The sequence below is a fragment of the Ctenopharyngodon idella genome, chromosome 18, assembly GCF_019924925.1.
Source record: "Ctenopharyngodon idella isolate HZGC_01 chromosome 18, HZGC01, whole genome shotgun sequence".
Taxonomy (NCBI): domain Eukaryota; kingdom Metazoa; phylum Chordata; class Actinopteri; order Cypriniformes; family Xenocyprididae; genus Ctenopharyngodon; species Ctenopharyngodon idella.
This window is the reverse complement of record NC_067237.1, coordinates 23,890,521-24,134,356: the sequence shown is the minus strand read 5'-3', so window position 1 is coordinate 24,134,356 and position 243,836 is coordinate 23,890,521. Positions and strand designations below refer to the sequence as shown.

General features: G+C 36.7%; 16 protein-coding genes and 1 long non-coding RNA gene across 30 annotated transcripts in view; 12 read left to right on the top strand and 5 right to left on the bottom strand.

Moving 5' to 3' along the window:
• Nucleotides 1-3,441: 3,441 nt before the first annotated feature.
• LOC127499324 (carboxylesterase 5A-like) lies at nt 3,442-12,025 on the top strand. Its single transcript, XM_051869500.1, is given in 14 exon segments — nt 3,442-3,610; nt 3,832-4,027; nt 6,884-7,022; nt 7,148-7,281; nt 7,431-7,584; nt 7,685-7,789; nt 9,466-9,567; nt 9,703-9,843; nt 9,985-10,065; nt 11,115-11,256; nt 11,358-11,395; nt 11,397-11,508; nt 11,660-11,732; nt 11,819-12,025. Coding segments are annotated over 14 exon segments (1,674 nt in total). The 5' UTR covers nt 3,442-3,519; the 3' UTR covers nt 11,985-12,025.
• A 521-nt stretch (nt 12,026-12,546) lies between these two features.
• kiaa0513 (KIAA0513 ortholog) lies at nt 12,547-31,372 on the top strand. 2 transcript variants are annotated; one of them, XM_051869501.1, is made up of 13 exons: nt 12,547-12,700; nt 18,846-19,325; nt 20,015-20,114; nt 22,139-22,212; nt 22,370-22,440; nt 23,389-23,593; nt 23,689-23,729; nt 24,017-24,095; nt 25,261-25,338; nt 25,802-25,831; nt 28,670-28,750; nt 29,111-29,205; nt 29,827-31,372. In XM_051869501.1, the coding sequence occupies exons 2-13, from the start codon at nt 18,955-18,957 to the stop codon at nt 29,874-29,876; spliced, it is 1,275 nt and encodes a 424-aa protein (XP_051725461.1). In that variant the 5' UTR covers nt 12,547-12,700; nt 18,846-18,954; the 3' UTR covers nt 29,877-31,372. The 2 variants fall into 2 exon arrangements, with proteins under 2 accessions (XP_051725461.1, XP_051725462.1); XM_051869502.1 differs by lacking the exon at nt 25,802-25,831 and having other exon boundaries at nt 12,548-12,700.
• An 8,877-nt stretch (nt 31,373-40,249) lies between these two features.
• On the bottom strand, nt 40,250-43,456 carry foxl1 (forkhead box L1). Its single transcript, XM_051869503.1, has 3 exons — nt 41,952-43,456; nt 40,758-40,853; nt 40,250-40,413 (listed from the first exon to the last, which is right to left on the bottom strand). The coding sequence occupies exons 1-2, from the start codon at nt 43,078-43,080 to the stop codon at nt 40,759-40,761; spliced, it is 1,224 nt and encodes a 407-aa protein (XP_051725463.1). The 5' UTR covers nt 43,081-43,456; the 3' UTR covers nt 40,250-40,413; nt 40,758.
• Nucleotides 43,457-48,233: 4,777 nt separating this feature from the next.
• phaf1 (phagosome assembly factor 1) lies at nt 48,234-63,503 on the top strand. 2 transcript variants are annotated; one of them, XM_051869743.1, is made up of 16 exons: nt 48,234-49,267; nt 50,557-50,639; nt 50,748-50,831; nt 50,922-50,965; nt 51,120-51,199; nt 51,321-51,415; nt 53,546-53,643; nt 53,891-54,003; nt 55,551-55,684; nt 55,804-55,887; nt 56,300-56,382; nt 56,565-56,608; nt 56,706-56,755; nt 56,894-56,952; nt 58,299-58,371; nt 60,440-63,503. In XM_051869743.1, exons 1-16 carry the CDS (start codon nt 49,204-49,206, stop codon nt 60,527-60,529), a joined length of 1,278 nt encoding a protein of 425 aa, XP_051725703.1. In that variant the 5' UTR covers nt 48,234-49,203; the 3' UTR covers nt 60,530-63,503. The 2 variants fall into 2 exon arrangements, with proteins under 2 accessions (XP_051725703.1, XP_051725704.1); XM_051869744.1 differs by having other exon boundaries at nt 48,235-49,267; nt 53,579-53,643.
• Nucleotides 60,858-70,191, bottom strand: b3gnt9 (UDP-GlcNAc:betaGal beta-1,3-N-acetylglucosaminyltransferase 9). 2 transcript variants are annotated; one of them, XM_051869741.1, is made up of 3 exons: nt 69,871-70,191; nt 68,633-68,723; nt 60,858-67,258 (listed from the first exon to the last, which is right to left on the bottom strand). In XM_051869741.1, exon 3 carries the CDS (start codon nt 67,157-67,159, stop codon nt 65,810-65,812), a length of 1,350 nt encoding a protein of 449 aa, XP_051725701.1. In that variant the 5' UTR covers nt 67,160-67,258; nt 68,633-68,723; nt 69,871-70,191; the 3' UTR covers nt 60,858-65,809. The 2 variants fall into 2 exon arrangements, with proteins under 2 accessions (XP_051725701.1, XP_051725702.1); XM_051869742.1 differs by having other exon boundaries at nt 60,858-67,255.
• Nucleotides 70,192-70,328: 137 nt separating this feature from the next.
• Nucleotides 70,329-80,350, bottom strand: bbs2 (Bardet-Biedl syndrome 2). 4 transcript variants are annotated; one of them, XM_051869739.1, is made up of 18 exons: nt 80,328-80,350; nt 78,256-78,419; nt 76,866-77,093; nt 76,583-76,708; nt 76,430-76,492; nt 76,250-76,327; nt 76,021-76,125; nt 75,816-75,902; nt 74,581-74,716; nt 74,366-74,505; nt 74,138-74,276; nt 73,587-73,758; nt 73,251-73,380; nt 73,003-73,122; nt 72,778-72,915; nt 72,584-72,696; nt 72,357-72,505; nt 70,329-70,765 (listed from the first exon to the last, which is right to left on the bottom strand). In XM_051869739.1, exons 2-18 carry the CDS (start codon nt 78,370-78,372, stop codon nt 70,659-70,661), a joined length of 2,148 nt encoding a protein of 715 aa, XP_051725699.1. In that variant the 5' UTR covers nt 78,373-78,419; nt 80,328-80,350; the 3' UTR covers nt 70,329-70,658. The 4 variants fall into 4 exon arrangements, with proteins under 4 accessions (XP_051725699.1, XP_051725698.1, XP_051725696.1 ...); XM_051869738.1 differs by lacking the exon at nt 80,328-80,350 and adding an exon at nt 80,103-80,244; XM_051869736.1 differs by lacking the exon at nt 80,328-80,350 and adding an exon at nt 79,191-79,349.
• Nucleotides 80,351-80,898: 548 nt separating this feature from the next.
• On the top strand, nt 80,899-81,772 carry mt2 (metallothionein 2). The gene is made up of 3 exons (XM_051869745.1): nt 80,899-81,105; nt 81,233-81,298; nt 81,381-81,772. Exons 1-3 carry the CDS (start codon nt 81,081-81,083, stop codon nt 81,470-81,472), a joined length of 183 nt encoding a protein of 60 aa, XP_051725705.1. The 5' UTR covers nt 80,899-81,080; the 3' UTR covers nt 81,473-81,772.
• A 1,942-nt stretch (nt 81,773-83,714) lies between these two features.
• nup93 (nucleoporin 93) lies at nt 83,715-109,693 on the top strand. Its single transcript, XM_051870741.1, has 22 exons — nt 83,715-83,882; nt 84,430-84,626; nt 84,721-84,838; nt 94,841-94,903; nt 96,624-96,752; nt 99,884-99,958; nt 100,799-100,891; nt 101,006-101,145; nt 102,364-102,496; nt 102,746-102,903; nt 103,107-103,272; nt 103,465-103,558; nt 106,277-106,468; nt 106,547-106,673; nt 107,149-107,221; nt 107,321-107,365; nt 107,622-107,738; nt 107,821-107,939; nt 108,638-108,755; nt 108,843-108,926; nt 109,156-109,284; nt 109,460-109,693. The coding sequence occupies exons 2-22, from the start codon at nt 84,448-84,450 to the stop codon at nt 109,568-109,570; spliced, it is 2,463 nt and encodes an 820-aa protein (XP_051726701.1). The 5' UTR covers nt 83,715-83,882; nt 84,430-84,447; the 3' UTR covers nt 109,571-109,693.
• A 4,101-nt stretch (nt 109,694-113,794) lies between these two features.
• Nucleotides 113,795-125,858, top strand: slc12a3 (solute carrier family 12 member 3). Its single transcript, XM_051869533.1, has 26 exons — nt 113,795-114,117; nt 114,336-114,458; nt 114,824-114,899; nt 115,079-115,174; nt 115,335-115,474; nt 116,745-116,855; nt 116,939-117,050; nt 117,181-117,311; nt 117,434-117,518; nt 118,108-118,262; nt 119,753-119,860; nt 119,997-120,120; nt 120,226-120,327; nt 120,613-120,768; nt 121,974-122,073; nt 122,232-122,343; nt 122,626-122,763; nt 122,911-123,017; nt 123,106-123,188; nt 123,303-123,389; nt 123,472-123,573; nt 123,643-123,754; nt 124,676-124,762; nt 124,864-124,999; nt 125,089-125,156; nt 125,294-125,858. Exons 1-26 carry the CDS (start codon nt 113,869-113,871, stop codon nt 125,433-125,435), a joined length of 3,042 nt encoding a protein of 1,013 aa, XP_051725493.1. The 5' UTR covers nt 113,795-113,868; the 3' UTR covers nt 125,436-125,858.
• Nucleotides 125,859-126,333: 475 nt separating this feature from the next.
• On the top strand, nt 126,334-134,238 carry herpud1 (homocysteine-inducible, endoplasmic reticulum stress-inducible, ubiquitin-like domain member 1). Its single transcript, XM_051869537.1, has 8 exons — nt 126,334-126,684; nt 127,057-127,134; nt 128,154-128,225; nt 128,598-128,755; nt 128,846-128,956; nt 130,242-130,607; nt 131,752-131,869; nt 133,180-134,238. Exons 1-8 carry the CDS (start codon nt 126,529-126,531, stop codon nt 133,342-133,344), a joined length of 1,224 nt encoding a protein of 407 aa, XP_051725497.1. The 5' UTR covers nt 126,334-126,528; the 3' UTR covers nt 133,345-134,238.
• A 1,671-nt stretch (nt 134,239-135,909) lies between these two features.
• Nucleotides 135,910-142,000, top strand: cetp (cholesteryl ester transfer protein, plasma). The gene is made up of 16 exons (XM_051869535.1): nt 135,910-136,162; nt 136,992-137,103; nt 137,186-137,317; nt 138,233-138,303; nt 138,416-138,503; nt 138,699-138,768; nt 139,155-139,215; nt 139,334-139,425; nt 139,512-139,691; nt 140,462-140,512; nt 140,698-140,847; nt 140,951-141,018; nt 141,138-141,180; nt 141,259-141,328; nt 141,408-141,493; nt 141,656-142,000. The coding sequence occupies exons 1-16, from the start codon at nt 136,033-136,035 to the stop codon at nt 141,731-141,733; spliced, it is 1,482 nt and encodes a 493-aa protein (XP_051725495.1). The 5' UTR covers nt 135,910-136,032; the 3' UTR covers nt 141,734-142,000.
• A 1,461-nt stretch (nt 142,001-143,461) lies between these two features.
• Nucleotides 143,462-168,258, top strand: nlrc5 (NLR family, CARD domain containing 5). Of its 4 annotated transcripts, none has more exons than XM_051869529.1 (44): nt 143,463-143,941; nt 144,741-145,057; nt 145,360-145,431; nt 147,999-149,721; nt 149,986-150,069; nt 150,176-150,259; nt 151,663-151,746; nt 151,892-151,981; nt 152,338-152,388; nt 152,729-152,773; nt 153,216-153,299; nt 153,426-153,509; nt 153,970-154,059; nt 154,157-154,204; nt 154,304-154,363; nt 154,443-154,526; nt 154,628-154,711; nt 154,817-154,906; nt 155,030-155,089; nt 155,763-155,846; nt 156,430-156,513; nt 156,626-156,715; nt 156,873-156,938; nt 157,083-157,166; nt 157,322-157,405; nt 157,544-157,627; nt 160,038-160,124; nt 160,748-160,810; nt 160,935-160,976; nt 161,107-161,190; nt 161,272-161,355; nt 162,509-162,592; nt 162,725-162,808; nt 162,888-162,974; nt 163,103-163,186; nt 163,308-163,412; nt 163,500-163,583; nt 164,738-164,821; nt 164,912-164,995; nt 165,134-165,217; nt 166,160-166,237; nt 167,074-167,157; nt 167,255-167,338; nt 167,464-168,258. In XM_051869529.1, the coding sequence occupies exons 2-44, from the start codon at nt 144,748-144,750 to the stop codon at nt 167,534-167,536; spliced, it is 5,262 nt and encodes a 1,753-aa protein (XP_051725489.1). In that variant the 5' UTR covers nt 143,463-143,941; nt 144,741-144,747; the 3' UTR covers nt 167,537-168,258. The 4 variants fall into 4 exon arrangements, with proteins under 4 accessions (XP_051725492.1, XP_051725489.1, XP_051725491.1 ...); XM_051869530.1 differs by lacking the exon at nt 143,463-143,941 and adding an exon at nt 143,982-144,102; XM_051869532.1 differs by lacking the exon at nt 157,544-157,627 and having other exon boundaries at nt 143,462-143,941.
• A 7,753-nt stretch (nt 168,259-176,011) lies between these two features.
• On the top strand, nt 176,012-198,988 carry cpne2 (copine II). The gene is made up of 16 exons (XM_051869534.1): nt 176,012-176,159; nt 179,392-179,594; nt 180,937-181,116; nt 181,274-181,348; nt 181,435-181,506; nt 181,599-181,682; nt 181,807-181,896; nt 182,437-182,535; nt 184,865-184,948; nt 185,387-185,446; nt 188,714-188,847; nt 188,957-189,011; nt 189,896-189,947; nt 190,444-190,577; nt 197,626-197,862; nt 198,457-198,988. Exons 1-16 carry the CDS (start codon nt 176,135-176,137, stop codon nt 198,562-198,564), a joined length of 1,692 nt encoding a protein of 563 aa, XP_051725494.1. The 5' UTR covers nt 176,012-176,134; the 3' UTR covers nt 198,565-198,988.
• Nucleotides 198,989-202,958: 3,970 nt separating this feature from the next.
• Nucleotides 202,959-213,824, bottom strand: psme3ip1 (proteasome activator subunit 3 interacting protein 1). Of its 2 annotated transcripts, XM_051870744.1 has the most exons (8): nt 213,734-213,824; nt 212,818-212,887; nt 212,616-212,738; nt 212,399-212,497; nt 210,884-211,005; nt 207,343-207,479; nt 204,790-204,863; nt 202,959-203,825 (listed from the first exon to the last, which is right to left on the bottom strand). In XM_051870744.1, the coding sequence occupies exons 3-8, from the start codon at nt 212,728-212,730 to the stop codon at nt 203,620-203,622; spliced, it is 753 nt and encodes a 250-aa protein (XP_051726704.1). In that variant the 5' UTR covers nt 212,731-212,738; nt 212,818-212,887; nt 213,734-213,824; the 3' UTR covers nt 202,959-203,619. The 2 variants fall into 2 exon arrangements, with proteins under 2 accessions (XP_051726704.1, XP_051726703.1); XM_051870743.1 differs by lacking the exons at nt 210,884-211,005; nt 212,399-212,497; nt 212,616-212,738; nt 212,818-212,887; nt 213,734-213,824 and adding an exon at nt 209,329-209,689 and having other exon boundaries at nt 207,343-207,489.
• A 1,164-nt stretch (nt 213,825-214,988) lies between these two features.
• rspry1 (ring finger and SPRY domain containing 1) lies at nt 214,989-231,408 on the top strand. Of its 4 annotated transcripts, none has more exons than XM_051869702.1 (15): nt 214,989-215,294; nt 216,540-217,051; nt 219,495-219,547; nt 221,777-221,889; nt 223,264-223,390; nt 223,792-223,850; nt 225,070-225,136; nt 225,225-225,356; nt 225,695-225,810; nt 226,734-226,877; nt 227,936-228,047; nt 228,168-228,270; nt 228,355-228,507; nt 228,657-228,761; nt 230,328-231,408. In XM_051869702.1, exons 2-15 carry the CDS (start codon nt 216,690-216,692, stop codon nt 230,422-230,424), a joined length of 1,743 nt encoding a protein of 580 aa, XP_051725662.1. In that variant the 5' UTR covers nt 214,989-215,294; nt 216,540-216,689; the 3' UTR covers nt 230,425-231,408. The 4 variants fall into 4 exon arrangements, with proteins under 4 accessions (XP_051725662.1, XP_051725663.1, XP_051725665.1 ...); XM_051869703.1 differs by lacking the exon at nt 214,989-215,294 and adding an exon at nt 215,757-215,900; XM_051869705.1 differs by lacking the exon at nt 214,989-215,294 and adding an exon at nt 215,800-215,890.
• Nucleotides 231,409-231,693: 285 nt separating this feature from the next.
• On the top strand, nt 231,694-239,304 carry si:ch211-216l23.2 (uncharacterized protein LOC565061 homolog). Its single transcript, XM_051869706.1, has 10 exons — nt 231,694-231,899; nt 232,127-232,192; nt 232,409-232,486; nt 232,680-232,753; nt 232,859-232,991; nt 234,887-235,086; nt 236,925-237,200; nt 238,204-238,377; nt 238,516-238,926; nt 239,038-239,304. Exons 2-10 carry the CDS (start codon nt 232,137-232,139, stop codon nt 239,067-239,069), a joined length of 1,434 nt encoding a protein of 477 aa, XP_051725666.1. The 5' UTR covers nt 231,694-231,899; nt 232,127-232,136; the 3' UTR covers nt 239,070-239,304.
• A 4,305-nt stretch (nt 239,305-243,609) lies between these two features.
• LOC127499422 (uncharacterized) overlaps nt 243,610-243,836 on the bottom strand; it is a 2,857-nt gene continuing 2,630 nt past the window's right edge. Inside the window, exon 2 of the long non-coding RNA XR_007926124.1 lies at nt 243,610-243,836. This exon is cut by the window's right edge and continues 2,176 nt beyond it. This is a non-coding gene — a long non-coding RNA (uncharacterized LOC127499422).

Below are 243,836 nucleotides of genomic sequence, written 5' to 3'. Positions count from 1 at the left end.
TTATAAGTATTATTATAACATATTAACATAAATGGATTTTATGTTAATTATATTATTATTATTATTGAATTAATTATCATTAATAATAATATTATTATTCTATATTATTATTATTATTATTTCTGTCCTTGTTGTAATTTATTATATTAAGATTGTAAATATTTTACCAAAAAAATCTTGTCTATTGTATAATCTGCACACTTCATATTTTTGATTATTTTTATCTTTTATTGATTTCTTTTGCTGCTGCAACATTGCAATTCCCCGTCACACAAATAAAAAATATAATTCTACTAAAATCCTAAATGGAATTGTGACTAGCATCTCCAAGTAAAATGCTGAGTGCTGGTTACTGAAATATCATGATATAATTACTAAAAAAAAAAGTGAGAATGCTGCTACTGTTCTCTTAGCACAGATGCTGACACTGTGGCCTCCATAAAAACTCACTGCTTCCATCTAGTGACCAACAAAAAAGTCAATCCTATCGTTCACAGTAGAGGCCACCATGCTTGTAATGACTTAATAGACACATTCCTCGCAGACCACAGCATTTGAATATATGTCAAGTACATCAACCGTGTCATATGCAGCAACAGCTAACCTGAAAGTTGTGGAGCAACCACAAATACTAGCCAAAAAAAAAAAAAAAAAACAACAACAACACTACCCTGCATTTCTGTGTTGTGTCATGATTTCTTAAGATTTGTTATAAGGTTCAGACTACTGACTAGGCTATTAATAAGATCAATGCTTATCTTGTTAATCTTGATAATGGAGGAACGTTGTTCATCTTGTCTTTCATGATTAAACATGATTAAATCAAGACCTAAAATGAAAAGGATGATGTCGCTCATATTGACAATAAATGATGTCACAATACAATAAACTAAAGCAGGAGACATTTGAACACGAGCACGCTATTTCAAATGCATTTATTTCCAACCTGTTTACAAGGTGATGCCACTAGGGTGCGCTCTGCCTCTACAGAAGGTAATACAGTGGTTTTAAGAAAAATTGTTAGCAATAAATGAATGCTGGACATGGTCAAACACATGCATGCCTCAAATTATATTTAGTAGGTGTGTAAAATATAAAAAAGACACAAATCTAGATAGTGCAGACATTATTTTAAAAGTATAACCAATAAAACATTTTAAAATGAAAAATAAACTATTTGACTTTCCTGTAAAGAATGGCCATGTCCACAGAAGATTCATTACATCATTGTCAATATTTGCCACCTAAATTGATTTTCCAGTGCGCATTTTTACCTTTATGAATAACTTAATAAATTAATTTATGATTTTCTTCTTTATTCTTTATAATTAACTTAAGCTTTTACTGTCATGTGACCATATATTTTGGAACCACCCATAATTTCTGCCAGACTGTGAAAAGGAGAAGCACGTGGGAGGAGTGGAAGTCGCTTATTTACTTTAAAAAACTGTTTTGGCTTGTCAAAGTAAAATTTTAATATAACAGATGTAATGGCTGTTTCATCAAAGCAAATTTAAAAAATAAAAATATTTATGATGCATATTGGTGATTTAACAACATATAAAACCATGCAAGTCATTTAGCTAAATATTAGCCTAAATTGATAAGCTAGCTTGTTTTTCCCAAAATGGCAGCTATGGGGCCAGTGTTTTAACTTACCCCACCATAAGGCACTGAGGTTAAGTTAAATCTCTTAAGTATAAACTGGTATAATTTCATTGTAATATTACGCAACTGGTTTGTTTATTTATTTATTTTTTTTCTCGAGTTTATTTAATAGGAACAGTGTACAAGTACACCAAATCCTTCTCTGATACGAACCAGAAGATGCTTAATTATATATATCTTTTCACCTGTAGTCCCTAATGGCCTAACATGGTCGACATTGCAAAAAAACTACCATGTCAAGAACCTTTTGACTAAAATGTTTATTAGTTTCAGTGACATTTATTCATTCTATTTTGGTTTATATTTAACAAGCTCTCTGTTTAGTCTGTTTTTGGGAAGGTAACTTTGGTGTTCAGCATATTGTTTCAGAAATGCAAACAATTAAAGAAATTGAAATTTCAACTTCATTTGGTTGGTTTTATGTTGTTTAAGTTAACTTTAAGAAAAGAAATATGAATATTTTGATTATTATTCATATTTCACAGAAATTTGACTATTAAATTAGTTTTTAAAAGAGGTAAATTATTTTTACAATTTCACATGGGTTTGATTCAGATTCAGTTAGATGGTCAGTTAACTGACTCACCTACTGACTCGGCTCAACTTACCCCTAACTTGGGGTAAATTGAGCCATAGGAACACTTTTTTTTATAAGAAGCCATATTTTTAGAACCCTTTGTCATAGACGTATTCTAATCATTTAAAATGATAGGAAACATCCTGAAATTACTTAAGATACATTCATTATACTTCTGCTTCATTTTCTCTTATCTTGAGGACCACATAAGTAAACATAAGGCTCATCTTACCCCACTCTCCCCCACCCCTAGGAGTACGCGTACCCCAGTTTGAGAACCACTGTTCTAACGTATACATGTTTAATAAAGATTTAGACAAGAAAAGTTGATAAACCTCACATTTTAGCCTTTAAACCATTTTTAAGAAAAGGGATAAGTCAAAATTATAAATGATTATATATTTTGTCTACTCCGTGAGTAATTCTAGATACCTTATTACAAATGTTGACATTTTTAGAATGCACTTTGGCTTACTTTCCATCACCCGGTTAAAATTTAAACCAGCGCATAAAAATTTGGTTTGATTATTATGGAAACTTCATACTAACCTACATCCCTATAGGAGTGAGCTCTCAGTACCTCCCCTGTTTCTAGACCAATGCCTTTCGAGCTTGAACTTGAACTTACAGTCTTTGTGTTACCAACCCAGACCTTGGGTTGAGGGTTGTTAACCGTTATGCCAGTTAGTCAAACAACTGTTTATTAAAAAAAAAAGAAACCGACTAAAGTGATTGTCACAGGATACAGCTTTTAACTTCTCAACTTTGTAACCTTCAAGCTTTCCTGGAAGCTTTGTTCAATAAAACCAGCATAAGACATGAATTATTAACCTACCCGTGAAGAATCTGAGCCTCTGTGACACTCTTTTACATCTGCATTAAGACACACTTTATCTGAATGAAGAATTTACTGTGGTGGCAAATAAATTATCCATATGGGAGAATGGCTGAGAATGAAAATGATTTTGTAGGTGTCAATTTATGACTTTTCTTGATATGTTGATTCATTTGATATGTTTGGTGGACTTCACTCATACATTTAATATTTTAGACCTCTTTATTCTAACAAACATGTCAGGAGAGACCACAGAGATACAATACAATTATTAACTAATTATTATTATAGGGTATGGATTTTTTTTTGTCCTCAGTGTGCAGTACAGGGATTGCACTGTGTACACAGGTAACAGTTGATTTGTTTTTAGGGGGTAAAGTAGGATCAGGTTAAAGGGCAGTATTTTGTAACTGAACCTGTTTTGTGAGGTCTTCATTACATGTTTAACGAAAGAACAGCTATGATAAAAGAAGTTTTGCTCTGCCTGTGCTTGGCCCTGGCCCCTGTTTGGACAGCCCCTGTACAGACAGGCAAGTATATCATCTTATTATATTGCTTTTTAAATAATATTAAAAATGATGCATTGAAATAATATTTAATTTAATGATCTATTTTATTGATATTTGAAGGAGTATTGTCAATGGACAGAAATATATATATATATATATATATATATATATATATATATATTAGTTTGTACATGTATTAAAGAATGTGTGTTTATGTCAGATTTCTGTTTGCATATGTGCAGACTCTGGGCCGGTGGTTGTTCTGAAGCATGGCAGTGTTCGTGGGCAATATATGAAAGTTAAAGGTTCCGAAAAGGTGGTGGAGCAATATTTGGGCATTCCTTTTGCACAGCCACCTGTTGGTCCTCTCCGTCTGGCTGCACCTAATCCTGTACAGGGATGGGAGGGCATAAGAAATGCCACTGAGCACCCACTCATGTGAGTACGGCTATATAGTCATAAAGTAACTGAAATATACACAGATCAGGCATAACATTATGAGCACTGACAGGTGAAGTGAATAACACTGATTATCTCTTCATCACGGCACATGTTAGTGGGTGAGATATATTAGGCAGCAAGTGATCATTTTGTCCTCAAAGTTGATGTGTTAGAAGCAGGAAAAATGGGAAAGCGTAAGGATTTGAGCGAGTTTGACAAGGGCCAAATTGTGATGGCTAGACGAATGGGTCAGAGCATCTCCAAAACTGTGGGGTGTTCCCAGTCTGCAGTGGTCAGTATCTATCAAAAGTGGTCCAAGGAAGGAACAGTGGTGAACCGGCGACAGGGTCACGGGCGGCCAAGGCTCATTGATTCACGTGGGGAGCGTAGGCTGGTCCGTGTGGTCCGATCCAACAGACGAGCTACTGTAGCTCAAATTGCTCAAGAAGTTAATGCTGGTTCTGATAGAAAGGTGTCAGAATACACAGTGCATCGCAGTTTGTTGCGTATGGGGCTGCATAGACGCAGATCAGTCAGGGTGCCCATGCTGACCCCTGTCCACCGCCGAAAGCGGCAACAGTGGGCACGTGAGCATCAGAACTGGACCACGGAGCAATGGAAGAAGGTGGTCTGGTCTGATGAATCATGTTTTCTTTTACATCATGTGGATGGCCGGGTGCATGTGCGTCACTTACCTGGGGAACATACAGCACCAGGATGCACTATGGGAAAAGGCAAGCTGGCGGAGGCAGTGTGATGCTTTGGGCAATGTTCTGCTGGGAAACCTTGGGTCCTGCCATCCATGTGGATGTTACTTTGACATGTACCACCTACCTAAGCACTGTTGCACACCATGTACACCCTTTAATGGAAACGATATTCCCTGATGGCTGTGGCCTCTTTCAGCAGGATAATGCACCCTGCCACAAAGCAAAAATGGTTCAGGAATGGTTTGAGGAGCACAACAACGAGTTTGAGGTGTTGACTTGGCCTCCAAATTCCCCAGATCTCAATCCAATCGAGCATCTGTGGGATGTGCTGAACAAACAAGTCCGATCCATGGAGGTCCCACCTCTCAACTTACAGGGGTCTAGTGGAGTCCATGCCTCGATGGGTCAGGGCTGTTTTGGCAGCAAAACGGGGACCAACACAATATTAGAAAGGTGGTCATAATGTTATGCCTGATCGGTGTATATGCCATATATCTGTACTACTATATGTGTGAAAAATGAGTTATATCAAAAGTAATCTAAAAGTAGTCAGATTATATTACCTACAATGTGTAAAGTAATAGACTACGTTACTAACTACAATTTTCATAATTTAATTTGTATTTAGTAATGGATACAGTTTTATATAAATTCCTTATTTACCACTATATCTGGGGTCGGCAACCTGTGACACATGTGCCAACATTGGCACAAGGAGGGATAATCACTGGCACATGACAATAGCTAAAGAGGTGTATGTATTTAATTTAAATAAAATCCCTCAAACTTGCATTCGGACATACATTTGGAGATAATCTTTCCTCATAGTCACACAGCCTGTTTTATTAAGTTAGGAGGAGCTATAACAGGGTGTCCGCGCGGTCTTAAAAAGTATTAAAAGTTGATCAATCAATTTAGAGAAAATTAAGGCCCTTAAAAAGTATTAAAAAATAAATAAAACAGACAGAGTTAGGCTAATGTATGTTTCTGTCGATGGATACGCATTCTGGCTTCCCCTAAACTTTGTTCAATGCGAGTGCTGTATGCTCTATATGAGCAGTCATTTACGCCGTCATCATCCGAGTGTTGATAGCGCGCGAACACAGGTGAGACCTGAACAGAACACATTGCTACCTGCCTTTAAACTAAACTCATTTAAGCCTGGCTAATTTAAACATTCGAGCGCAAGGCGTGAAAGAGAACTTAGACGCGCGCTGTGAGAAGATTTGTGCACTCATCCGAAGCGCGCACGTGGAAGCGCGTGTACAGTGTGCAAACATTGAGTTCTCTTTCAAGTCTTGCGCTTGAATGGATAAATTCACACAAAAATTGTCAACATGCCCGTCTTGGCGAGTATCCTAGCAAACATAGCATGTGTTCAGTGTCAGTGTACTGATCCATGCATTATGTCTTAAAGAGACAGCAGCCCTTGCATTCGTGTTGTCTGTGTGTTTTTAATGTTAATCAAACAACAAAAGACAAGGAAATCACTCACTGCTCTTTATGAAATAGCTTTTGTAACTTAATTAATAATTAATAATGATTAATCTTGTGAAGATTATGCAGTGTTGTTTTAATAGCTAACATTACTTCATTCAGTTTCTATATACCTGAAAACTACTGATACCAGCAAAACCTGAAACCTTTTTATCTTTGCTCTATTGTATTTATTTGTGCTGTTGTTTGCAGTTTGATTTTTATTTGACCATAGTCCTTTTTTCCCTGAACATAGCACATACCGAACTGTACCGTAACAGTGACCCGAAAACCGTAATTAAAAACTGAACCGTTGCACCCCTAGTTGGAACCATGGGTGAGGGCCGTCTCTGGGAATAACCGTGAGGCGTACTGCTCTGTGTGTCGGAAGGCAATTAGCGTAGCCTCGATGAGGATCAACGCTGTCCAGTCCCACATGCTAAGTGCTAGCCACAAAGCCGCTATGGGACGCCAAATGCACCGGAGGTGCCTGATTCTGTGATTGTTCCTTTGCGTGCCATAGGTTGCCGACCGCTGCGCTATATTAAAGTAATATAAACCACTTCGGAGCTCAGATTTCAGTTGACAACCTTATTTTACCCTATATGCTCCTTTTACCACACCTACTGTATATTTGCAGTATATATCTTCTCTTGCTGCATTATAGGTGCCTTCAAAACCCAGATATTGTGCCTATGGTATCAAAGGCCATGAAGCTAGATTTCACCCCCACAGGACTCTCAGAAGACTGTTTGTATCTGAACGTTTACACGCCTTCTCAAAGATCAGAATCAGAAAAACTTCCAGTGAGTACTGAATTATGGCTATTCTCATCTAAACTAGAGGACAGCACTTATTAATTCACAGCAGAACTTTCCTATTATGCTTTATTTGTAATTTCTCTAACCCCTCTGACAATGCAAACCACCAGGTAATGGTTTGGATTCATGGAGGGGGCCTGGTCATGGGCGGAGCTTGTATGTTTGACGGATCCCCGTTGGCGGCCTATGAGAACATAGTTGTGGTTGTCATTCAGTACAGACTTGGAATGTTAGGATTCTTCAGGTATTCATTTATGGATCAACAGTGAATCATTGATTCGTTAAATCAACTACTCATGCAGTTTGTCCCTTTAAGAATGACATCAGATTATTGCTTACTGAAGACACTGATCCTGCTGGGTGGGTTATAATAAAATGTGCTGTTGGTTTTAGCACAGGTGATAAGCTTGCACAAGGAAACCGGGGCTTCCTGGACCAGATAACAGCTTTACAGTGGGTGCAGCAAAACATTGAGGGTTTTGGAGGAGACCCCCAGTCTGTCACTATAGCAGGCGAGTCTGCAGGAGGAATCAGTGCCTCTTTTCTGGTCAGTCAATGTTTGTAATGTAACATTATCTTTCTCTGTCACAGTTTATTGTTGCCTATTTTTTAATTATGTTTTAATTATGTTTAATTATTTAATTTAGACATTGTCACCCATGACCAAGGGTCTGTTTCACCGGGCCATCTTTCAGAGTGGGGTAGCAACCTTGATGGGTTACTCCACCAAAGACCCATTGACGATTGGAAAGGTATTTAGCCCAAATGCAACAATCAGTGTGTACTGCTCAATAGTTCCTTAAAGCCGAGCTCACACTACAGGAGTTTTTATATCCTAACCGAATATGAAATCTGGTTGCAGCACACACATAAGGAGAATCTTTACAGATGTTATTCTTGCAAACATGCACACACTACAAGATTTGAAATTTGTAGCGCAGCACACACTACAGGATATTATTAAGATTATCATACCCAGAAGAGCACCTCACGTGATTTCATTGGAAAGCGGATGTAAACATATTCGTCGCTGACATAAACAGGTACGTTTACATTTGCTAGCAGCTTTCTACACTCACCCGGTATGTTCAAAACCATAGTGATTTCTCCTCAGCTTTTTAAAAGTGCCCTCATTCACTTCTCTCATTGGCTGTTGTTAAAGAAGTGACGTAATCTTCCCAAATTAAAATCCTATAAAAATCCAGTACTGATGGTGCGTTCAAGTCCTCCTGGGAAGTTCGTATTTACCAGGTGGGAAGTTGTGTTTACGACGTCGAGTGCTTTCAAGTCACTTTTGTCGGAGCAAGATGGCGGCGTACCCTCTTTTCTTTAACTACACAAAAATACAGCAATGTTTTTGTTCACTTCATAACATTAAGGTTGAACCACTATAGTCACGTTGACTATTTTAACGATGTCTTTACTACTTTTCTGGACCTTGAATGATGCTACTTACAGTACGTTGCTTTCTATGGGGGATAAAAAAAAAAAACTTGGATTTCATCAAAAATATCTTCATTTGTGTTCCCGTTCGAAGGTCTTACGGGTTTTTAATAACGTGGGGGTGAGTAATTAATGAAAGAAATTTCATTTTTAGATGAACCCTTTATGTCAGATATAAAAAAATGAAATTCGGTTCAGTTTGTTTTTATTTCATTTAACGAAGGCAATTTGCAGACACATAAACAATACATGAAATAGTAAAAAACACATAATATCCCAGCTAACAAGAAACTTTCCCAGAATTTTGGCCAAAGGTTCTGGCAAAGTTCTCTCAAGGTTATGAACAAACATTCTTCCATTAACATTAATAGCACATTCGTACCAAGTTATCTGGTCTTTAATAGTGTTCTCAAAACATTAGCATAAAAACATCATTTAAACATTGTTCGTGGAACTTTTTTCTGAAACGCTTTAGTTGGACGTTTGTCCAACCTTTTTTAAATGTTACTACTTGTTTCAGAAAGTTTAGAGAACATTCAAAAGTATTGTTTCCATAATGTTTGCAAAATGATACAATGGAATTTTCACATAACCAAAACAAAAAAGAAAAGAAAAGAAAAGAAAAGAAAAGAAAAGAAAACTGGATGTTTTGAACATTCATATAACATTCAGAAATAACATTTTCATAATTTAATGGGAACTTTAGCAATATGTTGCTGATGTTAGAATATATAGGGTACATAAATCAAATTTAACTTCCTCCCAAATATTAAAATAAGAATTTAAAAGCTTAACAGAAAGTGCTTCAGGAGTGAACTTCAAATAGCACATTGTATCATATAAAAATTGTATGCACAAATATCCTTGAGCTGCCTCATTTGTCAGTTAAATATACATATTTAAATTACATTATGTTGGGTAATTTATATATTAAATGTTTTCAATCTTTAGAAGAAAGCTGATTGTCTGTAATCTGTTTGACCAGTTGATAGCAAATGTTACGGAGTGTGACTTCAGCTCTTCTGAAGTGCTGGTCAAGTGCATAAAAGAAATGACAGAGGAACAGATCATTAATGCAACTAAAAAGGTAGGAACAGAGAATTTGAAATGAGATGCTTTCCAGTATTTCATTAAAAAAATAAGCACTATTGGTGATATTCTGTATTAATATACAGATTGAAGAGAGAATTAATTAATTTCTTAGACCAAGTGATTTCCTTAGAAACACATTTTCATTGGAGCAACAGTTGATGGGGTCTTTCTGAAAGATCTTCCAGAGGAGATACTAAAGAGCAAAGACTTTCAGAAAGTTCCAATTCTAGTTGGAACAACAAACCATGAACTTGGATGGATACTCGTTCAGGTAAGTATCATAACAGTATCCAAGGAACAGTACAATGAAACAAAAGGTCTATGAATCTTTATGAACATTATGAAATAGGAAAAACTCAAACAATATAGTGCTGAACAGGATGTGCTCATTTTTTAAATATTATTATTTCAGGTCTTTGTCTCAGGAGAATGGATAAAAGGGATGGATACAAAATCAGTGAAAGCGATTTTGGACATTGCTAACGAAGCTGGTGTAAAGCTCAACAACTTTCTTCCTAGATTATTTCTAGTGATTTATAGTTAAAGGGTTAGTTCACCCAAAAATGAAAATTCTGTCATTTATTACTCACCCTGGTGTCATTCCACATCCATAAGACCCTTGTTCATCTTCGGAACACAAATTAAGATCTTTTTGATGAAGTCTGAGAGGTTTCTGTCTCTCCATAGAGATCCAACGCAAGGTCCAGAAAGGTAGGGAAAAGACATCATTAAAGTACTCCATGTGACTCCAGTGGCCTAAACTCAATTTTATGAAGTGACGTGAGTGCTTTGTTTGCATTTGCGCAAAAAAAACAAACATAATTTACAACTTTACCTACAAAAATATTAATCTGCAATGTGTGTTCGCGAGAGCATCACGACGCATGCGTGTAGTGTTCACGTGAGAGCTGGCATTGTTGCCTGAATTATTTCGTAAATTAAGTGGTAAATTATGTTTTGTTTTGTTTTTTTGCGCACAAACAAAGCACTCACATTCATAAAATTGAGTTTAGGCCAATGGTGTCTCATGGAGTACTTTAATGATGTCTTTTCCCTACCTTTCTGGACCTTGGAGTGGTAGTTGTGTTGGACCTCTATGGAGAGACAAAAACCTCTCAGACTTCATCAAAAATATCTTAATTTGTGTTCCGAAGATGAACGAAGGTCTTATGAATGTGGAACGACATGAGGGTGAGTAATAAATTACAGAATTTTCACTTTTGGGTGAACTAACCCTTTAAAACTGTGGTCTCAAACTCAAATTCCTGGAGGGCCACAGCTCTGCACAGTTTAGCTCCAACCAGCTCCAGTTCACACCTGTTTGGAAGTTTCTAGTAATCCTGAAGACCTTGATTAGCTGGATCAGGTGTGTTTGATTAGGGTTGGGGCAAAACTGTGCAGAGCTGTGGCCCTCCCGGAATTGAGTTTGAGACCACTGTCTGGCTAATTTGTTAGTATTTGTCTCACTCTAGTGGACATAGTACAAAATACAATTCAGAAGACTGGGTAGAATGTGTGTAAGTTTTCTCTCTGTCATCTTAGAAATCAGGAGCCAATAAATTAATTGCAGAAGAATATTTAAAAGATGCTAAAACTCCCGAGGACATTCGCGACGCATTTACTGAGATGCTGGGGGATATTTTTATGGTGATGCCTTCCATTAGGGTTGCGACTTACCACAGAGGTTGGTTGCAATGTTCTGGCAATATTTCACCACCGTTGTACTGTAGTTTTTCTGTTGGTTGGCATTATTGTTTGCCAACATCCTATGTTATAACTTCACAGATGCTGGAGTGCCTGTGTATATGTATGAGTTCCAGCACCAGGCCCAGTATATTTAAAGATGTCAGACCCAGCTTTGTGAAGGCTGACCATGCTGATGATGTTGGATTTGTGTTTGGGGCCTGCTTTTGGGATGGCCATATCAAAATTAAAGGTAAGCAGATCTAAGAAAGTGTTTGCCCTGGTTAATTATGATATTTGACAATTATACTAGACTGTGAAACTGCAAATGATTGGAACAGAAGTGAAATGGTTGTGATGAAGTGGTGATGTGGTTATGGATATCAACTCTTTATCATCCACAGAAACACAGAGTGAGGAGGAAAACAAACTATGCAGAACTGTCATGGGATACTGGGCTAACTTTATTCGTACTGGGTGAGTACATTAGATGGTGGACACAGAGTATTAGGATCTGTTACTGATGATCCTTTATTCATTAAATAAATATTTTATTTCTACAGTTCACCAAATGGGCCCAGTCTAGTGCATTGGCCTGTATACGACCAGTCTAATAAATACATGAACCTGGGATTGCAGCAAACTGAGGGACAGGGTCTGAAGATGGACAAGCTGCTCTTTTTCACTGAAGAACTGCCCAAAAAACTTGCTGCACTTCACACAGCCTAATTATTTATCACAACAATAAACATAGTGCTGTGCATAAATGATTATTTTTGTCTCCATGCAGTGCAGTTGTTCCCAGAGAAAACTTTTGCTTTTGATATAGATTTCTGCAAGCATTTCATTGTTTCCCAAACGAAAAGATGGAAACAATAGGCTACAACAATACATTCGTGAAAATAAATTTATACATTATGAAATCAAGTAACAAAAATGTGCAAAAAATGTCACGATAGATTGCTTAAGAAAGTAAAATTTATATAATTTTTTTAATTTTATACTATTTACATATGAAATATATCAGATGTTTTCACAGTTAAATATGTAGCATATTCATATATACTTATAATAATATTATTTACTGTATATTAATTATTTTTATCAATTGTATAATCGTTTTCGTATTAATAATTATTTAATAGTTGTCATGCAAAAATAATAAGGAATGAGAAGATGTATGCAAATTTTTTGACTGACTTTCAAAAATTGCTACATAGGCTTTCTTTCTGAAATACATTTAAAAAGTACTGCACTAAACTGACCATATCAAACGTGAACAGTAAAAAATGCGCAGTGAGCAGTCACGTGTCATCAAGGATACGTCACTGGATTCCCCCATCCGCTACTGATATTGTCGCGCATGCGCACACTCGGACGTTTTCAGAGCTCCCTGTACATCGTACGCACTGTGGGAAGACGAAGCTCCAGCTGGAACATCCAGGGTAAGTGTCATCTAACAAGACTTTATCAGGGGACTTGACGTTAACAGTCGCAGCATAGGTGCTGTCATGTCCATCATCATGCCATTTCTTAAGCTCGAGGTGCGAATGAACAGGATGTTACAATGAAAACAATTATTGATAGTAATTACGTTGCAGGCAGAAACCCGTATACATAGATGCGCGAGCCGTTATATAAATGCTGTTAGTGACAGAATGAACACTGTGAAATGAACTCCCCTACGTGCTTCAAGAATTTTCCGCTTTTCTTTCCGCATAAAAGTGTGCCATATGATTGCACAGAGTTGTTTACAATAGGGGGGTGGAGTGGTGGAGGTTTCATTTTGCAAGAGTAAACTGAGCTATAGAGTGCTGGTATGAAGAAAATATGAATGATGAGCTTTGAGAACATGGCTATGTCTCAAAACCTAGTGAGCTGCCTATCTAGACATCATTTTTATAATGTGTGTGCTATATAATGCCTAAATGATTCCCACAGCCACTGTCAGATCAATATGTGACTGTGCTTATTTAGTTTCATCAGTGTTTCAAGCAACCAGAGATGCAGCCTATGCATTAGTGCTAATGTAAATATGCACTTGTTGTGGAGGCTAAAAATAGGGCCATTTTGACTGTAGGAAATGTTTCTGATGAAGCCTGCGAGTTGTCTTTTGATAAGCTGGTATTTTGACAGGTGCTATTTTAAGACGCTAAACTAAAAGAAAAGGTCTAAAGCACTGGAGCAGAAGTGCTATTGTTTTCAATGGAGAAATCCATGGGATTACCTGCTACAGCATAGAATCTAGTTCCTTCTCACTTTCTTAAAGTCTCTATTTCCGCTTACTGTCTGGGACAGCATTAGCAGGTATGACACCTGATTCACACATTATTTCAATGTGTTGTGAATAATTGCTTTGTGTGTTTGCCTGAATCAGTGGTTGACAGATCATTAGATCATTGTGAATAAATATCAGCCAAGTGTTATATAATTCATTACCTGCATTTTTCCCCTTACGATCTAAACACTTGTATTTATATTTAAACTAATGTTTTTAATAATAGTTTAAGATTTAGTTAATGATAAGAATCCTGTATTTATTTAACCTGCCATCTATAAATTATCATATACTAAAATACCAGGCTATATGCTATGATAATTACATTATTTTAATTAGATGCAAGCATTTATTAGGGGTTTCCTCATTTTTTAAAGTCACAACCCTAGTGCGTTTTTACCATTAAAGGGATAGTTCACCCAAAAATGAAAATCAACCCATGATTTACTCACCCTCAAGCCATCCTAGGTGTATATGACTATCTTCTTTCAGACGAACACAATCAGAGATATATTTAAAAATATCCTTAGTCCTCCGAGGTTTATAATGGTTGTGAATGGGTGTTAAAGTCAAAAATAATGTATCCATCCATAAAAAAAGTAATCCATATGACTCCAGGGGGTTAATAAAGGCCTTCTGAAGTGAAGCGATGCGTTTTTGTAAGAAAAATATCCATATTTAAAACTTTATAAATTCAAATAACCAGCTTCCGGCGGACTACCGTACGCAGAATGCGCAAGTCAATTTGCGCCGGAAGAGTATCCTTTGACCTGATGCACAACGTAATGACGATTATGGATGGAATTTTTTGGCTTCAAATCGCGGCCCTCCATTCACAACCATTATAAACCTTGGACGACTAAGTATATATTTAAATATATCTCTAATTCAGTTTGTCTGAAAGAAGATAGTCATATACACCTTGGATGGCTTGATGGTGAGTAAATCATGGGATTTTTGAGTGAACTATCCCTTTAAGTCCTATTGAACAGCGTTAGTCCGAAAAACCTGGCATCCATGCTTGACTGCAGGCCTCATGAACATGACTACATATTTTTAAACTCTAGTGGCCGGAGATAAGAGTGCTCTTGTTTCCAGCCAAGCCGAGGATCATTTTTCTTGTCCTATTCAAGTGCAGGCCATTGATGAAAAGCTCACTGTTAGAAGCAATTTTCAGTCTATGCGCTCTTTGCAGTGTCTCAGTAAAAGGGTAATTTCATGTGACTTTTATTGAATCTGATACTCTCTGGTTAGAAGCATTGATCCATTTAGGCTTTGTTTATGTGTCTGATTGTGCAGCATCAGTCAGCGGCTAGCTGATCAAGCTCTGTAAATGAATGACAATTCACAGTGTTTGATACAGTGGCAGATATGAGTGAGGTTTCCCTTGAGGAAATAGCAGGGCATGTTGCATAATGATGCAAATGAAACAGCCTCAAATTAACCTCTCTGTGGCCTTATTTTCACATCAAAGACAGTCTCTCACACCGTTAACACAGCCTTCTCCACCTAAAACAAATTTCTGCAAGCTTTTGCATGTTTTCAAATCCCGATGAAATCTGATCTTTTTGTCTGGTAACGTATCACTATCCTGCATGATTTATAATTATTTTCTTCCCTACAACAGTTTTACTTCTTGGTTCTATACCAGCATGTAATCTAAATCAGCCTCTATATTTGAATGTTGCTTGTAATGCAATAAACAAGTGGTTCTCAAAGGGTTGAATACAGGTCAGTTCTGATAGCAGGGACAGCAGGAAAAAAAACAACAATGCCAAATGCAAATAATAAAATCTAATCGTGCATAGATATGATGGCAAAATAAACAGACTTTGCAACTTATCCAAAATCTTGTTTTCAAAGGTTGTGCAACTAATCAAACTCGACAGTATTTTGGCACAAATTCATCTGTTGCTTGGTAGAAGCTACCCAAATTAGGCAATGACGGGACAAATGGGTTGTCTGACATAAAAAAAATTATGCAAGGTAAAATAAAATGCAACCCGGACTTCTTTAAATATGGGTTCACTTGTCTTGCGTCGAGGATAAACTTGGTTTGTGCTGAAAGCAATGTTTTGTGTGAATTATTATTATTATTATCATTATTGATTGCGATAATATAATAGATTATTTTATCATTATTATTATTATTATTATTATTAATATTAACACAATATGTTTTGTGTCATCAATTGTTATTATCATTACCATTAGTAGTAGTAGTAATAATAAAATGAATTATTATTATTAATTGTAATAATATAATAGATTATTATTTTGATATATGTGACCCTGGACCACAAAACCATACATAATGGTCAATTTTTTGAAATTGAGTTTTATACATCACCTGAATGCTGAATAAATAAGCTTTCCATTGATGTATGGTCTGTTAGGATAGGACAATATTTAGCCAAGATACAACTATTTGAAAATCTGGAATCTGAGCGTGCAAAAAAAATCAAAATATTGAGAAAATCACCTTTAAAGTTGTCCAAATGAGGTCCTTAGCAATGCATATCCACACACAAAAATACATTTTTGATATATTTACGGTAGGAAATTTACAAAATATCTTCATGGAACATGATCTTTACTTAATATCCTAATGATTTTTGGCATAAATAAAAATCGATAATTTTGAACCATACAATGTATTGTTGGCTATTGCTACAAATATACCTGTGCGATTTATGACTGGTTTTGTGGTCGAGGGTCACAAATTTATTATATTATTATAAAAATATTAATAGTACTGAAATGTATTGATGTGAGACAGTGAACGCTGTGGGATGCGAGACAATTTTTAAAGAAATTCCAGCAATAAAAGTGAAATTGAATGGAATTTAATACATTTAAATGTTTGCTTTTACAAACATTTTTGTTTGCTTTTGTGTGATGAAAATTTTGGTACTGGTCACAATTTGATGTAACATCTGGGCCTTGACGTTAAACTAATTGAAAGCCACAGTTCTAGCTCACTAGTTTTCTAGTTTTTTGACCGACTTGACCTTGCCCACAAGCCAACCCAATATCTCTGTCCCCGAGACATTCATCACACATGTAATTATCTCTCTCTCTGCACTGCTGACTCTGATATCACTGCAGTGCTTTGGTAACCCTTAACCCATTCAGTCTCTTAAACCAGTGGACCCACTCACCCACTCCAACTCATCTGTGTCCCATCACTCTGACAGCAGAACCTCTGCGCCGGGCCCCGAGGCTCACCATGAAGGGGCATTTTGTTGCATGGATGGATGGATGCAGCAGAAAGAGGGGGAAGTGCTCCAGTGCAGGGAGGAAGGAATATTGCAGCATGTGCATTTACCCTCGAATGCTGAGATTTATAAAGCTCAAGCGAAGCAGTAATGTGTAGGAGTTTGGTATCTTTAGTTATGAGCCTCAAATCATTTTTAAAAAAATCACTGGATGCTTGTGAAGCATGAATAAGTTTAGTGATTGCTCTTGACAATTCTTCTAATTTTTCTAATTTTTATATTTGGTGGCATTTTTATTAAATTTGGTTTGTATTAGTATTCGGTAGATTACCAACTACCACATGCTTTTGAAATAAATAAATCCGTTTTTAGAAGAATTACAAAATGTTGTGATATCGCCTATACCATTACTGTGTAAAAGCTTTTCTTCATAATGCTCACACCAACATAACAGTTGTTTTTTCCGCCTTGTGCTTCTTAAAGACAAGTGTGAAAAAAGGCAGGCGCAGTTGACACGATCTCTGACTCTGGTCACTGCATGTGTGTCTGTGTGTGTGTGTGCACTTGTGAGCGCGTATGCCAGCCAAGTCACGCTCCTCCAGCTCTGCATTACATAACCAACCTCTCAGTCCTAATTCTCAGGGTTTTGTCCAAAACCTAAGGGAACATAGTTTCTGGCCTTGTAAAAATAATGCCGGTATAGCATGAATGATTGGTCTACATGCAGAATTCATTCAGATTTCATTGAGTTTGACTTCCAGAAGCCACTGTTTAAAAAAAGCTATGGTAGCCTTGCAAGGTCCATTATGGATAATGTTAACCAATAGCCGAATAACTTCTTTTCATGACCCAATCAATACTTTCATATCCTGTTCCATTATGAAATATGTCTTGCTTAGAAGTGGTTTGCAAGTGGCAATTCACATTGAATTTAACACTAACCATTAGCATCTGTTGGGGCAGAGTGAACTAGCCTTTCGTTTGAGAAGGAAACACGTGTCACTCGTCTTCAGTTGTATGAGAAGCAGATGGTATTTTCACAGAGGCAAGATTAAGTACTTGTGAAAATTAAACTTTAACCTTGATATAAAATCAATAAGCATTATGATATTTGATGGGGTATCTATTATATACTGGTTTGCATGAGAATATTTTTTTAATTTGAGATTTGAAAAAAATGTATTCTCAATATATGTATACTGCCCATGTCTGAGAGTGAAAGACACTCATTGCATTACATTGTCTGGTGCTTCATTAGCAGTCATAGAAACACATGCTTTTGCACTGAGATTCTGTGCAATGGATTTCATAATCTAACATCATATTAACAGGCTCTGACAGACTCTGGGTTGCCTCATGCTGTGGTCAGTCTGTATAAACACAGCTGCAAGGAAGTTTATGACAAAAGAGGATGTTAAAGTACCCTTACCGTAATGTTCCACTTCATGAAAATGTTTTGAATAGTTGAATTTTTATATTTATAAGTATTTTTATAATATTATTTTATATAATAAATATTAAAAAAACAAACATATTACAATATAATATACACTGCTGTTCAAAAGATTGGGGTCAGTAAGGGTTTTTTTTTTTTTTTTTTTTTTACGAAATTAATACTTTTATTCTGCAAAAATGCATTAAATTGATAAAAAGTGATAGTAAAGACCTGTATAATGTTACAAAAAATATCCATTTTAAATAAATCCTGTTCTTTTGAACTTTCTATTCTGAATAAATAAATTACAACAAAAATATTAAGCACAACAACTGTTTTGGACATTGATAATAATTAGAAATGTTTCTTGAGCACTAAATCAGCATATAAGAATGATTTCTGAAGGATCATGTGACACTCAAGACTGGAATAATGATGCTGAAAATTCAGCTTTGTCATCACAGGATAAATTATATTTTAAAATATTAAAATATTTCAGTTGCTTTAAATTGTAATTGTACTGTTTTTATTTTTGATTAAATAAATGCAGCCTTGGTGAGCATAAGAGACTTCTAATGTTTCAAAAACTTTTGAATAGTACACACAGTATATATACTGTGTGTATATACTGTATACACAGTTTTTTTGTGTATTTTTAGGTCCTGCTGTGACGAAACTGTGGAGCTACAAACTGCTGTCCCCTCCGTGGGTTTTTGAGCTGACATCATCATATCTCACCTAGTGACTGAATTACCTCCATAACAAAGAATGGAGGGGGCCGTGGTGAACAACCTCATAGACTTCGACTCGCCCCCAGAAGGGACAGTGGCCTCTGTTCTTGGACCTCAAAGTGGGGCGGACTTTTTCTCATCCGAGCCTCTCGTCCCTGAGTCTGTGAGCAACACCACCATGGAGCCCCTTCTACCACAGCCCATGGCCCCCACACACACTTCCCACAGAGAAGAAGATAGTGATGCCACCGAATCTGCTGACAGTGAGATCGAGGGCACAGAATCGCCATCACACCCGTCGAGCACGAGGCGGTCCTCGTCATGCTCCAGTCACAGTACTGAAGACACAGAGGAGACGGAGATACGAGCGTTCATGAAAACCTATGTGGCAAAGCTCTTCCATGGAAGGTGATTTGCTTCACAAACTACAGCTTAAAGAAATGCTTCATACCAAGAACACAAAAAGAGATGTTTCACAGAATGTTCATCTCGCTCTTTTTATTATAACTACAGTGACCGGTGAATATCAAACTCCAGAAAGTACAAAAAAGCACCATAAAAGTACTTGTGTGCTATGCCTTATGATAATTTTGTGTGAGGAACAGACCAAATTTAAGTTTTTATCTACTGAAAATTTCCACCATAGCTCACAAATCTCATTCACACCAGATCAGACGCAATACCTCTGATAAGGTGCACTTAAATTTCAGTCTGTTCCTGAGTCAAAGCTATTGTTTAGCTTTAGAAAGCTTAGAATATAGTGTATGAGTCACATAGACTGCATTTATTGGGCTTTTTTGTCCTTGTTGGAGCTTGACAGCCAGTTGTCACTGTGTACTTTTGTTCTCCATGGAAGTAAGAAAGTCACACAGGTTTGGAACTACATGAGGGCAAGTAAACGATGACAGAATTTTCATTTCTTTGGTTGAACTGTTATCTTGATTGTGGAAGAAACTTCACACTGAATTATAGTCACATATCAACTGATGCATGTGTTTGCATTTGTTCCTATTGTTTTAAGTACTCTCTTGCTACCCCTTTGTCTTTCTCTTCCTGTGATTACTCATGGTTCCTTTTATTCTTTTTCCCTCTCTCAGGGAGGACTTTGATCAGGAGGAGAAGGCTCGCTTTGGAGAGCTGTGCACTGGAGAGAACGGGAAAGGCAGGGAGTGGTTCGCCAAATATGTCAGTGCGCAGGTATGGGAGCAGCATCGATGATCAATCATAAAAACAATCACTGCATGACTTTTCATTTTTAATTTTCTGATTGATTATGGTTACATTTTGGGTGATGGTTTAGACCTGTTTCACACATTCTGCACCAGAGGTGAAACTGAACTGTTGTTATTATTAACTAAAACTATTAAAAATCATTTTCAATAATTGAGATAAAGTTGAAATAAAATAAAATATAAATATTGTGTTGAAAAAAAACGTTACTTAAACCGAAATGAATGAGTGTAAGTTAATATAATTAAAAAATAATTAAAACTGAAACTAAGGGTCCCTTTACACGACACCGTTTTCAACTAAAAACTGAAAAATTGTTATGCTTTTTGGTGGTTCATTTACACGACAACCACGTTTTGGGGGCCAGAAAATGCAAACATTTGAGAATGGGTTTCAAAGTGCACATTTTTGAAAATGTGAAAATTATACCGTTATAATCTCCATGTAAACTATAAAAATGTGAATTTGTGAAAACGGTGATGTCATGCACATGCGTATTATGTGTACAGTCAATAGGCACGTAGTGTTTCTTTACAAAGTGACATCGCCAACTACTGGCCTGGCAGCAGAATACAGACATTTTTAGTCATTTTCGTGGATCCGTGTGAACGGGGATTATTTTGACAAAATGCAAAGGAGAAACTTTTCTGTTTTTAGTATACTGTTACCCTGAATTAAAAATAAATTAAAGCTGAATAGAAATATTAAAAAAAAAAAAAAAATGACAAAAGCACATAACAAAATGACTAAAACTTTACTAAAATTAAAATGAAAAAATTTTATATATATTATTTATAATTGTTTTTTTTTTTTTTTTTTGAAACAAATTTATACATCATCAAAGCTGAATAAATAAGCTTTCCACTTATGTATGGTTTGTTAGGATATGACAATATTGGAGTCTGGAGTCTGAATAATCTGATGGTGCAAATCAAAATATTGAGAAAATTGTCTTTAAAGTTGTCCAAATGAAGTCCATAGCAATGCATATCCACTCACAAAACTAAATTTTTGATATACTGTATTTACGGTAGGAAATTTACAAAACATCTTCATGGAACATGATCTTTACTTAATATCCTAATGATTTTTGGCATAAAAAAATCGATAATTTTGACCCATATAATGTTGTTGGTTATTGCTACAAATATATCCATGCTACTTATTACTGGTTTTTTGGTCCAGGGTCACATATATGTTATTTTACTTATATATTCTTATATATATGAAAGATAATTTTAAATGGTAATAAATACTATAATAGCATATAAATAATACTAAAATAACACAGTGTGTGAATGATGCATATTCATTTCTGCATTCCTATTTAACAGGTTCCAGTGTTCACACCGCAAGTGTGAGTGCCATAACCTATTTTTGCTGTGTCATACAAAAAAATAGCAGAAGACATGTTGCTAATCCACTGCAAACCTATTTAGCAACACAAATTTTTGCAATATAGGATTTTATGAAGCAACACGAAATAATGATGCGAACTAGTACACACCCATTGTTTGAGAAATGTGTTAAAAATAGTTTGACTACTTATCAGTTAAAATGACCAAAACACTGCAGTGGTGCACAATATACAATTACCATATTGGTTATCATCAGCCAATATTAAAGTTAATCTTTAATAACACTAATGATTTAATAAATCTGCTCAATGTAATCTTTAGCAGACTATCCATTTTTCGTACTGTACATTTTAATGGTGTGATGCCTGAATTCATTTGTAGCTTTTAAAATAATTGATTTTAGGTTTTTCATTGATTTCATGTATTTACTTAGTCTAGAATAATATATAATAATCTTTAATAATTGCCCATTTATTGGTTATCTGAAATTAAATATTGGCCATCATTTTCAGTCCATATAGATTCAATGAAGAGATCGCTCAGTCTTTCTGAAAGATCAAGAAAACTCATGCAGTAAAACAAATATGCATAAACAAATACAGTTGTGATGATAACCGTGGGTTGTGTTTGCAGCGCTGCCACTCCAAATGTGTGAGCGAACAGACTTTCTACAGGCTGGTGCAGTCCTTCGCCGTTGTTTTGTTTGAGTAAGTACATTAGCGATAATATCTCAGGTTTATGTTTGACATTACATGGAAGCCACTCCAAACCATCTGAGAGCTGCTTCACCAGTTTTCTGTAGAACTCCTGGCGATTGTGCCATGTGTGTGGCTCAAATGTGACCCAGATTTTATTGATTGACAGATGTCACCAGGTGGATGATTATGGTCCTGCCAAACACCTCATGACCATGTGCTTCACATATTACTACATGGGTAAGAAAGTTCACCTTTAATATTAAGCAATCATACTGTGTGAAATCTGAAAAAGAATGTCCTGACCTCCTCCAACTTCCTGTTACAGCGTATGACTCAGACATTACTGGCATTGCCGCTTATTGTTTAAGCAAATTGAACAATGCCATTTTAATGTGTTTTTTGACCTGGTATAAAAACTGGGGATGGAGGAAACAGAGATATACAGTTCAAAGGTTTGGGTCAGTAATTTTTTGTTTAGTTATTACTTTTATTTAGCAAGGATGCAATAAATTGATCAAAAAAGACAGTGAAGACATTTATAATGCTTCAAAATTTCTATTTCAAATAAATGCTGTTCTTTTCTATTCATCAAAGAAACATGAAAAAGGCATGGGTTCCATAAAAATATTAGCTGTTTTCAATATTGATAATAATATTGAGCACCAAATCAGCATATTAGAATGATCTCTGAAGGATCATGTGATACTGAATGACTACTGAAAATTCAGCTTTGCCATCACAGAAATAAATTACATTTTAAAATGTATTCAAATAGAAAAGTTATTTTAAATTGTAATAATATTTCACAATATTACTGTTTTTACTGTATTTTTGATCACATAAATGCAGCGTTGGTATACATTTTAAAAATCATATTGACCCCAAACTTTTGAATAGTTGTGATTGACTTGATTTGATTCACAAAAAAAGTAGTTGATAATAATTTTTCTTATTGAAAAAGTATACACAGATACATTATATGCATTATATTTAACACTGCTAAAGATTTGAATCCATTTCATGAATGTTGAGAATCGTTTTGGAATCAGATCATGACTCTTTAAACCTTGTGGTGCCCAAAGATTCCTACTCCTAATATACAAGTACATTGAGTGTGACTGCCTAGTGTGCCTTTTCAATTAATTTCATTTTCATTTCTAATGAATATATGTGTTTGTGTGACAGGTAAGTTCCAGCTGTCTCCCACAGAGCTGCTGGAGAGGCCCAGCGGGGGGATCGACTCGTACCTGCGCACTGGAAAGGTCTGGCTCTCTGGGAAGAAGGATATCGCAGAGCGACTGCTCAAAAACACCTCTGCTAAGACTGATGTTAAAGGATTCTTTGGGGGTCTGGAGAGCAAACTGAGAGGACCCTTGGGCCGAAAGAATGAGTGAGTGATTTTCTGTCATCGCTATTAATAACACTTTAATTATTGAAGCTTCTGCTGCTCACAAACTCATCCTGTTCTCATTCTCTCCTCCTCAGAGACGCAGACAGACCTGTTGAACAGAAAACCAAAACTCCAGGTACAGTAGTTCACCATGTACCATCACTGTTTTTAATCAAGTGTTCTCTAATTTCCTCTTCTCACCTGTGGTAACCTCTTGTTGTGTCGTTACCACTTTCAGTTCGGGTTTTCTATATATATAGTGGTGGTGAGACATAGTGGTTAAAAATCTGGGTTGGTTGCCCAAACCATTCATTAGCTACCACCAGTGTGCTGTTGAGCAAGACACTTAACCCACAGGAATTATAGACATGTGTAGGTGTTTGAGTTATTAACTGTGCTTATCTCTGCTTGCGTACCCTGTAGTTTCTCCCCCTCTCTCCCCGGATAGAAAAGAAGAGGAGAAAATTTACCTGTACACGCACCTGAAACAGCAGCCCATTTGGTAGGTTGTCAGTAATCTTTCTGAAAATTGCTGAAATGAACATCTGAAGTTGTCTAAAATGTATCCTTTTCACATAATCAGCATTTTAAAAGAATATTCTTGTGATTTACAGTTCATTTGTTTATGAACTGCATTTGTGGCATACTGTCAGTGTCTACCAAAAATTACTGTTTCAAACAACTGTTACATTATTTCAGACATATTCATCAGAATCAAAAAAATCGACAGAATCAAATTTCACGCTAGAATATGAAAAATAAATTGGATTTGGTATCATTTTATTATTATTATTATTGTAAAATAGTAACAGTAATTAGCAATTCTCTGTAATGTCAAAAGTACAGTTGTATTCTCATTACAGTAAACCAGTAAAGAGAAAGTCGTAATGGTAATTTTTTATTTTTTTTATTTATTTTTTTTATTTGTGACTGCATTTTTTTTATACAATTATTGATTATTTTATTGATACGATTATTAGAATCGTATCAATGAAATCATAGAATCAAATTTACTACAACAAATAGTACCATAATATTAAAATATTTTGCATTACAGTAAATTGGGAAAGAAATACTTAATTGTCATGAAAATAATGACAGAATGTTTAAAATCCTTATTTTTAAATTGTTAAAAATTATTCTAAATTTTTTTAATTTATGGCATTTTAATATATTAAAATCGAATTTATTCCTGTTATGGAAAAGCTGAATTTTCAGCATCATTACTCCAGTCTTCAGTGTCACATGATCTTTCAGAAATCATTCTAATATACTGATTTGGTGTTCAAGAAACATTTCTTATTATTATCAGTGTTGAAAACAGTTGTGCTTTAAATAAATCACTTATTAAATCAGCATTAAATATATTTCTCGCAACAAATAGTACCATAATATTATTTTACAATTAGTAATATCATTACTTTTTCACATTTCAGTAATGGGAATTGGGTAAAGAAATAATTACTTGCCATAAAAATAATGATAAAATGTTAGTTTGTAAAACAAAACAGAAAACTTACAATGGAAGCCTATCAGTAAAGGAGGCTGGTGTGTTTAATGTACAATGTTTTTCTAACATTGTTCACTCACAATGTCTGATCATTTGTCACGGATAGATGCTAATGTTGGTCTGCTTGTATCTGTTTCTCTTTATCCTTTTTTAAAAGGCACACTTTGAGGTTTTGGAATGCAGCGTTTTTTGATGCCGTCCATTGTGAGAGAAATAAAAGATCCCCCACCACGAGGTGAGAGAGTGCACGGTTTTCAAAGTATACTCTGTAATGTAATATATCGTGCTATTAAACAAAACAGACTTCGCACAGCACCTAATGCACATGTTAGATTGCGTGTTTGTTTAGACTGCGTGTTTGTTTGTGTGTCTGTTAAAGCCAGAGGGAGAGATTGAGAGTTTACAGTGTGTTTGATAGATTGTTAGTGATGTTGAAATAAACTAGCTAGAAGTTTCAGCTGAGGTGCGTGACTGTGTGCCCAGTGCATATGACAGTGTTGCGGTGTATTTGTAGTGGAAATATCTGGATGAAATGTCTGGATCCTGCAGCCTCTCTCTGTGCTCTCTTATGGTTTACTCTTCCACACTGCTCATCTGCTCATCATCCTCTCTTGTCTCTCTTTCTCTATGTGGTTCTTTCTCTCTCTATGCATGTGACTTTAACCCTTTTTCTCCCTGTGCCTTGCTGCCTCGCAAAGGCGGACGGCTGAGGAAGAGAAAGATGAAAGGTCTGTCCTTCATTCCGTCTGCTGCCCTGGACACTGCTAGACGGGAAAGGCAAAGAAAAAGGAGGATTATAAAAGAAAGGGGTTGGGGGGGGGTAGATCAGTTAGAATGAACTGAGAGTGAAAGATGTGCACAGAATAAATTGAGGGGAAAGTTTAGGAAAAGGATGATATAGTGACAGAATTGGAACAGCATTTTAAATACATACACTGAGCGCAGAGTTCTCACAGTCATGGAAAACTGGGAAATATCAGAGAATTTTGGTCATTTTCTGACCTAAAAAAGAAGTCAAACTAATAATGAATACAATGATAAAATCTCAAAAGACACATTTATTTATATTTATTTATTATACTCTACCATTTAAAGTTTTGAAGTCGGTAAAGTTTTCAGTAAAAAGTAGGCTCACCAAGGTTGCATTTATTAAAACAGTAAAATATTATTACATTTTAAAACAACTGTTTTCTATTTTACTGTATTTTAAAATGTAATTTATTTCTTCTATGGCAAATCTGAATTTTCAGCATCATTACCCCAGACTTCAGTGTCACATGATCCTTCAGAAATCATTTTAATATGTTTTTTTCTAGTTATGCTCCACTAGAAACAACTAGAAATTCTTTATTTTGAATGTAATTCTTATAACAAATGACTGGAAAATAAGGAACCTTGTGAACCCTTGACGTATTTCAGCTAGATATTCACAATAAGCAGTATCTACCAGCGCAGGATCCAGACAGGAAACTGTGTAACATTCTGATAACATTTTCAACAGCGCTCAAAGGAAACCTCAGTGTTTGAGGTCCACCAATAAAGTACTGACTCATGTCACATTTCCCTTAACGTAATGCTTTGTCTTTTTTATCAACTTTAACTTTGCTCTCAAAGACACAGTGGACCTTGAAAACTAATAAAATACTTATTAATACTAAAATACTACTGGATTGTGACACAAAAATGAGTGTCATATCTATTCTGACAGCAGAGAAAAAACATTGATAAATGCAAACAACCATACACTCATGCTGTTAGTATAGTAAAATAAATAGGCTCTTTTTTTAAACAGGAAGAGAAAATGTTTCTATTGTTTTTGATTTCAAAAGCCTTGCATCCAATCAAACACAGTATTTTGGCACGGCATATCAAATTCATCTGGCCAGCATGGACAGGTTGCATGACATGCCCTCATTATTGAAAACAATAATATTAATACATTTCAATGTTTAACCAGGGACATTTTTGTTTACTTTTGAACGATAAACATTTTTGGGACTGTTTTTGGGTCACCACGATGTCCGACGTAAAAATCTGTGTCCTGGAACCAGTTGAGAACCGCTGATCTACATTACACAAAATGAGAAGAGGGCAATGAGATCACAGTGTATTCGCTCTTTGACTTTTCCTGCTGTATCATTGCATGCATTCAAAGAGTATTGTATTCCTAGAGCCTGTTCATTGCAATGTCAACTGCTAACCGAGAACAGCTTGAATTATTAGTAGTGTTTGCTAAGAGAAGTATCACTGTTACTTGTGCTCATACTTGCTGTTAGGGGGTTCGTTCAGATCCCCAGCTGTAGGTATTAAACTTTTGCATGTAATTTGTCCCACGCTGTTTGTGCTACTGATATAAATGATTCCTCAAATCATTTAGCTTGTTGAAGGGAGGTGTGCTATTAGCTTTCTTAGTGTTCAGACTTTCACCTGGCAGGCCATTAAACAGGCTAAAAAATAAAAGACTTAAACTCAAAGCAGTTTTCCAGTAAGAGCTTATTTATTTTCAGTGTTGGGGGTAACACATTACAAGTAACGCGAGATATGTAATCAGATTACTTTTTCCAAGTAACTAATAAAGTAACGCATTACTTTTACAAATAAGTACCGCAAGTTACTTTTTCTCCTCAAAATGAAAAAAAAAAGGGTGAAATGCAAACTCTGAATATTACGCAAAATAATTAACACAAATATACTTTATGTATTTATTCTCACTTTATTAACCAGTGTCTTTGCTGCTGACCTTCTATGATCTAATTCAACCATACTAATAAGCAAAAATGACTCTAGATAAACATCACATTTGTTACATTTTTTGTTTTTACAGTTGAAGAGTGCCTGAGCATGTCTGAGCTGCGCCCTCTACTGTACAGGCATGAATTTGCATTTCCTTCAGCCTGAGGCTTATTCATTTTATAGGGTGTGAAAGGGCCTTTACATTTGCTAAAAATAGAATAACTTTTTTGTTATTAAAAACAATCAAGCCCAGCCCAGATGAGAAAAAGTAATGCAAAAGTAACGTAACACATTACTTCCAAAAAAGTAACTAAATAACACAATTAGTTACTTATTTAGAGAGTAACGCAATATTGTAATGCATTACTTAAGTAATTAAGTAACTTTCCCCAACACTGTTTATTTTTAGGAAAGGAACATTTTGGACATAGAAAAAATGCATATTGGTTTGTTTGCCTGAGCATTTTTTTTTCCTTTTGGTTCTGTGTTGCTCATATGCTTTTTATTATTTAAATTGTCTTGTTTTTGTTTTGATTCATTGTGAATCATGGCTACAGCTGACTGCTCACTAAACCTTATTCTGAAATGTTTGTTGGATTTTGCATGAGCACCAATGTATGGCTAATACACATTTGTCCTTTTGTATGATTGTTTTTACAACTTTTTAACTATCTAACCTCACAGTATTCATTGTAATGTGTTTAAAGTTTTTGAGTGAACTTTTACATCATTATAGAGGCAAATCTCTGATGGTCTCTCATGCTTGATGAGAGGAAAAAAGGTAAAATATCAGTGACCTCTGACCTTGACCTCTTATGTTTTTGTACCTTCAGAGAAAAGTGGTGTCATATGACCCAGGAAGAGAAAGACGATAGCTCCAGATTTAATGAGAACATCACCTTTGGTCAGCTGGGGTGAGTCACATAGCATTGGTCTTGTTTTGTACAAAATTGACAAAAACAATGTTCACTGCATGTTAATGTTTCAGATAGGGCTGTAAAAATGATTAATCGCATCTAACATAAAAGTTTGTTTCATAATATATGTGTGTATGTGTGTATATATATATATATATATATATATATATATATATATATATATATATATATATATATATATATATATAAAACTATATACACTTTTTTTTTTTCAAACACATTATGTAAACAACACAAACTTTTATGTTAGATGCGATTACTCGCGATTAATCGATTTTACAGCCCTAGTTTCAGACATTGTTTTGTATGTTCATATGCTCACATATATTTGTCTAGGACATTCACTCATAACATGGTGGCATTTGGACTGAGCAAGAAACTTTGCAACGACTTCCTGAAGAAGCAGGCAGTCATTGGAAATTTGAATGAAGGTAATGTAATTTTCCAAATTAAAAAGAATTTTGAAAAAAAAAATAAGTTTGTGGCCTTCATTACAGTACTGTTGAAACATTTGGGTGTGTTTTTTTTTTAATGTTTTTAAAGGATGTCTCTTATGCTCACCAAGGCTACATTTATTTGATCAAAAATACAGTAAAAACAGTAATATTGTAAAATAATATTATTACGATTTAAAATAATGTTTTGTATTTTAATATATTTATAATGTAATTTATTTCTGACATGGCAAAGCTGAATTTTCAGCATAATTACTCCAATCTTCATTGTCACATGATCCTTTAGAAATCATTCTAAAATGCTGATTTAGTGCTTAAGAAACATTTATTATTATTATCAATGTTAAAAATAGTTGTGCTGCTAAATATTTTTGTGTAAATTGTGTTAAATTTTTTCAGGATTCTGTGATGAATAGAAAGTTTTTTTTTTAAAAAGATTTTTTTTAGAATAAAAACCTTTTGGAACATTATAAATGTATTTACTGTCACAATTTAATGCCTCACTGCTGAAATCAATCAATTTCTTTATAAAAAAAACTTTTGAATGGTAGTGTATGTATTAATACGATTCCCCCTTTTATTATGATCCTCTTTCAGAGCAATACAAGCTGCTGTGCGATCACATTGAGCAGATGGCGGCCGAGTGAATATCCAAAATCATCAAAACTCTACCATCTACATCAGCACATCCATTTGAACTCTAATGATCAGTATTCCACAAATGCCAACACAGTTTATCACTCCAAAATCCTACTACAATCCTTACCATTACAGAAATCATGCAACTAAAATGGTTGGCATAGATCAGCCTCATGCCATGATGCTGCAATGTGTGGAAAACGGTTCATTTTTGTCGAAACTGCAACAATTTGACAAAATATGCACATATACTAGAATAGCAATATAGCAGTTTTCAAGCATCATAAGACACAGTATCTGTCATTATAAATGATATGGAATTCATATTGTGTGATGCAAAACACATCCTCAGACCCAGTCAGTTAAAATATTTCCTTAAATATTTATTTCCTTAAAATCTTTCCTGCTGCTTTTATGTACAGAGCTATAGTACTAAAAGTGCCCTCTGAGCAAATTCAATGACAAATAATGAACAAAAATACAGTCTAACAATATCAGTATTTCAATATATCATTATCAACAAAATAAATGTTTTCTTAATCCATCTGCTCTCCAAAATTCTCTACTGGGCCTTTTCCTGTCGTATGTCCCCATCTATTGCACTTCTCTGGTTTTGTGTTCTTCCTATATGGATAAATTGAGTATTAATAGTGTTTGTGACATCCTCATTTATGGACACTGGAATTATGTCTCTCTCTTCCCCTGTTTAAAGTGCCTTTAGTCCTTTATTAAACAGTGATCTTCCCATTTTAGTCCGAGCAAACCTGTGTCAGCATGCTGTTATCCTCCCATGACTCTCTGGGTTAGCGCTCATAAGTTTGTGCACCCTGCTAGTAGATGTGTTAGTGTTGTGTGGATAATGCATTTTGTATTAGAGTCGGTTAAAGAAAAGTATCACGCTGCAGCTGTTTGATTGTCGTACAGTGTTGTGTCTTTAGCGCATGGTATGCATGCACATTGTTTACCATCTACTTACACTGTTGTGCAATTACATTTCAAGCCAATAGAGGGCAATCTTAACCCTCCGCTTCGACTGTAGATCAGTGGAGATGAATGTCAACCACTGAGTGGGGACTTCAAGAGCTTGTATTGAATCAAATGTCCTCCATGTGAGGAAAAAACAACAAAAGTTAAGTTAATATATTTGGTTTGTAAATACATTGTTTTGTTAACAGAATAATGAGGAATCGGATGTTAAATATGGTCTGGTTTAAAATGATCGTCAGATTGTTGGGGATTTATTTATTTGATGTCTGTATGTGTTGTAAATGGGCGCATGGTTGTATCAGGAATTTGATTTGGTCCAGTCTTTGCATTTCAGATGATGTTGTTAATATTGTGCTGTCTATGTAAATTAATGTTCATAGTAAGCTCAGTGGTCTATTGTATTTTTCCCAAGTGCCCTGAATTTCCTATTGGAACATATCTGGAAACCAACGAGAGAGGTGTTGTCCTGTCTCTAAGTGTTTATAATAAAAATAAAAAAAATACAAATGTAACTTTATTTTCCTGTTTCTATCTTTTGAGTCCTCATGTAAAGAAAGTATGAATTATGAAAGCATCCTTAACAGAAATAAAAACTATAAATTGAAACAATAATAATTAAACCAATAATCACAAGAAAACATGTTTTTGTTTGAAACATTTTGATCAGAGAAAGGAATTAAGAAATGTCTGGAATATTTGCAATGTAATAATATACACTATATTGCCAAAATTTTTGGGACGCCTGCCTTTACGTGCACATGACCTTTAATGACATCCCATTCTTAATCCGTAGGGTTTAATATGGAGTTGGCCCACCCTTTGCAGCTATAACAGCTTCAACTCTTCTGGAAAGGCTTTCCACAAGGTTTAGGAGTGTGTTTATGGGATTTTTTGACCATTCTTCTAGAAGCGCATTTGTGAGGTCAGGCAGTGATGTTGGACGAAAAGGCCTGGCTCGCAGTCTCCGCTCTAATTCATCCCAAAGGTGTTCTGTCGGGTTGAGGTCAGGACTCTGTGCAGGGCCAGTCAAGTTCTTCCACACCAAACTCGCTCATCCATATCTTTATGGACCTTGCTTTTGTGCACTGGTGCGCAGTCATGTTGGAACAGGAAGGGGCCGTCCCCAAACTGTTCCCACAAAGTTGGGAGCATGAAATTGCCCAAAATGTCTTGGTATGCTGAAGCATTAAGAGTTCCTTTCACTGGAACTAAGGGGCCAAGCCCAACCCCTGAAAAACAACCCCACACCATAATCCCCCCTCCACTAAACTTTACACTTGGCACAATGCAGTCAGGCAAGTACTGTTCTCCTGGCAACCGCCAAACCCAGACTCGTCCATCGGATTGCCAGACAGAGAAGCGTGATTCGTCACTCCAGAGAACACATCTCCACTGCTCTAGAGTCCAGTGGTGGCGTGCTTTACACCACTGCATCCGACGCTTTGCATTGCACTTGGTGATGTAAGACTTGGATGCAGCTGCTCGGCCATGGAAACCCATTCCATGAAGCTCTCTACGCACTGTTCTTGAGCTAATCTGAAGGCCACACGAAGTTTGGAGATCTCTAGCTATTGACTCTGCAGAAAGTTGGCGCACTGTGCGCCTCAGCATGCACTGACCCCGCTCTGTGATTTTACGTGGCCTACCACTTCGTGGCTGAGTTGCTGTTGTTCCCAGTTGCTTCCACTTTGTTATGATACCACTAACAGTTGACCATGGAATATTTAGTAGTGAGGAAATTTCATGAATGGAGTTATTGCACAGGTGGCAACCTATCACAGTACCACGCTTAAATTCACATACAACTGTGGCCATGGAAGTGATTGGAACACCTGACTTCAATAATTTGGAGGGGTGTCCCAATACTTTTGGCAATATAGTGTATGTATGTATGTGTGTACATATATATATATATATATATATATATATAATTTTTTTTTTTTTTTTTTGAAAGACCCAGGAACATTAAAACAAATAAATTATTATTTACAATTCCCTTCACTTAATTGTTATTTTGTGGGGGAAAAAAAGAAAATTAGTATAATTAGTATTTTTAAAGTTTGTGATTTATAATATTTCATCAAATTTTTTAAGACATTACCAATCAAAAGTTTGTGGATAGTAAGATTTTTTTGGTTTTTGAAAAAAGTATTTTATGCTTACCCAGGCTGTTTAAAAAATACACTAGTGTTAATATTAATATATAAAATAAAGCAGTAATATTGTATAATAACCTTTTTTATTTTAATATGTTTAAGTAAGATGTAATTTATTTTCAGTATATAGCCTAATATAGAATAATAAAATAGTGTTTTTTATTTTTCATTTTTTAGGCTTGGGGGGGAGGGGTCTTATAAGATATATTAGATCATGCTCTGTGCCTGATAATGTGTTACCGAATATGTCCGTGCAAATTCAGCTCAATGTGGGAGTGTTTAAGGCTCCCCAGTGAAGAAAACTGCCAAATGGCTGCCATGGCTGGCTGTGTGTATAAATAAACAGCAGTCACACTGGCCTGCACTGATTGGACGCACAGTAATGAGCTGTGAAAGGCCAAGCACTGGTGTCACACACTGAGAGCTCTACTACTAATTAATCCCAGACCCCATCAAACAATATAAACTCGCCTTATCTTGAATAGTTAGTGATTGATCACATCCTTCTACACTTTCTTACTTCCTTTCTTCTTTCATTTTCTTGGTCTTTCTTTGACTTTTTTTTTGTCAGGAAATAGTATCATTTGTGCCAGAAATTATTATATTTTTCTTTCTCTTTCCTTTTTTATCTGTTATAACTTATACACGCGCCTAAAGGGACATGGTGATATTCGAAACTGCCTATAATTTTATTGATAAATATAAATACTTTTATTTGTCCTTTATTTAACCAGGAAATAAACTTTCTGAGATTAAAAATCTCTTTTGCTGCTTGTTTCTTTGAATTTGAAAAAACATGTCAAATTCAAGCAGCAATGCCTTTGTTGCACAACATCGAAAGCAGACTGTAATAAAGACACAGCTGGACGTCATTTGGGTGCAATAAATCACTGTGTCATCAGCATAAAAATGAATAGCATTCTTGATGTTAAGATAATTAATATAGATAATTAAAAAGTAGGGACCCCAGAACAGAGCCCTGAGGAACACTCCTCGTAATCTGTGAAGGTGTGGATGACTGACGTTCCATTCGCATCATTTCTTTTATGCTCAACAGAAGAAAGAAAGTCATACAGGTTTGGAACATGAGGGTGAGTAAATGATGACAGAATTCTCATTTTTGGGGCAACTATCCCTTCCCAAAAATGAATGACCCGTTCACATCAAGGTAATTATAACTATAAAGTGAACTGGCCTTTAGAAGCTGTATATAAACTTTCAAGAAATCATATTTTCCAACCTCAAGTTTAAGGTACCAGGGCTATAACCATAGAAATATGACAAATATTCAGATTAATAATTAATAACGAGATAAGAAATATGGCACATCTGGCTCTTAGAACTTGAAACGATTGTTTTGAGGATGGCTTATGTTTTTGGAGTTTTTTAAGCGACATGAAGTACAGATCCTGTAAGTGGGGTGTAAAATGGGACACAAATGGATATGTTTCCTGACAATAAGTCCTATGTTTATCCTTAATATCTCTGTCTACCCATTTTCAAACACAGAATCTCATAAACACACATATACATCCTCTCATGCAACTCTGTTTAAATCCCTTTCTGTGTTAGTGTGTCTGTGTGATGTTTGGCTGGCCGGTTACAGACGGTTTGCTGTAGCCGGTCAGTTGGAGTGGACCTCTGAGGCCAGTGCACTTTTCAAACCCTCTTTGGGAGGCAAAAACTGGAGTCAAGTTTCGCCGTAGGTTAAGTGTGAACCAGACAGCAGGGTGGTCTGTGACAAGGGCCACAAACCCACACTAATGGGTCTTGGGAGCTTTCACAGACACGTACACACACAACTGTAAAGGTATGCGTAGACACGGATAGACACTTTCATTCAGACAACATTTGGCCGGCACATCTGGCTCTTAGAACTTGAAACGATTGTTTTGAGGATGGCTTATGTTGCTTAAAAAGATCCCTCATTATAAGAAGTGTGTGTAACACATGTAGGTCTTCATGATAATCCCACCAGCAGATAGTATGACGGATTTAATGTCATTTGAAGGTCTGCTTTCTTAGATAGAGTTGCACAGTGATCCTACAGTTATGATACATTTAACCTGATATCCTCAGTTAATAGTATTTTATAAGTAATCCAAATAAGTTGAAGGATCACATCTCCTTTAGTTGTTTTAATTGTATATCATAATGATCTTTATCATCTACAGTGTGGTCCAAAAGGCTGAGACCACTAGTGAAACTAATTATGTTTTGCATTTACTTCAATTAGATCCTAAAACGCGATAATTTTGCGATGCGACTGCACCTTACGTCTACTCACCAAATAAATAAAAACGTGGATATAAAATATTCCTTAGAGTTAAAATTATTTCATAATCTTACCTGTATGATATCTTTAAAGTCGACATGAAAGGGAAGTTGCGGTCTTTTTTCCCTATTGTGACCTGATTGTGACGTAGAGTCAAACGGCTTCTCGAACAAGAAAAAATGTAGGGCGGGAATTTCATTACAACGTGCAAAACAATCTGCCTAGCAACAAGACGAACACTGCAACAGTAATACAGTAAAATTAATAGGCTACTGAAATCTCTTATTTGTTCGTATGAAACGAGAGATGGCGGTTGAGAGGACTTTGGATGATGGCGAATATACCACTAGATGGCGTAGTTGACCAATCAGAATTGAGTATTCCAGGGAGCAATTTTTATTTATTTTTTATTTTTTTTATTGACATATAAAAGCAAATGTTACAAGTCAAAGAATTTAACAACAATAATAGAATTATAAACAAACACAAAAACAGTAAAGAAACCAGGGAGCAGTATATAAATGCATAAATACATGGGTCAGTGACATGACGGGTCATTTTTTTTTTGTCCATAGGCCTTAATAATAATAATAAAAAACAAAGATATGACATCCAAAGTATGTAAGGTAGTACAACTAGATCTCATCTCTTTGAATCCAAAAGGTTTTAATTATATTTTGCTACATATAAAGGTATTTTAAAGATTTTGAAGTGTCAAAAGGTCATTCGGTTTAAACATCCAAAAGCCAATACAGACATTTCATTTATGATTAAAAAGTCTTAATATGTAATAAATGTATATTTTTTTTATTCTGGTTTGATTTTATAGCATCATATATGAACAGTGCAAAATGGTAGGCTATTAAAATTATGTATAGAAGTCGTTGCTTTGTTATGAGAAAGAATGTCCGGAAAAATGAATTTCATTGATGTCATTCGGAGTAACAAATATAAAGGGACCATTTTGGATCCAGTCATGCTGTCAATATCATGTGACAGGATGTGACATCATTCAGACACCTGTAAAGGACCACATGGTCGTGAAGCAAAGTAACTAACTCTTTCTTAACTATTTGAAAAATTCATGTTTCACTTGCTCATATGCATGTCCCGAAACATCAGGTCATTCGGTGCAACCGCTATAAAACATGGAAAATGTTGTAATATTTTAAAAACTTTTACTAAATATAAAATGTTTGATTGTCCTTTTGTTAGCTAACTAGCAAGCTAACTACCTAGCTAGCTAGATATCAGCCTGTTAGCATTGTTTGAAAATATCGTCATTCGGTAAAACCGAAATTTTGATTAAACCAAATGACTTTTTGGTGACAAATTTTGTCGATCTTGTAAAAAAATGACAAAAGCAGTGTTAATTGATTATAAAAACCACATAATCTAATTGTTAACACCTAATAAAACTTGTAAATTAATTATATCTCCATTATGTTTTTTGTTTTTTTACACTTTTAAAAACCTTATTTGTCAATGACCCACATTATAAGAACATGCTGAGAGACAAAAGCTGAAGGCCTATAACTGGTAGTAAATATTTCAGCTATGATAACAGGTTGGCATAGTTAACGAGTGCCTCTGTGCCAAAGTAATAAACAAAGAATAGTTTGAAATCAACAGAAAATCCACTCAATTACTTGAAAAATGCAGGTGCATTTAAACAAGGAAACACCTGAAAGACTGTAGATGAACTGCTGGTCCTCAATAATGTATACGTTACTGATTTAGTTTAAGTTTAAATGATGGGAATGCACAAGGATAAGGGTGGGCTATTGCGAAAATCACGATTAAAAGTGTTCATTCAGCAGCTGTTAGTTAATTTAAATTCTTTGGTTTGAGTGAGCTAAACTGGAGGAAAACGACCATATCCAAGCCAGCTGGTGCATAATCCACTGAGATGATGGTTATATGTGTAATATTTAGTTTGGCCCATAGAACAACACTTGAGAGTTTATTTCTAAATGCCTCTTTGTTATTCCCTCAAAAATTGTATTTTCACGGTATGAGTCACATGAGTAATCATGTCAATTACTGTGCACGGCCATATGTGCGGGTGAGAGAGATATTTATTGTGCTAACCTCCTATTACAGCTTCTCAGTCAGGCATCTGAAAAGATATGTAAACACACAATCATCAGTGAATACTTCATGAGGTCATTCCAAATCAAAAAGCAAATTTTACATTTCATTCAAGAGCAGTGGGTGTCCATTTGTGTTTTTCATGTGTCAGTTGCAAATTTGGTTGACATGAGAATCACTCTTGCATCAAATACAGTGTGTCTCAAAGGGTGATATATATGAACACTTGCATTTAGTGTACCGCTCTGCTAAATCTCAGCTTTTAAACGGCCGTATGGAGGCATACAAGTAAGTTAAATAAACCTCAGATTGCTAAAATAAGCGTCAAACATTTACATTATGATAAAAAAAAGTGTTTGTGGTAAAACAATATGGAATGATAGGTAGTCTGGCTTACCTCAAGTCAAGATTATTTGCATGTGGTGCGGATGTTGGTGCTTGGCATTAAAAGGGGAGTGAGAAATATCATGTTTACGCCCTAAACTTAAAATAATTTTTAGGCCTAATTTTTTTTTTTTTTTTTACAAAGTCAGCAGTCTTTCATTTAACTGGTTTTATTCATACTCATAATGTCTTATTTCCATTATCATAATCACACCATGTCCATTCATCTGGCCAGAGTTGTATGTAGTTTGGGTTCCTTGCCACTGTCGCCTCTGGCTTGCTTAGTTGGGGACACTTAATATTCAGAAATATTATTGATTTGACTGCACTAACACTATTGAATGAGAACTGAACTGAGCTGGATGATGACATCACTGTTTTTGCAGAGCTGCAATATAGCTGAATTGAACATAATTGATTAACTTTACACAGTTAAAGGTCAAACTGAACCAACACTGAACTGACTTCAGCTGAATAATAAAACTACTGAGCAGCTTTACAGCAGAATTGAATTCTGTTTGCATCACTGCATCATTATTTTCCTGTTTATCACCAAAGTCCCTTTAAGACAAGTCATTTCACTCGGCGGCCATCTTTGAACCGGCTATCTGGCATCCAAGTGCAGCTCTTATCTTTTTGAATAGGGAAACATCATATTCTCCAAAACTGTTCACTAAGCTTATGATTAAATTTCATATTTGAAAACACCAATGAAATCTGACAACAACAGTCTCATAAAGCTTGTTTCTTATGTTCAAATAGCGTTTAAATAGCTTGTTTTTCATGCTAGACCAGCCAATGCGCATGCGCAGTCATGAACGCGAGTCTGAGAACGCTGCCTGCTTCTAATGGCAGCTGCAGTGACGCGTGTCTTTACTAATCAACGATTGGCTCTTTCACTTAGAAGGCGGGGCTTATTCGCCATATTGGTTGTTGCACTTTCTCCCATTCATAAGTGCACTTAAAGTCTTTGTTATCACTGTAAAGCTTTGACACAATCTGTATTGTATAAAGTGCTATATAAATAAAGGTGATTGACTTGACATTATGTTGCTAATGTATTCATTTTAAATAATAATAATAATAAATTTTATTTTTATTTATTTGAGAATGTGATCAAATTTATTTTCTTGAATTTTTCAGCACTTTAGGTCAACTTATATTGCTTTTAAATTTGCTAAGAGAACATGTTGTTTGTTTGTTTTTTCATATTAAACACAGTGATTAGTGTCTCTATCTGGATGGACAGCTCTGACTTGGATGCATGAGTGTGTTTCATAAGCAGGCCTGATAGCAAACAGGGATCTTGCACTCTTCGCATGCAAATAGCAATGCATACAACTGAGCCCAAGGAAACATAACTTGATTAGCAGCTAATGTTCCTCCCAGAGAGACCATCAATCTTCATCAGAGCCCCACCCCTCCCTCAGCGTTGAGAGCGTATTTGGACAACTGAGTTTGGTTTACACTAGGAGTGAAAATATATAATAAACACACAGATTAAACTCTTTTGATGCCGGCGGCTTGAAATGGTATGATTTAGTGCTGCTTGGAGACATGATTGCACATGAAACAAGGGCGATGACGCTTCTGCAGTATGGCTCCTTTTCTCTCATTCTTGATTTGACCCCTGTCTGATCTATCAGGCCTTGCCTCAAATAAGTCATTTAAGGAGATCCAAGATTTGAACCATGGCCGATAGACCTCTTCATGACTGGTGATAAATGGTTCGTTGTGAAAATAAAATAAAATAAAATAAATTAATGAATCATTCATTTCAGGTCAATGTTTCTTACAATTTTCTCACTTTATCTAAATTTGTCATTAGGGGGTGGTAATGGCATTTTACAGTAAACAGCTGATAATTGAAATATTTGTAGACATAGCATTAATATCTCTTTCTAGGTAGCACCTCATAGTTTCAGGACCTTGAAAAAAAGGCTTATAATGTCAAATTAAACTGTAAAACTATCAACACTACCACTTATTATTCTAAAGGCACAATCATATTCATATACTATATACTGTACTGTATATTGACATGTATTAATGGCACAATGAACACCTAAATATATCATTTATCTGGTATAATGTTTACAAACATAAAAAAATCTGTTGGTTCATAAAACAATCCTTTAAATTACTTTAAAATCATTGCAAGGCAGTGTGTCAGAAGCATTTCACTTGTGGTCTGAATCAACTGTTTGTGGATCTGAATCAATGTAGGTTTTTTGCGAAAAGAAGTGAATAATGACTTTAATTTAGCTAAACAATATGTTTGTGTGACAGAAATGTTTTTTTTTTAAAACTGCTGTTTATCGAATTTTGCTTTATAGTCAGTGTGCCTTCATTTGGCACCTCTCACAGTAGAGCGCTTGCGGTTGCAGCCACAGAAAGTGTGCTCTATTTCCAGTCAAAATAAATGAAATTGAGACCGCTCTCTGCTCTCGAGTGTGAATTTTTTACACTTTAAACACTTAGGAAGATAATCTTTCTTCTCATGTTTATTTTCATATAATGCTTGAGAAGGACAGAACACAAACTGAGAATGTTGTCATTAAAAATTCACATCCAGCTCTGTGGTCCATCAGCTTCAAGCTGTTGAGACAACATTTGCCTTCTGTGATACTGTTCTTGTGGTTACCAAAAGATCTATAAAAAAAAAAAAAGCAGATATCCAGCAGTTAGACATTTAGCACTCCATCTGTATTACATCACTGGATCTTTGCAGAGATTAAAATGTAAATGTATTGATAAAACATAGACTGGTAACTTAACCATATCAACTATGTGTGTTAATTGAGGTTGAGTATTGCAGCCTACATTACAACACTAGAGGGCATAATTATCTTTAGCAATGTAACGAGACAATGAGATACAGTTTATTTCACTTATTTGGGTTTAATGCAATAAAGCTGTATCAGTAAAGGTCATACTTGAAAGTCATGGTTGAATAGGTTATGAAAGAAACATTCTTTTATATTCTCAAAGATCACCTTAGAGATAGCAGTGTTTCGTTATGATCATGGATGGCAAATCCAGGGCTGCGATCCAGCAGAGCCCTTGCGGACTGCTCCATCTAAGGAGCCCATCTGTGAAGAGGAGGACAGATGGAGGCAGCAGATTGAGAGATGTAGTCTCTTTCTCTCTACAAACCTTTAGATGGATGACGCTCTATTTACACTTCTGACCAAAAGAATCCTATACACAGGAAATGCTTGTGGATGTGAGTTCCTCTGCTCGATGTGGGGAAGCTTATTTATTTCCACAAGCATTCCTGATTTGCACTCTCTGAGGCTTAGACCTTTCAGTTCAAAAACCACTTATGGCTATATATGGTGGCAAGGAATACATGTGGTAGACTAGTTTCACAGTTCGGGATTATGCGTAGTCCTGGAGCAACAAGTAGTCCTTGAGATATATATATATATATATATATATATATATATATATATATATATATCTTTGGGGTTTCAGTTTAGGTTTGAGTCAACAGCTTCATGTATAATGCATATCGGATTGTTTTGTGTAGGAGACTGAAGGTATCAATTTCAACAAAGTTTTACTCATACTCAATGTTTATTTGAAGAATTGAGTTCTCTGTTTAACTCGATATGAATCTCACATTGAAAGTCCAATGTACAAACAACTAATTTTCTTTCCATAAATGTATCTTTAAGCAGTAAATCAAGTTTGAGTTTGTGTGTATCTATAGTTAGAGAGGACAAGAACAACAGGACAATGCAATTTCTGTCAAGTATCTGTCACTGAGAGGAACATATAAAACTCTTGTTCATATATTATAAACAATAACATTTTACAAAGACATCTGTGTTTTGGATGGCTTTCAATGAGTGCGTTCTTGATCACTGTATACACATCAGAGAATTAACTACTGTTAGTACTGTACAGTATAGGCATGTCTGTAGATTGGCCAGGCCACCCATGTTGAATCTCATAACGACAACAACAATAATAGTAGTAGAAGAAATAATAATAATCCCGAATTCTCGATATATGTTTTAAAACGTTTTGTTTGCAACTAATGAAAAGAAAAAGAAAATAAGAATGTTACTGATACTGAATTCACTGAATCTTTCTAGACATAAAACTAGTTTGTTGAATTTATTTGCTATACAGTCTGTGATTCGTGAAGCCATAAAAGAGTCGTCAAAAGAATAATTTCTCGCCTGTTTTTTCTCTGAAGTTCAGCATTTTGTCAGGACAGGTGAGAGACAGGTAGGAGCAGAGCGGGAATCCGCGCGGGTACAGCTGTGGGTGCGCGTGTGCGATCAGCGAGGACGTGAGCGCGTAACCGCGCGACTCCACACATTCAACCGGCGCTCCTCCGGCAACGCTGCACCTCCGTTGGAACTGGTTCTCCTTTTTCGACAGAATACTGTCAATGCTAAACTCCTTCGATTTGTCAGTGTTTTTGCGAGGGTGCGTCTGCGCGTTTATTACTTTGGATTTGGCGTCTCCATTTTGCGCACGTCCGGTGTCAGTCTTCACTGGTTCCAGCGTCTCTTGCGCGCTTAAATGCGGTGTGTTTGTGTGATTTAGAGTGTTTGGAGACACTGTGCTGGTCTGTTCAGGCGTCGGGCATCTCGGGTTAGCGCCCACTGCGGTCGAGGGTGCCAAACACCAGTCTCTCGTGGACTCGGAGGCGTGTGTGGCCACATTAGCCTCATTATTTTGTGGTTGGGTGCCGTTAAACTTCTCGTGGACGTTTATATCTGTTTCAGGATGTTTTTCGTGTTGCTGTTTGTCGTTAAGCTGCGACTCTTTCTCCACATGCGTACTGTGATGAAGTTTGGAAGTCGTCGCTCGTGTTCTCTTGTGACCGAGTTTAGTCTCACCAGTCTCCTGAGTCCTGCACTTTCTCTTCCGTCGCCGGTAGTTTCCGTTCTCGAACATGTCCAGACATTTGGTGTCCAGCGTCCAGTAGCTGCCCTTCCCTGGTCGGCCTTTTTCTCTGGGCACTTTAATGAAGCAGTCGTTCAGCGAGAGGTTGTGGCGGATTGAGTTCTGCCAGCCCTGCTTGTTGTCATGGTAATAGGGGAAGCGGTCCATTATGAACTGATAGATCCCGCTCAGCGTCGCGCGCTTGTCCGGCGCGTTCTTGATTGCCATGGCGATGAGCGCGATGTAGCTGTAGGGAGGCTTCTGCGGAGGCTCCTGTCGGCTGGACGCGAATCCCAAAGCGGGAATGATGCCTCCAACTTCGCCACCGTAAACATAGATTAGGGAGGAATTCGACAAACTGAGAGCCGATGCAGCCACGCCGGGCTGTGGCACTGGGCTGTGGTATAAACTCATGACTTCGGAGGACAGTTTCAGTCTGGGGAGATCGCCACCGGTGTGTCCGCTTCATGAGTCTAAATGTTAAATAATTGTTGTCCGTTTTGCTGTTTTATGTTGACTTAGCGCTGGAAAATAAATTGTCTATGATAAACACTCGTTGTGTTCCCTCAGCCCACCCACATTAATTAAATTTTCATTGCCGAAAGCCTCGAGTCTCTCTCTCTCTCCGCGTGTCCCCTGCCTACCAGCCAATGGTGTGCTCGGTTATTCCTTCATTTGTTTATAGAATTAGTCTGTTGATAAGTCTGCCCACCCAAGTTGAATCAAGCTGTGTTTATTTGGAAAAATTTCCGGGCACCCAATACATAAACGCACTGATCTGATGTTTGAAATATCACGTCCACCCTTAACGCTGAAAGTTGCTCGCACAGAGAGAACAAGCAAACATGACAGAGCTCTTTTAGGGAGTTGCTTTGGGTTGCTTGAAAAGAAAACAAAGCAGGCTATATAAAAGAAAATGACGGTAACACTTTACAATAAGGTTTTATTTGTAGTTAACATGAACTAACAATGAACATCTACAGCATTTATTAATAAATGTCAATCTCAACATTTACTAATACGTTTTGAAAATCAAACGTTGTATATGTTAACATTAGTTAATGCACTGTGAACTATATGAATATTTCATTAAAAAAGTTTAATAAATGCTGTAAAAAATATATTTATCATTGTTAGTTCATGTTAACTAATGCATTATGTTAGCAAATGAGACCTTATTGTAAAGTGTTACCAAAATAACTTTTTTCTTTGTAACTCAGATTGTGGACACCACAAACGACATTCACACAGGATGTTTATTTTGTTGAATTCTGCATGCGCTATTTGCAATTTTAATTGCAAAACTTTATTTACTATATATGAAATATAGTAAAAGATAAAATATTGTTTTAGTAAAAAGTATAAATTATCTTATAATTTACATAGAACATGTATATTTAAAAGGACAATATCTTATAGAAATTATTAATATTTTTGTAACGAAAAATAAGAAGATTACAGTTTATTTCGATGGTCCATTTTAGATATAACAATTAACTTTGCAACTTTAAGCCAACTACCTCCAGTTAGAGTATTAGTAGACTGTAGTAGTTAGAGTAGGGTTAGGTGTTAAGGTTTGGGTAGAATAAGTTAAAGCTGCTGTCCGTAACTTTTTTTTGGTTAAAAATGATCCAAAATCAATTTTTGAGCAAGTACATAACCGACCAGTGTTCAAAACTATCTCCTTACCTTAGCCCGATTCACAACCGTAGGCTTGTAATAATGTTTTATAATTTGGGTGGTACTGGTGGGTTTTCGCGGGAAATTCGAGCGTGTTGCAGTTTGTCTTTGCGTCATTGCGTCACATCTGTATACATAAAGAACGAGTCCCAGCTACTAGGTTACATCGCGTGTGAGGCGGATCATTTATAGCCTTTTTTATAGCCTTAATTAAACTTATAATTTGGATGGCAGATTGTATGGTATGACAAATTAACATTAGAGATTAGACTGTACAGAAATTGACTTGCAAAGTTACTCATAGTTAGTAGAATGTCTAAAGTGGACCACCGAAATGTAAACAACGAAGTGTAAACAAAAAGAATGGCCTTGGGTAAAAATGCGAATAAAACTAATCATGAATAAAATGGTATTGCTATTCCCTGCAATTTATTTAGATTTTATTTAAAAGTTCTTCTCAGTGCATTGGCGATGTATTTTATCTTTATTATATTATTTTATTATTGTGTATTGTCTGGCTCTGATCATGTTTTGTGTCTTTGAACTTCAAGACATCATTCGGTACACAATAACAAACTAAAAAGATTTTTATGTTCGTTAGGATGTTAGTATTATAATTTAATGACATGAAAATGACATCTTGTAATATCATGACTGATTTTTTTATATGGTTAAATTCTGGCAACCACAGCTGCTAGTGCAAAACCATTTTTATATTATATATTATATTATATAGCTTCTTTATTGTATCACATGAAAATTTCATCAGTTTGCTAACAATAGATAAAAGAGCAGTGATATCCAAAAAAGGAAAACTTGGCTGGACGTTAGGAGAAACTGTATTATTTGTGGATGCACGCATGATGCTTTATATTATGTATTTTCCTGTTTATAGGACCGAGAGGGATTATAACAACTTTACAAGTGCACACAGCTGGCCTGTGATTACATTACGCGTTTGGAGGTTTTTGTGGATAAACTTAAAAGTTTTTCCTGAGTTTGTACTATCCCTCTAAAGATGGTGATTCATAAAGTTTTAGACTAAAAATCCAGACACACCGACAGCACGCCACTCTGATAATAGATTCTTTTGCTTGCTGTATCTAACAGATGTGTTGCCACTTTCTTTGAGCATGTCTAACCTTTCCATATTGTTTTATTGTGCTTTATAACAGAAAAAGCATGGCCTGTTACAGTATATGAATTGCCTTTGTTTTTCATATACTATATCTTGCGTCATTATTAAAACAATTAACATTTTATTCCAGTTCTCTTCATTCAACATGAATTTTTCATCAGCGAATCTGTCTTCTGAACTCAAAACAAGGAGAGAAATGTGGTTTTAGATTGTTTGTATAAGTAGACACAGATTTTTCTGTTATTTTTAACCGTTAGCAACATGTGTTAAAATTCCTTACTCTTTGTTTTATTCATCATGTTCCCATCTGAAGGATAAAAACAAACAAAAACCCCTGTGAAACAGACTGGCAAGGTTTGTTACCAAACACAATAAATAAAATCAGGGCCAACAATGTTTCCACAAACAATGTAATTGGAGTTTTGATCTGGGCTATTGGTGCAGAGAAAGTCAAATTATTCACAGAGCTTTGCAAATCATTCACAGTGTCTCGTTCTGTCTTTTCAATCAATTTATGTCAAATGAATAAATTGCATACTATTCAGAAGAGTTTTCTGAAAATGTATCTTTCATTCTATTTGGACAGTTGTTGTTTACTAGGCATTTTTATCCATAGCTACTTAATTACGGTAAAAGGCCCAATGGGACAATATGGGGTTAAATGGGGTTTGCTTATAGAGACACGAAAGCATGTTACTTATAATAAACAAACAATAGTTTGTTACATTTAGAAACAATCAAAGAACATGCATACACTGTACCATGTGACCAACACAAGGAGGTTCATCTGGCATATATGACAATTTTCATCCAAATATGATTATATTATACATTTTTCAGATCATTGACACAAAATAAGAACTCTTCAGCTTCTGAATGCTGCTGTTATTCTATTTTATTATGCCTTATGAAAATTAACCATGATTTTACTACAAATAAAAAAAACATGGTTAATATAGTTAAACCATGGTAACCACAAATTAACCATGGTTTTGCTATACTAACCATAGTTTATCCAAGGTATTTGTAGTAAAACTGTGGCTATATTATACAAATGGTTATAAATTCACTAAAAACATACTACACATTTACTATAATAAAACCTTGGTTAATTTTTGTAAGGGATAATCTATATTTCATTATTCTATTTGCATGCATATGCCCGACAAATATTTTTGCTCGTTTCTTTTTGTTTATTTTATTACAAGGTTTCATGCAGGACACAAAAGCGTTTTATAAAACTGAACTGAGCAGGCTACTCACAGAAAACACAGACATAGGCCTATGTAAATTCAATGAGAGCAAAATAGTCAGACACCAGGTGAACATATCATTTGAAGATTTTAAGTCATGCTTTTGAGATTAAATTACAAAACACAGACAGTCTGCTTAATCTCAGCATTTACCACACGGTCTCTCTGTGTTACCATCACTTGAAGGCCTACTGTTATGCAAGCACTCGCCAACCATTATAGAGGCCTTCAATAAATGACGCCATCTAGTGGCTGTTTATCAGCGTTCTCAATCTACAGCCAACATATTTGCACCTGCCCATAACACCAACTCCTTATCTTTCTTGGTGATAGACACAGTAGACCTAGGTAATTGTATTTATTTTTTATTAATTAATTTATTTATTTATAGAGAATTGTGGTGGAAAATATGGTCTTTTGTTTACTTCCTGCAGTGTCAGTTAAAGGATTAGTTCACTTTCAAATGAAAATTACCCCAAGCTTTACTCACCCTCAAGCCATCCTATATGACTTTCTTCTTTCTTAAATATTAATAAATATCCTGACGCATTCGAGCTTTATAATGGCAGTGAGCAGGATCAACGAGTATGAGCTGAAGAAAGTGCTTCCATTCACATCCATCCATCATAAACGTACTCCACACGGCTTCAGGGGGTTAATAAAGGCCTTCTGAAGTGAAACGATGCGTTTGTGTAAAAAATCCATATTTAACAAGTTATGAAGTAAAATATCTAGCTTCCGCCAGACCGCCTTCCGTGAAATACTTACGAAGAAAGTGTAAAACTCTCGCAGTTCAAAAAGCTTACGCTGCGTCCTACACCTTCCCTATTCAACTTACGGAAAAAGCTTAACTGACGCGACGCCAGGTCCGTTTTTTTGGTAGTTTGAATACAGAAGCCGGTCTGGCGGAAGCTAGATAGGCCTATTTTACTTCATAACTTGTTAAATATTGATATATTCTTTTACACAAACGGATAGCTTCGCTTCAGAAGGCCTTTATTACCCCCCAGAGCCATGTGGAGTACACGTTTGTGATGTGGATGGAAGCGCTTTCTTCAGCTTCACAGTCGTTGTTTCCCGTTCACTGCCATTATAAAGCTCAGATGCGTCAGGAGGATATGTATTAATATATCTCCAATTGTTCATCAGAAAGAAGAAAGTCATATACACCTAGGATGGCTTGAGGGTGAGTAAAGCTTGGGGTAGTTTTCAGTTTTCAAGTGAACTAATCCTTTGAGCTAAAAAGTAAAGTTTAATAAATACCAGCACTCTTGAAAAGCTGTTGGACTAATCCCATTAAAATAGATATATATATATATGGCTATGCGATAATACAGTAATACAAAGTAATACAACAATTAAAACAGTATACCTCTCATAATTATTTTCTTTTTGGCGTGGTACACAAAATCTGACTAGCGATTCATCAACATAAAATATCAACTGCGCTCATTCTTTGACTTTTATTTTGAAGATTGCCGCCAGGAAGTGCTATCTCGTTCGCATCGGAAGTTGAATTATCAGCTGATCATGGTGTTTTGGATGGAAGTTGCTTTTGGCACGGAGGGGCTCTTTCTTTATCATCTTAAGCAAATCTTAAACGTCAAAGACACCGGAAAATAAAGCTGCATGTAACAGTCCGGAGCCTCCAACAACCGAAACGGCCGAACGCGGAGAAATCCGTGTTATTATGAACAGATGATGGTGATAAGTGGTGATCTGTTTGCTTGCTGTTGAATCATCGGAAAGAAAGAAAACAACGTCAGGCGAGGCTCGTGCGAGTCACTGATAGTCTGATGTGTGCGTCTTGACTCGTATAGAGCGGTTATAAATAGCTCAATGTAACTGTTTGGACACGAAATGTTCTCCGTTTGCTGTAATAAATAGTAGCTTACGTGTTTTATGTGATTCAGGAGTAAGTCAAAGGTCAGCTCAAAGTGTTTTTTTCTTTTCCTTTTTTACAACAGACAGCAGTTTTAAAAATACTTTATTCCCATGTATGTGAGTTATAAGATAATTAACGTCTTGAATTAATTCATGTTTAAAGAAGTTGATAAAACAGCTGCAACCTGTAACCAACTGGTCCTTCCTGACATCAGCTCGCTGTGACTGACATACAGTTTACTTGTCTAATTTATTTAAGCTTTGTCATATTCATCTTTTTATTAGTGTGTTTGTAAGTGTGTACCTGTTACTCTTTTTATAGTGTTATTTATAAGCATGGTGACAGTGGAATGCGTTGATAGCTTGATTGCATCACTTGTGTTTTGACATATCTGACGTCAGGGTGTCGTGTGTCACTCAAACTGTGTTTAAAGTGTGTGGGAGCTATTTTAACATACTACTTCGTAATATTTGGACTTATTTGGTGATTTAACGGTGGATTATTCAAGATTTTTTGAGAGAGAAGATTCAGATCTGGCACAGTCAGAGATCCTTGTTGATATCCCCAATTTCTCCCCGCCAATGCTGGATCTGGAGGTCGTTCCTGAGCGATCTTTGGGAAATGAACAATGGGAATTCGCATTAGGTGAGTGTGGAATAAGTTCAAATTATGAAGTAACCTTTGCATGTTGCACAAAGGTTGAATTCGATGAACAGGATGTTTGCAGATTATAAGCTATTTTATTTGACATTCTAGTCTGTTGCCATCTGGATTTCACAATTGCATTACATGCTTTTTGACACGTTCGCATCTGAGGTTCACTTGACCTAAAATAGGTCTCTGTTACACTGAATTAATTATTTGTCCCTTTAGATTTTTCACTGGGACTGGTACGGGATATTAAAAGAAAACAAGCGTATCCGTCATCAGGAGAGTCGTTTATCGCAAAGCAGAGGACTGCATCTCACTGATTGGATTTATTTTGCGATACTGACATTATCCAACAGAACATTATCCAGTTTATTTCCTTCTACATACCGAATGCATACCAAAAAAATAAATGCATTGTTATTATTATCTATTTTTTTTTTAATTATCTTGTAAATTATGGTCACCATGAAATCAAAATGGACAATTCTTATTATTTTTTATGGATTTGAAGCAAAAAAGTATTTGAAAATCGGACAAAATCGGATTATTTAAATATATATAAACAAAAACCTTTTTCGTTTATTGCAAAATATGTATAAACATTACATATATACATACACACACATACACACATATTTAAGTATTTTGAGAGCTTGTGGAGACCGACTCAATTGATTAATTAAATAAATGTAAACAATAAATACTGTTTTGTGGCTCTTTAATGTGTCGTGACAGATCGCTGTAGCGCTTCAAGCGGCTCGTGAACCGATCATCTATTCCTATAGTTAATTTATAGCATCAAATAAACATGAATGAACATAAAGGAATGTTGTTTCAACAGTGGAAAGACGTCAGTACACCATTTTCAAGTCCACATTAATTTACGAACCCCTTTGACTACTTTGTGGACGAAACGGCGGATTCGGTGTTATGATTGGTTAGATCGCATGTCAATCAAAGTCCGAGTGGGCGGAGCTAACGACTTTATGGTTATAGATACAGTTTTTGGTATGAATGGACCTTTAATCTTCAATTTAAGTCACTTCTTTTGTTTTTTGACCATTTAAAAAACTCAGTGTCACTTGAGCAATAACAATCCAGTATTCCAGAAAGCTGTGTAATAATAAATTATTATAAACAGTGCCAAGTTATTTTTGTGTTTATGCCCTGTAATTATGATATTTTTGCTACAGCAGCTTTTACAGCTGTTGACTCCACTTCTTTTATCGTAATGTGAACTGAAACCTGACAGTCTATTTGTTTGTCTGGATTTTTTTTTCCAGGGATGCCATTGGCCCAGGCCATTTCCATATTACAGAAACACTGCAGAATCATCAAAAATGTCCAGGTGCTCTACAGCGAACAAGTAAGGATGTGCTATTACTATTATTTTCTGTAAATGTCGATGTGCACTAAAGTTAATCATATAGATTTATTTGTATCCTTATCTGACCTCTTTCTCTTCCCCAAACAGATGCCACTCAGCCACGACCTCATTCTCAACTTGACTCAGGATGGAATTAAACTGCTGTTTGACGCCTGCAATCAGAGACTGAAAGTGAGAGACAACATCTGTGTGTGTGTGTGTGTGGTTTATTTCTTACACCCATTACATTACGTTGCAAATATATCTCCATTGTTTTTGCAGGTAATTGAAGTGTATGATTTGAGCAAAGTGAAACTGAAATACTGGTAAGTGATCTTATGTTTTGCCACAACAATTGTGGATTACATTTGTGTTTCACTATTTTTCTAGATGTTGTAGATGCTGACATACTAACATCTACCACTAACCACTATCTCTGCCACAGAAATGTAAAATGACCAATCCCTTTGTTCATTACAGTGGAGTACATTTTAACTCTCAGGCAATAGCACCTACTATTGAGCAGATTGATCAGTCCTTTGGCGCTACTCATCCAGGAGGTGAGATTTATTGTCTGTGTCAGTTATTTGTCCAGACCTCTCGTTGCTGTGTGTGTGTGTGTGTGTGTGTGTGTGTGTGTGTGTGTGTTTTTATTGGGGGATTCGTGTTCTCTCTGTCCAGTCTACAATGCTGCCGAACAGCTCTTCCACCTGAACTTCCGAGGGCTTTCCTTCTCCTTTCAACTGGACTCCTGGAGTGAAGCTCCTAAATATGAGGTGAGACTATGTTCGCTCCCTGTGCTCATGCTCTTATAAAAAAGTACTTTGGTGTTACATTAGATGCATGGTAATACCATGGTTCTGAATGATACCATATTATCATGGTATTTATATGGATCTTCAAATAATACTATGGTATATATCCCAAGAAGAATGATATTGGTATATATCTGTATTTTCCTTTTTTTTTTTTAGTGTTTACTCTCCCTTTTGCATAGTATTTGTTCTGCGCACAGACATTAAGGAAATAGCACACGGCCTTCTGTATTGTTACATGTGATTGCTTTATACTGGTAATAAAAGACATTTAAAGTGAAACATATAGAATGGTTGCAAAAAATAAAACACTACTGTATTACTAACGAAGTAAACTACACATTAATAATAATAATAATAATCAGGAGTCCCGGTGCCAGGATACAGTTTTGTGAGAATCATCCTTTAATCTGGATATAGCAAATGATAACAAAATACACACGCTAAACAAGATAAATGATGTATGCTTAATTTCACGATAAGTATGTGATTTAATAGCACAAAATGGTGTGGTTAATTGCAATAAAAAATTTAAAGGGTTAGTTCACCCAAAAATGAAATTTCTGTTATTAATTACTCACCCTCATGTCATTCCAAACCTGTAAAATCTTCGTTCATCTTCGGAACACAAATTAAGATATTTTTGATGAAATCCAAGGGGTTTTTTTTTATCCCCCATAGAAAGCAACGTAATTACCATCATTCAAGGTCCAGAAAGGTATTAAAGATGTCATTAAAACAGTCAACGTGACTACAGTGGTTTAACCTTAAACTTTATGAAGCGACAAGAATACATTTTGTGCACAAAAACAAGATAAAAATAATGACTTTATTCAACAATTTCTTTTCTACCCTGTCAGACTCGTACACAGTTGATGTAGTGAACGCAGTTCAGCGTTTCCGTGTTTACGTCCGAACGCCGGCTCAGTATTGGCCGGCTCCTGCGTCAGCATTACCCGCATACGTCGTGGTGCTCACGTGAACAGTGTTGGCCAATACTTAGTCGAACCGGGAAGCGCTGCAACGAAAATAACGCAGGAGAATGACAGGATGAATTTGTTGAATAAAGTCATTGTTTTTGTTTTGTTTTTGCGTGGCAAAAGTATTCAAGTCGCTTCATAACATTAAGGTTAAACCACTGTAGTCACGTTGACTATTTTAACAATGTTTTTACTACTTTTCTGGACCTTGAATGTGGTTATTTTGTTGCTTCATATTGAGTATTAAAAACCTCTTGGATTTCATCAAAAATATCTTAATTTGTGTTCCGAAGATGAACGAAGGTCTTACGGGTTTGGAACGACATGAGGGTGAGTAATAAATGACAGGAATTTCATTTTTGGGTGAACTTTTAACTAATAATAATAAATAAGACTATTATTACTTTATTACTTATAAAGTAAAATAATAATAAATTAATGAAATATTACTTTATTATTAATAAAGTACTTTAAGTAAGATAAATACAGTAACACTACTATTGCATGTAATCCAATTATACCAATAATGTCAGTGTTATGTTAGTATTATTTATATACTATTATAGTTTATAATGTATTAATATTTTGAATTAGGTTATTTTATATTTTAATTAGTTCATTTTAGTCATTTTGTTATGTGCTTTTGACATTTTTATTAGTTTTTTATTAGCTTAAAATATTACTATTTAGGTTTAATTGTTTTATTTCTGGTTTAGTTTCAGTTCAGTTATGGTGCTTTTAGTGCTAAGATTCTCACATCATCACAGTAACATAGTTTGGATAAATTCATACATTGGGCCGAGGTTACTTTATCATTAACTTACACTAAAAACTATTAAAACATTTTTGTTAATTGAAATAAAGCCAAAATAAAATATAGATATTACATTAAAAACTTTAATGTAACATTTATATTTCATTTTATGTCGTGTTTATTTCAATGAACAAAACAATGTTTTAATAGTTTTAGTTTCAGTTAATGATCAAATATCCCTGACCCAATGGATGAATTTATCCAAAGTACGTTATTGTGATGATGTGAGCATCTTTTCACCAGAGGAGACACCTGCACAGACACTGCATTCTACTCCTAGCTGTTTTGCCTTGACAGCCTAACTTTGCCCATGGCTTGGCCTCCCTGCAGATTCCCCATGGGGCCACTGTCAAACGGATGTACATTTACTCTGGAAACAACCTTCAAGAAACCAAGTAAGATCTGTGCATTTATTTGGATAATTGAGGCCTTTGTGTGAGGTAAAAATGTTTAAAAACACCACCACTAATGAATGATTATATGCATAAGACTATTGAGCATGGATGTGTTTACTAACAGACTGTAAAGTTCAAAGTCATCGTCTTACTATGTTCATTTATAATTTTGTTGTGACCCAAGGGGAGCATTAATCTGCATTTAGTCTGTAACCTTGGGTGTCTAATTTTTAATATTTCTTCACAGGGCTCCGGTGATGCCTCTGGCCTGTTTCCTTGGTAATGTGTATGCAGAGAGTGTGGAGGTGCTGAGGGATGGGGCGGGACCGACGGGTCTCAAACTTCGCCTCCTCACTGCAGGTATTACAAGCAGCCCAAATTCATTCACTAATGTCAGAAATCATTATGTGATGTTTCTATTAAATATGCACATTACTAAATTCATTGTAAGCCTGTATAGCTTTTAATAAGAGTTTCATATTCGCATGAACTCCCGAAATGCACAGTATACTGATTTTTTTAGATGACTCAAAGGAAACTTTTCATCACCAGCTCTTGTCATCGCCCTCATCCTGTACTTTGTAACCACTACAACCCAAAATATCTTGTAGAATACCATACTTTGATCATTCTTAACTCTGCTCTATATTCTATGTCTTTTACGTAATCATAATATGCCATTAACAACAAATATGTTGCTTTTTTTTTTTTTTCTGCATGTTTCTGTGTTTAAAGGCATGTCATGACATGTTACTTCCAGTATAAGTAATGTGTGCCTGTGAGATAAACATTTGTGCTGATTATTGTTTGATTGTTAGTCATAACCAACATACGTAAACAAACAACATAGGTTTATTTTATCACTATAGCATAAACCACAGAGCTGGAATAATCATAGATGTATTGATCTTAGCAAAGATGTTTATATAGCTTTTATTATCCGTTCTTTGGTAATTTTCCTGGTAATCAGTACTGTGTGACTTTAACTACTATTAATAGTCCAGTGGTTCTCAGCTGATGGGTCGTGACCCAAAACTGCAGGGTTGTGATCTGTCAGACCTGCATTGCAAGTCTGATAAGTCTGAAGGGTCACAGACAGCAGAGAAAAACAATGATAAATGGAGCTCATAATCTGCAACTATGTAATCATGAATTGTAAGGATAGCAAAATATTTAGGCATTTAAAATAGTTTTACTGTTAATAAATAATATTAATATTAAAATTAGTGCAGTATTAAAATTGTTTATCATAACAAGTAAACAAAAGTGTCTTTATTAATATTTATTTTTACACCATTTTTTTTTTTTTTTGCAAAGATGCATTAAATTGATTAAAAGTCACAGTAAAGTTCACAAAGTATCACAGTTTCCACAAAAAATATTAAGCAGCACAACTCTTTTCAACTTTGATGATGATAAATATTTCTTGAGCACCAGATCGTCATATTACAATAATTTCTGAAGGATCATGTGACACTGAAGAATGTAGTTATGGCTGCTGAAAATTCAGATTTGCCATCACAGGAATAAATAATATTTAAAAATTTTAAATTGTAATAATATTTTAAATTACTAGTATTTTTATCTATTTTTAGATAAACTATTTTATCTGTTTTAAGTATTTTTCATCAAATAAATGCATCCTTGGTGAGAGATAGGATTAAAAAATCCTACAGGCCCCAAACATTTGAAATGGCAGTGTATGTTTATTTATGAAATTTTTATCATAACCAAATTTTCTACTGCGTTAGGTCACCGCTTGATGTCCAAAAGTAGAATCTTGGTTCTGTAATCCAGTTTATAAGTGATATCCAGTGATCAAGTGATAATGGAAATTGAATTAGTAAACAATTATGCTGTTTGGTACGCTGCTTTGTCACATTGTATGTGTTATTTTACTTTCTCAGGATGTGGCCCGGGAGTGTTGGCTGATACAAAAGTGCGGGCTGTTGAGAGAAACATCTACTTTGGAGATTCTTGTCAGGATGTTTTGAGTGCTCTTGGCTCCCCACATAAGGTCTTCTACAAGTCAGAGGACAAGGTAATGACCAATCCTATTTATACATAACACAGTACATTCTCAGAAATAAACCAGAACATTCCCTCTTCACATTTACTCTGTGTGTCCTGACAAATCTTTTCCTTTTTTGTATGTCTCAGATGAAGATCCATTCACCCTCTCCTCACAAGCAAGTCCCGTCCAAATGTAATGACTACTTCTTTAATTATTATATTCTGGGAGTGGTGAGTATTGGCTTTAAATTACTCTATTACTTAAATTATTGGTCACAGTTTAGATAAGGTCCAATTCTCACTATTAACTATGACTTTTGACTGAATAAACTCCTAATTACTGCTTATTAATAGTTAGTAAGGTAGATGTTAAGTTTAGGTATTGGGTAGGATTAAGAGATGTAGAATATGTTCATGCAGAATAAGGCATTAATATCTGCTTTATAAGTACTAATAAACAGCCAATATCCTAGTAATATGCATGTTAACAAGCATCTAGTTAATAGTGAGAATTGGACCCTAAACTAAAGTGTTACCAAATTATTTTTAAATGCTCCATAACATGCTGTTAGCGTAGATTTTGTTTGTTCAATTTACATAAAATCATTTAACTTTGAGCATTATTTCTCTGTATATATTTCAGGATATACTGTTTGACTCTTCAACCCACCTGGTCAAAAAATTTGTCCTTCACACCAACTACCCTGGTCATTACAATTTCAACATGTGAGTCTCGCTTCTCTGCTGTATTGCATTAATCACTGCTGTTGGGAAGGTCACTCTGGAGGGTTTGCAGTCTGGACGTATTGATTGAATATTGATTTTCATTTCAGTGTTTAGAAATGTGTGGTTTCAGTATCACATAGCACTTTATTTACACACTTTATTGCCCCTCAATCCCATCTCAGATATCATCGGTGTGATTTCAAGATTCCTCTTATCATTAAAAAAGGTCAGTTTGTATCAGACTCTCTGGACTAGATCATTATTCTCTGTTCTGTCTGTGGGGTCTTTTGTGTTTGTGTCTCATTCTTTAAATTCTGTTTCAGATGGGACAGATGCTCAGAGTGAGGACTGCATTCTGACCACTTACAGCAAAGTGAGTTTATAGACAGTGTGTAGCCTACACTTGCTTTATATAACACATGATATACACATGCATTAGATGTTATGCACTACTGTATGTGATAAATAATTTGATATTTTTAAGTGAGTACTAATTATGTTTTCAACTCAGTGGGATCAGATTCAGGAGCTGCTAGGACACCCCATGGAAAAACCAGTTGTGCTACACAGGTGAGAAACATAGATTTTGGCCAAATAAACATGGAGAGTTAAGGCCTGTTCACAGTAAAAGCAATCTTCACATTTCAAGAACCTGAATCAGTGTTATTTCTTTATTTGTTTATTAATTATTACTCAGAGTGAGTAAACTATACTGTAAACTATACTGGGGAACCCTTTCATTTGGTACATTACTATAAAATTAGAGGTTAAAATTAATGAAAGAGCCCAATCTATTATATTCAACTGCAATTTATTTTCAGATATAATAATTACACTCAAATAAAAACTGTATATAACTCAGTTGCACATAAGGTAGTTTTCATTAACACTTGTCTTCATGACATTTATTCAAACATACATATATAATTAACAGTAAATAAGCTCCTCTCTAGAGGTTTTTTTATAGCTAACTAACAACATGTAAACATTGTAACTTTCCTGAGGTAAATGCAGCGTGAAGTGACATTGTTCACAAGCTGTTTTATTGACATCTTTCCATGAGATTACATGAGACATGATACAATTCAGTAAGTTGTACTGTATTTTTTAACATACTTTTTGATGTTTATGCATGTTTTTTCATGCTGTAACTTGTATTAAAGTGGAAGAAAGTGCTGCTTGAACCAAGGCACTTCCGTGATCTGTCATGTCACATTTAAGAATGTCAAAACACCATTTATAGTTTGAATTTCATGATAAAATGGACAGAATTTGAAAGCTGAGACTTTGCGATTACTGGATGCGAGGCGTGCCACAAATAATGTTTGGTGTAGGGAAAATTCATGGACCTGGCAACCCTGGCTTGATTCATAGGGTCAAATAGAACATTAACATCGCTATTTAAATGCGTTATTGCCCTAAATTAAACACAAGAGACATTTTCTTCACACACAGTATGAGTTGCAGTCTGACATGTTTTTCTGCCCCCTTTTGACTGACAGGATATAATCGTCCCTGATCATCGGCTGTTTTTAAACAATCAGCTGATGGTGAAAATAATAGCTTTTATCGGCCGATACCGATACATGAGTGCATCCATACTACTAACCTTATGTAACTTGGCAACTACATGTCAACCTATTCTACTAACGTTAGTTGATATGTAGCTGCAAAGTTACTTATAATTAGTAGAATGTCTAAAGTGGACTAAAGAAATAAAATGTAACCTTTTTTTTTTTCTTTTTTTTTCAGCTTTATTTCAATTGCCAAAAATATTTTGATAGTTTTATTTAAAAATAGCAACACCGCCTGAATGAAAACACATGCTTAAATTCACATGCACATAGCCACCCCTGCATATGAAAACCTGTTTATAATGCTGATTAATCATTGATTAATTGTGCACTGCTCTGCAGGTCATCTTCTGCAAACAACACCAACCCTTTTGGTTCCACATTTTGTTTTGGGCTGCAGAGAATGATATTTGAGGTATGTGACTGGGCCATCTGTGTGTGCTGTTTGTTTTACTTAGATTGTATAAAAGTTTCTTTTAAAAATACAAATAAATAAAGATATTAATTTTAAAAATAAATATCTACAAAAGGCAGATTTGGTATTCATGTTTACAGTCCAATGAAAGTATCATTTTGCTCATATTAAGGGGCTGTTTACACAACACAGTTTTCAACTAAAAACGGAAAACTTTTTTATGCGTTTTGGCCATTCATTTACACGACAACGATGTTTTGGTGGCCTGAAAATGCAAACTTTTGAAAACGGGTTTCAAAGTGCAAGTTTTTGAAAATGATACTGTTGTCATCTCCATGTAAACTGCAAAAACGCGAATTTGTGAAACGGTGACGGCATGCACATACGTATTACATGTTTAGTCTATCCACCTTATTTTTCAACGCGAAGGTAAGGTGTTTTCTGTGAATGTGTGAGACCTCCGATTTATTAGCCGCTATATGGAAATAATGAGGAGAATATCATAGTGCAGTAAACTGTAAAAATAAGGTGGATAGGCATGCGCGTTTGGCACGAGTGCTCTGTAAAAGAATCCGTATGCGCAGGCACATAGTGTTTCTTTAAAAAGTGACATCGCCAACTACTTGTCTGGCCTGCATAATGCTGCATAGTGTTTTTAGTCATTTTCGTGGATCCATGTGAACGGGGATAGTTTTGATAACGTTGTCATCTGTACAAAGAAAACTCTTTTCCGTTTTTAGTACATCATTATCATCGTTGTTGTAAACGTACCCTAAGGATGTACTGATATTCAAATTTTGGATGATGCAGTTAAAGAGATAGTTCACCCAAAAATGAATATTCTGTCATCATTTACTCACCTTCAAGTTGTTCCAAACATGAATGAATTTCTTTCTTCTGCTGAACACAAAATATGATATTTTGGTTGGTTGATGGCTCCCATTGACTTCCATAGTATTTTTGTTTTCCATACTATGAAAGTCAATATGGCCCATCAACTTTTTGGTTACTGTTGGCCATATTCTTCAAAATATCTTCTGTGTTCAGCAGAAGAAAGAAATTCATACAGGTTTGGAACGACTTGAGGGTAAGTAAATGATGACAGAATTGTCATTTTGGGTGAACTATCCCTTTAAGCTGATAATTATTTTCATGTTATGGCCAGTAACCAATAAAAAGTCACTATTAAAAATATTTTGCCAAAAAAAAAAAAAAAATCAGTCGTGTGAATTTAGGCATCACACAAGTGAATTTAGGCATCACAACTTTATAATGTAAATAATGAAAAATATGGATATTCATTTAGAGATTTACTAAAGATTGCATTTAACAGTGTTATTAAATTATTAGTGTTATTAAAGATTAACTTTAAGTGATCAATAGATGACAGCAAAGGTATTTTAAATGTAAAAAAATGAGGGAATTGAGCATGCACTATTTAAAGCTGCAGTCTGTAAGTTTTGCCTTTTTGTCGCCATCTCTGTTTGAAACCTGCAATTGCAGTTATTTGCGGAATTATCATCATTACGTGGGTTGTGTATCGGCACGGCTCCTCAGCGCAGATGAATCTAATGTTTGCTGTCAGTCACCACGTCGGTGTGGATACTGTACTTCGGAATCACAGATTGTAGTCTTGGAAATATGACCAAAATAAGAATTTTCACCAGAAAATGTCATCTGAACAAGTAAGTAGGACTCCTTCTTTATGTAAACAGAGGTAACGTAATGATGCAAAGACGAACGGCTGCATGTTCAAATTTCCCGTCAAAACCCACCAGTACCGCTCTTTTTAGAAAACATTATTACAAGCTTACTGTTGTGAATCGGCTACTAAGGAGATAGTTTTGAACACTAGCTAGTTATGTACTTGCTCATAAATTGATTTTGGAAAATTTTTAACCAAAAAAAGTTACAGACTGCAGCTTTAATGTATCTAAAATTGTCTAACAGTTTTTTTTTATTTTTTAAATATTGGCACATTACTGGCAGATAACATCCCTAGCTCATACACAACTAAGCACTTAATTAACTACTGAATCTCATCTCCATGCTGTTGCTGTGGTTACAGGTCATGCAGAATAACCACATAGCTTCTGTGACTCTCTACGGAGCACCTCGTCCAAGTAGCCTGGCCCGTGCCGAGCCAAGTGCCCACTGAGGAAGCCGCCATGCCCACGGTGCCCGTCCAGCCCTGCAGAGCCTCTGAACTGACCAGTAGAGTGTGCCTTCACTCACTGCTGCCATCACACAAGCTAAAGCAAGACATGCTGGGAGTTTCTCTGGAGTTGAACTCATCCCCCCATTCACATCATAATAGAGGCCTCAATTCGGTCTCCTCAGTAATAGCATGGAGGCTGCCCTCAGCCTGCTAATTATCCCAGATAACCATGCAAACCTGGCTCTGCCCCCAAAGCTTTAACTCAGACATGCATCAACGTCAGTATCATTATAGTACTTGTGGATGCACAGTGATTCATTTTCACATATTTGTGTATTCTTTTTTTTTTTTTTTTTTGCCCAACCTTCTAAATTTCCATACCAGACGCACCAAAGGGCAAACATTGAACCGATTTCTCCCCTGCACGCTAAACACTTTAACAAAAACGCACATGCATTCGACTTCATTTGCTTTCCGATGCGCAGAGGATGAGAACAAAGTCAAAAGAGGACAAACTTTTGCCGCGTAAATTCAATGATGAGTGTGTTTTGTATGCATTTACGTAAGGTTACAAGCACAAGCTAGCACAGTGTGGATCCAGTGCTGTGAAAATGTTCTTGTGGCACATGAGCAGGCTCACATGCACAACATATTGATTCATAAACCCATTTCATACCAAGTCAACAGCACAGATTACCTCCCATTTCAATGCCGTACACCCGCTTACATTGATTCCGTTATTGTTTTGTTGTTCATGAGCGCATTAGTTTTGAACATTTGCACTAAAATACACCTAATTTACTTGATAATTGTCTCCTGTCCACTGAGGAACGTTTTAATTGCGAGTCTCAGAGAGAAAGGACGGCGGGGGAGGGAACGACGACGTGCAATCTGGATTTCAAAGCGAGTTGCAACCCAGACTGGAGAGAAAAGCCATCCACCCATCGCTGTTTCTTTTTCCCACTGGATGTCATGCCGTCAGTTCTGTTTGCGTCCTTTTATTTTGTGCAAAGTAGAAAGATGTGACGTTCTTTTACCTTGTTCAGTATCTTAAAGTCTTAACTGCAGAATTGTTTTGTCGCCTGATTGCCAAATCATTAGCCAAAGAAGAAACAACAGTTAGATCTCTGTCACTTTTAATATCCACAGTGTAAGAACATTCCCTTTTTGATTTGATCTATTAAGTCCCTGAATTGTTTTTAGCATAGCAACTCGATCAATTTTTAATTGCTTTTTGATTTGAAGCTTTCTCTATTGCTTTCTACTCTACAGATTTGTTGCCGTTGTTTCCATAGCAAGTAGATGTGATGTTTTCTCAAGCACGGTGTGTCCATGTCTGTACAGATCTGTAAATAGCGTGCAGAATTTTCATTGTTTTGTTGCCCTAACGGTACCATATCAGATCAGCTGATGTTTTGAACTCCCCTAGACTGCTAACACACTGAGAGTTTCTGGTTTTCTTTGCCAGGGACACTATAGCAGCTTCCCTCGATTGTTGTCCTGGATGGAGTAGCCACTGTCGGAGCTGACTAGAGCATTTTAACTTCAGTAGATGGTTTGTTCACCTCAAACTACTGTTCATTGCTTTGCTGCCTGGCAGCGTAACCACCCATGACTGTCATGCCCACCTCCCTTCAGGCTTCTGCAGTGTGTGGTTCAGGCTAATTCGGGCATTTTTTTAGCTTTCTGTTACATTAACTTCTCATTAACTGCGCTGGAAGACCGTCAGTGGTGTTTTTAATATATTTTACCCTTAGCTTTTGGTCTTTTACAAGAAAGATGCTATTAACATTGTGCCTCATCTCCCACCGAGTCTGTCTTGACTTTTTCTCTGTAAATGAAATAGTTTGAACTGCTTTGTGTATGTCTGAGCATGTAAAGCTAAATTGATAGTCATAGTCTTTTTGTTTTCCGAAAACGTACCTGAATATTAGAGGAAGAGAAAAAAAAAAACAACTTGTTGGGTATTGAACTCTTTTCATGAAGGGCTAGTTTACTGTGTTCAATGTATTTAAATTGAAACTGTAGATGACCCTTCGTGATTTTGAAGTTCGCAAAGTGGTTGTGGTGTTTCTGTCGTAATACAATTTGTACTTTTTGAAACTGGTGTGGAGTTCCACTTTAAATATGGTTAGATCTTAAAGCAAACTGATTAGATGCACAATTGGAATCTCCGTTGTCAAGAAGGAATAACACAACCGCTTTTTAGTGTCATTTAGGGAGTGTAACTGAGGGGGGAGTGTGGTCTGATGGGCTGATTGCCTGCCCAATCTCAGGTGGATGATTTTTTTTTAATGCCAGGAGCAAGTGAATGCTTTCTTTTCATCAAATGGGTTTTGGCTGTATTGTTTCTTCTTCAGACTTTATCCTATTTTTGCATCGGAATGAATGAATGAATGATCATCCTGAGGATTGTAATTAGAAATGGACAACCTCCATACAGTGTAATGCGCATATTAATGCTATGTATTGTATCCCTCTCTATATTGTATGTTCTTCCCCATCCTCCAAAAAGTGATTATTTTTTGTGGATTCAGTACATTTAACCCATTTCTGGAAGTGGGACTTATCCTCGATTAAAAAAAAGTGTGTGTCTAAATCTAAATTGATTGCAATGTGGTGTTTTGTATCTCAGATATTTTTACTTCTGTAGATTTAAGGAACATGTACACGAAGATCAATATTATCAGGCATCTTTTTGTTGTTGTTTGTTTCTTTTTGTTATGTTTTTAAAGCAATAATCTTTGCGTTGATGGAGTATAAATCGGAATGGTCTGGTATATGTTTGTCAAAAGCTCCGAATGGTGCAACAATGCTGTGACCATTGGATTTTAGTTTCCTTGTTGAATCTACTGAAAGCATTATCAATTTTTTTTTTTTTAACTGCTAATTTTGCATTTTGTTCATTAAAACTGTTACAGTGTGTTCAACAAAATATTTAAAGAATGGATGTAATAAATATGGGGGGAAAGAATGGAGGCATCTTTTGTCTTTTGTTAAAAAACATTTTTTATTCACTTAATTTTCATGTTTACAGCAGGCTACTTTCAGAATTCAGTCGTTCAATTCAGTTTAATCTAAATCCAAAAGACAGCAGGTCATCCAAAACAATGCAGCACACTAATCAATCAAAGAAAAGAAGTGGTGCCAGTTGTCTAATAAAGGATATATATACAGTGATAGTCTGTTCTATATTATAACATAATTCAGTACATTTCAATGCATAACATTAGTGTCCAGTTTGTGCATACAAAATGTGTCCGATTACTTTGCGATTCCTGTACAGCATAATCTTCAGCATTTAGACAAAGTCTACAGTAATTTCCAAAAAGAAAAAAAGATATAATGTTGGATATAAGAACCATCTACAGAAGCTTTTGTTTCTTAGATTTTATATTTGAGCAATTTTTAAACAGTCCAAAATGACAATTTTGAAAATTTACTCATTGTCATGTTGTTCCAAGCCTGAAATGTTCAGATACATTCAGATATTATGTGTGTCAATGCAGATCACAGAGATTTTCAGTGAATAATGACTTAATTGTCTCACACAAAGCTATCATATGGCTTCAGAACATTTGGAGGACAGTTGATGTTTATTAGATGTTTTCTTTTTGTAGAAAAGAGCATTCCAGCATGTTCAAAAAAAAAAAAAAAAAAAAAATCATGAAAGGAAGTCATATAAACGGAGCCCCCATATGATGTGGGGAAAAACAAGATATCATGGCCACGAATTAAAAATTCATTCCCACAACTTTCCTTCCCAAATGAAAATTCTGTCATTAATTACTCACCCTCGTGCCGTTCCACACCCGTAAGACCTTTGTTGATCTTCGGAACACAAATTAAGATATTTTTGTTTAAATCCGATGGCTCCGTGAGGCCTACATACTTAGGGAGCAATGACATTTCCTCTCTCAAGATCCATAAAGGTACTAAAAACATATTTAAATCAGTTCATGTGAGTACAGTGGTTCAATATTAATATTATAAAGCGACGAGAATATTTTTGGTGCGCCAAAAAAAACAAAATAACGACTTATTTAGTGATGGCCGATTTCAAAACACTGCTTCGTGTTTGTTGATTCATTATGCTCTGAAGCTTCCTGAAGCAGTGTGGATCTTGAGAGAGGAAATGTCATTGCTCCCTATGTAGGCCTCACGGAGCCATCGGATTTAAACAAAAGTATCTCAATTTGCGTTCTGAAGATTAACGAAGGTCTTACGGGTGTGGAACGGCATGAGCGTGAGTAATAAATGACAGAATTTTTATTTTTTGGTGAACTAACCCTTTAATTAATTGTTTCCCTCATTTTAGGTAAATCGTGGCTACATTGTAGTAATTAGTTCCCTCATGTTAATTTAGGTAAATCGTGGCCATGCTGTACTGATTCAGTACTGATATTGTCAAATCACATCCATTATTTAACTAAACGAACAAATTAGTATAACGTGGCCATGATTTAACTAAAACATGGGAGCAAATTAATAAAACATGGTTATTAACAATAAAGTTGTGGAAACGAATTCTTAAAGAGTTAGTTCACCCAAAAATGAAATTTCTGTCATTAATTACTCAACCTCATGTCGTTCCATACCTGTAAGACTTACCTTCATCTTCGTAACACAAATGAAAGTCTTTTTGATGAAATCTGACATCATTCTGTCCTTCCATTGACAGCTATGCAACTGACACTTTGATGCTTCAAAAAGTTCATAAAGAGATCATAAAACAAATCCATATGAATTGAGTGGTTTAGTCCAAATTTTCTGAAGAGAGGTTTGATCTTCCGCGTCATTCAGGTTCGGTTGAGCTTCTGTGTATATTCGCTGATCAATGTTTATATGCGAGTAAAAGCCCAAATTAAATCTCTTCTAAAGTCTCTTTAGAAAATTTGGACTAACCCGTTCAATTCATATGGATCAGTTTTACGATCTCTTTATGAACTTTTTGAAGTGTCAAAGTTTCTGTTGTGAAGGCTGTGTATGGAGGGACAGAAAGCTCTCAGATTTCATAAAAAAGATCTTAATTTGTGTTCCGAAGATGAACGAAGGTCTTACGGGTTTGGAATGGACATGAGGGTGAGTAATTAATGACAGAATTTTCATTTGGGTGAACTAACCCTTTAATTTAACATATCTATTTTTTCTTCCGCATGTCATGTGGGGGTCTCCATACATATGGGTTTGACTGACATGCCGGTGAATTATCGCTTTAGTTTGTCCTCGTGTTCACTTTCTCTTTTGATTTATTTTCACAGTACAGTCATTTTCTAGGAGTTAATGCTCCACAAACACTTTTATTCCATAGTCGTTGTTCCTAAGCTTCTCCTTTGCCTTGTTCTTAGCCGCCATCTTGTCTCTCCATTGAAAGGGAAAGACCGTGGGATCCTGACTGCTATGACACTGAAGGTTAGGGTCATGCAGAAGGTTCCACATGAGCCAGATCTGTGGGACTGTCAAGCTGTGCACCACCATCAGCTCTCTGTAGAAGCAGGGGTCGAAGACCTGGAGGTGAGGTGCAGCGGATGGTCTCACAATTCCAAAGGTGCGGAAGCCTTCGTGGCGAGTCGGCTGAAGGTTGATCCTCAGCAGACACATGCCCAGAAAGACATCATCAATGGGGAAGAGTTCCACCTCTTTGCAGGCGAGGTGGAGCTTCAATGCGGTATGTCCCGACATGACAAAGCCGCCTCCACCCGCATAGGATGGGTAGATCCCCTGTCCGTAAATAAACTCGGGGATGAAGTACTTACTGTTGCGTCGGCGAATTGGTTTCGCGTGGACAATGATGTCGCCGACAAAAAGATCCTTATCGATCTTTTGACCCTCAAGCATCTCCAGGATATTGTCAATGTTCACGTATACATCTGCGTCACCCTTAAAAATAAACTTTACTTTGGGACAGCTCACATTGATCCACTGTAGAAAGTGGATTTCTTTTAGTGTCAAGTTGAAGAATGTGTCTTCAAAGTCCCACAGGAGGATGTCGCGAAAAGCGTGGCTCTCATATCCCAAAAGTTTGTCCCATAATGGAAGCGCTGATTGATTTTGGGGTACACCGAGAAGAAAAACTCTCCTGACGTTCACGTCTTTCTGGAACACACCTTCTCGTCCCCATGTACGTCGAACGACTTGACGCTTGTCAAAGTCCGTTGCTACTGATTTTATGGCGATCAGCATGTAGGGGGCTCCTTCTGGTCCAGAACACTTTGTAGGCTGATCGATTAGCAGCTTGAAGTCCCGTAGGTCTTTTTTTCGAAGGTAATCGTAAAAGTCAAAGGAGGCCTGTGTTGGTAGCAGACTTGCTGTCGTTGAGGGCTGGTGAAATTTAGACTTTGCTTTGCTGCGTCCTTTCTGAGATTTGACCTTTGATGGTCCTTTTGCTTTAGGCTTGATCTGAACCTCAGGCTTGCAAGGAGGTATGTCTGGAGATTTTGAAGGGAATAACTTTGTCTCCAGTCCCTTTGATGCTCCACTGAGGAGGGTTCTTGAGCTGGTGGACCCATGTTCAATGTGCAATGTCCCCCATACGGGTGTCATTCTTTGATGGGCATATAACAGCAGAAAGAGCAGCACCAGCAGAATCAGGGAGCAAAGTACATCTCCCTTTATATAGACCCTTCTCATGGTGTGACTGATTTCACTGTTATCTTCCCATGAAATTCGGTAGAAGTCTCATATTCTTCCTAAAGTGTTTGGATTTTCTCACAGCCATAGCAGGTTCTGCTAGGTAAAGAGTACAAAATAAATTAAATTAGCAGTTCTAGTTAAAATATATGCACAATACCTGCTTGAAAATCATTATTTTGGTTGTATTTTTCCTCCTAAAAAAATTCATGCTACATTTAACTTCTTTTTTTTAAAAACATAACTAAATTTGCAGTTATACTTGAAATCATGTCCTTAAAGGGGGGGTATCACACAGTTTCTGCCAATCTCATGTTAATCTCGAGTACCTATAGAGTAGTAGTGCATCCTTCATATCTCCGAAAAGTCTTTAGTTTTATCATATTTATACAAGATACATACGCTGTACCGAGTCTTTCCGAAAACAGCCGAGCTCCTGGAGGCGTGCCGTGTGAGCGGAGCTAAAGAGTCACGAGCACGCGCAGCTTTTGCTTAGCGATCATATGAACGCTATCAATGGTCAGCTAAACAAATGTATTTAAACACACACAATACACCATCGCATTATCCCTGGATAACTTTTGAATCACTATAATGAATATAGCGTAAAGTGAATAATGAATTTATGAATTCACTACATTCGTGTTTACATTATATGCACTTAGGCACCTATTGCCAACAAAACAGACACACAAGGTTTACTCACCACCTGCGGTTTCGACTCATGACCGGGATCATTACCACTGTGACCGCTCCATCTTTCAGTTTCAAACAATCTGTAAATCCAGCGTAGAACTGGGCCTTGTTTATGAAACCATAAGCGCCGATCCTGAGGGCTCGAGCAGCCACGGAAAACACATGATATTCTCCATTCATTTTAACCAATAAAAAAGCGATTGCAACTATCAGTTTCTATGGTTATTTTAATAACAAATATCGAGAGCGCATCAATATAATGCGTGAGCACAAAACTCTCAGCTCCACTTAACAGTGGGTTCTTTGGGAAGCAAGGTTATCTTTCTTTCACAACCAAAAACACACTTCTTTGGTGACATTGCTGATTTCGTGAAGTTCTGTGACCTGTGCAGCACTGCCGACGACTTCCGTAAAGCCAAACGCACGTTGATGGGCGTGCTCTTGCTCTCTCGCTCTGGTCGACGTGTGCGCGCGCGCCCTTCCGGGAGAAGTGCCCGTACAAGGAATTTCGACCCTGTTGACGTCACACAGGCACATACTCGAAAAAAAGACCGCGAAGTTTATGAGAATTTGGAAGAGTATTTTTTGCACAGAAATACTCCATCATACGTCCAACTCGTGTTTTGAAACTTTGGCCATGTTTAGCATGAGAATCCAACTCTTTAACATTGTAAATATGTCAGAATACATGAAATAGCATTATACGCCCCCTTTAAAATCAATTTCCTATTGTGTAAGATATGTCTGTATTTAAGAGGCATCACACATACTTCTTACCATAGGAATCCTGGATGTCATCAAACAACAGGAGACACAGGATATTACTTGACCAAAGTTATGCTCCATATACAGCCAGGACGGCATACTTCTATGAAACAGGATATACAAACAATTTATAACAGGATCCACATCTGACAAATTTAGGAACTTAATCTTTTCTGGCACTTCAAAGTAAAAAAAAAAAAAAAAAAAGATAATAATACAAAAATGCTGATACTGTTGAAAGAGCTGAAACCAGTGTCTCTTTCATGTGTTATTCACAGAAATATACCTTAAATACAGTTGCTTTTCAAAGTCATCAGTCAGATTTCAAAAAAGTGAAAAAAAGTTTCAACACCATTATTTTAAGAGATGTAAATACTTCTACATTTCTCAAATCTGTTCACTAAAATTAGTTAAATGGTCCATTATGTAAACTACATTGTTAACAAATAGGTAAGTATGTCTTTTTGTGCTATGAGTGAGTCATTGAATCATTCAGTCAATTGATTCGTTAAAAATCCAAGCCGAGTTGCCTCTCTCGAACGAAAATGTGTTAAAGGGATAGTTCACCCAAAAACGAAAATTCTGACATCAGTCATCATTTACTCACCCTCAAGTTTAAATTGGGGCCCGTCAACATTTTGGTTACCGACATTCTTCAAAATATCTTCTTTTGTGTTCAGCAGAAGAAAGAAACTCATACAGGTTTGGAAAAACTTGGGTGTGAGTAAATGATGACATAATTTTAATTTTTGAGTGAACTATCCCTTTAAGCATAATTTTTCACACAAATGACAGCCATTTACTGTGTTTGGTCTACAACTGTCTTTATTATACTTTGTAGGAACAAGATTTGGTTCAATTCGTTAACGAAAGAGCTTATTCATTTCTAAACTGAGCCTCAAAAACCCAAAACAGCGACTCGTATGTATGAATCTGTATACGCGAACAATTCGTTCAAAAACAAACGTGTCACCACATGCATATATTTAATAAGCCTAAGTCAAACTTGTGTCATTTAAACATTTGAAATTTAGAAATGATACTCCAAACAAATACAATTAAAAGTAAATTTGGTTAAAATTTACTAAACACTATCTCATGCGATGAATAATTATTATTACCCCTTAGGCATACAAGTTATTATAGTGCGTATTAGTTTTCTTTTTAAGTTGCTTTTTTTAAAATTACATTTTCGCGTTCAGCCTTCTTTATAACTGCATTTCATCGTTTCAAACATTTACAAAACTTACCCAGATGAAGGCGTACCAGGAGAGCAATGACAAGACAGCACTGCAACCAGATACAAACATCTGCTTCCACTATTGAAGCTGCTGCACACCACTGTTGCGTGTGCATGTTTCAGAAAAAAACTTTTCCAACTCGCTGCTACGTTATTAAAGACATACACTCTGTTCACATCAGCTATGCTCGTAAGAATGTACATTAGTTACAAGCGCAAGACTTCTTACACATTTTCAAAGTCCTTTCCTTGATCACGTGACAGCTCGAAGCTTGTTGGATACATCGCGCGCCAGATGCCAGCGCAGCAACTGGAGCCTCCTGAAAGCTGGGAGCGAGGACAGGAAAGCGAGAACGCGCAAGATGATTATGAATTCAGGAGATGTGTCCCCCTTTCTCTCTTTCATAATGGAAAATAAACTAGCTGCAACGGTTTACTTTTCAACAGCACAGATAGAATGAAAACAGACACATTTATATAATAATTTAATGTAGATCTTGCTTGAATACAGATAAAACCACTCGATTTGCACACACATTGGTACACAAAATACAGTCTCTTTGGCTATCACTTTTTGGCTAAGACTTTACAGTTACTGACAGACCAACCCAGTTATTCCTCTAACACAAAACTGCTGCCAGTGAGGGCTGGATTCAAAATATATCCCCTCATGCAGGCTTTTTCATTTCCCAGCAGGCTACTGGGCACTTTCTGAGCCGGTTTTGGAGGTCTCCCCCAGGAATGTGGTCTGATCTTCCAGACTTCTGCACTTTAAGGTCATTTAGGACCAGATGTTCCTCAGGAGGAAGTAGTCCCTGCTCTCATGATCTTAAAAAAAGCATTGATGTTGTTGTTCTTGATAGCATCTCGACAGGCAGTGATAACCTGAGTTTTGGGTTTTCCCACTGAAAAGCATAATTGTAAATTAATTAATTATAAGCGTAATTACAATTAAATGCCAAAAAAAAAAAAAAAAAGAGCTAAGACCATTTAAGCTATTCATAGTTTTGTGTCACATGACTGGCACCTGGAAGGCAAAACATCCATAGAAGTGCAGCCCAAACCTGTCAATTTTTCGTTTCAAGCCACAAATATTTAAAAGAAGAAAAAAAGATATTTGAACAAACTGCAAGTTTGGAGCACTTGTGATCCATATAAAGCACCAGGCACAGTATTTCAATCACTAAAAATAGTGGGACATTCTAAAATGCTTAATGTGGCTTAATATATCAAGACAGTGATATTAAAAGATCAAATTCAGTATACACCTTATTGAAGATGCATACTATATACAGGCAAACAGAATATGAATCCAAACATGCTACATTTCATGTTAAGTTTGTACTTTAAAAAGGTTTTATATGGGAACTCTTAACATGAAACTAACGTGTCTGCTTGCCTGTACACAGTAGATTTTATTAATGTATACTGAATTTGATCCTCTAATATCACTGTCTTAATGCATTAAGCCGCACTAAAGGATTAGTTCACTCCAGAATTAAAATTTGCGAATAATTTACTCACCCCCGTGTCATCCAAGATGTTCATGTCTTGCTTTCTTCAGTCAAAAAGAAATTAAGGTTTTTGAGGAAAACATTCCAGGATTTTCTCCATATAGGAGACTTCAACAGTTACCAATGGGTTGAAGGTCCAAATTGCAGTTTCAGTGCAGCTTCAAAGGGCTCTACACAATCCCAGACGAGGAATAAGGGTCTTATCTAGCAAAACGATCAGTCATTTTCTAAACAAAATTAAAAATGTATATACTTTGTAGCTACAAATGCTCATCTTGCACTGGCCCAGCGGGGGTCAGTATTTCTGCCATGTCACGCGTGACCTTTCCAACGTGATTACATAATGTGTGAAGTCATGGACACGCTTCGCAGAGCTAGTGCAAGACAAGCATTTGTGGTTAAAAAGTATATACATTTTTTTTTTTTTTTTTTTAGAAAATGACAGATCATTTCGCTAGATTAGACCCTTATTCCTCGGCTGGGATCGTGTAGAGCCCTTTGAAGCTGCACTGAAACTGCAATTTGGACCTTCAACTCATTGGTAACTGTTCAAGTCCCCTATATGGAGAAAAATCCTGAAATGTTTTCCTTAAAAACCTTGATTTCTTTTCGATTGATAAAAGAAAGACATGAATATCTTGGATGACATGGGGGTGAGTAAATTATCAGGATATTTTAATTCTGGAGTGAACTAATCATTTAAGCCATGTCTTTATAACGGTTTTTAGCATGCATTTTAGCATGTTTTGTTCATATTCTTCTTGCCTGTACACAGCATGCATCATCAATTAGGTGTATACTGAAACTTTTAATATTACTGTTTTAGTACATTACAAACCTGGTAAAAAATAACTGCCGGGCAGTGGAGGAAAACCTTGTTTTGCCCTCCGGGTGGGCATTCCTATACAATGTGACATCACGTGAAAACTATGAATACTCATTAACTGTGTTATTAGGTGTCGTCTTAGTAAAATCCACCCACCTCTTAATCTCCCTGCCCTTTGGATGGCCTGGTTAACTGATTTCAGCCGTGCGAGGAGGGCATTGTGATTATTAGACCTGATTTTATATTCATTAATCAAATCTCTGTTGAGGTCATACAGCTCAATGTAGCGTTTCTTCATGTTTCTCCTAGAAAACAGAATATCATTTCTGTGAGTACGTGTTTGAGAAAGTGAGAGGACTGATGAATCAAACTAAGATGCTCACCAATCACCCATGAGTCTGGCATCTTCTGCCTGCACCAGCATATTTCTTATATAGTTGGAATGATCTGCCATTGCTGCTGTGAGCTTTTGATGCACCGAGTGAAACTCATCCACCTAACACGAAAAAAAAAGGATGTTTGCAGTTAAAAGACTTCTAAAAATGATTATCTTAATGGTGATGTTGCTATTCTTAACCTCAGTGAGAGTGGTTCGTAGCTCTTTGAAGTAGACAGGGAAGTCAGCTTCAGCCTGCAAGTCTTCAATGGCCAGAAAAGAGGCAAGTGACTGGATCAGATCTCCTGCCAGATCAATGTCATCTGTTCTCAATGTGATCTGATGGGGCAGAACTTGGTTAGAGAGATTTCTGATTCATGAAGAGTAAGTAGCTCACAAATACTGACAAACACACAATAAAAGTACCTCTCCACTAGGCTGCATATTGATTCTCAGAAGACCTCCTCCACGCAGTGCGGTGAAGGTGATGTCTGGACTGTCAATGCCCTCGGGCAGCAGAAAGTTCTGGTTTAGCCACATGACTACCTGGAGACATAGATGGATGCTTCATATTTCATCAACACTATGATATACAACACACGGCACAATTGGCATTTTGTTTTTTGTCACGTCATGCACACACAGCTCCATTATGAGTGAATGCGTCCTTTTACCCTCTGAGGTCTGTCATTGATGCTGAATGTGACTTTTCCTGTGGGTTCTGCGGCTGAGGAGTCAACGTTAAGGTCATACATTGAGAAACGAGGCAGCTGACGTGTGATTTCAAATACGTGGAACTGTGTACTGGAGTAAATGGAGAAGAAGAAGAGAAAAATGCTCCGTCATGATTTCTTTGAAATTCTTCCACTGTATTCTTTCATGATTCCTTCACCTTAAACTTAAAATAACTATCAATTTTCAGGCATTTTTGGTAGTTGAATGAATCCTCAAAATGTAATCGATATAATGAAGTTTGACCATTGTCATGATGATATTTTAGATGTGTGTACCTTGTCTTTCCTCCCACAAAGGCTTTGATGTGAAGGTCAACTGGAATGTCTTTTGGAGGAATGATGGGGACACGGACACAGCCAGAGAGATTTTGAGCACTAGGGTGAACAACGTGACTCTCGCCTTCAAAAATCCCCTCAGCAAATATCAGCACGGCTCTAATGATTGTTTCTGAAGGAGGGCAGCAAAAAGAATATGATAATATTATTATTTAAAACTTTTAATTTAAAATTTAAGCCCAACACATGACATGCAAAAAAAATAAAAATAATAACCTTATATTGTGGCCACGAATTGTACTAATTTGTTATAAAATAATTTAGTAATCGTTCTAATTCATTCTAACTGTGGCTACATTTTACTTATTTGTTCCCTCATTTTAATTTATGTTATTGTGTGGTGCTCTTTTTCATGTCAAACAGAGTAAGACAAATTTTAATGTGGCTTCTATGACGTTTATATAATTTATCTAAAAAAAAAAAAAACATATTAGATCAGCTGTAGTGCAGATAAAAAGTGTTGCAACTGAGCTAAGCTGGTTTAACCTTACCATTCGGAGTGGAGATGTTGAGCTCTATGTGAGCTCTCTGGCTCTCTGTGGCTCTTCGTACAGATAGGGCTGTCTGGAGCTGCGTGTTAGCTGGAATTACACCCATCTTAGATTCCCCCTCCGAAGCTCCAGGAAGAGCCTATGTCAAACAAATTTCACTCACTAAAAACTGCATCCAGAACATCAATATACATTACTAACCTTTTACTAAATAATTGCATGTATAACCTTGGAATTTTCCTCGTAGTTTCGTAATTCCAGCATCAAGTTCTGTTTACGTTGGCTTAGCTCCCTGATCAGGTCTTGTTCTACACTTGCATCCATTAGGTTTCCCTTCATCTCCTTACTGGCAGGCAGATAACCACGTACTGTAGGATGACACAAGTATGATGAACTAATTCTCAAAGGCAACATGCATTTACAATAAAGGTCCGTCATCTCACCCTCTCCCTCCACAGAGGTGCATATAAGCTGAATCTGTCCATCCATGCGGTAGTCTCCCTCAACAACCCCAGCCACAGAGGATGAGAAGTTATCCTTGAAGATCACTTCACCAGTGCGATCACTGCGAGCATCAATCTAGATATGGAATCACAGGGAATCGTATCTTTTTACCCATACTGCAAAAACCTCGGTAAGTTAAATGTGAGGGTACACAACAACGATGTACTAAAAAAGTTTTTCCTTTGCGTTTTTGCGCGTACAGATGACAACAGTGTTAAAATGATCCCTGTTCACACAGATCTTCAAAAGCGACAAAAAAAAACGCTGTATTATGCATGCCAGGCCAGTAGCTGGCGATGTCACTTTGTAAAGAAACACTATACACCTATAGACGGAACCACAGACTGTAAAAAATAATGGACGATGCACCTTCACTCTCTATCATTGTAGAAAAGTGAAGCCGCCAATGTCCGAATATGGCGCTGACATCTTGGAGCCCGAGTCTGAGCATTAAGTGGAGGCATGGTATCAAGGTTCCGCCCACACTCCCGCAGAATCGGTTAGTACAGTTTACTGCAGAACAACTTATTATGTCGTGTGAAATAAACAGTTATGAAAATGTAGAAATTAAAGTTGAAGCTCCAATCTCCTCCCGAAAAAAGTCAGTTGGTGCCTCAGTGACTACTTTTCTCAGAGAAGCTGTCAATCTCAGCTGTCAATCATGAGGTCAAACCTCTGTGTTTATTGCATCAAAAAATAACTTTAAACCCAAATTTATTTAAAAAACCAACACTGGAATTTACATAAATACAAACTACCTAAAATGACAGAAACCACCTTTGGAAAAAATGTATTTGAAGTGTAATTTGATTAGTTTGTCTCACATCCCATTCGATTACATGGAGAGGGCGGGGTTTATGAGCTATACTGCATCCAGCCACCTGGGGGCGATCAAAACCTTTTGGGTTTACTTTTCAGGACTTGTGTGGCACACTTGGACTGAACACGTAATAAGCACGCAAATGACGTCATTGTTTTCACAAGTTTGCATGTCTGTAGTTTACACAGAGACAATAATGGCATAGTTTTCAAAAACATTTTGAAACACATTTTCAAATGTTTGCATTTTCAGGCCCCCAAAATGCTGTTGTTGTGTAAATGAATGACCAAAAAAGTTTTTTAGTTGAAAATGGTTTAGTGCACAGCCTCTGAATGTCATTGCTAAAAGACTGACCTTTCCATTGGACCACCCAGTTATGAGCTCAACAACACCATCAGCATTAAGATCAAAGGCATGGATACTCATGGCATGATTTTTAGACTGTGAGGGGGAAAAAAAGAAAAATTATTCTAACTCATTTATGTTGATTAATGATCATGTTCCTCTAGGGGAAAAATGCTGATTCAGGTTTAATTTTGAATAGACCCAAATGCACTACCTTGATCCTCCAGTACCGTGCAGTGCGGTCATATACTCCTACTGTGCCATTGGCCAGAGCATAACCAAACCTGCTGCCGTGCATGTGACAGAGTGACGTGACTGTCTGAAAGAAACAGAAAACAATAACTGTTTAAATAAGGAAAATTTTCAAAAAAAAAAAAAAAAAAATTATATATATATATATATATATATATCCAACTATCAACCAACAATGTCATAATTCATACCTCATTTTCTGCCATCTCAGTCACCAGCTCATCCTCTCTGAACACCCTGATGTCAAAGTCCTCTGAGCCAACAAGAAGCTATAAAGATGGGATGTGTGGTCAATTTATGAAAGCATTATTTTCTAATAACTTACAAAAGTATTTTGTCATTATGAAGTGAAAATGAAAAGAATGCCTCACCTCATTCTTGCCATCTGCAGTAAAGTCACAAAGCACAAGTGATCGTACATTATCTCCAGTGACCTTTAAAAAACATAAAGGCATACCTATAAATATCCTTCATAGTTTTATTTATCAAATTCATTTTGAATACAAGAAGTAAAATGATCTTACTGTCCAGAACTGGTCATTTCCCTCATAGTCAAAGCCTTGCAGAGCACAGTTTCCACCAATGATGGCAAGGGGGGACTGGATATCTCCTAGTTTTCCCAGAACAATGGCATTGGCCCCATCAGTCACCTATTATATAATAAGCATGTGACAAACATTTCTGTCTTATTTGGATAAAAAACCTTCATATATAATACATCAATATCCTGGTATCAATGACTTAAGAAATCCATGTTATATATACACATTAAAAAAAAAAACACATCGCAGCTTTATGTATACTTACCTCCTTGTAGAAGACATCGGTGTTGTCATGCACGTCATAGGCCAACAGGTTAGTTTGAGAGCCTACGAGCAGCGTGTGTCCTGTGGTGTTGGGTCCCAGAGTACCAGCCGTCAGACAGCTGACTGCCTGGTTGATATTGAGGAGTGAGATGTCAGAGTCCTGGGTACTCTGACTCAGCCGGTGGGCTGCTGGCCTCTGGCCTCGAGTGTGAGGGTTATGGATAAAAACCTGGATGGGTTTAGAAGTTAAACTGGATTGTAACATGTGGAAAAATGTGAATGGATTAATATGTACAAGATACAGTTTTTTTATTTTGCTTAAAAATACAAATTTCCTAAATGTCCTAAAATCACTTTGTTTTAACAATGTAAATTAATTGAGGTATTTCAACAAGGCACACCATGTGTCCAATTTCATATGTGTTCAGTTCAGTTTCTTTATTGTACAATAAATATCACAGACTTTGTAACTAAAATAGCAAATCAAACCAATCCTGTTGTCATGAGGACAAGGAGCTGTAAATATAAATTGTAAATGTAAAAAAAAAAGGCTGTTGGGGAGGAAAAGCTGAAGGCTATATAAAGATTGGCATAGCTATGTGCACTATGAATATAGCACGCTAACAAGGACGCTCCAATATAGCGTCCTTGTTAGCGTGCCCTCTCCCATGCCAGAGACGCTGGTCCGAATCCCACTCGGATCGGGTCGAGTAGGACCAGTAACATTTGATGCCGTAACCCGGATGGGACTGAGGTTTAGGGCGCTGAGTGTAACGGAGGCAAGCTAGTAAGAGCTGTGTGAGTAAACCTCACTCCCCTGGCCTCAAGAGGTGCGCTAGCGACTGCCGCTAGAGACTGCGGTCTTTAGAGTCCTTGTTAGCGCGCCCATTACCATGCCGGAGACACCGGTTCAAATCCCGCTCAGAGCGGGTCGAGTAGGACCAGTTACATTTGATGCCGTGACCCGGATGGGTGTGAGGTTTAGGGTGCTGAGTGTAATTGAGGCAAGCTAGCAAGAGCTGCCGCTAGAGACTGCGGTCTTTAGAGTCCTTGTTAGAGCACCCACTCCCATACCAGAGATGCCAGTTCGAAACCCGCTTAGAGCGGGTCGAGTAGGATCGGTTACACTCAGACCAGGCTATGCTGTCAAGCTTAGTAAAAACACTGTTAGAGAAAAAAATGGCACTTGTCAAAAGAAAAAAAAAAACAAGAATGCAACTACAACAATGAAATCTCTGCATGAATATTCCTGAACAAAATATGTGCTTTGTAAATTTTTTGAATTTGCTATTGACGCCAAGAGAAGAGAAACTATTACAATGAGTAATATATAGAACATTGTAATATAATGTAATATAATATAATTTTGATATATAATACTTTTAGCTTACCTTGCCTGCTTGTGTGGCTGCAGTGAGGCATGGATGTATCCCATCGTACTTTCCAATAGCAACCATTCGAGGGTTAATCTTATGGTTCAGTTTGAGGGTGAAGATGGGCACTAACATGGTGGCACAGCTCAACAGCAAAAATAGATGTTACTAATGCAAGCTTCCTGTGAAAATACCATAAATACATGTTACAATAATATGAACTTTCACCTCATATACTAGAAAATCAACTGTCACTTACATGGATCAAAAGTCACTGTAGCATTATTTTAAAATTATATTTAAATAACATAGTTTAGTCAGTTTTGTATACATTTTAAAATTTTAAATGTGCAAAATCTGCTGCTCACTAATGTTATGTCTGTATTGTCACTGTCAAATAAACAATAAAACATACTTTACGTAATTAGAATGAATATAAATTAATTGAAAACCTTATTTGGGTTCCTATTCAGGCTTTAGCAGTGCTGTCTGTAGCCCATCTAACTACCCCTTCTCTCTGGGTAATAGAATAAACAGCTTACTGTGCTTCTCGCCCGACGGGGCTTCCGTTGCCTAGCAACAGTGGGCAGCTTGTCAAGGCATTATCACTTTTGCTAGCATGCTATTCTGCTAATCCTTTTAGTTTGCACGTCTGCTCACTATTTTTTTTTTTTTTTTTTTAAGTTTCACTTTGTGTTTCTACTTTAACATATTAATCATGCGACGCCAATTTGATTCAAAACGAAATAATTTACATGCTATCGATGTATTAGTCAGAGATCCATGCTATAGGCAACTCAGTGTATTCTCTATGCGCTGGCTAGGGGTGCTAACTCTGCGTAGCTAATTCGCAGAACCACATTATTCTGTGCTTAGAGATGATAATATGTGCATATCAATATTCCTTTTATTGTAATAAACTTACGAGTTTATTAAATGGAAAAGTGTCTTACCGCAGCCGCTAGCTTGCTCGCTGCTAGGTGTTGTATTCAGCCTATTACCTAGCAGGACAAACTGATGCCCATAACTTGGAGAGGATTGTTTTCTGGATGTGCAGTGAGCACGCGCAGGGGTCCTGATTTTAGAATTTCACAGAAAGGCCATAATAAAAGTTGGCAGTTTGGCATCAATTATAATGTTGAAAAAAGAGATAAAGTCGGCACACCACGGCTCCAAAAAGTAGAAATTTGACTCTGTCAAGAATATATATATATGTATATATATATATATATATATATATATATATATATATATTATGCATAAAGAAATAGAACAGTGAATGAAGTTCTAGGTCTAATTCTAGTTGGGAAGTAATCATTTTGAACTATTTGCAAACAATATTTGCATTAAAATATGCACTCATGTACTTTTGTTTTACTTAGCCTATATGTCGAAAACGTAAAACGTTTCTTGTCTTGTCACATTCAGTAGGCTAATTACATTAATCACGTATGATACCATATTTTCAATTCAAAACGGCCATGTTGAAGAAAAAAGTCGAGTAGTTTGCGTCACTGGATGTTATTGTCTGTGCTGATTGGCCATTTGCTCAACATTCATGTTCCAAACCTGTATGACTTTCTTTCTTCTGTGGAACATAAAAGAAGACATTTTGAGAAATATCTTAGTGTTTTTTTCTACATACTATGGAAGTTATGGTGATCAAAACTGTTTGGAACATTCTTCAAAATCTCTTCTTTTGGTTATTGCAGACGAAATAAAGTCATAACACAGATTTGGAAGGGCATGAGGGCGAGTAAATGATGACGGAATGTTTATTTTTGAGTGAAAGAGGTTATAAGCTGTGTTTAGGGCAGTGGAGTCGCTTCAAATAGCATATGTCACTAACATAACAGATTACTCACAGAATCATAAGATGTCCACTTGTTGAGTGAGCATTGTGTTCTAAATGTGCGTTTGTTTGGCATTTTAATGCTTAAAATGATTTATCTTCACCCCCCAAAATTCAAAGGGCACTCTGCACTCGTTACATCAGTTGTAATGAAGTGATGGGTAATGGAAAAATACCCTGGCTAACAGCGAGTGAGTAAACGAGTGCAAATCAATTCTTCTGTTTACTGAGGTCTCACCCGCATCTTCGCCGAGTGCAGACAGGGGGAGCACGTGCTGTCACGCACACGCAGTTTGTTTCACTTTAGTGTCGTGCGCAAAGAGTGAAAACTGTTTACAAACAATTATGGGAGAGAATAAAGCTTTCATAAAATCAAAAATTGCCTCTCCGCGAGCATCTTCTGTGTCTTTAATGTCATTAATGGGCCTGTATCATCTTAAATTAGGCTTATAACTTATTTAAACTCAAATACGTGTTTATTTTAATATTTAATAAGAGTCGTATTATTTTGCCTTCCTCACTCACAGCAATCTAAAACTATTAAAGAAACTCAAAGACTGAGCAAGTATGACAAAGTAGGCTATGAACTCTTTCATTATAACAAACTACTTTAGGAAGGTCTTTCCACCTCCCAAAATGAAAATAACAAACAAAATCATCGAATTATATAATTCACGTAAACAAACAGCAATCAATATTCAGCCAGTGGAGTGGAACGGTAGTTATATAATCGTAAAAACAGCACATTGATGCGACAAGATGGGAATGATGACTCTTGATTGTTTGATAGTTTGCACCCAGTTTCATTAATGAATCACCGTGTGCAGGCTGAAGCGGGCGGGCTTTTGCACTCGGTCTGTGTTCAGTCAGAGCTGTATAAAAGCAGCGCGCGATCAGTCCCCTGGTACCTTCCCCATCAACTGGTTTACTAACTGAGTGAAGCGATATTTCCAAGGGACTTTCGGGCTCTTTAAAGATACTCTTGAAGAAAATGGATCCTTGCGACTGCGCCAAGAGTAAGTGTTTTAGACAATGAATTTACAGTTGTGTTGAATTTACTTTTGGAGTCAAGTTGTTATACACTTGTTGCTGGTATATCAGAAACCTTAATTTTAATTCCTTATTGCGTCTGTGTTTTTGTAGCTGGAACTTGCAACTGTGGTGCCACCTGCAAGTGCACTAACTGCCAGTGTACAACCTGCAAGAAGAGTACGTGAATTTAATAGGCTAATAGTAATTGTTTACTTTAAATTTCCCCCACGAGGTGGCTAAACTTATTTCTCTGTCACAGGTTGTTGTCCCTGCTGCCCGTCTGGTTGCAGCAAATGTGCCTCTGGCTGCGTCTGTAAGGGCAATTCCTGCGGCTCCAGCTGCTGTCAATGAGGAGGTCAACGTGATGTTTTGCTACAACAATGTGAATTTGTTCGTTTGTACTTCGTCATCGTTTTGCATCGCATGAATGTTGTCTTTCTATGATAAAATAAATGACCTCCAGTTGTTCTCAGTCTTCTGACTGTTTAATGTTGCAAAATCGTTTAACAAAGGCTAAAGAGGGAAAACAATGCATTGATTTGTATTTCTACCAATAAGACTATCACAAGATGTCTGTTCTTTATAAAGAGATAATTGTAAGTGTTTTTTCTGCTATGTATCTTGTCTACAAAATATAAATGTCCGCAGTTATTTGTGTGTGTGGGTTTTATTTTAGAGCTTTTGTTTTGTTTTTGTGAGCTCCATATTATGCACCTTAACTTTTTACCATATAGCCTACAGAGGGTTGGCTCTTGTCCTAAACTAAAGTGCTATATATTGGCAAAGATTTTTCTTGACTTAATTTCTAAGCCGGTTTAAAGCGCAAAAAAATAAATCCAGGCCAAGAACTCACAATTTTAAAACTCCTGTTTTTTTTTTTGTTTTTTTTCCATGACTGTGGGAACCCTGCATCTATTTTGTTTGTCAAAGGCTGTGCATCCAAGCATTCTCTGTATTTTGGCACAAAAATTTGTCACTTGGTAAGTAGTTAAAGGTTCCAACATGTATGAGTTTTTTTTGTTGAACACAAAAGATACTTTAAAGCATGTTGGTAACCAGACATTTGATGGCAGCCATTGACTCCCATAGTATTTTTCTTTCTTTGAATTCAAGTTTTTATTGCTTTTTGGAAGGTGAATGGGTAACAAAAGTACATCACAATAACAATAATACCGGGTTACAGATTTCTACAGGAAAAAAAGGTACAGCGCTGTCACTGGGGCAGTACCTAAGGCACGAAAGTGAACAGGTACTAATATTTACTTTCAAAGTACTAATATGCACTTTAAAGTACTAATACGTACCATTTAGGGGTAAGTAAGGTACAAAAATGTACCTTTTCACTTTTGTACCCGAGGGTACTGCCCCAGTGACAGTGCCGTACCTTTTTTTTGAGAGTGTACAGGCACAGTTGTAACATTGAAGAAAGTACAATACAAGTGTCAATCTATTCGTTCTGAGTCGTTACTGTAATATATGTCCAGAACTCTTCCCAAGGAGACAACCCATCCTCTTTGACACCATTTACTCTATTAAGCATGGATTCGTAAGAAGCAATTTCTATCATTGCACTAGCCCAATCTTTCAGTTCTGGGGCTTTCACTGTCTTCCAGTGTCTCAGAATAATCCTGCTAGCCATTGTAATACATACCATTATAACAGAAAGTACACACTTAGAAACATTTGGTAATTGAGACTTGTCACAGTTGAGGTGTTAGAGATATTGTGGACCCATACCAGCAACTTACGACATCTATAACTTGTTTCCAGAATGGCTTAACTAGGCTACACTCCCAAATACAATGTAAAATGGTACCAGTTTCCAACTGGCACTTCCAACACAAATTGTCCTTGATCAATTTCATCCTGTAAAGTCTTACCGGAGTGTGATAGTCTATGAAGAATCTTATATTGATGGAACTTCCCCCTTATTTCTATGGAAGTCAATGGGTACCGTCGACTGTCTGGTTACCAACAATCTTCAAAATATCTTTAGTGTTCAACAGAAGAAACTCATAGAGGTTTGGAACAACATGAGGGTGAGTAAGCGATGACAAAATTTTCATTTGTGGGTGAACTATCCCTTTAAATGAGGCAGATGCCAAGGACTTTAATATTACTGTAATTTAGTACTACTACTATTAATCATTATAATATTGTACAAATTCATTTATATATACTTTAATTTATATATTAGGCTATATAAAGTTTATAGTGTACTTGAAACGTTATTTTATTAAATGTTTAAATAATATTATTGTAAATTAGAAAAGATTGTTGCGCTCAGAATAATGTTTTTTCTAGACTTTTACAATCTTCATTGGATTCAGTGTGCGGCTAGCTACCCTTTTTGTTCATTTTCAAATAATATTATTGTACAATTCTACTACGATGATTTTTTAGACATCATATAGGCCATTTAGGGGTAAGTAGGGTACAAAAATGAGGTACATCAAATATCAAGTATATCGGACACCGCTGTATCATCACGGTCAGGTTTCAGTCAAATGTTTTTCTAAGTAATCTTGCAGAAATTGTGTATGACTGGACCTCGCTGATATAAACTCGTATTGTAAACAGAAACATCTGAATAAAGTTCTATCGAGGCTGTATTCGCAAGTGCTTTTGGGAAAAAACGGTTTGAACCAATCAGCGCTCGCTCTCACAGGAACCCGGGAGTTCACGAGGGGAATGTGTTTAGCATAGCGGCTAAAGTGAAATCATCATATAATAGCCGCTATAAGGATTCACATTCAGCGAGGTGGGTTATTACATGTGCATTAACTAATTAACTATTTAATAGCTTGTTAACTGTTGCCGTATTTGACAGGTGTCTGTTTGGGACACGTTTACCGACAGCACCTCATGTCAAGTTAGCTTGCTAGCAAGTGGCAGTCATTTGTATGGACCACTGTTATTTCACAAGCTAAACAACCATGACGTTCATTCAGTGTACTAATATTGTTATCTATCTATCTATCTAACTTCGTCCCAGTTAATAGTCTGCTAAATTAATAAATGTGAAAGTATGTAATCATGAATATCATGTCACTGACTTCCCTAAGTAATCATGATAATGATATATATTTTCAGCAAAATTCCCACAGTTACTGGAATATCATAATCAATTAACATTGAATCTCTTTCTAGCTGTAGGGTTATCAATGTAAAAAGTTTTTAGTTTTATAGTAATGACAAGAACTGTCGTATCTGGTAATTTGCTGTTACTTTGGTAACTGATATACTGAATACAAATGATGTGCATATCACCATGTCACATAGACTTACTACTCTTGTTTTGCTGTCAGGTGGAACAGGTGCTGGATATGGATACTGAGGGCTTCGGGGAACTCCTGCAGCAGGCAGAACAGCTTGCAGCAGAGACTGAGGCCGTGTCTGAGTTGCCCCATGTTGAGCGAAACCTACAGGAGATCCAGCAGGCAGGAGAGCGACTACGTTCCCGCACTCTCACCAGAACCTCTCAAGACACAGCTGACGTAAAAGCGTGAGTTTTCAGTTTGACTTGTTTATATGAATTGGCATGAATTTTAGATGCATTTGAACAATGGTGTCATTTTTATTTTATTTTTTAACTTCAGCTCCATCCTCCTGGGCTCTCGGGGTCTTGACATCTTCCATATCTCCCAGCGTCTTGAGAGTCTCAGTGCAGCCACTACATTTGAGCCTCTTGAGCCAGTCAAGGACACTGATATTCAGGTTAGTATGTGTTTTGTTTGGGTGGGAGGTTGTATTCCTAGTTGCTTTTTTTATTTTACGCCTCCCCATTGCGTCCCTTGAGATACAGCGGTGTAATGTTGTATGTTTAGCTAGTGCTTAAATTGTATAAACTGTTGCATTTGTTGGTATCAAAGTGCACTAATTTTCTGGATGGACATTACCGTTTAAAAGAACTTATATTCTTATAGTTCTAAAGTTTGGGCTCGGTAAGATTTTTAAAGGGGACCTTTAATGCCCCCTTTTACAAGATGTAATATAGTCTCTGGTGTCCCCAGAATGTGTCTGTGAAGTTTCGGCTCAAAATACCCTACAGATCTTTTATTATAGCTTGTCAAATTTACCCCTATTTGGGTGTTAGCAAAAACATGCTGTTTTTGTTTGTGTCCCTTTAAATGCAAATGAGCTGCTGCTCCCAACCCCCTTTTCTGGAAGAGGGCGGAGCTTTAACAGCTCGCGCTTCTGTTGCTCAACAACAACAAAGCTGGAGAATCTCACGCAGCCAAAATGAGGATTGTCAGTTACGGTGTTCACCCTTACATTGTTCAAACCGGAGTCAGACACTGATGGAGAGACTCAGGAAGAAGTTACAACATTTAGAATGCAACTGGACATTTCTGAATAGTTAGTGGATAAATTTATGTAGTTGGTGTGGATTTGATTCAACTCATCGACTGCCATCTGCCATCATGTTAATCTTGTGCAAATCCAGCGGTGAATTGACCCTCGTTCAGTCCAACATGGCCTCGCCCCCTTTGTTGCGTGTTCCCGGGGTCAGGGTTTATGCAAATTTTGGGGTTTGTGATGTCACCAACCCGGGAAGAAGCTCGTTGTAGTCCTTAAAAAGCAATTTCTGTAAAAGAAAATATCTCCCTTTGCTTTGAACTTTGAGCATTGTAACTTTGCAGATGTTGTTTATGCTCAAGCAGCAACATTACACACTAACTAATGTTAAAAAAGTGAAATCATACTCAAGGACCACTTTAAGTGTTTTTGAAAGAAGTCTCTTATGCTCACCAAGGCTGCATTTAATCTATCAAAAAATCAGTAAAAACAATATATTACAAGCATTATATTATATAACAATATTGTGAAATAGTATTAGGCTACAGTTTAAAACTGTTTTCTTATTGAATTATATATATATATATATATATTCCTTTGAGGGCAAAGCTGAACTTTCAGCATCATTACTCCAATCTTCAGTGTCACATGATCCCTCAAATCATTCTAATAGCTGATTTGCTTAATTTGAATTTAAGTTCATCTGCTTAATTAACATTTTTTATTATTAATGTTTAAAACAGTGCTGCTTAATATTTTTGTGGAAACCCTGATACATTTTTTCCAGGACTTTTTTGTTGAATAGAAAGTTCAAAAGAACAGCAATGTAAAAGTATTTACTGTCATTTTTGATAATGTATACTTGCGCAATAAAGGTATTCAGTTCTAAAATTAAAAAATCTTACTGACCCTAAACTTTTGAATGGTTTGGAAAAAAATATTCATAAATGTATGAATCTGAAATGGGTGAAAATCAGCTGTTTCATAAAATTGCCTTGCAAAATACAGTGAATATTGTGTTGTGATGGAGTTTCCACAGAGATTTAGTGGTGTTTTTACTTCCTTTCTATATGGTCATAAGGCAACAGTGTAGCATGTCTCGTTTTATATTTCTGAGTCTGAGAGTTGCTGTCTGTCATTGTCCTATTTTTTCACATTTTAAAAATGTGCACATGTATGAACAGTAAAATGAAGCTTTACACCACAATTTGATACAAGTTTGCTTGTCATGTACATAATATACATATCATGACTAAATTGCAAGCCTGATCTTATAAGTTTTTTTTTATCTTTTTTAAAAAAATATATTTTAATAAATTTATGTGCTTAGTCATATATCCATATCCAAGTTAAACTTAGTCATATATCCATGATACCTAGTTGATTTTTCAGATGATTCAATCTGTAAATGGTAATGTAATATATGCCCTTTATTTCAAGTTGCTTCAGTTTGAAACCATCTGCTATGCATGTAAAGAATTATTATTTATATATATATATATATATATATATATAAAAAGAAAAAAGAAACCTAGTAGCAAAATAATTTAGCTGTCAGTTACAGTTACAGTTTTAAAAAACAAGTTCAAAATTGATGCTAATTGTTTGCATGAGTTTGATTTTTATTGCCAGCTGTTTTGTGTTACTCCAGACTTCATTGTCACATGATCTTTCAGAAATCATTCTAATATGCTGATATGGTGCTTAAGAAACATTTCTTTTTATTATTATCAATGTTTAAAACGGTGTGCTGCTTAATATTTTTGTGGAAACCGTGATAAATTTTTTGAGGATTCTTCCATTAATAGAAAGTTCAAAAGAACATTTATTTTAAATAGAATGTTCGGTAGTGTTTAGTTTTTGTTATATGTACTCGGCATTGACTTAAGGTAATAATTTGATGAGACATTCTGCGTCACTGCCTCAGTAGAAGCCAAATAAACATTTAAACAATCTCCACACTCAGCCCATTTATAATTAGCACTATGCTGTTGGCTTTAGAGCTTGAGAGACAGGGTGGATCTAATGAGTCTTAGTCCATGTGTATGCGTTTATCTTCATGTCAACAGGTTTTTACATTATCAGTGCTCCTTAGTGCAGCTTTTCTTGTGCTTACCATACCCCAAGCATTTCTTGTTGTTTATTTTGGGAATTTGTGGATGTTAAGTGCACAGCTTTTAGAAATTATATAGTGCATGTTGTGAATTGATTATAATATGTTTGCTAAGGCATGACTTTGCTGTAGCAGTGGGTTACAATTGAATTCAGCTGCATCTGTAAGAGTAAGACAGAGGCGTGACGTGGCAAAATTTGAGTCAGGCAATGCATTGTGTAATTCTTAAACTTTTTACAATCAAACATTGAAATTAAACAGCCAAGAGCATTACAGCTTAAGAATGAGTTTAGTGTTTTTGCTGACAGCTGGCATTGTAAATGAAAATAAATAAATGTGAAAATGAAAAATGACTTTTGAACTGAATGATGTTCATTACTTCATGAAACATAACAGTGGTTACTACGCCCCCCTGTGGATGCTGTTGATACCAGAGGATTAATTGATTTAGATATATAAATTCATGCATTTCCAATCCCTGTTTGCATTTGTTCTGGTACACAAAGCACCTAAAGACAGATAGAGCATGTGGCTTCAGAAAGGGACAGAAGGGTGATGTTTATGGTGACCGCATTGTGACGCTACAGGTTTAGTGAATTATAGTGAGCTCACTGGAGCCAGGAATCAGCAGTCAGGTCAACACTGAGCTGGCAAACCAAATGAAATTAAAGTTGGAGACTTCTTGTGGTTTTTTTTGTCCATGTCTGCACCTCACAGCATTATACTAAGCTTAAAGGGTTAGTTCACCCATAAATGAAATTTCTGTCATTAATTACTCACCCTCATGTCGTTCCAAACCCGCAAGACCTTCGTTCATCTTCGGAGCACAAATTAAGATATCTTTGATGAAATCCGAGAGGTTTTTTATCTCCCATAGAAAGCTACAAAATTACCACATTCAAGGTCCAGAGAAGTAGTAAAGACATTGTTAAAATACTTTTTACGAGAATACATTTTGTGCGCAAGAACAAAACAAAAATAAATACTTTATTCAACAATTTTTCCTCTTCCCTGTCAGTCTTCTACGCAGCTGACACAGTGAACGCAGTGCAGAGCTTCTGTGTTTACGTCTGAACGCCGGCTCAGTATTGATATCAGTATTTGTTTTTGTGCACAAAAAGTATTCTTGTCACTTCATAACATTAAGGTTGAACCACTGTAGTCACGTTGACTATTTTAACAATATCTTTACTACTACTCTGGACTTTGAATGTGGTAATTTCGTTGCTTTCTATGGGAGATAAAAAAAAAACTCTCGGATTTCATCAAAAATATCTAATTTGTGTTCCGAAGATGAACAAAAGGTTTGGAACGACATGAGGGTGAGTACTTTTTTGGGTGAACTAACCGTTTAAATTAGTCTAGATTGATTTTACTGCATAAGTGGAAAATGCTTTTACTTTTCCTGTGTGTATACATTTTAATGCTGCAAACCAGTGACCTAAATGTATTTACAAAAAAATCACAGGAAGTAACATATCACTTTCTTGAATGTTGAAGTGGATGTGACATAAACTAAAGCCTGATGACTTAACTGCTCTTGTCATGCCATTTCTTGGGGCTTCATCCATCATCAGATGATGTAAGATTATGACTAACATAGTCTTTAATGATTTTTTTCTACAGGCCTATCTTGATCAGTCTATAAAAAAAGCTGTGACTGCAACTGATTTTTATACTTACATTTGAGCCATTTGTTATGTGTGGTGGAGTATTGGTAAATAATTTAATCAGTTTTAGGAAAGATGTCAGTTTTGTTTTGTTATTAAAATAAAAGAGAAATTTTGAAACAAATTGGGATGTCAAAATATCCCTCAGTAAATTTGTCTTATAAAAATAATTTAAAGACACTGCACAGTGGTAGATTTGCTCTGTGCATGTCTCAGTTATAAAATATCATATTCCTTATTTCTCAAAGTGCTTGAGATTAAGAGGAAGCTACTTGTATTGATTGTTTTAAGTTTTAAAATGAGTCATTGTAATAAATGGCATCCTAACAATATTATTGATGGTAATGCTAAATGATGTCCAGTATAATATGAGTTAAAAGAAGCACTTTTGTGGTTTTGTCGATGAAGAGGTACTATGAGTCTTACTGAAGGGGCACTTTGTGTCTTACTGAATGGCTACTATAACTTGGGATCCAAATCCAAATCTATGGTCTCCTATTTTCAGTGCTGTCAGAGATGAGGCATTTCTGTAGCCTGTATGAGAAAAACAATAAGATCATTTTATTTTGGCATTTTACAACTTTATAATGTATAGAGCAGACAGGAAGTAATCAGAATCTGAGGCAGGTGCCGGGACTTTAAAGGGATAGTTCACCCAAAAATGAAAATTTGCTTTTAATTTACTCACCCTCAGTCCATTCAAGATGTAGGTGGCAGGCGAAACAAAATTAATACCCATGGTTCCTGATGATACATTGAAGTAAAATAAAGTAGTGAAGTAAAATGATCAGTCTGTGCAACATTATTTCCAACGTTATTACCTCTAATCCACGGCCTCGGCCCTCGGCAAACGGTTCTGAGTGTGTTCACAGTTTGGAGCACGAGCTTCCTGTTGCATAATGACGTATTCCAGGGAGTTCAAACGATGGGAAACTGTTAAGTCAATATTCCCGATTGAGATCGCGCAAATGAATGTAATCTTAATTTTTTTTATAGGTTTCAGCATTCAGGATAAGCACAAGTAAGTACCGCTTTGATGAACAATATAACACACGCGTCTTCCCTCTCTGTTGTAAACAAACACAGCCTCAGCTCACGTTTGAGTTTGCTCCCGCACATACGTCATAATGTGACAGGAAGCTCGCGCTTCAGACTGTCGTAAATGCACTGAGGACCGTTTGCCGAGGCTATGGATTACAGGTAATAATGCTGTAAATAATGTTCAGTTTCTTGCATAGACTGATCGTTTCGCTTCTTAAGACCTCAATGTATCGTGGGTATTAATTTTGTTTTCAGCAAATGTTCATTTTTGGGTGAGCTATCACTTTAACTTTTACGGTTACCCGTAGCACAACCATAGTGCACAGATTTTGGCTGTTTTTCAAAATCAAAAGATTTTATAAGAGTTTATCATTTCAATCACACAGCCACACCTATAAAAATATACAGGAGACATTTAGTAGATTATGTCCTGATAATAGCAATTGGATGATGTCCTCAATTACTTCTTACAATAAAGGATAAACGTATTCTTGTCTGTTTGAATGTTATAGATGCTCATAGAGAATTGGCTGTTGACTCATCAAGTCCTGTAATGATCCACTTGGTTTTTGCTTCCCGAAGGTTCGAAGCCATCTACCCCCCACCCATCTTTTCCTCTGCTCATCTCTTCTCTCCTTCTCTTTTTCACCATCTCTATCCCTCCCTCTACTCTCCATCGTCTTTTTTGTCAGACATATTTTTGTGGTGGGCCTGCCAGAGTGCGGCTCGGCTCTTACTGGAAGTGCACTTACTGCCTGGCACTTTCCTCACCTCCCTCCCTGCCCGTGTGTGTGTGTGTGTGTGTGTGTGTGTGTGTGTGTGTGTGTGTGTGTGTCTCTTTAGCATTTTCAGTACAACTCTGATTGACTCTAAGGGCCATGAGATTTAATATCTTTCTTTTGTCGAACTTGTGTAACTGCTCTTCCATTTATCATCATCTTCATTCTCATTATGTATCGCCGCCGTCTCAATCTCATATTGAAAAGATGTTCAGAATCGCATTAAACCCGCTGCTGAATAAAACAAAGATGCTGCAGGTGCCATGCTCAGAATTGTATCCATACAATTGTGCCGAGATATCCAGATGTGCATCGACCCTGTGAGGTGGCGGCAGAGTGTAAATTGTATATTGTGCGTGCTCCATAAGGCTGCTGTGCTGCCTGCCTGAAGACAAAGGAAATGCATGCTGCTGATGAGGCGTAGTCTCCTGCCTTTCTCTCGCCTTCTGCGTTTGTGTGTGTGGGCAAACGTGCAGCCTTCTGTAACCCACGTAGCTTTATAAAAGCTAAATAAAATCATTTTTTATTTTAACATCACAACTGTAAGACGAACAGGAAGGCAGGAATGCTCGATTTAGGTGCCTATGTCTTGTAGACGAAAAGGCAAACGGCTTAAATGACAGACTGAAAGCAGGAGATGCTTTTCCCGAGCAAAATGGCGCAGAATCGCGTGATGCATCTCATCTTTTTCTTTAACTCTCACTTTCGCTTACTTCCATCTTTCCTGCACCATACCTTCACACGAGAGTGTGTTATCTAAGCGCACACAATGGTAGGTGTGGGATAAGTGCAAATAGCTCTACATGTGGAGTCTGATCTCTGGTCAGTGCACTCTGTTCATTAACTAAACATGACTCTTAAGAGGATTATTAGCCCAGTTTCTGGACAGGATGTCGAAATCCATCAGGATAGTGTGTGTGTGGGGGGGGGGGATCCATTACCATAATTGCATTGCGCTAGCAGAAGTGGAAAAAGGAAGGATGCAGAGATGTTTAAAAAAGGAAGAAATGAGTGAGAGTGAAAGAGGAGGCTGGCAGGGATGCTGGAGGAGAGACGAGGAGGAGGGGTGGACGGCTGATGGTGAACAGGCACACGGATCAGGTTGAATAATGACTTCTCCTCAGATTCCCCCCCGTGTCTCTGAGCCGACTTGGTACGCTCCGCCTCCGACAATAAAGCAGCCCACAGTAACCCTGCTCGTGGCTCATATCTAGGTTCAGACCACTGGGCCGCCTTAGAGGTAAAGAAGAGTGCATGTGGCAGATACAGTGTGGGCCTCTGGTAAAGGAGGTCAGAAACGCCCCAGAAATGCACTGGCCCGCTTCTGCAGGACGAGGAAGATGGAGAGAGCACGAGCAAGGGACGGGCACACCGCTCCCAGACAGTTTCACCTCCCAGCAGCACTTTCCCAGCAGGTTAAACCAGAGCATGAGTGAGTATCACCTACACGTACATGCATTCGACACCTCGCTATACTACATATGCCTCGGTCAGTCGATTTAACCAGGAAAATGAGACCGTCGCCTTCTCCGAAGGGATGATGAAGATGGCGAGGAGGATGATGATGATGAAGGCTTGTCTGTCACACAGGAAGTGGTTGGGTTAGGGTGGGGTTCCTTCACTCATCATTGTGCAGAAGTAAATGAAAGAAAAGAAAAAGAGAGGGATGTGTAGATATAGAGGGGGTGTTTTAGTTTAAATCAACTGTCGTGGGTTTGATTAGCGTATGTATGCATGTCTTTTGTCCAGCTCTTGCATTCGATGCCAATCCATGTTATATTTCCTGCTATATATGCTTCTGCTATTTTCACTTTACATCTCAATCTGTGATGGTCAATATCAGTGCACTGCGTTATACCTGATTTCAAAATATAAATGCATCCGCAAGAAGGTGTGTGCATCATGAACATGTATGATGTCTATATGTTGCATTCATTACTATGTCTTTATTGAGTATATATGTATGTATTTCATATTGGAATGACGTCTTTTGCTCGGTGTAATGCACCATTTTTATCTGAATCAGACTCTCTCAATATTCGCTGTGCCTTGAATCTTCCAGAAATCCACAGCACTTAATTGTATGGGATATGATAACCTCCCCTTTCAACCTATGTGATCTGCACTTTGTCTAGCTGCTTTAATGGCAGCCTTTAGTCACGCATTTATTTCACCGTGGTCAGATGATTCAAAATGTGCTTGAGAAGATATGTGAATCTTTGGCACAAATTGCACATCTGATCTCTTCTGAGAACTTTAAGATTAAATATGGGTTAAAATGCCAAATGCAATGACACTCTTCACAGTATGTAGTAAGCATGTTCTTGGTTTAGATATGACCCAAATGCAACCATTTAAAATGTGTTCCTTTTGTCAGTTACTGTCTCTTTGGTACTTGATGCAGAGCTTGGATGCCTGAAGGGGGCACTGTTCTGTAGCTAGCAGTTGGAGGCACAGTGACTGAGCAAGAAATAATGCTGCTAAGTACGAAATGTTGGCTGCGCCCACACCTTAAACTCCCCACCCACTTTCCATCTCAGTATCCATTAGCTCGGCTTGATGTGTCATTTAGACTTTGCGTTCCTCAAATCAGAATAAATCAATCCTCATTTACAGCTGTCAGTCAAAATGTAGATGGGGTGATGGGGGTCGTGCGATCTCGGAGGGGGGTGGAAAGAAGCGAGGAGTTGCCGGGGGGGAGGGGAGGCCAGGATTCAACTCGGTACTGAAGACTTGGATAAGAGAGGGGTGTGAATGGTGATCAAACAATTTTAATGACGGAAACATCAATGTACATTCATTGACTATTACGTGGCATATTTTTTATGACATTACCGTATTCAGTAAAAAATCAATGGAAAATTTACTTTTCAACTCCATCCATGTTACAATAATAAAAGCCGATGAGTGCAGGTTCCAGTTCAGAGGTCACGTTTCTCTTCATCCTTCAATATTGGCTTTTCAGCGGTCTGATGATCCTCCAAACCCATCAGAACCAGCTTCCCCTTCCGTCAGTACCACTCCCTATCCCAACCCCCACTCAATGTGTGTGTCTGTTGCACGTCATTCCAGTGACTTCTCTGTCCTCAGGATCAGCTGCTGGATCTTTCTGTTCTGTGTTTAATCAAAACGAATGCGGGTGTGTGTGAGTGTTCGTTACCCAGCTGTACATCAAAAACGAGTGCTCTCAGTGCATCCATACAGGTTGTTCGAGCTGCACACTTGTCATCTAGTCAGAAAACATAGCTTGTGTATCCGTGGAGGCTACTGATGTGTGCGTTTTCCATCTGTGATCAAACAAAGATGACGTTTTAGATGATGATGGCCCGTAATTAGATATAAGCAGCTGTTAGCTTAATGATTTGCAGTGGGGAACATTCAATTCGGGCTTTTCTCTGGTTTTGGTCCATAAAGTCTAGATGCGTAGAAACCAAGCAGTTTGAACCACATTTTCCAAACCTGTCCATGAACTTCTGTGTGTAGAACTGTGTATGCATGAATGTGGGGTGTCTTAAATGCACAGTACTTTTAGCACACTCGAGAACGTATTGAACCAAAGCTTTGCTGAACCAGCTCTGACCAGTCGAGAGCCGCCATTTTGGGCGAGCGATCTCACAGAGGGTCGATTCTAAGCACATTTTTAGCAGTTATTTCGATAATGATGCCAATTCTCCATCTCTGGCCTGTGGCGCTTGCGTCTTAGAGGAAGTATGGAGGGAATGAGAGAGAAAGGGAGAGAGGGCGTGTGCTCTGCATGCAGAAAAGGGGAAAGTAGGTTGCAGTACGTTTAACCTCCATGCCGTGTCTCTTGTTCCAGGGCTTTCTGAAGAACGAGAGAGACAATGCACTGCTGTCAGCCATCGAGGAATCGCGCCGCAGGGTGAGTGTCTTCCTTTACCTCTCTATATCCTTTTACATCCATTTATTTGCTTAGTCGATCAAATTATGTCTTTTTGTCCATTGTGGAGAAAAGGAACGTAGAACTTCAGTGTTACTACATCCCGTATTGTCCAGACATTTAGAATCTGCACAATTCATCTGACAGCTCCTTTAAAACCGTATCCTTCCGAGGGTCACTTTTTCTGTTTCAGTTCAAATCCCTTTTTCCCCTTATTGCCTCTTCAGCCACTCTCAGCGAGGTAAAAACAGGCCCTTTCAGCGAGGTAAAAACAGGCCCTTTCAGCTGTTATTACGGTATCCATCTCTCAGCAGCAGAGAGCTCAGGTCAATATCTATCTATCCTCTCAGTCTAGTCATCAAACCTCTCAGGAGGAGGAATGTCAGCAAAGAGACAGACAGGATAATTTGCTCACCAAAGAAGAGGTGTTACCCAACGACCCAGATGACCTGTGTGTGACAAAATGTCTCTGGTGAAATTTTTGGGTCCTTAAGCACTAAAGTAAAATTTATGTCCATCACGGACAGGGTCAAAATCAACTTTTTGCCACAAAATTTTTGCTGACTATTATATAAATGTTTATATTTATTTGAAATTAGTGAGTTGTTTTTAGTTGTCATATTTGTGACAAACAACCAGTCACCATCTATAATGGCACCTGTCAGGAAAAACTTGACAACTCATCTTGATGTATTTTTATTTTTGTGGTTCAATGGGAGGAATATTCCACATATTTGTTGCCGCATGGAGAGCTGGGCAAAAATTAGACTTCCTGAATTCTGAAGTTTTCTTTAGCAGACCATTTTTATACATTTTTTTATTTGAATCTTGCACATCACTTACATCAGCAAGTGTCAGACAATAGTTCTTAAAATTCAACATAAACCAGTTACCGTCCAACTGGCAAGTAATTTGTTCACACTACTCTCCAAAGCCAATTTTTTTTGTCAATTTTCTTTTTTTTTTGAAGTGTTAATTTTGGACCCCAAGTGAGAATGAAGTAAACTGCAGGATGATTAATGGCTTTTTTGACCCAGCAAAATCGTCTGGAGAACAGTTAGTTCCTGAAGTGCTTATAAGGCCATACGCTATTGTTTCCCACCCTAAAACAAAAAGCCCCTATGCGTCTTTTCCTCTCTGAATTTTACCTCATTCGCATTAACTTCTGCACGTTGTACTGATATTATCTCACTCCCTCCATCATTAAGCTCAATTCCAAAATCTCTTCCTCCAGAGTTCAGAAGCCTTTTTAATTAGAACGCTTGCAATTATCACACGTCGATCCGCCGGGACTGAGAAAAATAGACGAAAGGTCTTTGGATTCAATCAGGGTACGGGCTAAATCGGTAGTAGGCGTGAAGACAGACCCAGATAGCGGCACAGTTCCATTAGCGAGGCCTCCACGCATCCAGGCTTTAGCGGGCCAGACCCAGTTTGAGTCTCCCCAGGCCCAGCTCTCGTTCCTTGTCCCTCGGAGGTGGGATTGGGGGAGGGGTGAAGATAGTGGTGCCCGTTAGCGCTTATTGTGCACAGCATGCTTCCCAGATCCAGGCTGCTCCCTTCTTACTCCGCTAGCTATTTTTAATGTGTCACATGTTGGGTAACCTATATATTCACTGAAGGCTTTGTAGTTTCACTTGTTTTACTCTCTATCATCATATGTATTCTGTTTTTCATGTGATTTGTTCTGTCCTTCTTGCAGACATTTCTGTTGGCGGAGGAGTACCACAGAGACTCTATGTTGGTGCAGTGGGAGCAGGTGAAGCAGAGAGTTTTGCACACCCTGCTGGGAGCTGGGGAGGATGCACTGGACTTCAGCCAGGAAGTGGAGGTCTGAAGAACAACACACCACATAAAACACAATACACACTCAGGACAGATATCATATAACTCCTTTGTATTTTATATATATATATATATATATATATTTATAATAGCACACATCATTTGTGACGTGTCCGTGAAGCACAAATTTTCTTATTTAGCATCTAAGGAGCTTGTTCAGATCTGTTGCCGTGATACGGCCAGCCTGTGGCTACGTTTGGCCTGGATCTGAGTGTTACTGATATCTTATCTGGCAAGAGCTTTTCTTGTAGTTCTTTTCAGACAAGGACATTTAAACCTGATTGTCTTTTAAGATGACAAATCGTTACGTAAAGACTTCATCAAATCGGCCTTAAAGCTGAAATAATGGAATTGCAAAAATTTCCAATTAATAAAAACATTTTTTCCCCTCTTTTATGCTGTGAGCATATTAGCATAAACTATATATATATAGTAAATATTTAGAGGTAATATATATTAATAAAAACTCTATATAGAGTGAGAGATTTAGCTTCATATTTTATATATATTTTTATATTTACATAAAATTTTATTTATATAATTTTACATTTTATATAACATTACTAATTTCCAATCAATAAATATGATTTTTTTTTTTTATTATTTCTCATATGCTGTGGCTATTTTAATATGTGTGTGTGTGTGTGTGTGTGTGTGTGTGTGTGTGTGTGTGTGTGTGTGTGTATATACATTTAGTTTTATATTTTATATATAGAGAGTTTATATGCTCGCAGCATACAAGAGAAAAAAAGCCAGTCATGTGTAGGGTTGCAAAGGGGCGGAAAGTTTCCGGTAAATTTCTGGAAACTTTCCACGGGAACTTAACCTGGGGAATTTTGGAAATATTCCAATTTGGAAACTTAACAGGAATTTATGAGAATTTATGGGAATTAATTGGAAATTTTGGGGAAATTTATATAAATTTATAATATTTATATAAAATGTGTCATATAAAAACATAAATATAAACATTTTGTTTGGTAATAACATGAAATAACAGTTATTAATTTTTCGCAATCAATTTTAATTTAGTAAATATGTAAAATAAATATATTTTTATTTTTGCAATTGTTATGTGTTATTTTTTTCAGAAATCCTTCAGAAATCATTCTAAAATGCTGATTTGATACTCAATTATTATCAATGTTGGAAACAGTTGTGCTTCTTAATATTTTTTTGGAACCTGTGATACTTTTTTCAGGATTCATTGATGAATAAAAAGTTAAAAAGAACAGAATTTATTCAAAATAGAAATCTTTTTTAACAATATCACTTTAATATCACTTTTTTTCAACTTCACACATCCTTGCTGAATAAAAGTATTAATTTCTTTCAAAAAAAAGAAAAGAAAAAAATGCCTGACCCCAAAATTTTGAATGGTATTGTATATTGTTACAAAAGATTTCTATTTTAAATAAATGCTGTTCTTTACATTTTTATTTATCAAAAAATCCTGGAAAAAAAGTATCACAGGTTATAAAAAAATATTAAGCAGCACAACTGTTTCCAACATTGATAGAGTATCAAATCAGCATATTAGAATGATTTCTGAAGGATCATGTGACACTGAAAACTGGAGAAATGATGCTGAAAATTCAGCTTTGCATCACAGAAATAAATTATATTTTAATGTATATTAAAATAGAAAACCATAATTTTAAATTGTAGTTATATTTCACAATATTACTGTTTTTTCTGTATTTTTGATCAAATGTGCATGTTATGGACTGGGGGAATGCACAGTGCATGCATGGGGTGTGGCCTTAATAGCTCTGCAGTAAGTAGTGTGCTGTGTGAATGTGATTGAGGAATGTGCAGGGTAAAAATTCAACTGAAATTGCATTAAATCTGGTTGTTTTAACCAAAATTATGCTGCAAGATGTTTTTTCAACTACATTTAAGTACCCTGTTATAGGCTAACCTGCAATTTTCTAAATTCCCTGTTTATTCCCATTAATTTCCTTTAATTCCCATATGTTCCGTTAATTCCCATTATATTCCCATTATATTCCCATTAATTCCCGTGGAAAGTTTCCAGCTTTGAAAATTCCAGGAATTTTGCAACCCTAGTCATGTGGTTAATAAGATGGGATGACATTGGCTGTTTTTAGAGGCTATTATTCATAAATAAAGGCTCTTTTGGCAGCACTGCTCACATCTCCGCTGTCACAAAATGGAGAGGTGAGCAAGAGGGAAGGATGTAGAAAACATCAAACATTGAAGATGACAAGAACTCCTCTTCTGAATAATGTATACCAATAATGCATGTTTCACTTTTATGTCCTCAAGTATAACAATAGTCTGTCTACGGCAAATAATGGCAGTCTTTTGAGAAGAATATGCTCAGAATATGCTTTTGTCATTCCTTTTATTGTCCTATAAAGAATCCGAGAAGAATGTTGTGTTTGTGTGTATATTGTGTATTTTGCTCTAGGAGATTTTTGACTGCTGTCCTGCTGCTTTAATTATTAAACAGCAGTTAAATTTTCCATGTGTGACCTGCTGTTCTCTTCCTATGCCAGGAGCTCACTCTTCCTTGTACCACCAGCCTGAGTCACCCCCTCCCTGCTAGATAGTCACACAAACTACAACGCCTCAGTGGCTTTCTTGCCAGGCTGTTCATGGAATTTGCTATTGGGGAGTGTGTGTGTGTGTGTGTGTGTGTGTGTGTGTGTGTGTGTGTGTGTGTGTGTGTGTGTGTGTTTGTGTGTTTGTGTGTGTGTGTGTGAGAGAGTTTTTGAAAATAATTTCAATTAAAGCACCACATGCTATATCTATGTCAAATCTTTCTAAATGTGACGTTTTTCATGGATACATTCATGTCCACATATAAAAATTTAAGGTTTTCCTGTGTGTCTCTCTCTCTGTGTATATTCACAGTGCCGAGCTGTGTGCGCTCAAGCGTGAGTTATGTTCTTAACAATAGCTTCACGCTACATTGGTCGCTGCATTTAGATTAAAACAACTCTCCGAGATAAACGCAGCTTGTGCACTTGTCAAACCCACGCTTTTAGAGGCGCACATATGCACACCTACACATGTAGAGAATATTAATACGGTCTTGTTGTGTAGACATCCTTGTTTATGCCTTAACGACTGTTGCTATGTGCCCCACAGCCCAGTTTCGTGAGTGAGGTCGCAGTTCCAGGACGCAGTGCACTGGACAGTGTGGAAGTTGCCTACAGCCGACAGGTTTGTAGAAAGCCATATATATACAACATAAATATAATGATGAATAAAAATAAAACAAATAAAAAATGTTAAATATATAATATATCTATAAATTATAAATAATTTTATTTAAAATAGATAAAAATATATCTATTATATATTTTAAGAAATAATTTAATACATAATATAAAAAAATCTATATTTTTTATTAAAAATGCATTAAAGCTTTAGCGTAGAATTATACATGCATGAAATCATTTATCTAAACATTATAATTTACAGTAGAAATGATAACTCTCCAGTACTTTTGAAACATCACACTGACTGACAAAAATATGATCACTAATAAATCATACAGTCAAGACATATTAAAAATAAACAAGTGGCTCATAGTTACTGAAGTACCGTGTCATTTAGTTAAGCTTAGCTTTTCTCTCGGCTAGTTATCTAGACTCAAGAATAAATGTGTTGTGTTGCGAGCCTAGCTCGATTGATCGATAAGATTGATTGGCTGGAAAGAAGCATGATGGGTAAGCTCCCAATCTATCCATAAAGGGGAGGACTGTCTCTCACTCTCTTCTCCTTTGTTCTCCTGTTATCAGATCTCTCTTTTTTTTTTTTTTCCTTTGTCTTTTTTTTTCTCTAATCATGTGTCGACACATCGCCTGCGGAGTCATTTTTCTGGTCCTTGCGCTCTTTTTTGAAGACCTCCTAAACATTTTTATCCTGTTTATTTTGTTTTTCATCATCCTTCATTTCACCTCCAGATCATAGCGGATCCAGCTGTCCAGAGCTTGGACTTAGACAGCAATCAGTCTTTGACCTTCATTCATTCTCATATTTTTTTTCTCTTCCGTTTAGATCTACATCTTCAATGAGAAGATAGTAAATGGGCATCTTCAGCCCAACCTGGGAGATCTCTGTGCCTCAGTGGCCGAAAGCTTGGATGATAAGGTATATCACATTCGGCCTGGCTTCAGTGTGTGTGTTCCTAACCGTGCTTTTCATCTCAGTAATTTAGGGATGTGATTGCTTTAATAGTCAAGTTGTTTGTGCGTGTGTGTGTAGAACGTTTCAGACATGTGGCTCATGGTGAAGCAGATGACAGACGTTCTGTTGGTGCCGGCAAAAGACACACTGAAGAGTCGAGTGTCTGTGGACATGCAGATGGCCTTCGTCAGACAAGCTCTACAGTTTCTGGAGAACAGGTGAAAGAAATAAAAAATTTTTTTAAAAGCTGGCTCTTTGATTAGAGAGATAATATTGACAAAATTTCAAATTTTACGTAGGAATGTAGAAATATTGAAATTACCAGTAGGGGGGGGAAAAATGTATGTTATAGCCGACCCAATATGATTGTCAGTATTTGAGATTTTTCATTATTTAATTATTTGAATACTTATTATTAATAAATGAATCTATTTATGAAAGATTTAATAAAAAGAAACAATAAAGCTTCAGTGTGCAATTGTACAGTTTACTCTGAAATTTTAAATACTTTTAAAAGAAGTCACCGAGGCTGCATTTTTTTTATAATTTAAAAATGCAATTTAATAATGATTTTCTATTTTTATATATTTTTTAAATGTAATTTATTCCTGTGATGGCAAAGCTGAATTTTCAGCAGCCATTACTCCAGTCTTCAGTGTCACATGATCCTTCAGGAATCATTTTAATATGCTCTAATATGATTTGGTTCTCATTAAATATTTATTATTAATATCAATGTTGAAAACAGTTGTGCCTTTTAATATTTTAGTGGAAACTGTGATACATTTTTGTCAGGATTTTTTAATAAATAGAAATTTAAAAAATTTATTTGGAATAGAAATCTTTTGTAACATTATGAATGCCTTTGCTGTTACTTTTGATCAATTTAACGCATCCTTGTTGAAGAAAAAAAAGTAATTTCTTGCCAAAAAAAAAAAAAAAATCTTACTGACCCCAAACTTTTTAATGGTAGTTCATGTTCAGGGTTCCCATGGTTATTGAAAACCTGGAAATATCAGGGATTTCTCCCCCACATTTTCCAGCACTTGAAAAGTAATGGAAATTAATGCAAAAGTTAATTTCATGGATGTGAACATCGATTTTATGCTGTAAACTATTTCATGAGCTTGATTTTGCTCTTATGTAGGACAAAATGTGCTTACAGGCCATAGAGATTTCAGTTTGTGAACCAATCATTCTTTTGAGTCAGTTCTTTTCAATGAGTCAGTTAAACAGCTTTACAAATCAGTCAGAATTATTCATTAGTGAACCATTCTGAATCAAAATGATAGAAAAAATGCAATTATTTATTATTAAAAAATACTACTTAATTATCTCTGAAAGGGTAATGGGAAATATGTAAATTCACTGGTCAAAAAGTTTGTGAACCCAGTATGTACCTTATCCAACGGACTGCTTGTATCTTTCTTCTGCAGCTATAAAAATTACACTATGGTCACCGTGTTTGGGAATCTGCACCAGGCTCAGTTGGGTGGAATACCTGGCACTTATCAGCTCGTATGCAGCTTCCTAAACATCAAGCTGCCGACCCCGCTGCCAGGCATGCAGGTACTGCAGCAAAACGTGTCCGCACCACACAGCTCAGGCAGCACTACATCATACAGGCTAGACGCAATCACTGCAGATACTCTCGAGTAAACTGCGCTGAGTGTGGCTTTATGTAGTTTAGATAACAGCAGTGGATTCTCCCTGCATGGGCCAATAAGCTGCTTATTTCAGACTTGAAAGTAAAAAGGGGGTAAATGGACGCAGTGTGACCCGAGGATAAAGCTTGCTGTGTGTGCATGTGTGTAACAGGATGGTGAGGTGGAGGGGCATCCAGTGTGGGCTCTGATCTATTTCTGCCTGCGTTGCGGAGACCTGTCTGCCGCCATGCAGGTGGTGAACAGGGCACAGCATCAGCTGGGAGACTTTAAGATCTGGTTTCAGGAATACATGAACAGCCCCGACCGACGGTGAGAACACACATACGCACAGCCCAAAAACTAGATCACATCCTAAGAGAACTATTTCTCCTCTGCTTTTGGTAGCTACTTCTCTCTGGTACGCTTGACCCAGCTTGCTCCCTTTTTGTATCAGTTTATCTTAAAACTGAATAATTCAGTAAATCTGTTTTATGGTTCAGTATGCATTTTCTCAAATGCATTGTTCTTCTCAGTTTGTCTCCAGCCACAGAGAATAAACTACGACTTCATTACCGACGTGTGCTGAGGAACAGCGCCGACCCCTACAAGCGTGCGGTCTACTGCCTCATCGGCAAATGCGACATCGCCGACAATCATGGGGAGGTGGCTGATAAGACAGAGGACTACCTGTGGCTCAAGGTCAGATATAGGCACAGATATAGACTTTATCTTATATCAGAGTGTACGTTATAGCTGATATTTTTTAGTGATGAGTTTAGTTGCCCAGTTCATCTTTGCCGAATGACTGAGCTTTTAGGGATGCTAATATGGAAGGGTTTTAGCACTGAAATCCTTTTGATTGTTTTGAGCCGTGTTCTGTGTCCCTACCAGCTGAATCAAGTGTGTTTTGATGAGGATGGTAGCAGTTCTCCTCAGGACAGAATGACTCTCGCCCAACTTCAGAAACAGCTACTGGAGGACTATGGTGAGACCCACAGTCACCATTATGTACACCATGATTTTTTTTTTTTCAAATACCAACTGTGATGTTAATATTATGCACTATTTCAAGGTCAATTATATGTATTATATTATATACATAATTATATGTATTCAAATATTACATTATATAATAATAAACCATATATAGTATACAATAGTATAGTGTGTGTATATATACATTTTCTAATTGGAACATTTTACAGTATTTACTCAAAATTCATAATTATTCAAAAATATTTAACAGTATCAAATATTGCGGCAGTCAAAACTGAGTTACAAGCAAAATTTTGTCTCTTAGGCTACGTTCAGACTCAGCCCAAATCTGATTTTTGTGCATATCCGATTAAAATCAAATCAGATTTAGCACATGTGAACAGCAAAAAATCACATGAAGCTACATTTATATGATTCGAATTCCAGACCAAGGCTCTATCTTCACAGCTGAGGCTCGAGCATTACTTCTGGTTCTGGAAAATAATGAGAAGGGTCAAGAACGGGACTTTTTAATTGCTTCTGACTCAAGATCATGTCTTCAAGCACTTGAATCCCTAAAGACTGATCACCCCATAATTGTTGAAATTTTAACTAAATTAGATCTTTTAAAGAAGGAAAACTTTAATATTATTTTTTTCTGGGTTCCAAGTCACATTGGACTGACTGGTAATGAGAGAGCGGACATGGCTGACTGTCAAATACCACCTTCTGATTTTAAACCAGTAATTAATTTATACATCACTAACAAGTGTCAGAAAGAATGGGATGATAATAAAAATAAGCTGTATGAAATAAACCCTTGTATAAAAAGAAGTACCTTCCATAACTTCAAATCAAGACATGATTAAGTCGTCTTCACTAGCTGTAGGCTGGGTCACTCAAGACTTACCCATGGGTTTTTATTAATAGGCGAAGTTCCTCCTTTATGTCTCTCATGTCAAGTTCCTTTGACTATTAAGCATATTCTGTTGAATTGTAATTTTTTATGATGCTGCTAGAAAACGCTTTTATTCAGAAACACGCTTGCATGGAATATTTCAAAATGTATCACCTCAATGTATTTTAGATTTTATATCTTATGTTAAGTTGAAATGTTTTATATAATAACGTAAATTTTATGGATGATATTGACCTTTGTGTTTGAAGTGTAAATAGCCATGATGCTAACATGGCGTAAAAACTTAATAAACAAACAAACAAACAGATACATTCATATGTGGTTTGAAATCCTATTCAAATCGCATTTCTGGAAATCCGTTTCAGTCTGACCGCTCTGATTGGATTTCACGTGGTTTATGTGACTTTCTCATGCCACGTAAAACGCATACATCAGACGTTGTTATAGGAAACATGCTGAAAGTCGCTGCAGAAACAAGGTTGTGTTGTTGCAAAGTGCCAGACGAGCAGAAAATGACAATATAAAGGAGACAACAGAGCTTAATAAACCCGCACATGCAGCCTCCCACGTTTCTGCCGCTGCCTCATAAGATGCAGTAGTCTAGCACGGCGGATACACGTTGTCATGTTGTAAGTAAGACAACATCTGTATTGCAAACCCATCCATGTTGCTGTTGTTGTTTTTGGCATATGCCTACCAATGCAACATCATTGCCATAGAAACCATTGCAGATATTCCAGAAAATGAAAAAGCGGCATGGACACACAAATCGAATCTGAACAGTTGCGATACACAATGTGGACCTCAGTAATTTTAGATCAGATTCCAATCGGATACACAAATAATCGGATTTGGACTGATGGTCTGAACGTAGCCTTAGATTGTAAGCTGTTCTGTGACAGACAAGTTTCAACTAGATACGATCAGATTCAAAGAAAAAGCATTATGAAAATTAGTATCAAAATTGTTAGGGAACCTAACAATTTCTGTTAAACTGGATTAATCCGACTACACTAGTCAATAATATTACAATTACAAAATGCAGGCAATGTTGGCAGTATGTCTTAATGTATTGGGAGAGAGAGATCTCAACTCTAAATCAAGTGGCCTCTCTCAATGTGCAAACCTCAGGTCAAATTATTCCATAAAGCCAATAAATCAACCCACTTATCTTTAGATTCACTCCAGTACTAAAGGAAGAGATTTAATTGGGCATTTGAAAGACTAGGAAGTTAGTCAGTATGCAAAACCCCCTATTCAGTCTCTGCCAGTGTGCCTAGCCCAGATAAAAGTGTACGCCATTGTGCTGTTTTCTCATGGCTTAAACTTCTCCTCGCCCAGTTTTAAAAAGGCATCCGCTTAGTTTCTTCCACCTGCCTGATGAGTCAGTCTTATCTCGCCAGCGCTCCTGCAGTACACCACATTAAAGACTCCCTCTATTGCTGATAAGACTCCTTCACTCCCAGCTGCGCTGCCACTACGCTCCATGCAAAGTCACAGCAGGTCTTTTCAGTGCCGCTTTAAGACGTCAATTTTAATGGCAATTTAAATAAGAGGGGATTATTTCAACTCATGCAAATGGAAATGAAACAGCCTATTTAAGCACTTCACAGCTGAGGAAGATTTGTGTGGAACCTATTACTCGCTTAAAGAAGCATTCAAATTCCTTAAGTTACAAATCCTTATTGGCTGCATGTGCACATTCCCAATATGTGGTTTATATTGTTCTGTAAGTGGTTTTGGATTATTCCAAACACTCATGAATGTGTTCATAAAGGTGTGTGGCATTATTTGAATTGTTTTCTGCAGGTGAATCCCATTTCTCAGCCAGCCACCAGCCATTCCTGTACTTCCAGGTGCTTTTCCTGACTGCACAGTTTGAGGCGGCCATAGCGTTCCTTTTCCGAGTGGAGCGTCTGCGCAGCCATGCCGTTCACGTAGCTCTGGTGCTGTACGAACTCAAACTGCTGCTCAAATCATCAGGCCAAAGCGCACAACTCTGTAAGTTGTGATCATTGAATGACAACTCAAAAATCGTATCTGGTTTCTGTTCTAAGGAGGTTTCTGGTCTCTTTTCAGTGAGCCAAGAGGCTGGAGATCCTCCAATGGTGCGAAGGCTGAACTTCATCAGGCTGCTTATGCTCTACACCCGCAAGTTTGAGTCCACTGATCCACGAGAGGCACTACAGTACTTCTACTTCCTCCGGTAATGGTCATCTAACCCCAGCTGATGCTATCAGGTCATCTAGGGTAACATACTGAAAAAGCTGATCTCAAATCAGTCAGGAGCAAATCTATACTTCGATATACCAAACCTGTTCTGAAATCACCTTGTTTCCTGTTTGATGAGTGGCTGAACTATAAGTCATGTCTTTTTCTCTGAATTCTGAGCGGAAATCCCTCTCTGAGAAGAGATTAATGTGTCATGAATAACTCAGAACCTTCCACGAATGATCCATGAATAATTAAACCTGTTCCATGCACACTGTGAATCCGATGCTAACTTGTCCCATTGTTTTAAGAGACCTCACAGCCACCGGAAACAGTTGATCTTCTAAAGGTCTTTTATCTCTGCATATCACAAAGCGAACGCGTTCCTTCTCAGGCCAAAGTGCTTTCGTCATAATTGCTGTACTGCACTGAGTGAAATCTCACAATCACTGTTCTCTGATTGGCCACAGGAATGAGAAGGACAGTCAAGGAGAAAACATGTTCATGCGCTGTGTCAGCGAGCTAGTCATCGAGAGTCGGGAGGTAAGAAACGTGTGCGAGCTCATTGGAGGAAGAGTTTCTGCATACTAATTGCTCTTATCATTACATAATTTCTGTCAATTCTTAACTCTCTTCCTGTAGTTTGATATGCTTCTTGGAAGACTCGAAAAAGATGGAAGCAGAAAGGTATGATGGAGGCTTTTGTTGTTATATCACCTGACTAGCAGACAGCGAACGTGCCACTGTTCTTTCTCTGTAACTAATTGTGCACACGCTTGCTCTTTATTTGGTTCATTCAGCCGTGCAGGGTTGTGTAGAATATGCTATTGTCTCAGAGGCCTTTACAACACAGTCTGGCCTTTCATGCTCAAAGCCATTTTGAAAGCACCATTGTGCATTCAAAGTCCTCTGCTCTAAGCAGTGTTTGTTTGAATCCCTTCAGCCCGGCGTGATTGACAAGTTTGCCGGAGACACTCGGGCCATCATTACCAAGGTAGCCTCGGAGGCCGAGAACAAGGGATTGTTTGAGGAGGCCGTGAAACTGTATGAGTTAGCCAAGGTGAGATAAGCTGTGATGTGCCATTGCGTTTATTAGGCTAGTGATATTTTGTGCCTAAAACATCTCCTCTTTCCCGCATCAGAATGCTGACAAGGTTCTGGAGCTAATGAACAAACTGCTCAGTCCAGTTATCGCTCAAGTCAGCGAGCCCCAGTCTAACAAAGAGCGACTCAAAAACATGGCAGTGGCTATTGCTGAAAGGTAAATATTTCATACATAGACATCTATAGACTATGGAAACTAAAAAATGTTAATTTATATCTAACAATTGCATCTTTATTTCTCATTATTGCAACTTTATGTCTCACAGTGCACTCTAAAAAAGAATGTGTTGGCTCAACAAAAAAAATTCGGCTTGCGTCAATTTTTTTTACTTATGGCAACTTTGAGTGAATTTACGTTCAACCAACAAGCTACGTTGAGTTAGAGGAACTTAATTATTTGTAGCATAAACACAAATTTTTAAGTTGATTACTCAAAAAAAAAAAAAATTAAGTCTCTCCAACTTTAGTGACTTTATATCTTGCAATTATGATTATATTTCTCCCAATTGTGACCTTATATCTCGCAATTGCGACTTTACGTCTTATTTCAGTGACCTTATAACTCACAATTATGAGATTATATATCCCAGTTGTGACTTCATTTATCACTGTTGCAACTTTATTTCTCAGTAGCAACTTTATATCTCCCAATTTCGACTTTGTCTTGCAATTGCAACTCTTTTTTTAAATCTTTTATTTTAAATGTCATCTCACAATTACTTTATTTTTTTACTCTGAGGTGGAAACAGGCTTCATTATCAGCCTCCATCTAAATGGTGCATCATGGGTTTTATAGTCTTGTAGTTTTTAGTTTCAATGAACACCATATGGTATCTTTTATTTGTTTGTGCACAGGTACCGTACCAACGGTATAGCTGGGGAGAAGTCTGTGGACAGCACCTTTTACCTGCTTCTGGACCTCATGACGTTCTTTGATGAGTACCACGCCGGCCACATAGACCGAGCCTATGATGTATGTCACCTATAGGACCCCTGCTGACCTTTGGCCCATGCTGCTAGGCATCTGACTAATCTATATTTTTGTGCCATTCTGTGTCAGGTGATTGAGAGGCTAAAGTTGGTTCCCTTAAGTCAGGACAGTGTTGAGGAGCGGGTCGCGGCCTTCAGAAACTTCAGTGATGAGGTAAGACATCTTTAAGAATTAGCATAAATTACCCACTTGCTGCTATTTTAAATTGTTGTGCCATTCCAGGTGACCCCAAATTAACAAGATGTATGTATGTCTTTCCTTTTTGGTTGAGCTGACCAAAATCTAGTCTATACTTTTGAAAAATGTTCTAGGTTTTTTTAATGACCAGAATGGAGACTTTAATTCACATGAAATTCTTTCCATTATGTCCTAATCTTTCCAGGTCAGACATAATTTGTCAGAGGTTCTTCTGGCCACAATGAATATCCTGTTCACGCAGTACAAGCGTCTAAAAGGGGCTGCAGCAGGCACACCAGGAAGACCACAGCGTACCCTAGAGGACAGAGACACGGTAAGATGTATTCTTTAAGATAGTTGCTTATTAAACTATAAAACTAATTATTTTTCTCTGGACATTGGACACACACTGTGACAATGCATGTTAATCCTGATTAGCTCTTCTCAAGTGTGTGTGTCTGACCACCAATTGTTTGTCATGCAGTTGTATTTGTCTGCTTTCCCAATAGCTGCTGCGCAGTCAAGCCCGGGCTCTGATCACGTTTGCGGGAATGATTCCGTATCGGATGGCTGGAGATACCAATGCCAGACTGGTTCAGATGGAGGTCCTAATGAACTGAAACGTCCCACCCCACCCTTCTCCAGAAACTCTCCTTCATTGTCCTCATTCCATCATTATTTTGTCAACTTATATTTGTATTTTTTTCCATGATTTGAAATAATAAAAAAAAAAATTCTGTTCAGTTTTGTTCCAATTTAATTTATTTTATCATAAACCTCATTTTTTTAATTTGATGTGACGTTATTGTTTTGTCCTGCATTTTCTGTTTGTTTTAGTTTTACTTCTCAGTTGCATACATCTGTTCTAGTTTACAGGCCATAGTCTCATATAAAATGCTATTTGAAACTAATCAAATATACAATTACAGTTTATCCCTCATGACATCCAATATCAAACAATCAATTTGCACATCTCATGGAGATTATATTCTTTATTATATTATTAGCAGTGAGATTATTCACTTTAGTGGATTTAGTGGTGACCAGCAATCTGAACTGTACTATACATACAGGGTTCTCACAGTCTTGAAAACCTGGAAATATTAGGGAATTCTGTTTTCCAGGCCTGGAAAAGACATGGAATTTAATTAATCAAATTTCTATAGTGAATATACATTTTTCTAGTTACACTTTACTGTGAAATATTTTATTGGCTAGATATTGCTCTTCAATTTAGTGTTACCAATTTAGTGTTACCAATATATAAATATTGGTAACACTTTATTTTACAGTATCCACATGTACTTACTATAATAATAACAGTAAATTATGCATAATTACATGCAAGGATCCCTAAACCAAACCCTGATCCTAACCATACAGTAAGTATATGTAGTTTATTAATATTACTCAGTACTTAAGTATATAATTACACTGTAACAAAGGCACCTTAAAATAAAGTGTAAGCTGTTTCTTTTAAGGGAACACTTTACAATAAAGTCTCATTAGTTAACGTTACTTAATGCATTAACTAACATTGAGCAATAAATTTTTTACAGTATTAATTTTTTTCTCAATATTAGTTAAAACTGTTAATTATTAGTTCATGTTAGTTCAGGTTCATTAAATAATATTAACAGATACAACTTTTTATTTGAATAATGTATTATTATTTTTAATAATAGAAAGTATTTTTCATTTTTAGTTAACTAAAGTCATTTTAAAAATTGTTAAAACTGTTTCACAAGTATAATTCATTTACAAATCAGTCTGAATCAATTTTTGAAAAATCTATGCACAAATGACTGGAAAATTAATTGTTCAAAACATGTCTGGGAACCCTGTATATGTCTTGCCTTTGTTTTGGCTCACCCACACTTTATTTATGAAATGTATGTTGTGTAACACAAACCTGCTGTACAAACAAGTGGCTTGTCAGAGAGGGTTTAAAGCCCTCTCAGAGAGTTACGAGAGCAGGAATGTGTCTGTGTGACATTGATTCTCTCAGCAGATGGTGGGTTATGGAGGAAATGCCCATAGAGCACACAGATGGACGTGTTGGCTTTGTCACGGCCGGCTGCAGTGTCTGCTTCAGCTCCCTCTAAGCTCTGCTTTGCATTTTTAACCATTAGCATCTGGAGCTGCAGCATTAATATTACAGCGCACTGTCCTAAATTCAAGGTGCGGAACTCACATTAATCAGGGTGTTTGAACTTTATTTCACCCTTTGAACAAAAGCTCTTCTGCAAGGACAAATCTGGTCCTTACATCATTTTGATTCAATCTTACATGTCAGTATATCACAAGTGTCAAAATGGAACTGTCTTATTTGAATCCTGGAGAAGAAGACCCGGAGGGCAAAGATCCGTCTTCACACCGCATGGACTGGTGTGTGAGGTGTGTGTGCTGCAGCTGGTGTTGTGAATCAGGCCGATGTCACACGTCCGCGATAACCCGGCTATTTCACAACACCAGGGTGGCACCACACCGCTGCCAACAGGAGCTCTACCTATCGGATCACCTCATTCATCCCTTTTACAAAGCTTACATCCTTGTACATGTGTAATGTATTATGCTCAATCTGGAAAAATATGGGAGTGGTTCTTTAAAAATAAAACTTTGCCCAACCAAGATTAAATTTCTTATTTTTAATGTGTGAAATATTATCATTACAGCAGTCATTACTCCAGTCTTCACTGTCACATGATCCTTCAGAAATCATTCTAATATGTTAATTTGGTGCTCAAGAAACATATCTTATTATTATGAATGTTTAAAACAGTTGTGCTGCTTAATTTTTTTCTGGATTCTTTGATGAATAGAAGATTCAAAAGAGCAGCATTTATTTGAAATAGAAATGTAAGTCTTTACTGTCACTTTTGATCAATTTAATGCATCTTTGATGAATAAAAATATTAATTTAATAAAAAACATACTGACTTTAAACTTTTGAATGGTGTTGTATACAGTGTTGGGAAAAGTTACTTTTAAAAGTAATGCATTGCAATATTGCGTTACTCCCTAAAAAAAAGTAATTTATTGAATTACTTTATGAAAAGTAATGCATTATATTACTTTTGCATTATTTTTTCTCACCTGGGCTGGGCTGGGAAATGCATATTTACGCCTGTACAGTAAAGGGCGCAGCTCAAACAAACCTTTCAGTTGTGCTGCCTTTCTGGATTAAAGAAGAATAGGATACAGGAGAAGGAAGTTCAACACTCTTATTTCTAAATCTAATCTAAAGTAATTTTTGCTTATTAGTATGGTTGAATTAGATCATTGAAGGTCAGCAGCAAGAACATTGGTTAATAAATTGAGATTAAATACATAAAGTATATTTGAGTAAATTAATATAGTTAATTATTACAGGTTTGCATACAATTCTGACATTGCATTTCACAGTATTCATTTTGAGTAATACTGAATGTTTTCGCGCAAGTGAGATGAGTAAATGCATGTTCACATTTAGTCTAGAACTACAACCGTCATGTGCTGTGTACACAACACCTCTGCACTTTATTTCTTTCAACATGGGGACAGGAGAGCTGTCAGTCAATAAATGTGAAAAAGTAACTTAGATATTTTGTTGTAAATTGAAAAAGTAATGTGTTACTTTACTAGTTACTTGAAAAAGTAATCTGCTTATGTAACTCAAGTTACTTGTAATGCGTTACCCCCAGCACTGGTTGTATATAATAATAATAATATATTTAGCATTTTTTTCTTTACAAACTGTCATCATTATAAAGTGTCCATCTTATTTTATATAAATATGCGATAGTAAAACAATTACATTTGGTTTTATCTGTAACTAAGAATGATTTTATGTAATTTGAAAATTTTGCAGCGTTTCATACAGTATAGACTCATTGTAATTTAAATTTAAACCACTTTATACAGCGTTCTACTCCTTGTTATGTCAGCTCCCCTCAGGCGGCATGAGGGTTTCAAAATGACCGTTTAGCAGTTGGTTTTCTGCTTAAGCTCTCATTGTCTAATAATAGAAATTTAATCAAAAATCTGCTTCAAAGGAGAGCACCTGTGGGCACATTTGCAGGGTCCGCACTAATTACACTGAAAAGGCTCCACCTTTGGGGCTTCCAGACCAATTTCTGTTGAAATAATTACTTAACCTGATGCTGCTCCCTTGGTCACATGCATTGGCGGACATTAGTCTTTTAGTTAATGAGGAACTGCTTCTGCAATGATCAGTCAATGCTCAAGGCAAAAGTCTGTCAGTTGGAACGACTCTGAGCTGCTGGCGGTAAAATGAAGGTCACTACAGGTTGGAAAATACACTATCAAATACACTATCTCAGTCAATACTACAATTATAGTACAGTTTCTCCAAATTAGTTGTGTATCTCAACCAAATATTTAGACGCCATTGTTCAAAAAGTTTTGCCGGTAGGCTATTTTAATTTGACAGTCATGCTGAAGCCTGATCGCTATCAGACTAAAAAACATTACCAAATTACCTAATAAAATAAAATAATAAAATAAAATAGCTGAATAATAATAATAAAAAAAAAACATATTTCAATCATTTTCTCAAATAAGCTGACAACATTTTTGCCAGTGAAATTCATAATTTATTGTTTTTCATACATGACTCAGGACTCTCAAAATGTGCAGTTGCCCTTGAGAACCTGTGTCAAGGATATCTGACCAAAGATCTGATTCATTACATGTTCTGATGATGTTTACAAGTCCCAGTACAAACTAAAGGCCCTGTAGCAACAATTAAGAATTAATGACCGTTACAAAAGCTCCAGAATATGTTCTCACACTAATCATACATCCATAAGTGGTTCCTTCCGGCTCAGGTATAATATAACCCTTCAAATCAAGCCTTCGCTTTACTCAGACGTCTGTTGATTCACTTGTGCTGGAGGTACCGCAGGCCAATGAAGGGATGAACCTCACAACGGCCAGAAGCCCGTTCTCGGTCTCATCACTGAACAATGGAGATGACCGTAAATTCAGTTTGGGGGGATGTAGCAGTTATGATACCGACAGCGTGGCCTCCCGCAGCACTGGCGTCTTTTCTGGATATGACACATTGGATACTCCGCCGAGTTATGACTTCTATGCTAACACTGAGGTTTTTGGGAGAGTAAAGAAGTCAAGACCTTCTCTCTTTCAGCTTCACTCCAACCCTCAGGTAGGAATGACATAAAACTAAACCTTTTTCCCTTAGAAACTGCACAAATAACTGCACTGATATACTTGTAACCGATGCTAAAGAATGTCCGTTCCTCTAGATTGTTGATAATCTTCATTAGGATTCAATAGGACAAGGTTTACTCTAATACAAATAAATAAATCTTCAATCCAGGAATCCACAAAGAAATAGTCATGTTTTCCACTATTTTCTCTTAGGATGACCCATCTCCACCTCCTCTGTATGAGGAGACGAGTGTGGACAAACAGAGCCCGGATGAAGATGAACCCACAGAACCTCCACCAGAACCGGCTCGCTTTGGATGGGCTCAGGGAGTCATGGTATAAGAACATCACACCAGAACCAAACCAGAACATGCTTCTTGATGTGTAGACAATAATAAAAACAGTAACACCAACATGTATTTGGGGCCAAACTTGCAAATATAAGAATAAATATAAAATAATTAAGTGGCATCTGCAAACAAATGCTAAAATATTAACATATAATAACATTTTAACAAATACGGAGGAATATTTTGTTATATTGCAAAGGCGTTCATTCATTTTAAGTGTCTAAACTGTCTTTTTTTTTTCTCTATAAAATATACTCCAAACATCTGAATAAAGTCAAGCAGAAAGCATTTATACATTGTGTAACTGAATGGATCCCATTGGAGCATCACTGTTTCTTGTACTCCCTGTAGATCCGCTGTATGCTGAATATCTGGGGTGTTATTCTGTACCTGAGGCTTCCCTGGATCACAGCTCAGGCAGGGATTGGTATGTCAATCTCTGTTTTTATATGTCTTGATCCTTTCATTTTTATGTGTGTGTTTTACTGCTAAATTCCCTCTTGATTTGTTTTGTGAAACCCCTTAGGGCTGTTACATTACATATCGCTGTGATTGTGTCAGTGTTTTGGCATGCATAATGTGAATATTTTCCTCTTCACTTTAAAGGTCTGACTTGGGTTATAATCTTGGTGTCTTCCTCTATAACGGGCATCACTGGCTTGTCTACATCAGCCATTGCCACTAATGGCAAAGTTAAAGGAGGTAAAGACAATGCAATACATGTATATGCTGAGTAAATTTGACTAACATGATTAATTAACTGTCTTTAAGCCATTATTCTTTGCAGGATGCAATATTGCCTAGCCATTGTTTTTAATAACCATCATTGATATCTTTTTATTCTTCATATTTCTTTTCCCAGGTGGAACATATTTTCTGATCTCTCGTAGTTTGGGTCCAGAACTTGGGGGCTCGATTGGGCTTATATTTGCTTTCGCTAATGCAGTGGCTGTAGCAATGCACACAGTGGGATTTGCTGAAACGGTACAGGCGCTCATGCAGGTGGGTGAAATGGACCAGTATACACAGAATACACTGAAAATTAAAGACAAAGTTCACCCAAAAATTAAATGTACTGTTTTTCCAAACTTTTTCTTCTTTGGAACACAAAAGGAGACATTTTGAATAATTTGCTGGTTATCTGGTTACCTTATGAAGTTTATTTAACAAAGTTCGGGAGGAGCACGTTCAGGTAATCCAACCAATCAGCATGACAAGAGGTCTCTATTCATGATACAGCACTAGCCTCGAGTGCCTTATTGCTTTTATAAAACGGTTACCACACAATACAAATATTAAGGCCAAAAATATGCATCAATGCAACTTTCATGAAGTAAACTTTCACTAAAAGCCTTCCTTCCACCAGAAAAAATAGTACTGACCGTGAACAGCAACAGAAGTTACATTATTACGCCATTAGATGGCAGCAAAGACTGTCTTTATGAGTGTGTCAGTCAGTAGCGAAGATTTTACATTGAAAAGAATGAATTGCTGTGAACACAGAACAAGACGCAACTGACAAATGCTTTGACTAGCGCTGTCAGTCACGGGAAAACCCCTTAACTGATAAAAGGACAAGATACTACATCGGAAATTTAAACAGATTTTTTATTATGTACATAGGACAGACCTGAAGGATAATGCTAAATCTGAATGCAGGTAATACACTCGCTCAATCGATCTCTTTCTCACAGTACTCTTCTACATAATACAGTAAGCTTCAACGAACAATATTGAGAACAAACAGTTTACGTTGCTAAGAGTGGTTGTGTTTGTGTAGTGATACACAGAACGGTTGGGTGAAGCGGTCATAGCCGTGTTTTATCGTGAATAAAACACAGCTATTGGCCAATCAGAATCAAGGACAGGAACTAACCGTTTTATAACGCATATTAATTAATTAATTAATTAATGCATGAAACGGAAGTTGCGATAGACTTTTCTTCCCTATTGTGACGTATCTGCTTCTCAAACAAGAAAAAAATGTAGGGATTTGATTTAGTCCAGCAGGAATTGATTGGATCATTTGCTATTGCTGCACTCTCATGTGAGTGACAGGTTGTCCTGCCCTCCGAAATTAAAACAAGTCTTCAGAAAAGAGAAGTTGCTTATAAGGAATGGGATCAAAGATTTTGATCAAAGAATACGAGGGGGACGTGAACTTTAAAAAATAACGATGTGATAAATCATTTATAATAAATACTGCAATGTTCCATAAAAAACAAGAATTGTTTGATTTTGATTTTGACACATCTTTTCCGATGCCCATCAGGAGACTGAGGTTAGCATGGTAGACCGAATTAATGATATCCGTATCATTGGAGTGATTACTGTCACCTGCCTTCTGGCCATCTCAATGGCTGGAATGGAATGGGAGTCCAAGGTTTGTTTCCCAAAGCAATTATGTCTAGTTACCTAAACAAGTTCAGATCCTAATATTTTACGGTGGTTTTGTTTCTCTCCCAGGCCCAGGTCTTGTTCTTCTTAGTCATTATGATCTCCTTTGCCAGTTACATTGTGGGAACCATCATACCAGCCACTCCACAGAAGCAAGCCAAAGGATTTTTCAGCTACCGAGGTCAGAGAGCAATGCAGTCAATATGTTCCAACAAATTTGCTAATAATAACACTCCATCCTCATTTTCTCAGTGCTAGTCAGATTACACTACCATATGTCCACATAAAGTGTCTCAATTTGTGCCCAATAGCTGATATTTTTGCCGAAAACTTTGTGCCCGGCTGGCGCGGACCGGAGGGCAGTTTCTTTGGCATGTTTTCCATCTTCTTCCCCTCAGCTACAGGCATCCTTGCGGGGGCTAATATCTCTGGAGATCTGAAGGCAAGTTGAGCTCCAAGTCACAGTAATGTTTCTTCCAATAAAACATTTCAGAAAGCATATTTATTTGACTCAAGCCACTAAAAGCTTTTTTGTCTATTGTTCTCACACACAAAACCTCCTAGGATCCAAATGTTGCTATACCTCGTGGTACAATGCTGGCCATTTTTTGGACCACCATATCTTATCTCATTATCTCAGCTACTATTGGTGAGTTTCAGAAATGCTTGAAAACACAATTACCCTTAAGTCCATGATAATGTCTATTGATTATTTTTTCCATCCCTTTCTATTATTTATGTGGGTGTTTTATTTGTCTTGTTATTTTTAAAAAAATATATATTTTCTTTTTTTTTCTAGAAATCAAGATTGATCTATACGTTTTAGTAAAATATTTTTTAAATTCACAATGATGTTTACAATCAACTGAAACACCAGGTAATCCAGATGACCTTAAAGTCATGATAAAAACGGAAGTAGCGACTTCTGTACTTATTATATTTATTCCCTATTGTGTATCCAAGTGTAACAGATTATTGTAAAAGAAAAAATCTAGGGCACAGACTTGGTTCTGTGAGTCGGTTGTTGATTGGATTTTGAGATGTGGGCGTTGCACACAAAAGTGGATGCAGATGAACATGAGCTTGCAGGGGTGGGATTTAAGTGGACTAAAAGATGAAATCCTGCCTATGTCCCCAGAGAGAAGTCTGTGGTTATATGCCAATGAGGTCCATTGTATTATCCAGTCACACTTAGCTGTGTTATTTCCCTGTTGTTGTGCTCTTTAAATGCATTTCAGGCTCCTGTGTATTGCGTGATGCTTCTGGTGATGTGAATGACACCTTGTCATCTTTGTCTGGGGAGTGTTTGGGATTGGGTTGCAGCTATGGCTGGAACTTCAGTGACTGTATCGCCAACAAGACCTGCCCTCATGGACTCAGCAATAATTACCAGGTGACCATCATGTCTAAATGCTCATTGAGTAGCGTTATGTCAATGTGTTACTGAAAATATGAAAACATGTATACTGTATAACATATTGTTCTGGCCCCTAAACATGAAGTGTTCCCAGATATAAGCCGAAAAATAATCCTTTGGTGGTCATCGGCCATTTTAGATTGAAAAATTTCACATTTTTAATTTTTAAATTTATGAAACTTGGCGACTTTTCTGGCACTTGCTAACACACATACACACACACAAACAAAAAATCATAGACATAATCAGAAAAGGCTAAATGTTTTTTTATTTTTTTTAATAGTCACATTTTGAATGGGAAATGCAACATTTTTTTGTTTTGTTTGGGGGGGTACATATGGCTATACAGACATTTAGTGTATGTTTACATAACAACGATGTACAAAAAAACAGATAAGTTTTTCCTTTGCATTTTCATGTACAGTTGACAACGTTGTCAAAACGATCCTCATTCACACGGATCCGCGAAAATGACTAAAAACGCTGTATTATGCATGCCAGGCCAGTAGATGGCGATGGTACTTTGTAAAGAAACACTACGCACCTGTAGACTGAACAAATACGCATGCGCATGATGTCGTTGTTTTCACAAATTCACGTTTTTGTAGTTTAAACGGAGATTATAACGCTACCGTTTTCAAAAACTTGCACTTTGAAACCTGTTTTCAAAAGTTCGCAGTTTTTCATGCCCCCAAAACGCTGTTGCGTGCAAATGAACAGCCAAAATGCATAAAAAATGTTCTGTTTTTAGTTGAAAATTTTGTTGTGTAAACGGCCCCCTTAGTGGTTACATCCATCAGATGGCACCAATATGCCTTCCAAGCATTGGATTTTAGGGTACGTTTACACGACAACAATATACTAAAAACGGAAAAGTCCTTCCTGTGGTTTTCGCGTACAGACAACAATGTTGTCAAAACGATCCCCATTCACATGGATCTGCAAAAAACGATTAAAATTGCTGTATCATGCATGCCAGGCCAGAAGATGGCGAAGTCACTTTGTAAAGAAACACTACGCACCTATAGACTGAACACGTAATACGCATGTTGTCACCGTTTTCACAAATTTGCGTTTTTGTAGTTTACACAAAGATGATAACGGTATCGTTCTCAAAAACTTGCAGTTTGAATCCCGTTTTCAAAAGTTTGCATTTTCAGGCCCCCATAACGGCATTGTCGTGTAAATGAATGGTCTAAACGCATAAAAAGTTCGCAATTTTTAGTTTTTAACTTAAACACTGTATTCATTAAGAAAAACATAAAATATTTTTTTCTAATATTTGTATTAGTTAATATAGAAATAAATGGTGCATAATTTGGAGGTGAATATACCTCAAATACAAAATATTAAATAATAAATAATATTGAAACAAAATATAGTACAATTGTTCTATTATGACCCCTAAGTGTGGAATACCAGAGGTTAACAGAAATAATATGTTCTTCTGTCATACATCACTTCAGACTATGAGCATGGTGTCTGCAGTTGCTCCTCTGATCACTGCTGGCATTTTTGGAGCCACTCTTTCCTCAGCCCTGGCCTGTCTGGTGTCCGCTCCTAAGGTTTTCCAGGTAACAAATGAGCCCCTGACCATTTTAATTCCTCCACTATAGAGTCTTCAGTGTCATTTACTAATTTAAACATTCCTTTAACATAACTCTCATCCATTCCGCTTCCTGCTTCCTTCCATTCCTTGTCCCCCTATAGTGCCTTTGCAAGGACAAACTGTATCCAGGCATTGGATTTTTCGGGAAGGGTTATGGGAAGAATAATGAACCACTCAGAAGCTATCTGCTAGCCTACGTCATCGCTATATGCTTCATTCTTATTGGTAAACCAACAAACATCAAAATTTAACCATGCAATTGTTGAATGCTCTCAAAAAAGGTGTTTTATAGAAATTTCCCCCTGATAAACAAATGTTCTAATATTTCAGCTGAGTTGAACACCATTGCTCCCATCATCTCCAACTTTTTCCTCTGCTCCTATGCCCTCATCAACTTCAGCTGCTTCCATGCATCCATCACTAATTCACCAGGTGAGCACATAAACCCATACATCAAACCAGAGTGGTTTAAGCTAACAGTTTATGATGCAATATTTGTAGTTTTTAATGGTGCATACTGTAACCACCGCAGGGTTTTTTTCTTTAGATAATGACAAATGCAAACAAAATATGTTTTACAGCACTCATTTAATATTCTATTTCAGCCATTTGTATTCTCATAAAGCTGCATGCTACTGTAAATTCACAGGTCTCAAAATGGCTATATTTATATTGACGCTCACTGAAGCATTTCTCATTTTCTCTGTGTGTGAGCAGGCTGGCGTCCAACTTTTCGATTTTATAGCAAGTGGTTGTCTTTGCTTGGAGCAGTAGTGTCTGTGATCATCATGTTTCTTCTAACCTGGTGGGCTGCTCTCATAGCCATCGGCATAGTCATCTTCCTGCTGGGATATGTGCTGTATAAGAAACCCGGTAAAACACGTACACTCTTTATAGCTTGGGCACAAGTCTTTGTCAGAAATAATTTGTCTCATGAAGCTCATATTATTCCATTGAGCATTTCAACTTAAAGGTACAATATGTAATATTTTTGGATTAAAATATCCAAAGAACAATGTTGTATATTTTGTTGAATTGTGTACTTACATTATCCCAAATGTTTCCAAGAATGTTTATATCCAGAAAAATAAGCAATTTTAAACAGGACACGGGCCGTGTCTGTGCGTCGCCTATCAATGACATCATACCCGCGTTACCCTTAATTTCCTACAAAATAAAAAGTTTTATTTTGTAGAAACCATGGAAACACTAAAGATGCTTTAATATATTATGTGTTTTTATTAGACAGGTGAGCAACTGTTTGGATGGATACATTCATCAACAGAAATCTAATCATTGTTATATAACTCAACACAGCTGACGCTGGTAGGTCATGTGACAGTAACAACATGGCGGATGTAGTACGTCCGAATTCATTCATACTACACGCATTCGTACTATATAGAATGTACTTTTTCAGCGGTCCTGAAGTAAATTTAAATTCAAATGTAGTACCTACTCAAGAGTACGCAATTTCGGATGCAGCTTAAGTCTTATTGTTTAAATCTCATTTTCTTGATTTACCGCGAGTACCATGTTTTACCATGCCTGATATCGATCTAGCTTACTGCAGTGTGCAACAAGTGTCTCATAGTAGCTGCCGAGCGAACACAGAGTAGCACTATAACAACTTTCAACACACAAATGTATCTAATATGATAAAACAGCGCTGAGTTACCCCACATACGCATGACTGGAATTAGCGGATCCACTGCTGTCGAGCCACGTGTCGCGCTTGTCCCGCATTAGCGATCGCTCCAGTGGCCTCGTTCCGCTCACATGGTTTTCAGCCCCACCTTGCTTCATACTAAAAAAAATCTTTAATACATTAGCTCATCCATGAATATGATTTCTGCCTAAGTCCCGTCAGATTCTTTTCCACCGGATGTAGACGTGAAGACAACACCTCCCACGATTCCGTGAAATCAAGGCATCATTAAGCTACAACTTTGTTTTGAATAAGTGACCTCTAGTGGCGAAAAACTACATATTGTGCCTTTAACCCAAATGCATATAATATTGGCAAGCTTTCATTATGTGCTTAGTGCATGACTGTTTTTGTGTTTTTTACATTTCAGAGGTCAACTGGGGTTCATCAATGCAAGCCAGCTCATATAACATGGCGCTATCTCAATGTGTAGGTCTTAACCAAGTGGAAGACCATATTAAAAATTACAGGTAAATAACATAAGTCATGCTGTTCATGTTGTTATTTGACGTGGTCTTTTGCTCACATGAAAATGTTCCATTTGTGTTTATCATCTCTTTTTATATTCTCACTTTTCGTCATTTCGTCTTCCTGTGTCCTACTTTTTTCCATCTGTTCTTTTTCTCAGGCCACAGTGTTTGGTCCTCAGTGGGCCTCCCTGTATACGTCCTTCCCTAGTGGATTTCATCAGCACCTTCACCAAGAACCAAAGCCTTATGATATGTGCAAATATCACTGCAGTAAGTTCAAAAGATGTGGAAACCCTGCAGTAATATTATTCTCATATTAATAATAAACCATTTTGTTTCCATGTTGTTTTGTTTCTTGGACACACCAAATGCATATTTTATTTTTTCCAAATACTTCCAAATCTGTTTATCTCTCACTGAAACTTTGTGTTAAACAGTTTTTGTCCCTGCACAACACATTACGTTTTAAAAGTTCTTTGCAACTCTGAACACTCTTTAATCTTTTCTCCCGAGCACATATTCTGTCTTTGACTGACTGTGTATTATTGACAGGGGGGACCCTCGCCTGGCGCTGTGGACTCGGCCAAAAGCAGTGCTCATATAAGCTGGCTAAACAAACGGCGCATAAAGGCCTTCTACCACAATGTAGTCGCTGATGACCTTCGTGTCGGCGTACGGATGTTGCTGCAGGTCACCCATGTCCCATAATGCACTATTTGTCATATTCTAACCTCAAAACAAACATAATTTATTTCACTTTTCAGCATCTGATGAATGTGTACCACCAAAATGAGACTGATAGTCTGGTAATGTCTTTTTATGGTGGTTCTATTCCAGAGTGCGGGTTTGGGTCGGATGAAGCCTAATGTCCTAGTGATGGGATTTAAGAAGAACTGGCGTAAAGCTCAACCAAGCGACATTGAAAACTATATTGGAATTTTGCAGTACGTATATCATATAGTGTAATATTCCCTCAGTGTTAAATTCTGATAAAGAAAAGTCAAGGCATGTGACAGTTCCATGTGATTTTAGCGATGCATTTGACCTGCAATATGGTGTATGTGTTCTTCGGATGAAGGAGGGTCTTGACATAAGTCGAACAATGCAAGCGCATGGTATGGACTGTTTCAAAACTCCCTTTCTTTAACAATTTCTACAGTTTATGTGCAGTGGCCTGTTTGATGGCCTCCTAAACAAACATGACTTACTGAATTTTTCTTTCACTATAGTCAATCTAGGGTTCGAGACATCTGCTGAACAAGGACTTGACACAAGAACCTCGACTACTACTACACCAGCCACAATTGATACATCATGTGTGTATCCAAACTCTTAAATACTGAATCTAATCAAGGTTGTTGAACTCTTTGCCAAAACATTTTATCTCCTGTGTTGCAGTGGACCCTGAGGTACTAATGGCCATGTCCCAGCCCACCAGTGTGTTTCAGACTAGACAGGGAAAGAAGACTATTGATGTGTATTGGCTCTCTGATGATGGGGGTGAGCTAAATTCATATACAAGTAATGTTATAGTGGAAAACATACCTTAACAATTCATTGTGTTGTCAGGTCTGACACTATTAGTGCCGTACCTCCTGACCCGTAAGAAGCGCTGGGGCAGATGCAAAGTGAGGGTGTTTGTTGGAGGTGAAGCTCAAAACATCGATGAGCAGAAACAAGAGTATGCATAATCTTAATTGTTATATTATTTGTGGTAACACTTCATAATACAATGTCCATGCTACACAAATTACATGTAAATATATTTTACCATTCAAAGGTTTGAGGTTGGGGATAATGATTTTGAAACAATTCTCATGCATTTATTTGAATATAAGAATATAGTAAAAATATTATGAAATTTTATTACAATGTAAGATGACTCTTTTTTATTTTAATATATTTTAAAATGTAGTTCATTCCTGTGATGGGAAAGCTGAATTTTCAGCATCATTACTCCAGTCTTCAGTGTCACATGATCCTTCAGAAATCATTCTAATATGCTGATTTGGTGGTCAAGTAACATTTCATATTATCACAGTTGAAAACAGTTGTGCTGCCTAATATTTTGTGGAAACCATGATGCATTTTTCTTGGATTCGATGAACAGAACGTTCAAAAGAACAGCATTTATTTAATAGAAATTTGTAACAATATAAAAGTTTTTACTCTTACTGTCACTTTTGATCAATTTAATGCATCCTTGAAAAAAGTTTAATTTCTTAAAAAAAAAAAAAAAAAAATCATACTACCCCTAACTTTTGAATGGTAGTGTATATATATATATATATATATATATATATATATATACACAGTGTGTATATGTGTATATATAAAAAATGTTATGTGTGTGTGTGTGTGTGTATATATATATATATATGTTTATTTTATTGATATATTGATATATTATTAAATATTAAGCTAATATTTAATCATATGATCCGTACAATATATTAATAATATATTTTAGTCTATTAATATATATCTGTAAAACTATATATCTTTCTAAATTATTAATTGATTTATTTAATAATTCTAACAAAATGTATTTAATTGGTCCTCAGAATGTCTGTTAAAACCAGCTTGTGTTTGTATTTGTCAGGCTCAAAGCTCTGATCAGCAGGTTTCGTCTGGGTTTCCAAGATATTCAAGTTCTTCCTGACATCAATGGAAAACCACAGTCTGAGCAGTACAGTCTCATTCATTTTATTCAACAATTTCTGCACTGACCTCTTAAATTAATAGACAGTGTATAATCCTATTAAAAAATGTGTTTCTGTCCTCAAACAGCATTAAAAGATTTGAAGATCTCATAGCTCCATATAGAGTAAGCTCAGTCCAAAAGGATGGTCAAGAAGCCGATGAGACAACAAAGGAATTTTCCTGGATGGTGTCTGATGAGGAATTCGAAACGTTCAAAGCTAAGGTAATTGATAGTGTTAGGATACATAGCCTTTAAAAAAGTTGGTTGCCTACTTTCATCTGTTTAAACATTTCTGTCCTGTGTTTGTTCAGTCTCTTCGACAGATCCGCCTGAATGAAGTTATTCAAGATTACTCTAGAGATGCTGCATTGATCATTGTGTAAGTGCTATTTATACAGGATGTTGTGTCTTGATGTAATTTAGATTAAGGTACATAAAATCTTCAAGCAGTTTAATTATAAGCTGTGTGACTTTCTGACATCACCTGTCATTTTTCTATATTATGTTGTTTGGCAGAACTATGCCCGTGGGGCGAAGAGGAGCATGTCCTAGTCCCCTTTACATGGCTTGGCTAGAGATTGTGTCACGTGACCTTCGACCTCCAGTTCTTCTTGTCCGTGGCAATCAGGAGAATGTGCTGACGCTGTACTGCCAGTGAACGCCACCTTTTCCTGACAAAACTGTTCACACACGTATACATCAGATGAAGAGAAACTCAACTTGTTAAAATTACGACAGATTTACATACTTTCATTTTGTTTCATAAGTCTTGTGGTTAATAGGGTGTTTGTATTAACTGGTTTAACCTTTTAATTCTCAATTCAGAATATATTTTATTTGTTTTGCTGCTTTAGATGTTATGTACTTTCTCCAGAAGTAATAATAATAAAGACTGTATTCAAAGAATTTCCTTTTAAAACCACAAATTATGTTTGTAATTAATTTTACAAGAATCTTTGTCGATTCTGATAATCTTAATTCAGCGATTGAACAATTTGCATATGTATAGACTTTTCTCTTTTTAATGCTAACTAATATTTCTGAATATGTTTAATAAATTACCTGCTATGTATGAAATATATTCATTCTACTATTATTTTATTATTTATGGCATTTAGGTAAACGTAAAAAATAATTTTAGTTGTTAAAAAGGTGTTTTGATCAACTTTAATAAAATCAATTATATTAAAATTAACCTATTTACAATGTTGATTTTAAGGGGAGGCAGTCATTTTATGTTTAAACTAGCTACTAGATAAAAGTCTCAGAAACAACAAAAAAATGGATTTAAGCCTCTAAACTCCCTGGGACACCAAAGTGTAGCCTACCATATTCGTGAACAGACATGCTCATATTTCTGTAAAACTGTACTAAGATCATGGGAAGCTGTCATAATAGCCATCTGATGCAATCACAACATTTACAGCAAACAGCGTGAAGAAGAAAAAAAAAAGTTCCAATGGCTGTTTCTCAGTGCGCCTGCGCAGTGCGTGGGGCTTTAGGACAGGCTCCACGTCTGAACACGAGCTCGTTCCAGCCAATCACAGGCGGCCACAGTGTGTTTGGAAACAACACACGCAAATACTTCATGGCTTATGAGCAGCCCGAAACTTCTTGAATCAGGAACCTCTACCTTCCTTTGTCGTGTATTGTTCTTTTGACTAATCAAATCGTGAAGTCTTCGAAAATTTCTGTATATATTTCATGCGATTATTAATATAGTTCTAGTTGGTCAGATTAAGAAGGAAAAAATGGAAAATTCTAAGGTCTCGGATAAAGAGACGATGTCGCTGGTTATTAAAACGCCAAATCAGTTTCACGGTGATCAGCTGATCGAGGGAGTGCGCGTGGACTGGACCGTAAAAGACCTCAAATGTCACCTCTCCAAGGTTTACCCCAACAACCCGGTAGGTTTGGATTGCTTTTTTATATCCTATAGGTGTCGGGTTACATCTAGCGAGCCGTCAGCATTCCTCAACAGACAACACACAGCTAGCTAGCATGGCTGAGCAATGCAGGAAATATCTTACTGTCATTTACACTATAAACAGAAGATGAATTTCCACCCCATTGGTCTGGTCTGCTTTTATATTGTTAGTTAATTAATCATTTATCACAATATCCCTCTACTGTGTAGTTATTTGCATTATACGGAAGCAACGCCTACACATGGAATTTGTGTGTTTTTACTTTTCGCAAACATCTGTCACTTAAACCATCATGGTGCAAAAACTGATTTTCTATGTGCTTATCTGACGTTTGGACTCATTTTCTTATAGGCCAAGAAAGACCAGAGACTCATTTACTCAGGCAAGCTGCTTCAGGACAACCTGCTTATGAGAGATGTTTTCTCAAAGGTGAGGGATTTGCCATCTATGGGGAGCTTTCAGTTTTTATTTCAGGGTTGACAAGTGACTTCAACAACAGACCTGTAATACATAGTTTGCCATGACACTTACACTTGTTTACTTTCTACAGTATTTTATCTTTACCTGTTTCTAACAATGAAATTAGAAACATATTTGAATTCCATCTATTAACATAATATTTTTTATATTTACATTTTTAAAAGAAGTTCAATTGATTTCAAACTTTTATTATAGTTTAGAGTGATAACATTTTATGTATTATTTGTATTTAATGTGTATTACTGTATGTATTTATATTATATTCTTATAATAATATACTTTTTTTATTAAACAAATAATATTTTGAACTTATTATTATTTGTAGGTTATTTAAAACAATTTTATTTAAACTTTAATTAAATTAAATTTTAATACTGTTCATTACCAGTAGTAGCATCCAGAAATATCTATCAAAAATAATTGTAAGCATTATATGGCTGAATTTATTAGAAATAAAGCATGGCCATTTTTTTTTTGTGTGTGTCCCTAGAACATAATTCAGGGTTACAGTAAAGATTCAGTGTATAAATTCAGCTGACCTGAAAGGCAGGGTGTTGGCAAAACATTGATCGTTTTGTCATTGTTTATGTCAAAGCAAAAAACAATTTAAAATGGGTGGACCCACAGACACCTCTTGTTCTGTATCCTCAGCCTGATCCTCTTACCATGTGCTGTAGTCAGTCTGATTTCAAAGCTGCTCAGAGAAACGACACTTAGCAGCCTCTCAAGCGAGTTGTGCATTTGAAAATGGGGCATTTGTTTTTACATGGTGAAAGCCTGTCACCTGATAGACTTATATGCCATCAAAGCGTGACACAGAGGTGAAAACAATATGATAGTCACATGGTTTAACCAATCTGTCAAAGCTTTCTCTTTCAGAATATGATAGTTCCTTCAGTGAATGCCTTTGCCACCTAAAAAAAATCATGTTAGCACTTTTTTCAATTGTTTCAAACTTTTTTCTGCAGGTTCCTTCAGATACCAAGCCCACTCTTCACCTGGTGTGTGCTGTGAGACCCCAACTAGGAGCAAGACCCAAAGTATGTTATTCCTATCTACTGCTTATATTAGTCTTTTACTATGTGGTAAGATTTAGTTGACAGACATTCAATTTATTTATAAGTTTCACATCCTGAATTTAGCTCCAAGGCAGTATATTTGATCAGCTTACAGTATGTTTGTTAAAAGTGAGATGTGGCGGTTTACTGTTCCTGAGGGGGAGGCTGTGCTTGTTTCAGTTGGGTGGAGATATCACCACACAGCTGCTTACTTCCTGTTCCTTTCTGCATCCTTACTTGTACAAACCAAATGCTGTGGCAAATTTCACATGAAGTTTCATAGTGTCTCATGCACCTGTTCTGGTTTTCCTGCTCAAAAATCAAATATGTTTCTCTCTCAAATCTTTGGTGTAGGTGACATCTACACAGCAGCCGAGTTCCCAGCCCTCCCCACTAACTGCTAGCCAGAGCCCAGAGTCTCCAGGACCATCTGTGACCTCCTTACCCTCCACGGATGGCCTTAGGCAGCGAGGTCATGCCGCCTGGCCTGGCACTAGTGCTGACACATCTATGTGAGTTCTTGTCTTTTGTCAAATTGAGATTCAGTACTGTGAGTGTAATGTTTTTTACTAGTTAATTAAACATTTGTCCTTCATTCACAGGCCTGTAACAGGAACGATGACCCATCCAGCCTTCCCCACGTACTCCCTTTACAGTCCACAGCAGCTTCTGTGGTTGCAGCAAATGTATGCCCGCCAATACTACATGCAATAGTAAGTACAACCTATATAGACATTCTTCTACAGTGTTGGGCTGCACGATTTAGGTAAAACATTTAACTGTACTTTCCAATTGCGAAAGCCAGGTTTTGCTTGTTTGTAGGGCCTCACAATTTGGCCAGTTTCTTTTTATTATTAAATGTATTATTGTTATTATTATTATTATTATTATTATTATTAATAACCCTCTGGTGCTCTTCGGTTGTTTTTGACTGAAAAATGTAACTTTTGTTTTTTTAGAATTTTTTACTTCATCGGAATGGTACGAAACTTGGTAAAGGTTTTTGGCACTTGCTATGTGAACACAAAAAAAATCATGGACATGATTTGAAAAGGTTAAATGGTCCTGAAAAAAAATTGTCAAACTTGTATTGTTCACAGTCAAAAATGACCGCATTGGAAATTAATGGGAAATTAATTTCTTCTAGTGGAAACGTTTGGTACTGCGCCCAAACAAAATCTCACTAAAAGCTCATTTTTGAGATACCAACATCAAATTTGGAGCACAACTTTTAGATTTATTATGGCTTTGATTTTCATATAAAAATTGAAAATGGTGTTTTTGTGCATTTTTCATAACAGTAAGTTAAACTTCTTTAACTTTTAAGTTTACTTTTTTAATTTAATTTTTTTTTTACTTTTTTCCGCAATATGTCAAATGTCTTCTTTAAAAAGAGACCAAACTTACATCTGTACTCCAAAGCACTCAAGATTTATGACCGTTGAAGTTGGAAATTTCATTTTCAAGCCTATGCTCAAACTAGTTACGGGTAATAAATGGATTATAACTGCTGCATAAATATACTTTAGTACAATAAAATCCCTTAAAAATACAAAATATTAAATAAAAAATATTATTGAACTAAAATATAGTACATTTCATTTTTTTTTTTTTTTTTAAATGGTAATTTCTGAACACCACGCAAGGAGCACTAGTTCAAACAAAATAAGAAATGTAGTACTATTGTAATATTTCACTGTAAAAAAAAAAATTGAAAAATTGAAAAATGAATAAAGTACAAAAACTAATATTTATGGCTGTCTTAATTTCTTCATTTTCAAACATTATACCATTATACATTTATAGAACACAGCTCTGAAACATGCAGAGTATATAGTTATTTATTTAAATCGCAGCCTTTGCGATTTAATAATCGCCACATCACGATTTTGGTTTAAGATTACTCGTGCAGCCATACTATATTCAGGCCTATCAGACTGTTGTACAACCTGTGAATGAAACATCTAACTGTTTTTTATATTGTGATGTTTGTTTCAGTCACGCTGCCATGACAGCAGCCGCCTCCACTCCGATGGCTGCCCCTGCCGCTGCTTCCTCGCTGCCTGTCGGCCCTCATCAAGCCGCTGTACCTGCAGCTTTACCCAATCAAGGTCCCATCAACAACCTGCCAGCCAATCAGAACGCCCCAGGTCCTGCATTCATCAACCCAGAGGGAGCCAATCAGAATTTGCGAATGAATGCCCAGGGTGGCCCTGTGATGGAAGATGAGGAGGACATGAACCGTGACTGGCTGGATTGGGTGTACACGGCATCCCGATTGGGTGTCTTCCTGACCATTGTCTACTACTATTCCAGCATGAGCCGCTTCATCCTGGTCATGAGCAGCCTGATTATTATGTACCTGTAAGTTTAAACTAAACACCAAACGTTTATTTTGTAATTTTGTATACATAATATTCAGAAACATGTGGTAAGTGTTTTTGAGTCATTTGTTCTGGAATTGGACTACACTGGTCACGCTGTATGTTTTTGATTCACTAAAGAATCAGTTCATAAGAGTCATTTGTTTCGGCAGTTGGACTTCACTAAAAAGAATGAGTTGAAGTTCGCACTGTATGTTTTTGATTCACTAAAAAGAACTGGTTCATATAAGTTATTTGTTTAGGGAATTTGACTACACTTGATTGGTCGCACTGAATTTTTTTGATTCGCTAAAAAGAACAAGTTCATAAGAACCGTTTGTTTGGGGAATTGGAATACACTGGTTGTGCTGTATGTTTTTGATTCTCAAAAATGAAGCACCCCAAATGAGTCATTCATTCAGAAATCAGGCTGTTTGGTAGCACTGTATGTTTTGTGTTGCGGCGTCACTTAATTATAGAGCAGGTATCTCGTTTTGAGTGTTTTAGTATGTTGTTTTATCCACGTCAGTGGAAAAATGCAAGTCTGAGACCCGTTTATGGACTCTTGATAGAGTCTGTAAACACAGATACACCCTCAGTTATATAACTTCAGGCTTTGAGCCATTGGTCAGTGTACAAACTAACACGCATGCATTCCTGAGCAATATGAAAGGAATGAGTAGCTTACGCAAGCTAAAATGAGCAGAAGGACGCAGGGTTCTCTCTGATCAGAAAGAAACATCTGCCTGTACATGACTGCAGATTGGTAGGTGGCATTCTGGGACTTATTTTGTTGATCACCAGGTGTTATAACTGAGGGTTTCAGACTGGTAAAATTAACTTGTGATACTTTATCTCTGCAAACATGGCAGTTTGACTGCTCTGAAGACTAGTGTGTAGCACTCCAGCAATCATTAGCTTGATCTGAGGGTGTTTAATGTGTCCCTATCTTGACCCACCCTACCATACAAACAGTTTGGGCGTCCTCTTGTGATTTAGTAATGTATGAATGAGCAGAGTTGAGGTGCTAATGGCTGACTATTTTAAAATAAATGGTGTTATTTTAATGGAAATGGAGCTCATGGAGGCCTGAATGCCTTTTTGTAGCTATTCTTATGTTTTTTTTTTTTTTTTCTCTCTTTCAGACACACAGCAGGCTGGTTTCCTTTTAGACGGAGACCCCAAGCCAGGCCTCACAATCAGCCAGCACCAGAGGTCATACAGAACCAGCAGAACCAAAATGAGCAGAGACATCCAGAACCAGTGAGTCATAGTTTCTTTTTAAGAAAGAAAATAAGGCCCTGTCCACGCGAACACGGGTGTTTTCAAAACCGCAGCTTTTTCTGTGTGGTTTGGCTGTTCATCCACACGCAAACGCAGTATCAGGTCACTGAAACCAAACTTTTTTGAAAACTCCTGCCAGGGTGAAGATTTTCAGAAAGATTTTCAGGTTGCAGTGTTGTCGTGTAGCTAGTGAAACCGGAAATTTTGGTTTGTTACGTCGCTGCTATTTCTTTTATTTGACATCGGATTGTGTGCTGCTGTCTCCTTTGTTTACATGAGGCGAGTCTGCAATGAAGGATGTAGCCAAAATATTGCTGCTAATAACTGAGCTAACAAGGCTTATAACATGTATACAGATACATAGAGACAGAGCGACCCACCACACCCACCGGGTGTTGACTGAGCCAACCCTCTCCATTGACTTTGTATTGCGAGAAGCTGCCTCCTTGTCATTTCTGACGTATAACAAAAAAACAGAACAATGTCTAAAAACTGCTATGTGACAAGGTGTACAGCAAACAAGCTAAAAAAAAAAACAGAACTCAGTTTTTATAAGCTGTGGACTCAAAAAAAAAAACAAGCATTTAAGGACACAAAAGTGGATACAGGCAATTGAGACAGCGCAACGTGTCATATTACTTACATACTACCACTGGAGGGAAACGTAATCGGCGACAGGATATGCTAAAAATAAAAAAACATTCATTATTTTTAACCATGTCAAAGGATTATTTCACCACCCTATGTGAACCTGAGAGGAGAAGATATATTGAGAAACTAAAATTTACCCCCAGTTTACCCATTCTTCCTGCTGATGCTTCACGTCTTATTGCCTGTATCCACTTTTGTCTCCTTAAAGGCTGGCTTTTATTGTATGGTAGCTTATAAAAACTTGCCGGGTGTGGCCTAAATGCGCTCTGTCTCTATGCACAGTTTATATATATATATATATATATCCAGTAATAAGCTTTTTTCAGGCTTCTGATTGGCCAACATGGCTTTAGGGTTGGGGTTATATCGCCACCTGTTGGTTTGGCATGCTCTTAACAGCGCTTCATAGCATGTTTTTTTTTGCGTTTTCATGTGGACAGAGATTTTGTTTTTTTTTTGTTTTTTAACCATGCTTGTGTGGATGAGATTTTTTTTTTTTTTTACGAAGCAGGAAAAGCTCCATTTATAAAAATACCTGTGTACGTGTGAACTAGGCCTAAGTGAAGAATTAGTTATACTTGGATAAGTAGTGTGTGTAGGCATGTATGTGATTTAATAATTCTCATTTTGTCCTGAAGGTGCCACCCCCTGCTGAAGTGGAGGATGCTGAAGTTGTTGAACCCGCCATGACAGCAGTTCCTGTTCCCCCAGTTAGACCACATCTCCTATGGACAGCCTGGGTATTTTTCAAAGCCTTTTTTGCTTCTCTGGTACCTGAGGCTCCACAGGGCATTGCAAACTGATCCAGAAGCAGTCGGAGAGAAGCAACAAAACTGGACTCCAGAGCCCTTGGCCTGACCATTTAGACTGGACATTATACACGAAGGCTACAAGTACTAGAGATGGTAGCACTTTCCAGTCCTTTGTCTATGTGACCATTGGTTGCACATTCTGCATAAACATGGACATGGAGTTGTAAATATTGCTGGACAGTTTTTGCTTAGCACTTTAGATAAACCACATCGGCTGGAATCAATGGTATCGGTCTCCTGGCCTGATCCTCTTATATAGGCTTCTGTCACCACGACTTCATTCTCTTGAAGTGCTCTACGATGAGTGATCCAAGGATTAAACTCATGGGATTATTTTATTAAAGTTCTAGTATAATGGACAACGAAGGCCATACATTGATTTTGTTCTAAGTGCATGAATAGATGGGAGGGTGCTTGGGAGAATGCATTTGTGGCACTTTGAAGCTAATGTTGTTTATGCAATATGCTTACATGTTCTCTTTTTTTAATTGTCTTCAACCTGTGCAATGAGTAATGTTAATATTTATGAAGAAGGTTTGGTATGCGTTCAAGTAGTTTGAGCAGAATTTGCAATTCAATGAGCAGCGAAGTGTTTGTTGTTGACCTCGGGATGAAACAAAGGCGAATGAACTTCATTTCAATTTTGCACCTTCTTTACATGAAGGAACTGCACTTTGGTATCTGCAAGAGTGGGGGACAGAAATTAAGAGAGGTATACTTCTGAGAGACTAAAAAATAAGTTTTTAATTTGGTATTTATCAACACTGTAGCATTGCTGTCATTTAATTTGATGTATAAAATAGCTTTGTTTATTAACATTATTAAGATAAGCCTCTTTGTACCAGAAAATGAAAAAAAGAAATAAACAGCTTTGTTTCAATTTCATTTTGAAATTCTTTGATGGAGTTTAATAGAAATATGAGTTGCATTCTGTTTGAGTAGTGCAGGTTTTCTGGTGATTTTATTTTTTTGGCTTTTCTTATAAAACTTATTCCTACGCCTCATGACGCTTTGCGCGAATTATGGGTATAATTTCCGTTAATCTGTAAACAATCAGTGAAATGTTCGATCTATGAACGCAATAATACGTTTTTTTTGTTTGTTTTTTTTTAAACTGGGTACATTGAGATGACATTATTCTACTCACCCTTAAACCATCGAACTATTAAAAGAACATTCAAAAGAGTAAAAGCATCAACAAGGTACTTTCCACAGCAATAACGGGTTAAATATCACTGTAGTAATATCTATATGTACCATACGTTGCCTTAATCAAAAATGTTAATTAACTTCGGCATTGCATGATACAATTTCAAAGTGATTTCCGTCATTTGGACAGATAATAAATTGTATTTACCTGTGAAAACAAACCTGGAAAGAGACGTGAGGATTTGAGGAGAAAAACCGAGAAATTCTTCGTGCATTCCAGTGAATTATTAATGGGATATATTGTAAATTAAATCGGGAGAACAGACCACAAATGTGCAGTATATGTTGTCCTTTTTCATAGTATTACAGCGAAAAATGCAAAGGGGGAAAAATATCATGGTGTCACGTTAAAATACCAAGCGTTACGTTATTCTCATAATGTCTGAAAATAAAACATGAAGGAAAATTGACCGCTCATTCAGTCAAACTGACGGATAAGCTTTAATTGTTTGTAGCCTAGGGCAACCTTATGTTTGAATTTGAAATTATTCGTTTCAGTCCTTTTGAATGGAAGTTCCCCAAACCGGAAGTGCCACCCATAATTCAAAACGCAGCAGGCTCGTCAGGAATGATGTGAATTCATTTTTAGGTTTTATCTTTAGCCACATGCTGATTGATAATATTGAAATTGATACATTAAAGAGGCTACACAGTGGCAATGAGAGACAGGTTAGTGAGACTAATCAATTAAACACTGAATAACTATGACAACCAATGAAACAGGAACTAAACAGGAAAAATGAAACGAGGCAAAAACGGAACAGAAAACTTCAAACTAAGAGTCCCAAAATACATAGGCTACAAGTGTCACAGTTTTGGTTTATTTGGACAGACCGTTGAACTCTATAGCTCAACTACACAAAAACCCATCGTGGACCGATTAATATGTATGTCTAAGCATACTCGACTGTCTGTTGCCTCACATCTGGTAAGCATCATAACTCGTTTTGTATAACCTTTTCCTTTCTAAAGCCACTTCCTGTTGACTGTGGTGATGACTTCAGATCAATTTCTGTCATTTTATCTACATAACTATCCATTTCCAGGAGAGTTTCAGGGTGTTCTATCGGCACTTTACACCTCTGCATAAGAGCTTGTCCACCCCTATGGACTTTGACCTGCTCTTGTCCACTCTGTCCTGTGGCCATATCTCTTATTTGTCTTGTACAGCAGAATGTCCAGAAAAACAAAGAAAACATCCCTATGCACCGTTTACTGTCCTCCAGTAACCTTGAGCAACATGTGCTAGTCGACCTCAGGGGCATTTGCATGTTCTCTTCTGTTCTCCAGAAGAGGGGCACTGCAAATCAAACATTACAGGCAATGTCCACCCCCTCTTCCTCTGAGCCTACCTCTGAATCTGTCCCTCCTCCTCAGATACTTGCTGAAAGAAAACAGCTCTTTTGAAAGAGAAGCCCTAATAACATTAAGAGACAGAGGCTCATCTGTGTCCATTCAGACTTTGTTGAGATGGAGAGGAGTAAATCGCTGCTCCTTTTTCTCGCTCTGGTCAAAATAAGTAGTTGTTGTCTGGATCCTCTCTCTGCCTACAGGTTTACAGGAGTTGTTTGTAGACTCACCTATCCCGCAGCTGTAGTCTGTAAGTACGCTCTCATTGATTTCTGTACTATATAGTCAGACCTTATTTGTAAGAGTATATGTTTTGATATTCATTATTTTGCAGTAGAATTCATTCATACAAAATAATGGTATAATATAACTAAAGAAAGAAAGAAACAAGGCCTAGAGTTGTAGTCAATACTAAGCTTGAGGTTAGGGTTTATTTTTTAGGGGAAAGTTCACCCAAAAAAAAAAAAAAAACTCTGACATCATTACTCACCCTTATGCTGTGTCAAATAATACAACTTTCTTTTTCTGTGGAACACAAAAGAGATCTTTTGACAATTGTCCTGGTCACTTTTTTCCATGCTATTGCAATGACTAGAAACAGGTGGTAAGTTTTAAAACTGTTATGGAGGTTGAGACTTCTCAAACTGGACATTGCTACTTTTCTCATGAACATGGCAAGTTGAGCTAAGTCCATTAGTCTACTTTACACTCCAAATGGCATGAAGGAATTGCAAAAACTTTTTTTGTCAGCCGAACCACTTTAACTTAAAATATTTAATTGAAGCACCCCCTGAAATTCAATCTAATATTTCAATAATTTAACAACACACTTGTTCACGGTTCTCTGATGTTGATTAATGAATAAAATATTCAGGTAAACAATCAAAATTAAAAAAAAAAAAAAAAAAAAAAATAGTTTGTGTTTTAAATTATTGTTTGTTTTAATTTTAAAATAAATTAATTTTAAATGTTTATGATTTTATTATAAGCTTCTCATCAACTCATACACTCTATGCAGTTCCCTGAGTTTGGGAAACCCTGGACTAGAGAATAAACATCTCCCTGCTTTGATTCCTCAGTGAATGAGAAGACTACTGAAGTCATACAGGCCGCTTTTCAGCATGCCAGATATCCCAGCGTAGAGGGAGAGCGATCAATAGGCTTTGGGACAGTGCAATATGGATTCCACAAGTAAGGAACACCTGCAGTTGTTTACATGTTCTGTGTTACATTCAGTATCTTATGACACTCTTCTTTCCCACATCACCCACAGCCTAGAGATCCATAACCTTTCCATTGGAAAGAGTGAGTTTGAGCTGAAAGAGAATGAAGGAATTGGGATCTCCATTTCAAACGTGTCGGCTGTATTTAAAGGGACCATCAACTATGGATATGGCAGCTGGCTGTGAGTGTTTCTATTTATTACCCCATATCAAGGTCAGGTTTCTGCAATAGCACAGCTGTGGTTTAAACCCGTGCTCTACATATGTTTTTGTAAAACATTGGTCTTTTGTTTAACTTCAAGGTTTCTTCCAGTTAGCCTATAATAAAATTACATACACTTATTTCAGACACAGCATCACAGTTCTGTTTTTTTTTTTTTTTTTTTTTTTTTTTTAAGTCAAAACAGGAAAATTAAGATATATTTATTTTCAACAAATGGTCTGTGAAAGAAGGTGTTCAGCCTTCAGAAAATTTGATCATGAACCTCAGGAAGTAAGACTAAATATTATATGAGCTGTTTTATTTTCTTTATATTTTTTATGAAGTTTGCAAAATTCATAAAAAAAATCATGTCTAAATAAAATGTAAAACCATGATTTTTTTTTTGGTAATTTAATAGAAATAAGCATTAAATGGACATCAAAAATTATTATGCAAAAAATCATAATTCATTAAAAAAGCAAAAATGTCTGGCTGTCAGAAGATTGAGCTGTCACTCAATATGAGCTAATATGCAATGTTAGTTTGTAATATTGCTGAATTTCATTATTATTAAACTATATATACAGTCAAACCAAAATTTATTCAGACACCTTGAACATTTCATTCATTAATACAGTTTATTCACTATAGTTAAAAAAAATTAATCTTAATTATGCCAGATAACACTTAAGCAAAACATGGTCAGGTCAAAGTGTCTGAATAATTTTTTTTTTTTTTTTTTTTACATGGAATTTGTGCCTCTAAAACTTTAAAGTCATGAAACATTGTGGCAAATACTATTTATTGTTGCTTTGTTTGTCTTTCTTTCTAACACAACAGTAAAATAAATATAAATTTGAATCAGAGTATCATTGCCATGTTCTTTCTTATACAGACTCAGCCTGAAACAGTCAGTGGATTTTGAAGTTGAGTCACAAATTGACCTGGTCATCAACCCAAAACTATGTGAGTCCCATTCTGTTTGTTTAGGCAGCTCTGTTTGACATTACTTACTTAATCCTGAATTGAAATTCGCTGTACTAGTTATTGTCTGAAAAGAGATGTGTTTGTGTGTCAGACTGTGGGAAGGGCAAAGTGGCTGCAGACACATCAGACTGTTACCTCACATTTCACAAACTGAAGCTGCTCCTGCAGGGAGACAGAGAGTGAGTTCAACATTTCACATTAATGAGACACAATAGTGATCAGAACTCTACAAATGACCTTTTTATAAGCTAGGTTTTGATTTATATCTAGGTCAAAGTCTTTGCTTATGAGTAAAGAGCACTTCCAGGAGATCACCGCTAAGCACTGCTCTTTTGCAAAAGCATTTAAATGATTCTGGTTTTGTCTGTGTGCAGACCCGGGTGGCTGAAAAGAATGTTCACAGATATTGTGACTTTCACAGTGAAGTTAGTAGTAAAGTCACAGGTGAGTGTGTCTAGTTTCCTGATCCATGATGAGTTTTCTGGTTCTCAAAACATAAGAACAAAAACATTATTTAAACATTGTTCATGGATCTTTTTGTTTCTGAAACATTTTTTTTTTTAAATATTACTTTCAGAATGTTTAGAGAACATTCAGAAGTAACATTCACATAATGTTTGCACATAAAAAAAAAATCATAACCTAATGGGAATGTTAGCAAAATCTTCTTATAACATATTTTTGTTAGCTGGGTGTGCTCCAATATGCTCTGTGGTCAAACAGAGCATTAGATCTGAGCAGAGTAATTCATATTATGTGACTTATACCCTCCATTAGTAGAGCTTCCAACCATTTACCTAAAGGATTTGGTTTTCCTTTCTCACTAACAGATCTGTAAGGAAATAAACAATGTGGCCAACATACTTGCAGACTTCATACAGGAGCAAGCAGGTAAAATGCAGAGCTCTCATATGCCCTTCTTTCGACAGTGGTTACATGAAAGAATTTGTGGTTATGTTATGTGTGTGTCTGCTCTGCATTGATGTAACATCTCTCTCTGTCTGCGCAGAGCAATTTCTTAGTGATGGGAACATCGGTGTAGACATCTCTGTGACCTCCTCCCCCATCATCAAATCTAATTATATTGAATCATACCATAAGGTCTGATTATAAAGATTTTATTATTAAAAATTGTGTTCAAACAAATGCATTTTTATGTGGTTACTTATGTTGTTCTTCTGAAACAGGGTTTGGTTACATCTAATAATGTGACCTCAGACCTCAGCACCTCTGTGTTCAACCCCTCCCAACTGACTGAGAACCGCATGCTTTGCTTCTGGATCTCCGATGGGCTTCTAGACCCAATGATGGGTGCCGCACACCATGATGGACGATTTATTCGCAATATCTCTGGAACAGAACTCACAGTATGATCTAGTTCAATATTAGCCTATGTTGGAGCCATTTGTACACTGTAAAAAAAGCTGGGTCAAAAACAACCCAAGTTGGGTTGAAAATGGACAAACCAATCAAATGGGTTGTTTTAACTCAGCGTTTGAGTTAATTGTTTGCCTAACGTGCTGGGCAGTTTTATTTAGCCCAACTATTGTTTAAAAATTAATATATGACTGGCTTAAAATGAACCCAAAATAGGTTGGAAATTAAAAATCAGAGACATAATTACTAGAGGCAACAATAATAATCAAAAGGTGTGCATTTATTAATAAGCAAATTAATAATTGTTTATTGTTTAATTATTATTCATTAAACTTATTAATAAATGTTCATTTATTAAACATATTAATAAGTGTTTATTTCCAACATATTTTGGGTTTAAGCAAGCAATAATTTATTTTTTAAATGATAGTTGAGTTAAATAAAACTACCCAGCGGGTTGGGCAAACATTTAACCCAACCACTGGGTTAAAACAACCCAATCGCTTGTTTCCATTTTCAACCCAACTTGGGCTGTTTTTAACCCAGCATTTTTTAGAGTGTATTATGAGTGTATTATTAGAGTGTATAATAAATGCTTTTAAACTGTAGAGGGTGCTTTTGAGCATATAGTTTTTGTATCTAAATGACAAAAAAACATGAAAAAGGTAAAAGGACCTTTTTTGCATTGGATTTGCATTGGCAATGAATTTGGGGATTTTTGGTACTACGACATGTAAGCATGTGTCTGTATATTTTACAGGATCTGTTTCAGACAGAGCTGTCCTCAGCCAGGCCTGAATTGTTGAACAAGGTACTAAAACACTCATTACGAATATTCAAACTGCACAAAGGGGAGGAAATGACTGTCACATTTTATTGACTGCCACTGGAACATGCAAATAAATGTTTTCCACATGAAGCAACACCACCTGCCATTTCAAACTAGCACCTGCGTGTTTGTGGAAGGGTGATGGCGGCTTTTTACATTCTCTTTAGTGGCTGTCCTCCGAGGGTTCAATGTTAAAGGCGAGGAGTGTGTCAGTTCCGCACTTGTGGACCACCACAGAGGGCACATCTGTCAGAGCTGTGGCTGGAGTTGAGCTCTTACTGGATAGTCAAGATGTGCCTGTACTTTATTTTGAGACCGTAAGCTAACGCACATTAAGAGCCATACCATAATACAAGCACATGAACAGATAGATAGATAGATAGATAGATGTTGGGTTTTCAATGGTTTATGTGCTTACAGGATGTGACAGTTGTTGTAAAAGCCTCATATGCAGAGAAGAATCTGATTCTGAAAGCCACTGCAGAGCGGTAAGTCATACAGGATGTACTGTATAAAGACAGATTCTACACAATCACATGAAAAAAAAAGAATTTCAGTTTCATATCCCTGATTTAAAGTTTTCTTTTCTGTTTTGTGACAATTGTAGTATCTCTATAGCAAAAGTCTCCATATCAGAAGGAACCACTGAGGTGAGAATAAATTTATTTATTTTTTATTTCATACATCACCTACTTTATCACCATAAATGTTATATGACTTCCTCTAAGATGGCGGACAGCTTGAAAGTTTATCTACAGGAAGCTGTGGAAAAGATAGGAATCCCCAAAGTCATATCATGTAAGTGTGGCCACCGTAACCAAGCAGTTTAAATCATGTGTTTCTATATCCTTACATCATATTTCATCTCTCCCCTCAGACCTGGAGCCAGATTTAACCACTTTGATGGATGAACAGGGGCTTTATCTCTTTGACATCATCAATCCTGAAGTTTTATCTCAGGATGTGAGTATATTACACTAGCACTTAAGGTCTGAAAATATCTTAACTTGTATTTTGCAGTCATAATGTATGATATCAAAGAAAATAATCATTTCAACACTTTAAACGGTTACATTGTTGTCTTTTTTTTTTTTTTTTTACATTTTTTTTATTGTGAATGTACAGGGGTATGTGATAGTCCAGCTGGATTTTGGTTTTCCACAACATCTGCTGGTGGAATTCCTGAAAAGGACACTGGATTGACAGTCTTGTGCTCTCTTTCATTTTCTCTTTCTCGCACAAACACACTTACAGACATGCACACATACACACGAGAATATGAATGACTCTTTCTGGCATTTTTGCTTGTATGTAAAGAAGTTTGATGTTTTGTGGAGATGTTCAATTTTGTAAATATGAAAATGTGATCTTGTTTTATTTACATGTCCTTCAGTAATACGATCTTATGACCTTCATAATGCAACTTAGAGGTTGTATTACCATTATTAAACATTTCCTGGTGCTGTCATACATGATTGTGTGTTGCAGGTTTCTGGTTAAACCAGTTCTTCTTCTGAAAGAAATGGGCTATTATTTTACTAGTTCTTAAAGGGATATGACACCCAAAAATTAAACTTCTGTTATCATTTACTCACTCTCATTTTGTTTCAAACACTTTCTTTCCTCGGTGGAACACAAATGGAGACATTTTGAATACTATACTAGTTTATAATATACCTCTTTTCATGCAATTACAATAAACGAGAACTGGAGCTTTCAAGTTTTCCCTTAATAGCCACCAATGAACTAGGGCAGTTCAAAATTTTATATATATAATTTGCCTAGTTTAACATTTTATTCCTAAAAAAACATGGAGATTGTTTGTTTGTTCTGGCTTTTGAAAATATTTTCTGATTTATGCAGTGATAGGCCTGTATTTGACTCTAATATGTCAACAAAATGAAACATGAATTTTAAACTTGGCTTCATGCTATGTTCAGATTTCTGTTCTGGAAAGTAAGCAAATTAGTGCATATTTAGATAATGCCTCATTGCATATTTAGACATAATTTTTCAGAAACTTGTAATACAAAACAAGTTAAAAATGTGACCCTATTTAAAATGAAAATTCTGTCATTAAGTACTCACCCTCATTTCAAAACACTGCTTCATGAAGCTTTGAAGCTTTACGAATCTTTTGTTTCGAATCAGTGGTTTGGAGCGTGTATCAAACTGCCAAATTCACGTGATTTCAGTAAACAAGGCTTCGTTACATCATAAGTGTTTCTAAGCGTTTTGAAATTTCAATGGTTCACGTGACCTTGGCAGTTTGATACACGCTCCGGACCACTGATTCGAAACAAAAGATTCGTAAAGCTTCGAAGCTTCATGAAGCAGTGTTTTGAAATCGCCCATCACTAGAAATTGTTGAATAAAGTTGTTATTTTGTTTTTTTTGGCGCACAAAAAGTATTCTCGTCGCTTCATAACATTAAGGTTGAACCACTGTAGTCACATGAACTGTTTTAAATATGTCTTTAGTACCTTTCTGGGCATTTGAAAGTGTTAATTATCAATTAAGCCCTGTCAATGCAGGCCTCACTGAGCCATCGGATTTTATCAGAAATATCTTAATTTGTGTTCCGAAGACGAAGGTCTTATGGGTGTGGAACGACATGAAGGTGAGTTATTAATGACAGAATTTTCATTTTTGGGTGAACTAACCTGGTAAGTTGCATTTTTAAAACTAACTTGAAAACTAAGTTGTACCAATATATTTTAATATATATATTTTTTAAATATACTCTAGAATTTAATCAGGTTTAGAGATCTGTAGATGCTTTGGATAAATAATGCTCTACATTTTATTATTTTATTTGACCCCGGTCACATGATGTTGTAATAAGGAGTGCAGTGATTTAATTTCACCACTGGGTGGCTGCAGTATATGACAACAACACCACACAAAAAACCGCAGTCCTGTCCTCATATGCCCTCTCTCACGACAACTTTACTGAAAAACTTGATGTTACTGCGTTTTTGAAGTGTCATGCACACTTTGAGATCGATTATACTGTTCAGTGAGTCAATATAACCATAGTAGTTTTAATTAGCAACATAAACTAAATCTATTTTATTCTATCTAAATGCATAGGAAGCTCACTTACTATTAAAATAACGTCTATGAATTCTTCATAAAGTGCTTTCTGTTGTGATTGCATAGAAAAGTATTAGAACAATAAACCTGGCGAAACGCTCAGTCGTCGAAAGATAAAAATGTCGTTTTACATTAAAACACATTTAAGTGACGCACTAACGCAGATAGGCTGTTTTGTTCAATAGTCCCGCGCCAGATTATGGCTCATTGCACGATCCGTATTTAATGCGCATATAAAAGAAAACGAAACCAAAGAGGGTTTGTTTAGTTTCATTTTCTTCCATAAAACTGGACCGATGCGTTATGCCACCAGCGGTGAGTATCAATACATCTTATAAACATACAGAACATTTGTAAATGCTTCTTCTGAGTTATTATTGTGAGCAAAGCACATTTTTGACTAACTGTGACATCCACGAGGTCAGTCTTGACACAACTAATGTCCAGAAGAACAGTGGCGTCGTCGTTTTCTGCAGGTCACTTCATATGGACACGAGCTGCTCCTTAAAATATATATATATATGACATATATATATATATATATATATATATATATATATGTTTTTTTTTTTTAATTTCTTTTAGTAATTGATTGTAGAGACAGAAACCTTAGAAAACCTTTTGAATGAGCTACGTATGATATTACATTGTTTGTATTACTTTGCATTTATATGGAGAACATTATTTGGAATATCAGTGATAACATGAGTGCCATCCTGAAAGCATTTACCACAAAATACCTACTGAACAATAATTTGTCATGGCTAGCATGTAGCATACAGGCTGTCTTTTGTTTATAACAAAGCCTGAAAAGTTGTGTCTATATCAATGTGAAGAGTATCAGTTTATATCAGTATTTTCAGCATTTAAATAATACCTAGTGAATTGAAAATTATTGAACTAATTTGTAGCAATACACATGCTTTTGGCATTGCCAAACAAACGCTGTGTTGGTCCTAGACCACATGCACTGGCATCATAGACCTGTGCTTTGTTACCTGTATATATCAGCACTCGAACGCCATTACATGTATTGTTTTGTGATGTTAACAAAAACAATGTCTACAAATCAAAATTAAGGAATTTCTGTTTAATGAGTCTGATTTTTCCCCAGCTAATGGATGAGGATGGAGAGGGAGGACTGGTCGGTGGGCTTCCTGGTGGCCCAGGAGGCCAGTGCACTAGTGGACTTACTCTGCAAACAGAACAGTGGTGTTCTGGATCGGATCTTTGCCATAGTGGACCCTAACAGAATGGATCAGCTACGGTCACTGACCAACAACAGAGATCTTGTCTCAGCCACTGTAGATTACTTCAGAACTTCAGACCATAACATATGTAGACGGTTTCTCTCCACAGTATATCAGTACTGTGAAAACATTCCCTTTTATCTTGAAACGACAGTGTTGTCCGTAGCAGAACACACAACTGGTAAGTCATGTTTGCACTTTTTTTTAAATTTTACTGCAGGGTCTCCCCTACTCATAACATCAATTAATATTAAAGCATAATTGTGTTATTAATCATGATTCAATTTAACAACATATATCAGTTTATATATTATTTGTTCTACTATTTAATTTCAACACATAATTTTAGAAAATAATATTTGAAGTGAAAGTGAAAGTATTCTGTAACTGTTAAAAGAAAGGAGCTATCGCTTAAAATATGAATGTTAATGAATTATGGGTTATAATTATTCAGACAGTTGTTTCGTTTTCTATGCTTTGAAGGAACAAACTTCAATCATACAAGTGACAATGATAATTCTTCACCATCACGAAATGTGAAACGTCCACGGCTAGGTATGTTAAACTCTTAAAGGGACACACCCATTTTGAATTTTGACTCATTATGTAAGCTATCTTGAATCAGCTTGAGCAACCCAACTGTTAAACTTACTTCAACTTGGATAACAGCAATCGATTGTTCATACAATAACAAGAGCTGCATCTCCCAGTGATTTCAATTTGTTTGATTAATCTTGTAAATGATCAAAATAACAAAAAATAACATGCTTAAAAGTTTAAAAATGACTTAAAAATTGCTAAAAATCACTACAGCATTACATTGAGCATTGACATTGTTATTAATGTTAACATTGTGATCGACAGCATTATAATACTTAAAGGGTTAGTTCACCCAAAACTGAAAATTCTGTCATTAATTACTCACCCTCATGTCTACGCTCATTATTGGCTGACGCTATTCATGTGAGCACCATGATGCATGCGTGTGATGCTGATGCAGGAGCCGGCCAATAATGAGCCGGCATTCTGATGTAGAACCCGAAGCGCTGCACTGTGTTTACTATGTGAACAGAGTAGGAGACTGACAGGGAAGGGAAGAAATTGTTGAATAAAGTCATTATTTTTGTTTTGGTGCACAAAAAGTATTCTCGTCACTTCATAACATTTAAAGGATTAGTTCACTTTCAAATGAAAATTACCCCAAGCTTTACTTATCCTCAAGCCATCCTATGTGTATATGACAATCGGAGATATATTAATAAATATCCTGACGCATCCAAGCTTTTATAATGGCAGTGAGTATTCAACTTACGAAGAAAGTGTAATGCCTTTCGCAGTTCAAAAAGCTTACACTGCTTACACTACAACCTACGCCTTCCTTATTCAACTTACGCAATGCCAGTTCCCTTTTTTCCGTAAGTTGGATACGGAAGGCGGTTAAATATGTTAAATATGGATTTTTTTTTTTACACAAATGCATCGCTTCCCTTCAGAAAGCCTTTATTAACCCCCCAGAGCTGTGTGGAGTACATTTATGATGGATATTTATTAATATATCTCAGATTGTGTTTATCAGAAAGAAGAAAGTCATATACACCTAGGATTGCTTGAGGGTGAGTAAAGCTTGGGGTAATTTTCATTTGAAAGTGAACTAATCCTTTAAGGTTGAACTGCTGTAGTCACATGGACTTCACTACCTTTCTGGGCCTTGAAATTGGTTATGACGTTGCTGTGTATAGGGTGATCAGAAAGCTCTCGTATTTCATTGAAAATATCTTAATTTGTCTTTCGAAGATGAATGAAGGTCTTACGGGTTTGGAACGAGGGTGAGTAATTAATGACCGAAATTAAATTTTTGAGTGAACCATCCCTTTAAAATCATCCCAAAAAGTATATGGACACTTAAACCACACTTAATAATATATCACAGTTTTTTCAATGTATAACCAAATTTCAAACCAAATTGCATTTATTTTAAAGAAATAAAGTCAAAACACACTTTTCAAAGATGTTTGTTAGGTGCACAAATGGTTAAGAAAACCAAAATTACAGAAGTAAAACATCTTTCTTTCTTTCTTTCTTTCTTTTTATTTCAAACAACAACCAAGAAAAAATAAAATAAAATAAAATATGAAAATACAATAATTGTATTACCGCATAAAAAAAAAAGAAAACAATATCTACGAATAATCATCAATTAATTACATGTGTCCGAAAAGGAGCGGGATGAAGCAAAAGCTTGTTATTTACCCACCCATTCAAAATTCCAATATATATTAAATATTTTCTATATATACTTTATATTCGTTGCACAATAACAAATAAACTTTTTTTTTTTTTTTAAACCTAATTTTACCTTTTATACTAAACAACCCATCACCCTTTAGTCTTAATACAATCAATCTTTTAACCCACCCTCACACTCCCTTTTGTTCATCCTCATATCCTTTTAATAACTCGTTTTTATACAACTTTTTAAACTGTTTAAAGTTTGTACAATATTGTAACACCTGCTCCAAATTATTCCACAACCTCACCCCACATATAGTGATGCACATACTTTTTAGAGTTGTTCTTATGTTGAGCTTTTTAAAGTTTAATTCATCTCTCAAATTATACCCACCCTGCCTCTCCATAAACATTTTTTGTAAATTTTCCGGAAGTAAATTATTTCTTGCTTTAAACATAACTTGTACCTTCTTAAATTTAACCAGATCAATAAACTTTAGTGTATCTGATTTCAAGAATAGTGAATTTGTATGTTCCAAATATCCTACATTATTTATGATTCTGATTGCTCTCTTTTGTAATGTGCATTTGTAGGTATTTCCCCAGATTTCCACACAACTTAAGTATGGCACTATGAGTGTATTATACAGAATACACAATGATTTATTATCCAGAATATATCTCCAGAATATCCAGAATATATAAATATATCTTAAAAAATATCTAGCATGATTTTTTTTTTTTTTTGCAGATGCCACATGGTTTGATATTTTAATAAAGCTAATAAAGCTAAATTTTTTTGAGGTTTTTGTATGAATAGCAAGCTATATTTCATGATAAAACTTTAATTTTTGTTCACAGAAAATTGACAATTTTTTGATTTTCTTACCTAGATTATTTACAGAGCTATACTGATGCTCTTAAATCCATGGTTCTGCAAAAACATGAGACAGTGACACAGACTGTGGTAAAGGACATCCATCTGGATGACACATGGGTGTATTTAAGACAAAAGAACCCTCTACGAGTAAAGGACAGGACCATCCAGCCTCAAGCCTCTCTAGACAACCATGAAGGAGAAGAGTCAGAGCATAAAGTGTCTGTTGAGTCTCTTTTGAAAACCACTGGCAGGGTTGTCGTGCTGCTGGGCCAGGCTGGATCTGGTAAGACCCTGCTGGTGCACTGCCTCGGCCGTAGCTGGGCTCAAGGCTCCTTCCTGTCTGTTCACCTGCTGTTTCTGCTGGAGTTCCGGCAGCTCAATCTTATCTCACGAGATCTTTCCCTGAAAGATCTACTCTTTCTCTTCTACCCTGCTTGTGAGGATGAGGAAAGTGAAGCAGTTTTTGAATTCATCCTCTCAAACCCTGAGAAGGTCTGCTTCATATTCGACGGGTATGATGAGTTTCGTGCCAAGCTTACAAATCCTAAAAAGCTTGAGAGCTCCATTGACCCAAACAAACCTCTGCCAATGACAGATCTCCTCTCGGGACTGTGCAATCGTAAAATCCTTCCAGATTGCACCATGTTGATCACCTGTAGACCACGAGATGTGACAGACATGTTTGCGAGCCCTGGATTCATAACCTGTGAGCTTCAGGGGTTTGATCGATTGGGTGTGAAGGAATACGCTGAGCAATACTTCCATGAAAAAGGAGATGAACTCAAAAAGAAGGCTGTAAATTTGTTAATGGACAACCGTCACCTCTTGTCGATGTCTCACGTACCTGGACTCTGTCATATCTGCTGTGTATGTGTGGATCATCTGTTCTCCAGTGGAACTCATGCTGATCTACAGCTTCCAACGTCCTTAACTCAAATCTACATGCAAATCCTGTTGGCGTTCCTCAGACGCATCAGTGGAGGTGGGGTGTCTGGTACACCTCTACTTCAGAGATACAGAACTAAAATTGTTGAGATGAGCCAGTTGGCCCTCAAAGGTCTGGAGGAAAGCACCATAGTCTTCAAGGACACAGAAGTGCCTCCAGAACTCAAGGAATTTGGCATCAAAAGCGGGATACTGTCTAGAGTGAAGCTGACGTTTGAGGATGGATCTTCAGGATACGGTTTCACCTTCATGCACCTTACGATGCAGGAGTTTCTCGCTGCTCTCCACCTCATGACCAGTCAGAACATCACAGAGAGTCAGCTTAAGAAGAAGCTTAACTTGAAAACCCGCTGGACCACCAAGACTGACCCAAAATCTGTCTTTACAGACTCTCTCCATCTTTATGTATGTGGGCTTGCTGCGGAGGCCTGCACCTCCAGTTTGGTCCAGCTTCAAGTGGCCGAGGGTGCCATGGCTTTGGTACAAAAGCGCCAAGCTGTCGTCTGTAATGTTTTGCTGGGTCTAGCTGGAAGTACCAGTCAAACAGGCCCCAAAATTGTGGAGCTGTGCCGATGCGCTCATGAAACACAAGATGCTAAGTTGGCAAGAGCTATTGGTTCGAGACCACAGTTTGAACTGAGAAATATCAGACTCAATGCTGTTGACATGGATTCTTTAGCATTTGTAACAGCAGCTGCTGATCAGAATGTATGTCTGGACTTCGGTGGCTGTTCACTTGAATTGGATTGTTTGGAAATCCTCCCTAGTTTCAAGAATGTGGGTCATCTCATGTGAGTTTTCATAAAATCCTTCTTTATATACAAATTATTTATGTGTAGCAAATGATATGTGTAGTAAATTGGAGTCCATATGGCAGCTTTAAATATTGATGCACAATGAAGTGGTACCACATTAACTATCAGCTGATAATTGGTTGTTATTTTATCTATATCACTTGATATTAGATGTTTAATTTAATTGTGCAAGCTAAAGTAGTTTTTAGTCTGAAGCTGGTCATGTTGATATACTCAACTTTCAAATATATTTCATTCAAGTTTCCGTAGCCGGAAATATGATGACAGGTTTGCAGAGGCTTTGTGCGGTATCCTGTCTAAACTCCAGGCCTTGTGGCGATTAGAGTAAGTTTTTGATTCAACCAGTGTCTGTTGTGTCCTTTTTGCATTTTGTCACACTATTTCCTTGCATTTTGTTTTGCTTTGGTTTATGTTTGTCTCTGATTTACAGGTTTATCAGTGGAGGCCTCACTGATGTTGGAGCTGCTAAACTTGCCAGGGCTTTGGAGGACTGTCCACACATCACACATCTAAAGTAATACCATTTTGCTATGCCATGTGTTTCATAGATTGAAATTTCAGGCAATCTAGTGATTTGGCCTGACATGTTTATATACACCTATCAGGCATAACATTATGAGCACTGACAGGTGAAGTGAATAACACTGATTATCTCTTCATCATGGCACATGTTAGTGGGTGAGATATATTAGGCAGCAAGTGAACATTTTGTCCTCAAGGTTGATGTGTTAGAAGCAGGAAAAATGGGCAAGCGTAAGGATTTGAGCAAGTTTGACAAGGGCCACATTGTGACGGCTAGACGATTGAATCAAAGCATCTCCAAAACTGTGGGGTGTTCCCGGTCTGCAGTGGTCAGTATCTATCAAAAGTGGTCCAAGGAAGGAACAGTGGTGAACCGGTGACAGGGTCATGGGCGGCCAAGGCTCATTGATTCACGTGGGGAGCGAAGGCTGGCCCGTGTGGTCCAATCTAACAGACGAGCTATTGTAGCTCAAATTGCTCAAGAAGTTAATGCTGGTTCTGATAGAAAGGTGTCAGAATACACAGTGCATAACAGTTTGTTGCGTATGGGGCTGCATAGACGCAGACCAGTCAGGGTAGCCATGCTGACCCCTGTCCATCGCCGAAAGTGCCAACAGTGGGCACATGAGCATCAGAACTGGATCATGGAGCAATGAAAGAAGGTGGTTTGGTCTGATGAATCATGTTTTCTTTTACATCACATGGATGTGTGTGCATGTGCCGGGTGCGTGTGTGTCGCTTACCTGGGGAACACATGGCACCAGGATGCACTATGGGAACAAGGCAAGCCGGCGAAGGCAGTGTGACACTTTGGGCAATGTTCTGTTGGGAAACCTTGGGTTCTGCCATCCATGTGGATGTTACTTTGACACGTACCACCTACCTAAGCATTGTTGCAGACCGTGTACACCCTTTCATGGAAACGGTATTCCCTGGTGGCTGTGGCCCTGCCACAAAGCAAAAATGGTTCAGGAATGGTTTGAGGAGCACAACAACGAGTTTGAGGTGTTGACTTGGCCTCCAAATTCCCCAGATCTCAATCCAAATCGAGCATCTGTGGGATGTGCTGAACAAACAAGTCCGATCCATGGAGGTCCCACCTCACAACTTACAGGACTTAAAGGATCTGCTGCTAACATCTTGGTGCCAGATACCACAGCACACCTTCAGGGGTCTAGTGGAGTCCATGCCTCGACGGGTCAGGGCTATTTTGGCAGCAAAAGCCAACACAATTAGGAAGGTGGTCATAATGTTATGCCTGATCGGTGTATGTTTCTGCTTATTTTTGAAATTGGAATGGAAACATTGTTTCCAAAAATTTTACAGTAGGTGGTCATGATGATCTGTCATGAACATCTGTCTTGTGTCAATCAGTGTGTTTTGTTTATCTGACAGTGTCAGCGATAACTCCTTGAAAGATGAGGGTATAAGAGTGATTGCGGAAACACTATCCAGACTGCCCAACATCTCCTCTGTTTTGTAAGTAGTGTGTTTTCATTTCAATAGCTTGATTATATGTAAACTGATGCCACTCTCTTTCACTTATTTAGACATTCACTGCATTAAAAAAACTCACACAATATTACTTATATTACATTTGGTGCATTCTTACACTTTTACTCAGGATGGGGAGAAACGTCATTTCCACAGATGGAGTCCTCACACTCATTGAGAGGATGGCTGTCTGCCCTTCTGTTCAGGAAGTCCATATTGAGTATGTTGTTTTGTTGGCCTGTATAATACAGTTATAATGAAAATAGCAAATGAGAAACATTTTCCACACAATTTGGATCAGGGGTTCTCAACTGGTTTTGCTTAGGGGCCTGTGTTTTACTGTACATAAAGTTGTGTCCCATAAATATGTCCTTAAAATCTTAATATTAATGTACTTTTAAGTAAAATGAATATTAATCTTTCCATGTTTTGACCTGTGTTTATTGTAGTCTTGGCCTTATTTTCTTTTACCCTGTGTAGTTCATGGTTTTTGAAGATTAGGGCACGTCGCTTGACCTGTCCATTTGTGTCCATTTCACTGTCATGGGATGTTTCATTTTCTCTTATTGTATACAGGGGGAATAAAGAGATCAGCCTTTCCTTCTCACAAAGCTCTGACACAATGTGGTGAGTGCTGACTGCCAGAAAGTCTCTAAATATGTGTTAGAACTTTGGATTGGTAATACCCCAGAACTCCAAATCATGTTTTTCATATTTCATATTTCCTGTTTGAATATTGTTTGTGGTTACTTTGTGCAATATGCACTTGGCCAGTTATTGCAGTGCAATGCACCATGTCCTGAAAGGGACCATATATTATAGGTGATAGATGGTGTGCATTATTTATTTATTTTCTGCACAGTTTGATGGTCTTTCATGGCATTCTATAACACAATAATAATCCATACAATTTGAATATAATAAAACTACAAAATATTTTTTTTTTTTCTCACTTTTTCTTTCTTAGTGAAAACACAGACTTGAATAACACGGAAGGGACAAAGAATTTAAGGTAAGTGCTAAGTCCTTTGAAATAGTATTTCTTTTCAGATAAAGGACAACAAATGAATCCTTAGTTACAAAGTCTAGATTTTAAACTTAACTCTGAACTTTAGACTTAATGGATTTAGATTTTATGGCTTCATTATATCATATAGTGCTTTCATTTTATGTTTAATAAGGTGGTGTATTGTGTTTATAAAGTGCATAAGCGTTCATCACTGGGCAGCATTTCAGGAGAATTAGAGGACAGAGTCAGATAGTTTGTGGAAGAGGGTTGACTTGCCAGAAGTTACGCAATTTCAGGCCAGTCATTGGTTATATTGAAGATGGCAAACAAAAGACAAATGTGATGCAAAATCTCACGAGAAACTACCATTGTTTCAGTGGTTAATATTTTCCAAACCAAACATACTGCACTGACAGGAAATACATGTTTAATTGTTTCTTTATAGGTTTAAGCAATGTAACATCACAGTTTCCCATGTAGCCAGTCTGTGTAATAAACTCAAGGGCTTCTCCTTCATAACCCTTTTAGAGTAAGTATTAAAATCCACCATAAATCCCACCTTCCAAACTTCAATATACCTCACAGTGGAGTTCATACACCCACAATTCTTCATATAAGTACAGCACTGATGTTACATGTTTTCCTCATCTCTCAGTTTGTCCTACAACTTGCTGAGTAACAAGGGCCTAAAGAAGATTCTGGACCTTCTGCCTGAACTAGGAACAATTCAGGAGATCAAGTAGGCCTATGTTTTTATCTGCTTCATTTGAAAGTGAAACTAAAGTGACTTGTGGCCATTTATGGTGTCCCATACTCTGAATTTGTGTTCTGCATTTAACCCGTCCAAGTGCACACACACACACTGTGAACACATACCAGGAACAGTGGGCAGCCATTTGTTGCGGCACCCGGGGAGTGATTGGGGTTTAGGTGCCTTGCTCAAGGGCACCTCAGTTGTGGGTAATGAGAGTGGAAGAGAGCACTGTTCAATCACTCCCCCCCACCTACATTTCCTGCTGGTACTGAGACTCCTTCGGGTTACAAGTCCGACTCTATAACCATTAGGCCACTACTGCCTAAACTTGGTTTTGACAGTTACAATGAAACACTTTTTTTAAAACAACTTCCCCATGTAACATACCGCCAGTGCATTTCTGTTTTCAAAAGAGTATGTTTTTTGTTTCTGAACACTCACACAGTGTCAGTGAAAATGGTGTTGATATGGATGGTGTGGTGATGCTTGCTTCTGCCCTTTGTAACCAGAAGAACCTGAGGAGAGTGGATGCAAGGTAAATACCTTGTTAATATCAGCATGGAGTTTTTGATAATTTTTCTGCATGTCTTGAATTGCTGTTAAAATGCTAACACTGTGCTTTTTCTCACCAGTGGAAATGAAAAGAAAAAGTTGGTTCTTTGGTTTGACACCATTAGAAGGTACTAAAAACAGTTGTGGTTGCAGACATTTTTGCTCAGTATGTTATGTATAAATATATAATGTAGGCATAGTATAACCAATGTGCTTCATTAATGCAGACAAACTTCAAGACAGCTGACCCCAAGTGAAAATGGGATACATGTGCATAAAAAACTCAGGTACATTGCTCAATTTTGCTTCTATATGTTGATTTAGCGATGATCATTTAATTTATGTGGTTTTTTTTTGTCTTTCCAGTTTAACCCATTGTGATATCCAACCTGCCTACATGGCCAAGCTGTGTAGGCAGCTGGTTAAATGTAAAAACCTTCTGGACATTGAGTGAGTAGATCTAATGTCTGCTAATCTATAGTGTAGACAAAAGACTGTTATATATGGATGACCTACATTCTACTAGTCCACATTGTTTATTTGTGTTACAGGTTCTCCCATCTAAAATTATCAAACGAGTCCATTGAGAAGTTAATGTCGATCCTTCCTGAAATGTCTTCTCTTCATCTACTGAAGTAAGTGGCCACAACAGTCTGGTTCCTGTAGCACAGCTGTAATTGATCCCTATCATGAATGACCGGATATTACTTTTATTCATCTAAGATTACCTTATTTTTCAGCTTAAGTCATGTTGACTTATCTACAAATGGGGCTTTGTTATTGGTCAGATCTCTTGCTGACTGCCAGCGTGTCACGGCTGTAGAACTAAGGTGTCTTACTTAAGATCATATCAAATATTATAGTAGTGTTAACTTTCTTTAAATATATATATTTTTTAAATAACTAATATTGATTATTTGAATTCCTAAAGTTGCTTTTAACATGATTCTTAGACACCAGGCAGAAGCATTCATCAAATTTGTTCCTGAAAAAGCAGAGGCAGCAATTTGCAAGTAAGTAATGTCAGCTCACCTTTGATACAGTGGCCATGTGATTATGACAAAAATAATACTTTTCAGTTATTTAGATTTAAATCAGGATGGTCACTAAATGGTCAAGTTCTTGGCAGCATGACGCGCCTTTTAAAATTACTGAAGCTGTCAATCACTTCGGCACATGCAGTGAGTTCTGCCTTCTTGTGAAAACTCTATGAAGTGATTTATACTTACTGTATTTACACTACTGTACTTACTGTACTTACACTTATTTACATTGTTTCTTCACCTTGCTGGCTATAATGAGAGCATTCATGAGAGTGCAGAACTCAACTTGGCATTTGAGTGGTATTGACAAAGTCTTATTCTATAGTCTTTGGTATTGAGCGGATTTCTTCTGCACCAGTGAGTAATATCAAGGACTTAAGAAATATAAATCCAAAAAAACAAAAATTAAAAACATTACAAAATGACCAAAACTAAAATGAAAATATACAAATAAAAGTGATTTGAAAATATAAATTAAACTATAATAGTATATAAATAATATTAAAATAACACTGCTTTTGATGCAATGCATCTTAAACTGAATGCTGTTATGCTGAATCGCTATAATAGATTTATCAGTTTATTCTATGGCCTTGGCGCCTTTGGAAACAGGAAGTTTTGACTCTCTCTGTAATGTTAACAGGCTCACAGAGTATAAACTGAGCAAAGCCAATGTCGAGAAGCTCTCAAGGATACTGGAGAACTGTCCTCACCTATCTGAACTGGTGTAAGTATTCCTCTGTTCTTTTACTCCCATTTTCTCATCTTAATAGAAGTTCTGTCATGTCAACTCTCTGAGTGTTCGGCATGGTAATGGGTATGACAATGTTGATATGTTTGGTCTTGGCGGAATAGATCTGTTACGCTGCTGCTGTTTTTATTGCTGCTGCTGCTGTAGGTTATTTCTGCTACTGCAGAGCAAGTACGGGACTTGCTACTGCCAATACATACACGACACACTGCTGTGAGCAAGACATGTACTGCTGTACAATATAGCGTACATGAATTACCTGTAGCAGATTTATACAGGTGGAGCTGGGGAAGGTGGAGGGTTTCTGAAAGCACGCTGCACTGCTAAGGCAAATGCTACCCAAGTATTTAAAGGTTGAGCATGTGAGCTCATTGGCCACTGATAGAGCACGAATCAATCAGCTGTGCCCTATAGATAATGATGTGATTACGAGCAGGTTGAGTTAAAGGACCTGTTAGCCTGCGCCATCTAGAGTTTCATGACAGAACTTTGTATTTGGTACATTTTAATGTGGTGTAATCACAAACAGTTATTTTTTTTATTTCTTTCTCCATTGTAGCTTGTCTCATAACCTTCTCCGAGATGAAGGGGTGAAATGTTTTGTTGATTATTTGCCCAAACTAAAGATCTCAAGCTCTGTGAGGTAGGAGTTTAGTCGCAGCCTGTCTTCACTGACATTCGTTTTCAAGTTTGCTTGTAATTGACATTCTGGAATAATTTACCTCATAAAGTTTACTTATTGTTCTCCTTCATAGTCTCAGTGGCAACCGAATGACTCAAGTAGGTGCGCTGGATCTGGTCAACTCAATGAATACCTGTGAAAAAGTTGTTGCTGTTGAAGTCAGGTAATGGATAATGCACTAACACTTCCATTTGTTCCTTTCTTTTCATTGACATAGGTTCACAGAAAATGTTTTTTCTTTTCTTTTCAGTGATTCTCTCAGAAAATGAGACAAATTTGTGAAGTTTGTTATCTAATGTATATGCTTTACTCATCTTTAGTCTTGGAGTGGAAGATCAGTCTTTGATTCATTTTGTGCAGGAACATGTCAACGGCAAGACTCTTAGGTAATTTCCCCAAATGCATATGTGGCATCACAGTCAAAACACAATCAAATAGTCACGCAGATAATATGATTCATTCACTTAAGTCAAAAGTGAAAGTGTTTCTTTTGTTGTTGAGCTTCCTCTTATAGTTGTCTTGACATACAGGTTAAGGGAGTGCAGTTTTGAGGGCATACATTTAAAGAAGCTTGTGGAAATCCTGAACAGATGCCCTAGACTACTTACATTAGAGTGAGTATTTCACCAGAGTTACATTACTATGTACAATATAAGTGTTTTGTGCACACTTCATAACTTGGCCTATTCTTTATTGTCCTCACAGAAAAATGCTGTACCTTATAGATCCATTGTTGTTAAAAATGTTTATTGTTCCTCTCTTTCTTTAGATTGTTTTCTAATTCACTGCAGAGCCAAGGCCTTTACTTTTTACTGGACAGCCTGGCTGAGCTCTCCACAATCCATACTGTGAAGTAAGATTTTTATAAGGATTGATCTCGCAGATAAATTATGACATTTGTTTATGACATCTCTTTCAACAGTTGCATGGATTTTTGGATAGTTGGAATATTAATACAGGTTTTAAATGCACATTTTTCTATTCCTCTCAGATTAAGAAATAATGGTCTGGTTTCTGAGCAAATAGAGTATTTTGTCAAACAGTTCAGTAGCTGTCACCAACACAGAGACATCAGGTAAGAACAGAACAAAACATCTGTTTATATAAGGGTGTATCTTTAACTTCTGGCATTTAAGTAAGCAATAAGGTATGAGAGGCTGTGCTGTATCGTGAATAAGTCACAGCTGAAGGGCGTTGTTAGGCACGAATGCTCGAAGTGGAGCAACCCCTTCAGCCGTGACTTATTCACGATACAGCACAGCCTCTCGTACCTTATTGCTTTTATAAAACGGTTACCACACAATACAAATATTAAAGCCAAAAATATGCAACTTTCATGAAGTAAACTCTTACTAAAAGCCTTCCTTCTGCCGGAAAAAATAGTCCCTGACCATGAACATCAACAGAAGTTACATTATTACGCCATTAGATGGCGGCAAAGACTGTCTTTATGAGCGTGTCAGTCAGTCGCGAAGACTTTTACATTGAAAAGACTGAATTGTTGTGAACACGGAACAAGACGCAACTGACAAATGCTTTGACTAGCGCTGTCAGTCATAGGAAAACCCCTTAACTGTTAAAAGGACAAGATACTGCAGCGGACATTTAAACAGATTTTTTATTATGAACATAGGACTGACCTGAAGGAAAATACTAAATCTGAATGCAGGTAATAAACTCGCTCACTCGATCTCTTTCTCACAACTCTTCTACATAATACAGTAAGCTTCAATAAACAATATCAACTGAGAACATACAGTTTACGTTGCTAAGAGTGGTTGCTAAGGGTGTTGTGTAGTGATACACAGAACTGTTGGGTGAAGCGGTCATAGCCGTGTTTTATCGTGAATAAAACACAGCTATTGACCAATCAGAATCAAGGACAGGAACTAACCGTTTTATAAAACATTTAATAATATACGCTACCAGTCAAAAGTTTGGAAACATTACTATTTTTTAATGTTTTTGAAGGAAGTCTCTTATGCTCATTAAGGCTGCATTTATTTCATAATAAATACAGAAAAAACAATAATACTGTGAAATATTATTACAATTTAAAATTATGGTTTTCTATTTTAATATACTTTAAAATATAATTTATTTCTGTGATGCAAAGCTGAATTGTCAGCATCATTACTCCAGTCTTCAGTGTCACATGATCCTTCAGAAATCATTGTAATATGCTGATTTATTATCAATGTTGGAAACAGTTGTGCTGCTTAATATTATTTTATAACCTGTGATACTTTTTCAGCATTCTTTGATGAATAAAAAGTTAAAAAATATCAGCATTTATTTAAAATAGAAATCTTTCGTAACAATATACACTACCGTTCAAAAGTTTGGGGTCAGTCATTTTTTTTCTTTCTTTTTTTAAAAGAAATTAATACTTTTATTCAGCACGGATGTGTTAAATTGATAAAAAGTGATAGTAAAGATGTATATTGTTAGAAAAGATTTATATTTTGAATAAATGCTGTTCTTTTTAACCTTTTATTCATCAATGAATCCTGAAAAAAGTATCACAGGTTCCAAAAAATATTAAGCAACACAACTGTTTTCAACATTGATAATAACTGAATATCAAATCAGCATATTAGAATGATTGCTGAAGGATCATGTGACACTGAAGACTGGAGTAATGATGCTGACAATTCAGCTTTGCATCACAGAAATAAATTATATTTTAAAGTATATTAAAATAGAAAACCATAATTTTAAATTGTAATAATATTTCACAATATTATTGTTTTTTTTCTGTATTTATTATGAAATAAATGCAGCCTTAATGAGCTTAAGAGACTTTGTTCAAAAACATTAAAAATAGTAATGTTTCCAAACTTTTGACTGGTAGTGTATATCTCTTTATAGATTTTTTATAATTTACCCTTGTCCCAAACCCAGACTTTCAATTTAAAAATATAAATATTAAAAAACTCTAAAACTATTAAACAAAGAGTGTAACAAATATAAACCATTTCAGTATTTATTGATATGAAATATGAGACATAGTATATAAAGCAAAAATTAAGTTTTGTTTCACTTACAGAATGTTTTGCATGTCATTTCCAATGAGGCTGTAATTTTCTCAAATTAAATAAAAAGTGTGAACATAGAATGTAATTGTGTGTATTTATCATATATAAAATGCTAGCTATGAAATTAGCTGTAGCAAGACAAATGCCATTTATCCCACCATAGAATGTTAAACACAAAACATGTTTTGAGACGTGATGGAAATTTTGGTGGATGTGTGGGAAACAAATGTCAGAATTTTCCTGTGATACATGTATATACTCTGTTGGACATTGTTAGTACACAAACTTGTGAATGTGTGAAAAATGTTTTAAGAGTTTATTTTCCAAAAGTTCAAAGAGCAAAAAATGCCCTAAGAAACAACAAAAGTTTATTTCTGTGATTAGTTTCTATTTTTATAGAGCAGATACAATGTGAGGATAATGATGTGTTTGGGATCTTTTCATTAGGATTGAAGAGCCATGGCTGACAGGAAATGCTGTTATCAATCTAATTGCCAAATGCCTCAATCTGCAGCCACACATCAGAGAAATCAGGTACAGTTCTGAAGCAGTAACCTACAAGCCACACACATATCAGCCTTTATGACAACATGTACCAATTTTCACAACCTTGTAAGCACACCACAATGTTTGTATTAATATGTGATATATAAAAAAAACTGCAAAAGTAGTGAAAGAGACAAAGTGATATTAATAGTATTAACAGTACACCTGTTGAATTGTTCAAAATTACTCGAGTTAACCAAAATGTGTCTGTTTATTTAACTGTGTGCAGTGCTTGAAGTGGACCAGTACGCGCCGGTACGCAGTACCGGATCTTCTCAATTTTTACCTTTAGCATACCGCCAGTTTTCCATGCATACCACACCCTCCCTTTTATTTTTCCTCTTCAAGCACTGACTGTGTGTGGGTTGTGGGTGGGTTACCGAATGGTTTCCTGTGTGGCAATGTGACCCTAATTTCATCCTACTTCAATCCACTCACACATTCATGTTCAATGGCACAACTCATTTTTGTTTACACACAGTATATCCATTTGCAAATGATCCTAACTTAATAATGTATTCCTAAGTCACAATGTAAAAATTTGAGTGCAAAATATTGCTTATGAAACATCCCAAGGAGATTAAAAAACATCTTTTACCAAACATTTGCAGGGTCAGCCGTGGTTCCATAAACATCATTACACAGGACAATTCCAGTCCCAGCTCCATCTCTATGTAAGTTTCATAACTCGCTATAATTTTTACGCTCATAGAGTGTGGAGTACTATAAATATCGTGTTTAAAAATGGTTTACAATATTACCTATGCAAAATTAATTTGGCCCTTTTCTGTCTGATAGAGCTCATCCTGAAAATGTCTTACCTGCTCTTCAGTCCATCAGGTGTGTTGAGTATTTTTTTTTTTTTTTGCTTGTAAGTTTGTGCATTTTTGTTAACTTGTATTTTAATATGATATTCTGTGCATTTGAAACTAAATTCTTTTATCACGTTCACTTTTGTCACATTCTTTAGCTTTGATGGCTGTGACATAGAAGGACAGCATCTCACTCCTCTGACACTTCCCATCCAGAAATGTCTTGCCTTGCAGGATTTAAAGTATGTCAATGAGAGTTTATGCTGATTTTGGTGTATTATGTCTTTTTTCTTCTTTTGAATCTTACTTCATTTTGTGTCCAGGTTCTCTCAGCTGAAAGTGGACAGAAAAGTCACAGAGTTTTTTTCTACTGTCATTCCATCCTTACTGAATCTCAGGAATCTCACGTAAGTGTTTCATAATTAAGCACAATAAACAGATAGTAATCTTTATTTGATAGGTATGGGTGTGGTGGAAATGATGCCACAACTGAGGGACAGTTGTAATTTAAATTTTTTTTATAGAAATCATTTCCACACTGTCACATTTTGTTTTTAGGTTTGTGAATCTCGTTTTAGATTCCATGTCTTTCATTTTGCATTGGTTTATTCTAGTCATGTGTTTCTCTGTTCTGTTTAGTCATTGTTTGATTACTTTCAGGTATTCCTTGTTATGTGATTAGTACATGTGTATTTATGTTCCTCATGTTACATTGTTCTTTGTAACCTGTTGTTAGGTGAGTCTGTGTGATGTCAAAGTTCATGTTCAAGTACATGTTTAAGTATATGTTCATGTTTCTTTTCTAGTCAAGTTTTTAGTTATGTATTTTGTTATCACATCAATAAACTGCAACTGGGCTCTCACTTTCAACTTGCCTCCAGTGGATATGTTACAGAAAGCCAGATCAAGAACAATGCAACATGAGGTTTCACAGACAAGGCTTAGATTAAGCCAGGATTATGACTTAGTTAAATTAGGACATTTAAGTAGCTTTTATAAACATGCCTTAGAAAAAAAGAAGAAAAAAAAAAATGGCACTGACGTATTTTAAGATATGTCAGTACAAGTTGCTTTCGGTTTAAGGTATAATTCACCCAAAAAATTTGTCATCATTTACTCACCCTCAAGCTGTTCCAAACCTGTATGAATTTCTTTCTTCTGTTGAACACAAAATCTGTTGAACACAAAAGATATTTTGAAGAATGTTGGTAACCAGACAGTTGACGGTAGCCATTGATTTCCATAGTAGGAGAAAAAATACTACAGAAAATTACTACCGTCATCAAACTTCTTTTGGTTTAAACATAAGAAAGAAACTCATACAGTTTTGGAATAACTTGAGGGTGATTAAATGATGACAAAATTTTCATTTTTGGGTGAACTATCCCTTTAAGACAGCTCAAACATAAGCCTCGTCTGTGAACCCTGTCATATAAATATTAAAATCGTTTTGAATGAATTTACTCTTTGTTTAGATGGTCATGCTTTAAAACATTTTATGTAATTTTACATAAAATAAGATAAAAAAAATTTTTATTATAAATACTGTATACTTTACAGTCTTGATTTGAAAGGAGCAGCTGAGGAGGACGTGGAAGCTCTTGCTGAAGCATTACCAAACACCCCAGAATTTGAGAGTCTGAGGTGTGTTGTCTTATTACTCTTTTATACAAGTTTAATTTTGCACAGGAAACAAAAGAAGGTCTTTACAAGGAAAAGTATGTGTTCTTTCATTATGTGAGCTTATTTACCTTTTCCTTCCTATATTTCTTGTAGTTTGTCCCAGCTTGTTTTGGGTGACCGTGGAGCTGCAATATTTGGGAGAGCTCTTCAAAGTGTGCCAAATCTAAAATCATTCAAGTAAGTGCCTGATTGTCTGCATTATTTCTCATTGCAACAGAGTGCAACATTGCTGATTGGCTGATATCTTTTTGTCCAGTCTGTCCCAGTGCTCTGGTTGGACGACAGCTCGAGGGTGTGACCTGGTCAGAGGTCTGGTGCAGTGTGTCTCACTGGCAGAGATACGGTAATACATGTTGTAGTGTCAGTTTGTCAAACACTGCACTCTTGAATTTAAGAAATGTGGCTAGTTTGTAATACATTCACAGTCATTGACAGGATATACTATATTTAATACTATGTTTTCAATTATAGACTGGACTCTGTAGTGCTTGATGAGGAGGGTATTACCATCCTAGCACAAGGCTTCAGCCGTTTGGCCTCCCTTCGGAGGCTCAGGTAAGACTCATACTCCCTGTAGTCTTCATTATAGATTTAGCAAACACTCAGTAAGCAGGTATACTCTCCCAGAAGCCCATCCTTTTATTTCATGTCTAATGTGGTTGTTTGCTCTCCTTAGCTTGAACAACATTAGAGTGGTGACATCAGAGACGTTTGTGAATGGCACTGGCATACTCTGTCTTCTTGCCTCTTTTAAAGGCTTTAGACAGATGGAAGAGATTGAGTAAGTATTGTGGTTCTTAAAAGCACATGTACACAAATGCTAACACAGCATTTGGTTATATGTAAACATTTTTTATGGTATTTACAGGTTGGAAAGTTGGCGAATGGGAGATGGTGGCGCTTATGAGCTTGTGAAGTACATTCCTTCATGGACCAAACTACTGAAACTAAGGTATGGCAACTGCAACTATGAGATTCAGATTATTCTCTATCTGAGAGAACAATTTATAAAGCTTTTGATAGAGCGCCCTCTAGTGGAAACAATTAAATATGGTGGAAATAGAAAGCAACTTGTTAAAGGATTAGTTCACTTTTAAATAAACTTTTGCTGATAATTTACTCACCCCCATGTCATCCAAGATGTCCATGTCTTTCTTTCTTCAGTCGAAAAGAAATGAAGGTTTTTGATGAAAACATTCCAGGATTTTTCTCCATATAATGGACTTCAATGGCCTCCAAACGGTTCAAGGTCCAAGTGACAGTTTCAGTGCAGCTTCAAAGGGCTTTAAACGATACCAGACGAGGAATAAGGGTCTTATCTAGCAAAACGATCGGTCATTTTCGAAAAAAAAAAAAAAAATGTAAATGTATATGCTTTATATAAAAAATGTATATATAAAATATATATTAAAAAATATATATAAAAATGTTCGCCTTCTAAGTGCTTCCGCCAAAGCCGCATTTCCGTATTCTCCAAAAAGTTTACGCTGTATGTCCTACGCCTTCCCTATTCTACTTACGGAACGAACGCAGCGCCAGTTACATTTTTTCAGTAAGTTGAGAATGCGGAGAATACGGAAATGCGGCTTTGGCGGAAGCACTTAGAAGGCGAACATTTGTTTATATAAAGCATATACATTTACATTTTTTTTCGATCGAAGTGACCGATCGTTTCGCTAGATAAGACCCTTATTCCTCGTCTGGTATCGTTTAAAGCCCTTTGAAGCTGCACTGAAACTGTAATTTTGACCTTCAACCGTTTGGAGGCCATTGAAGTCCATTATATGGAGAATAATCCTGGAATGTTTTCATCAAAAACCTTCATTTCTTTTCGACTGAAGAAAGAAAGACATGAACATCTTGGATGACATGGGGGTGAGTAAATTATCAGGAAAAGTTTATTTAAAAGTGGACTAATCCTTTAAGGTTTATTTAAAATGTACACTACTGTTCAAAAGTTTCTGGTCAGTAAGATTTTTTTGTAAAGAAATACTTTTATTCAGCAAGGATGCATTAAATGGATCAGATGCTGAACATTCAGCTTTGCCATCAGGAATAAATTACATTTTAAAATGTATTAACATACAAGACATTACATTTTTGCAGTCTGTCAGACAACAGTATGACTGACCAGGCTGGAGAGAAGCTACTGACGGCTCTATCCCATTGCAGAGCTCTTCAGAAACTACAGTAAAGCGTTTACTTACTAATTACTAATTAATGCGTGATATTACTTAGAAAATCAGTAGCTGACCATTCTTCATTATTTCATTTTCACAGGCTATCCAAAAACCAGCTTGGTCAGGCCAGTGCTGCTAAACTATCTCAAGTCCTTCCGTTACTGCCTGAGCTTTCAGAACTCAAGTTAGTCATACGTGTTGTGATCTTCATAATAAATAATGACATAATTTTTATTTTAGATGAAACTACTGCTTTAAAAAGATGTCAATGATGGTGATATATATATATATATATATATATATATTTTTTTTTTTTTTTTAGTTTGTCAGAGAATCAGTTTGACCCACAAGGATGTAAGGCTATTTGTGAAGGTCTCATGAGCATGAAGGCACTGAAAATACTACAGTAAGACACTAAATACATTACAGAGCCACATATATGATCAGAATGTATGGATTTGTTACATCACATACACTACTGTTCAAAAGTTTCTTCTTTAAAGGCACAATATGTAATTTTTTTGCCGCTAGAGGTTGCTTATTCAAAACAAAGGCGTAGCTTGATGATGCCGTAAATCATCGGCGTTGTCGTTTTTAGATCAACAGCCAATGGAAAGGAATCCGACGAACTTGGGCAGAAATCATGTTCATGGATGAGCTAATGTATTTAAGTTTTACTAATGTTACGGTAGTATGAAGCAGGATGGGTCGTGGGAGCGGGACGAGACCGCTGGAGCGAATGCTAATGAAAGACACCTGTGATGCACACCAATCTCGAGTTCAGCGGAGCTTTTATTATGCTTTTACTGCAGTCGGCCGCTTCCGCTCTTTTCATTGTGTATGCAGTAATCTAGATCGCTATTAGTAAAACTGGAAATCGAGGGTGACGCGCATATGACGTCATTGACAGGCGACGCAATGACCGTGTCCTGGTTAAAATTGCTGATTTCTCTGGATTTAAACATTTTTGGAAACGTTTGGGTTAATGTAAGTACACAAGTCAACAACATATATTTAACATTAAAATAAATAACATTGTTCTAGTGGTTTTTGGATATTTTAATAAAAAAATCTTACATATTGTGCCTTTAAACAAATTTACATGGTTTTAATTCATACTTTTATTCAGCAAGGATGCATTAAGTTGATCAAAAATGACAGTTATTTTAAATTGTAACAATATTTCACATATATTAATGTTTGACTGTATTTTTATTTAAATAAATGCAGCCTTGGTGAGTAGAAGAGACTTATTTTAAGTGACCCCAAATTTTGAATGGTATATAAGGTGATTTGGTTATTGTATACTGCTGCATACTGTAAACCACTGTAACTACTTGTCTCTCAGTTTGACTTCAATTGGGAGTTCAGATCTGGTTGGTGTGGCATCATCCCTCAAATACTGTCCATCCATAGAAGATGTCAGGTGGGATCAGATATTTCAAACTTCTTTAAATGCTGTAGTTTGACTCATAAATGCATGGATGGACCCACACATTAAAGGATTAGTTCACTTTAAAATGAAAATTACCCCAAGCTTTACTCACCCTCAAGCCATCCTAGGGTGTATATGACGTTCTTCTTTCTGATTAACACAATCAGAGTTATATTAATAAATATCCTGACGCATCCGAACTTCATAATGGCAGTGAACAGGACCAACGAGTATGAAGCTCAAGAAAGTGAATCCATCCATCCATCCATCCGTCATAAATGTACTACACATGGTTCCGGGGGGTTAATAAAGGCCTTCTGAAGTGAAGCAATGCATTTGTGTAAGAAAAATATCTATATCTAACAAGTTATAAAGTGAAATATCTAGCTTCCACTACGTCCTACGACTTCCGTATTCAACTTACGAATACGGAAGGCGGTCTGGTGAAGCTAGATATTTCACTTAATAACTTTTTAAATATAGATATTTTTTTACACAAACGCATTGCTTCATTTTAGAAGGCCTTTATTAATCCCTCGGAGACGTGTGGAGTACGTTTATAATGGATGGATGCAGTTTCTTCAGCTCATACTCATTGGTCCCATTCACTGCTATTATAAAGCTCAGATGCGTCAGGATATTTATCAATGTAACTCTGATTGTGTTCATCAGAAAGAAGAAAGTCATATACACCTAGGAAACCTCGAGGGGTGAGTAAATCTTGGGGTAATTTTCATTTTAAAGTGAACTAATCCTTTAAATTGTTCTGGTCCCTGTATGTTTTTCTAAAAACTTCCCTTAGTTTATAAAGTCATTGTCTTTTTCAGCTTGTCATGGAATGGATGTGGCGACAGTCTTGCATTCACACTGGCTGAGATTCTGCCCCTGTGTACAAATCTGAAAAGACTTGAGTAAGTACTTGGGTGCTTGCAGTGAAGGTTGCACCTTATTGTTTGATTACATGTTGGATTTACAGTATGCTGATGTTATTGAAACTAATTATTGCAGCCTGGAGGCCAATAAAATAACCACGGCAGGAGCTACAGCAATATCCAAATGCCTCCCATCATGCCCCTCCATTGAAGTAATAAGGTATGACTTGCATATACACTCTTGATCTGACAATTTTAGTTTTCGTAATAAATAAGAATCAACTAGTAGAACTGATTGACATGCACATTCAAAGGAAAATTCTCTGAATTTGTCACTTTATACAGACTCTGGAGGAACCCAATTGCCAAAGATGCTGAGAATCTACAAGATCCGAGGCTGAACTTTTCATCAGTTTAATCGCTTGATCTTTTGTTTCCTTTTTAATATTGTAAATAAGATTGGTGTAGTGCTATTGGAGTTTCAACATTAAGTTATTTAACGGGGGAACACATTACCTCATTAGAACAATTCATTATACCAAACAACACACATCCCAGCTGTTCAGGGACTGGATTCATTTAATGTCCATCTAATGTAAACAATAGGCTCTGGTCAGTAAAGAAAAGCTATGCCGTGCCAAAAAAAAAAGAAAAAAAAAAGCACAATTTCCTTTTTTAGAGATTTACATTTTCAGTTTTGCTAAATTGCAACAATTAGAAACAATGAAAATGTGACTAATTAGCTAGTCGTAGTGAAGCAGGCAGCTCTCTTGTGAAGTTCAGCACAGTTATGCTCTTTGCTGATACACTGAACTAAGATATCTTGAAGCTCAGAGCCCAGTCCTTCATTAGGGGCATTCATGCACTGATCCACCCTGCACTCCACCATTTTGTGTTCTCCTTTAAATTACGTATTTATGTCTGGGTTTTATTTGATCTGTTCAACATTCGTCTCTGAATTTTATTTTTTTGTTATTTGTAAAGTGCTTTACACAACTTGTAAGATGAAATTGCTCAGTGCTTGTGTCACTGGTAAACGCACAACCATCCTTTCTAGTAGTTGCACTGATCCTAATTACATTTATTTTTTTATTTGCACTGAAATAGTATATAAATAAAGGTGGTTCATCATAAAATTCATATTTTGGACAATAGTTCTTCTGTTATTTAATCAGATCTCAAAATAGAATATAGATAGGCTAACAGAGAGACCAAACTTATGTAATGTCCACATCCAATGCAGTGAGTTAATATAAGTGTCTTAAATTGTTGTTATCATTATATTTCAAAATGGCAGGTAAGTTGCGGTAATCTGATTTGTAAGAGAAAATATTTTAAAATTGGGCCCTGTTCAAACGTTTTTGCATACTGTAGTATTACTGCTAGATGGCAGTAAAGCAACACTGGTAAATCTGGTAAGGCTGTGGACCGCAAGTCACTTGAGGAAATACTGTTCACCTGGATTTAAATCACACATGCCAGTCACTATGATTGCATGATCTGATGTACAACATAATCAAGAAAAAACGTTTTACGTCCAGGCGTCCAGTTTTTATAGCTGTAGTCGATGATGACAATGACGAGCAAATCAATTCAAAGAGTCGATATCAAATATCTTCCTACAACGGTCTCTGGCACTGCCTTTGATTTTTTTTTTTTTTATTATTATTTAATTATTTTAAACATTATTGCCAGAATGATACTGATGAAATTGGGTAGAATGAAACAGTAGACAATACACATGTGTGATTTATTTTCTATAAAATACAAGTTTTCCTCAAAAGTTCTTAAGAAAAATGCGCGCGCATTTCCGCGCTCTTCAGCACAATACAACCAAGATACGACAGGCACAAATGTAAAACAGAAGTGTGTTACTTCATTTCTTTTCCTCGTCCTTTCTAATCTTTTTTTCGATGGTGGCATAGCTCAGAAGAGACTAGCTCACGGTAATGACAGATGTGGGCACGGGCGGAGTTCAGAGCTGTGAAAACTACACAACTGTTGGTTCAGTGAGCGCGCGACTCTGGAGTCTGCACGCGCTTTAGCAGGGCGAAGCGCTTTCTTCTTCTTTAACGGCGTTCACCTTTTGATATATGTATTGGGATCTTTTTTGGCTGGATAATGCAATCAACCCACAATCCTTTTGAAACGCAGAGTTGCTGCCACCAACACTAGAAATAACGACAGAAGAGGCTGAAGAAAAGTAGGTTGCGTATTGCGCGAGAGCTTCGAGAGGTGAGTTATTATTGAGTTATACAGTGACTTCATGAAGCAATCATTCCCATTCACAAACATGCAGGGCTTGTTACATTTTAACGTCTGAAAGGAAGTAATATGAGCCTAAAGAGTTCCGGTGTGGACGATTAAGAAAACAAATGGACAAACCAAAAATGCAAATAACAATTATGCCTTTACAAAAGCAGCTGAACAACCAACGATAACTCTTAACATTTTAAGATAATAAGCGTTTCCAAGATTATAAAAAATGAGAACTCTTTTAAAAATACATTTGTCACATGTGCCAAGTTCCTAGAAATGTCATCTTTAAAGGATGAATTCAGATGAAAATGCCATACCAATGCCAAAGGTCGCCCAGTTTACCTGCATTCACTCTAACCCTGTTGGTTACATACATATGGAAGTATTTGTGTATTTTTCTACAAACTTTAGATTTAATGAATCTAAAAATGTCTTAATTGTGTAACCATCACGTATAGAGTACTACACTACTTCCCTTGCACCTTTAATACTTGTATTTATTAAATACTACTAACAAAATTGCTTGGCTGTTTGTTGTAAAGAAATAGTAATAAAACACTTTGTCTAGTTATGCTAGCATTTGTTTACATTTTTTTTTACTAGTTAGTGTAAGCCCCACAAGAAATATCATTGTGAGTTTTAATTCAGAAATTGAAAACATGCTAATCATAAAAGAGGTGTTTGCAAGTTTTCTTTGTATGGATTGTATTTTTAATGTAATTTAGAACAACTTTATAGATCCAGGAAAAAAGCAGCACTTCATTGACCCAGTTGCTGTTTGCTTAATAGTGTTTTTTTGTGCTGTTGGAGAATTTTTAACTGCACAATGTACAGTAGACTGCCACAACCTCCATTCACATTGTTGCCAGTTAGCCATTATAAACTTCTTTTTTTTTTCACACCACTGCATGGCTCAACACCTTATACAGTAAAGTAAACAGGATGTTGCACTTTGTAATCTTTAAGTGAAGATGTGGTTTGACAATTTTGAGCAAAAGGGTGATGCTTAAACTTCAACACAAAGTCACACAGATGCTTGAATAATGTTGACATTTTTAAAAAATATTTTTGTTCCTTCTCTAAAGTGTAGTTGACACAGTTGATACAGTATAACCCAGCTGATCTAGTTTTTTTTTTTTTTTTTTTGTAAATAATCGCAAAAAAAACGTACAATTAATATTAACAAGAGATTATTTGCTGCACACTTTGACATTAAAGAGCCAATTGAAGTGTGACATCAGATACTTTATATCTTCCTCTGTGCTGCTAGTTTGCACACTTTAATCCCATCAACCATGAAGATAATGCACGACAGTATGACAGGGAAGTGATGTAATTATGTTGTAATTGTTAAAGTCTGTTGAATGGAAAGTCTCTAGATGTGTGATTTATGGTGTTTTATGTTCCAGGTCTAGAGGTTTGGCACACAAACGCAGGAAGTCAGATTAAATCACTGTTATTTTGGAGTGTTGCAAAATAAATTACATACACAACAAAGAAAGGTTGTGTCTCTGGGTTACATCTCATCTTCCTTTAAGAGACTGTTCAAGATTTAATACAAGTGAAGCTTACGATTACCACCACAGTTCACAAAAACAAACTAAAATTGTTTCTACAGTAATTCACTTGCAATGGAAGTCTATGGGCAAGGTAGAAGTGAAGCTCGTATTTTTGTTAAAGTATTTATATTAATTATTCCATTAAAAATGTTTTATTCGAGCAATAAAGTTGTGCATTTAGAGTTAGGCCTATTGTTATGAACAAAACAAACCTGTGATGGACTATGTTTCCAAGCAAACAGCTCTTTGTGTATAATTATATCAAAACTCTTGCAGTTATTATTGCACATTTATATCAAGCTTACTGCATTTACTTACATGGTCAAGACATGGGGTTGAAATATTTTATGTAATTTTTCTCCTCTGTAATATATATATACAGTGGGTACGGAAAGTATTCAGACCCCCTTAAATTTTTCACTCTTTGTTATATTGCAGCCATTTGCTAAAATCATTTAAGTTCATTTTTTTTCCTCATTAATGTACACACAGCACCCCATATTGACAGAAAAACACAGAATTGTTGACATTTTTGCAGATTTATTAAAAAAGAAAAACTGAAATATCACATGGTCCTAAGTATTCAGACCCTTTGCTCAGTATTTAGTAGAAGCACCCTTTTGATCTAATACAGCCATGAGTCTTTTTGGGAAAGATGCAACAAGTTTTTCACACCTGGATTTGGGGATCCTCTGCCATTCCTCCTTGCAGATCCTCTCCAGTTCTGTCAGGTTGGATGGTAAACGTTGGTGGACAGCCATTTTTAGGTCTCTCCAGAGATGCTCAATTGGGTTTAAGTCAGGGCTCTGGCTGGGCCATTCAAGAAGAGTCACGGAGTTGTTGTGAAGCCACTCCTTCGTTATTTTAGCTGTGTGCTTAGGGTCATTGTCTTGTTGGAAGGTAAACCTTCGGCCCAGTCTGAGGTCCTGAGCACTCTGGAGAAGGTTTTCGTCCAGGATATCCCTGTACTTGGCTGCATTCATCTTTCCCTCGATTGCAACCAGTCGTCCTGTCCCTGCAGCTGAAAAACAGCCCCACAGCATGATGCTGCCACCACCATGCTTCACTGTTGGGACTGTATTGGACAGGTGATGAGCAGTGCCTGGTTTTCTCCACACATACCGCTTAGAATTAAGGCCAAAAAGTTCTATCTTGGTCTCATCAGACCAGAGAATCTTATTTCTCACCATCTTGGAGTCCTCCATGCTTGCTTTCATGTGTCTTGCACTGAGGAGAGGCTTCCGTCGGGCCACTCTGACATAAAGCCCCGACTGGTGGAGGGCTGCAGTGATGGTTGACTTTCTACAACTTTCTCCCATCTCCCGACTGCATCTCTGGAGCTCAGCCACAGTGATCTTTGGGTTCTTCTTTACCTCTCTCACCAAGGCTCTTCTCCCCCGATAGCTCAGTTTGGCCGGACGGCCAGCTCTAGGAAGGGTTCTGGTCGTCCCAAACATCTTCCATTTAAGGATTATGGAGGCCACTGTGCTCTTAGGAACCTTAAGTGCAGCAGAAATTTTTTTGTAACCTTGGCCAGATCTGTGCCTTGCCAAAATTCTGTCTCTGAGCTCTTCAGGCAGTTCCTTTGACCTCATGATTCTCATTTGCTCTGACATGCACTGTGAGCTGTAAGCTCTTATATAGACAGGTGTGTGGCTTTTCTAATCAAGTCCAATCAGTATAATCAAACAGTGTAGAACCATCTCAAGGATGATCAGAAGAAATGGACAGCACCTGAGTTAAATATATGAGTGTCACAGCAAAGGGTCTGAATACTTAGGACCATGTGATATTTCAGTTTTTCTTTTTTAATAAATCTGCAAAAATGTCAACAATTCTGTGTTTTTCTGTCAATATGGGGTGCTGTGTGTACATTAATGAGGAAAAAAATGAACTTAAATGATTTTAGCAAATGGCTGCATTATAACAAAGAGTGAAAAATTTAAGGGGGTCTGAATACTTTCCGTACCCACTGTATATACAGTGCTCAGCGTAAATGAGTACACCCCCTTTGAAAAGTAACATTTTAAACAATATCTCAATGAACACAAAAACAATTTCCAAAATGTTGACAAGACTAAGTTTAATATTTAACTTATAACATGAAAGTAAGGTTAATAATATAACTTAGAGAACAAAATTTTCAGTTTTACTCAAATTAGGGTGATGCAAAAATGAGTACACCCTACTGAAAGTCTCTGAAGCAAAGTTAAATTTAACAAGAATTCAACCACAGGTGAGTCTAATTATTCATTACACAGGTGTCCAGCAGACAGTTGACTATAAAAGGGTGTTAAAACCCCTTCCCAAGACCTGAGAAAGAAAATAATTTCTTTACACCAGAAAGGTGAACGCTACAAGAAGCTCAGCAAAGCTTTACTTATCAGTCAGAATACTGTAGCAAAAGTGGTACAAAAATGTTAAAAAAGATGGAACTGCGACCATCTCACAGAGACGTCCAGGTCGTCCACGGAAGTTAACACCTTGACAGGAGCGTCTTCTGATGAGAAGGGTTGAAGAAAATCGGCATGCAAGTTCACTGCAGTTATCTAAAGAAGTAGAAAGCCAAACTGGGGTCACTATTCACACAATACGGTGTACACTGCAGAGGGAATTGCATGCATGGGTGTCGTCCACGAAAGAAGCCTCTCCTAAAGCCCAGGCACAAAAAAGCCCACCTAGAGTGTGCCAGGGCCTATGCTGACAAAGATGAAGACTACTGGGACTCTATACTCTGAAGTGATGAGACCAAGATAAATGTTTTTGGAACTGATGGCTTCAAAACTGTATGGCGTCACAAAGGTGAGGAATACAAAGAAAAATGCATGGTGCCTACAGTGAAACATGGTGGTGGCAGTGTCCTTATGTGGGGCTGCATGAGTGCTGCTGGTGTCAGGGAGCTGCATTTCATTGATGGCATCATGAATTCACAGATGTACTGCTCTATACTGAAAGAGAAGATGCTACCATCACTGTGCCCTTGGTCGTCGTGTACTTTTCCAACATGACAATGATCCTAAACACACATCTAAGGCCACTGTTGGATTTCTGAAGAAGAACAGGTTGAAAGTGATTCAAGTATGACTCCTGATCTGAACCCATTCGAACACCGATGGGGAATTCTGAAGAGACAAGTTGAGCATCACTCTCCATCCAGCATCCAGTCTCTAAAAGAGGTCATTCTTGAAGAATGGAAAAAGATAGATGTTGCAAAATGTCGCCAACTTGTTCATTCCATGCCTAGAAGACTTGGTGCTGTCATTAAAAATCATGGAGGCCATACAAAGTACTAGATGTAGTAGTTTTTGTTGTGGGGTGTACTCATTTTTGCATCACCCTAATTTGAGTAAAACTGAAAAATGTGTAATCTAAGTTATATTATTAACCTTACTTTCATGTTATAAGTTAAACAGATGTTATATAAAACTTAGTCTTGTCAACATTTTGGAAATTGTTTTTGTGTTCATTGAGATATTGTTTAAAATGTTACTTTTCAAAGGGGGTGAACTCATTTACACTGAGCACTGTATACTTATCAGCCACTTTATTAGGTACAACTGTTCAACTGCTTGTGCAGGCAAATATCTTTCAGCCAATCACATGTAAGCAACTCATTTAATTTAGGCATGTAGACATAGTCAAGATGATCTGCTGAAGTTCAAAAAGTGATTTAATTGACTTTGAACGTGACATGGCTGTTGGTTCCAGACGGGCTGGTCTGAGTATTTCAGAAACTGCTGATCTACTGGGATTTTCATGCACCACCGTCTCTCCAGAGAATGGGTTCTGTGGGCGAAAATGCATTGTTGATGCCAGAGGTCAGAAGAGAATGGCCAGACTGGTTCAAACTGATAAAAACAGTAACTCAAATCACTCATTACAACTGAGGTCTTCATCTCTGAATGCACAACACGTCGAAACATGAAGCAAAAGGGCAACAGCAGCAGAAAACCACATCGGGTGCCACTCCTGTCAGCTAACAACAGGAAACTGAGGCTACAATTCACATGGGCTTACCAAAATTGGACAATAGAAGATTGTAAAAACATTGCCTGGTCTGATGAGTCTCGATTTTGCGGCATTCAGATAGTAGGGTCAGAATTTGGTGTAAACAACATGAAAGCATGGATCCATCCTGCCTTGTATCAACAGTTCAGGCTGGTGGTGGTAGTGTAATGGTATGGGGGATATTTTCTTGGTACACTTTGGGGCCCTTAGTACCAACTGAGCATTGTTTGTCCATCCCTTTATGATCACAGTGTATCATCTTCTGATGGCTACTTCCAGCAGGATAACGTGCCATGTCACAAAGCTCAAATGATCTCAAACTGGTTTCTTGAACATGACAGCGAGTTCACTATACTCAAATGGCCTCCACAGTTACCAGATCTCAATCCAATAGAGCCCCTTTGGGATGTGGTGGAACGGGAGATTCGCATCATGGATGTGCAGCCGACAAATCTGCAGCAACTGCGTGATGTTATGCCAATATGGTCCAAAATCTCTGAGGAATGTTTCCGGCACCTTGTTGAATCTATGCCATTAAGAATTAGGACAGATCTGAAGACAAAAGTGGGCCCAAACTGGTACTAGCAAAGTGTACCTAATAAAGTGGCCAGATATCTCATAGTATCTGCAGTTAAATATAGCTGCACTTTTTTATTTCTACAATCCACATTATTCATTATGACTTCAGTACAAGCAATACAATCATTTAAAATCATAACAGCATACTCCATATTTGATTACAGCCCTACACTTGTTTTCCACACGTTAATGTCTAGCAGTGTATTATCTGGCAATGCACCTTGGAGATAAGTGATGAAGTGTTGAGTTGATGATCACTTAGAGGTTAAGTTATCTTGGATATGTGTTGCCATTTTGACCTCAAATGGGCGGGCTGATGTCAGGATAAGACACAGAATGATTTTATGGACATTGGTCCTGACAACAGCGGTTAGGAAACAAGGTTTAGAGGGTTACTCATTTGTGGAGTGTTTCTGACGTTGCACGAACTACACGTGTCTCATCCGGTTGTGGACTTTTTCTAGATTTAGTTGAGACTGTGTATCCCTTTTTCCATGACATCATGGTCATGTGGAACGTGTCATTATTCTGTTACCAACACTGCTGCACTATATAATGGGTATTTGAATACAGAGTTCATTTAGAATCCAAACCCTTCAGGTTACTCAAAGATGCCGTTTTGGGATGGAAACTCAGGTGAGTTTTCGTCTCATTTCCAAGCTGATCAAGGAATGTTTCTGTTGTTTATAATTTAGTGTAACAAGTTTATCCAAAATTGATTTTACCACTAATTATCTTTTTTAAAAAAAGAGCAAACGTTGATGTTACGGTATGTTAATGTTAAGCCGTTGATGTTAAGCTGTAAAGAGATTTAAATCCTTATTTTTACAGTCATTTTCGCATTTTAAGGTTTATGCCGTTGTGTTGTCATGGCGACAAAGTTGTAATTTTTTAAATATACCAAATGTGCACCACTGGAAATTAAGTCCAGTACTAACTTGGATGACCTATTTTCTCTTGTTAACATGATAAATCGTAGTGCAACAGGTGATGTATTGTGATTCTGTGTAACATCATGATTGTGAAGTCATTTTCACTTATGCTTTCTCTATGGTGGTCACAGCCTAATTGTGGTTTGTGACATTAACACAGAAAGAGACAGTGGTACATCAGTATCTAAGCAACAAGAGCCCTCGCTGTATTCCTCATGTCCTGGTGTGACGCTCATGTTCTGTGTGCGCGAGTGTGTGCGTGCATTGATGCATGTGGAAATCATAGAGTGTTTTCATGTTTAGTGTTTATTTGAGGAGTTGTTTGTCAGGGGACCATGAACCCAGGCATCCCTGTCTCAAATGTCATTTCTGTCAGAAAAGGTCAAACAGTGCTGTGTAATTCATTCCTTTACAAGGTTCCAGCTTATTATAAAATTAGTTTTTCTTGTTGCAAATTATCTAATAATAATAATAAATAAACGCTAATAAAAATGTTTACTTTGAGGTTATATTATAATTTTAAGTTAAATGTATGAGTGTACTCAAGCATTTAACTTACTTATGCATTATGTACTCATTCATGTAGTGCGTGAATTGTATAAGGTTATTTTGTCATTTAACAACGGAGTCTGATACCCCTTCCCCCTCCGCTACGTAATTAAAGCTGCGACAGTTGAGTGCATGAAATGTCCAACGTTCCACACTTCGTTTTTTCCATTAATTTAGTGCATCATCCGGGTATTTAAAGTGCACTTTTTCTTTTTGGAATTTTCTGTGTGAACGCACTACTCACACTATTTGTACTTAAAAACATCACAGAGTAGTGCATAAGTATGCGAATTGGGACACACCTAAGCTAAAGCTAACTTGCTAACATGTTAACGATAGCATGGTATAGGCTAGCACTTGCTGAATGAGTACAGCAATATAAAGCATTTAACATACTTGCTCTCAAACCAAGCCGCATGAACCACTTTTCACCATGATGGTAACTCTCCAAAAACCCACATTAACAGAAACTCTTCTAAATTAGCATTCTAAACATTAATCACTACTAAATCTCCTACTTAACATTAATCTTGCACAAAAAAAAAAAAACATTATATCTGACCCTAGACCACAAAACCAGTCATAAGGGTAATTTTTTTTTTAAAATTGAGATTTATACATAATCTGTAAGCAGAATAAAAAAGCTTTCCATTGAGGTATGGTTTGTTAGGCAATATTTGGCCGAGATACAACTGTTTAAAAATCTGGAATCTAAGGATGCAAAAAAATCAAAATATTGAGAAAATTGCCTTTAAAGTTGTCCAAATGAATTCCTTAGCAATGCGTATCCACTCACAAAAATATATATATTTTTTTAAATATTTATGGTAGGAAATTTACAAAATATTTTCATGGAACATGATCTTTATTTAATATCCTAATGATTTTTGGCATAAAAGAAAAATCGATAATTTTGACCCATACAAGGTATTGTTGGCTATTGCTACAAATATACCTGTGTAACTTATGACTGGTTTTGTGGTCCAGGGTCACATATAACACTAAATTTTAGCATTTACTCTGCATTTCGAGTGCAATGTGCAAAGCATGCTGGGAAATTGAAATCCCAGCCTAGTTTCAGTTAAACTTAAGTTCGTCTAAATTAAAAGAAATAAGTTCATAAAACTCAAAACAATGAAACAGTTCAGTTTACTTGAAATATATAACTTCTGTAAACTAAATACTAAAATGCTAAATACTCATAAAAGTTCATTTAAGTGAACTAATTTGTTTAATTTAAGTTTGTCCTACTCAAACCAATTCATTATTTTGAGTGTTGGGGTTTATATATATATACATATATATATATATATATATATATATATATATATATATATATATATATATATATATTTTTTTTTTTTTTTTCTATTTTACCTTTTCAAATAGTTTTTTTTTAACCTTGTGAAGCCTGAACTATGAAATAATTGTCAAAAAACTAAACATCTTTAAAAAAAATTCTAAAAATGCATGTTTTTTTTGAGTATTTTATTTGATACATCAGGTTTTATGGCTTATATAGTAGGAGAATATTGAGCTCATACTCAAGGAGGAAAAAAAAAATTATTCAGCGGCCTAAAACTGAAAAAAAAAAAAAGCAATTTGGTGCAGTTGATGATATTCATGTGGCCAAAAAGTGAGATGAAGTTCTGATAGCTTATAATGTAAATCAATGAGATTTCACAGCAATAATATTACAGCAGAAAACTTACATAAAATGCATATAAATATCAGTTGTCACTCTCCCAATATTATGTCTTAGTAAGATGATATTTAAATGCTTAGTTTTATGATCAAAGCTCTTTAGTTTTTTATTGTATTATATTATACACATATAATGCATGTAAAAAAAATAAATGTTCCTCAAAAGCCATCATATTTGTTACTCACATTTTAACATGATTTTTCTAAAAATTATGTATGGATAATCAAGTAAACCTAAGTTGCATCAGTCCAGTGTTCATCTTGAAATATTACTAACAATATAAAATGTATTATTACTTTTACAGTAAAAAAACAAAACAAAAACTTGTGTACCACAACCTGAAGTGGAAGTCCTTTTACTTGCTAAAGATTAGAAACTATCAATCAGACAACAGAAGGCATGTAGTAGATTCTGCACAACAGGTTTTGATCATATTGTTCATTTAGAGGCCGTAGAAATTTGCAAATCAAATTTGATACAATTGGCTTTATAGCATTAATATTGCTGGAATATTGCTTTTTAAACAGAATTAGACATACAGTGAGTTCCAAAAGTCTGGTCAAAATGCCTCTATTTTGCATTAAAATTATATTATATCAACATAATAATTTGAGAGAAAATTTGATTTGAAAAACTGTTTAAAATTATACTGAGAAGTGAAATACTGTTTGGTTGCCCCCAGGGCGCGGGAGAGGAGGTACTCCCATCTCCATGGCCTATACTCTGGCCTCCGGCCCCGACGCGGGTCCTGCCATTGGGTCCCAGCACTGCATCACAAAGGTAGAGCTCTCCGTCTGTGGCTCCAACCTGCTGGACCGCGACGTGGCATCCAAGTCTGACCCTTTCTGTGTTCTTTTCCATGATGTGGATGGCAACTGGGTGGAGGTAAGGAGTGATGAAAAGCATTCATTTTCCACCTTACCTTCACAGATTAGTGGAGTTTTTGTGAATAACACAGGTTAAAATCTTGTGATCATTAGAAGATTGACATGCGAATATGAAAGAAAAGAAGATGGAATTGAGAGTGTTAGAAAACATGTAGAGATATCTTTGGGGACAAAAAGCACAAGTTGGAAGCATAGAAGCTGAAATAGCTGGCATGTAGGAAGCAAAATATAATACAAAAAAAATGAACTAAAGAGGAAAATAGGTTGCAGTGCGAGCACAGGCGTACCTGTACAGTCTCTACAGGACCGTGCCCTCGGCGGTCCAGTCATCACAGGCCAGTGCTGCCGGTCGGTAGGGCAAGCCAGCTCATGAAATCACTCTTCCACGGTACACTGTAACCATGGAAACACCAGGGGACAAACAAAGGAATGTGTTTGGAGTATAAAAATGCATGGTTAAATGCATTTTAGAACATGATGTGTTCAGGAATTCAGAACTCTAATAATAAATTACTAGATTTAGATAAATAATAAACAAAAATGCTGCCCAAGCTCTCAAGATTTCATGATCTGTACACCAGTAGCGATCGTCCATAATGCAAAATAATCTAATTTTTATTACTGTAATATTTAATAATACATCTAAATATATTTTTGTATATAAAGATATACTGCTGTGCTATCTTTAATTTATGCTGCCTTGAAGTTAATGTTTTTATTACACTAATATTTTATTACTTTATTACAATAATAAGAATATATTAAGGGTGAGTAAATTACAAATGACAAAAAAATAAAAACATTACAAATGATTACAAAAACAATTTATCAAAAATATAATGAGAACTTTTAGAACATTTTGTTTTTAATTGCCAGAAAAATAATGTTACAATTCCAAAAAATCATTATATTCCTAAAAATATGCTTTATTTTTTATGCAAAAATTATTATTATGATAATGGAGTGAGATGTAACTTGAGAATATTGGTAAATTAATCGACCAACATGATATATTGATATTGGTATATATATTATTCCCTCCTTCTGCTGAGACACGTCATGAAGAGAACAGATGCTGTTTCGAGGAGGATAGGGTGTTAACATTTTTGATTACAACATGAATTAAAAAAATAGAGATGTGCACAAAAAGTCATGTAGAAAAAACACTGCACCACTCTGTAAATAATAAGAAATGTCAATTTTGATTTCAGGGTGACTTATTAGCGGATATCCACATATTTGTATTACACCACTGAAAGACACATAATGAGTGCATAAAGTTGCACTATAGTTGGGTGTAAATTCTGTGAATCACGTCCTCTACTTGTATGTCATTTCAGCTGGCTCGAACGGAGACGGCCGTGAACAACCTGAATCCAGTATTTGGTGTGAAATTCCAGGTGGATTACCACTTTGAGGAGGTCCAGAAACTCAAGTTTGCCATGTTTGATGAGGACAAGTGCAGCACCCAGCTTTACGAACACGACTTTCTGGGCGAGTTCACCTGCACATTGGGAGTGGTACGGTAGCACTTTCATCAATCTTCTAGATCAATCTGCAGTATGATGTTTCAAATCACTTATTATAATCTTAAGCTTTTATGATCTTAGTTATGATAAACTAGCTCTCTGTATCGCCTCTACTTGTGCATTTATTGGGCCATCTGTTCTGTTTTAGATTGTGTCAAATAAGAAGCTACATCGACCACTGATTCTCGCTAATGGCAAGCCAGCAGGGAAGGGGGCCATCACAGTAAGACACCACATAACACACCATAGCAGACATATGCATTGATAGAGTTTGTACTGGAGCATCATGATATGCTCCGTTTGGTCTAGATAACAGCCCAGGAGTTATCAGACAACAGAATAATCACCCTAACCATGTGTGGGAGGAAGCTAGATAAAAAGGTAAGTTAAGAGGTTGTGATAACCATTCAAGCACTTTAAAAAGCACTTAGCGATAGAAGATGATGATGTTTCTGTTTGTGAATGTTTTTCAGGACTTTTTCGGTAAATCAGACCCCTATTTAGAATTCCATAAACAAGGGGATGATGGAAAATGGATGATGGTTCACAGAACAGAGGTAAGATGCTAAATAGACTCTATGTTGCTGATAATCTCATTTATATACAATTTTGTTCTACAGTTTTATCAGCTTGTGTTTCAGACTGTGTTAAAATAATAGCCATTTGTGTGTGTGACTTCAGGTCATTAAGAACACTTTGGATCCTGTATGGAAGCCTTTCACAGTGCCTCTAATCTCCCTTTGTAATGGAGATGTGGACAGAAACATCAAGGTGTGTGGTCTATATATTATGTACATATTATGCTATCTAGCTTTATAGTCTGTGTGTGAAGAGTCCCAGTAGAATTTAGTCTAGGTCATTTAATATAAACATAAAAACATCATGTTCTCCCTCAGTGTTTTTATGTGGATTTTAAATGCAACTTCCAAAAAATTATATGTAACTTTACAAATTAGATTATTATTGTAGGTGAAAAAACGGTTCACAATATTACTGTTTTACTCTAATTTGGATCGAATAAATGCAGCCTTGATGAGCAAAAGAGACTATCAAAAACTTTAGAATGGTAGTGTCCAAATTTATTACATCCAATCAAATCGCAGCTTTAGTAGACCATTTGTTACACTAAAAATAAAAGCATGATGATTGCTTGCTGTTGATTTTTTTATTTTTTTATTTTTTTTTATTTAAAAATCATCTTATCTCTCCCTGATGACCCAGAATGAATTCTACAAAACAGTTTTAATAGCCTCCATTCCCTTTAACATGTTCATACGTGTCACAACTCGCAATAAATGTGTGATGTCACAGGTGCTGTGCTACGATTACGACAACGACGGAGGCCATGACTTCATCGGCGAGTTTCAGACCACCGTTAACAAGATGAGCGAAGCACAGAATGCAGTGGAGGTGGGCTTGCCTTCAATTAACACTGTAGAGATTCATAATTTCCAGAATGTAGGAACTAAATGCGTGAAGTAAAGCTTGGCTCACATTAATGCCTGCCACTCTTGCGCCAGAATACTATGTGAGTACTAGCTATGCCTCATTATCTGGCATAATGAAGCTGAGAATTAGTGAGTGAGAGAGGGAGAGACAAGGAGAAAAGTGGTGGGAGGGAGAAACAGAGAGAGTAACTGGCTCTTTTGAGATGCAAATCGCTCTTATTTTACCACTGCCTTGTTTACCAGAACAAGCATTGTGTGTTGCCAGTCACACTTAGGCAGAACATGCGTAAATGTTCTCCTGGAGAAAGAGTTAGTGTACTAATTAACATCCTTACACTGTTTTCAGGTGCTGACATTCTGTTGCACACCCTTAGCTAAGAGATATGATGTATTTTGTGCCATGTTGTAAAGGAATGGAGCGCCCGCAGTGATTGTTACCCCTCGGTGTTCACATTTCACTCGAATGCTCACACTAGAATTCACAGATGATGCTGATACTTGTATTATCTTTTCAGGGGTGTGTTTCCTGTACAACGACATAACTCGCTGCTTAACTACCATAGTACGATGCATTATTGAACAAATCAACTAGCTAGTCACGACTGTTTCCCGAAACTGTATTGTCGCAAACCTGTCATTCAGCCATGTTGGTGAATGATGTCTCACAGGTGGAGTAATAACTTCTTTAAATGAATCTGTTGGAGATCGAATTAATGCTAGATTTTTTTTGCTATAAATTACGGATATGGTATCTGAGGACTAATTCTTATTTTTCTCAGTTATTTTGCTTTATTTCCAGATTCAATCATAGGCTCGTTCTTAGGTACATGCGCACTCTTCAAAAACATGCTTAAAATCTCTTGACAAAATAAAATATGTAAATGACATTTGTATATATTCGAAATAAAAGATATACATTATACTTATTATTGCTGCTTGTATGTATTATTGTTGCTTGCTTATTTTGCTTATTTTTTGATTTATTAAGTCCACATGTCATAAAAACAAGAAACTATGCTTCTAACCACAGCTCCAGAGCTGTCGTTCCAACCACGCAAGTTTGCGATGCAGTTTGCGAATGTTCGTTTGAACGATGGTTTCGGGAAACACCAAATCGTTGAACTATGCTAGTAACGACAGAACTTGCGATGTTAGTTGGCTAATGATGCTATTAAGAAATGCATCCCTGAATAAATAATGTTGCTGTATGGTAGCTTCTATACAAAAATATCTCAATTTTATGTCTCATATTTGCTTAAGAGAGACATCTTTAACATGGGTTCAAATAATGAAAGCTGTATATATATATATGTATATATATATATATAGACGCATATATACATAGTTCAGTCATGAAACTCTAGATGGCACAGGCTGATGGGTCCTTAACACAAGCTGATGATAATAATTACAGCATTAACTACTGGCACAAGCTGATTGGTTCATGTCACTTCTGCAGCCAATGAGCTTGTTGCTCACACATTTAAATGGCTGGTTACATTCACTATAGCAGTTTGCAGCGCGCTTCAGAGTTCTTCTAAAACCCTCCACCTTCCCCAGCTCCACCTGTATAGTTCTGCTATGGGTTATTGATATATGCTATTTGTGCAGCAGCACTATGTCTTACTCGCAGCAGCGTATCGGCGTATGTATTGGCAGTAGCAAGTTCCTGTACTTGCTCTGCAGCAGCAGCAATAATCAACAGCAGCAGCAATTCAGCAGCAGCGTACCAGATCTATTCTTCTAATACCAAATACATTATCATTGTCATATTCATTACCATGCTAAAAATCTTCAGAGAGTTCTCATGATTGAAATATATATATATATGCTGTCAATCGATCAATCGATTAAAAAATGTAACTAATTAATTGCATATTTTTCTGTAATTAATCGCAATTAATCACATCCTAACTTTAAAGTTAGAAACAACATAAACACAGTATATTTTAAATATTTGATTTATTTAGCAGATTTATTAGGCTGCTGTCACTTTAAGATCTGACGCACATGACACAGATCTGACACGCATCCGATGTCCTCACCACATTTTACGGTCATTTAAGATTTTATTTAACTCATTTAAGACTCTGCTTATGAGGATACTTGACAAACTGGGTATTTTGGCATACTTTTGTGTGGTTTTGTCCGCTCAAGCGTGAAAGAGAACTCAATGCGGTCGGCGCGCTGTTTGACGTGGCTTTCTGTGCGCATGAGTTGTGTGTTTTTTTTTTTCCCATAAAAAATAGAAATGATTTAAAGTGGACAATAACACTGCTTTCTGTTCACAGGTTGAGTTTGAATGCATTAATCCCAAAAAACAGAAGAAAAAGAGCTATAAAAACTCTGGGATCATAATTGTGAAGTCATGCAAGGTAAGAAAAATAAAAAGGGAAAGAAAATTCACACATTCGCTATACACAGGCAACAAAAAAAGCTGCATTAAATACATTCAGCTTGCACATTACAGCACCTTCCATGTTGTGGCTTATTTAATTACATTTATATTACAAATAAAAGGCCTTTAATTGTGGCTTCGCTGTAAGGACAGATTAGTTTAATGGTACTAAATCCCCTTTAAATAACATATATTAATATCAGCACAAAACACCTGTCACTCTTGCACCGTCACCGTTTAATCACCTCTACTGATGGATTCAGGCATTAAAACAGAACATGACTCAGTTGTTCTCACAAAATCTCTATCTGAACTCAACCATTTTACAACCTTTAGCTTAAGGGAATGTCAAAGGGTGGTTACGTGATGTATTTATGTGAATATAAGATGTGTTGCTGTATTGTTCCTTTGTTAGATTACGAGAAACTACTCCTTCCTGGACTACATTCTGGGTGGCTGTCAGCTCATGTTTACTGTGAGTATGATAACGTCACCTCTGGAATTGATTGTCTGTTTTTTTTCACAGATTTGAGGGGAGGGGGGTTCATGCATGCAAAATGCAAAAACATCATTTGTATGCAGATGATTTTGAAAATCTATTCTGTCACTGACAAAATTTCAGCTGAAAACCACAATGGCAGAATGCAATCAAGAAGGTTGTAAAGAGTCAGATTTGTATGGAGGATCCATTTGATGGTTTACATCACTAAATTTTGAGCAAATGATGGTTAAAGTCAAATTTGTTGAATGCGATACACTAAAAGCCTGTTTTCTTTCCGTACACTGTCCAGGTGAACAGGCTCTATATATGGTTCTTTTATGTGACTCAATTGCCTTCACCAATGTGATTGGTAAGAAATGATACAGAAAGTGAGTGAATTTCACAGGTTGCTATAGTTACAGTGTGCTGCAGTGTAGAGGTTCATGTCTCTCATTTCAAACTAAAGACAGAGAGAGACAGGGGGATGTAAAAGAGAGAGAGAGAGAGAGAGAGAGAGAGAGAGAGAGAGAAAGAGAAAGCGAGAGAAGCCACGAGAGCCTGAACAAAGGAAAGTGATTTCGATATCTTGTTTGCATGATGCACGGTTGTTTGTTGCCCTGCAGATTATGATAAGGTCTCACTATTTGCAGTTACTGTACAGATTATTATCATTTAAAAAAAATTCTCTAGCTGTTAAAAGGTTAGTTCATTCAAAAAAGAAAATACTGTCAACATTTTATTCATTCATAATATATTAAACATGTATGATTTACTGTCTTCTGTGAAAAAAACAAAGTTGAATGTGAGAACCAGATCAGTTTGATTCATGAATGAGTCATTCAGAATCATTCAGATTTTGATTCACTGAAAAAGTCTCACTCAAGAAAATGATTCGTTCATGAATCAGACATAACTACTTATTTTGTAAAAGCTCCAAGGGGACAGAATTAGGTTAAGCAAATGGTGGCAAAATTTAATTTTTTGGATGAACTGTCTCTTTAAAGGGATAGTTCACCCAAAAATGAAAAATCTGTCATGATTTACTCACCCTCAAGTTGTTCCAAACCTGCATGAATTTCTTTCTTCTGCTGACCACAAAAGAATATATTTTGAATAATATGGGTAACCAAACAGTTGATGGGCCCCATTGACTTCTATAGTATTTTTTTCACCATACTATGAAAGTCAAGGGAGCCCATCAACTGTTTGGTTTCTGGCATTCTTTAAAATATCTTCTTTTGTGTTCAGGAGAAGAAAGAAATGTATGCAGGTTTGGAACAACTTGAGGATGAGTAAATGATGACAGAATTTTCATTTTTGGGTGAACTATCGCTTTAAAGAGGTCCTTGAGTATGATTTCACTTTTTTAACTGTAGTTAGTGTGTAATGTTGCTGTTTGAGCATAAACAACATCTGCAAAGTTACGACGCTCAAAGTTCAGTGCAAAGAGAGATATTTTCATTTACAGAAATCACTCTTTTAAGGACTACAACAAACGGCTGGTAGGGACTACAAAGAGCTTCCTCCTGGGTTGGTGACATCACAAACCCCAAAATTTACATAAACCCTACCCCCGGGAACACGCAACAAAGGGCATGAGGCCATGATGGGCTGCAGAAGAGGAAGAGTTGTTGTTAGGCTGTAACACCGTTACTAGCAATCGTCATTTTGGCTGCGTAAGATTCTCCAACTTTGTTGTTGTTGAGCAACAGAAGCACAAGCTGTTAAAGCTCCGCCTTCTTCCAGAAAGGGGGCCGGGAGCAGCAGCTCATTTGCATTTAAATGGACACACACAAAAACGGTGTGTTTTTGCTCACACCCAAATAGGGGCAAATTTGACAAGCTATAATAAATGATCTGTGGGGTATTTTCAGCTGAAACTTCACAGACACATTCTGGAGACATCAGAGACTATATTACATCTTGTAAAAGGGGCACTATAGGTCCCCTTTAAGCTTTAAATATGGACAGTATTTGTAAAAACATTTAAACATTATCAGTCACTAATTTCTCCAGCATGTAGTTCCAGCGTAGTGTCATGGATTAGGCCATATACTGCTTTTCTGACTTAGTCTTAGAAGATCCATTGTGCAGGTAGGTGAGATCTTTAGAGCTACAGCTGTGATCTCAGTTCTCATTTCTTGTGCAGCTTCAGTGCAGCTGTTTACCAAGTGCTGCTGCTCAAAGCGTCTTTATAAAGGCAGTCGAGCTCAGGGTTCAATAGTGGGCAAACAGACTCCTGAATGCAGCATTCAGAAGAGATGTTTTCTCTTTATATTGAGGCTTTTAGAATTTTTCTCACCGTAGACCAGAACATTGGAAATTTCTGGAGAGGAGGACTGAGAAAGGCCTGCAGGTTATTTTTATTCATTTTGAAGTAGAAATGAGTTGCATTCACTAGGCTATATCTCATTGTAAGCTGTACTTCTTAAAGAAACAGTTGACCCAAAAATGAAAATTCTGTCATCATTTATGGTGCTATGGTGGAAGGGAAAGCAAAATATATCTTTTTTTTTTTTTTTTGATAAAAGAATGAAAGTGATTCTTCTTTTTTTTTTCATTTGAAATGAGAGTAAATGATGACAGAATTTTAAAATCTCTTTAATATACTTTGAAGGGCGTATAGTATATTCCACGACTCCATATTTATCTTTTGCAAAAAAGATACTCTCGCAAAGAAATAAAAAATGTGAATTTAACAGTTCTAACGGCCACACCAGAGAAAATATAGTAGGCATCACTTCGGTTTATACTCATGTGATAAACTTCACAGCTCAGTCACCCGGAGGCCATGACAGGCAATGTGAGGACGACTACAATAAAGGGCACCCTCATTCTGTCACCTCCTATTCCCTTCGCCCTATCATTTCCACCCTCTTCTCTTTCCTTTCCTTCATTAATCAGTTTTCAGCCTCAGGGGGAGTGATCATCCAGTGGTTAGGTGTGCTCTAGCAAGTGTGAAGGTTAGACACTGGTCTCTCTGCACTGGTAAATGTGTCTTGTAAGCATGTAGTCAGAGAACATGTCTCCTGGTTCATGACTGCCATAGGACAGAGCTATCAGATCTCAGCTTGAGCAGATCTGACTGTTCAACCTCCCTGGGTGATAACAACATCGCCTTTAGCTATGAGCTTTGATGCCACACTAACTGAGGGAAAAAGCTTATGAAATGCATCGTACTAACAGCTGCTTGTCTTTTTATATAGACCAGCCCAATTGGCACACATTAGCGTATTACATTGTGGATGTTTGTTTCTCCAGGTTGGCATCGACTTCACAGCGTCCAATGGAAACCCCAGGGAGCCGTCGTCTCTGCATTATATCAACCCAATGGGCAGCAACGAATATCTGTCTGCCATCTGGGCTGTAGGCCAGATCATCCAAGACTATGACACGTATGTAACAGTGCTTTTAATAAAAACACACTTTAAAGGTCTACATATGGCCACAAAAGCAGTGACTGGTAAAACAACACTTCTCCTTATTCACACTTCATGTCCACAGGGACAAAATGTTTCCTGCGCTTGGATTTGGGGCTCAACTCCCACCCGACTGGAAGGTGAGAAAAATTGTCCATAACTGTGTGTGCATTTGTGTCCATGTAGATTTATTTTTGTGCATCTCATACTTGTTGTCCTTTTAAATAATCAAATGGAATTGAATGCGAAAGCTTGCTAAAGCTTTCGGAAGTGTGAAATGGAAACAAGAATTTGAAGTGCAAGACAGAGAAAAGGCAGATAAAGAAAATGAATAATGCTCACATATCCCAGTGATTATGCAACTGTCATCCCATCTGCGTTGCCATGGATGCTGAAGTGAATACAAAGAAGTCTGAAGGGGGGATTTCACAAGGAATGAATTGCACCCACCGATAGCGGCGTTTATTTGCACACGTTGAGTTTGTTTTAGCACCTGATTCACTAAAAGGAATTATGCAAATGATGCCTAAAGTGCACTTATCTTTGGCACTTGTTGTATATATGCCTAGTAATAATGTTCTTCTCCATCATTTGATCATCATTTGATGAATAACTGCTGTCATGATCAATAGAAATTGTACACAAATATCGGTAATAAGCCTAATTTACATAAAAAGGAGGCATGTTTGTGCTAATAATTGTTAGTAAGAATAGTGAGAAATGTTTTTTGAGCTTCAAATCAGCATCTTAGAATGATTTCTGAATTATTATGGGTCACTGAAGACTAAAGTAGTTGGTACATTTTAAAATATATTAAAGTTACAATTGTAATAATATTTCACAATATTACTGTATTTTTGACCAAATATATGCATTCTGGGTGAGCATTATAGACTTCTTTTTTCAAAAAGCTTAGTGACCGCAAACTTTTGACCAGTAATATACATCATAAATATATTAAAAGTGCATTAGCTCTCTTTTAGTTGTCTTTGTTATCATTGTTCTTTTTCTCTATGTATTCCAGGTATCCCATGAATTTGCAATCAACTTTAACCCCACAAACCCTTTCTGCTCGGGTGAGGCTCACAAACCTTGTATTTTCAATTAACTTATTGTTCACGACTGTGTTGTCAAAAAACTGAAATTTTAAAAATGTGAAGATACCAGTATTTCCCCCTAGCATTTTGAGCGCTGTTGAGTGGATTCTTAAACACCTCTGATTGGCCATTGTGTTCAGGCACTCAACAGATACACGGGAGCACGGGAGCATTTGAAAGCAGCTTTTTAAACGATCCCTTGTGTATCTGTGTAAGCGCTCGGTGAAGAGCATCAAAGATGTCTATTTACAACAGGTTTTTGAAGCGTTGATCATTGTAGCCAATCACAGACATATCTGTTGAGCGCGTGAACACAATGGCCAATCAAAGGTGTTTAAGAATCCGCTCAACAGCGCTCAAAATGCTAGGGGGAAATGCTGGTATGGTCACATTTTTAAAATTTCAGTACCGTCTTGGTACCGAAGTCAGTACTTTTGACAACACTGATATATGATGGTGTTTTATATGCATGCAGGTGTGGAGGGGATCGTTGAAGCTTATTCTAACTGCCTGCCTCACATCCGCTTCTATGGACCCACCAACTTCTCCCCCATCATCAACCATGTGGCCCGCTTCGCTACCCAGGCCCTCCAACAGGAAACTGCCGCAGTAAGTGCCTAAAAGTTTGGGAGGAGCATGGTTTTTCTGGAGTGAAAGTAAGAAGGAAGTCTAGTTGGTTAAGCTAGTCTTGTGCTAGAAACCATTCATTGCTTGGATGGACTTCAATTTAACATTTAGCTTGTTTGGATTGGATAACTTGTACACTGATAAAATGATGGATTTATCAGATGACTCTTTGAAATGCTTGCCATCTGTTGGCCATGGCAGTCTCACACGTGAAGCTAAAGCACTTTGGAAATCCCTCTGGATGAGAGCATCTGCTAAATGTTTTAAATGCAAAAGTAAACGACTGTCTCATGCATTTTGCCTTCTGTCACTGTTTAGCAGTTTAACAGTTAGTGGCCACTCATTTAATGAACAAAAAGGCTTGTACTCAAGTCACAGACAGATGTGTGTGTGTGTGTGTGTGTGTGTGTGTGTGTGTCAGAGCAGTGCAGGATAACAAGTCTCCATTTAAAAGCCTCATTAGTCTTTTTAAATCCCATTACTTTTGTCAGCTTGGTCTGTAAGATTGAGGAAAAGGACTGGGGAAAAGCTGGAGTGGAACCACACCCACTGTAATTCTCTCCACTTAGAGAAGAACAGTATTACTCTCTATTCCCCCTCAGACGTTGAGTGGAAACTGTGAAACTCCTCGGTTTCCTAGATATGTGCAACATTTGAGCGAGGCACAAGTGAGCAGACTAGGGCTCGCTCTCTTCTGCGATAGCACAATGTGTCTGTGTTTCATCAGGCAGGGTGTTCCAGCAACTTTCCACTTGTGAAGTTTAGCTCACTCTGTTAACTTCCTGTTAGCATGTGCAAAATTTGCTTCACTCTCACTGTGGCTTTTGCAAGTACCTCTTGGCTCTAGCTGATTCTAAGCTAGCAATTTTGAATTAATTGCTAACCTAATCAACTGTAGAATGATTTTTTTTTCTTTGAAATGTTTTAAATTCACATACTTTGAAAATCTCTCACTTTATCTGCAGCACTGACACTTTTAATGTTAAACTGACTGTTTGCTTCACTGTACTCAAGTACATACAATAATGAAAATTCTGTCATCATTTACTCCCCCTCATGTCGTTTCAATATTGTATGACTTTCTTTTGTGTGGAGTACAAAAGGAGAAGTTAAGCTGGATGTATTGGCTGTTCTGAAATAAAGGGGGTGGTGAGTGTCAAGTTCAAAATTTGCATCATAGAAGAAGAATAAATTTTAAAACACAAACCTTTCCACCTCAGCACTCAAATCTCATGTTATGTTACTGACATGCCAAATTTGAGTAACATGGACTACTTTTATGTCCTTTCAGGAGCTTGATAGCCTCTAGCCACCATGCATTATTACACTGACGTTGAAAAAAATGTTGGGGTCAGATTGATCAAAAATGAGAGTAAAGACATTTATAATGTCACAAAAGATTTATATTTCAAATAAGTGCTGTTCTTTTGAACTATTTATCAATGAATCCTGGAAAAAATATCCACAAAAATATTAAGCAGCCCAAGTGTTATTTATGTAAACCACAGAATTAAAAAAATCTCACAATTCAGACTTTTTTTCTCACGATTGCGAGTTATAAAGTCAGAATTGTGGGATATAAATTCACAATTGTGAGAAATGATATAAACTCGCAATTCTGACTTCTTTTCTCAGAATTGTGAGATATAAACTTGCAATTGCAAATTATGAATTCCAGTTCTGAGGGGAAGAAAAGACTGACTTTTTTTTCAGAATTGCGAGTTCAGTTTATATCTCACAATTCTGACTTTATAACTTGCAATTCTGAGATAAAAGTCAGTTAGAGATGTTTTAGAATTGTGAGATAAAAAGTCACAATTACCTTTTTTTTTATTTTTTAGTCAGTGGTGGAAACAAGCTTCCATAGTTATTAACATTGATAATAATAAGAAATGTTTCTTGAGTGCCAAATTAGCAAATTAAATGATTTCTAAAGGATCATGAGACACTGAAGACTGGAGTAATGATGCTGAAAATTCAGCTTTGCCATCACAGGAATAAATTACATTTTAAAATGTATTAAATAGAAAACTATTATTTTAATTTGAAATAATAATTCACAATATTAGTGTTTTTACTTTATTTTTGATCAAATAAATGAATTGGTGAGCATAAGAGAGTTCTTTCAAAAACTTCTGAACGGTATAGTTTATATCAAAAAAGTCTTGTATAATAGCTTCCAGTATGGAGTTGAACCATGGAGCCATCTTTAAGTCATATGGAAATCCCATTTTTCTGCATTTGTATTCACAGAGAGGTTGTGTATGCAGATGGAAAAGAAGTCAGTTATCCAGCCTGTGTTGTGTGTGTGGGATGGGTGTGTCTGTGTGGTTGTTTGCTGTCGTAATAGGCAGCAGGACTGACCCTGGCTCAGCAGAGTCTAATTGCTCCATAAGACACTCACAAAATGTGCCTTCGGTTGTTAGTTCAAAGTCTGTTGAGGGGCTTTGAACAGCACAGAGCACACAATTTCTCCTGCTCTTATTATCAGCCCTGTGGAAAACAACCATTAAAATCCCTTTTCAATTAGAGCTATTTATAGTTGATTCAGCGAACAAATGTTCTCTCTTTTTCCCCAGTTGTTCTTGGGTTTTAATGACTAATGAGGCTGCACCCTCAGGTCTGTTCTGTGTACAGGCCAGCAGCAAGGCCAGCTTCAGAGGAGAAGGAGAGCGGAGCGACGCGTTTCTGTTGTTGCGAGGGAGCAAGGCTACACAGAATGCCAGTGCAGTCATCATATCGATGATTGGCATGACACACAGATGTGCTCCATTAGAGAAATTGATTAGAACATTTTTTAACATAAAATTTTAAATGTTTAAATAAATTGGTGTATAAACAAATAAAATAAATTAAAAATACAGTAAAAACACTAATATTGTGAATTATTATTACAAATTAAAATAACTGTTTTCTAATTTAATATATTTATTTTAATATATTTTAAAATGTAATTTATTCCTTTGATGGTAAAGCTGAATTTTCAGCATCATTACTCCAGTCTTCATTGTATATATATATATATATATATATATATATATATATATAAAATTGGTGAATAAACAAATAAATAAATGGGTGACTTGCATGAAGCCTCTTAAGTACAAGCATTTTTTCAATGTATTTTAATTTATTCCTGTGATGGTAAAGCTGAATTTTCAGCATCATTACTCCAGTCTTCATTGTATATATATATATATATATATATATAAAAATACAGTCAAACCAAAAATTATTCAGACATTTTTTATATATTTTTACTAGTGGGTGCAGGACACTATAGTTCATTTATGTAAGTGAGGATAGCAAAATAAAGTAAACTGTGACATATTATACCCAAAATTTCTTCATACAGTGGACTACCAGTAAAATTGATAAAAATTTGGAACCAAAGACACTTTGACCTGACCATGTTTTGCTTAAGTGTTATCTGGCATAATTAAGATTAATTTTTTTCTGACACAGTTTAACTCTTGTCATATTTTATTACCATTTTTTAAACTATAGTGAATAAACTGTATTAATGAATAAAATGTTCAAGGTGTCTGAATAAATTTTGGTTTGACTATATATATATATATATATATATATATATAAAATAAAATTGCCATAAATTATAATAATAATAATACATAAGTTAATAAGTAATATTTACAAAAAAGTAGAATGTCAAAATGCTTATGAAGAGTTTGAGAAAAAAACTTAACTATCCTAAAAAAATTCTTCATTGTCTTTCAGCAAAACAATTATTTTTCTCATTGGAATTTGGGGCGAAATAAGACCTGGACATGTTTTCTTGGGATTCACCCAAAATGTTTTATGTAATGAATTACAACCGACTGCGCCTTTAAAACAACTCAGCTGCTTACAGGGTTAAAATAAATGAAAATAAAACAATGAGAGCCAATGAAATATGTCATTTACATAGCGCAATCACTCCCGGTGCTCAATAAAAACATCATGTCAATCAAAACTGGTGGCAGATCATGAGCCGAGGAGAGTGCTGAACTCACACTTCTTAACCAAACGCTTGGCCTGGAAGGAAAACTTAATAGTTGGTTATTATTTAACCTCCTTCAGGAGGGCCTAGAGCGCTTTCTATCCCTAATTGCACCCTGTCACCTCTAAAAGATAAAAATGGGTAGTGAAGAGAGATAGAGAAGAATAGAGCCTTAATGCAGTAGGAGGAAGATAGCGCTGTGGGCTTGCAGCATCTCTTAAAGCAGAAGTGGTTTTATGAACTCTTCAAGTCATTAATTGTTTTCACTACAACTAAATGGCCAAGAGGTCACAGGGACATATTTTATACCAATTCATGCAGACATTTAAAGCTGAAGAAGAAACTTCCAGAGAAAGGTTTTCAGAACAAGAAATGTGGTTTCACAAAGCGCCGCATTATGGGTGTGTAAATTTTGTGCTAGAACACTTGATGAGGCAATCAATCAATTTTATGTGTCTGTAAATATACAATTAAGCGGCGTATATGTCTCTGCTCTGCGCTAATGAGCCTGTCTGTTAGCACATCAAAAGCTCAGACTTCAGAGGCCACAGCAGGGAGGAAGAGGTCGCTGTCATACACAGTCCACTGCTGGTGACGCTGGGCAGATACCGCAAGAAGCCCAGCAGCTAGCAGATACTAACTGTGTTTAAGCCTGTCCAAACAGTGTCTTTGTAAAGGTTAGGGAATCCAAACGAATTAGGATTGTGCATCAACACGTTTCCTGCAGTATCTTGTGGGTTATTTGTTGGTTATTTGGATGGTAAGTGGTAAGACAGCTTGTGTGATTTTGTTATGTTCTGAGTGCGTATATTTAGGATGGTAAACACAGTGCATACAGGAAGTGTTGCCCACAGTGTCTCAGCAATACAGTATGGTGGTTAGGGCAGGGGGCACAGCCTCGTTCCTTGTTCCGTTACGCATGACTGTACTGCTCATTTGGTCATAATACACCTAAGGGAAGATGGCATGGTCTTGAATTTCTTCTATTTCTGTTTCAGATGAATGTCTACTTTTTATGTTGCCTTCTTGCTAATAATATTCAGTGATCTCTTGCATAATCCAAATAACTTCTTTGGAGCATTTTTAAGAATATATGAGTGGTTTTTGCCTGTGCAAAAATCGCCACCATGATGGTAGTGTGCTCTGGGTACTTGCCTTAGTAAGCACCACTATTATGCCATAGACTGCATAAGTGATTCAGTAGCAAGCGAGGGAACACTTTAGCATGGTGTTTCATTATGCAATGCTTTTTTGAGGCCCTTGACTCAAAGATTAGTTGTACACAAGAATGTGTACTGTGGTAAATACTTGTTTTCTATCTCAGCTCACCACAGTGAAAAAATAAAGAACAATTTCTTGCGCGGTATGCCTATTTAGGTCACATCACCAGCTAAATTTAAGGCCAATTAGCTTTTAGATCGGCCTCTAAAGCCCCAGTTCCTATGTGTAACTTTTGTTATGGCAGATCCAACTTTCTTCTTTCAGAGTGTGTGTAGTAAGGCTGGACTCCTGGAGGAAGTATTGAAGTATTGTGGCTATGAATTATGGCTTGAGAGACGGGCAGCGCTCCATGCTAAGTGTTACTGTCAGAGAAGAGCTGCCACGGAGAGCAGGAGGAAAGGAAAGTGACAGCGTAAATCCCTCCACACATCTACTCCAGCTCCCCTTCTGTCTGCCTGTTTTGTGTGGGGGGAGGGCGGTGAATTTCAGCACATCAACGTATCTTATTTTCCTTCACTCTGTCTTTGTATCTCGAGTAAACTGTCGGATTTGGGACTAGATGAAATATCTGTCATTAGCAGCTCTTGCTAAATACTGTTGTTCATAATTAAGGGTTAGAGGTTTTTCAAAACGTCAAATCATTGAGCTTGGGCTTTTCTAAGCGATTATATATACGATTTTCACCAGGCGGATGATAAAAAGGGCAAAAAACCTTTAAACATTTATATTAAGCAGCATGGAGTCCATATCTAAGGCATTGAAAACATTTTTACTTGGGTAAATAAACCCCCCAAACACCCTAGCAACTGCATAGACTTAGCAACCACATAGTAACATCCTAGCAACTATCCCAAACAACTTAGCAAATTACCCATGTCTACCCATGTCCATGTCTATGGCCTAAAAAATCATAGAAATGTCTCTTGGGACTTAAGTAAAGCACCCAGAACACTAGCAAATCTGCTAGCAACCACCTAGAACACCGAGCAACAGCACAGGAAATACACCAAATATCTTGTGGAAATGCATAGTAACCCCCTAGCAACTACCCCAAAAACCTTAGCAATGCCATAGCAACCATACAGCCACCAGAGCTTTGTGTACTCCTTATCTAGGTCCAAGAAAATCATAGAAAAGTCTCTTTTGACTTTAGTAAGTAAACCCACAAAACACCCTAGCAACTGAATAGCAACATCCTAGCAACACTTTAGCAATGTCCTAGCAAATACCCAGTGCCCTAGCAACCACCCAATGCCCTAGCAATCACCTAGAACACTCTAGCATCTACCCCAAATGCTTTAGCGACTGCATAGAAACACCCTAGAAACTACCCCAAACACCTTAGCAAACAACCAGAGCACATTGTGAACCCCATATCTAGGGCTTAGAAAATCATAGAAAAGGCTCTTTTGACTTGGGACTTTGGATAAGTAAACTCACAAAAAGCCCTAGCAAATGCATAGAAATGCCCTAGCAACCACCCAGAACACCTTAGCGATATCCTAGCAACCACATAGCAACTACGTCAAATGCTTTAACAATCATATAACAACACTTTAGCAGTACTCATTGTGGCGTCGGATTCTGCATGGGCAAACCCAACAATTTTCTCCGAAAATGTAAAAATCAAGTTGCATTTACAGTATCTGAGCCTCTGCTTTCGAACTGTTTGATTTAACAAGGTGATTCCAGGAAATACACAAAATTTGGTGCATGTGCTATTAAAGAGTACAGCACTGTAATGAAGAGATATGTGAGCATGTGACCTTCAACAGGCTCCTTTTATAGTTTCCCCTTCTTCTTTTGCAGCAATACTTCACGCTACTGATTATTACTGACGGAGTGATCAGCGACATGGACGAAACACGTCACGCTATAGTGCAAGCCGCCAAGCTGCCCATGTCCATCATTATCATCGGGGTGGGCAATGCCGACTTCACCGCCATGGAGTTTCTGGATGGAGACAGCAGCGCTCTGCGCTCCTACACAGGAGAGGAGGCGGTCCGAGACATCGTGCAGTTTGTCCCATTCAGGGACTTTCGCAATGTGAGTGTTTCTCACTCTTATTTCCTCTTTCACCTGATTTCTTGATTCGACACTGGTTTAGTTATATAAAGGTACTGTCACAGGGTACATGACGCAATGCTTTAAAAATGGTTATCTAAATGTCAGGTCAAAAAGTCTTTATTGAGCAGCATTAAACTCTCAATATTATGCAGATGAATCGACCCAGAGGCTTTAGCTTACGCATATAATCAATATTTCTGTTGCCACAGACCTCTGGATAGTTTCTTGTTGTTCTGAAGTGAGTCCAATCCTGGATCACGTATGTAAACAGAATCTTCAGTAGGAGTGCGAGTAGGCGGTCTGTGGGCCATGTGATTTCCTCAACAGCAGGAGGGAACGGGCAGCACTGCCTCATTTAGGCTCCATTCAGAGGAAATTAAAATTCATTTAGCTTAGAAAGAATATGGAAGGAAACGGTGCCAACATTCACCGCCACGCAACCAAACGTGTCTGCCATTTCTTCGTTTTCATTACATGGAAGTGGATTTAACAATCTAACAAGTGCCCACTGCCAGCGTGTACTTAAATATGCATCCTCAATGATGTCGTTGCGTGTGTTTGTTGTTCTCGCAGGCTCCGAAGGAAACTTTAGCCAAATCCGTATTGGCAGAGCTGCCGCAACAGGTCACACAGTATTTCAAACAGAGGAACCTGTCGCCTAGCAACACAATGCCGGAATAAGAGCTGGAGGCCTGAAGTTCACACTGCATGTTGCCAAAACCTGCTAACTGTTTACAAACCCCCCCTTGACCAATTCAATGGACAAAGTGCATGTTTTTTCTGTACATAAGTGTTTTTAGTAAATGTTTTTATTTATTGGTTTATATATATAAATATATATATGTATGACAAATTATTGATTGAAATGCAATGGCCATTTGTGTGTCTGTCACAAAATATGTAACAGTATTTGGCTGAATGTAACTTTATACTACCGTTTTCTGTGTTTTAATAGAAGTTAAAGCTAAACAGTAACTTTTATGTAGTGATTTGTATTTAGTGATGATCGTATGGTGCCATGGTCAAGGTGGTGTTGTTGATTTTGTACAGTTTTATCAGTTGTTTATGTTCCACTCAGGTCAATAAATTTCATTTGAGAAAATAATGACTGGCGCACACATCACATGATGCTCAAACGCATTGATTCCAAGGCTTTAGATCTGATTAGAGCTTTAGTTGTGAAAATGCAGCAGGTTGTTAGTGAATCACAACAACACCTTCAAGTAACAGAAATAGTGTTACTGTAACACTATTTCTAAGTAATCAAGCACTGCTGTTCTTTTAGAACACTTTGCATTGACCACATTTATTTAAAAGGGCTAGTTCACACAAAAAAAAAAACACAAAAAAAAATCCTTACATTTATTTAGCGCTTTTCTGGGTACTCAAAGCGCTTTACATATGGAAGGGAGAATCTCCTCAACCACCACCAATGTGCAGCATCCACCTGGATGATGCGACGGCAGCCATATTGCGCCAGAACGCCCACCACACACCAGCTTATTGGTGGAGAGGAGACACAGTAATGAAGCCAATCAGTATATGGGGATGATTAGGAGGCCATGATGGACAAAGGCCAATGGGCAAATGTGGCCAGGATGTCCTTGAAAAAGAGTAGGGGTGTAACCCCGACCACAGAGAGTCAGGACCTCGGTTTAACGTCTCATCTGAAGGACGGAAAAATTAAAATTCTGTCATTAATTACTCACCCTCATGTCGTTCAAAACCCGTAGACTTTCATTCCATTTTGGAACACAAATGAAGATCTTTTTAATGAAATCGAGAGTTTTCTGTCTCTCCATTGACAGTCTATGCAACTACCACTTTCAAGCCCCATAAAGGTAGTAAAGATGTCATAAAAGTAATCCATGTGATTCCGGTGGTTTAACTTAAATTTTATGAAGTGCTTTGTTTGTGCAAAAAAACATAATTTACCACTGTATTTACAAAATATTAATCTCCAACGCACGTTCACAAGAGCTGTTGACGCTTGAGTCTGACGCGAGAGCAGACGTTGCATTGGAGATTGTTATTTTGTAAATAAAGTGGTAAATGATGTCTTATTTGCACAAACAAAGCACTCGTGTTGCTTCATAAAATTAAACCACTGCAGTCACATGGATTACTTTTAATGATGTCTTTATTACCTTTCTGGGGCTTGAAAGTGGAAGTCGCATGGGCTGTCAGGGACAGAAATCTCTCAGATTTAATTAAAGTCCCTTAAAAATCAACTTGAAAATCAAGTTTTTAATGTTTATATGTCTGTGTGTTTTTAATATGCTTTAAGACAAACCATGTGCAAATTCATAAGTCAACACCATTGCTGAGTATTTTCTATTTAAAACTGCTGTGAAAAAAAGACAGTCTCAAACCCGCGGTTTGAAATCGCTGGTGTTTCTGACGTCACAAACTACCTTGTAACCAATCACGTCAATGTGCGGTGGGTTTTAGCATATAATTTACTATGACCGATCTGAAGCAAGAGAGTCTCAAGAGAATATATCCCAGTATATTTTTCTGTTGATATAAACATTTTTTAGCAATATAACGGGTGTATGATGTATATAACGATGTTATGATGAACTATATGCCTTTCTCCACTGACGTTAAAGTGTTAAAAGCGTTTCTAAGGATATTGATTGTTAGAAGGCAGCTGTCTGACTCGCGACCGGGAACATGGTTTGTGTAACATTAGCAAGACATTATTAGCTGATTAATAATGTAGTCAAGCAAAATCCTTATATTAATTACCATTATGTGTTCGACGTTGTAAAAAGCGATACCATTGTGCAGCTGAGTGGATCTCTTGAGCTCGTGCGAGTGAGTGGAGAATAATTAGCATATTCAGAGATCCTATTTTAAGTAGAACTGGGTATTGACAAATTTCAAAATTTGATTCGATTTCGATTCACAAGCTTGCAATTCGATTAGATTTCATTTTTTGATTATTTTGGATATGGGAACAGTACATGGCAAATTTTCTCAAGGAAAAAAATCTCTCAACTAATGCTGTAAACTATACATGGGAATCAGTTCTACATTACTATAATATTGAAGGTTAAAATTAACTGATTTGTATACAAACACTTAAATTAGTGGAAGTTAAGGAAGTTTTTATAATAATAAAGTTAAAATACTAACTTTACAATTTTGTAATTATATTTCTACTCCAGATGGTTTTTTGAAACACATTATTTAAATGGTGGCTGTTATAAAAACTTGACAGATTTATTCAAGCATACATTAAATATTGAATAACATTAAAAATTATAATTAATGTGTAATATGGTGCATATATTTAGAAAAATGCTCCTCTCTAGACTAACGAGTTATGGTCACTGAATATGGTTTTTCTGAGGTAAATGTGACGTTACGTGACATTAGGCTACTTACAAGCTGTTTTATTGACGTCTTTCGCGGTTAAAACACTGATTGAGCTATTCCATGGGACAGGATACGGATTTCGGTAAGTTTTACTGTATCTTTCAACATACCTTTGGGTGTTCATTCATGTTTATTTAGCGCTGTAACTAGTTTTAAAGCGGAGGAGACGATCAGTTCACGCGCGCTTCGCCGCCTCTATTGAACTGGGGCGCTACAGCGATCTGTCACGCCATATTAAACAGCGCTAAAATGGTTATTTTTTGAATCTCGTAATAAAATGGACAGAATTTGAAATCTGAGACTTTGTTTCATATCAAAAGTAACAAAGCACAAAGCTTATTGCCATTTATTGGATGGGAGGAGCGCTACAATGTTCTATTCATTCATTAACTGAAACAACTGACTATTCTTGGGATTTAAGAATCGATATCGGTTCGTAAAAATGAGAATCAATTAAAATCGAGAAATCGATATTTTTTAACCCAGCCTTAATTTTAAGGCATGGAGAATTTTTTTTTTTTCCCCCACAAGATTTTTTTTTTTAAATGTGTCATTTTGGTGATCAAAGATGAGTTTTAAGAGATAAAATTTTTGACAACAGGGACATTAAAAATATCTTCATTTGTGTTCTGAAGATGAACAAATGTCTTACGGGTTTGGAACAACATGAGGGTGAGTAAATGATGACGGGAGTTTTTATTTTTGAGTGAACTAACCCTTTCAAATGTTTCTGGTCTTATTGCATGCATTTTATTTCAAAGATGAAAAATGTCTTTAATCTTAATCTTTCATTAACTCCACCCCTAAAACAACTCATTTTTACCTGCTGTCAAGGCCACCTGCGCAGGAAAAGTTATAGGGGAAGTTATAGGGATAGTTCACCCAAAAATAAAAATTCGGTTATCATTTACAACATTACCAATGTGGTTAGTTCTCACGCATCAAGCACAGTTGAGCAACCGTGTTTACCATATTTGATCAATGTATGTGTATTGATCAATGTTTATATATGAATACAAGTATAAATTAAATCTGTTTATTATATAAAGCAATTGTGTCTCTTCAGAAGACTTGGCTTCATCTGCTTGATTCAAATTGAATAGTTTTACGTCTTTATGAACTCTTTGAAGCAAGAACATTTTGGTTGCGTGTACTTTCAATGGATGAACAGCAATGATGAGAGAATATTAAAAATGTATTCATTAGTGTTCCGAAGATAAACGAAACTCATGAGTTTGGAATGAAATCGGTGAGTTTTCATTTTTGGGTGAACTATCCCTTTAAACAATAGCCAAATACTGTAGCTATTTAGGCATTGTTTTAGATTCCTGCAGCCTTTAAAATCTTAGTTAACTCTATTAGCGCAGATTAATATAAAAAAAAAAATATATTCTTTTACTTAGGTAAATAATTGAAACACTGAAATGCTTGTTGGGTCGAAATTAACCTTCACCCTCAAAAAGCCTCCACAAAAGTGGCTCACAGCATTTCAAGAGGGGTGTAATTCTCACAATTAACTACAAATTCATTCAAGTCTGGCTCCATTATCATATGGAAATTTTTCACAATGCATTAATTTTTCCTCACTGAATATTCAGTTTCACTCAGAAACTCACATTACAAAACTAAAATGGGTTGTGAATGCTGTTTTACATTAATAAGAAATAAAAAAAGAAAGAAAAAAGCCCAAAAACGTGAGAAACACCTTTATTTTCCATTCTGTCATCACTGGTTATTTCCCAGTGATCAGTCACACACAGTTTCATGTCCTTATAGGGCACAGTTCAAGAAAATTCCAGCATTCTTAACATTGCAGCATTTTGTCTTAAAAAAGAAACATCAAACAAATGTAAAATTCGACCAAGACTTTTAAACATCTTCAAACAAGCCCATAATATGTCTGCTTTGTCCTGTGATGGTCAGAGATTTGGACTAAATATTTCATGTCTTCTTGATCCACAGCTGTCAGTCAGTCAGTCAGTGTCCCCTTGGCCACTAGAGCTCTGCAGAAACCGCAAGGGTGGGTAGATGGGAAGGTGCGTCACCAGGTTAAGCTGCCAGGGGTTTAAACTGTATGGAACGTAATATGAGGAGGATGGGGGAAGTGTCATGTTTTGAAAGCACAAGACATCAAAAACCACAATAGAAGTTAACATTACAGCCTTTAATAAACATCAAGCAAGTAACCAATCCAAAACTGAATCACTGAAATAACGGATACCTAGAGCTAAATCATTTTAGGTAATGATCTGTGCTCCGCGCCGCTGAAAAGGCGAGGGGGCGGCACCCAAGCCTTGGGCAGCACAGGTGAGGGAAAAAGTGATAGTGAGTGAGTGTGATCTGTCAGTGTGTTTATCTGAAGAGCCTGTGGCGCTTTATGGGAGAGCCAATCTCGTCCACGCTACCTTCGCTGTCGCTGCTGGACTCAGAGTCACTGCTGCCCGAGTAAGCGCCGAGCCCTGGCAGGATGCCCACGCATACAGCGGCGGAGGGCAGGTGGAGAACGCCCGAGCGGGTCACGCCTGCGCCGGGGGATTTGGGCTCGACCGCCTCCTGCTCTGAGAACACAAAACAATACACGCACATAGAGCGCACGCAGTCTCTGATGCATTTGACATCTAACGTGGCAGGTTAATATGGGAAGGTGAATCAATATGATATTTCTCCTGATTTCTCGCAGTAAATATTACATTTAGTCTTGTTAAAAAAATATTCCAGGTAAAATACAAGCGCTGCTGAATACCACAGAATTTTTGTCAGTTGTAAAAAAAAATAATAATAAAAAAATAATAATAATAAAGTGTTGATAAATGCACTTACAATGTATGTATATTGTGAAATATTATTACAATTTACATTTTTCTATTTTAATATATATTTTTTACATTTATTCCTTTGATGGTAAAGCTGAATTTTCAGCATCATTACTCCAGTCTTCAGTGTCACATGATTCTTCAGAAATCAATCTAATTTGCTGCTCAAGAAACATTTCTTATCATTAATGTTGTATAACGTTTTGCTGCTTAATATTTTTGTTGAAACCACGATACATTTTCCCCCAGGATTCTTTAATTAATTAAAAAAAAAATAATAATAGATTAATATATTAATTTTTTTTGTAACAATGTAAAAGCCTTTACTGTTGCTTTTGATCAATTTAATGCATCCTTACTGAATAAAAGTGTAATCTCTTAAAAACTGACCCTAAACTAGTGTTCAGTACTGTACATGCAACATGGTGTTTTTTTTAACAAATTAAGTCTAGTCACAATTATTTTCTGCCATAAAATACAGCACTGTCTTTTTAAGTTATTAAACTTCTAAAAACATTTTCAAAAACACTGGAATTTTTACGAACACTTCCCTGCCTTTTTTTAAATCAACTATAATGTTCTGGTTCATTTATTTTTTAAAAAAGCAATTAAAACAGTATGCCACATAATTACAGATCCAATAATGATCTGAAAAAGTCACTTTACATAATTATATTATGTAAAGGTAGCATTACACTACATTGCTCACCTGTCTGACTGCCATTGCCGGCTACCGTCTCCTCTGCTTTCTGCTTTTTACTCCCTTCTGAGGACTGAGAGGAGCTGTACAAAGACAAATTTAATCACAAATAATTATACATAAAGACTATGCCGTCTCAGATTTCTACAGGTTTAAAATACATTAGGATTAGTTCACTTTCAAATGAAAATTAGCCCAAACTTTACTCACCCTCAAGCCATCCTAGGTGTATATGACTTTTTTCTTTCTGATGAACACAATCGGAGATATATTAATAAATATCCTGACGCATCTCAGCTTTATAATGGCAGTGAACGGGACCAATGAGTATGAGCCGAAGAAAGTGCTTCCATCCACATCCATTCATCATAAACGTACTTCACACGGCTCCGGGGGGTTAATAAAGGCCTTCTGAAGTGAAGCGATGCGTTTGTGTAAAAAAATATCCATATTTAACAAGTTATGAAGTAAAATATCTAGCTTCTGCAGACCGCCTTCCGTATTCAACATACGAAGAAAGTGTAAAACTCTTGCATTTCAAAAAGCTTACGCTACGTCCTACGCCTTCCCTATTAAGCTAGTTATTTTACTTCATAACTTGTTAAATATGGATTTTTTTTTTTTTTTTTTTTTTTTACACAAATGCATCGCTTCACTTCAGAAGGCCTTTGTTTACCCCACAGAGCCGTGTGGAGTATGTTTATGATGGATGGAGACACTTTCTTCAGCTCATTCTCATTGATCCCGCTCACTGCCATTATCAAGCTCGGATGCATCAGGATATTTAATATTTCTCCGATTGTGTTCATCAGAAAGAAGAAAGTCATATACACCTAGGATGGCTTGAGGGTGAGTAAAGCTTGGGCTAAGTTTCATTTGAAAGTGAACTAATCCTTTAATGCCCGGTTTCACAGACAAGGCTTAAGCCTAGTCCCAGACTAAATGCATGTTTGAGCTGTTTTAACTGAAAGCAACTTGTACTGACAAACCTTAAAATATATCAATACCATTGTTTTGTCTCAGGACGCACACCAGTAATGTTCTCTCTAAGGAACTTTATAAAAGCTACTTAAATGTCCTAATTGAACTGAAGGTCTAATACTGGCTTAGTCTAAAGGCCCGTTCACACCAACGATAACTATATTAGTGTCCACACCAGTGGACGATATCGTTCTGTTTATTCTAAGCGTGTGCTTGTCTGCCGCTTTAAATGCTCAAGCTCACTATAGCAGGATTGATTCTGACTGACTGTCAGTTAGGGGTGAAGAGATCTCGCAAGATTAAAATGTGACATGATTTCTCGTCGAGGTGAAAAGCTGTCTCGCGATATTGCCATGACGGAGTGTGAGGGTGAAATTAGGATAGAATATGCCACCGCTACATTTACATTACGCCTCCACTGTCGTTTTGCTTTTTATAGAAATAAAAACCATTTAATTCAGTTGGATAACTGTCCCTTCAATTCCATCCAGCTCATCCAACACGAGCAGCAGAGTCGTACGTAGTGCAGCAGGAATCAAAGTTCACTGATCAAGTGACGAAAGAAGGTGACTGACAAGACCATAGTGGAGGATTCGTTGCTCAACAGAGCCTGAAAGCGTCTGACAAATGTCTGATCTTACAGAATGCGCGCTCAGCACAAGCACTCGCTATTCAAAGAGTATGCGTGAAAGCGAAAGTAAAACGCGAGCACATGTTCAAACACGATTTCAATACCCCAAATTTTGAAAGCGGCTCCCTGATGCATGCAAGTCTCCCAATATAAAAGCTATCTTAGTTTGTGTAGTTGTAACCATCTCTTAGCTCTGTATCATGCTTGAAGAAAAAGTTGGTCTCTTCTTGCACTTTGAACATTGAGAGAGTAGCCTACTTTGATTATGGTTGCACTTATAGTATTGTTTACACTTAATAAGACTATGTATAGTAAGACTATGTGAATACATTTTTATTTGTAGTGTTTTTATTTCTATGATCAATTTGTGGAAAGGAGTTCAGTTAGGAGGTCAAAAGTTGTAGAAGCTCATAAATCATGTACAGTTCTATGGGCTGAAGAGACTCATATGAAATCATACAGGAGATAAGCCAGTCAGTTGAGTTCGTCACAAAACCTTTTACAGTGCATGACTATTGTTGTCTTTTACTGCATGTGATAATTCATACTCCGAAAGTAGAAATGAAATGACATTCATTACAAGATGATTAGTTAAACCATTACAAAAGCACCTGCAGACTATTTTTCTAGTCATGCATTTCGTCATTGAGGATTTCTAAATCTTGTCTCGTTTTCGTGAGCTAACTGTCTCGTCACACTGTCAGTGTTTTTATCGTTCATCAGCTGGATAAAGTCATTCTGAAAGTGATTCCAACGATATCGCATATTCGTTATAGCTGTGGTGTGGACTTTGCTAATCTTAATATTGAGAATGATTTTTAGAACTATATCTTTATAGTTAACTTTATAGTTACCGACCTTGGTGTGAACGGGCCTTAAGCCCTGTCTGTGAAACCAGGCCTAAATATAACAATTGAATACACGCTGAAGTGAGATCCTCCTTTCCATACCTGCGTCGTTTCACTGCTCCAGCCAGCAGGTGGGCCTGAGACAGGTGACTGGTCCTGTGCTCTGAGGGTCTGGCTCCTGCCTTTTTCTCTGGCTCCTTCTTCTGACTCTCGGTGGCTGCCAGCTTCTGCAGAGCACTGTGAGGTTCACTAGTTAAGGACAAATCACTGACATTCACTTAGATGTAATTAAACTGTGAGAAAACTTCACAGCAACATGACAACCTTATTTCCGACCCTGCTGTTGTGGTAAGCCACTTGACAAATAGTTTCAGTATAAAAGGAAAAAGTTTCTCATAAACCTAAAAGAACTACTTGGAGAACTCCACTTTAATAGCACACAAACAGAGCTAAACCGACAGACAGATGAGGAAGCTACGATAAAGAGGGCAACCGTTCAAAAAAGTCAAAGTCACCACAGAAGTCACCACAGCAATCAAACCTACTTCCTTTTTTTGATTAGAGCATACAGATGGCCTAAAAAGGCGACACACTTACAGGTAAGCCAATTTGGTGCCTCCACGGGAGGCAAATTCGGTTGAATTAGGGCACATTACTGTATTATTCTACAGATCATGGTTCTCAGCAGTGCTTTTAGATGCAGTTATCAAGCCCTGAGAAAGGTTTCAGTTGCCACGACAACGCATCCTCCAACCTTCTATCTACAGGCATACCTGATTGGCAGAAGAGAAAGGCCACTGCTGATAGTATCAGATGTTCCATGATGAAAAATCAATTATATGATATATGATATGGATAAAAGCATGCCCTTTGATTTTGATAGCTAAGTTTAATGCAACAAAACTGTGCTAATGTGGAACAATCTGCTGTAACTCATAACTCATTGTTAAACACACACACAATAATGATACAAAACATGATTCAATTCAGCGTAGGATTCATATAACTGTTTCAAACCATGTTTTGAACTGTTCATTCAAAGAAACAGATCCAGGGTTAGTTTACCTGAGGTATTCAGCGTTTTTCTTTTTTTTAATATATAATTAGCATCAAACAAATAATAAAGTTCTTGTTCACAGTAATAAAAACTGATTAAAGATTAAAAGATAAGATTAATAATAATTCATAATTGCACAGCTGCCCCGTGGGCGACGATATCCACTAAGAATGTAAATCGCCATTAAAAAAAGAAGGAAAAAAAAGTATGGCGCGCATTTTCTTAGCATCCGTAGTGACTCCTGGATTCAGGGCTCGGTTGTTTTTGTGGTCACCAATACTCCGTGTCTGGAACCTGTATACCTAGAGTAAGCAAGGTTTGGGTTAATCAACAGAATACCCTCCTGGTAAAATGTTTCTGTGGCGCTGAAGAAATACAGCAGTGCGCTGCGGCGTTCCACAGCTGAACGCGGGAAACGGGAAAAACTGACTTGACACACAGAACGCCTTGTGTTCCACTGCACTGCTTTTTAAATATTTTTTAACGTAAACATGCGCTGGATGGACGTTTTTTGACTGTTGAGACCTGTTCAAACGTCAAACCAAGGACTATGATTATTAAAGGTGCAGTAAGCGATTTCAGAGAAACACTGGTGATAGAAGTCAAGAATCGAAACTCAAACAAACACACCCTTACCATACACACCATGCTCCAGCTCTTTAAAGTCGGGTGGATTCTGATTGCTACCATTGTTTTTACTGTTCATCAGCTGTAAAAATCATTCTGAAATCGGTTCCAATGATATTGTTCCTCTATGGCGTGGACTTCCCTATTCTCATAGAAACAAACAATTATTCAAACTTCCTAGTTATCGTCCTGTGTGAATGGCAATTTAGAATATTTTTTTTTTCCCAGCTGATGAACTATTAAAAACATTGACTGATAATCAGAAGTCACCATGAAATTAAAATTGACAATTCTTTTTTTATTGAATATTGCAGCATTTATTATAATAATTTATCTGTGCACATTATTATTATTATTATTATTTAATTCATACGCCCTCATAATGTTTAATCAACATAACTTACCCTCCGTCTTGCAACGACATCTCTTCTCTTATGACGTGTTTACTCGCATGAGGGCGGGACAACCTGTCACTCACATGAAATCGCAGCAATAGCAAACCACAACGATCCAATCCATTCCAGATGGACAAAATTGAGTCCTGTCCTACATTTTGTCTTGTTCGAGAAGCTCTTGGATAAATGTCACAATAGGAAAGTAATGACAAACGCAACGTCCGTTTCATGCCATGCTCAAGAATTTAAAGCAACAGACTATATAACTGCAGCGTACGCTCATAATAGACTGTTATTGTGTGTTTGTGTGGATGCTAATATAGTTATCCTTCTTAGTGTGAACAAGTCTTTATGCCCAGTGGCAACTCTGTTTTAAAAGGTGGGTGGGACAGCAGTGTATGTGTGTGTGTGTTTGTGGGGGGGGGGGGGGGGGGGGGGGGGGTGTTGCTTGGTTATATCAGAAATGTACAATAGTAAATGCACAAAAAATAACATTACGATGTCCAGAAAACAATTTCAATTGTACATTAAGTTTAATTTATTAACATAGAACTCATTTTTAATGTGATAGTTTCATCCTTACATCTTCTATAATACAATACATTGTTAGTCTTAAGAGTATTAGTAAATATACTGAATAATACGTAGATCCACATTAAACATTTGTGTCTGAATGGACTGTTGGTAGAATTTTTATTTAGCGTGCCAGAGGTTCTGGGTTTTTAAGCGACTAAAGCGATAGATTGAAACGCTCGACTGCGTGAAGACTGCGCACGAGCGACAAGAGAACAACGTTGCCTTCCGCCACTGATCATAACAGCGGCAACAAATACTCAGCATGATTTCAAAAACAACACATTCCAGCGCCATCACCTCTTATTTACCACAAGCGAACGAATAGCTAATCAAATGAAGATGTTTCTTTTGTATTAGGTACATCCATGCCGCAAGATGTTTCAAAAAGTGGTGGGGATAATATCAACACTGGCAAAAAGTGGTGGGGACATGTTCCACCCATCCCACCTGCAAATTACGCCCATGTTTATGGCGCAATTTTTCAGCCTCTCGTGCATGAGTGCCCTGTTTTTAAGACGCCTTTTCTAACTGCTTCTTGAAATTATAAATACATTCCGTATTAATTTTGAAAAGTATTTCAATTGCTTTATCAAGTAAAACTTCTTTAAGTGAAGTTTTTTTGCGAGATAAGGTATCAGAGTCCAAAAACGTCCATCTGTAAAACAAAGTAAACTGCTTGAAACTGAACACACAGAGACCGTCTGTTTTCCAAACCTCTAAGCCATTTTGCCAAGCCTGCATGAATTTCTGTCAGTGCGTCGGGTTCCTCTTGGGGCTGTCTTGTTTGAGAACATGTACACTAACAAGGTACAAGAACTCTACTTTACTTTTCACCTGCCATCATTGCGCTTGACAGCTGAAGCTTCTACCACCAGCTTAACGAAGGTGAACGTAGAGACAGACTCAGGCAGAAAGCAAAATTCTGTCAATTTTTTTTCAAGAGCGCTTGACAGTAATATTGTACATGCTTTAAGGTGCAAAAGGATATCCTGTATTCTTTTATCTCCTTAGCTTCCTCGTCCCGTCTGTGTTTCTCTATTAGAGACTGCTTCCGAGAGACTTCGTCAAGAAAGCTGGTCTCGTCTTCATCCAGGCCTTTAACCATGTTCTCTGTAGAGAAACACAACAACAGAATTAAAAAGACTCCTTAAACGGTTCTTTTTGAGGAACCATTAACAAAACCGAGTGTCATGAAAATGATATTTTTTCTCAATCATAAACAGTTCTATTGTCTGTGAATATGACGACCATGCTAGTAGATTAAAGGATTAGTTCACTTCAGAATTAAAATTTCCTGATAATTTACTCACCCCCATGTCATCCAAGATGTTTATGTCTTTCTTTCTTCAGTCAAAAAGAAATTAAGGTTTTTGAGGAAAACAATTTAGGACTTTTCTTCATATAGCGGACCACAGATACCAATGGGTTGAAGGTCCAAATTGCAGTTTCAATGCAGCTTCAAAGGGCTCTACACGATTCCAGCCGAGGAATAAGGGACTTATCTAGCGAAACGGCAATTTTCCAAAAAAAAAAAAAAAAAAAACCTTTTTAACCACAAATGCTCGTCTTCCACTGCTCTGCGATGCGCCACGCATTACATAATCACATTGGAAAGGCGGAAGTACCGACCCAGTGTTTATAAAGCGAACGTGCAAAGACTAAGTCAAACGGTCTTTACAAAAGAAGGTAAAACAACAATGTCAGACGATTTTGAAGTTGGAGGAGAAAATGAGATTGAGTTTTTTGTCATACGTGACCTTTCCAACGTGACTACGTATTGCGCATCGCAGAGCAGTGCAAGACGAGCATTTTTGGATTTAAAGTATATACATTTTTTTTTTTTAAGAAAACGACCGATTGTTTCACTAGATAAGACCGTTATTCCTTGCCTGGGGTCATGTAGAGCCCTTTGAAGCTGCATTGAAACTGCAATTTGGACCTTCAAACCGTTGGTAACTGTTGAAGTCCACTATATTGAGAGAAATCCAGGAATGTTTTCCTCAAAAACCTTAATTTCTTTTCGACTGAAGAAAGAAAGACATGAACATCTTGGATGACATGGGGGTGAGTAAATAATCAGGAAATTTAAATTCTGGAGTGAACTAATCCTTTAAGAAATGTGGCCCTTGGAATCAACGGCAATAGGAGCAGCAATGGTCGCTAGGGAGACCGAGAGTGGGTTTGTCACCAGGGATACGGAGATGCTAAGATCATGCCAGTCTCCCATCAGCACCCGCAAGAACAGACCTGCTCTTGATCTCCATCACTCCCATCTGTTCACACTCATAGACACCCACCGACATGCTCAAACACACACCAGCGCATGTGTATGCAAGCACACGCATGTTTTTGCACAAACGGTGACAGATAAACCCCAAAATGAGGTCAAATAAAGATGGGAGAGGCAAGCCCCCTGAGACCGTGTGATGTATGTCATCTGAAAGATCTGTTTTGGATATAAATAAAGAGATGAATATGGGAGGAGAGCAGCATGAGCACTTACTGAATTTGAATTGCTCCTCATATTCTTCCTGTTTCTTGTCTTTCTGCTCTTGTAGCCTTTCGAACAGAGATCGAGGGTCGTACTCCTCCTCAGGGGCCTCTGTGGTGCAGGGAGAATGAACAGTCAAAACTCGGCAAATGCATCTGGGAGAATTAATGCGTATCCTTAAGCCTCTTGATAATTTGAATGATTGGCGCTGACAAAGTGAACGTCTCACCCTCCGGGTCATCTGGCTTGCGGACCTTCTCCCATTCTTCCTGCCTTTTTTTCCTTTTCTCGTCTAGTTCAGACTCTGACACAAACTTTCGGCTGAGGTCCACACCATCTGCCATGGCAGAACCTACACAACACATACAGACGTGTGTGTTATTTACGTTGATCACCACATTTATCAATATATTTTATCCATCAAAACTCACCTAAAATGCTATGATTTTATTAATCAGGATAAACACTGTAGGCTGTTCATGAAGTCATCTGCAGGAGATTCTGTTCAGAGATTCAGAGACACAGAATAAAAATGTGTGATAGTTTAAAAAAAAAAAAAAACCATTGCACCTATCATAAATTTATGCAGAACTAACAATTCATTTTAAATGTGAAGCATTATAATTTATGCCCCAGGTCTATTTAGTAGATTTTTGTCTGAGCAATGATGACAGATTCTGCAAGGAAAGGTAAATACTGCCCCCTAATGCTGGATTTGAACAGTGAAAGTAATAAATTCAAGATACAGACTGACCCATTTCTTTGATTTACTGCTATTAAAACTATTTTAAAGGGTTTCGCCTGTATAATGCATCTACACACCATATAAATGGTGCTAGAAACACACAGAGAACAAAATATATTAATAAAAAAAATCAGTCTAACTCAAACCGTAGTTTATCAACACATCCACTGTCAGCGTGGAATGTGCATGATAAAAATACCCATCATATCAAGTAGTATTGTGATAACAATAAACATTAAAACAAAATAAGACATAAAAACGACGCATGTAATGCAATATGGGTGCGAAGGATCAGTGACTCCGTACGGTTACTTTACTTTGAATATATGCAAGGAACACTGCAATACTACTCTGCAAAAGTATTTTCATGAGACAGCACCGCAGCTTCAGGGCCTGATATTGATCTGAAGTCGAGCGTACAAGGCTTTGATCGCACTCACTTGGATTAGAAAGCAGTGACATTTATACAGCGATTCGTTTAACACACATTATAAAACCCTAAAGTCGGGTTGTGTTATACGGCAGACAAATAATGACCGAAGTCAAAGAAGAGACGAGGAATAAATAATTATTTTAAGAAGGAAATGGTATCAGATATTTACCTAGTCCGGTTTTGTGTCCTCGTAAAAGCATCCCCCAGCAACAGCTGCTTCGGACACGTAGTTCCTACGCACGAACAACATTGACTCATGGGAAATGTAGTTTTCATGGGAAAGTTTTGCTTTCCAGAATAATTAGTTATATTATTATTATTTTTTATTATTACTATTTGAGTGTATACAATTTTAAATTGATTTTTCTTTTTTTTTTCTCTTTTTTTAAAAAGTACAATTCATTTCTTGTACAGTTTTTAATAAAGGGGAACATAACGGAATGCTTTAAATATGTTTAAATCTGTTAATTTTATAAAAATTTCAATGTTCTTTCAGTAGTCATCTAATTTTGTTTTGCCTTTCCAATTAATTAATACAGTAGAAAAAAAGCAAATGTGTTTAGAGGGATCTTATTGTAGTAGATGTCTGTAAACCTGACTTTCAGTTTGCCAGCTTTTCTTGAACCAGCTGTATGTATAAATTATTTGAGTTGCAACATATCTGTTGATTAACTAAATAGTTCAATTTTTTATTTTATCTATGAAACAAATGCAGGCTGGATAATATAGCCTACTTAAACAAAGTTGACATACATGTTACAAAAGACATTTGATTTATTACTTTCAAATTTGCAGTTTGTTTATACAACGCTATCTCTTGAGCAGAATTCGGTTTGTTTTACTGGTTGCTAGGAGGGGTTGGGTCCAGCATCATGTGCTGGAGAGAAATATGCGACGACACAAACAACGAATCGTTCTTTTGAATCACATGAACCGAGTGAACCTGGTTTTGTTCATGAATCGGTCAAAACGGATCTTTCGGACACAAGTGAGTCGAGAGAACGAGTGAACTGAAAAGAGACACGTTAATTTAATAGCATGTTAACATGTTTATCAACATGGTATTATTAAACAGCATCGTATTAAAACATGGAAAAACATTTTCAGCGAATTGGTGCAAATTAATTGTATTAGTCTGTTGTTTATTGTAATGGCAGGTTCTAAATTACTTTGTTTTTATGAGCTGAATCATGGCTACAACAAAATAAATGTGGACACAACAGATTCGCCTACAATACACACACTTATTAATCAAACATGATTGGAAAACGTATTAAACTGTACCTATAACTGCCTTTAATGGAACGTTGGATGACACGGACCACGTGATGACGCAATTGCGTACTGACGTAAAGAACAACTGAATCATTTTTTGAACCGGTTCTCTAAAATGAACTGTTCAAAAGAACCATTTCGTGGAAATGAGTCGGACTTCCCATCACTGACACTACACAGAGCGCTCATTGATCCTCTTGCTATCTCACACTGATTCCAGTCAGTCAATGCTTTCACTTCTCAGCCACACGTTTACTTTCGTTATCAAACACTGGCTGGACCTGTCTTTGTGTGTGGATCGGCAAAATGTTGATTGTTGAAGTGGCTGTGTATGAGAGTACGAATCATTTACTTCTTTACTGAGAAGTAAAGCACACACACTTCCCGTGTAGTCTTTGTGTTCGGCCTACGGATTCAGTGCTGCTGCATTTACCGACATTTCTCCGCTTTGCCGGGTGAGTACATACTTGTCTCTGGTATATTCACATTGTATAACGATAACGACGTGTTAGTGTGTGTGCCAAGTCAAACAAAGGTTTTTAATTGATGTTTTGTTAATCTGTTTGGAGGTGTGGCTAGTTATATGGTTGCTAACGTTAATTTCTGACATGATAAAAAAGGCTGTGTTTCAAGACCTAGTGAGCTGCCTATCTAGACACCATTGTTGGAATTATATCCACGTCTGTAACATTTGAGTAATAGGCATGTGCGATTTAAAATCAGAATGTGGATTAGGAGACATTAGGCAGGATGACTGAGTGAGTCACCATTCACTTTCATTACATGAAAATTCACAATGAAAGTGCATGGTGACTTACGCTGTCAGGCTGAAACCATCTGCCTAACATCTACTTTTTGTGTTTCACAGAAGAAAGAGAGTAATACAGGTTTTAAACCCTCAGTGACAGATTTTTTATTTATAGATGAACTGTCCCTTTAAATGCTGCCTACGTAGGCAGCTCACTAGAGTTTGAGACGCAGCCATAAAGACTCAAGTTTATTGACGCTAATTTACTGAAATGACAGCGTGCTGTTTATAAGCTTTCAGCGGGTTTGTAAATGTCAGTGATTGTGTTAAGCGTACACTGGTCAGTGTTCATTCATGTGGGAGTTTATTGTTATGTTTTTAATGGGGTTTTCGTAAAGTTGTTTGGTGTGCTAGCTGTTAGTTAGCCGCTGCTAACACTGACAACTGTAATCGCAGATCCTAGCAAGAATATTTCTCTAGTTTATGTATGTTTAATGGCATACTGCCTGCTGTTTAATGTGATTATTATACATTATTAATAACTGTGTTTAATGTTGGTTAATATCAAATTAGTCAGGTTATGTTTTAGATATTAACTGGGATAATTGTGCTGTACTGGATACTTAGAAACTTTATGCCTTTAGGGCAAAACATTGTTCACTAGACAAGGCCTGGATATTATTGTAACTACAAATATAATCAAGCATTTTACAATTAAACCAATAATATAAAATAATACAATATTAATAATTAATTATATAATAATAATGACACATTTAAATAACAATTTTGACTAAAGTCAACATGTATAATTTATATGCCATGATTATTTTGACAAGCTGTGTGAAAGAATATTAGTGGATCCTTTGAGCATTTTATTTACATTTTGCATGTTTGCATGGTCCTGTTTTCTGTCCACACTGATAATAATTTGATGCATAATCTTTTTTAGGAGTGAAAACCTCCCAGACTGTAGGATGCGTGTTGACTGCACCATCAGCTTTGCACGTCTGCGTCTGGCTGCTGATGGTCTGCAGTAGCACAATGACCGACACGTCTACTCGACCCGTACCGAGACACCCTCTAAAGTCCTTCCAATGATATGATAGTAGCCACCTGGATTGCATTCTGTGCCAGCAGGAGCCTCGTGCGGGTTCTACGACTCACCGTAGAACAGCTGCAGTCAGTGCAGTTTTGGCCCAGCCTCTCATCCGGTGGAGCCATGGGGAACAGCTGCGTGTGCAGAGAGGACAGTGATGTGGAGGAGGGATCAGCCCCTCGCAGGCAGCTCAGGCGAGTGGATAACTCTGTGTCTGATCCCCCAGAGGCCAGAGGCAGCCGTCCCAGGGACCCTGTTCGACCGCCCCGGCGAGGTCGAGGACCGCACGAGCCACGTCGGAAAAAACAAAACGTGGACGGTTTGGTACTGGACACGCTGGCTGTCATCAGGACTCTTGTTGACAAGTGAGTGAACCTTTAATGACGAGGGGATTCGCAGAGATTTGTCATTAATTCTGGGTATGAATGAATCATGCGTGTCATATCAATTTCAGTTCCCCATTTCTTGTGCGTCAGCAATAACATCATTCCATCTTTGGCTAAAAGCATTGGGCTTGCTATTAAACATACATTTGCATTGTGGCCTTTTTTCCCAGTATTATTGTTTACCACAGGGATGACAACGTCTGCAAGAGCTTTAACTTTTATAATAAAGCAGCTTTAAATGTGCAGATCTTGTCGAGAAGCCTGGCAGAGCTCCGTAATGAGCATGCCATTATTTATTTATTCAGTCGTTCGCACAGCACCACATTTAATCTTAATGTATTGCCCAAGACAGCAGCTTGAGATAACAGAGCTCTTCTTCATGTTTCTTTTAACAATTTGGCTTGAAATCAGAGTCGCCAGTCACTCTTCCTCTTTGTCACATGTTCTTACACCTTCCTACACAACCGGCCTACAGTTATCTAATGATGGATGTTCACTTTAGACGAGGGGTTGTTCTACGTGGCCATCAGATTTGGTGTCTGCGTTATCTTAATAGTTTATAGTCACCTTCTGTCGAGAATCTCAGATTACAGAAAACCCCCCCACAAATTTATATATAAAAAAATTCTTTCTGTTTTGACTTTGTTTCCCAAGGAAAAACACCTAAAGGACACAAGAGGGAGTGTCAGCTTTCTTTTCTTTTTTTCTTTTCTTTTCTTTTCTTTTCTTTTCTTTTCTCATTGCACAGCTGGAATAAATTTTGGTTGCTCAACCACATCCTTTGACAGCAGTTTTTTTACGTGCTTGCACCTGAAACTAGGGCTGGATGATATAGCTATGACAAATCTCTATAATTTCAGACTTTTGTGGATCAATATTTGTCTCTATTTTTATGTTTTTACTCTGAAATTCAGTCATTCAGAGGAACTAGCAGTATTCACAGCGTTGTTAAATTTGTATCGCCAGCAAGATTATCACGGATATAACATACACCCCAACTTGAAACCCAAATACACACCTATAGCTCTGTTCTTGATTGTGTTAAGCCAGTCGTTCTCAACTAGGGGCCCCGGGGCCCACTGGGGGCCTCAGAAATCTTCCAAGGGGTCCATAGAAAGACAAAATAATTTAATTATCTTTTAAAATTAATAAAAAAAAAAATCAAAATGTGAGCTGAAATAAAATGTATTTTTTCCTCTCAATAACAAGCTATTGTTTTATTGAAAAAGATACAGAATCAGAATCTTCAACCTCACAGAATCAAAGTGAATCATGTTTAATTAATTTAAAGGGATAGTTCACCCAAAAATGAAAATTTTGGCATCATTTACTCATCCTCATGTTGTTCCAAACCTGTATGAGTTTCTTTCTTCTGTTGACCACAAAGGAAGATATTTTAAAGAATGTTAGCAACCAGACAGTTGACGATAGCCATTGACTTCCATAGTATTTATTTATTTATTTTTTTACTATTGAAGTCAATGACTACCATCAACTGTTTGATTACCAACATTCTTTAAAATATCTTCTGTGTTCAACAGAAGAAAGAAACTCATGCAGGTTTGAAACAACATGAGGGTGTGAGTAAATGATGTCAAAATTTTCATTTTTGGGTGAACTATCCCTTTAATATATAAACACTCCTAGTTTCTGTTGATGAAGAAGCTTGTAAACAAGCTTTATTGGGGGGAAGGGGGGTCTATGTTATCTAATGATGTATGTTGGGGAGGGGGCTATGAGTCAAAAAGGGTGTTGGAAGGGGGGGTCTGTTCTGTACAGAGCAAAAAAAAACAGTGTTTCTCTAACTAGAACATATCCCTGTGTGACCATTACACAACAATCACACAGCAGTCAGACACCCTAGCTGGGGGCAGTAGACCTCTCTCACTCTCTCTTACACTCTCTTCTCTTTTTCAACCACCCTCATAGCTATCTTTTCCTTGTCCTCATTTGCTGTTTGAAAACATCACCCCTAATACCCACCAACCACTGATTTATGAATGACAAATGAACCACACTGGTGTCACTCCGCAGAGTAGAGGCAAATTTATTTTCCCTGCTTAAATGTCTCTGGTGGTGTTTTGATCGTGCCGGGCTCCCTCCAGGAGCACCTCAAGGGATTTCGCTATCGCTGCTTAGATTTACTGTTGCAGACCCAGGCTGCAAAATGGATGCATAGACCCTAAAGCCAAAACAACCCCAGCGGCGGCAGTCTGCCCTCCAATAGCAATCCGTCATGTGTCGCACAATCACCCATTATACCATTAGGCTTTCATAACTAATGTCTAGAGCAGCCAAGGTCTAAATAAGATGCTTACACCCTCATGCACCAGGGTATGAGGAACAATGGCAAACACTTTCTATATTAGGTTGCTCTACTTTTTTCACATTAACTTTTGTATTTGTTCTTTTTTTGTTTCAGTGACCAAGAGCCGCCGTACTCCATGATCACACTGCATGAGATGGCAGAGACAGGTGAGTCTAAGACACCTAAAATGCTGAAGCATTTGCATGTGGGCTTCAATTCTGATATTCTTAACGCTATATGCTAATATAAGCGAGTTCACTTTCACTTTTTGCTAATGCTTATATCATCCATTTGTCTCAACCAAGACAAATGGAGCATTTGGGTTGTGGGACTCACAAACTCCTCTAATTGGGAGGAGTAAAGTCAATGTTTTACAATTACAGTTGTACTGTTAAGTAGTTATTATTGTTGTTATTTTTTCTTAAATATTTTAAAGGGGACCTATTACGCCCCTTTTCACAAGATGTAATGTAAGTCTCTGGTGTCCCCAGAATGTGTCTGTGAAGTTTCAGCTCAAAATACCCCACAGGTCTTTTATTATAGCTTGTCAAATTTGCCCCTATTTGGGTGTGAGCAAAAACACGCCATTTTTGTGTGTCCATTTAAATGCATATGAGCTGCTGCTCCCGGCCCCCTTTCCAGAAGAGGGTAGAGCTTTAACAGCTTGCGCTTCGGTTGCTCAACAACAACAAAGCTGGACAATCTCATGCAGCAAAAATGATGATTGTCAGTAACAGTGTTTAGCCTTATACTGTTCAAACCGGAGTCAGACACTGATGGAGAGAATCAGGAAGAAGTTACAACTTTTAGAATGCAGCTGGACGTTTCTGAACAGTTAGTGGATAAATTTATGTAGTTGCTGTGGAGTTGATTCAACTCATCGACTAGCATGTACCGTCGTGTAAATTTAGCATTGAATTGACCCTTGTTTGTGAAGCAGTCCAACCCCACGCCCCCCGTGCAGCCCGACCCCCTCCCGAAGTGATCAGATTACTATCCACCTCAAATGCGTCTTTGAGGGCCTTTACGCTTGGTCTAAACCCACCTCTAAAATACATAAAGAGAGCAATCTGTTAGCATTCTTATTCATCTCAATGGTAGACCATGCTTGAAACTAACCAACCTAGATAGTGCCATCTTTGCTTCACAGACATTCAAATTTTGAACTGATCACCTGAGCTGTAATTATTACCAAATAATCTGGAATTGCAGGTAAATGACAACACTGGTAGCACAATGAGAATGCGTGCAGTCAGAAGCCCTTCACCTTCATTATTTTCTGTACTTCATCTACTGAAATAAAAAGCAAAAAAGTTAAATGTTGAGTTACATTTAAATAGTTGTCAGTGCAGAAACCATATATTTATCAGCCGAGGTAAACCAGCCAAACCTTGACTCCCTGGTTCCCGGCTTGTTTTTTTTCCATCAGGGGAACAAGTGCAGCTTGTTGTGACCCTCTGGCTACTGATTAAGTTATTAGGATGTTAATCTAACAGCGGAAGCTGTGGAAGCTCTGTGTGTATTAGTGACGGCTGCTTTTGAAGTTTGGCTCGTGCCCTGTGCTCCCATTGTCATGCCGTCGCTCTGTTCTGTTGCATTGGCTGAAGTTAGTGGGTCACGGCTCAGCTGCAGACTTTAAAGTCCCTCAGAGCCTCACAACTGCGGGAACAAAGACGGTGTATGATCGCGTGTGTATAAGCTACACTGCTTGTGCTTGATTACAAGGGCAGTGCATTGTTGTTTCCTTACTTACCCTTTTTGCATACAAATTTACTGTTGTTTTTTTTAATTTTTTTACATTTTTTATTTTTTTTAGTTACTCGTGGATGTTACCTGTACTGCTGTAATGTTGAGGGGCTGTTTGGGTCTGTATGTGGACCAGACTCTAATCAGTGGTCAAAATTTAGCAAGGTCATGTGCGGGTCGCCAACTTGCCTCTTTTTTTTGAGCCATTGCCAAAGCCTCTTTGTCTGTTGATTTTATTTATACGTGCATCTGTTGCTCCGAGCTGAGCCTGCATGTTGTGGTTTGAGACTCTGTGGCGTCAGGTGGCTGCTAAGAGCTGCATGCAGGAGTAAACAGGTGGAAACGTTACCCTGGGCTTTAAGACTGAGATCAAAACTCCCTGAAGAGCATTACAGTGTAGTATAATATGTAGTAATTTTAGCAATTTATCTCATTTGGTCATCATCATCATAATAGACCATCTGCTCTCAAGATGTTGGCATTAGCCATTGGAAAAACCCATATCAGTCGAACAATAACTTTCAGTGGTGTTTGAAAGCATAGTCATAATAATGGCTCTGTAATACACAAAGCATGTCACATAGACTGAACTTTTGTTTGTTTTTCCCATCTTCTTTTGTCTCTGTCCCTTTCTGTTTCTCACACTGTAGATGATGGCTGGTTGGAAGTGGTGCAGTCTTTAATTAGGGTAATCCCTCTGGATGACCCACTAGGACCGGCCGTAATAACCCTGCTACTGGATGAATGCCCTTTGCCCACCAAAGTGAGTTCACATCTTCATTACCACACAACATTGACTGCCGTATTATTTTTCCATCTCTGTTTTCACTAATGGGCACTAATGTAGCCCTATTTTTGCAAGCACTTTGAAAATGGACCACAACATTTCCCTAGTATTTAGGTTTATGCTGCTTTTGAGTAAAATCTCTCTCTCCTTCTTTAATTGATATCAGCAGACGCTTTATTTTTGGCTCTCAAATGTTTCTTTTTCCCATTTTATGTTGATACCAAGATAAAAACTGTTTATAGTTTCTGTTTACAGTTTATAATTCAGACCGAATTGCTCATTACGGCAGGTTTATGTGTATAACTGTTTTTGTACTGATGTCAAATTTATCATTCATTTGTTATTAATTATGTCCTTATTTGGCTTGAGTCCATTCATTTAAAAAAAGTAAAGAAAAAAAATAATCAAAGGACATGAAGTATCTTTTTTTGTAAAGTTTTTAATTCACTAGATTATCTATGAAATAACTATATTATAATTATATATCATTAAGATTTTTTTAAATAATATTCTTTTATTCTGCAAGTATGCACTAAATTGATCAAAAGTAACAGTAAAGGCATTATTACAAAATGTCTCTTTCAAATAAATGCTGTTCTTTTGAACTTTTGAAAGAATCCTGAAGAAAATGTATCTGGGTTGTACACAAAAATATTAAAGCAGCACAACTGTTTTTAACATTGATAATAAGAAATGTTTTTCAAAAACCAAATCAGAATATTAGAATCATTTCTGAAGAATCGTGACACTGCTGAAAATTCAGTTCTGCCATTAAATACATTACATTTTAAAATATATTAAAGGTGCACTGTGTAAATTTTAGTATGATCTATTGACAGAAATGCAATATAATATACATAACTGTGTGTTCAGTGGTGTATAAAGACCTTACATAATGAACCGTTACGTTTTATAACCTTTAGAATGAGCCATTTCTATCTACGTACACCGTGGGTCCCCTTACATGTTAAGTCACCATTTTGCGCCGGCATGTTTCTACAGTAGGCCTAAACGGACAAACGTCTCTACTGAATGCGTTTGCTTGACTGGCTACTCTCTTCTGTCTCAGACGATGACATCTTTGTCCTGTGTTGGCCACCGTAGCTTCTCTATATTGCAATTCGCAACCACACTGGTAAATGCTGCTAAAATTTACACACTGCACCTTTAAAATAGAAAAAAATTGTTTTAAATTGTAATAATATTTCACAATATTACTTTTTTTTTTTTTTTGTATTTTTGATACAAAAAATTCAACCTTGGTGAGCATAAAAGACTTCTTTCAAAAACATAAAAATTTTGACCCATTTAAAAATTCAAGCATTGATGAAGAGTTCATTGTTTTGTCAGGATGCTCTGCAGAAGTTGTCGGACATGTTGAATCTGAGTGCTGCTGTGGCGCGTCAGGATGCCCTCATCCCAGCCAAACACCGCAACACCACAGCAGTCCTGGGCTGTCTGGCTGAGAAACTGGCTGGTGAGGGACATGCATATGCTCACACAAACAGACACACTACATTTGATGTCCAGTTACTTCAAAGAACTACATATAAAACACCAGGTTTCAGGATTATTAAATGAATCCTAGATCTGTTGCATCTCGTTTTACGTCATCTTTGCACTAGCATGTTGCTCTGAAGCTAAAGAGCTGAGTTTGCAGTCTGTGAAGGCCTGTCACGCCTGAGCATGCTGCAGGCTCCCTTAGAGGCCTGTGATTTGACAGTTCTGCTGAGACTGCAGCACACAAACACATGCACACACTGTCCAGTTCTCTCAGTTTGAAGATATGTGCTTCTGTTTTTAAGGTCAAACACATTGCCCAAAGGAGTCATTTAGTTAATACTGGAGTTCTTCATCTTGTTTCTTTTCCGTCCACAGGTCCAGCGAGCATTGCGCTCCTCAGTCCTGGAACTCTGGAGTACTTACTCGAGAGTTTGGTGAGAGCATTGAGAATTTATATTACACATACTGACTAACAGGGTAGATATTAAAGGGGTCACATCATGGAAAACAGGATGTTCTTTCCTCTTTTGAGTTAAATTTGTTTCATATATATTCTGTAACATTCACAAAGCAAAGATTACTTGTCAGTCCACTGAGAAGACTTGCAAAAGTCAGAGATGCAAACTCTTCACCTTTTAGTGAGAACTCACCATTTTGAGATCAAAATAGGTCACCTATGGGATTTGCATAGATCCCATGAGAAACTTTTTTTTTTTTTTCAAGGGTAAATAAATGTCTATAATGGGTAATATTATAGATTGCATGCAAAGCAAATAACTTAAAAAAAAAATTCTGTGCATAGCATGCCCCTGCCCCGCGCAACCTTTTTCCCCCCTTTCCTGTTTGCATCCCTGAAAAGTAGATTAATTAGAAGTCAGTGTGGTAAGACTAATAAATACTTTTATTCAGAAAGGAAGCATTAAAATGATCAAAAGCAACAGTAAAGACATTTATAATGCTATAAAAAATCTATTTTTGAATTTTCTATTCATCAAAGAATCCTGAAAAATAAATTAATCAGGGTTTCCACAAAAATATTACGCTGTACAAGTGTTTTCAAGATTGATAATAATAAATGTTTCTCGAGCACCAAATCAGCATATTAGAATGATTCCTTAAGGATCATGTGACACTGAAGACTGAAGTAATGGCTGCTAAAATTCAAAATTGTAGAAAATGGCCCCTTTAAAGCTCATCTGAACAGTGTCTCATCCCAGTATGGTGATCATCTTAAAGGGATAGTTCACCCCAAAGTTAAAATTCCGTTGTCATTTACTCACCATCAAGTTGTTCCAAACCTGTATCAATTTCTTTGTTCTGCTGTACACAGACAGATATTTGGAAGAATGTTTGTAACCAAGCAGATCTCGCCCCCCATTGACTACAATAGTATTTTTTTTTTCCTACTATGGTAGTCTATGGGGGGTGAGATCTGCTTGGTTACAGACATTCTTCCAAATATCTTACTTCGTGTACAGCAGAACAAAGAAATTTATACAGATTGGAACAACTTGAAGGTTAGTAAACGATGACAGAATTTTCATTTTTGGGTGAACTATCCCTTTAATTCCTTTTATATTAATGCTGTTGTTTTGCATGTTTGTTTTAATGCTGGTATCATAGCCATTAACGTGGTCTTTTTTGGTCTTCTAGAGTTCTGAAGCCCATCCCACTGTCATGCTGTTTGCTCTCATCGCTTTAGAGAAGTTCTCTCAAACCAGTAAGTCTAACTGGTGTCAGTTCAAAATGTTCAAACAGGAACTTTTTGGAAAAAAGGGTACTTTAATGAAAGCCTGTCTTTGTCTCAGGTGAGAACAAGTTAACAGTGTCGGAATCATGTATCAGTGACCGTTTGTCTGTTCTGGAGTCCTGGGCAGATCATCCAGACTACCTAAAGCGTCAAGTGGGCTTCTGTGCCCAGTGGAGTCTTGATAACCTCTGTGAGTAACTTTCATTTCAATGGCATGCAAAACGTTTTTTGAATGGTATTCAGGACTTTTGGTGATTTGTAGCTTTTACTGAGACTTTTTAAATAAAGAAGAACCTAAGAAATAAATATTTTCCACAGAATGTGAAATCTTTTTAGTATTTTATTTTTTTTTTTTCAATTTTCTTTTGAATTGGGTGCACTTGCTATGGCATAGTGAAAAAAAATTAGTATTAATAATTAGCTTAACTGTTTGTATTTTGTGATGATTTTGTAGATTTAAGTCAAATATTATGCGTGTATGTTGTGTCTCACTGATAATTTTACCTTTGGTTACCCTCTGTCCCGTAGTTATTAAAGAGGGGCGCCAGTTTACCTATGAGAAGGTCAACTTAAGCAACATCAACGCTATGCTGAACAGTAATGACGTCAGTGAATATCTCAAGATCTCTCCTACTGGACTTGAGGTAAGAGACAAACTATTATTGTAATTGTGGGTAACATTCTGCTAAGTGGATTTAGATGTTGTAAAATGTGTTCAACAGAAGAGAACAAACTGCACTCTTATTTGTAGTTAAAATAAAAAAATTTCACAGCTCTTCCAAAATGCAAATGAATTCTTTGCAATCTTACTGATAAGAAACAGTTTTACTTCCAGTTAGGGCATACTATAAATAAAACCTCTTTTTCTAAGAATGCCTTAAATGGCAATGTTCACCCAAAAATGAAAATTCTGTCATCATTCATTCACCCCTCATGTCATTCCAAACCTGTAAGACTTTCATTCATCTTCGGAACACAAATGAAGATATTTTTAAAGAAATCTAAGAGATTTCTGTTCCTCTATTGACGGCTACGCAACTACCACTTTGATGCTTCAAAAAGTTCATAAAGAGATCGTAAATCTAATCCCTATGAATTGAGAGGTTTAATCCAAACTTTCTGAAGACACTCGATCACTTTATATGATGAACAGATTTAATTTAGGCTTTTATCCACAGCATTGATCAGTGAACATAAACAGAAGCTCAACCGTACTTGCTTGATGTGTGAGAGCAAACCTCTTTGGTTCATGTGGAAGCTTAAACGTAAGGCGTAACACGAGAATGAACCTCACTGGTTCTCACACGTCAAGTGAACATGCTTGAGCTTCCGTTTATCATATCTGATGTGTTTTATAGAGAAATATTTTTGCGTAACAATCTGCTGACTACTTAGTCTTTTCGTACTCCCATTTTTATAATCTGGGCCCCATCTAGGGGCCTTAACATGTTCACCTATTGTGGAAGAACAGCTAGTTATAACTATAAAAACAAGCAATGTATTGTGATTAGTTTATCCCTCAATCTTAAAAACGTATGTCTAATCAGATCAGTCTTTTTTTCCTTAGGCACGTTGTGATGCGTCATCATTTGAAAGCGTCCGCTGCACGTTCTGTGTGGATTCGGGGGTTTGGTACTATGAGGTCACAGTCATCACCTCTGGCGTCATGCAAATTGGCTGGGCAACCAAGGACAGCAAGTTTCTTAACCATGTGCGTTTCTGGTTATGTTTATACTGTTGTGCTTTCTCTCATTCTTAGTTTTATGTTCTCATATTGACATGAAGTACACAGTGTTTATATGAACATTCCTATTTGATACACAAAGTGTATGAATGAACGGCATTATATTTAATTTGATATAATATACACTACCATTCAGAAATTTGGGGACACTATATTTTGTTGGTAAATTCAGCAAGGTTGCTTGATGAAAAATGACAGTATGAAAAATGCTGTTCTTTTGAACTTTTTCTGTTCATCAAAGAATCCTGAAATAAATGTTTCCACACAAATATTAAGCAGCACATCTGTTTTCAACACTGATAAGCTTATTAGAATGATTTCTAAATTATCATGTGACACTGAAAATTCAGCTTTGCCATGATGGGAATAAATTACATTTTTAAATCTATTAAAATAACAAATAGTTATGTTGGTAACACTTTAGTATAGGGAACACATATAAACTATTAACTATGACTTTTCCCTCAATAAACTCTTAATTTACTGCTTATTTATAGTTAGTAAGGTAGTTAAGTTTAGGTATTGGGTAGGATTATGAATGTAGAATTAGGTCATGCAGAATAAGGCATTAATATGTGCTAATAATGTACTAATAAATAGCCAATGTTCTAGTAATATGCATGCTAATAAGCAACTAGTTAAAAGACCCTAAAATAAAGTGTTACTGTTATGTTAAATTGTAATAATATTTCCACAGTATTACTGGATTTGACTGTATTTTTGATCAAATAAATACAGCCTTAGTGAGCATAAGAGACTTGTTTTAAAAAAACAAAAACAAACTAACTGACCCCAAACTTTTGAGCGGTACTGTACATTTAAAATAATTTGAAATGTAACTAATAATTCATATTATTATTTTGTGTGTGTATTTTGGCTAACATTTTTTTTTAAAAGACCAGTGGCCTGTTATACACAATTATTATTATTTGTTTTAGGTATATTAAAAACAAAATAATTGTTCTTTATCACATAAAGGAAGAAAGAAACTGTAGTGAGGAGAACATATTTGTGTGTTTGTACAGGAGGGTTATGGGATTGGAGATGATGAGTACTCGTGTGCGTACGATGGCTGCAGGCAGCTGATCTGGTACAACGCTCGCAGTAAACCTCACTCCCACCCCTGCTGGAAAGAAGGTTTGTGCGGAGCTTCCTGTTCAGCACCCAAGTTCTTTCATTTTTTTGATGAGTGCTTACATAGTGTATTTTATCTTTTTGGGAAAAAAGTTGTTTGAGCAATATTCTCTGGAATTTCAGGTGATGCCATAGGCTTCCTGCTGGACCTCAGCAAGAAGCAGATGATTTTCTATCTAAACGGACACCAGCTGCCTCCTGAGAAGCAGGTGTTCTCCTCCGCCACGTAAGCGAGACTCGTTTCCTTTACCACAAGACTCAAAACAAATGTTTATGGAGCTTTTTGAACACTTGCTTTACCTTTTCTTAGGTCTGGCTTTTTCGCTGCAGCCAGTTTCATGTCCTACCAACAGTGTGAGTTCAACTTTGGAGCCAAGCCCTTCCGCCATCCACCCTCCATCAAATTCAACACATTTAATGAGTTTGCCTCGCTCGCATCAGACGAGAAAATCATTCTGCCCAGGTTTGCACTGTTTATTAGATTTCTATACACAGGGCAAATTATCAGTGAGTGTTATGTGAATGTGAATAATGCATTAGTCATCACCTAAAGCAGGTGACTCGTACCGTTCATGCCACATAAAATTGCTCTTTCTCTGTCTTTTATTTCAGACACAGGCGCCTGGCTTTGCTCAAGCAGGTTAGCATCAGAGATAACTGCTGCACCCTCTGCTGTGACCAGATGGCAGACACTGAACTGAGACCCTGTTTGCACAGGTACGAAGTTCAGTATATAGAATCAGTGTTTACACCACTGGGTTTATGGGTAAACTAAAGGGATGTGATGGAGGCTCACAGTCTGCTCAAGAAAGCTGGATTGTTGTGCTCGGCTGAATTGGATAAAAGCAACTGTTGATATGAGAATTAAAACATTTAGAACATATTTGTCCTTTATTCTAGGTTTTACCTCTTGCATTAAGCCAAAATCAGTAAAGTAAGATAATAGACCTATTAGGAATTTAATTGTAGTGTGTTATTAATGAACTCCATAGTAACGTGATATTTATTGTTATATGCCTTTTTTTTTTTTTCAAAATAGCAAGTTACTATTTTTCCTGAAGTAAAAATCTCATTCATTTTCATTATTCTAACAGATTTTTAATGATGACTTTTACACTGTTAAAGACAGACCTACTGTGAGCTACAAGGTTTTTAATCAGTGTTATTTGCTTTTGTTTAAAGGGTTAGTACACCCAAAAATGAAAATACTGTCACCTTCGTTCATCTTCGTAACACAAATTAAGATATTTTTGATAAAATCCGATGGCTCAGTGAGGCCTCCATTGACAGCAAGATAATTAACACTTTCAAATGCTATAGTATTTTTCAAATACTAAATACATACTAAATACATATTTAAAACAGTTCATGTGACTACAGTGGTTCAACCTCAATGTTATAAAACGACGAGAATAATTTTTGTGTGCCAAAAAACAAAATAACGACTTTATTCAACAATATCTAGTCATGGGCGATTTCAAAACACTGCTTCATGAAGCGTCGAAGCTTTACGAATCTTTTGTTTCGAATCAGTGGTTCGGAGTGTGTATCAAACTGCCAAAGTCAGTATGTGAATAACTAATAACTAATATGTTTCTGATATTAAAATTTTATGATTTTTTTTAATGTTATTCCCCTCTGTATAAGTGATTTTAGGAATTACAACATTAAATTATAATGAAAAATGGATATTCATTTTGAGATTTGTTAAAGGTTAAATTTAACAGAGTTATTAAAATACTAGGATTTTTAAAGATTATCTTAAAGAGATGGTTAACCCAAATATGAAAATTTTGTCATCATTTACCCTCAGGCTGTTCCAAGCCTGTATAAGTTTCTTTATTCTGTTGAACACAAAAGAAGATATTTTGAAGAATGTTGGTAATCAAACAGTTGATGGACCCCATTGACTTCCATAGTATTTTTTTTCCATTCTATGGAAATCAATGGGGTCCATCAACTGTTTAGTTACCCATATTCTTTAAAATATATTCGTTGTGTTCAACAGAAGAAAGGAATTCATAAAGTTTTGAAACAGCTTGAGGGTGAGTAAATGATGACATAATTTTCATTTTTGGGTGACCTATCCATTTAAGTGAGCATTAGATGATGGAAAAATGTAACATTCCTGTTTCAATATGAAAGTACATCAACACAGGCTAGAAAACTGTGCTCGTAAAGTAATTTCATGGGACATTTAAAACCTATTGTTGATTACTGTTATATCACCTCTTTGTGCTGAACAATTTACTCATCTATTGTTTCTTTGCATCATGTTTTCAGCGGGATTTGTATGGAGTGTGCCTTACAGCTGGAAACGTGCCCACTGTGTCGCCAAGACATCCAGACACGAGTCAGACTCATTTCCCACGTGTCCTGACATCAGCCCACCAACCATAGATGTGGACTTTCCCCCCTCAAGCTTCCATCCTGTCCAGTTCCCTCTGTCTGAGAGATCAACCTGACCAGTCAAATCATTATGCTGTCTCAGGATTGGATGCGGCAGCGTGGACCTTTGACAGATGGAGTAGACCTTCCTTAAAACTGGAAGGAAGAAGAGTAAAAACTACACTGTTGCACTCCAAGAAGGCCCCAATTAGAGGGCAGTTGAGCAAACCCAGAGGTTTAAAGGCTTTTGGGAAATTTTAATCTGCTTTTCCAGGAACAGATAAAATATGGAACAAATGTATCCGTTACATGCTGATCTGTCTTTGAGTCTCTCCCCTCAAGCTCTGGTCAGGGTCTACTGTGTTAAATATATATGTGACTTTTTTTTTTTTTTTTTTTTTAATTCCAAGTTACAATCTCGACAGGAAACAGCAGTAGTGTCTTAACCACTTTGTTTCCTCTTAATGTTAATGCCTGCCTCAGAAAACCCATTATTCCGCTCCCATCAGACTTGATTGTACTTGAAACTGTTCTGGTTTGATTGCCCCACATTCTGAATATGATTGCAAAATGTCTTGATGAATCAAGACACTGTGATTTTTTTTTTTTTTTTTTTTTTTTTTTTTTTATAAATTAAATAATAGTATTTTACATTGATGTATAATGCAAAGTCCATTTAGGAATAAATGAAGCCAAATTAAATTAGGTAAAATGACAGAATTGAGTGAGAACTGATTCCATCAGACTAAAAGGCAATCCTTAAATGAGATTTGGGGTAATTTCATGTGTTTTCGGCCATGGTTAATGCACATATCAGTGTCCTAATGCTGCTGATGCTAAATGTGAACTTTCTTAGCAGTTACAGAGACTGAAATCTCCAACGCTCCCAAAGATAAGAGAGTATGATTGAATTAAGAATCTTTCATTTTTTGAATTGTGATGTTTGTAATAAATGTCTGTTTTATGTGTTGCACAATTGTCGTTACCTGACATTATTTACTCATTTCAACAGTTATTTGAATGAATTTAATGCACCCAAGAACTATAAAGCCATATATTATCTGTTTATAATTGCATTTTTGAGTAACTAAATGATGGCTGCACGCCTTATAGTCCTTAGCATACTCAAATAAACAAACATAGCATCTTCACATAACCTTTATTTAATTTGTAAGAAGGCGCAGGACTGAGTAGGCTGTGTAGTGACGTCATTGGTCGCGTCGTTTGTCTGCCTGTCCGATAGGAGGCGCCACACGCTCCTTCAAATACACTTGTTCATCGAAAGGAAGTCAGATCGAGTGTGTAGCAGGTCCTTTGGCGGAATCCTTGAGCAGTGATTCGAAATAATCTCCATTATCCACAATTTTCTTCTAAAAATAATCTTAGTATTTACTGATCTCGTCAGAGATGACAAATTAAATTTATCGCGATATAAAGTAGCAGGAACATAACTGAAGATTTACGTAGGTAAGATGGGCTTCACAGCATCAACAACAGTGTTTTCATAACAATAGTTTGACACATATCACAAAATAAAACGTTATTTTAACGTTAGACAGGTTTGTTTTATTAAAAATAGTAGTTGAGTAGATGCAGGATTTGCTGTGCAACCAAAACTCAATTGTGTCTTGTGCGGCGCGATATTATGTAAATGTAGGTTGTTTATTAAATTTTATAAACTGCGGTTTATTTAGAGAAAACCAAATGTCGTCGTGGGCGCAGAAAGCTGGGGGCAGACGACCACCACTAAAAGGAGGAAGGTATGTGAGTAGAGGCTTTGTTTTTGCCTACCCTGGCCGCATTTCTGGGCTATGTTAAATCTTTGGCTATATATTTTTGGAACATTTGAAGTGTTAATATTATTATTTTTTTGAAGTGCTGTCTAGCTAGGCAACTCACTAGGTTTTAACACACAGCCTACTTTTTACATTTCTTATATTATGTTTATTATAATAATGTTAATTTACTCCATGCAGTGTCCCAAAACCCCTTTTTCGAAGACCACCATATCCTATGAGGGAGGACAGAAAAGATGACCTTCCGCAATCTGAGAGGTACCTTAAATGTGACTAAAAGAGTGTTATTTGTAAAGTCAACAAGGTGCTTTTTTTCTGGCTTTTAATCCGTAATATGGGATCCTTCGCATATCTATTTCTTCCAAATATACATCTACTTTTTGTGAGCATTTCATTACTGATCTGAACTCAATCTAAACACCTTTCCCCTCAATCTTACCTCAATTTTCAGTTTTGAAAGCTTAGAAGAACAGACTGACTACTCAGGCACAGCAGACTATGAGCATTCGCCACATCAATCATCTGGTATTATTTTACATATAATGATTTTTCAATAAATAACTTGATTTCTCACTGTTACTGTTGTTTCCATTATGGGAAATCTTTTCTGAGCAACTTTGTGTGTATCAGCTGTTTCACCTGAAGAGTATGAGGCATCAGTTCAGCGCACTGCCATATACGAAAAGTTCTTCCAGCAGCTACGTGGAGATGGTGCTAGACAGCCTGCAGACTGTGTTGTCCTGTCGGTGAACAACCAGAATGTGTGAGTAAATACCTCAAGTAGCAGTAAAATTCAATATTATTGCATCCTTATTTTATGTATTAAATGGAAAGGCAATTTTCAGGCTTTTTTCCTGAGTTAGCACATGAAAATATGGGACATGTTTACCCATTTTGTGCAATGCTAGTTTAGTTTTCTGTAAAGTCTCTGTTGTGTGAATGTGCTTTGTTATTGTCAGCTGTTAGACTGATGGGTTTTGTCGGGATTAAGATGTGTATCAGGAACCATCCTGATGGATAAGCTATTACTATATAATCCAGTGTTCTAAATGTTCATAATTGGGCAAATTTGTCCACTATTTAACAAAAGTCTCTGGTTCTTATTTTTTACAATTCTCTCAATATCTCCCTATAATCTTTAGAAATTAATACATAAAAAATCCACTAATATTTTACACTGCTTATCCAGCGGCAAAAACACTAAACGTGAGAATCAGTCACTGACTGTTAAAATGAAACTTTTGAGTATAACATTTAGGCAAACTCTAGGGCCCGGTTTCACAGACAGGGCTTAGCCTAAGCCAGGATTAGGCCTTAGTTCAATTAGAGTATTTAAGTAGCTTTTATAAACGTTCACTAGGAAAAAAAACATTACTGGTGTGCATCTTGCTGGCATAATTTAAGATATGTCAGTACAAGTTGGTTTCAGTTAAAACCGCTCAAACATGCATTTTAGTCTGGGACTAGCTTAAGCCTTGTCTGTGAAACCGGGGATAGAATTTGCCTCCAAAAATAAGTTAATTTAATAATAAAAAAAAGGCCAAAAGTTGATTTGCATGTTGTGTAAATTATATTTATCCAGCAAATCAAACATGCCTGTGGTCTCATTAAAAGAAGAAAAAAATCAAAAACGAGCAAAAACCCCAAATGTATTAACAAATTTAAATGAATGACTTCTGAATCCTGATCTCAAAGCTGCGGAAACACATGGTCGGACAAACCTTACATCATTTTACTGCATTATATGTTGCATTCAATTTAAAACTAAAGGCCTTTGGTTCTTTAGAGCCCTGCCCCAAAAAGAGTATGTGTGTGTGTATATATATATTGCAGGGTGAATTTGTTTTTTATTTGCACATGACTGATTTATTCGTGTACATTTTCAGTCTCCTACACAAACGTTCACATTTTTCATGAAAGAATAAATATGTCCAGACATCTTTCTATTTAAAAACTAAAATTTTAACCACAATCCTTGTTTATTTAACAAAATACAAAGGAACTTTTTTGAGAAGTAGTGATATTCAAAATGTTCATTAATCAAGCCATATTTACAAGAAGTAATTAGACAAAAGCACAACCTCTAAAATATGAAAAACTCAAACAGTTATACTAACAAAACACTTAATGCATTTTTAAACATGGTTTTTAATATACCTTAACTAAAATGCATATTTCTTTTTTTAATAATGTACAATTATTGACACATAAAATAGATTTCCATTTATGTGATCTGATTAATATTTCTTGTCATAAATGTTGATAGAAGTATTTAACATTTAAATCAAATCTATTTTACAATATTTGTACACTATATCGTCATTTATTTGTGTAATAAATGTAACTCTTTACCTCATATTTAAACTTATCACTTATTTTGGTGTCTTAGAGATTTTTTTCCTCAAAGACTAATGCCTCACGCAAAAGCATTTATTCAGCTAAAACAAATCGCACAACCTTATCTCATTTTCTAATGTTCAATATACTTTTTAAATGCTAAGCAGATTTGTGTTGGTTTATTCATTATTCATTAAATCTCTACCCTTTCATTACTGCATATATACATAAACCAGGCCACACCCAACAACCTCACATTTCCTCACGTCATGCCCTGAAGCATGGTTCTCAATAACCAGATCTCTTCTTCTTCTTTCAAAGGGATTACCCCAAATCGATAGGCCAGTGTTTGCAGGAACGTGGCCTCTCGGTGGAAATGCTTTACCTGCAGGTGGAATCAGGCCTGACCCGGGCCCTCCAAGATGTCCGCTCCGACGGTTCCCCCTTATGTATTCTCGTCGAGCAGACTAATGTAACACTCTCCTCGTGCACAGTAATCATATTTTCAGAGTCCCTCAAAAGTAAGTCCCGACTCCCACAATTTATCTCCCAATAAACCCACTTTAAATGTACTTCAAACAATAATTAAATAACCTTATATATTAGCTACAGAATAAATAACCTGGACTTGGTGGTGGGCATTTTTATACTTTTTTTTTTTTTTCATGTGATAAAATACAAAACCTTACCTAGAAATAATTTACTCCTGTGATTGCACCAAAAAGACATGAATTGATCTATTTTAAAAATATACTGTAAGTTGCAGAACAGCCCAAGAAGATAATTCATTTATATAAACTTCAAAAAATGTCAGTCATCTCACTTTGCAAAAAGGCTGTCATCTCAATGTCATCTCGCACAAAAAGGCTGATCTTGTGGCGCTAAATTGCAAACACACAAACTGGATCTTAGAGTAGAAACATGCTTTTTGGAAAAACAATTTTTTTTTTTTTTTAAACTAACCTTAGGGGAAAAGAAAATAATCAAAAGGAATTTAAAACTGTTTCCTCTCTAAAAGTGTTTTTTTTTTTTTTTTTTTTTTTTTTTTTAACTGCGTTGCGGCCACATCTCAGTTGTTTTTTTTCTTTTTTTTTTCTTTCAAAGTCCTTTGTTTAGAAGAAAAAATTAATTCACAATCCCCTAAATGAAACCATACAATAGCTTTACAACAATTTTGGCTGACTGTTTTACACTAACAATTCTGAGTGGTCCAAATAAATTAAGCATACATTCTTTACAAAAAAATGACATTATTATAACAAGCTTGGGCACTAATATTTTACCAATCAACAGTTTTTAAAACCAAACAATAATTCATCAATGTAATGTTAGGCACACATATGTAAAAAAAACATCTAAACAATCACATTAACATCACATTAAAATAAACGGAATACCCTTAAACAACAGACCTCTTTAATTTCTATTTTCTAATTCTGATATTATAATTAATGCCCACCACTTGATAAAAAAACAAAACAAACATTGTTAATATCATTTATAATAGTTTATTATTTTATTATTTTTATTATCAATGTTTTTTTTTAATTTCTGTAAAACCTCACCTTGTGAAGTTCTCTTAAGGCTGGCATACACTTTTTACACATTTTGAAACACTAGGCATTATACACTTACCAACTTTGGTTACCAACTTTGGTCACGGAGAAAAAACTAAACAACTGAAAATCACACACTACCAGACTACCAGTCGTTTCAAACACAACAGATGTATGACAAATGAAAACAATGTGTTTTAAAATCTGCTCAAAATATCAAACATGTTTGACATCCTCTGAATGGGTGGAATCAAAAATCTGAAGCTAAAAAAACAAAATCTATGTAGTGCATTCCAGCCTTTACTCTAAATATAATACAGATTGTTCAGTTGTTTTACTCTCAAAATGTTACTTCAATATTGAATGTATTAAAGCGCAGATCCATCCTTTTAAACGCGTGAACTGAATTGTTGAATTTTCCCAGTGTAGGAATTCGTTATTGTCAAGACCGAATTTCATTGTGAACAAGACCAATGATCAAAAGTATAAAACATTTATCTCATGCACATTGCCTTCTTCATATTAAACGCAGTACAATTTGTCCAAAACAACTTTTAAAAGCCATCTTATAAACATCTAATCTGTTAAGTGTCCCTTAACTTACAAGCGTGCTCATGAATGTGTCCTTTGAGCGCATACTGAATTTTTATGTGGTAATTGGGTTAAGCAGTGGTTGCCAGACTGCAGCGTTGCTGATGAGGTAGAACTCTTGTGCGCACTGCTTAGACTGCAGCGGCTCACACTGAGCACCATATGTAACCCCTCTCCCTCCTCTGGCTGACCCTTCCTCTGCCTCTCTGCAGTTCATCGAAACATGCCCAAAGAACAGGCAATGGAGTTTGTGTTGGTGGAGTTTGGGCGCTTGAGCGGTTCGCGGCGGGTGCTGGACCCCACGGAGGCAGCGGCACGGGCGGCTGAGCTGACGGAGGACTACCTGGAGCGTGGCAAGCTGGAGCGCCACACTGTTCCCTCTGCCACCCGCCACCTGCTCTTTCTCCTGGCCGAAGGTTTGCACCTGTACCCAGAGGAGCTCAGCACACTGACAGAGTATCTTCAAAACCGCCAGGACCATCTGCAAGGTGAACATACTTCCACGTCCTGGCCTAGTTACATTCATATTGTGTCTTTATAACTGTGTAATTCTCATGTTGCTCTTAATTTGTGCAGTATAATATAATCATACTAGATGTATTTATGTGTATATATTAAACTAGATGTATTTATGAATGATAACATGTACACAATTTATTCTGTCACTAGCACTTTATTTAAAATATAAATATTTAAAATAAATGATAAATTACATGTAAATAATTGTATTTATATAATTAATTTACTGTTATAATCAAGTGTAATTGTTTAACTTGTATATTAAATTATATATAATATATAAAAAACATTTAAATATGAATTATTTAAATGATGTATACACGTATAAATATTTAACTTATTTAATTATTAAATTATAATAATAATAATACTAGATGTATTTATAAGTTCAATGCACATTGTACACAATTTATTCTGTCACTAGCACTTTATTTAAAATATTAATGTTTGAAATAAATGATAAATTACATGTAAATAATTGTATTTATATAATTTACTGTTATAATTAATCTTATCCATTTTATTTTGTTTAATTGTTTAACTTGTATATTAAATTTTATATATTATTTATATATATATATATATATATATTAGTAAAATTGTAATTTTTATATATATATATATATATATATATATATATATAATATATAACATTTTAAAATATGAATTGTTTATATAATTACATTTTTTTTATTTTAAATTATGTATACATGTGTAAATATTTAACTTATTTAATTATTCAATTATTATAATAATAATAATGATTTTTATAATAATCAGAGCCAAAACAAAATCATAGCCAGTCTATAGATTTCATTGTGAATGATGGGAAAATACTATTCTTTTTTTTTTTATTTAATAATCATATAATTAATTAATTATTATAGTTAATTTACTATTTTATATTTTATTTTTTTATTTCTATATAGAAACATTATCTTTTTATTACTAATTTGTTCCTTTCTTCCCCAGTATCTTCCGCTGAAGTTGAGAGTGAGGTTGCTCCTGTGATAAACAGTCTGCCTCCAGGGTTAGGAAAGCCTCCACCACTTCTGCCTGCTGGTTCTGGACCACCACCAAGAGAGCAGACAAACCCACCCTCAGGGTCAGGAGACGCACCCCCAGGCCATCACATGGGATTGCAAGGTACAGGATGAAATACAGTGAAACATGATTTTTTTTTTTTTTTAACTTAAAAAAAAAAAAAAATTATATACATTAATTTGCTGAACTTGTTTGTGATACGTATGTGGTATTTGAATACAGTATTCCCTGTGTTTCCAGGCTCGTATCCTAAGACAAAACCACCTCCTTTGCTTTCAATGCATAATCTAAAGCCACCTTCCCACAGACCAACTGCCCCCCATAGTCTTTTACCCTCTCGGACCCCTTCAGTTTCTCACGGTCCTTCATTTAGTCCTCAGCCATCTAGAGGGCCAGCAGTCACTCACAGTCTTGACAAGCCACAACCTCTCTTAGGCCCAGCACCTACACACAGGCCATCTCCCACCCGTGCCCCTTTGCTTGACACTCCGCCTCTTGGTTTCCAGTCCTCTAGAGGACTATTGCAGCATCCGGGCTCTCATGCATTGCTAAAGACACCACTGATTTGTGGACCCCCACCGCAGAATGGACCCCGTGGTCCTAGAGTACCACCACCTTCACTCAGGAGCCTTCATATGGGAGCCTCACCAGGTCAGCACATTCTCATGTACTCAAGTCTATTTAGAGCACTATTGGTGTGGAAGGATCTGTCACTAATTTTTCTGATTTTTCTTTTCTTTTGGTTCTTTTTGAATTTTTCAGGTCCACGGCCGCCACGACGCCTGCTCCCTTGATTTTCTCAGGACACCCGATTAAGTCATAGGCCAATATTGTCATGTGGGACAGTTGTTACATTTTGGGCATTTTTTTTTTTTTTTTAGGAATTTGCCTTTTGTGTTTCTTTCAGGATCCAATGAGATGTTTAAAGATGTACTGATATGGCAAAAGCCACAGTGGTGTTGTCTTTATTTCCACAGGTGTAAACTCATTTTTTTTTAGAATAAATCTGAAATGTTTCAGTGACATAAATTGTGTTTTCAGACTGTATTTAACAGCACTATTCTCTGTACAATGATTGGATATATTTAAAAATTTTTGGTATGAGGCAATGATATAAGGCTATTTAGAATTTAGATGGATGGTAGGTGATTTTTAAACTCCAGGGGCCATATTCACAAAAAAAAATTCACAAAACGTTTTTAAGATAATTATAAGAAAAAAAGGCATAAAATTGTTCTGAAATGCAATTCATTAAAAAATATATATATTTTTAATTATTTACTACATGATTGTTTTAAAAAGGTATTGTTTTTTTTTTTTTTCTTAAGAAAATTGATGAAAACATCTTTTCAGAATACATAATGTTTTTGCTTTTAAGATTTTATTCAAAATTTCTGTTCAATTCCAGCTGCAAATTCAAATTGTATTGTACCATCTGACTTCAATTTTCAGGTCATGTAACAAATTTTGGATTGCATTCATGCCGTTTATACTTTGGAGCATTGTTCTACTGGAACAAAGGGGTCGCTGCTCTAAACAGGTCTTTGGCTGACTGATACAGGCACCCCTTATGGATTTTTGGCTCAATCTTTTTTCGTTTCTCTTGCTGAAGAAACACCAGAGCAAGATGCTGCCACCACCATGCTTGACAGTAGGGCTGATATTACATAAGTCATAAGATTAGTTACCAAAGTTATTACCAAACAACACTTCTAGGCCAGAAAGCTCAATTTGATGATGAGCACTGAAGATGATTTGACCTTAGTCTTTTACTGCACTTTGGCCTTCATCAAATCAGGCTGAAATTTATATCATAATTTACTGATAATCTTCTCCAATGAGCTGTTAAACACTGACCAGATCAAATTAGTGAGCTGAACTCTAGAACCAGATCAGTAATGTTCAGGAACAAATCATTCAGACCCATTGTTTGAACTGGATTAATTGAAGACATCTCTAAAGAATCATTAATTATCAAATTGGACATCAATTTTTCTCATATGCACTGCATGGCTTCAGAAAACGTATAGTGCACATGTCATACGGACCACATTTATAATACTTTTATTGTGTTTTTTTTCATTGTGGAACTTGATAACCCCTTTCACTTACATTATATTGAAAAAATTGCCAAGATTTTATTCAAAAATCAACCTTTTGTGTTCCACTGAAGAAAGAAATATAGATTTCATAATTTCGCCGGATATGAGGGTGAGTAAATAATGATGAATAAGTTTTGGGTGAATTATTCCTTCAACAAACCATACACAGAAACAGGCTTGACTTAAATATGGCATTAAAACAACCTGAATTTCCTCAATATTATGATGGTAAGGTTAAAAACCTCATCACAATCCATATGGGTTTGTCTTCAAGTGGGTGATTTAACTAAGAGGGCATGTAATTAACTCTTATATGAACTCCTTTAAACAGTTGATAGATTCTAATGATAGACTCCCCTTCATCCCAACATTCAGAGTTTTCTACTAGCCTACATGAGACATAACATATAAGAATGAAATCATTTTTTTTGGAAAAATGAGTAAAGTAGGGCCAATTTATAAATCTAAAGAGGGGCAGAAAGATATAGGCTGTTAAACTATGGAAGCCCATTTCTGCCACGTAAGAAAAGAAAGGTCAGATACTTTGGTAGATCATAATTATGACAAAAAAATAGGAAATAAGACACTAAATCATAATTTATGAAATAAAATAGAAATTGAGACAAGTATCCATAATTATAACATAAAAAGTTGAAATTGACAGAACGTCGAAATTATGAGAAAATAATTTAGATTAAAAAAATCATTATGACTTTTTTTGTCTCAGTTTCTACTTCCGTCATAATTATTTACCAAAAACGTGACTTTTTTTTTTTTTCTTATTTAACGAAAATGGCTTCCACAGTCAACATAAATGGACAGAGAGGAAAAATACATTATGTTATTGTAAGATTTTAGTAGAACGTCTTCAAGAAACTCACCATTGTTATTATTGCATTGTTAAATTGTTTTCTTAAAGAAAAAGTAAATTCCACAAATGACAATTAGCCTACGTGTAACTTAAATAGTCAGAAAGCCTGTCAGCATAGAGATCCAGCGTTAAGTAAACGGGAAGTCATTTTTGCATCTCCTTTTGTGTTTCACGTAAGAACGGAAGTCATACAGATTTGAAACAATAAATTACAACAGAATTTACATTTCTGGATAAACTGTCCTTTTAAATAATGGGAGATTAATCAAATCCTGATAATATTACAATTTAATATTAGTGTTTGATATTGTGTTTTTGCAGTATTTATGACTGTTCAATCACCACAGAGACAAAACTGAAGCAGTAAAAATACACGAGACACGACGCTAATCAGAGTGTAAGCACATTCAAACCACTAGATAGCGCTGTAGACCTACAGAACACACATTTAACGTAGCAGTTCAATGTTTAATTTATGGATCTTCTGTTTATCAAACCTCAAAACAGCCCTTGCTTTTCTATTACAGAAATTTTCTTCACAGATTAGATTTGGTTATATTTCATTTGAATATTTCATTTGAAAACACAAACACTGAAATGCAGCATTTAATACGATTTAAATACAAAATGAACACTACAAATTGTTTTCGCTCTCTGGAACACATTGCTAGCGCGAATTTATTTCCTCTCAATAACAGTAAATATCATTTCCTCACGCAAAATGAACCATTGAGAGATCAATCGAAGGCTTGCTGAGTGTAGCTACTGTTCCTAGTGCAATTTCATAATAATAAAAATCTATATTTGTGTTAGTTTGTGCACATCCTCTAAATTGGGCGAGATAATATTGCTTTCAGACGACGTAATGTTTGTATTTGAGGACAAAGATAAACTTAAATTACAAATACAGAAATAATACTAGATATTTCAAACATATAATTAATGATGGAATAGTAGCCTAAATGCTACTGAAATAAAAATGATTATGTCAAAATAATTATTTTATTAACGTTTTATTGTCGTTTTTCAGAGCAACTCTTAAACAATAAACGGATGGATGCTTTCCTCAGAATTCTCCTTCAAATAGGGCCTACTTGCTAAGATTGCATACAGCCTAAATGTTTCTAAGGCCCTGCGTGAGAACAAAAGTAGTTGTGTAGGAATTGCACATTCATATGTGTGTGTATATACACACTTCATGTATATCCTAGTGGCACACAATGTCAGCAAATGTGTGTATGTCTTTAGTAGGGCATGTTTTACAGCTGTTTGTCTCTCCACTCTCTGATCACAGACACTCAACCGCAGCTGTGAAGTATCCATCACGTCTCAAAGTAATGGAGGCCTGGTTCTGCTTCATTTCACCAGCTGGGAGGTGTTGATTGGGCCTTTTTTGGGTAAGCGAGCAAAAAATGGCTCCACTAAAGCTGATAAATGCAATAGGAGACGGAAGGATTACCAGTCAAACGGAGTGAAACCAGCTTTCGCCCTAACGGAAGTGCAGACATGCCTCATTTGTGTCTCACGACATGCGATTCAGTTACTGTTACTGTAATTCTGCAATCACACAGAATCACTTTTTCCCCCATAGAGACACACACTTGCCATTCCCGCACAACTGGATATCAATCAAAATGTATCACTATGAATATTCTTGGCATTATTGTGTTAGAATTCACAGATACCCAGGTCGTCTCTAAACGCAACGTGCTTCTTTGTTAGGACAGCACCACACTGAGCTCCTGTATGCTGCTGTGAGTGAGATCTTCATTAGAAACCTTGAGCCCTTCACCAGGATCTGTGCCAGGTACTTGGTCTAACAGCCAAACATGTTGATAATTAAACCCCTGTAATCGAGAGGTGTTATCACAACAATTAACAGCAAAAATGTGAAGGTATGAGCGAGTGTTTGAGAATGTGTGGCTTTGTACGCAGTTCCTCCCCCTTTTTATTCTATTGCAAATGTTTTACATTCACTTGAATCCTTCAGCTATTTATCTAAGCACCGAAGTATCCGTGCGTTTTCGTTTCGGCTGTACGTTTTGTGGAGTATTCCTCTATCAAACCATCTTGGGAGGGATTTGATGTGAGGGGAACACGCACAAAAACATAATTTCTCTTCCCGTCTTTTTTCCTGAAAGCACATTTGTCTCTCTCCTACTTTCCCTAATTCTCCAGACGTGTTCTCTTTTTTCCCCTCTCCCTCCCCAAAGTTGGCTGCTTCTGCCCTCGTTCCTAGGCATCAGCTGAAGACCCAGCAAGGCCCCCATACACAATGAGCTTTAATTGGGTTAAGTTTGTCCGCCACAGATAACATTTCTCTTTCTGTGGAGAATAAAACAAATTGCTGGCACTAATGGCACTGTTTAATGTAGCTCTTTTTATTATGGATGGAGGAAATTAGGAGGAGACTCCCAACAGAGAGCTGATGTCGTGGGAGTGAGTGCATTGTTGCAGCTCATCAGAAAAGCGTTTTTGCTGGAGCACCGGCCTCCTCGCCGTCTCTCTCTCTCGCTAAGCCCTTTCATGTGCCCTTTTGAAAACACGGCCCGCGCACCTAAGAATTGGAGCGTTAAACCGTACAGCCC

Coding starts and splice junctions, on each gene's coding strand:
- cetp (XM_051869535.1), top strand. CDS start 136,033: ATGGAGAGGAGTAAATCGCTGCTCCTTTTTCTCGCTCTGGTCAAAATA. Junction 137,318..138,232: donor TATGGATATGGCAGCTGGCT/GTGAGTGTTTCT, acceptor TTTCTTATACAG/ACTCAGCCTGAAACAGTCAG. Junction 141,019..141,137: donor CTGAAAGCCACTGCAGAGCG/GTAAGTCATACA, acceptor TGACAATTGTAG/TATCTCTATAGCAAAAGTCT.
- slc12a3 (XM_051869533.1), top strand. CDS start 113,869: ATGAACCTCACAACGGCCAGAAGCCCGTTCTCGGTCTCATCACTGAAC. Junction 114,459..114,823: donor GATGGGCTCAGGGAGTCATG/GTATAAGAACAT, acceptor TACTCCCTGTAG/ATCCGCTGTATGCTGAATAT. Junction 120,121..120,225: donor TATATGCTTCATTCTTATTG/GTAAACCAACAA, acceptor CTAATATTTCAG/CTGAGTTGAACACCATTGCT.
- nup93 (XM_051870741.1), top strand. CDS start 84,448: ATGGATACTGAGGGCTTCGGGGAACTCCTGCAGCAGGCAGAACAGCTT. Junction 94,904..96,623: donor TCGAGGAATCGCGCCGCAGG/GTGAGTGTCTTC, acceptor TCCTTCTTGCAG/ACATTTCTGTTGGCGGAGGA. Junction 101,146..102,363: donor CTACAGTTTCTGGAGAACAG/GTGAAAGAAATA, acceptor TTTCTTCTGCAG/CTATAAAAATTACACTATGG.
- si:ch211-216l23.2 (XM_051869706.1), top strand. CDS start 232,137: ATGTCGTCGTGGGCGCAGAAAGCTGGGGGCAGACGACCACCACTAAAA. Junction 232,193..232,408: donor CCACCACTAAAAGGAGGAAG/GTATGTGAGTAG, acceptor TACTCCATGCAG/TGTCCCAAAACCCCTTTTTC. Junction 232,754..232,858: donor TTCGCCACATCAATCATCTG/GTATTATTTTAC, acceptor TGTGTGTATCAG/CTGTTTCACCTGAAGAGTAT.
- phaf1 (XM_051869743.1), top strand. CDS start 49,204: ATGCTGGATCTGGAGGTCGTTCCTGAGCGATCTTTGGGAAATGAACAA. Junction 56,756..56,893: donor TTCTGACCACTTACAGCAAA/GTGAGTTTATAG, acceptor TTTTCAACTCAG/TGGGATCAGATTCAGGAGCT. Junction 58,372..60,439: donor TGCAGAGAATGATATTTGAG/GTATGTGACTGG, acceptor CTGTGGTTACAG/GTCATGCAGAATAACCACAT.
- bbs2 (XM_051869739.1), bottom strand. CDS start 78,372: ATGTTAGTGCCCATCTTCACCCTCAAACTGAACCATAAGATTAACCCT. Junction 75,903..76,020: donor CACGGTACTGGAGGATCAAG/GTAGTGCATTTG, acceptor TCCCCCTCACAG/TCTAAAAATCATGCCATGAG. Junction 72,506..72,583: donor GCCAGACTCATGGGTGATTG/GTGAGCATCTTA, acceptor TCTGTTTTCTAG/GAGAAACATGAAGAAACGCT.
- rspry1 (XM_051869702.1), top strand. CDS start 216,690: ATGATAGTAGCCACCTGGATTGCATTCTGTGCCAGCAGGAGCCTCGTG. Junction 223,391..223,791: donor TCTGGCTGAGAAACTGGCTG/GTGAGGGACATG, acceptor TTCCGTCCACAG/GTCCAGCGAGCATTGCGCTC. Junction 228,048..228,167: donor CCACCCCTGCTGGAAAGAAG/GTTTGTGCGGAG, acceptor CTGGAATTTCAG/GTGATGCCATAGGCTTCCTG.
- nlrc5 (XM_051869529.1), top strand. CDS start 144,748: ATGAGGATGGAGAGGGAGGACTGGTCGGTGGGCTTCCTGGTGGCCCAG. Junction 145,058..145,359: donor CGTAGCAGAACACACAACTG/GTAAGTCATGTT, acceptor TATGCTTTGAAG/GAACAAACTTCAATCATACA. Junction 157,406..157,543: donor TCCACAATCCATACTGTGAA/GTAAGATTTTTA, acceptor TATTCCTCTCAG/ATTAAGAAATAATGGTCTGG.
- b3gnt9 (XM_051869741.1), bottom strand. CDS start 67,159: ATGAGAAGGGTCTATATAAAGGGAGATGTACTTTGCTCCCTGATTCTG.
- cpne2 (XM_051869534.1), top strand. CDS start 176,135: ATGCCGTTTTGGGATGGAAACTCAG. Junction 188,848..188,956: donor ATCATCCAAGACTATGACAC/GTATGTAACAGT, acceptor TCATGTCCACAG/GGACAAAATGTTTCCTGCGC. Junction 189,012..189,895: donor AACTCCCACCCGACTGGAAG/GTGAGAAAAATT, acceptor TATGTATTCCAG/GTATCCCATGAATTTGCAAT.
- kiaa0513 (XM_051869501.1), top strand. CDS start 18,955: ATGGAGGGGGCCGTGGTGAACAACCTCATAGACTTCGACTCGCCCCCA. Junction 24,096..25,260: donor CTGAAACAGCAGCCCATTTG/GTAGGTTGTCAG, acceptor CTTTTTTAAAAG/GCACACTTTGAGGTTTTGGA. Junction 28,751..29,110: donor ATCACCTTTGGTCAGCTGGG/GTGAGTCACATA, acceptor ATATTTGTCTAG/GACATTCACTCATAACATGG.
- mt2 (XM_051869745.1), top strand. CDS start 81,081: ATGGATCCTTGCGACTGCGCCAAGA. Junction 81,106..81,232: donor TCCTTGCGACTGCGCCAAGA/GTAAGTGTTTTA, acceptor GTGTTTTTGTAG/CTGGAACTTGCAACTGTGGT. Junction 81,299..81,380: donor GTGTACAACCTGCAAGAAGA/GTACGTGAATTT, acceptor TCTCTGTCACAG/GTTGTTGTCCCTGCTGCCCG.
- psme3ip1 (XM_051870744.1), bottom strand. CDS start 212,730: ATGGCAGATGGTGTGGACCTCAGCCGAAAGTTTGTGTCAGAGTCTGAA. Junction 207,480..210,883: donor AGGAGATAAAAGAATACAGG/ATATCCTTTTGC, acceptor AGTGAACCTCAC/AGTGCTCTGCAGAAGCTGGC. Junction 203,826..204,789: donor CGGCAATGGCAGTCAGACAG/GTGAGCAATGTA, acceptor TTGTGTTCTCAG/AGCAGGAGGCGGTCGAGCCC.
- herpud1 (XM_051869537.1), top strand. CDS start 126,529: ATGGAAAATTCTAAGGTCTCGGATAAAGAGACGATGTCGCTGGTTATT. Junction 128,226..128,597: donor AACTAGGAGCAAGACCCAAA/GTATGTTATTCC, acceptor TCTTTGGTGTAG/GTGACATCTACACAGCAGCC. Junction 128,756..128,845: donor ACTAGTGCTGACACATCTAT/GTGAGTTCTTGT, acceptor CTTCATTCACAG/GCCTGTAACAGGAACGATGA.
- foxl1 (XM_051869503.1), bottom strand. CDS start 43,080: ATGAGTTTATACCACAGCCCAGTGCCACAGCCCGGCGTGGCTGCATCG. Junction 40,854..41,951: donor GAACTTCAGAGAAAAAACAG/GCGAGAAATTAT, acceptor TCCTCTTCACAG/ATGGGCTCCTTAGATGGAGC.